The sequence below is a fragment of the Pogoniulus pusillus genome, chromosome 15, assembly GCF_015220805.1.
Source record: "Pogoniulus pusillus isolate bPogPus1 chromosome 15, bPogPus1.pri, whole genome shotgun sequence".
Taxonomy (NCBI): domain Eukaryota; kingdom Metazoa; phylum Chordata; class Aves; order Piciformes; family Lybiidae; genus Pogoniulus; species Pogoniulus pusillus.
This window is the reverse complement of record NC_087278.1, coordinates 2,716,940-2,931,484: the sequence shown is the minus strand read 5'-3', so window position 1 is coordinate 2,931,484 and position 214,545 is coordinate 2,716,940. Positions and strand designations below refer to the sequence as shown.

Below are 214,545 nucleotides of genomic sequence, written 5' to 3'. Positions count from 1 at the left end.
CTATGATTCTATGGCAGAGAGAGTGATTGGCATTGGAATGGGCTGCCCAGGGAGGTGGTGGAGTTGCTGTCCCAGGAGGTCTTGAAGCCAATCCTGGCTGGGGCACTTAGTGCCATGGTCTGGTTGATTGGACAGGGCTGGGTACTAGGTTGGACTGGCTAAGTTTGGAGGTCTCTTCCAACCTGGTGGATTCTATGATTCTATGACTGGAAGACAGCTTTAAGGTCCCCCCAGAGCCTTCTGTAGACTGAACTTAAGCAGCCTCTACAAACACAGTCAGATATTTCACTCCACCACATTCAAACATCAAAGAAACACTAAAGAGACTTTTTTTTTTGGTGTTCAAAAGGGCAATGGGTGCACAGAAAATGCAGATATAGAAAACATATCAAGAAAGTCAAGGCAATTTTACAATAATAAGCAAGAGATAGAAAGCAGCAGCTCTCAATGGAATATTACATATTTTTTGATCAAGTTTTTCTACTTTCTAAATAGCTTCCAGCAAAAAAGCAGGATTAAAAATTAAAGTGCTATGGAAACATAATGAAACAAAGGCTGTGGCTGAGTCTTTTTTGTTTCCACATGACTTACTTTGATCTGAGCAAGGGAATCACCAACTTTCAGAAGCTTCTCGTTGTAGTACCACTCTGGCAGTCGAGGCTTGTACTTGATCCAAATGTTAAACAAAGCATTTGCTCTAAACCAAGAGATACAGGAGAAAAGGCTTCAGAATTAAACTGGCAGCAGGCTTGACATGACAAGCAAACAAATCAAGAGAACTTCAAATGGTGACAACTTCCTTCCAAAACTATCTGAACCTATTTCAAAGCAAGTTACCATTAAACCTGAATTTAGCAGGCAGACCAGGACGTTTCTGGGTTTCATTTCTGTCACCAGGCTTTCTCATACATTAAAATGAGTTTTCTCCTGTGTAAATGAATATTCTTGCACTGTTCAAACATGGCCACAAACATGAGGCAGCAGTGTGCCCAGGTGGGCAGCAGAGCCAATGGCATCCTGGCCTGCGTTGGGAGCAGTGTGGCCAGCAGGACGAGGGAGGTTCTTCTGCCCCTGTGCTCAGCACTGCTCAGGCCACAGCTTGAGTGCTGTGTCCAGTTCTGGGCTCCTCAGTTCAAGAGAGATGTTGAGGTGCTGGAAGGTGTCCAGAGAATGCAACAAATCTGGTGAGGGGCCCAGAACACAGATCCTGTGAGGAGAGGCTGAGGGAGCTGGGAGGGTGCAGCCTGCAGCAGAGGAGGCTCAGGGCAGAGCTCATTGCTGTCTGCAGCTACCTGAAGGGAGGCTGTAGACAGGTGGGGTTGGGCTCTGCTGCCAGGCAAGCAGCAACAGAAGAAGGGGACACAGTCTCAAGTTGTGCCAGGGCAGGTCTAGGCTGGATGTTAGGAGGAAGTTGTTGGCAGAGAGAGTGATTGGCATTGGAATGGGCTGCCCAGGGAGGTGGTGGAGTCACAGTCCCTGGAGGTGTTGAAGCCAAGCCTGGCTGGGGCACTTAGTGCCATGGTCTGGTTGATTGGCCAGGACTGGGTGCTAGGTTGGGCTGGGTGATCTTGGAGGTCTCTTTCAACCTGGTTGACTCTGTGATTCTAAGTGGAAAATCTGTCTCATCTTTCAGCTAGGATTTGAGAAGCTGCTACTTTAAAGAAACCCAAGGATTGGGTTGGGGCAGTCCCAAGCACTGATATGGATTGGGCAGTGACTGGCTGGAGAGCAGCCCTGAAGAAAAGGATCTAGGGATACTGATGGATAAGAAGGTCACTATGAACTGCCAGTGTGCACTTGCAGCTCAGAAAGCCAACCAGATTCTGGGCTGCAGCAAGAAAAGTGTGGCTAGCAGGTTGAGGGAAGTGATTCTCTCCCTCTACCTCACTCTGGTGAGGCCCCACATGGAGTACTGTGTGCAGATCTGGAGCCACTATTACAGGAAGGATTTGGACATGCTGGAATGTGTCCAAATAAGGATGATCAGAGGGCTGGAGATGCTCTCTTATGAGGACAGGCTGAGAAAGTTGGGATTGTTCAGTCTGGAGAGGAGAAGGCTCCAAGGAGACCTTATTGTGGCCATCCAGTATCTGAAGTGAGCTACAAGAATGCTGGGGAGGGACTTTTTAGGAGGCCAGGTCATGATAGGAGTAGTAGAAATGGAACAAAACTACAAGTGTGTAGATTCAGATTGGATGTTAGGAAGAAGTTCTTCAGGATGAGGGTGGTCAGACACTGGGTTGCTGTCTGGGCTGCACTCACACTGCAGGCTCCTATTGAGCTTTTCATCACCCCAGACCCCCAGGTCCTTTTCCTCAGGGCTACTCTCAGCCTGAAGTTAGGCTTGGGTTTGCACCCACCTAGATGCAGGATCTTACACTTGGCCTTGCTGAATGTCATGAGGTTGGCCTGGGTACAGCTCTGCAGCCTGTTCAGGTCCCTCTGACTGGATCCCTGCCCTGTGCCACACAGCTTGGTGCCATCTGCAAACCTGCTGAGGCTGCACTGGATTTAAACTGGAAACAATACCTGATCAGACAGAGTGAGAATAAGCACAGGGTTGGCTTTTTTTATTCAGAGAGGAATCCTGTTAGCAAATTATTAATAGTATTGACAGTGCTCACAGTGCCAGGCAGCTCTTACATTTATTCTCTTAACAAATCACTTGTAGAGAAAGCTCAGCAAAGAGTGCCTGGTGGAAACCACAACAGCTAAATTATTCAGCAGCAGCAATTTATGAGGAAGGAAAACAACTGAAGAGAGGTGAATTAATGTTTGAAAAATCACCTCCTATTTGAATTCTCACATGTAAACCTAGAATCACTGAAACATAGAATCAGGCAGGGTTGGAAGAGACCACAAGGAGCAGCCAGTTCCAATCCCCCTGCCATAGGCAGGGACATCCTACCCTAGAGCAGGCTGCCCACAGCCTCAGCCAGCCTGGCCTCAAACACCTCCAGGGATGAGGCCTCAACCACCAACCTGGGCAGCCCATTGCAGGCTCTCACTGCTCTCATGGTGAAGAACTTCCCCCTCAGTCCAGTCTTATGCTCACTGGTGTGAGGCAGCTGGAGCTTTTCTATTTGTTGAGGTGGTGATGGTAGACTAGAATGCAAGTCATTCTCTTAAACTGCTTTTCTGGCATTCAGGAACTTGGAAGCCACTTTCAATCTCCCAGACTGTTCTTCAGTTTCTAAGGCTCCCAGTAAAAAGGAAAACAACACAAGACAATAAGTGGTATCCTTTTTCCCCTCCCCACACACACCAAAAGCTGTGAGCCCCTTTTCAAATCAAGGTGAAAGAAATGGCTCTGTCAAACTGATCTTTAGACCAAAGAATCACAACCATCAGCATCTTTCTTCTCCTTTTTTTGCCCCTTAAAGTATCATCTCAGCACAATTCTCAGGTTTTGAAAGTAAGCAGCAAAGAAATAAGTAGGACATTCTAGAGGTGTATCCTAAAGGAAAAAATGCAGTAACAGCACAAACTAGGCCAAAAGCAACAACTGGAGTAAAATGTTCTGTGGTATTATGTTTCTAAAGGAAACAATAGCCCAGTTTAAAGAAGGCCACCTTCCAAATGGGGAATTTGTCCCTCCTAGTCCATCCATAGCAATTAACAGCTTGGGTGGTTACTGGCTTCTTATACTGAGAAAATATCCTGCTCCAGTTAGTAAGTCTGCCAAGAGACTCCAAAGAGAAGGAATCTGTCAGGCATCTGAGAAGAACTCTTTTGGGCTATCAAAGGAAGAAGCTTAGGAAAAGAGTTCCAGAGTCTAAGAGGTTTGATGAATACTACTGGAGGGGGGGAGGCATGGAGAGAATTGGGGGGAGGGGATTAATCATGATGTTGAAAGGCTGTAAAGTAGAGGACAGTAAGAATGGCTGTGGGGCAAGTTCTGGCAGGTGAGGCTAACACATTTCTTTAAGGCTGATCAGCTGGAAAAGTCCCCAGCATGGTTGAATATTGACCCTTCAGTGCTGAGTCAAGGATTGGACTGGACCATAGAATCATAGACTCATAGAATCACAGAGTCATAGAATCACAGAGTCATAGAATCAGTCAGGGTTGGAAGGGACCACAAGGATCAGCCAGTTCCAACCCCTCTGCCATAGACAGGGACACCTCACACCAGATCAGGCTGTATAGAGCCTCATCCAGCTTGGCCTTAAACACCTCCAGGCTTCCATCACCTCCCTGGGCAACTCCTTCCAGGCTCTCACCACCCTCATGCAGAAGAACTTCTTCCTTACATCCAGTCTGAATCTCCCCATTTCCAGCTTTGTTCCATTCCCCCCAGTCCTATCCCTACCTGACAGCCTAAGAGGTCCCTCTCCAGCGTTCTTGTAGCTCCCTTAAGATACTGAAAGGCCACCTGGGAGCCTCCTCCTCTCCACACTGAACAGCCTCAACACCCTCAAGTCTCTCCTCACAGCAGAGCAGCTCCAGCCCTTTGCTCATTTTCATGGCCCTTCTCTGGACATGCTCCAGCACATCCACATCCCTCCAGCAATAGGGGCTCTGATGAGGTCTCTTCCAACCAGATCTACTCTGTGATCGACCTTAACAGATGAGAGTCTCAGATGTAATGAATAATCAACAAATCTGTGATAAATTAGTTTAGTAAAGTTGTGAGCAGTCTGGCTGGACTTTCAGCCTCAGAGGAGATTAAGGCAAGGTGTATCTGCTACAGTGCCATGACTAACCACAAGTGAGTTCACAGCACAGGAATGTTTCTTTGACACAGACAAAGGAGGAGAGTGAGACACTACCCAGACAGCTCATCAGCCTTACCTTTAAACAAGCTGCAGGACACCAGAACAACAAGTTAAACAAGGCCAAGTGCAGGGTTCTGCACTTTGGCCACAACAACCCCAAGCAGCACTACAGGCTATGGACAGAGTGGCTGAAGAGCAGCCAGGCAGAGAGGGAGCTGGGGGTGCTGGTAGAGAGGAGCTGAGGAGGAGGCAGCAGTGTGCCCAGGTGGGCAGCAGAGCCAATGGCATCCTGGGCTGGCTCAGGAGCAGTGTGGGCAGCAGGACAAGGGAGGTTCTTGTGCCCCTTTGCTCAGCACTGCTCAGGCCACCCCTGGAGTGCTGTGTCCAGTTCTGGGCTCCTCCATTGCAGAGAGATGTTGAGGTGCTGGAAGGTGTTTGGAGCAGGGCAGCAAAGCTGGGGAGGGGCCTGGAGCACAGCCCTGTGAGGAGAGGCTGAGGGAGCTGGGGGTGTGCAGCCTGCAGCAGAGGAGGCTCAGGGCAGAGCTCATTGCTCTCTTCAAGTACCTGAAGGGAGGCTGTAGCCAGGTGGGGTTGGTCTCTTCTGCCAGGCAAGCAGCAACAGAAGAAGGGGACCCAGGCTGAAGCTGTGCCAGGGCAGGTCTAGGCTGGATGTTAGGAGGAAGTTGTTGTCAGAGAGAGTGATTGCCATTGGAATGGGCTGCCCAGGGAGGTGGTGGAGTCACAGTCCCTTAAGGTGTTCAAGAAAAGGCTGGATGAGGCACTTAGTGCCATGGATTGGCCAGGGCTGGGTGCTAGGTTGGGCTGGATGAGCTTGGAGGGCTCTTCCAACCTGTTTGATTCTGTGATTCTATGAAATGAATTCTAAAATAAAATATTGGGCTGTTGGAGCCCAAAGTGAAGTTTCTTTATTTCCAATCACTTCAAGAATATTTTTTCTTTCAATTTCCTTCAGGTCAACCTATAAAATTCTGCACACTGCAAAGCCCACGTGGTTATATTTGTAGACCAAAAGTCTTAACTACAGGGAGTAAAGGATTCTCTGACATTGACCAAAAGAAGCCTTATTAAATAATGGTGGCTAAGCCACACAACAAGAGATCAAATCAGTAGTTCAAGGTAATCCTTTGATGGGCTCCTAGCAAAGAGAAATGAGGTAAAATACTTAAAATCAGAGAATTGTAGAATCAGTCAGGGTTGGAAGGGACCACAAGGAGCAGCCAGTTCCAGCCTCTGCCATGCCCAGGGACACCCTACCCTAGAGCAGGCTGCACACAGCCTCAGCCAGCCTGGCCTCAAACACCTCCAGCCATGGGGCCTCAACCACCTCTCTGGGCAACCCATTCCAGCCTCTCACCACTCTCCTGCTCAACAACTTCCTCCTCACCTCCAGCCTCACTCTCCCCACCTCCAGCTTTGCTCCATTTCCCCCACTCCTGCCACTCCCTCACAGCCTCAAAAGTCCCTCCCCAGCTTTTTTGTAGCCCCCTTCAGATCCTGGAAGGCCACAAGAAGGTCACCTGGGAGCCTCCTCTGCTCCAGCCTGCACAGCCCCAACTCTTTCAGTCTGTGCTCACAGCAGAGCTGCTGCAGCCTCTGAGCATCCTCCTGGCCCTGCTCTGGACACTCTCCAGCATCTCCACAGCCCTCTTGCAATGGGAGCTCCAGAGCTGGATGCAGTACTCCAGGTGGGGTACTTCTCATTTAGTTGAGAGAAAATACTTCTGATTGAAAAGGTTTATAATTCCAGCACAGGACAAGTCCTCAGTAATTTTTGTTTCTTAGATTGGAACACTGTGAGTGTCTAAATTATGGCCTTACTGTTGACTTACCAACAGCAAAGGCATCAGAAGAATGAAGCTGACAGTTCTATTTTTCTGAACCCTGCATACTTGTCAAGTGGAAGGTGGTTTTCTTGCTCCTTGAATAACAAGAACACTTTGATCTCAACCTATGCCAGGAAAAGTAGCTTGACAAATGACACAGCAAGAAGTCTTGAGAGCATTTAGGCCAGCACATGTAATAGCCATTACCTTCAGAAATGCTTAGGAACAAGCAGACTAAGGCTGGCTCTCTGCAAGCAGCACAGGCTTCAGTTCTGAGCTATCAAACCATGAGAGTCAAAGGAGAAACAACCCTGACATTTCACCATCACCAGTCAATACTCAGGACTTTTCTAGCTGCCTGAACATGTGCTAAAGATCAGAATGCCAGTTGTGCCCCTATCCTAATGAAGAATGACAGGGGATGCAGAGCTACTGGGAGCTTCATGTTACACAACACTCTCAACACCCTGGAATTCTGTGGCTTCTGGGATCAAGACCCAAGTTGGGTTAGTTCTCCACACTGAACACTCAGAACTCATTGGATAAGAAAACGCTCCCATGCCAACTGAGTAATGTGTGGACATGAGTCATACCTGCAAAGCACCAGTTGGAATAAGACTGAGCCTACCCAGGTCAAAATATGCCAGTGGTTAAAGTACTTGGAGGCACAAAAAATCATAACTTGGCATGATATTGCCAACCAGGGATATTGAGTCCAGCATCAGTAAGTTTGCAGATAACACCAAGCTAGGAGCAGGTGTGCAGCTGTTGGAGGGTAGGAGAGCCCTGCAGAGGGATCTGGCCAGGCTGCATGGGTGGGCAGAGGCCAATGGGATGAGATTGAACAAGGCCAAGTGCCAGGTCCTACACTTGGGCCACAACAACCCCAAGCAGCACTACAGGCTGGGGCCAGAGTGGCTGAGAGCAGGCAGGCAGAGAGGGAACTGGGGGTGGTGGGAGAGAGGAGCTGAAGAGGAGGCAGCAGTGTGCCCAGGTGGGCAGCAGAGCCAATGGCATCCTGGCCTGGCTCAGGAGCAGTGTGGGCAGCAGGACAAGGGAGGTTCTTGTGCCCCTGTGCTCAGCACTGCTCAGGTCACAGCTTGAGTGCTGTGTCCAGTTCTGGGCACCTCCATTCAAGAGAGCTGTTGAGGTGCTGGAAGGTGTCCAGAGAAGGGCAACAAGGCTGGGGAGGGGCCTGGAGCAGAGCCCTGTGAGGAGAGGCTGAGGGAGCTGGGGGTGTGCAGCCTGCAGAAGAAGAGGCTCAGGGCAGAGCTCATTGCTGTCTGCAGCTACCTGAAGGGAGGTTGTAGCCAGGTGGGGTTGGGCTCTTATCTCAGGTAAGCAGCAAGAGAAGAAGGGGACACAGTCTCAAGCTGTGGCAGGGGAGATCTAGGCTGGGTGTTAGGAGAAAGTTCTTGCCAAAAAGAGTGATTGGCATTGGAATGGGCTGCCCAGGGAGGTGGTGGAGTCCCCAGCCCTGGAAGTGTTGAAGCCAAGCCTGGATGAGGCACTTAGTGCCATGGTCTGGTTGACTGGATAGGGCTGGGTGCTAGGCTGGACTGGCTGAGCTTGGAGGTCTCTTCCAACCTGGTGGATTCTATGGTTCTATGATTCTAAGCCACAGAAAGGCTTCACAAGCACTAAAATCAGCTGCTGAAGCAACATACAGTATAATGAGATTCAAAATACAGGACAAAAGCCTGGAGACTGATGTCTGCATGACAGATCTAAGCCCAGACCTGACAATTGGAAATCCAGACAGCTAAGACAAGGAAAGATCTCCAGTGCAGACAAACACCAGGCTGCAGAACTTCAGTTGATCCTTGAAGTGTATACAGCTCCTGCAGAGAAGGTCATTTGTGGACTACACTGAGGAAAGTACCCAGTGAGACACAGAAGGGTAGAAGTTCCACCTAACTGATAAGCTAATCACCCTGTACCCTGCTGTGTTTGTATTATATGTTGATAACATGGGAAAGTTTCATTGCTTCTCTTAAAGACCTGGACCTGAGCTAACAATAACAGGATCACAGAGACCTCTGGAGACCTTTGAGTCCAACCACCCTGCCAGAGCAGGACCATAGAATCTAGCATAGGAATTTAGAAAGCACCTAGATGGGTCTTGAAAGTCTCCAAAGGAGACTCCACCACCTCTCTGGAGAGCCTGTGCCAGTGCTCTGTGACCTTTGATGTTTACCTGCAGCCCAGAAAGCAAATTACATCCTGGCCTGCATCAAAAGTAGCATGGCCAGCAGATTGAGAGGGGTGCTTCTGTCACTCTGCTCTGGTGAGACCTCACTCAGGGTCCTGCATCCAGCTATGGGATCCCCAACACAATAAGGACATGGACTTTCTAGAGCAGGTCCAGAGGAAGAACACAAAGATGATCAGAGTACTGGAGCAGGGCTCCTATAAAAGCAAGCTGAAAGAATTGGGGCTGTTCAGCCCAGAGAAGAGGAGGGTCCAGGGAGACCTTGTTGTTAAATTTCAATATATGAAGGGGACCTATAAGAAGGCTGGAGAGAGACTATTTAGAAGGGTTTGTAGTAACAGGGTGATAAGCAACAGCTTCAAACTGAAGCAGGGTAGATTTAGGTTGAACCTAAGAAGTTCTTCACAATCAGAGTGGTGAAAGACTGCAACAGATTTCCCAGGGATGTGGTTGAGGCCCTGTGACTGGAGACACTCAAGATCAGACTCAGGTAGTCTGCCCTTGTTGGGAGTGTCCCTGCTCACTGCAGGGAGGTTGGACAAGGTGACCTTCAAGGGTCCCTTCCAACCCAATGCAATCTGTGAATCTGTAAATTTAGAATAGACCACTGCTTGGGTAACAAGGGCAGAAAAGCAACCATTTACCTTAAAGCAGGCAGCTGAGCTCTTATAATGTATTCAAATGCAATAAGGGGAGCTCCATGAGAAATGCACAGTCTACAGAAGACACAGAATCATAGAATCAGAAGACATAGAACCATAGAATCAACCAGGTTGGAAGAGACCTCCAAGATCATCCAGGCCAACCTATCCCCCAGCCCTATCCAGTCACCCAGACCATGGCACTAAGTGCCCCAGCCAGGCTTGGCTTCAACACCTCCAGGGACGGTGCCTCCAGCACCTCCCTGGGCAGCCCATCCAATGCCAATCACTCTCTCTGTGAAGAACTTCCTCTTAACATCCAGCCTACACTTTCCCTGGCACAACTTGAGGCTGTGTCCCCTTGTTCTGTTGCTGCTTGCCTGGGAGAAAAGACCAACCCACCTGGCTACAACCTCCCTTCAGGTATTTGTAGACAGCAATGAGCTCTGCCCTGAGCCTCCTCTTCTGCAAGCTGCACACCCCCAGCTCCCTCAGCCTCTCCTCACAGGATTTGTGTTCCAGGCCCCTCAACACCTTTGTTGCCCTTCTCTGGACACCTTCCAGCACCTCAACATCTCTCTTGAATTGAGGGGCCCAGAACTGGACACAGCACTCAAGGTGTGGCCTGAGCAGTGCTGAGTACAGGGGAAGAATAATCTCCCTTGTCCTGTGCATGCACTTTGAGTCACACACTGATTCCAGCTGCTCTGTCTCAACTGCATCACAGAACCTACACACATGCATACCAACAGATCTGCACCATTACATTTGCCAGATGCTCTGCTTGCATCTAGCTACAGAAACACACAGCAGTGATGCCCTATGCACAAGAGCAGCTGTCTGGTGTTACCCCCACGAAGCACCACTGCCAGCGCATCTTCCAGAGGCACCTAAGTGCCACCACTATTCACCCTGGCACGCAGCAGCAGCAGCATGCTGCTGGGCTGCCAGTTTCTCCAGTGCTGTGAAGAGACTTTCCCAACAGCAAGCTCAAACTGTTGGTGTTTGCCAACTTCCACAACACCTTGGGCTTCAACTTCCACAATACCTTGGGCTGCAACTTCCACAACACCTTGGGCTTCAACTTCCACAATACCTTGGGCTGCAACTTCCACAACACCTTGGGCTGCAACTTCCACAACACCTTGGGCTGCAACTTCCACAACACCTTGGGCTGCAACTTCCACAACACCTTGGGCTGCAACTTCCACAACACCTTGGGCTGCAACTTCCACAATACCTTGGGCTGCAACTTCCACAACACCTTGGGCTGCAACTTCCACAATACCTTGGGCTGCTTCCCTAAAGCATTAACTTCTAGGAAGTGCTGAGGGGGAAAAAGGGGAAAGGTTCGGCTCTTAATGGGGTAAAAGAGTGGAAAACGGACTGGTGGCGTCTTGGCACACTGTTAGAGAAACTGTCCCAGGTTAATAGCCTCCCTGGCTGCTATCTCGGAGGAGCTGTGGGAGCCGGGAGAGGTGAGGCAGGCACCACGGCAGTGCCCGGCGGGGCAGGGGGCGCAGCCGAGAGCAGCTTAGGGCAGTTGCGGGGAAGAGGCTGGAGCTGGAGGGCAAAGCAAAACGGGAGCGGTCGAGGAAGGGAGGATGGAGGTCGGGGCAGGCGGGAACGGCCAGCGGCTCTCGGAGCGGCAGGCAGGGGCGGCAAGGGGGCAGCGGCGCAGCCCCTACCCGCGGCGGTGCTGGTCGTGCTGCTGCGGCTTGGGCTCCCTCGCTGCTCGCAGCCGCCGCAGGAAGCCCAGGACGTTCCGCAGCTCGGCCTCGAAGCTGTCTACCACCGGGTTGCCCGGCGCCACGGCTCCGAAGGACGAAGCCGGCGGGGGCCGCGGGCCCGAGGCGGCGAATCGCGGGGCGCTGAGCTCCGCCATGCTGCGGCCGGCTCGGAGGCGACGCGGCGGCGGCGGCGGCGTCGCCGGGCAACGGCCGCCAGCAACGGCCCCTTGCAGCCGGTAGCAATGGTGGCAGCTGCCCTGGGGCCCTGCGGCTGAGCCCCGGGGCGGCCGAGGAGCGAAACCTGCCTTCGTTCCCGGGGAGGGGGCTTTCGGCTCGGCGGTCGGGCTGTACCCTCCGGGGAGTGAGCGCAGCGTCTCGCACAGATGGAAGGCTACAAGGCAGAGCTGCTCACCTCCGTCCTGCAGGTGGGAGCGAGGTGCCCAGTGGCCTAGGGTACACCAAAAGTGTGAGGGAGCTACTTCTGCCCCTCTGCTCTGCCCCGCTGGGACCACATCGGGACTGCTGCGTCAAGCTCTGGGCTCCCCAGTTCGAGAGAGAGTGAACTACTGGAGAGAGTGCTGCGGAGGGCTGCCAGGATGGTTAAGGGAAGAGAGCATCTCTCTTAGGAGGAGAGGCTGAGAGACTGGAGAGTGTTGAGCCTGGAGAAGGTTGAGAGGGGATCCTGTTAATGCCTAGAAATATCTGAAGGGCAGGTGTCAAGAAGAAGGGATCATTCTCTTTTCAGTGGTGTCCAGTGATAGGATGAGGGGCAATGGACACCAGCTGGAGCGCAGGAGGTTTCACTCCAACATGAGGAGAAACATCCAGTGAGGGTGCTGAAGCACTGGAACAGGCTGCCCAGAGATGTGGAGCCTCCTTCTCTGGAGACTTTCCAAACCCTGCTGGACCTGTATGACCTGTCCTAGGTGAACCTGCTTTGGCAGAGAGGTGGAACTGGATAACCTCCAGAGGTCACTTCCACTTCCAGCCCCCACCATTCTGTGACTGTGAAAGAGCCTTTTGTCTTTTCTCCATGCACCAGGGCAGCAGCTATCCAAAGGCACTGTGGCACCGAGGTTGTTTGCTGTCTGAAGGCATTGCAGAGAGAAGAAAGCATGATAACCCTTTAAAGGTTATATTTGCCTATTAAGGAAGAAAAGGTGTTGAACTAGGAGACAGGCTGTATTTGTTCATGTTACAATAGGTGGCCATAGCAACCTATGTGTTTTCAAGTTCTTTTCTAGGTGTTATGGTAGGGCACTTTGGGAGGGATGTGAAGGAAACCAGCTAGGCTGCCCTGTTCTTTGTCACCATCAGCATAAGCGGCAGTTTAACCCAAAGCATGGAAGAGAAGGCTTAGAAGTGTGGAGAGCTTGCAATGATGCTTGGCAGCCAGGGCCAGCTGGAGGCAGTTTCATGACAGTGAATGGAAAAGGATCAACAGAGAAGGATAAAGTGAAGAAGCAGCTTAAAAGTGCATCCGAGTAATACACAGCTGATAGGAAAGGGGGTTTGAATGACCAGAGAGATGCACCTTTACTATGAGGACAGACTGAAAGAGTTGGGGCTGTGCAGTCTGGAGCAGAGGAGGCTCCCAGGTGACCTTCTTGTGGCCTTCCAGGATCTGAAGGGGCCCACAAAAGAGCTGGGGAGGGACTTTTCAGGATATCAGGGAGTGACAGGACTGGGGGGAATGGAGCAAAGCTGGAGATGGGTAGGTTCAGGCTGGACATGAGGAGGGAGTTGTTGAGCATGAGAGTGGTGAGAGCCTGGAATGGGCTGCCCAGGGAGGTGGTGGAGTCACCATGCCTGGAGGTGTTGAAGCCAAGCCTGGATGAGGCACTTAGTGCCATGGTCTAGTTGACTGGATAGGGCTGGGTGCCAGGTTGGACTGGATGATCTCGAAGGTCTCTTCCAACCTGGATGATTCTGTGATTCTGTGAGTACAGAGACACACTTTGCAAGACAACTGTAATGTGAGAACCTGGCTTGGAGAGCAGCTACTGCTGCGTTCAGAGATTTTGCCTGTCCTTTGCCATGCTAACCAAAGAGTTTCCTGTGATGGATTTCAGAAGAGCAGCAAACACTGGCCTCTCGTGAAAAGCAGCTTTTGCCACTCCTAAGTGTCAGCCCTTTCAAGTGCCTGTGATGATCCAAGCTTGCCTCACTAGATGGTGCTGCATCCCAAAGGGCTGATCATATCCATGGCCCTTGCACGAAGCAGCAGTGCCTAGAAGAATTAATGGCAACTTGAGAGACTGGAAATGAGGCTGTTAACTACAGCTGCATACCTTGGCTAGGGGATGGCAGGCTGAACACAATATTAGTGTTTCAGCTGCAGAAACAAACTGGATCAAAGAAAACAGCAAAAGAAAAGGAGGTGGTGGAGGTATTCAAAAGAAGACTGGATGAGGCACTTAGTGCCATGGTCTGGTTGATTGGCTAGGGCTGGGTGCTAGGTTGGCCTGGATGGTCTTGGAGCTCTCTTCCAACCTGGTTGATTCTATGATTCTATACAGAGCCAGTGGAAGATTACAGAACTATGTAAAGATAAAGTTTTAACCACTGGGAGGTTACCCAGGGCATAGCTAGTTCCTGAAAAACCATGTCTCAAATTCCTGGGTCAGAGCTCAACAGGGTCCAGGTATGCACTTCCTGCTTGGGGGGGAGGTTTAGTGTAAGGTGAGGGGCCTGGAGCACAACCCTGTGAGGAGAGGCTGAGGGAGCTGGGAGTGTGCAGCCTGCAGCAGAGGAGGCTCAGGGCAGAGCTCATTGCTGTCTACAACTACCTGAAGGGAGGCTGTAGCCAGAATGGTCTCTTCTGCCAAGCAAGCAGCAACAGAACAAGGGGACACAGTCTCAAGTTATTCCAGGGCTGGTCTAGGCTGGATGTTAGGAGGAAGTTGTTGTCAGAGAGAGTGATTGGCATTGGAATGGGCTGCCCAGGGAGGTGGTGGAGTCACAGTCCCTGGAGGTGTTGAAGCAAAGCCTGGCTGAGGCACTTAGTGCCATGGTCTGGTTGACTGGCTAGGGCTGGGTGCTAGGTTGGCCTGGATGGTCTTGGAGCTCTCTTCCAGCCTGCTGGATTCTGTGATTCTAAGGAGGGCAGTTCTGAGAATCTCAGCATCCAGGGTGGAAAGCCATACAGAACTACAAGTAACTACATGTCAGCAAGCATTATGGGGTGTATGTTACTTCCATTTTGGATGCTTACAGTATTGATTTCCATTTCACTCATCCGGAGAAGACTCAGATTTACACTTCTGATAGTCTCCATCTAACATTTAATAGAGCAAACATTCAATGAATCCAGAAGTTTAAAAGGCTTGTAGTTAAGCTTTTGAACTTCAGAAACACCACAGATTCCTTAGAGGCCTTCAGTCTGCATATCTGATGTCTACAGAAGAAAAGTTTAGTGTATATAGGAAAATGATAGCTGTTGAAATTACAACCATGACAGGACAATGTCCTGAAAAAATAGGAGTGTGCACATCAGTACCTGAATGAGTCTGACACTTTACAGTGACTCTTTGAATTACATTTGTGCCTACCCCCAGAAATGTGATTTGTTGATTGGAAGGCTAATGATTTGTTGCTCATTGGTAGGAGAACATTTAGTTAATAACCTGAATTGCAGTAAAATGAGGGAGAAGGCAGATGAGCTTATGGAGAGCTGGCACAGACAGGGTCCCAAGAAATAGAATTTAGGTCAGTCCATTGAGCCAAGCAGAGAGGTCATAACAACCTGTGATTTAGTATCACCATGTCAGATAGGAGGAAGCTGCCTCAGAAATAGAGGGACCCACAAAGAGTTAACTTAGTGGAAACCCACACAGGATGTGTTTGCTCTCCTGGCTTGAGTCAGAAAGGGGAAAACTTCACTGCTAGCTCATCAAGCTGACTGCCTACTTCTCATGTGTCAGTTCCACTGCATGAACAGCAGTGGCTACTAAGAGCAAACAAAGAGGGGAAGCACTGTATGGTCACAGCAGAGATGGACAGGAAGAGTGTGCAGTGGTACAGGTGCTGAACAGAAGGCATTCAGGCCCTGTTTAGTTTCTTTGCTATGAGTAATTCTGAGATGCATGCTCAGATCCCCTCTTAGGATGGCTGTAGCAAATGTACACCTGAGTTACAGTGCTGTAGGTTTTGCTGAGAGACCAGAGGCATTCACTGATGCTGTATAACCAGACTGCTGCAGGGTGACCTGACAGTACTCAAAGATGAAAGAGAGAAATTTCTGTCATCTTTTCCTTGTTGCTTTTAGGACAAAATAAAATAAAATCTGAGTTGCAGTGATTCTGGACCATGACTCAAGTCTTCAGACTGCTAGGTTAATGGAGGCATGGGACTGCAAAGGAATGCTGAACATGTTTATGGACTGGCATTATCAGAACCTGCATTTATGTGGTCGTAAGCACCACTGAGAGTCCCCAGTTCTCCCCCTTTGAATGAGAAGTGCATGGCTGGGTTTAAAACACAGAGGTAACTACAGAGAAAGAAGTGTTGGCAGGTATGTGCTAATTCTTACAGAGAACTTCACCTCCCTGGGCAGCCCATTCCAATGCCAATCACTCTCTCTGACAATAACTTCCTCCTAACATCCAGCCTAGACAAGCCCTGGCACAACTTGACACTGTGTCCCCTTGTTCTGTTGCTGGTTACCTGGCAGCAGAGCCCAACCCCACCTGGCTACTGCCTCCCTGCAGGCAGCTGCAGGCAGCAATGAGCTCTGCCCTGAGCCTCCTCTTCTGCAGGCTGCACACCCCCAGCTCCCTCAGCCTCTCCTCACAGGGCTCTGCTCCAGGCCCCTCCCCAGCCTTGCTGCCCTTTACCAAATACCTTCCAGCACCTCAACATCTCACTTGAATTGAGGGGCCCAGAACTGGACACAGCACTCCAGGTGTGACCTAAGCAGTGCTGAGCACAGGGGCAGAAGAAACTCCCTTGTCCTGCTGCCCACACTGCTCCTGATTCAAGCCAGGATGCCATTGGCTCTCCTGCCCACCAACTAGTTGGGTTTCTGAGCAGAAGAATGAGTGATACAGGCTACTGTTGTTTTTTTCTTTCTTCTCACAGCTAAGGATTTAATTTCTCTCAATAAAATACTCCAATTAGCCTCAAACCAACACATCAGTGTAGTAAAGAGTGATCAACACGAGAAAGAACTGCAGTGACAGAACTATGCAGCTGCCAGCTTCTTCCAGAGCTGTGTTCAAGTTTGGGGTGACAGTTGTCACTGTGTTTTGGCTGCATCATATGAAAGGTTCCAGAGCCAAATGTTGAAGATGAAGTATAAGCTTTCAGGAGGATCATGTGGAAGTTTTTGGTCTGTTGTTGTTTTTTTTTCAGGAGTGTGAATGCACACAAAAAGGTTTTCTCAGTTTCTTGGTATCATTAGAGAAATCCTCTTAGGCACTTAAATGAATTTCAGCTGGTTTGCAGAAACTATGTCATATGGGAGAAGGGATCTTGCTCAGCTGAGTTTTATTTTTCCCAGAGAAAGTGTAGGAATGTGTAATATTCCTGTGAAGAATCTGTGAGATCTGACTCACCCACTCAGGCTGTATTGTTATGCTTTGAGTGGGGTAACCAGCCTTTGGGGTGGCAGATGCAGCAGAACATATATATATATATATATATACATATATATATATATATATAAACCTCTGGAAGAGGTTTGAGTTGAAACACAACAAATTCTCAGATCTTCTTTATGGATTTAAGTACCCAAAGTAGCAGCTGAACACAGCAAAGTCCATTAGTGACTTTCCCAAGGGTGAAACTATTTCTGAGATGAGACAATTTGACTAAAATTCCTCTTGTCTTCTGTATTTGACTAAGATTTGCTTTAGAATCATAGAATGGTTTAGCAAGGAAAACAAGGGCAAGGAAACAAAATGTCTCCTGTGACCACTGCATTTGCTAGTCACATAGAATCATGGAATGGTTTAGGTTGGAAGGGATCTCAAGGATCATCCAGTTCCAACCCCTTGCCATAGGCAGGGACACCTCCCACTAGAACAGGTCGCTCAAGGCTTCATCCAACCTGGCCTTGAACACCTCCAGGGAGGGAGCATCCACAAACTTCCTGGGCAACCTGTGCCAGTGTCTCACCACCCTCACTGTAAAGAACCCCTTCCTAACATCTGGTTTGAATCTCCCCTCTGCCAGTTTAAACCCATTACCCCTCGTCCTGTCATCACAAGACCTTGTCAGTAGTCCCTCCCCAACCTTCCTGTAGCCCACTTCAGATACTGGAAGGCCACTATAAGGTCTCCTCAAAGCCTTCTCCAGGCTGCAGAGCCCCAATTCTCTCAGCCTGTCCTCATAGCAGAGGTGTTTTAGCCCAGTTTACAAATACTTTCTACTCAAGTAGTCAGCAATGGACATAGCTTATTTTGGAGAGATCTGCAGTGGCCTCCAAATGGTTTTTTTTCTGGATATGTACTCATTATGGTTCATTAGGCAGACAGCGAAGGTAAAGTTGTCTTGCTCAAAGATCTTGTCTCAAATCTCAAGAATCTGTAGTGGTTCATAGAATCACAGAATCAAGCAGGTTGGAAGAGACCTCTAAGATCATCCAGTCCAACCTAGCACCCAGCCCTATCCAGTCAACCAGACCATGGCACTAAGTGCCTCAGCCAGGCTTGTCTTGAACACCTCCAGGGACGGTGCCTCCACCACCTCCCTGGGCAGCCCATTCCAATGCCAATCACTCTCTCTGTGAAGAACTTCCTCCTAACATCCAGCCTATACTTTCCCCTGGCACAGCTTGAGACTGTGTCCCCTTGTTCTATTGCTAGTTGCCTGGCAGAAGAGGCCACCCCCCACCTGGCTACAATGTCCCTTCAGGCAGTTGTAGACAGCAATGAGGTCTGCCCTGAGCCTCCTCTTCTCCAGCCTAAACAACCTCAGCTCCCTCAGCCTCTCCTCATAGGGTTTGTGTTCCAGGCCCCTCACCAGCTTTGTTGCCCTTCTCTGGACACCTTCCAGCACCTCAACATCTCTCTTGAATTGAGTGGCCCAGAACTGGACACAGTACTCAAGGTGTGGCCTGACCAGTGCTGAGTACAGGGGAAGAAGCTACGCCTACAGCCAAATAAAGCATTAGTAAAGAAGTCTTGTACAAAAGCCTATAAATCCCTTCCAGCCATGAAAAGGTGAAAGTCTGAAGAAGATTTTTAGTGATGTGCACGAAAGCTGCATCTTAGGAACACACTAAAAATGCAAACCAGTTAGCTGCATGCATAAAAACCTAGAGAGGAGGCTGAGCTAAAAACAACATCCAATTTATTGAGGCAGGCAAGATGGTTCTACTTTCTATGGAATGTGAGAAAAGAAGTAGCAGAGATGGAGCATGGAAATGAATTCTCTTTTAGCTGCATTCAGCTTAAACTGATTGCTGCACTCCTAATAGTGAAGATTTGATTCTAGGTGGGGGAGGAATGATACATTTTGTTTAAAACCATCTTGCATTTTCTTAATTTCATAAAGATCCTCAAGAGAAACTTTAAGCTGGAGGAATTGTAGCCCATTCCAAGAAATAAATTAGTTCTGAAGACCTTTCCAAATCTCTCTTGAAGACAAACAGGACAAAGCATTTGTATTCACATGCTCCTGATGCACCTTTGCTGTTCTAATTCTGAGCAGCTACAGATAGAAATCATCTTGAGGAGCTGACACTACTGCTTATCTAATTACTGCCTAGCCAAATGCATCCTTATCATAACACTTTCACTGGTGTGCATTTGGGACTACTCACAGGATCAAAATAGCCTCTTCTAGGAATTAAGCATTGGCAACAAACAAAAGGACACCTAAAATAACCTGCTGATGACCTCCAGTATTTTTAGATCACTGTATTTGTGTTAAGGCCATTTTCTCATTGCATTGCAGTATGATTTTTGAAACTTTGGGGCACTGTTGCTTCCCTTTTCCATTCTCATTAGTCCCTCACTCACTTGCCAGAATATTTCTCTCCTGATTCTAAGTATGTGCTGACCGAGGTTTGTTTAGGCAGCTGACACAAATCATTTTGAGCAATTGCCTGACCTTGGACTGGAAGATTTAGCAGCTTGGAAGTCAGCAACAGAAAATTACAGAGTGTGGAAGAATAGCTATTTGTTGGTTATTGAGCTATGCTTATTTGAGGAAGTAGAAAAAAAAAAATCTTTGTTATCACAGAATCACAGAGGCAGGAAGGGACCTCCAGAGAGCATCGAGTCCAACCTCCCTGCCAAGGCACAGTTCATCACAGAATCATAGATAGAATCATATAGCTAGGTTCATAGAATCATATGATGATTCACACAGTTCTTTGAATGGTTTCTATTTTTCAACAATACTTTGAATTTATTATTCTCCTTTTGAATACTGTGTTCAGTTTTGGGCTCCACAGTTGAAGAGGGACAGGGATCTGCCCAGAGGGTCCAGCGGAGGGCTGTGAGGATGATGAGGGGACTGGAGGGCATGGCTGATGAGGAGAGGCTGAGGGACCTGGGGCTGCTTAGTCTGGAGAAGAGAAGACTGAGAGGGGATTTAATAAATGTTTATCAATCTCTGAGGGCTGGGGGTCGGGTCGGGGGGACAGGCTCTGCTCACTGCTCCCTGTGACAGGACAAGCAGCAATGGATGTAAGCTGCAGCACAGGAGGTTCCAGCTCAACACAAGGGGGAACTTCTTTACTGTAACGGTCACACAGCCCTGGCACAGGCTGCCCAGAGAGGTTGTGGAGTCTCCTTCTCTGGGGACTTTCAAGGCCTGTCTGGATATGTCCCTGTGTGATCTGTCCTAGATTGTTTAGTCCTGCTCTGGCAGGGAGGTTGGACTGGATGATCTCTTTGGGTCCCTTCCAACCCCTGACATCCTGTGAGCCTCTGATCCTGTGATTCTGTGTAACTGTATTTTCTAGGTTCTTCCTTCTGACAACAGATACCATTCTGAGCTTTTGGGTCTATATTATTGTATTACTTCATTATTTTGTTTCTATGAATATTATTCCCACTAGTTCTATCTGTAATGATATTTCTATGAGCTTTTATCTCTATATTTTAGAATTCAAAAAAACCTGTTTCAGAACAAGTAATTGTTTGACATTCTACATCCACGTGGAAGGTTATTTGTCCAGTTTCTAGAATAGTGCAACATATAATCATAGAATCACCTGGTTGGAAAAGACCTTAAGATCATTGAGTCCATCCATAACCTAACATCTCCCTGTGCACAACTGTTAGACCATGTCCTTAAGCTCCTCATCCAGGTGTTTTTTAAGCACCTCTAGGGATAGTGACTCCACCACCCCCTTAGGCAGCCTCTTCCAGTGCCAAATGCCCCTTTGGGTGAAGAAGTCTTTCCTAATATTCCATCTAAACCTTCCCTGGTGCATCTTGAGGCCATTTGCTCTCATCCTGTCACTTGTTACCTGCTAGAAGAGGCCAGCCCTCACCTTGCTGTAACCTCCTTTCTGGGCAAGTCTGCTTTATTTCAGTTTAAGTAGCTGTTAAAATGATTTCTGCTTTAGAGCAATTGGCACTGTTGCCTCATTATAGTTTATGAAATGAAAAACTGTCCAGAAACAGGAATACATTTTGATGTAGAAATGCAGATAGTGGATCACGAGAACCCTAGCAGGGCTGCAGGAAAATCCAATACTAAAAAGTACAAAGACACTAAAGAAGAGCAAATTGTTGCTAGAAGGAAAACTAAAATCCCAGACTTGCAACCAGCTGCTAACAGGAAAGGGTAGAAGTGCAGGTGTTTCCCACAGGGATTCTGACTTCCTTTGGTGGTAAACCACTGATTGCCACTGATACATCAGCCTGCAGTAATCAAGCTGGAGAGCAGAAATAGAACTGTTAAAGCTCACATGGATGAAGTAAGCCTTCCTTTAGCTTTTTTGTTTTGTTTATTATTAACACTTTAAAGGGCCTTAACACTTTAAAGTAGAACTTTCCTTATTGAAAGTTTCCTTAACAGAGTGTTAGTTTCTTTATTTAAAGCACCCTTAACAAAGTGTTACTTTCTTTATTTAAAGTTTCCTTAACAAAGTGTTACTTTCTTTATTTAAAGTTTCCTTAATAAAGTGTTACTTTCTTTATTTAAAGCATCCTTAACAAAGTGTTAGTTTAAGTTCCCTTAACAAAGTTAGTTTATTTAAAGGTTCCTTAGCAAAGTATTAGTTTCTTTAAGTTTCCTTACCAAAGTGTTAGTTTCTTTATTTAAAGTTGCCTTAATAAAGTATTACTTCTTTATTTAAAGTTTCCTTACCAAAGTGTTAGTTTCTTTATTTAAAGTACCCTTAGCAACATATTAGTATCTTCAAGTTTCCCTAACAAAGTATTAGTATCTTGAAGTTTCCTTAACAAAGTTAGTTTCTTTATTTAAAGTTTCCCTAACAAACTATTCATAGAATCATAGAATCAACCAGGTTGGAAGAGAGCTCCAAGATCATCCAGGCCAACCTATGCCCCAGCCCTAGCCAACCAACCAGACCATGGCACTAAGTGCCTCATCCAGGCTTGGCTTCAACACCTCCAGGGGCAGTGACTCCACCACCTCCCTGGGCAGCCCATTCCAATGCCAATCACTCTCTCTGACAACAACTTCCTCCTAACATCCAGCCTAGACCTCCTCTGGCACAGCTTGAGACTGTGTCCTCTTGTTCTGTTGCTATTTGCCTGGCAGAAGAGACCAACCCCACCTGGCTACAGCCTCCCCTCAGGTAGTTGCAGGCAGCAATGAGCTCTGCCCTGAGCCTCCTCCTCTCCAGGCTGCACACCCCCAGCTCCCTCAGCCTCTCCTCATAGGGTTTGTGTTCCAGGTCCCTCACCATCTTTGTCTCCCTTCTCTGGACACCCTCCAGCACCTCAACATCTCTCTTGAATTGAGGGGCCCAGAACTGGACACAGCACTCAGTATTGGTTTCTTTTAAGTTCCCTAAACAAAGTATTACTTTCTTTATTTACAGTTTCCTTAACTTCAAACTGTTATTTTCCAAAGGAATAGTAGCCTGCAAAGTAATCATAGAATCAAGCAGGTAGGAAGAGACCTCCAAGGTCATCCAGTCCAACCTAGCACCCCGCCCTGTCCAATCAGCCAGATCATGGCACTAAGTGCCTCACTGATGGCAGTGGGTTTGGTCACCTCGTGGAAGGATGGCCATGTGGTAAAAGAGAGAGCAGCAGGAGCAAAAGAGTGGTGCTGGCAGGCAGGGAGGCAGGGCAAGAGAGGTAGAAAGAGGAAGTTGCTCTGTTTTTATAGGGGGGTAGATGGGAAGTGGGAGTGGGCTAACCACTACACCTGGAGTAAGTTTCAGACCCAGAGAGGAGTAAGGGGGACTTGAGGTCAGGGTAAAGACCACTTCCCCAGGAAGTTTAACCCTTTACACCAGGTTTGATTGAACCACACATGATCAAGTTGGAAGTCAAGGATCATAGATTCATAGAATAGTTTGGGCTGGAGGGGACCCAAAAGATCATCCAGTTCCAACCCCCCTGCCATGGGCAGGGACATCTGATCCTTGATGCAGTAATAAAAAGGATGTAGACCTTGACCACACAAATGTAGATTAAACTTCAACAGCAAATGTTACTGAAATGCTTTGAGCTGGACATATGGCTCCTTATCTCTTCAATGTGGGTATATTTAAGTGGCTGGGTTTTAATCAATGGATCTGCTTTGTATGCTCTGGCATATCTATTACATTCAGAGGCATGGTATTTACCTTTGTAGAACCAAAGTAAGCAAGCTAGGTTTTATTCTTCCTTCTGTGTTGTTAGGAAAAGAGTTGTTTAATAAATTACCCTTTAAGGAGCAAATGTTGTTATGTTGTACCTGTGTAATTGCATTATAAGACTGACAGAGTGATTCCTTAGAGAAGGTAGACAGAGCTCCACTGGAAGAAAGCATTATACATCCATCTGGGGTAGCACAAAGGTAGCTTAAATACAATTTAGTCAACAGAAACATAATCACTAGGTACCAAACATGGATAAACACACACCCCCCCAAGCTAGTTTGGAGATCTAAGATTAAAGGTGTATCTACGTTAGCAATTTGGTTGTGATCAAGGCTGCTCTTCTGAAGCATCCTCGTTCCCTGCACTCATTTCATGTGTGGGCTGAAGTACTTCTAACTGGAACTAAGCTGAAGTGTGCCCTCCATGAGCACACCTGACACCCTCCAACTGGTGATGGAGTATAGGGAGTGTGCAAACCACTGTGTTTGCAGAGAAGCATAAAGGGAAAAGAAAAAGAGATGATCACTGCCATAATGCCAAATCCCAGTTTCAGTGGGAGGTCAGATGACTGTGTTATCACATCATAGAATCAGCCAGGTTGGAAGAGACCTCCAAGCTCATTCAGTCCAACCTAGCACCCAGCCCTAGCCAATCAACCAGACCATGGCACTAAGTGCCTCATCCAGTCTTTTCTTGAACACCTCCAGGCATGGTGACTCCACCACCTTCCTGGGCAGCCCATTCCAATGCCAATCACTCTCTCTGATAACAACTTCCTCCTAACATCCAGCCTAGACCTCCCATGGCACAGCTTGAGACTGTGTCCCCTTGTTCTGTTGCTGGCTGTCTGGGAGAAGAGACCAACCCCACCTGGCTACAACCTCCCTTCAGGTAGTTGCAGACAGCAATGAGGTCACCCCTGAGCCTCCTCTTCTCTAGGCTGCACACCCCCAGCTCCCTCAGCCCTCCTCATAGGGTTTGTGTTCCAGGCCCCTCACCAGCTTCATTGCCCTTCTCTGGACACCTTCCAGCACCTCAACATCTCTCCCGAATTGAGGGGCCCAGAAGTGGACACAGTACTCAGTTGCCAGTCCTGATCCAACAACAGATGCAGCATCTGAGCCAGATCTAAACAGGCTTAGCCCACTTGGCATAGCACTGTGCTGTGTGGAAATACCAAAGCAATGTGCCTACAGCAGAAGGACGTACCAGAACAGTCTGTCTCTGAAGCTGGAGGAGCTGGGATCGTGCTGTGTCTCCTGATAGGGTGCTACTTTGCATAGTGTGGGTGCACATTTAATAGCCAGCATTTATAGTAGCACAGGTGCACAAAGGGAAAGCTCTGGGAACATAAAGATATGGAGATGATGAGATGATGGAGATTTTTTATAGTGGGATGCAGTAGGAGATGGCAAGAGGGGAGAGATTCTTGCTAGTGGGATGCAGTAAGAGACTGCAAGTTAACTTTGAAAGCTGGGGGCTGTAAGATGTGGCATCAGGAGCACGGGGAGAAGGAACTGTAGTACATGATAGTACAACTACTGCTCTACAGGATGGAAAAGACCATGTGAGTGGTATGCTTTTCTGGAGGGGTGAAAGAGGAGATCGCCCAGAGAGAGTGTAAGAATCCATAGAAAGCCCTGGGAAGGAGACAAAGAACAGAGGGGCAAATGGGAGAAGGTCCTGATCTAGGGTAGGATGTCCCTGCCCATGGGTGCCCAGGGAGGTGCCCCATCCCTGGAGGTGTTTAAGGCCAGGCTGGATGAGGCTCTGGCCTGCCTGATCTAGGGTAGGGTGTCCCTGCCCATGGCAGGGGGGTTGGAACTAGATGTTTCTTGTGGTCCCTTCCAACTCTGACTGATTCTGTGAACAGCAGATGAAAGGGCTGGAGCGCTCTAAGTACTGATGACGTTTAAGAGTAGGGTCTCAGGTGGAGAGAGTTGCCCTCAGAGAAAAGAAATCACACCTGGAGCACTGATAGAAGTAGGTGTCTCGAGTACAGCTCCAGAGGTTGCTGAGGATAGTAGTGAGAACCAGCTTGGACAGAAGAGGGAAATCCACTAAAAAGAAAACCTGTTATCTTCAGAATGCATTTTCTTTAGAAAAGCTTTTGCACCATCTCAGTGTAAAAAGAAAGGGTTGCAGCAGAACCAAAGGTGGGGACCAATGTTACTGCTCCTATCATTTCCAGTAGCTAAGAAGCCTTTTGGAGAAGCAGTTGGAGTATCAGGCAGAGTGGGGGTGCTGACTGGGAAGGTGAGGGGGTCTGACAGACCTCCCCAGAGCAGGTGGCATTCCCTCAAGCCTCTGACTTCCCATTTTCTGAGTCAGAACACTCAGAGATGATAGTGGTGGCAATTGCATAGGCACTGAGGTAATGAGATAATGGCCTTCCTTAGGAGAAGAGAAAGGCAATAGCTGGGAGCAATAAAAGAAGAAAGGAAAACCATGAAGTGGGAATAGGTCAAGGCATATGTTTTTGCCATGGTGCTGGAATTTCAAACCTTTGAACCTCTCCAGTAAGTGCTGTTTCCTCTCTGGGGCTCTGCAGCTATTAATATGGAAGAGCTATTAGCATGCAGAGAGACAGTCTGGCGCTGAGTCCCTGACAAGTCTGCAGACAGACACCTGTGGGAAACTTCCTCAAGGAAAAGTGTTTTCCCCTGGGGGTATAAATGGTGGGACGTTTCTTCAGGGTTATTCCTAAGCAAAGGGAGCTAAGAAGGTTCAAACAAAGATGACCTGCATCAGTGAGCTGTAAGAGGTCCCAGTGTCTTTGGGAAGGCTTGAAGGGATTGCTGTTCATAAGTGTCCTGGGCTGACTTTTCAGGTTCGCTCTGTTGTAGCCTCAATGGTCTGCTAATGCTTTGTCTACATCATCCTTCTCTTACAGCCTAGGGAGGTCTCTGCACGTGAATAATTTTCTCTTTAACATGTCTGTTACTCAACTTTGGGCTTCATTTTCTGACCTTTTTAAATTTAATTTTCTTTTCTTTGACTTCTTGATTTTTCTTTGAATTTATTTTGCCACTTTTCATAGAATCAACCAGGTTGGAAGAGACCTCCAAGCTCATCCAGTCCAACCTAGCATCCAGCCCTGTCCAATCAACATAGAATCATAGAATCAACCAGGTTGGAAGAGACCTCCAAGATCATCCAGTACAACCTAGCATCCAGCCCTGTCCAATCAACTAGAATCATAGAATCAACCAGGTTGGAAGAGACCTCCAAGATCATCCAGGCCAACCTAGCACTCAGCCCTGGCCAATTAACTAGACCTTGGCACTAAGTGTCCCAGCCAGGCTTTTTTTTAACACCTCCAGGGATAGTGACTTCACAACCTTCCTGGAGGTGTTCAGGACCAGGTTAGATGGTGTTCAGGACCAGGATAGATGGCGTTCAGGACCAGGTTAGATGGTGTTGAGGACCAGGTTAGATGAGGTCTTGAGCAGCCTGTTCTAGTGGGAGATGCCCCTGCCAATGGCAGAGCATTGGAACTGGATGATCTTTGAGGTCACTTCCAACCTAAACCATTCTATGATTCTATTTACCTGTGAGAAGAGACCAACAGCAACCTCTCCACAACCTCCTTTCAGGTAGCTGTACATGAGTATGATTTAACAGGATAAACTCAAAAGCAAATAACAAACAGGCTTCATTTTACTCTGGGGTTTTAAGAGAAACAGGAAATACAAAAGGAAAATAATACATCCAGCATTCTTGGGTGATAATTATCATAGGTGCCTGAAAAACAGTCACCCAGAGGATATATACAAAGACCACAGTGACCTCCCACACTGTGAAGTTCTTTGGAACTACTGCAATGATAAACAAAGTGAAGGCTCTTCCTCCCCAAACAGCCGCCCCGATGTCACTTCTTTCCACATTCCGGCTGCATCCCACACTCTCTCTGTTGCTAAGTGCTTAAGGCTTCTGCAATATGTTCCAGCAGCTCCCTGTTTCACTCAGCTCTCCAAATGTTCTATCATCTGAGAGCAGAATATCTAGGTCTGTCCTACAGGGTAAGGGATAAAAGCACAAGATAATGGATTCGAGTGTAGAATTTACAGCTTCCTAAAGAACTTGAGAGTTTTCCAGGTGAAAATAAAATGCCTTCTCATGTTGCATGGCCTTTCACAAGCTCTTGTTAGAACATGGTTGCAGTTCACAGCAGGATATGTGAGGGATGGGGGCAGGTTATGGCTCCTGGGAGCAACTCTAACTAAATCTTATAAAGCTAAGCAATAACTAAATATAACTGAATGTAAGTGGCAATAGCATCACAAAGCACAGAGTCACAGAATCAACCAGGTTGGAAGAGACCTCCAAGCTCATCCAGTCCAACCCAGCACCCAGCCCTGTGCAATCAACTAGAATCATAGAATCAACCAGGCTGGAAGAGAGCTACAAGATCATCTAGGCCAACCTTGCACCCAGCCCTGTCCAATCAACCAGACCATGGCACTAAATGCCTCATCCAGTCTGTTCTTGAACACTTCCAGGGACGGCGATTCCACCACCTCCCTGGGCAGCCCATTCCAATGCCAATCACTCTCTCTGTGAAGAACTTCCTCCTCACAGCCAGCCTAGACCTCTCCTGGCACACCTTGAGACTGTGTCCCCTTGTTCTGTTGTTGCTTGCCTGGTAGAAGAGCCCAACCCCACCTGGCTACAGCCTCCCTGCAGGCAGCTGCAGGCAGCAATGAGCTCTGCCCTGAGCCTCCTCTGCTGCAGGCTGCACATCCCCAGCTCCCTCAGCCTCTCCTCACAGGGCTGTGCTCCAGGCCTCTCACCAGCTTTGTCACCCTTCTCTGGACACCTTCCAGTACCTCAACATCTCTCTTGAATTGAGGAGCCTGGAACTGGATGCCACACTCAAGGTGTGGCCTGAGCAGTGCTGAATACAAGAGAAGAAGAACCTCCCTTGTCCTCACAGAAGCTTAGAGAAGTGCTGTAACTGAGCTATGCAAATAAAGAAGCTCATAAATCCATGGAAATCATAAGGGGATGGAAAAGAAAAACACTGCAACAGCTCAGAATTTACACAATTTTGTAATTGCATTTGTAAATTACTGTTTTATTCATCATTCTGGCTTGAATGATGTTTGGCTTCTTCTACCCTTGTAGCAGGCACGTAGTGGCTTCCATTTAGGAGTGAATGATATTGTCACAGTTATTTACTCAGCCATGCCTGTCTTCTCTTTTTTTCCCTTCATGGTGGATAAGCATTTTCCTAAGTGCACTTTTCAACCCATGTTCCTTTTACACATCCTGGGGTGCAATTCCTCAGCTCTCTCTGCATAGCTGCAGTACCAGAGTACCTACTGCTGGGAGTGCTGGCAGGTTTTAGTTCCATTCATGTTAAGATGAGCAACATTAACAGTGATTAAAGAGCTGGTTCAAAAGCTAACTTGAATAATTAAAATGGGTCTGTGTCCTCCCCTAGCAGATACAAGAACAAAACAGCTGATACTGAGGCACTTCACTTTCCCATTATATGCGTTTTAGGGGTTTGTTCTGGGTTATATTTAGCCTGGTCCCCAGAGCCAAATGCCTCCCCTACACATGTGTTTCAAAGCTTTCTGAGGAGAAGTGTTAGGTATGTGCTAGAGGACCTTGTGATGATGCAGCTCACAGGCTATTTTGAAACCTCCTGTCCCCATTAGCACTAGGGTGCACGTGGAGCAGATTTGAAGCAGAGCTTCTGTTTTCCTTTCCTCCTTAAGGAATTTACTTTGTATGCACCAAAACCACTCAGAGAACTGAAACACCACATGGTAAGTGGAGACAATGACAGGATTTTCCTCCAAAGTGCACTATTGCTCTGAAACAAATTGCTCATGTAGATGCAGCCTCTGACAGCTGCTGCGGGCAGCAATCTGCCAGTTCCACCAGGGCCTAGGAGAGGCAGCTTTGGCTGAATCTCTTCCCTCCACACAGACCACCATCCAAGAGCATTGCAGACTTTCCTGCTCTCCTGTTGGTGCTCTGCCCTCTTCCTTTTCTGACATCCATTCTCACCAGCAGGAAATGTCCCTGGCTTGCCCCATTACCGTTCACATGGAAGGTAAGGGAAGCGACCTCTGGCTGCTGAAAGATGTGCAGGCTGTAGAGTCAGGACTGACAGTTGTGTGAGATCTGAGCATGGAGATGCCACAGCCAAAGGGAAACAAGGGAAGAGTGTCTTTAGAGTGGAATGGGTCATGGGAGAGGACATAATGTGAGAGAGAAGTGTAAAAGCCCCCCAGAGGTCTTCCTAGAGTCTCCTAAAACATCACTGGCAGTTCATAGTACCCTAGCATTCCTCAGAGCCCTCCCAGTGTCCTCATTTCTTACTCCTTAAATCACTTGCCTGCTAGTGGTACAAATGTTGATTAACTACACAGATAGAGAATTTCCAAACCCATGTTCCAGCAGATGCTTTCTCTCTGTCTCCTTCTCCCCACACAGAGGGACATACAGTTTCTTTTTAAACCTGCCTGCTTTCTCCTGGTTCCTAGGCCTCCTCTTTGCCTCCAGACACATTCTTTTAATAACTGCATGTGCAGAGACAAGAGATATCTTCCTCTCTCACTTAGTCTGGGCCTGAAACCAAGCCACTCTTTAAGCAAAACTTGGGAGTGGATGGTCTGTTGCTTGACAAAGATGTGGAGAGCTGGAGTCAGGACAGCATCTGCTCTACAGTAGTGTTAAATGGCCTAGGCTATATTGAATCAGAGAAGAGTGTCAGCCAAGGCAGACATTATTCTCAGCTGGGATGCAGCAATTAATAACTAAACAGGAGCATAAGCTCCAGCTGAAAAGCATGTCTTGTGGTTTCTCACTGCAAAGAATGCTAACCCAGCTCTCACCCAGGCCAGAAGTGCAAGGTACACCCAGCCCCTGCACCACTCTTTACTGCCTGCTCCTCTTTCCCTCAAGCACTTGCTAAACTAAGTAGGTTTTACAGTACAGTTATATGCTTAACTTGGTAATGATCAACTCAATGTAAGTATCTACACAGTGCTGCAGAGAAGCTCAACTATCATTGTAATCATTCCCCTGGATCACTTCAGAGAGAGTGGTGTGTGTGGAAGGAACAGAGAGAATAAAGTGCCAGAGGACAAGGAGGTGCCCTGTAGCAACAATGGAAGAGGTGGAAAACAGTAAAGCAAAGCTAGAGTCATCTGGAGTCATCCTGCTGGACTCAACGTGGTGGCAAAGGAGTGACTAGCACAGCAACCACAGATCTGCACAAAGTGACAACAGTGATAAGAGTTGCAAGGTTTTTCTATGTGGAAAGACTATAGAAAAAAATCAACCTGTAGCCACAAAGGGTTTGAATTCAGCTGACAATAGCTCAAAGCAAAAAGCATTTGTGAGGTTCATTGCCTATCATCCAATTAAAACAAAGCCAAAAAAGGAAACTTTAGCTGTACTGGACAGCAGCTGGGCAACTTTGCTGGTATGATCCTACAAAGGCCAAGGAACCACAGAATCAGTCAGGGTTGGAAAGGACCACAAGGATCAGCCAGTTCCAGCCCCCCTGCCATGCCCAGGGACACCCTACCCTAGAGCAGGCTGCACACAGCCTCAGCCAGCCTGGCCTCAAACACCTCCAGCCATGGGGCCTCAACTACCTCCCTGGGCAACCCATTCCAGGCTCTCACCACTCTCCTGCTCAACAACTTCCTCCTCGCCTCAAGTCTGAATCTCCCCACCTCCACCTTTGCTCCATTCCACTTGTCACTCCCTGAGAGCCTAAAAAGTCCCTCCCCAGCTTTTTTGTAGCCCCCTTCAGATCCTGGAAGGCCACAAGAAGGTCCCCTGGGAGCCTCCTCTGCTCCAGCCTGCACAGCCCCAACTCTTTCAGGCTGTGCTCACAGCAGAGCTGCTGCAGCCTCTGAGCATCCTCCTGGCCCTGCTCTGGACACTCTCCAGCATCTCCACAGCCCTCTTGTCCCAGGGGCTCCAGAACTGGATGCAGTAGTCCAGGTGGGGTCTCAGCAGAGCACAGCAGAGGGGGAGAATCATCTCTCTCAATCTGCTGGCCACACTTCTGCTGCTGCAGCCCAGGCTCTGCTTGGTTTTCTGGGCTGCAAGTGCACACTGCTGGCTCATGTTGAGCTTCTTCTCCAGCAGCACCCCCAGGTCCCTCTCCTCAGGGCTGCTCTCCAGCCACTCACTGCCCACCCTGGATTTGTGCTTGGCATTGCCTTCACCCAGCTGCAGGACCTTGCACTTGGTCTTGTTGAACCTCCTAAGGTTGGCTTGTGCCCACCTCTCCATCCTGTCTAGGTCTCTCTGAATGGCATCCCTTCCCTCCAGCCTGTCTGCTTCACCACCAAGGAAGAAGATGCTTGTGTCTCATACATAAGGAAATCAACCCTGAAAGCACCAAGATGTGTTGCAGTGCTGTGGCTGCCACAGCTGGGGAAAGACAACTCCTATCCCCTCTAACAACCACAAGGTCTCTTTAAGGGTACCATGCACAGATGCAGTGCATTCCCTGAGCTCTGTTCTCGGTGTGTTACTAAGATACGACTGTTTCTATGGAGAGCTCAGTGGTGGGCAAAATAAACTGTTTTGATGAATTATAAAATAGGAAAATTAATTTTTTAAAACAAAGCATTGCAGGAGACTGCAAAGGATCTGAAACCACACTAATATCAAATTTCAACTACACACCTCCCTCCTCTTTCTTATTTCTCTTTTTCATCTCTAGCAGACATTTATCCTCAAATCTGCAGTGTCTACACACTGATATAAATTAACATATTTCCTGCAAAAGACTTAACTGTAACAGCCACCTATGCAGTGGCTACAAAAGCTCCAGCTGAACATTTGTTTGTTTTTAAAAGGTAAGCATTAATTGTACAGCAATTTACTGGGGATTATAAGCATTTACATGACCATGAATATGCTGCGTTGTGAAGTGAACAAAAGAGCTTTGAAATAAGAACGAGAAAGGAGAGGGAAGAGAGAACAAATAAGTTAAATAAAGCTTAGCATTTAATTTTAACATGCTCCTGTGGTAACAGCTAGACTCTGCAGATGATAAGTCATAGATATGTGGGGGTTCATAGCATTCCTGCTCCTTTCATGTTTATAGCTCTAATTATTTTAGGCTGTGCTGAAACAGCCCTCGAAAGAAATGCTGTGCTTGACTTAAGAGAACAGTTTAGCTGATCAATCAACACTTTGGCAAAGAAACAAGAAGGTACATGAAATCAGCAAGGGATTCCACAATTAAACAAGTGGAATTTGCAAGTGACCCTTTTTTAATGTGTATATATTTATATCTGTAGAAATTCATCTACAAAGGGCTACTAAGATGCTGAGGAGAATGGAACATCTCTCGTGGAAGAAAAGATTGAGAGAATTGGGGCTGCTTAGTTTGGAAAAGAGAAGGCTGAGGAGATCTCATCAGTGCTTAAAAGGGTGGGTGTCAGGAGGATGGATTCAGGCTTTCTTTTAGTAGAGCTCAGTGACAGGACAAGGAGCAACAGGCACAAATGTGAATGTACAAAGTTCCATTTTACCATGAGGAGGAACTTATTTGATGTAAGGGTGACAAAGCACTGCAGCAGGCTGCAGAGAGGTGGTAGAGTCTCCATCTCTGGACACTTTCAAAACCTGCCTGGATTAGTTCCTGTGTGACCTTCTTTAGGTGGACCCACCTTGGCAGGGAAGTTAGACTTGATGATCTCCAGAGGTCCCTTCCAAACCTCTACCATTCTGTCATTTCATGTGAAAATCCACTTTGATATTTTCTGTGTTAGAAATATTCATAGAATCAACCAGGTTGGAAGAGACGTCCAAGCTCATCCAGTCCAACCTAGCACCCAGCCCTGTCCAATCAACTAGACCATGGCACTAAGTGCCTCATCCAGGCTTTGCTTGAACACCTCCAGGGACAGCAACTCCACCACCTCCCTGGGCAGCCCATTCCAATGCCAATCACTCTCTCTGTGAAGAACTTCCTCCTATGTTACATATGAGTTTAATCAATTGTCATTGGTTTTTGTTTGGTTGGTTTGGTTTTTTGGTTCTTCATTAAGAAAGCTAGACCAGGACCAAAATTCAACCTCGAGTGCACATGCAGAAACAGAAAGTTTCTCAGTGGCACTTACACAGAAGCTTTTCTTTCCATGAGCAGATAGAAGCTGCCATTTAGACCCTCCCATTTTCATGCCACCCTTTTTCCTCTCTCACTTGGTTGTGGTTTTCCTAGTCTGACACCAACTATGAATAAGCACACTGGTGCCTAAAGCAGGAGGATTCATAGGACAGCAAAAACTAGTTAAGAACAGCCTGACTGATCTGGCTGTGCTGATTTAAACAAAATTACAGACCACATCACTTTGTCATTCTCATCTGCCAGAGGGTACTGTCCTTGTAGGAGGTGTGGCAGAAGAAACTATAAGTACCTGACTCACCTGTCTTAATGTCCTCACTTGTGGTTAAAGCTAATTGCCACACTATCCAGGGAAACAGGTACGGTTCCCAGCTCTTCTCCCTCAGGGTGTAACAACTTGCATCAGAATGGCAGGGCAGCTAGCTGGAGCAGTAATGCATGAAAATATAACCTCTTAATTCTACCTATCTACCCTGCACAGTCCTGATAAGATTACAAGTCACAGTGCTTGGCCTAGACTGCCAGGTAAAGCCCTACATTTACCTACCTCCTAATTTCCTGCACTCTTTTCCCATATCTTCTCTCTTGCATTCTCTCTCACCCAGTCCAGCTCTCCTCCTGTCCCCCTTCTCTTACCTTAGTGCTTGTTATGTATAGACCATCATCTCCCACTGACATCTCGAAAGCTACCATTATAAATGTGAAAGCAGCTGCCCAATGCACAAACCTCTCCAAAATGTAGCAGATCTGAGCCTGCACAGGGATATCTAGAATACAGAAGGAGTTCACCAACAATACATCACATACTCTCAACGTGGGGTGCATGGAACCATGTGTGCAGTGCTCAGTCCTCTCTGCAGCAGCCTGCTTCCCCCGACCCACTTTGCTCTGTCCTCAGCAGCCTGTTTCCCCCAACCCACTTCACTCTGTCCTCAGCAGCCTGTTTTCCCCAACCCACTTCACTCTGTCCTCAGCAGCCTGTTTCCCCCAACCCACTTCACTCTGTCCTCAGCAGCCTGTTTCCCCCAACCCACTTCACTCTGTCCTCAGCAGCCTGTTTCCCCCAACCCACTTCACTCTGTCCTCAGCAGTCAGTTTTCCCAACCCACTTCACTCTGTCCTCAGCAGCCTGTTTCCCCCAACCCACTTTGCTCTGTCCTCAGCAGCCTGTTTCCCCCAACCCACTTCACTCTGTCCTCAGCAGCCTATTTCCCCCAACCCACTTCACTCTGTCCTCAGCAGTCAGTTTTCCCCAACCCACTTCACTCTGTCCTCAGCAGCCTGTTTCCCCCAACCCACTTTGCTCTGTCCTCAGCAGCCTGTTTCCCCCAACCCACTTCACTCTGTCCTCAGATTTCCTGTCTTTCATTTTCTCTCCAACACTACATTTTCATGTGCTTTTTCTCATAGCCTCTATATTAGCTACATCAGATTTTAGCTCAGGTCTCGCTTCTTTTATTCTCATGTCTCTCAAACCTTCCTGTCCAGCCTTAAAAAGATAAATTTGAGCATGATCTGTTTTCATCTTTGCTGGAGCAGACACCATCTTTGGTAAAATGAACTTCTTTATGTAACAGCCTAACAGTAAAGTAACCAGCTGTCACGACTGAAAGCAATTTTGCTTAAGTCCTAAAACTCTCCAGAGGGAGCAAGCATTACAATAGGGAAAAAACCCAGAAGTTTGACACCTATAATCTTGTAACTGCAGGAGTCTCTCTGCAGTTTTGTGCTTTGTTTTCAGAACCACTAAGTACTCTGAATTGGCACTGGTACAAGTGTTCTGAGCCTGGCTGATGGCATTTCTAATCAATTCAGTGAGTAATGACTGCAAATTTCTATGAAGCAATTGCAATGGAGAAGAGATGCTTGTTATTCTGTCCAAGGCACTGAACCTGCATGAAAGAAACAGAAGAATAGGATCCTCTTCCCTGCCATTTCAGACTTGTGTTTCATAAAGGGAGAAGTGGATCCCTGAATGGTACTTGCAAAGGAGAAGCTGCAGAGGTGTGCATACACAAGTTGCCAGCTTTAATTACCTGCAGATCTTTGCTGTTTCCCTCAATTTCCTTTCAGTGTTTTTAGGCTCCACCACAAAATTTAAACAAAAATATTTGTTAAAGTCTTTGTTTCACTAGGCTGGACTTTCACAGTGACCTATCTGCTACTGCAGAAACCTCAGGTTTAGACAACCCACAGAAAATACTACAGCATTTCCTATCTGTGGATGACAATTGTACCAGTTGGGTTTCAAAAGCAGGATGTCCTGTCTTTCAGAGCAGCAGCAGAGAAATAAAGGAGCTTCCAGCCATTTGTTTGCAAACCAGGGCAAAAATATACAGTCTCTCTCCATGCTGCTAACTTTCTTCTAAAAGGATTAACCTGATTCCTGCTCGAGTCAGTGGAAAGATTTCATTTATATTAGTTGGAGGAATCTCCAAAGAGAGAAAAAGAAAAAGAAATAACTTACAGAATCATAGAATCAGTCAGGTTGGAAGGGACCACAAGGATCATCTAGTTCCAGCCCCCCTGCCATGAGCAGGGACACCCTACCCTAGAGCAGGCTGGCCAGAGCCTCATCCAGAATGGCCTTAAACACCTCCAGGGACAGGGCCTCAACCATCTCCGTGGGCAACACAATCCAGGCTCTCACCACTCTCATGCTCAACAACTTCCTCCTCACATCCAGCCTTGAACCTACCCATCTCCAGCTTTGCTCCACTCCCCCTAGTCCTGTCACTCCCTGATATCCTGAAAAGTCAAGCAATGGAACTAGATCTTCCACTAAAACAATGTCCCATGTCCCCAAACGAGGCACAACCAGCAGTCATTTTCTATGTTCAAGCTGCAGAAATGCCATAGATAAATGAATCAACTCAGCTAAAGATATAATTTATTATCTGCAGGAATGTAAACAATCTTCAAAGTTCAGTGAGGAAATGAGCAATAATATTTAAGTAGCATTGTGATAGGATGTGACATCACATATGGGAACTGAAATCATAGAATCATAGAATCATAGAATCAACCAGGTTGGAAGAGACCTCCAAGATCATCCAGTCCAACCTAGCACCCAGCCCTATCCAGTCAACCAGACCATGGCACTAAGTGCCTCATCCAGTCTTTTCTTGGAGACCCCCAGGGACAGTGCCTCCACCACCTCCCTGGGCAGCCCATTCCAATGCCAATCACTCTCTCTGTGAAGAACTTCTTCCTAATATCCAGCCTATACCTACCCTGGCACAACTTGAGACTGTGTCCCCTTGTTCTATTGCTGGGTGCCTGGGAGAAGAGGCCACCCCCCACCTGGCTACAATGCCCCTTCAGGTAGTTGTAGACAGTAATAAGATCACCCCTGAGCCTCCTCTTCCCCAGGCTAAACAGGCCCAGCTCCCTCAACCTCTCCTCATAGGATTTGTGCTCCAGGCCCCTCACCAGCTTTGTTGCCCTTCTCTGGACATGTTTCAGCACCTCAACATCTCTCTTGAATTGAGGGGCCCAGAACTGGACACATTACTCAAGGTGTGGCCTGACCAGTGCTGAGTACAGGGGAAGAATAACCTCCCTTGTCCTGCTGGCCACACTGTTCCTGATGCAGGCCAGTGTGGAATCAACCAGGTTGGAAGAGAGCTCCAAGCTCATCCAGTCCAACCTAGCCCTAGCCAATCAACCAGATCATGGCACTAAGTGCCTCATCCAGGCTTTGCTTGAACACCTCCAGGGACACAGATGTTATGCAAGCAATGCATAATGTTAAGCAACATAAAGGATTAGGAAGAAGAAAAGAGTGACAGTGGTATGTCATCTGTATATGTCATGTCACAAAGGATAAATGTTTATATGCTATAAAATGACAGAATGAAGGGAGAAGGGATAAGCACAGGATGACACAGACCTTCCAGTAGTTTCTGCAGCACTTGCTCAGTCTCCAAACACCAGTAGAGCTGCACAGATGCAAACCTCAGGTGTCAGTAACAAGCACCTCACTGTTTGCACTCGGGGAACTCCTGCTTGCCTGCCAAAGAAACAAGGTTCACAAGAACAGTGAGTAGTTTTCCCTGTTTATGTCCAAAATACACTGTGCAACTGTCAATGACCACCTATGGGTTACTAAAGTCATGATAGAAACTGATTCAGACCTTGTAAGCTTTTTGTTTCTTGCAAGGGTGACTTTCTTGTTGCTACTTCCTGCTTCTGTTCATGCAGAGGAAGGGATCTGGTCTTGCAGTGACATTTGAGGATAGGGTGGTTGGGTTTTTTTTCAGCCAGGAGGCACACAAACACTACTTTGTACTAAATCCAAGTAACCTGGAAAGTACTTTATATGAAGGACTTGCATTCTTACACCAGCTTGGTCTAAGAAACCATCTTAAAATGATTGTTTTAGATGGAGTTTTGCACAGGTGGGAAGACAACCATTACAGAATGGAGTGCTACACAGCCTAGTGTATCTATAACTCGTGCTGGGAGCAGAACAATAGTTCTGTTTCTCTTCTCACAACACAGATACTATGAGCTAGAGGATATTGCATTCTTTAGAAATATTTGGCACCCAAGGGGGAAAAAAAACCCAATTGTATTTCAAAACAAAATAACGTGCTCCCCCCTTTTAATTACCTGCCAAGACTTTCAGTCTTTCTCTAGCAAATGAACACATCCCTTGTAGTTGAGCACAATGCTTTCCCACACTGCTGGCTGGTGGGGAGGTCGCTGACTCCTACTGCTGCTCCTCAGAACCCTGAACTTGGCTCTTGGCAGGACAATAACTGCTTTCCACATACACTGTGTTAAAAAAGACATACATTTCTGTAAGGATTCCATGTCTCACTATGTGAACCTCACTGATTTAACTCCTATACATTAAATCTACTCCTTTTTACTGTCAGAAAACAACTATGTCCTTCTGCTCAATAAATGCAGAGGCAAAGGCAGCGTATTTATATTCAAAGCAGGAAATCTTGGTTCCCTGACAGCATGGTATTCCTGCAGCTGGATTTATATTCTAATGGCTGATGTAGATTTCATCAGATTGTCTGGTGGCAATAATTCACTCCATGTAACCTGGGTGTACTCCATTCTTGCTGGCTTAGAGAGCAGACATATTGCACTCACCAGCCAATCCATCTTAAAGCTAGTTTGAAATATTAATAATCATGGTTAGCTAGATGGAAATATGATTGATTGCTACATATTCCACTAAATAATAAAACAAATCAATAGCTAGAGTTATAAAACCAGACTCCTGGGATATATTAATCAAAATCAGTGCCTACATTTCAAACTTATGCCTGTCACCCATCTTGCAACCGTACTGTCTTCTGTGAAACTGAGAGCACCAGGTAGAAAGGCCAAATGGATATCAAGTGTTAGACTGTTACAGACTCATTATTCTCATTTACAAGTGGAAAACCTTAAACACTCTCATTGCATTGCAGACAGTGTTGACCCCTTACTTCTTGGGTGACTCATCTTAACTGCTCCATTCTGCTGTCCCAAGCATGAGGAGGACACAGAGCGGTTGAAACGAGTCCAGAGGAGGGCCACAAGGATGATCTGAGGGCTGGAGCAGCTCTGCTATGAGGATAGGCTGAGGGAGGTGGGACTGTTCAGCCTAGAGAAGACTCCACAGGGACCTTAGAGATGCCTTTCAGTATGTCCCAGGTTAGGGCAGATCCCTCCCCCGGGGAGAAACAAACTCACCACAATACAGAAGGGAACCTACAGAAAGGCTGGAGAGGGATTTTTCATAAGGGTGTATAGCAACAGGACAAGGGGCAATGGTTTTAAGAGGAGGGAGAGTGGGTTTAGACTGGATCTTAGGGCTAAGTTCTGCAGTATGAGGGTGGTGAGACTCTGGAGGAGGTTGCCTAAGGATGCTGTGGATGCCTCCTTCCTGTGGATGTTCAAAGCCAGGTTGGATGAGGCCTTGAGCAACGAAATCTATTTGAGAAGTGTCCCTGCCCATGGCAGGGTGCTTGGAGTAGATGATCTCTGAGGTCCCTTCCAATAGAAGCCATTCTGTGATTCTGTGATTTTTCAGTTCCTTCTTCTGTCATTTCCTTCTTTTGCCATGTCTCCTGTCATAACAGAAGTATCAATGGCAGGCACAAATACATCCAAAGCAAACCAGTCATATTTTGCTGGTATACCTAATACTTGAAACAAAAAACCACAGCTTCATTAAATTCCAGCCCACTTTCTCCCTGTACCTCACTTACAGAGCATAACTTACCTGGCTGTGCTGCAATAAATGCACTCAGAGCTGCACTGTCTCACAGTATCACAGTATCACAGTATTATTAGGATTGGAAGAGACCTCACAGATCATCAAGTCCAACCCTTTACCACAGAGCTCAAGGCTAGACCATGGCACCAAGTGCCACATCCAATCTTGCCTTGAACAGCTCCAGGGACAGCGACTCCACCACCTCCCCAGGCAGCCCATTCCAGTGTCCAATGACTCTCTCAGTGAAGAACTTTCTCCTCACCTCCAGCCTAAATTTCCCCTGGCGTAGCCTGAGGCTGTGTCCTCTCGTTCTGGTGCTGGCCACCTGAGAGAAGAGAGCAACCTCCTCCTGGCCACAACCACCCCTCAGGTAGTTGTAGACAGCAATAAGGTCTCCCCTGAGCCTCCTCTTCTCCAGGCTAACCAATCCCAGCTCCCTCAGCCTCTCCTCGTAGGGCTGTGCTCAAGGCCTCTCCCCAGCCTCGTCACCCTTCTCTGGACACGCTCAAGCATCTCAATGTCCCTCCTAAACTGGGGGGCCCAGAACTGAACACAGTACTCAAGGTGTGGTCTAACCAGTGCAGAGTACAGGGGCAGAATGACCTCCCTGCTCCTGCTGGCCACACCATTCCTGATGCAGGCCAGGATGCCACTGGCTCTCTTGGCCACCTGGGCACACTGCTGGCTCATGTTCAGGTGGGTATCAATCAGCACCCCCAGATCCCTCTCTGTCTGGCTGCTCTCAGCCACTCTGACCCCAGCCTGTATCTCTGCATGGGGTTGTTGTAGCCAAAGTGCAGCACCCTGCACTTGGAGCTATTGAACGCCATCCCCTTGGACTCTGCCCATCTGTACAGGCAGTCAAGGTCCTGCTGCAGAGCCCTTCTGCCCTCCAACCCAGCCACATCTGCCCCCAGCTTGGTGTCATCTGCAAACTTGCTGATGACTGACTCCATGCCCTCGTCCAGGTCATCTATGAAGATGTTAAAGAGGATGGGGCCCAGCACTGATCCCTGAGCTGAGTCTCAAGAACTTCTTTTACAAATCATGGATATAATAATGACCTTGCACACAATCATTTACAATTATATTACTTACCCAAAATAGCCTTCAAATTGAATAAGATAAAACAAAACAGGCATCATCTTGTTAGCATTCAAAGATCAGGAGAACTGGTAGGTCTGGCAAGAACTGGTAGGTCCTGAGCTTTAGGAGAGATCTGTAGGGGATATCTTTGCATTGCTAGGAAGTTCAAAGCTTGCATGTCTGCTTTGTCTGTGTTATTAAAAATCCCACAAGTTTTGCAAAGGTAAGGCAGCTATCCTACATCTTGAAGACATTCAGGAAGACCTCAGTAATCATCTCTTGTCTCTGTAAACATGAAGTTTGTTCCTGAGTTGCATTAACTGCTTTGTATCCTAAACTGATTTCACCAAAGGTCTACACTGGCATGAGCAAAGTGAATTTCTGTGCACGTAAGAAGTGGTTTCATGCTTGCACTCATTTTGTAGGCAACAGCAAGGGAAATTCTGTTTACTGGGAAACATAGTCATCTGTAGGCTGGTGTGCTTGTGGAAGGGTGCAGTGGAGCTGGAATCAGGGCAGTTTTCAGTTGGGACTGCTCCTGTGAAGACAGCTCCTACTGTGTGATGTCCTGCTGTGCAGAAGGACTGCCCAGAACAAGATGCTCATGAAAGAGTTGGGGCTGTGCAGGCTGGAGCAGAGGAGGCTCCCAGGTGACCTCACTGTGGCCTTTCTGTATCTGAAGAGGGCCTACAAAAAAGCTGGGGAGGGACTTTTTAGGATATCAGGCAGTGACGGGACTAGGAAGAATGGAACAAAGCTGGAGTTGGGGAGAGTTAGACTGGATGTGAGGAAGTTGTTGAGCAGGAGAGTGGTGAGAGGCTGGAATGGGTTGCCCAGGGAGGTGGTTGAGGCCCCATGGCTGGAGGTGTTTGAGGCCAGGCTGGCTGAGGCTGTGGTCAGGCTGCTCTAGGGTAGGGTGTCCCTGAGCATGGCAGGGGGGTTGGAACTGGCTGCTCCTTGTGGTGCCTTCCAACCCTGACTGATTCTACGATTCTGTAAGTTCCTCAGCATCAGGAGCTTGCTGCTGCTGCAAACTGAAATACACTCTGGTCTTCGCTGAGGGTTAGCACAGACTTGCCTGCAGAGTGATGGAGCTTTGACCTCGCTCAGCATGTACAGGAGTGTGGGGAAGCAAAGCCATATGAGTCAGTTCCTCTTCAGGAGCCCACGGTGTGGCCTGCTGTACTCAGTCTCTAACTCTGGTCTGTACCACCGCAGAAGACCAGCGTTGAGTAAAGGCCTCACGGTCACAACACAGAACTTCAGCTCACAAATCAGGAGAGAATAAGCAGGCAGGCAGCAGATGTCCTAAGGGAAAACCAGAAAAGCCTAATTAAAATTCATCCCTAAGTGGCCTGGTACTTGAAGTTCAAGCCCATGCCACCAAAATCACTTCAGATGTGACTTTTCCTGTTATATTGTGTTCTTTGGGTGGTGGGAATGTGAAAACAACAGGTAGTGCAGAGGCCAGCTTTTAGCAGTTAGGCCTTGTCGAGCAAGACACAAAGGCAGGGGTGGAAAGGGCTAAGAAGGGAGAATTGTCACTTTGAGAGGAAATACTCCTTAAGCACAAGAAGCGAACGCTGCTGGTGCTGGCAGTGACCACACGGAAAACGGAAGGGATGGCAGAGGGAGTGTGAATGAAGGAGACAAAGAAAACACCGCAAGAATATATAAGGAGACAGAAATCGATCTCGAACCCCACAAGCCTTGCCTTAGCTTCAGTTACTGCCTTGGCGGCTGGCAGCGGCCTGTAAGGGGATGCCTGCTCCCTCAGAGATGCGCTAGATCACCTCAAGGGGAAGCACTGTGAGGCGATGGGAACACGCCGCAAGCAACTGCCCCTTCCCTCTCTGCCCTCCCCGGCAGCGCTCGGGGAGACCCTTCGGACAGCCAGCAACGCGCACAGCCCCGTGGCGGCCTTTAGGCCCACCACAGCCGCGTTCGAGATCCGCTGCCGGCGGCGGCAGGGGACGGCTGCGCACGGCGGGGGAGGAGGGAGCAGCAGCGCCCCCGCGGCCCGGCGCGCTCCCCGCGGGGCGGAGCCCAAGCGAAAGCCTGCGGCAGCAGCCCCCCGGCACCGCCCGGGGCATTCCCCGCGGCGCGAACCCCGCGCTCCGCCCTCAGCCCCCCCGCTGCCGGTCCGGCCCGCTCGCCGCGCAGCTACCGCCTCCACTGGCCCCGGAGTCGCCGCGTCCGCTAGGTGTCGCCGGCGCCCGGGCCTCCCCCGCGGCTCCTCCTGCGCTCCGGCTGCCGGCCGGGCTGTCTCAGTCCGAGCCTCCGCGCTGCGAGCGGGCGGAGGCGGCAGCCCACGGCGGAGACGCGCGGCCGGGATCGGCTCGCCCGTTCCTTTTCCCCGCGCACCTTCGCGGCTCGGCCAGGCTGACGCAAGGCTACCGGGACCGCTCTCGGCACCGCCAGCGGCTGGGCGGGCGGCTCCCGCGCACGGCCTGCGGCCGCTGATCAGCGGCGGCAGCGAAGAGTCGCGGCAAGGCGAAGGCTGCTGCTGCGGCGGCGGCGGCGGCGGGGGGAGCAGCCATGTTGGAGCGGGGAATAAAGTGACTTTCCGTGGGGAGGGAGCGCGGCCGGAGAAGCGGCGGCTCTCAGGGCAGCGAGGGAAGCGGACGGGCTCGGCTCCCGCAGGCCGGATACCGCGCCGGGGCGGTGGAGGAAGGGAAAGGAGAAGGGGGTGAGGACCCGCCCCGGACCCGAGTAGCTTCGGCGCTGCTGGTGAGTTGTGGCTGCTCATTGTCTCCCCGGGGTCCGGGTCCAGCCCGCGGGGCTGGGGCTGGGGCCGCAGGGGCCCGCGGCCTGCGTGCGTGTGGGACGTCGCGGGGGCAGGAGGCGAAAGCGCAGCCCCGGCGAAGGGGGAAGGGGATGGGAGCCGGAGGCGGCCGAGGGTAGCCGCTCGGGGAGCCTTCAGGGGTGGGGGCCCCAGCCAGCGGGACCGATCAGCGTCCCCGGGCAGGGCCGGGCCGGTGAGGGCTAGGGGGGGGATTTCCGCTGCCCGGCGGCGGCTGGGAGCTGCTTTGCGGGGCCCGGCGTGGCTGTCCGGGGAGCGAGTCTCGTCTGCGCGGGGAGCCAGGGGACGCTGGGCCTGAGGGTTGCGCCGGGGCGTGCAGCCGGTAAGCACCGCGGGGTTTTTTGGTTCTCCTGCGTTCGTAAGCGTCCTTTCCCCACCGCCTCCTCCCCTTCCAGCGAGGCTGCTTGCTCCTGACAGCTCTTCTCCTTGCAGCCTCCGCAAGTATGACACATTGGCTCCTGTTGCAGGTCTCCCCACACACACACCCAAAATATGTAGGTTTCCGTGCGTGGCATAAGAGTTTTTTTTGCCCAGAGCTTTCAGTTCGTAGATGACAGGATACGTGAACATTTGCTGACCCTGAACTTCTGTGAACTCCTCCCTCCCTTTTCTCTGAGATATGTAATGGGTTGAGTCCAGTGAGAGCAAAATGGTTCTTCTCTCCCAAGGACGGGGGGAAATTAGGTGGCATTAGGTATATTTCCTATTTCACAGGCATTTACTACGCCCACCAGTTCCAGTCCTGTGTTGATAGCTGCGTTTGGAGAACGCTGACCTTGATCCCCTTTGTCTCTCCCGCAACAAATTCGGTAGCCGGCTGGAGTTGTTTTAAAGTCATTGCCCTCTTTGGCGCTTGGGTGGTTCACAGTGTTCTGCGCCTTGTGAGGGAAGCAGGGCTGAGGTATATCACAGTCTCAGTCATTTTAGAAGCCTCGGTTTCAGTTGTTTAAGCTTGCTTTCTTTTTGATGTGGGTGAATAATTGATATTGTTTTTTGTAATACAGCAGAAAATCGATAGTAACTTTCTTGTAGCTGTGATGGCAGCTAGAGAGAAGAGAAGCCTGATTTGGCATCATTCCACCTTCCCCCTCCCCTCCTCCTTTTTTAATTGTATTAATTGAACTAGAAGCTAAATGAAAGCAAAGGTTAAAGACTCAGAAGACGTGGAGCAGAAGAGAACACTGCTGAAATTGTTGGGTTCGGTTTTAGATTAGAATCAGGAAAAAAAATAAAGGAGGTGATCTGGTGTTTTAGGTGCTTACCGTGTGAAATAAATTGCCATATTGCTTTGTTGTAGGAATTCTGTAACACCCCCCCCCACCCCTGCACAGCTCTTGTTATTTATGTCTCCACTTCAAACAGTGATGCGAGAGAGATTTGTTTTGAATCATTAACACCAAAAAGTAACATATAGGGGGGAGAGGGAAGAGATTATATTTGAAATGCATAGTGAAAACGTTTCCTTAAAGATTTGTATATACTGGAAAGAACAATCTGATTTTACTTCTCCAACATAAAGCATTATAATACTAACTAGGCGTTAAAAGGGCTGCTTACATGTGAAAGATGAAAGCATCTTTTTTGATGGCGTTATTTAAATGCTGCTTTGACAATGCTGAGTCTGGCTCACACAAATTTGTAGCAGGGATAACACGGTGAAGTTCATACCTTGGGTTTGCATATTGCATGGTGGAGCCCTGTGTTTACCCAGGATGGAGCTCGACACAAATCAGTAGGTGGGGTTTGCCTGCATCCAGAGTTTGCAAATTGGAGCCTGTGTTGTCTGAAACAAATTACAGTTTGAAGGTGGCCAGTCGTTTATTTTAAGCTTGGCTAAGGGGGTAGTGCAGTAATTGATCTTTTTAATAGTCCAAATAAAATTAGATTGAGAATAACCAAAACCAAAAACAGAGCTGTGTGTTTCTTCCCCCCCGTGAGTGGCTTTGGCTTCAATTTCTTAACACTGCAGTGTGAAGATATGATATAGCTTATGACATGGTTGTTAGGATGATCTGTATGCCTGTGTTGTTGGTAAAATGTGGAGCTTTTATAATTGAACTATGCAGATTTTTTTGAAAGGGTTCCTAACAAAGTCTTTTAACTTCTCAAGTGATTTCCTGCTGCTAGGAAAACAAAAGAAAGAAGTGACCAAGTAAACGTTGGTTCAGTACAGTTTATTTGAGTAATTGCACCTAAAACGTGCAATTGGGAAAGACTTAGAGACCAATTCAGTGAACAGTCTGCATTAAAACCTTTGCAGGAATTTGCTCTTTATCCTCATTTCACATTTAACAGAACCTGTTGACATTTCACACACTGATCATCTTTATTTCTTGGCCAGGAAAGCTAATGAGGTGTGCTTCATAAAGACACATGAATGCATGAGCTGGTGCGCTGTGAGAGTAGACAAAATCACGTCTAAAAATCAAGCTCCATAACAATAAAGCTTTTCCAGTGCAAACTCATTAAATGTGACTTACAGTTCTTAAGTTACAGGTATTTTAAGGTCTTAGCTGCCTGCTTTTTAATGCTTGCTTTTTTGTTTTTACAGCAAGTTCTGCTGAATATGTTATCTACTGAGGCAGCTGGACACCACTGCAATCATTGAGGCTTCAGAACTTGATATAAAACAACCCTTCACTATGTTAGCATGTAAAAATGGCTTTAGAGTGTCAAGTGTTTACCAGACAGTTACACTTCTCATCTAAAGAAAAACTGAACCAGCATACTGCTAGCAGTCATTGCCTTTTTTTCCATGCACATAATTACAGCAATGATTTTTTTTCCTTCTGTGTTTAAGAACTGGAAATTATTTTGTGCCTGTTCACATGCAGACTGTCTCAGTTGGATGTTGCAGGTGAAAGCATTTTATATTTTAAGTATTTTGATCACCAGACAATCATTTTAATTTACTCTTTTTCAGCTTTTCAAAATCTAAGGCTAGGGGGCTTTTTAATAACCATGCTAAAATGTTTGCTCTTCTGCTGTGTATACCTCTGGGGGGCCTACTAAAGGTTTTCCTTGTGAAGCAGGAAAGAACAGCCACTGCTTCTTCCAGAAATACTGGATTCCTAGAAATTCCCACTAGAGGTGTGTGTTTTTCCTGAGTATTTTGTGAATAGTTGTGATACACTTTGCACAGCTTCTCTCTGAAGAATGAGAGTGAATGCTTGTTCAGACAAACTACTCTTCAGCATTCTGTTTTGAATACAAATCTATACACTTGTGACTAACCTGGCAAATTGGTTATTCTTGGAGTTGTTGGTTTCTTGAACTCCTTTTAGCAGAGATGTCAGCTCCAGACTTCAGGAGAACTGGCTAATTACAGGATATTAGGGGTTGGAAGGGACCCAAAGAGAACGACTCCAACCCCCCTGCCAGAACAGGACCATGCAATCTAGCACAGATCACAGAGGAATGCATCCAGGCAGGCCTTGAAAGTCTCCAGAGAAGGAGACCCTACAACTTCTCTGGGGAGCCTGGTCCAGTGCTCTGTGACCCTTATAGCAATGAAGTTCACCCTTTGTGTTGAGGTGGAACCTCTTGTGCTGCGACTTACATCCATTGCTCTTTGTCCTATCACAGGGAACAAATGAGCAGAACCTGTGTCCCTGCTCCTTACCAGCCCTCAGGTGTTTATAAACATTTATTAAATCCCCTCTACGTCTTCTCCAGACTAAAAAGCCCCAGGCCCCTCAGCCTCTTCTCTTAAGCCATGCTCTCCAGTACCCTCATCATCCTTATAGCTCTCTGCTGGACCCTCTCCAGCAGATCCCTGTCCCTCTTCAACTGGGGAGCCCAAAACTGAACACAGTATTCAAGATGAGGTCTCACCAGGGCAGAGTAGAGGGAGAGGAGAACTTCCCTTGATGTGCTGGACGCACTCTTCCTAATACACCCCAGGCTCCCATTGGCCTTCTTGGCCAGCAGGGCACATTGCTGTGCCATGGGGAACTTGTTAGCCACCAGCACCCCCAGCTCCCTCTCCACAGGGCTGCTCTCCAGCAGATCACCTCCCAGCCTGTACTGGTGGAGTTTATTATTCCTTCCCAAGTGCAGGACTCTGCACTTGTCCTTGTTGAACCTCATTTGGTTCCTCTGTGCCAAACTCTGTCTGTCCAGGTCTCACTGGATGGCCGCACAGCCTTCAGCTGTCTCACTCAAGCCTCCCAGCTTGGTGTCATCAGCAAACTTGCACAGCAAACACTCTGTCCGCTCTAATTGGAACATCTACAGAGGTTTAAACCTCCAATGTTTAAGCACTGATGTTGGTAGTCACAAGGAATAAACAAAAACTGGAACTTGAGCTGCTTTGCCAACCTGGAGCACACGAACATGTATTAAAAAGGAATTCTCCTTTAGTTCAATGATCCAGTTATGTGAAAACTAATTATCTTAATGGATGCATGATCAAGTAATTTGCATCAGATAAGCTTTTGATGCATCAGTCCTTTGATAATAAAGCTTTTGCCACTTCCTTGGGGATGATTATACCCTGTAGCTGACTGTATTATACCATCGACGCGCTGATACTTGGAGTCATTGTAAGTTGGTGTTTTATTGGAGTATTTGGGGGTTTGTGGTCTAGTGTCTGTTCTCAGAGTATTGCAATGATCTTTCTAGAGTGAATGTCAGATTATCAGAGGTGCTGTGTATAAGCACAAATGTTAGGAAGAAGAAAGGTGGGAGTACCATCATAAACAAACGCAGGAGAAGCAATTGTCAAATCACCTTTTAACTTTTGCTGTGGCAGGATTAGGCATCATGGTTTTAAGAAAAGTAGGCAGAATGATTTTAAGAAAAGGGAAAATATTTATAACCTTTAAAAAAGAAATACTCAAAGGCTTCTGTGAGAGTTTCAAAACAGTTTTCTTTTTGCTTCTTTCTGTTAGGCCTTGAAAATACAGTAGGCTGAAGGACAGTTTTATGCTAGGTTTTGATTGTAACCTTTCGCTCCTGATTTTTTAATCTATCTACTTTGGAGTGCATATATTATGATGAAGAAGGCTGTGATACTGCATCAGAACAAGAAAACATGTCTTTTCATTACACTCCCAGCTACATTTCTTGCCTGTCTTTGTATTTTAGGTTAGACTTGCTCGATGTCTTGCGTAACTGAACGTTACACCGTGCCCTCTAATCGTATTTCATTTAATTATACTCTACACCTTGTAATTGTACTCCTTTCTCTGACTGCTGCTGTCGTTAAGGTTTGGTAGAGTTGCAGGATGGCCTCTGATTTTGAACATCTGCACTTTATCAGCTTCACTGAGGCTGCTTGGATGCTTTCAGTTTGCGTTGAAGTTGGCAGGGTCACGACTTCTCTGTGCTCAGTGGGTTAGGACGTTTTGCAGGCACGCAGCTGTACCAATGTGCTTATGTCACAGTGAACTGCCCTAACCCATGCTGTCTTCTTTCAGCAGTGTCTCTTTCCAGGTATTTCTGACTTCTTGCTCTTTCATTACTGATACAGAAATCTCTGGATTTGTTTGCATTTTGTTCAGGTGTCCACAAGATGTTTTTATACAGCAGTCATTAGGTAACAATGAGACAGTAATGGGCATTAATTTGTGTTCAAGAAAATAAAGATCTTTGGGAAATGTGAGAATTGTCAGAGTGATATCAACAAATCCATTGTCCTGTAATTGGGAAAAAATTGGGATAAAAAGTCATGGTGGCCTATGGGAATAAAGAAGCCACTTCACAGAACTGGAAAGAGGCTGAGGTGGATGCAATGGGTAAGGGAAACTGGAAACCCATGCTGTCATGGCCTGTGACAAAAGGGCAAGGTGTGTTTTAGAGCAAAAATTCTAACAAAGCCACTGGCCTGTTGCAAATGCTGAAGAAAATGTTAGCATTTGCTGGTCTTCAGAAGAGGTTGCTGTTCATTAGATACTGCTATCTTCAGAAGGAAAGCAGATGATAGTCAGATGTAGTGCTGTAAGACAATTCCAAGGAGCCTGAGGCTGTTAAACAGCTGTCACTGAAGTTGTACAGTAAGAACTGTACAATTTAGTGGGGTGCTTTCTGGAGTGTTAATGCTGATCATGTTTTTCAGTAGGTCTCGGAATACTTTATTCTGAGAAGTAATGTGATTTTAGCACAATTTAAGGGCTTTTTTCAGTGTCTTTTAAAGTTAGTGATATGTATAGTAATAGGTATTGACAGAGCAGGAGTTTAGATAAAGGTGATAACTTGTCATATTTTCAGGTGCTCTGGCAGTGGGGCAGGACTTGATCTTCAGGTCACTTCCATCCCCTACCATTCTGTGATTCCCCATTCTATAATATTGAACATCTTGTCCTGGAGTGAAGCAGGTGGTAAACTGAAGAGGTGTGTTTTAAGGCATTTGAAAACAAAGAAGGTAAAGAGGCACCAACCATGAGAGTGGTGAGAGGCTGGAATGGGTTGCCCAGGGAGGTAGTTGAGGCCCCGTCCCTGGAGGTGGTTGAGGCCAGGCTGGCTGAGGCTGTGTGCAGCCTGCTCTAGGGTAGGGTGTCCCTGGGCATGGCAGGGGGGTTGGGACTACCTGATCCTTGTGCTCCCTTCCAACTCTGGCTGATTCTATGGTTCTCTGACAGATCCTGTGAAATTAACTTCTGGTTCTGTTGATGAGATGAAAAACTTGGTGTGGTTGTTGATGTTGCAGAAAGGCTTCTCTGGAACCTTTTGCTTGGCTGTTACGTGACACTTTGATTAAGGAACTAAACCAATAGATGCCTCCGTAGCAAATGGTTTAAAACCTGGCAGATGATGTGAATCAAGTGGTTAACTATAAATAGTTGCCATTATGTAACTGCTTATGATGAGAGCTCCTCATCGTCAAAGTACGTTGGTGAAGGAGCTCTGGGAAACCTGCTCAGTGCCTGCTGTGGGACATTGCCACTAATGAAGTGAAGGCAGTGAAAAGTGCTGATTGTTTCTGCAGCTCAGAAAATTGGCAAAACAAGAGATAGTGCAGAACAGGTCATTAGCACGGGGTGGATGCTTGGGAAAATGGCAGTTTCCTGACTGTTTGCTTGATGTGGTATTTTAAAGCAGGCTTTTAAAGGCTGAATAAGGTATTACAGCTTGGAAAAATAATGGTATTTTGTAATTAAATGTAAGCAGCTATTAATATTAGCTTTTAGTTCAGGAATTTATTTTGTAAAGCTCAGGAATTGTTTCTCCTGCTTAACGCTGCCTCGGTGTTGATCTGCATTCAGGAGGTGGGTTTTAGGGTAAGGTCTCATGCAAATATAGTAATAATAATATACAAGAGGAGGAGAATGAGTTGTGACTTAATAGATTATGTTTTACTGTATTTCCACCAGTTGCAAGTATAGAATCATAGAATCAGTCAGGGTTGGAAGGGACCACAAGGAGCAGCCAGTTCCAGTCCCCCTGCCATGCCCAGGGACACCCTACCCTACAGCAGGCTGCACACAGCCTCTGCCAGCCTGACCTGAAACACCTCCAGCCATGGGGCCTCAACCACCTCCCTGGGCAACTCGTTCCAGGCTTTCACCACTCTCATGCTCAACAACTTCCTCCTCACCTCCAGCCTCACTCTCCCCACCTCCAGCTTTGCTCCATTCCCCCCAGCCCTGCCACTGCCTGACATCCTAAAAAGTCCCTCCCCAGCTTTCTTGTTGGCACCCTGCAGATACTGGAAGCAAACTTGCATTTCTAACTGTAGAATTCCTAAGCATTCTGTGTATGCTAGGAGAGGTTGTGGTCATGTGGATGCTGAACTGGGGAAGACTAAAAGCCTTCTTTTTCTTTTCAGGCTGTCTTTAGTTCAAACAGCTGCTTCTGTTCTTTCTCCCTCAAAATCTGAGTGTCATAAACTGCAGTATTTACATATGCAGGGGGCTTGTTTCCTTCATAAGTACTGTTGAGTCTTAAACCAGTGTCATAAATATTGCACTAAATTGTTCAACTGCCTGCTTGCAAAATACAAAACTGTTTCATAATTCACCTTATTTATGTTTTCTCTGAAAATGAAATATTAAACTTAAGTCTTCCTGCGTGACACTGGGAGACTAAGCTTGGGCTGGTGCTGCCTGTGAACAACAAATGCTTTAAACTGGCTTAACTTGGGCACTTTTAGTTGTTGTTCACTTTGCTGGCTGCTGCTCTCAACCTCAGCTCCTGCCTTGGTACCAGAAGGTGCCTTGTCCCTGTTTGACTATGTCAGGAAAGCAGTGGGAGCATTTGGGTTCAACTTCACTTCTGTTTCTTCCATGTAAAGAGCAGTGGAAGCATTTGGGTTCAACTTCACATCTGCTTCTTCCATGTAAAGAGCAGTGGAAGCATTTGGGTTCAACTTCACTTCTGTTTCTTCCATGTAAAGAGCAGTGGAAGCATTTGGGTTCAACTTCACATCTGCTTCTTCCATGTAAAGAGCAGTGGAAGCATTTGGGTTCAACTTCACTTCTGTTTCTTCCCTGTAAAGAACAGTGGAAGCATTTGGGTTCGCCTTCACTTCTGTTTCTTCCCTGTAAAGAGCAGTGGAAGCATTTGAGTTCACCTTCACTTCTGTTTCTTGCCTGTAAAGAGCAGTGACTTTCTGCAGAATCAATGGAAAACCAACAGTGTGTAATTATTTTTTTAAATATCCTGAGCAGATGGGAGGGGAAGCTTCCTATTGTAGAAAGAGGAAAGGAGGTCCTCAGCTGCTAAATATATCAAACATAACACGCTGTAGTAAAGCCTTAAAATTGCTGTGTGAAACAACAGCTCAGAAATTTACCTTAGTACTGAATAAGAAGAGAAGTGGGGAGATAATTGCTGATAAATCTTGTATCCACATTTAAAATGAAGAATATGTTTTGTATCTTTGAGATGGGAGTTAGGAAAGGAAACAGGATTTTTAAGGTGGGAACTTGGTGTTACAGGGAAGAAATCTAAAGAGAGAGAACATGAGGAAGTTGTTGGCATAGAGAGTGATTGGCATTGGAATGGGCTGCCCAGGGAGGTGGTGGAGTCACCATCCCTGGAGCTGTTGAAGCCAAGCCTGGCTGAGGCACTTAGTGCCATGGTCTGGTTGACTGGCTAAGGCTGGGTGCTAGGTTGGACTGGATGATCTTGGAGGTCTCTTCCAGCCTGGGTTGATTCTATGTTTTTTTATAGAAAGTAAGAGTTAAAAGCTCCTGAACTTACAACTTTCTTGAACTCATAAAAGCTATGACCTGCATAAGTAGAATTTGAGCTATAAGAGTTAAAAAAAAAGTTGGAATAGGCAACAATAAAAAAACCACCCCCAAACAATAACTATTTCTGTGATATTGCAAAGGGGCCTGGGGAGAAGTTGTGCACAGTCCTTTTTTTCTCCTGAAGTAGCTACAGCTTGCACTTAAATCACTGAAATTTACACTGACTCTTCTTGAGAGTAATATTCTGTACAATACTCCCATAAAGAAATTGCAGAGGCAATTCCAAAAGTTTAAGATTCTCCCTAGTATTTCCTTACCTTTGTCCATATGACTCAGTAGTTGTTGGAGAAGAAGCAAAATATTTTAAAGCTCATGCTGTTTACCTTCAGGATTAAAGAAGATAAACAGCTTACAGTGTTCCCATTTGCACAAGTCAAAGTATTTTTAAACCTGCTGCTTGTAATTCTGGGTTGTTTATCAGGGAGTGCAGCTAACCCAAATGCTTTTTTATTTCGTGGCTTGTTCCTGATACATCTTAATATAATTTACAGAAGCAAAATGTGTGATCCTTAAGTGCAAAAAAAATAGCTTTAAAGTATATTTAGACAGAGGATGGCCTTTGGTTACTAAGAATATATTCTCTGTTGTGATTTTGCTTCTTTTCTGGGCAGCCCAGGAAAAACAACATTATGGTATTTAGTAATTAGTTTGCTCAGTGGGTTTATGTTTTTCCTCTTAAATTGTGCAATTTTAGTGTTTTGGGAGCAATATGAAGTAAATGATCAGTTCTGAAAGCATGGATTTGATACAATTTGCTGGGAAGCTTAGTTACTACACTTTAAAGTCGTGCTTGGTTTTAGATATACAACATATGCACCCTTGAATGTGAGTAATGAAGTGTTCTGAACCTGCTTGCTTTCAGATGGGTTTAATTTTTTTTCTCTTGATTTTATATAATAGGTTTAGTTTCCTGATACTTGGGAATAGTTTTGGAAGTGGAAAAGGTAGGTGTTCAAGAAAAGCCTGGGTGAGGCACTTAGTGCCATGGTCTAGTTGACTGGATAGGGCTGGGGGATAGGTTGGACTGGATGAGCTTGGAGGTCTCTTCCAAGCTGGATGATTCTATGACTCTATGATACAAATTGAAGGATTTAAGTCAGAAGTTGTTTGCTGTTGGTAAGAGTTATTTTGGGGATGAATGGATAGCCAGTGATGGTTTGTACCCATAGCTGCTTCTTTATCAAGACCTATCTTCTTTTTAATGATCTGCTTCTAGGAGTAGGTAGAAAAAACCCTGGATTTTATATTTTTCCAGCAAATGTTTGACATCTAAAATACTAATTGTGGCAAATTCTACTGATTCTAGAGGTGAGCATTTGAAAAGAAACAGAAACAGATTCAGAGGGTACTCCAAAGATCTGGAGAGCTGCCTCACTGTCTAAATATACCTCATAGGGAGCCCATCACAGTCATTATCTCGTGTTACAGCATTGCAGTTTGAGCTGAATAAAACACTAAGTTCAGAGTGATACCTGCTGCATTTCCACTACTACATGGAAAGTACTGGAGGGAAGGGAGAGGGCAGAAATTACATGGTTGGTGATGGAAAAGGAAGAGAGGGTATCTGGGGAATGGAGGAGAACATTTTCTTACTCATGATGAAAAGCTCTTACTTGACCCTAGAACTGGTACAAAACTTTCTCCTTAGTGCCTCAGGGACCTAAAGATGCATAAGAGTGATTCCTCCCTGGTAGTTTATCTAATTTGGTCTTTAATATGTAAGCAAGAAAAGGGAGATGTTTTCTTTATTATTCACTTTAGCATGCAGCTGCTTGGTGTGAATTATAATTCCAGTCATGTGAGCAGTAGTGGTATCACCTTTTCATACTGAAACAGGCTGCTGAGTGATCTGTTGTGGCCATTTCACAAACCAGGGTTGCAAAGGCAAATAAAAACAAGCCCTTTTATTGTATTAAGGGAAGCACTTAGAATCAGGTATTGCTGAATGATAAAATGGAACATATGCTCCATGATAAAGTAAGCCAAGTGAAGCTTTAGGCATATACTTCCCCTGCAGTTGATGTTCATTATTGGCTTTTAATGACATTACACTGCATTAAGTTGTACATTTTGGTCTTTATGTGATTCAGTTGTCATATCTGCTCTTGGTTACTGGTGTCCTGTCACTGTATCCTATGTCCCAGTTGGGGTTTTCTTTGTTCTTGTTTTTCTTTTTTGCTTGGAAGATAGGATGTAGAAGTCTATCTTAGCATGAGATTTTTTTCCTTGGCTTGGCTGACATGATTTGTCAAGTCTTCTGCTAGTTTAGATAACCTGTTGAAGATATCCTTGCCTATGGCAGGTGGTTGGAACTGGATGAGCTTTGAGGTCCCTTACAACCTAAACCATTCTATGTTCTGTGTTTTGTGTAGTGAGAGTGACCACTTTTCATGGCAAGCAATGTGTCACTAGCTAAAGAATATGTTGGGACAAATTCTGTTAGTGTTTGATTGCTTAATTTGAGGCTGCTTTAAGATACTCATCTTCAGGTTGGAAGTGCTGGGAACATTTTGAAAATCAGCCTTAACAGTGTTGGCTGCACAGATGTGGTAACAGAAATAACACCTTGGCAGTGTCTGAAATCCTAGTGGCAGAGATTCTGGCTAATGTTTCTAGGATGCAGCTGGAGAAGCAAATGTGGTGCATATATGAGCCACTGATAAATCACCTTTATACTAAACCAATGCAATAGCTTTCCCTTTTCTAATTCTAAGTGGTATCTTGCTCTCAGTCCTTAAAACACCAATCTAAATGAAATCTGGTCTGGACTATTGTGATGGTTTGGGTATTCCCTGCCCCCCCCACACACTTTGGAAATCACCCAGACTAGACTCAGTGGCTCTGGAAATTGAATGAAGCTTTACATTGACAGCTTAGCACAAGATACAAGCAGGTATTTACGACATATATATACAGTTATACACAGAAATATACAAGTTAAAAAGGTAATACAGAAACACAACAGCCCTCCCAGAAACCAGAGTCGCCAGGAGGGGCTCTCAGCCACCCTTCCACCTTCCTCCCATCCCTGTACCTTACCTTAGCCTGTGCCTTATGCTTAAGGTGAGTTTAGAGGGTCAGCCAGGGGGGTTAGGAAGCAGATGGATTAGTCACACAGACAGCAGGTTAGGCTAGAGAGAGAAGTGCAGCCCACAAAGCCCAGAGAGCAACTCTGTTGTCTGTATTTATGTTCTTGTTCTTGTACATCTCAGCAAGCCTAGGAGTGCAGTAGACATCAGCATCGTTTCCTTTTCACAGCCTGCAATCTAATTCTTCTCTCCAAAACATTCTAGCTAGGCTCAGACTAGCACAACCTTTTAACCTGCAGCTGGTGACTTTTCCAGTCATATGGTAGATGGCACTAACATACCTGACCTCAGACAGGCCTGAAACACACACTTGGAAAGCAGTCCTGTTGACTGTCTTCTGCAGGGAATATTCTCTCTCAATTGCATTGAGTATACAGAGCTGCCAGTAGTAGGCTTGGTAAAAAATAAACCCAAATAATACACACACAAATAAATAAATAAATAAATAAATAAAGCAGGGACTTTGTCACTTAAGGAGGAAAAAAAACTTCAAACCTCTGATAAAGCACAGGAAGCAAAATTGTTGACAGAGAACATTCCTTTTCTGTAGAGTCACTTTTATGAGAAGAGCCACACCCCAAAGGTAATATATTTAACTGTTAGTGGATCCCAGTGATGTAATCTAATAGGGTTTGGTTTGGGTTTTTTTTTCCCCCCTTTGTATCCAGGGGTTTAAAAAGGATAAAGAAAATATGTAGGTTAATGTCCTTTCCAAGTTATTTGTGGTTGTTTCCATGTTGTTTGTGTTGTGGTCTGATTTGAAAATGTTTTTCTCTCTGTGACCCTAAGAAGCTTCCCAAAAAAAATCACTCAGTTTTGTTCCAGATGCTTCTTTCACCTTCTTTAAATCCTAGCAAAGCTCTTTCTACAGTATGCACAAGCCTTGCTTTTCCTGCTAGATTCTCACACAGTATCACCAAGGTTGGAAGAGACCCCATAGATCATCAAGTCCTGCCCTTTACCACAGAGCTCAAGGCCAGACCATGGCACCAAGTGCCACGTCCAGTCCTGCCTTGAACAGCTCCAGGGACGGCGACTCCACCACCTCCCCGGGCAGCCCATTCCAGTGTCCAATGACTCTCTCAGGGAAGAACTTTCTCCTCACCTCCAGCCTAAATCTCCCCTGGTGTAGCTTGAGGCTGTGTCCTCTCGTTCTGGTGCTGGCCACCTGAGAGAAGAGAGCAACCTCCTCCTGGCCACAACCACCCCTCAGGTAGTTGTAGACAGCAATAAGGTCTCCCCTGAGCCTCCTCTTCTCCAGGCTAACCAATCCCAGCTCCCTCAGCCTCTCCTCGTAGGGCTGTGCTCAAGGCCTCTCCCCAGCCTCATTGCCCTTCTCTGGACACGCTCAAGCATCTCAGTGTCTCTCCTAAACTGGGGGGCCCAGAACTGAACACAGCACTCAAGGTGTTCTCATGTTAGTGCAGTTGCACTGAGTTATCAGGACTCTTTATCATGAGGTCTTAGAGGCTTTTAATGAAGCACACAGACATGCAGAGAAGCTGCACCCTACTTTACAGCGTTGGGTTGAACTTTTGTCTTTAATAATGTCCCTTTACCCTCCTTACATGAGCAGTTTTGCTGTATTTTTCAGCCACACCTTGAGGTTAGCAGTAGCTTTGTTGGGTGGCAAAGGGGATGAAGTCAGGTGTCGGAGCTTTACAAGCAGAGCATGATCCAGCATCAGATATTAGTGGAGTGCATTCTTGGGAGATACTGGGAATCTAATGGGGTTTGGCTTTGTTTTGGTTTTAAACCAGAGGAAAGCCCAGGGCTTGTCTTAGGGCTTTGCTGTCTGTGCTATCAGCAATATTTTGATCTAAAAAGTCAGACATCTGTGTTTATGTAGTGAGCACAGGGTATGTAAATCTGCTCTTAGATCCCTGTGCTGCAGGTTTTGTTTCAGAGATGCGGGGTACAGTACAATTCCTGACACAGGCTGATTATGTGTTCCAAAGATAATGAAATGGTTTGAACTTCAATAGGCCATGGGGATATAGCCAGGTGTTCTTTCTTGTAATTCCTCTTGTGAAACACTGTAGATTTAATAATATAATAGTCTAGAAGAGATAGAGGTATATATATTTAATAACATGTATGGAATGGGCTGCCTAGGGAGGTGGTGGAGTCACCATCCCTGGAGGTGTTCAGGAAAAGCCTGGCTGAGGCACTTAGTGCCATGGTCTAGATGACTGGATAGGGCTGGGTGCTAGATTGGCCTGGATGATCTTGGAGATCTCTTCCAACTTGCTTGATTCTATGATTCTACATAGAGGTATTTATGTATATATATATGTGTATATAAATATATAGCACTGGATGGTGCTGTTCCTTGCTTTCCAGTCCATGTTCTGTGGCATCAGAAGTTTATATGAGAGAGGAGACTGAATTGAGGCTAAGGAATGTTTCTGATGTCTCATAGTGATCGTAGTTTAATGTTATCCATGTTTCTCAGACAAGTTCTCATTGATCAGCTCTTCAGCTGACCACAGTTGACTTCTGCTCCTCTGCACCTGTGAGTGAGAATTGTGCTGCAAAGTGCCTTTATACTACTTCTCTCTTCTGTTTTTAATACCTTAAAGCTTTAAATGGATGAATCTTAGATACTAGGAGTTCTACTCATAGTGGTTAACCTTCCTAAAGGAGAAACAAAGCTTTTCTCTTTCATTTCCAGTATGTTACCTTTTTATATCCATTGGTATTTTGGGAAGTTGTGTTTCCTAAAAAGTGCCAGTGGGGAGCATGACAAGAGGCATGCTGTGTTGTTGGACACTTTTATAGACAGAAATCTTTGTAGCTTTTCTGGGATTGGTGCTGTGATGGTTTGGGTGTTACCTGCCCCCCACACACACTTAAGAAAACCCAGACTAGACTCAGCCAGTTGGAAATTGAATGAAGCTTTTTATGCTTAGTGCAATACACAAGCAGGTATTTGCAGTATCTACAGCTGTATACTGAAATACACAAGTTAGAAAAAGCAATACAGAAACACAACAGCCCTCTCAGAAACCAGAGTCTCCAGGAGGGGCTCCCAACCACCCTTCCACCTTCTCCCCATCCATCTACCCTACCCCATACTGTGCCTTATGCTTCAGGTGAGTTTGGAGGGTCAGCCAGAGGGGTTAGGCAGCAGACAGATTAGTCAGGCAGCAGGTTGGGTTAGACAAAGAAGTTCATGCAGCCCTAGAGACAGAGAGCAAACAACTGCCTTATCTATGTTTATGTTCTTGTTCTTATCCATCTCAGCAAGCCTAGGAGTGCAGTAGACATCACCACTGTTTCCTTTTCACAGCCTATCATCCAATTCTTCTCACCAAAACATTTCAGCTAGCTCTGAACTAGCACAGGTTCTTGTCTTTGGTAGTAATTATTACCTTCACTTGAATTATAGCTTTTTAACACCATTTTAAATGTTGATTTTTGTTTTCTAAAGTGTCCTTAGAATAATTTTAATCCATCTTGCTTATCAGATGCCAAAGCTATTTCTTCAAGCATCCAAGATCACCAAGTGGCAAAGTTAGTCATAGAATCTTGTTCACCACCTACATTTTCTGTGCTCTTTTCTCTCTTTCCTACATGGATGTATTTAGAAATGCATTTACTCAAGTAATCCCATGAGATTTGTTCTCATGACTGCAACTTTGTAACTTTGCTGGCTTAATATTTTTGTTAGATTAATAATGAATGCTTAACATCTAAAAGATACTGCCACTACAGAATGCAATAATCCAATAGTTAGGGGCATTCGTTTTATTATCTGTATAATTTGGGCTTTAATTTTTTACATGGGTCTTGCTTGGAACTTTGCTGTTGGATGTGTTTTTAACAGTGTTGATGAAGGCTGGAATCTTCATCTCAAAATAATGCAGTTTAAGTTTAAATTTCTTCCCACCTGACATAATTTTGTAGAATGAGAAAGCAGTGTTTGAAAATGCCAGAAAATTCCCCTGTAGAGTGATTTAATCCTGTGTCATTTGAGATGCTACTGAAGAGTGAACTTATCTGTTACACTGAAGGTTTTTTACACTTGGAATTTTCTTTTAAAGCAGGTGTGCAGTCTAACACTCCAAACAAAAATAGGAGAATTGATCTATATTGAGTTTTAATTAAATTCATAGAAGAATAGAAAGGCAGCTACTGGAGAGAAGGATGCTATGACCCTCTAAAACCCAGAGCTATTTAGGATTATAATAAACATTAGTAGGCTTTCTCTACAGTAGACCTTTGTATGTTTTGTTTAAGAGATCTGGAAGTAACTTTAATAAAGATATCAGATATTTAAATGAGTTTGTCTTTTGGACTCCTGAAAATACTACTTAGGATGTATTTGGAACTGGTTTAGCTTGAAACATGCAACACATGAAAAAGAGGAGCTGAAAGCTGCAGTTTTATGGCTGGCTGAAGCTGGTAGCTAGCAAATGAGATGTAAAGAAATGCAACCACATTTTCTTCACACATGCAAGAGCATGTTCTGCTAGCAATTTCTGCAGTTACTTTTGTTGCACACTGCATGATTAGTGAATGTGCATTGGGCGTGTTGCAAATGCATGTCTGGCATAGCAGAAGATGATAGATGCTGTGTAAATCATAAATACTTTATTCACTATTTTCACTGCTCATTACACAGAACTGTCTAGCAGCACTTGAGAGAGTAAATGAAGTCTCTCAAGGCCTAAATGCTGTCATCAGCAATGTCTGTGTGTTTACATTCTTGACTACAAGGGACCACTGTCTGACATAATCCACTGTGTGAATAAAGGATGTTCAGGTCCGTGTCATGATAAAGTAGCATACAAGCACAAAATGAAAATCCTCTTCAGACCATGAAACTGCCCTCTCTAATTTAGCAATCCTATCTCAAAACACCAGTATTAATTATTTAGTAGGGTTAAAAGAGGAAGTTGCTTTTTAACAGCACTTTGTAGTTCATCGAATGAAATGAACTTTGTTTTGGTATGAAGTGGTGCAGAATGGTAGAATTAACTTTATCTCTTTATCCAAATGAGACAATGTAATACAGGATCATTTAATGAAAGGAGCAGTATCTACAAGGTGGTTTAATTTATTCAATCAGATCAACATAGATAATCTGAATTAAAAACTAAGTTTGAGGCTTTTTTCCTGCAGCAGATTGTTCCCCTCTACAACTTCAGGTGCCTGAGTGTGCCATTGCTTTTCCTCAGCGGGGGTGTAAGGCTGGCATGGGTCAGGGCATTGTGGTGTCCAGACCTTTGGTAGCCTGACTATGCCAGGGAGAGTGGTTTTGGTAGCATCAATCCCATTCTGGCTCTCCAGTGCATGCATTCTCTAATGGTGAGCCTAACTTGCTGTCTTAAAGCTCAGAAAAACATGTTAGAACTGCTGCATGAATCCTCATCTTTGTAAGAGCAATAGTTGGTAAATTGCCATCTGCCTGTTCCTGTCTGTATTCTCACTCACCAGGTCATTTGCTCTTCCTGAGCAGCAGGCACAGGCTCTATGAAAACTTAATATTGGTACCAAGGTAGAGGCTTTTGTCTCTAGGAAAGAGACCAGTTTAAGAATATTGTGAGCTACAGGGGAATTAGCATTCACTTGCAGGGTGAATATTTCACCTCTTTCTGCCATAGCTTTTTGAAGAAAGAAGTAGTAGTAAAAGTAAGAGAAGTTGTAGTTGAAGAGTGAAAATATATTACTGTCACCTCCAGGAGTCATTACAAAACTAAATGACCTACCAGTAGGAACAAGATTCTTTTATGGCAAGGTATTTGCTTGGTTGACTTTCTCTGTCCATATAAAAGCTATTAAGCCTCTTTGTCCTTCTGATGTTTATTTTTAGTTCTTAAGTTTGTAACATGAGGCACTTAACAAAAAGTTTTGATGCTCTAAAAAGACTTCTTGAATTGAGAGTTTGTGCCTGGTGTTGTCCCCTGCTATTCTACAGATCCAGTGGAAAAACTGATTTTAAGGCAGCTCTGGTGGCACAGGTAAATATCTTTGTGTAATCTGGCTAGATTTGTGTGTTCAGTACTAGGCTGCTTGGAAGCTGAACCAACTCGAGTCATGTTTTTTTTCCTCTTGCAGTGAGAAATTGAGGTAGATTCTGAAAGAGTGAAAATGGCTATTTATCACCGTGGCTCCACTTGCTTTAGCCTTGTCTGCATGCTGTGTTTTTGAAAGCAATGTGCTGGTCATGAGGCAGGAGCAGACAGATAGGCTTTTCCATCTCCTGATGCTTCAGGGCAACTTTTCTGCTCTACAGACTTCACCAAAGGAGGATTCTTGCAATAGGGCTGCAGACAGGGTGGTGCTTTTCTCTCTGGGTGGTAGCTTTATTTCATGCCATCTATAGGAGTTCACAAGTAGTCATCTCTTGCATCACTCACTTGCTGTGAACCTATCTGCTCTGTATGCTCATTGACCTCAGTATTAACGTGTTGAACTGCTGATCATCAAGGGTGTGTATTCCAAACCACACATTTTCAGTTTGCTCTTCAGGATGCTCTGCAAAGTACCTGTAGTGTTTACATAGTGAAGGGAGATGGTTAAGTTGGTGACTAAATTAGGTTACTCTCACAGAGGATACTTTGACAGTGGTCATAAATAAAGTAATGACATGAAACCTCTTCATTACAAGCCAAATTAGTAACACATTTATTCTACAGTTACCCCTCATATCCTCATCATGTTTTACTGTCAGTAGAAAACATAATTAAACCATGATGAAGAATTTCTCAGCTATTGTAATAAGTTGTGAAGCAAATCATGTCAATCCTCTAAGTTGTAACAAAACAAGCTGCCTTTTGAGCTCATTGAGCTGTCCTAGGGAGATACATTCAACAAGAACTTTTCCTAGTGGTTTGCAAAGTATAAACTGCAGTAGAAATGAAGCTCCAGAAAAGGTCTGTTGAGCAGCAGATGGGTAGTAATAGAAAGGCTTTGATCTTCATGCTTTTATTTTGTTGTGAAGACTGTTGGAATACAAGGTGCTTCCAAGTGTGCATGTTTCTGCTCTGCCTGAAAACAGCAAGTTTAGCAAGGCTTCTTGAAAGTCCAATAGGCAGTATCTGTGTTTTGATTCCAGCTTGTAGTGTTTTGTTGGTTTGCATTTTGTTGTTTGCATGTTTGTTTTGTTTGGTTTTTCTCTAAGAAGCTGTGTCCCTTCTACCAAAGAAAAGAATTCTTGTTTGACCTGTAATACTGACCTGTCAGTATTTTACATCACCTTGCTGGTGTAAATGTGAGCTTTTAAGAGGTTCGTTTTCTTTATGTTGAAATTTCTCATCAATTGGAAGTCTCTTCTGCTTGGCTGCCTTGTTTGTCTGCTATGCTCTCATGTTTGAATGGGAAGCAGGAGTTTACCTAGTTTGGAAGGAGGCAGAATATCTGATTTGTAGAACTTCTGTAAGTGTAGGCTGGATGTTAGGAGGAAGTTCTTCACAAAGAGAGTGATTTACCATTGGAATGGGCTGCCCAGGGAGGTGGTGGAGGCACCGTCCCTGGAGGTGTTCAAGAAAAGCCTGGATGAGGCATTTAGTGCCATGGTTTAGATGACTGGCTAGGGCTGGGTGCTAGGTTGGCCTGGATGATCTTGGAGGTCTCGTCCAACCTGGTTGATTCTATGATTTGCCATTGGAATGGGCTGCCCAGGGAGGTGGTAGAGTTGCCATCCCTGGTGATGCTCAAGACAAGCCTGGATGAGGCACTTAGTGCCATGGTCTAGATGACTGGATAGGGCTGGGGGCTAGGTTGGACTGGATGATCTTGGAGGTCTCTTCCAACTTGGTTGATGCTATGATTCTATGCAGGGATGCAGGCTTCGGAAGCACTGATCCAAACCTTTCATTGCTTTGTCATTGGAATTTGAATGTTTGAAGTGCAAATCTAATGACAAGTATATATTTGACTATGTAGATCAACGTTCATTTTATTAACTCGGTAGATAGGAGATTCTCTAATGGGAAAATAGAGATTTCTACTGTGGAGTCTTTGTTAGAGTGGTCAAGAAGTGGGGAAGATGAGCTGGGAAAAAGGACAGCTTGTTTCCACCAGTCAGTTTTGTCCCTAGGGCATCCTCTGAATGTGTCTTTGACATTCAGGGTGTGAGCTCTGCATTTTTCCCCTCTGATGTCTAATACAGGACAAGTAGTAAATCTCATGCTAGTATGAAAACCTTACCAGCTCAGAATGTAGAGGTTTTGCTAGCAGGTTATCAGGTAGCTATAGATTTAGCTACTCAGCTCAGAAGTTAAAGGTGCACTTAGGTTAAGTTGTTCCTTGGTGAAGAGAGAAGATGCTCTTCGGGCATTGCTTTATCAGTCGCAATGAATCCTGTTCTCTGCAGTGCATCCAAGATCCTGTGTGTGTGTAGGTGTGCAAGCTGCACAGTTCTGTTTGTATGTTCAGTGTATATTTTTTCCTCCTAGTCTTAACACTTCCTAAAGTTCTTCAAGCTTATTTCAGGTACAGACTGGTTCTTGAGCAGGCAGTTGAGCTGTACCTGCAGAATTTATGCTGCATGTGGGAAGAGTGTGAGCTTTGTTAAGGAGATAATTAGAGTTCATGCAAGCATGTCATAGGCAATTAGGTGGTGGGAAAAAAGGGACATCCATGCTTGGTTTGTTTCAGATGTTCATCAGTAATGTTTGAATGCCTTTGCTTTCTTTTCCTTTTGCTGTCAAAATGTCGTTGTTTGGATCTTTCCCAATGTTTTGGTTCAAGTGATAGGAAACAGAAGGGAAGGAACTAATTGGTACGAGCCTGGAAAACATGCTCTGAATACAGCTACAGGCATTTGTGTGTCTTTACCCACATCTCCAGTATGTGAGAGATCTGATGGCAGAAGCATCATTTGGGGAAAGTAGTTAGAGCTCTCAGGGAATCCAAGATGTATTTTCATCTTTATTGCCATCAGAGGAGAGTGGAGATATTTCTTTTCTTATTCAGACTCTTGAATTCTTGCTCTATAATGAAGAGCTTGTCTTGCTGGTTCATTAGTAATTGCTACCTCCTACCATCTCTTTTGTCAGTGGGGGGTAGGATTTCCTCCTACACCGAGGGGGGAAAAAAAGAGAGAAAATTAGATAGTGATAGAGGCTAAAATTAAAAGACATTTGAGAAGAAATGGACCAAGTTAATCTCCAATCTTTCCTTTAGATTTTGGGTGGGGAAAAAAAAAAACATTCTTTTCACAACAGTGGTATCTAAAGGGGGCCAGGCAACACCAGTGCTGCTAGGCAGAGAATATTTCTCTGCTTGTACTTGGAATACTTGGACTAGCTGGCCTGTTTTGGCTTTACACGTTGGCTTGAAGCATTTCTAAGTGCAAAGCTACCTGCGTTCAGAAGCAGTTGCGCCTCCTAACTTGGTTGCCTTGCAGCAAGAGACTAAGGCACCTCGTAAAAAACTTAGGAAAGAACTTAAACCGTGAAAGCCTGTCTGTGCTTTGGCATGGTGTGAGGACAGTAAAGGTAGCAGCACTTGGAACAAGAAACTGAGAGGAAATAGTTTGTCACAACTCTAATGGGGTGGTTTGCCTATCTTCTTAGTGATCTCAGCTTCTGTCTCCGCTGCAGTCGTGGCAGCAGCGATACTTGAGCTGGCTGCTGAGCTGTTGGTTTGCATATTGCAAGCAGCAGCAGCCACAGCAGCAGTTTGTTTGAATTAGTTGTGAAAGATGATATAAAACCTTCTGTGAAGTCTCCCTCCCTTTCTGTATGACTTGCCCTGCAGGTCAGAAACGTTTCCCTTTCACTTTCTTTCCCACATTTCGTTTAACTTCAGACTGGGGTAATTGCATTTACAGCAGTTAGTCAGTTTTTGTGACCCATGCTTGCAAGTGACCAGGGAATATTTATTTCCCTGTCCCCTGGAATTTGCTATACAGTTGGAAAATGCAATCAGATATGCAGAATAAAGAGAGTCACAGGTTCACAGCTCACAGGATGTTAGGAGTTGGAAGGGACCCAAGGAGATCATCAACTCCAACCCCCCTGCCACAGCAGGACAATGCTATCTAACACAGATCACAGAGGAACACATCCAGACAGGCCTTGAAAGTCCCCAGAGAAGGAGACCCCACAACCTCTCTGGGCAGCCTGTGCCAGTGCTCTGGGACCCTTAGAGTAAAGAAGTTCCCCCTTGTGTTGAGGCAGAATCTCTTGTGCTGCAGCTTCCACCCATTGCTCCTTGTCCTATCCCAGGCAGCAGTGAGCAGAGCCTGTCCCCCAAGTCCTGGCAGCCTTCAGATACTTATAAACATTTATCAGATCCTCTCTCAGTCTTCTCTTCTCCAGACTAAGCAGCCCCAGGTCCTTCAGCCTCTCCTCATCAGCCATGCCCTCCAGTCCCCTCAGCATCCTCCTAGCCCTCTGCTGGACCCTCTCCAGCAGATCCCTGTCCCTCTTCAGCTGGGGAGCCCAAAACTGAACACAGTATTCAAAATGAGGTCTCATCAGGGCAAAGTAGAGGAAGAGGAGAACCTTCTTTGTTCTGTTGGCCACACTCCTCCTAATACACCCCAGGTTCCCATTGGCCTTCTTAGTCACAAAGGCACATTGCTGTGCCATGGGTAACTTATTAGCCACCAGGACCCCCAGGTGCCTCTCCACAGGGCTGCTCTCCAGCAGATAACCTCCCAGCCTGGTCTAGTAGAGTTTGTGATTCCTCCCCAGATGCAGGACTCTGCACTTGTCCTTGTTGAACTTCATCTGGTTGCTGTGTGCCCAGCTCTCAGTCTGTCCATGTTGTGCTGGAGGTGAGATGTTTGCTGAGGCTCTGTGAAGCAAGAGCTTGTTTGGAAGCTGTGTGTTTGTTGGGTTGTCATCCCCTGTTGTTGGCATGTTAGGAGTTTTCAAAACTAAGGCTGGTATTGAAATATGCACTAACAAAATGTTCCATGGGAAATAATATCTGACAGCTCCTGTAATACTCCTTCCTCTCCTCTGTTTTTCATGCTAGCAGGTTGTGGTTTTGTTTTCTGTGGGAGTAGGCTGCTCAGAGCTTCCTTATGTGTTCAGAGAAGTGTGTGAGCTGAAGTGGTCACGATCTCTGAATCATCAGATAAAACAGGTTGTGTGGCATTACTGACACTTTCTTTTTACTCAGCTAGAAAACTGCTTGCAGTTTCGTGGCTTTAGACCAAGCTTTCTGTTTGGGTCTTTTTTATTCCCTGCATCTGGAAAGTCAGGTGTTTGGTTTTCAGGAGGTCACTTTTCCTTTATGATTCTTTATTTCTTTAATAGCCTCATTATTTTGCCTACTCTATAGGCATCAGGTGTCCACAACCGTGATGACTTAGTGTTAATTGACTTTCATATTCATAGAATGGTTGGGATTGGAAGGGACCTTGATTATCCTCTTCTTCCAACTCCTTGTTCTGGGCAGAGACACCATGTTGCTCAAGGCATCATCCAACCTAACCTTACTGGAATGTGTCCAGAGAAGGGTGACAAAGCAGGTGAGGGGCCTGGAACACAAACCTGATGAGGAGAGGCTGAGGGAGCTGGGGGTGTGCAGCCTGCAGCAGAGGAGGCTCAGGGCAGAGTTCATTGCTGTCTACAACTACCTGCAGGGAGGCTGTAGCCAGGTGGGGCTGGGCTCTGCTGCCAGGCAACCAGCAACAGAAGAAGGGGACAGAGTCTCAAGCTGTGCCAGGGCAGGTCTAGTCTGGATGTTAGGAGGAAGTTGTTGTCAGAGAGAGTGATTGGCATTGGAATGGGCTGCCCAGGGAGGTGGTGGAGTCGCTGTCCCTGGAGGTGTTGAAGCCAAGCCTGGCTGAGGCGCTTAGTGCCATGGTCTGGTTGTTTGGCTAGGGCTGGGTGCTAGGTTGGGCTGGATGATCTTGGAGCTCTCTTCCAAACTGATTTGTTTTATGATTATCTGGTCTCCCTGGGCAGCCTTTCTAATATCTGGTCTAAATCTCCCCTCTTCCAGCTTTAATCTGTTCCCTCTTGTCCTATCACTACAAGTCTCTGTAAAAGACTGCAAAAAGATTACCTTTGGCAGAGCAGGAAAACATCTTGCATATCTAGTGCAGTCAAGAATAAGCTGTGACACACAAGGAAGAGTAAACTAAAGAGCAGAAATGCATAATAAGATGGCCTTACATAAGGAGACTATTTTTAAACTATGCTGGCTTGATGTGGATTTTGTAAAGGCATTCTCATATGATCCTGTAAACTCATGGCAGTTAAAAATCAGGGTGATGTTACCTGTAACCACATGGCACTTAAAAATCAGGGTGATGTTACCTCTAAACTCATGGCACTTAAAAATCAGGGTGATGTTACCTCTAAACTCATGGCACTTAAAAATCAGGGTCATGTTACCTCTAAACTCATGGCAGTTAAAAATCAGGGTGATGTTACCTGTAACCACATGGCAGTTAAAAATCAGGGTGATGTTACCTGTAACCACATGGCAGTTAAAAATCAGGGTGATGTTACCTGTAACCACATGGCAGTTAAAAATCAGGGTGATGTTACCTGTAACCACATGGCACTTAAAAATCAGGGTGATGTTACCTCTAAACTCATGGCACTTAAAAATCAGGGTGATGTTACCTGTGACCACATAGCAGTTAAAAATCAGGGTGATGTTACCTGTGACCACATGGCAGTTAAAAATCAGGGTGATGTTACCTGTAAGCACATGGCAGTTAAAAATCAGGGTGATGTTACCTGTAGCCACATGGCAGTTAAAAATCAGGGTGATGTTACCTGTAGACTCATGGCAGTTAAAAATCAGGGTGATGTTACCTGTAAACTCATGGCAGTTAAAAATCAGGGTGATGTTACCTGTAAACTCATGGCAGTTAAAAATCAGGGTGATGTTACCTGTAAGCACATGGCAGTTAAAAATCAGGGTGATGTTACCTGTAAACTCATGGCAGTTAAAAATCAGGGTGATGTTACCTGTAAACTCATGGCAGTTAAAAATCAGGGTGATGTTACCTGTAACCACATGGCAGTTAAAAATCAGAGTGGTCTTACACTGAGCATGAGACTTGATCCTGTAGAGGTCATGGATTGTTCAGAGAATAAATCCATTGCCTGTGCTCTTTGTATTTTACTTGAAGGATTTGAGAGTTATTTGCTGGGTTTTGTTGGTTTTACTTCAGAGCCTGATTCAGGTTGCATGCAGTTGAGAAGAGCTTTCACATTTTTCTGTTTTAAAGCTTTTATTGGAGGGGAAAAAAAAGAGGAGAAAGGGATAGAGAAAGATAAACACATACAAAAAGATCCTGTGACCTTCAAGGCATGTTCCAGATACTGAAAATGCTCTTCTGTGTGCTGTGCTGTCCATCAGAATGGAATCAGACCAGAAACAACTGCAAAACATGTTTGCTTCCTTCCATTGTTAGAATGGCAAGATGAGAACTGCTACATATGGCTTTAAGATTTGATCTTACATAAGGTAAACCAACCATAGATTAGATAATGGAGAAAATGACTTCTAAAGCCACATTCATGTGTTATGCTTTGATGTCAGGCTTTTGAACTGACTCCTGCAAGGTAAACTGTCCTGGAAATTGTGAGTAAAAATGAGTATGTTTCTGTAGCAGTGAATTCCTGACCACTGGTCCTTGTTTGATCATTAAATATTTTACATGTCTTTAATTATTCAGCTCTGGAAACTTCTCATACCAGCATTGCATCTCTGTTTGTCTGGGTTTCCTGTAAGCCATGCAGTACAGAGAACTGAAGATAACTTCATACATTTGTCCAGAGCAAATCCTTCTTTGCAGGTCAGTGTATAAGCATAATTTTTACATTATTTCCTTTCCAGAGGTCCTGCTTTGGATTATGTTCAGCAGTAGCCATGCAAATACAGTGAACAAAGCTCCAATCTATTTCATGTTGATACTTTGCCATACCTGCTCCGTAGGTCTCAGTCAAGTACTGCAGATGTAAATAATTGCACCTCCAGCAATTCTTTGTTCCCAAGTAGTCCAATTTCGTTTCTTGCTGTTCACCAAAGTTAAAATGGTCTTTAGAAAGTTAAGCATAGGTAAAATCAAAAGAAAAATCCACTCTGATCACCATACAGTCTTTAACTGTAGTGTCTTGGTGTTCATAGTAAAGACTGATCTTCTTTGCTCCCAAGAAGGTGATTCTTGCCCTCTACTGTGTTGTTGTGAGACCCCAGCTGGAGCTGTATTCAGTTTTGGTGCCCCCAGCTTAAGAGTGACACCAAACTGCTGGACCAGATCCATATGAAGGCCATCAAGATGATCAGAGAACCTCACTTATGAGGACAGGCTGAGATAGTTGGGACTGTTCAGCCTGAAGAAGAGAAGGGTCCAAGAAGACCTTGTAGCAGCCTTCCAGTACCTGACACGGGGGCTCTAGGAGAGCTGGGTGTGGACTTGTTAAAAGGGCTCATGATAGGATAAGGAGCAATGGATTGAAGCCTGAGGAGGGCAGACTTAGATTGGATGTTAGGAAAAAATTCTTGACAGAGTGGTGGAAAAACTGAAACAGTTTGTCCAGGGAGGTTGTGGATGCCCTCTCCCTGGAGATGTTCAAGGCCAGGTTGGATGAGACCTTGAGCAACCTGGGCTAGTGGGAGGCATCCCTACCCATGGCAGGTGGTTTGGAACTAGATGATCTTGAAGGTCCCTTCCAGCCCAAACCATTCTATGAATCAAGAAATTCATTCTGGCCATCTAGGCTAAGGGGCTGAGCACAGATGGCAGAGTGATGGCTGGCTAGCAGGCTGCTTCGTAGCTGAAGGAGAGGACTGCCCTGATTTCTCTGAGCAGGAAACACACTTGAAAAAACACAGACTGGAACAGTTGGGGGAAAAAAAATTCAGGGCAAGCTGTTTTAAGTGCAGTAGAACACAGGATACTAAAACTGGGCTAATCACCTGGCAGTGATTTGCCTGTGCTTTAAGATAGACCTGATTTGATAAAAACAGTCAATATTTGTGCAGCAGAGATTGATAACGTTGGCTGGGCTGTGTAAGTGAGAAGCTTGCATGCTGCTCTGGTTTCTGTTTGTGTAAGAGCTGTCATTTGTTTCTGAGCTATCTTCCTCACATAAATCATGGCATCTGTCTTCTGCTGCTTCTGAAAAGGAGAGGAATTATTATGGGTGTGACAATTCTGGTTGAGAACCTTTTTGATGTATTACCTTATTTCTGAATGAAACACAGTTCCTCTGTGGGTTTTGAGGACTTAGGATGAATCTGTTCTTAGTCTTTAGTCTGGAGAGGAGGAGGCTCCAAGGTGACCTTATTGTGGCCTTCCAGTATCTGAAGAGGACTACAAAAAAAATGGGGAAGGACTTTTCAGGGTATCAGGGAGTGAGAGGACTGGGAGGATGACTTTTCAGGGTATCAGGGAGTGAGAGGACTGGGAGGATGACTTTTCAGGGTATCAGGGAGTGAGAGGACTGGGAGGATGACTTTTCAGGGTATCAGGGAGTGAGAGGACTGGGAGGAATGGAGCAAAGCTGGAGATGGGTAGGTTAAGGTTGGATGTGATGAGGAAGTTCTTCACCATGAGATGGGGAGATTCAGGCTGGAGGTGAGGAGGAAGTTCTTCATGATGAGAGTGGTGAGAGGCTGGAATGGGTTGCCCAGGGAGGTGGTTGAGGCCCCATGGCTGGAGGTGTTTGAGGCCAGGCTGGATGGGGCTGTGTGCAGCCTGCTCTAGGGTAGGGTGTCCCTGGGCATGGCAGGGGGCTTGGAACTGGCTGCTCCTTGTGGTCCCTTCCAACCCTGACTGATTCTATGATTTATTCTTACCATAATTTCATCATACTGTGGGTCTTCCTTTGGGGATGAGCTGGGTGAAGAGAATATCAAAATACAGCTTGCATGGTTTATTTATGTCTCTGAGGAGTTAAACTAGTTTCTGTGGCATCAGTAAGCATCATTCCTTTGACTAAACGTTCAAACAAACTCTAAACAGTGACACTACATTGACTTAAGAGTTATTTGTGTACAGTAAAGGAAGCCAGAGATTTTCTGAAGACCTAAAGATCTTGTGTCTTGTTCTCTTTTAAAGATTAAAACCTGCCATAAGCACTTAAAGGTTCACTGTCTGGATGTGACAAATCATTAGCATATTTTGTGATGGAATAAAAACGATGATAAATCCCTTCCTTGAGTTACTTTTCTAAGGAGGCTTCACAAATATAAGCTAGAACAACCTTTACCCCTTGTGTGTCCTTTTTTAGCAGTCATTTTTGAAGGATCAACCCCTTGAGACTGGCTGCTTTACAGATATCTGTCTGATTTGCAAAGTTAAGTGCAAATAATCATGGCATTGAGCAAACAAGGGAATGTTGTCTTGATTGAATGCTTCAGTTCTTGCTTCTATGCAAGACAAAGCCTTAGCTGCAAGGTAATCATTGGAAATAAAATGTTTGCTTCTTGTTGAAGTGAAAGTGTGGAAAATAGAACATTTCCTATTTTACATTAAATCTTCCTGAGCTGATGTGAATTTTGGGAAGCTTTTGATTGACCAATGGCATTTAAAGCAAGACTTTGAGTCTCTAAGGTGTCTGTGTTGGCCTTATGCCTCAGAATAAGTCAGGGTTGGAAGGGACCACAAGGATCATCTAGTTCCTACCCTCCTGCCATGGCCAGGGACACCCTACCCTAGATCAGGCTGGCCAGAGCCCCATCCAGCCTGGCCTTAAACACCTCCAGGGACAGCTCCAGATGATTCTCCTGGAAGCTGATAGGGAGGGAGTATTTATTCAGTGGGAAAGTGAATAGGTCAGTAATAGAAATTCAATTAAATACAAAGTCAAGTCATGGTGAAAATCATTTTTCCTTTCTTTTCAAACAAAGTAGAGAGTAGTAACACGAACCAGTACTTGAACTCCTTGAAAATCCTGCTTTCTTTGATGCCTGGAGTAAAACCCTTCATGTGTCTGGAGGGTTTGCACTGGAAAGCTGCCAGTAAAGCTTTATGTGGTCTCCTGCACCTCTGCTCACAGCTTCACCTCTAGCAATAGCAGATTTGTTTGTTGCTCTTGCCGAGGGATCTCCCATCAGGACAAACTTGATCCACATCGAGTGTAAGCACATAACAACGCTTCTGTTGACTTGCTCGCAGCATGCAACAATGCTGCTTTTCAGCTCCGGGGCAGCTCTGGTGGGGCAGCTGATCCTCTGTTCAGTGGAGGCTTGGAACGGGCTTACACTTGCAGAGTGTTTGGAACAGCTTCATCCAAAGGATCCAGAGAGCTGTGGTGCTTTGCAGCACGTGAACGCCTGGGCATTTGATCTAATAATTAGCCCAATGCCTGGGTTACTGTCTTGAGGTGTAGATCAAGTCTCTGTCAGAGTTTGGCCATTTTGTTGGTGAGAGAACTTATGACACAGACCTTACTCCAGTCCTTTCACTCCTTTTGCAAGTCTCCCCTTCAGTTTCTTGTCTCTTCTTGTTCTGTACTTTGCATCTGTCGGTCGTTCGTTGCATATTGCAGTTCCTTGCTTAAGCTTCATTCTCTCAAAGACTGTGAAGCAGCTCTGTTTGTCTTACCTTCTGTGAAAAATCACTTTCATAGAATACCAGAATCAACCAGGTTGGAAGAGAGCTCCAAGCTCAGCCAGTCCAATCTAGCACCCAGCCCTAGCCAGTCACCTAGACCATGGCACTAAGTGCCTCAGCCAGGCTTTGCTTCAACACCTCCAGGGATGGCAACTCCACCACCTCCCTGGGCAGCCCATTCCAATGCCAATCACTCTCTCTGTGAAGAACTTCCTCCTGACATCCAGCCTAGACATACCCTGGCACAACTCGACACTCTGTCCCCTTCTTCTGTTGCTGGCTGCCTGGCAGCAGAGCCCAACCCCACCTGGCTACAACCTCCCTGCAGGTAGTTGCAGGTAGCAATGAGCTCTGCCCTGAGCCTCCTCTGCTGCAGGCTGCACACCCCCAGCTCCCTCGGCCTCTCCTCACAGGGCTGTGCTCCAGGCCTCTCCCCAGCCTTGCTGCCCTTCTCCAAACACCTTCCAGCACCTCCACATCTCTCTGCAATGGAGAAGCCCAGAACTGGACACAGCACTGCAGGGGTGGCCTGAGCAGTGCTGAGCACAGGGGCAGAAGAACCTCCCTTGTCCTGCTGCCCACACTGCTCCTGAGCCAGCCCAGGATGCCATTGGCTCTGCTGCCCACCTGGGCACACTGATGCCTCCTCTTCAGCTCCTCTCTGCCAGCACCCCCAGCTCCCTCTCTGCCTGGCTGCTCTCCAGCCACTCTGGCCCCAGCCTGTAGACGTTCAAGATGAGAGTTGATTTGACCCTTGGCAGTTTGATCTAGTTGGAGGGGTCCCTGCTCACTTAAGATGACCTTTGAGGGTCCCTTCCAACCTGATGCTCTCTGTGAATCAGTAAACTTCTCACATTGTAGATTCCAGACTAAGATCTGGAATCTACATCCCTAACACAAGTCTATTTTAGTAGATAGTGAAATATTGGTGGGACATTAGCAATGAAGATAGCTGCTGCTTCCCCCCCCCCCCCCCATGACTGCATGTTGATAGAACATTCTCTTCAGTAGCTCAGATGCTTTAATGCAGTTGAACTGAAGAGCCAATTGAAGTACCTTTCCTGTTCTATTGTGTACAGCAAAGTACAGGTTGAGCTGTTAAGCAGTAATCATTACAATGAGGTTATGATTGTGTGGTGCAGTTCTTGTTTGTGTACTTGATGGCTTGCCACCTTCAAAGCTTTCTGTATGAGATTTTGCTATCTGTGTGGTTTCAGTAAGGATACACAGAGATGTTTGTACTCGTTAACTGCTCCCAAAGTTTAACTGGATTGTTTTAGCAACCACTCTTTTAATTTAGCAAATTCTGTCCTGATTCTTGGAAACAACCTTTGCTTTGTTCAGCTTGAACATGGTTTATCATTTTTGTCTAAAGCCTCTACTGCAGTTTTAGTGGGACAGAAAGCATTGCTTACCTACCACATTTCCTGCTGTCATCAAGTTTCTCTCTCTACAACTTGTAGCAATGAAGGTAATGAATGTGTGTGCCCAGGTGGGTAGCAGAGCCAATGGCATCCTGGGCTGGCTCAGGAGCAGTGTGGGCAGCAGGACAAGGGAGGTTATTCTGCCCCTGTACTCAGCACTGCTCAGGTCACAGCTTGAGTGCTGTGTCCAGTTCTGGGCCCCTCAATTCAAGAGAGATGTTGAGGTGCTGGAAGGTGTCCAGAGAAGGGTGACGACGCTGGTGAGGAGCCTGGAGCACAGCCCTGTGAGGAGAGGCTGAGGGAGCTGGGGGTGTGCAGCCTGCAGCAGAGGAGGCTCAGGGCAGAGCTCACTGCTGCCTGCAGCTACCTGAAAGGAGGCTGTAGCCAGGTGGGGTTGGGCTCCGCTGCCAGGCAGCCTGGGACAGAAGAAGGGGACCCAGCCTCAAGCTGTGCTGGGGAGGTCTAGGCTGGATGTTAGGAGGAAGTTCCTGGCAGAGAGAGTGATTGGCATTGGAATGGGCTGCCCAGGGAGGTGGTGGAGTGGCTGTGGCTGGAGGTGTTGAAGCCAAGCCTGGCTGGGGCACTTAGTGCCATGGTCTGGTTGGTTGGGCAGGGCTGGGTGCTAGGTTGGGCCTGTCTGAGCTTGAAGCTCTCTTCCAACCTGGTTGATTCTATGATTCTCTGCTTCTCTGATTCTATCACATAACAATATATTTTTTCCTTTCTTCATGGTCAATAACTACATTTTGAACCCAGCTCCAAGGATAGAACCAGCTCAGTTAAGAACCAAATCCCTCTTGATCTCTGAAACAATTCTGCGTTGATTCATCACTTTACTATATTAGGACTTTGTTTTAGGTCTGTGCTGGATTCTTTTCTCTGCTTGTAGGTTTTCACAATTCAGTTCATGTCCTGAGCTCTTCATTTGCATCTTATTTTGGAGCCTGTCCAATAAGAATACATTCCTGGAGGTTGAAAGTGCAGTTGTTGGGATACTGTTAAGAATTAGCAGAACTGACTGTGTTATCTGCAGTACTTCCTTAGGGCTGTTGAAATTCCATCACTTTTGTGCACATCAGAGAAAAAAAGGAGAAAGATGATCTTTAGGAATTTCCAAGCTAAGAGGCTGCTGACTGCAATAGAGGAAGGAAGGCATTTAAAAAACACAAACCCAACTCAACAACAGTGGCACTTCTCCGTTGTGCAGAGGGCAAGTTTATGCATGCCTGACCAAGTAAAGGCAAGAGGAGAGTGTCAACCTGTAGCTCTTCTTTGGCAAGGTATCTCCCAGCCTGTGGTCAGTTTGTGAGGATAACAAGATAAGAATATCCCAAAAGGATGTTGGTCTCAAGTGTTTGAAATGATAATTGGAAAACCCCAAAACAAACCAAAACACCAAACCAAGCAACTAAACCCCCAAACCAAACAGTAACAACAACAAAAAAGTTCATGATATGAATCCATTCAGCTGATAGCTGGTGTCACCCAAATTGTCTATCTGTAATTTAGTTTCAGAATTGGAACCCTTGCCTGGGCAGTGTCAGGAGGAAGAGCAATGTGTGAGACTGAATGTCACAGACACATAGGGAAGAGTTAACTGCATGGGCAAAGGAAAAGAGCATCCAGTGATACAGAAAGATCTTCCCTCTCCAAATTTGTCAGTCTCCATTTAGGATTCTTGGGTTTGAGCCAACTGTGACAGTTGTGACAGCTTGATGCATGGCACTTGCCTTATTTTTTATGTTCAAGTGAAGAATCTCTTTTTTTTACCTCCTGTTTTTCCTTGCTGCTCCTTGGAAGTACCCTGAAAAATACCTCTAGTGAGGCTTGGCAGGATGACTTTGATTTGCAAGTGGAGTGTTGCTGCAGGAGCAATACAGAGACTGGAAGAGGAGAATCTGCATGTGGTTCTCAATTCAATCCTGAGAGGATTGAAGGCACTTGTGCTGAGTGCTTTTGCTTCATTTCATACCCATTTCTTCTTGTTTTCTCAGGTCATGTTTTCCTTAACAGCATTTGCTGTTGTCCTCTCTTTTGTCCACAGATTGCATTTATTTCAGGTCTCAGTTTTTGTCTAGCTAGGCCAAATAAGCCTAAGGCAAAACTCTGGTTTTCAGGCTACTTCACTGCTACACAGCGATTAGATTACAGTGCTCCCAGTGAGGACAGTCTCACCTTGCTTTTGATGTGCACCAGTGATCAGTGCTGTACTTCAGTGGAGACACTAAATTGCTTTAAGCAGGCTCATGCTTTCTTTCCCTCTGCCTTGAAGGGCTTATTGCCACCACCTTTTTGTTGCCAACCTCACTATTTGCAAAGCCATTTGGCAAACACATGTCAAAACTCTTCTTTGTCTTCTAGGTTGTCAGTGGGAGAATAATTTGCATTAGGAAATGTGTCCTTCTGAGGTGTTCAGTGTTCTTGGAAGTGGATACTGACATGATCCATGTGTGCATATGCAGCTGACCATGAAATGGCAGCGTGAGCACCTCAGACAGATGTAGCAGCATTCATCTGAATGTTCTAACAGAACAAATTGATCCCATGCTGAGACATCTTGACTGCTGTATAAAAATTAATACAGCAGAAAAATCTGTAATTGACTTCTTGTTTGGAGATGTTTTTTTCTGTCTTACTGATGAATCTCTGAAGTTGTAGCAGTTACAGGACTGGAGAAGGGAATTAAAACCAATACTTTGTGAATTTAACTGAATCAGAGCAATTTAGAAGTTTAGTAAAAGATGTTCATTAATTTAAACAACTTTTGGAGCCATAATTCAAAGGCTGTTTATTGCAAAAATGGAATTGTCAGAGAGTAGCAAACTGGTAGGTGTTGGAAGGGACCTCTGGAGATGAGTCCAACCCCTCTGCCAAGGCAGGTTCTCCTGAAGGTCACACAGGAACACATTGAGGCAGGTTTAGAATGTCTCCAGAGATGGAGACTCCACCACCTCTCTGGGCAGCCTGCTCTAGTGCTCCAGCACCCTTCAGTTAAAGAACCTTCTCCTTCTGTTCAAGTTGGTGGCTGTTAACCCTTGTCCTGTCACTGGGTACCGCTGCAGAAAGCCTGATCCCATCCTCACTGAAAGGTCACACAGGAACACATTGAGGCAGGTTTAGAATGTCTCCAGAGATGGAGACTCCACCACATCTCTGGGCAGCCTACTCTAGTGCTCCCTTCAGTTAAAGAAGCTTCTCCTTCTGTTCAAGTCTGTGCCTGTTACCCCTTGTCCTGTCACTGGGTACCACTGCAAAAAAGCCTGATCCCATCCTCACCTAAAGGTCACACAGGAACACATTGAGGCAGGTTTAGAATGTCTCCAGAGATGGAGACTCCACCACATCTCTGGGCAGCCTGCTCTAGTGCTCCCTTCAGTTAAAGAAGCTTCTTCTGTTCAGGTCTGTGCCTGTTACCCCTTGTCCTGTCACTGGGTACCACTGCAAAAAAGCCTGATCCCATTCTCACCTAAAGGTCACACAGGAACACATTCAGACAGGTTTAGAATGTCTCCAGGTATGGAGACTCCACCACCTCTCTGGGCAGCCTGGTCTAGTGCTCCAGCACCCTTCAGTTAAAGAAGTTTCTCCTTCTGTTCGAGTTGGTGGCTGTTAACCCTTGTCCTGTCACTGGGTACCGCTGCAGAAAGCCTGATCCCATCCTCCTGGCAGCCACCCTCGAATTATTGATCAGCATTGACAAAATTCCCTCTCAGTCTTCTCTTTTTCCAGACTAAAAAGCCACAAATTTCTCAGTCCTTTCTCAGAAGAGAGTTGAAGAATTAATTTTAAGAGACATAAAGAATTGCCTTTAAAATATCTCAGCAGAGATGCTGCACATGAGACGCTTAGTGCCATGCTCTGGTTGACTGGCTAGGGCTGGGTGCTAGGTTGGACTGGATGAGCTTGGAGCTCTCTTCCAACCTGCTTGATTCTATGGCATGCTCAGCCCTACTCTGAGAAACAGCTTAGGCTGGTTTTTTTCTGTCAGTAGTTACTTCTCTTAGTTGTATCCAGGCTATTCTCTCTGTTACTTCAGAAACAGTAATTGTACCAAAGCTTATTCTTGTCAGAAATCTCTGGAAAAATACAGAATACAGCTCAGAGTGATAAATCTTGCATGCACATTAAAGAGATCTCCAAAGAGGCAGCTTTATCATCCTGTTTGGTTTTGTAGTGTCTTGTGTCTCAGTGTACTGCCTTCAGTACATCAGATCTTATATGTGGCCCATGAGTCATAGTGAAAATATTGATGTATGTTGTCAGTACTGGAGAAGATGATCTATAGGTGTTCAAGAAAAGCCTGGATGAGGCACTTAGTGCCATAGTCTGGTTGATTAGCCAGGGCTGGGTGCTAGGTTGGACTGGATGATCTTGGAGGTCTCTTCCAACCTGCTTGATTCTATGATTCACTCATTCACTCTTGCAGCAAAGGAATTTTCCCTCCTCTCCAAGCTAACCCTTGCCTGGATTTCAGGCCATTTCCTCTTACCCTATCACCTGAAGGTAGGAAGATGAGATGGGGAGGGACTTCTCAGGATATCAGGGAGTGACAGGACTAGAGAGAGTGGAGCCAAGCTGAAGATGGGTAGGTTCAGGCTGGAGTTGAGGAGGAAGTTGTTGAGCAGGAGAGTGGTGAGAGGCTGGAATGGGTTGCCCAGGGAGGTGGTTGAGACCCCATGGCTGGAGGTGTTTGAGGCCAGGCTGGCTGAGGCTGTGTGCAGCCTGCTCTAGGGTAGAGTGTCCCTGGGCATGGCAGGGGGACTGGAACTGGCTGCTCCTTGTGGTCCCTTCCAACCCTGACTGATTCTATGACCCTCACCTCTTTCTTTCTGGATTGCTTCGTGTCAGGTTTTTGGTGCTCCCAAATAATGTATTGAGGTTCAACAAGTAATGAACCAAAACCCTCAAAATCTGGAGGAGAAAGCCTGAGCTGTAAATTTACAGGAATGCTAACAATTAATTGTAGAAAATGAATTTTTCCTGATGGCTTTCATTTTGACTGCAGCTTTAACAATTGCAAAGCCTTTTATTTCCTGGCATGAACTCTCTTCTAGCTCTCACTTGGTGGTTTGTTGCTAGGAAAGCCACGATAAAGATTCCTCAACAGCTTTCCCAGTGTAATTAATTTCTGTTTTAAGAGAAAAAGGGCAAAAGCTTTAAAAGTCCTGTTTAGGTAGCTTGACTATGTTTGTTTATCCCAATCAGGAGTGTCTTTGGTTTATATTGCTGTGGTGTATTTGTTGTGTCTCTTGGTGCTTGATTCAAGAATATGGGGATAAGTGGAAAGTGCTTCTTTGCCTTAGGTCTTGATTATAAATACCACTTCTTTGTGAACACAAGAAGCAGCACACGTTGAACTCTGCTCTTGGAAGTTAAGATGCTTTCAGGACAGGTAATGGGGGGGGTGAGAGCTACTGGAGACCAAGAGAACATCCTTGAGTATGAGGTTCTTTGATTCAGTGCCGGAATTGCAGTGGAAAAATTATCCAGCAGAGCAGTTCATAGGTTTTGAAGGCCCATGCTGTTTACTGACAGACATGCTAAGGCTTTCAGAATAGCTCAGATGATTTTTGGTCCTAGAACTAGCACTGTCTTGAGCCTAAGAGAGGTTTTCTGCTCAGTGCTTTAAAGACTGCAGAAGATGCTCTCCAGAAGTGATGATGCGTACAGCCCTGTGTGTATCACTAAGGTAATCTCAGTATTGGTGAGCAGCAGGGTTTGTGTGCACAGCTTTCTTTTTGATTCTAAGCCTTTTTGTTTGGGGTTCTTTTTGCTGTGTTTTGTTAGGAGGAAGTTCTTCACAGAAAGGGTGGTTGGCATTGGAATGGGCTGCCCAGGGAGGTGGTGGAGTCGTTGTCCCTGGAGGTGTTCAAGAAAAGCCTGGCTGAGGCACTTAGTGCCATGGTCTGGTTGACTGGATAGGGCTGGGTGCTAGGTTGGCCTGGATGATCTTGGAGGTCTCTGCCACAGTGACTCCACCACCTCCCTGGGCAGCCCATTCCAATGCCAATCACTCTCTCTGCCAACAACTTCCTTCTAACATCCAGCCTAGACCTCCCCTGGCACAACTTGAGATAACTTGGATGAAGATAAAGAAGAATATTCACAACCTACATTAAATGAGGACAGGCTAATTTCTATGTATTTATTCTCAGAGACTCTTCCAGGTGATGATCTAGATCATGAGCTGAATATAGTTGCTCTTACTCACTTTGGGGGTGTAAGAAGCCTCAGATAAGAATTTAACCTTTGTGACTGCCTTTCATACCTTCAGATGTCAGCAACTGCGTTTGGCTGTGATTCTGTATGTACAGCAAGAGGGGCTTCACCTCAGCAGCTTTTTCCTTCTTGCATATTGTTTTATTCATAAGGAAAAGACTGAGGATCCTTTTGCCCCTTTTCACTGGGAGGTCAAAGTAGGCTGTGAGATTTGACTTCACAATCCTTTCTTCTTTCCTCAGTGACAAAAGCCTTGTTTGTCAGATGTCACTTACATCTATACAATCTCAGTTCCTTGACGTAATGCAGCACGAAACAGAATCACTTTTAAGTGGTTCTGAAGACCAAGCCTGGGAAAACACAATGTGATTTTTTTGTTGTTGTTCACTGGTGTGAACAGATGTGACTTGAGACAAAGAACAGATGCAATGAGTAAGATGCAGGGTTCGTCATCCATTCTTGTAGAGCAGAACTGTGACTGTAAGGAAGTGCTGTACTAGTTCTGAATTCTACAAGTGGTTTATAATCCATCTATTGCTCATGAATTTAATTGTTTGCTCTCAGTCTACCTGATTGTGTGATCAATACCTCTTCCCCCCCCCCCCCCTTTCTTAATTCAGGTAAATTGGGAACAGTTGGAGTCACTATGGAAAGCTGCTTTTCATTTTAGATTAAAGGGCCAATATCCTTGACAGGTGTTTCCTGTTGCTGCTTTCAATTAATACTGTTTGCAGCACTCCAAGCAGCTTTTCAGGCCTCTCTTTCTGACACAAGCTTCGATTATCATCTTCAGAGATGCATTTAAATTAGATGCATCTAAAATAATTCACGAAGCCAAATGAGTGAAGGATGCAGAGTTTATGATGTGCTTGGAAAATATTTAACTGACCTGTAACTTGTGTAATCAAAACGGTAGTGGAAGGTTCAGTTATTATCTGTTCAGTGAGTGACACCATGGATTGTGGCAATAATTAACAGCTGTATTGCTGAGGACGTGTCAAGAAGCCTCTTTTCAGTGATGGGACAAGGGGCAGTGGATACAACCTTGAATGCAGGAAGCTCCACCTCAGTCTGAGGAGAAACTTCGTTGCTGTGAGATTGCTGGAGTCCTGGAGCAGGCTGCCCAGAGAGTTCCTGAAGTCTCCTTCTCTGGAGACTTTCAAGACCTTTCTGGATGCATTCCTGTGTGACCTGCCCTAGGTAACCCTGCTTTGGCAGGGGGATTGGACTGGATTATCTTCAGAGGTACTTGTAATGGTTGGATGTGATGATCTTAAAGGTATTTTCCAGCTGAACCTATTCTAGGATTGCATGATTCTAAGTGTGTTTGCTTAGGCTGGGTGTTGGGAGTTCTTGCCAGAGAGAGTGATTGGCATTGGAACGGGCTGCCCAGGGAGGTGGTGGAATCACCATCCTTGGAGGTGTTCAAGAAAAGCCTGGATGAGGCATTTAGTGCCATGGTCTTTTCCAGCCTGGTTCATTTCTATCCCAGGAGTTCAACTGTTAGCTGCTGTTTTCAATGCCTTGCACTTGTGACTTGAGTTTGCTAACCCATCCTTAAGGGCTGTGCATGTCCATGCTGTTGTTTGCTGGCTGCTGTTAAATAGGGTTTTTCCTGCCCCTTAGACTCAGTCAGGGTTGAAAGGGACCACAAGCATCATCTAGTTCCTTCCTCCTCCTTTAGCTGTCATCTTCAGATAATGAATTTTTCAGAACAAGAACTGCCTTTGGATGATTGGAAAGCACCTACCATGTTGTAAAACAGCTTGTAAAAGCTGTCAAGGGAAACTTCAGTGTGTATCTAAGTGGAAAATTAATCTTCAGATGCTTAATCTCTCTGTAGATGCATCTTAATGCAATATAACATCTGCAAACAGAAGAGTCAGTACTTAGTCTGAGCTGAAGCTTGTTGAAGTTGAAAGCCAGGTTCTCACTGGCTTCAGAGGGCTTTGAATCAGTAAAATCTTAGGGAGCTTTTGCTGTCTGAAACCCTCCTGTAATAAAGAGGTTTAAATTTAAGTAATCAACATTATTGCCTTTGAAAATTGTAGCTGTATTTGCTTAAAATTACAATTATACAGCCTAAGTTAGTGGTGTATTGACAAACTACAGAAAGGTAGGGGTTGGAAGGGGCTTCTGGAGATCATTGAGTGGTCCCATCCTCCTGGCACCCAGCCTTGAAGTAGTGGTAAGCATTGATGAGATCCTGAATCTGAGCAAAAACAACCCCATGGATCAGTGCAGGCTGAGGGCTGACCTGCTGGAGAGCAGCTCTGGGGGCAAGGATCCAGGAGTCCTGGTAGGCATAGGATGACCATGAGCTGGCAGCATAAGAGACCTGAGGCTGTTCAGCTTGGAGAAGAGGAGGCTGAGGAGGGATCTTACTAATTCTTACATATGTCTAACAGGTGAGTGTTAGGATGATCATGGGTCCCCAGTGAAAAAAGGTAATGGGCACAAACTTGAACATAAGAAGTTCTATGTAACATGAGGAGGAACTTCTTTAAAGGTGTTGAAGCACTGGAAGAGGCTGCCCAGACTGATGGTGAAGCCTCCATCTCTGGAGACATTTAAAACCCACCTGGACATGTTCCTATGTGACCTTTTTTGCAGCAGGGAGGTTTGGCTTCAGAGGTCCCTTCCAACCCCTGGCTTTCTGTGGTTAACTGTGATGGCTTTTAAGCAGGAGATTAAAGCTGTTGAAGCAACCTGAGCTAATGGCAGCACCTGTTAAAAAAAACTCTACAGGTTTTAAGGAGAAAAGAGGAAAAGGTAGACAAAAGGTGAACTATAGCATGGTGTTCAAAGATTCAGTTGTGTGGCTTTTGAGCACTAGTGGGTTGGAGCTGCTCTGTAAGAAGCAGCAGTTCCTTTAATACATTGTCACTTCCTTCATGTCAGTGTAAGGACTAAACAAATGTGTCTCTGCCAGCTTTTCTGGCTTGTATCAGGTAGTATCATATCAGTTTGCTCATCCTCGTTCTGTCTGCAGGAGAGTAGAGCTTCCATTTGTTACATTCAAGTCTGTGCATCTCTCTGCTGTGACATCTGAAATACTTCATCTGGGTACAACTTAATCAGAGCAGAGAAATTCACAGGCCAGAATTGGAAAGCCATGGGCTCTGTTTGTACAGATCAGAGATCAAGTGTGTCCTCTCCTCAGAGCTGGTAACAGTTTGGGGAAGATCAGGAGTCTTAGAATCAACCAGGTTGGAAGAGACCTCCAAGCTCATCCACTCCAGCCTAGCACCCAGCCCTGGCCAAGCAACCAGACCATGGCACTAAGTGCCTCTTCCACATGTCTCTTGAAGACCTGCAGAGATGGTGACTCCACCACCTCTCTGGGCAGCCCATTCCAATGCCAATCACTCTCTCTGGCAACAACTTCCTCCTAACATCCAGCCTAGACCTGCCCTGCCACAACTTGAGACTGTGTCCCCTTCTTCTGTTGCCGCTTGCCTGGGAGAAGAGCCCAACCCCACCTGGCTACAACCTCCCTGCAGGCAGCTGCAGACAGCAATGAGCTCTGCCCTGAGCCTCCTCTGCTGCAGGCTGCACACCCCCAGCTCCCTCAGCCTCTCCTCACAAGGCTGTGCTCCAGGCCCCTCCCCAGCCTTGCTGCCCTTCTCCAAACACCTTCCAGCACCTCAACATCTCTCTGCAGTGGAGGAGCCCAGAACTGGACACAGCACTGCAGGGGTGGCCTGAGCAGTGCTGAGCACAGGGGCACAAGAACCTCCCTTGTCCTGCTGCCCACACTGCTCCTGAGCCAGCCCAGGATGCCATTGGCTCTCTTGGCCACCTGGGCACACTGCTGCCTCCTCTTCAGCCTACTATCTCCCAGCACCCCTAGGTCCCTTTCTTCTTGGCTGCTCTCAGCCACTGTGGCCCCAGCCTGTAGTGCTGCTTGGGGTTGTTGTGGCCAAAGTTAGAACCCTGCACTTGGCCTTGTTCAATCTCATCCCATTGGCCTCTGCCCACCCATGCAGCCTGGCCAGGTCCCTCTGCAGGGCTCTCCTACCCTCCAACAGCTCCACGGCTGCTCCTAGCTTGCTGTCATCTGCAAACTTACTGATGCTGGACTCAATCCCCTCATCCAGATCATCAATAAAGAATCATGCATATAAGAAGATGGAGGTTGCAAAGAGCACTATAGATGGATTGAATAAAACCACACATAAAAAAAGTATCTTTCCAGTTGTTTTTGTTTTAAATAGTTTTCTTAAGAGAAACAGAAGCCATCATTTTGGGAATGCTGAAACAAATGCAGAAATAAAGCAGATTCAGGTCTTTTAAAGTAGGTCCTGAACAGGAAAAGTAAGTGTTCCCTTTGGAACGTTCTCTGAGTGCAGTTCCTTAACAATAAGAATATCCTGCTTTTGAGTGAGAACAAAATTGTTCACACTGAGGTGTGGCTTTATTGCACATCCAGCAATGCATTCACAGGGCAGTTTGGAAGCTGCCACTTTAACTCTGTCTCCAGCAGTTTCAGTTTTCTACAGATCTGTACCCAATACCTGACTATTTCTGCACATAGTTGCTGTGGTTCTCCTAAGGTGTTTCCTTGTTTTGTAATCTCTCTTCTTCCCCTTGGATGCAGCTGCTGCTTTGCCTATGGTTGTCCTGCTCAGCTCAGATCTGGGGTCTCAGATCCCAGCAGTCTTCTTTTATTCACTCTCTTATGGCATTGCCCTGTGCAGTCCAGATTTGCCCTGGCTTATTCTGTGTATACATCCTCCTGTCACCAACAACCACTTTCAGCTTGTTCCACCAATTTGTTCTTGTTTTTATTATGGAGCATCTAAACAAAGAGTAAAGTCTACAATTGTAATGTGTCTGCTTATGTATTCAGAGAATAGTTTGGGTTGAAATCAGAGAATCATAGAACCAAGCAGGTTGGAAGAGAGCTCCAAGATCACCCAGCCCAACCTAGCACCCAGTCCTGGCCAAGCAACCAGACCACGACACTAAGTGCCCCAGCCAGGCTTGGCTTCAACGCCTCCAGGGATGGGCACTCCACCTCCCTGGGCAGCCCATTCCAATGCCAATCACTCTCTCTGACAGGAGCTTCCTCCTAACATCCAGCCTAGACCTCCCCTGGCACAGCTTGAGGCTGTGTCCCCTTGTTCTGTTGCTGGCTGCCTGGCAGCAGAGCCCAACCCCACCTGGCTACAGCCTCCCTGCAGGCAGCTGCAGACAGCAATGAGCTCTGCCCTGAGCCTCCTCTGCTGCAGGCTGCACACCCCCAGCTCCCTCAGCCTCTCCTCACAGGGCTGTGCTCCAGGCCCCTCACCATTCTTGCTGCTCTTCTCTTGACACTTTCCAGCACCTCAACATTTCTCTTGAATTGAGGAGCAGAGAACTGGACACAGCACTCAAGGTGTGGGCTGACCACTGTTGAGTCCAGGGGCAGAACAACCTCCTGTCTTGCTGGCTTCAGCCACCCTGCCATGGGCAGGGACACCTCCCATTAGACCAGGTTGGATGAGGCTTGAACATCTCCAGGGAGGGAGCATCCATGATCTCTCTGGGCAACCAGTTCCAGTGTCTCACCATCCTTACTGTAAATATTCAGCCTAATATTTATAGGGTCTAAGACCCTAATGTTCATTCTAAACCTACCCTTTCAAAGCTTCAATCCTTTTCCTCTTGCCCTGTCACTGAATTAAATGTAGCTCTTTACCATTCTGCTTCTTGTATTTCTCTGTTTAAAGGAGGAAAAAAATAGTGTGTGCCTGTGAATATCCATTTTGGAGTGCAAAAAGGCTGATGTAAGGAAAAAATACATGAACAGCTCAAGCTATGCTTGTGTTTGACCCTGCCTGAGTGATTCTTGGAGAGTGTGAACAGATGAACAAGTTACATGGAATAAGATCTCTAGTCAGTTATCCACAGGGAGAAACAAAAGGACAGAGTTGTGCTTCTTGTCATGTGAGGGCAAAGATAAGGCTCACTGCAAAGTTTACTGACCAGCATAGACTTGTGGCAACACAGTTATCAGTCTGGATCTTTGTTGTTACTGCTTGTTTGCCTACCACTTTTCAGGGAGAAATTGCCTCCTCCTTTGCTTCCAGTTCAGTCTTTTCCTGCCTGGCTAGAGAAATACCCATTCCAGCCTTTCTTGTCAAGTCCTGGCTGTTGTCCTAGGTGGGATCAGGTTTGAGAATTGCTTTTGGTTTTAAGACTTCCAGTGGGGTTCCATTCCTCCTTTGGTGAAAAGGGCAAAAAAATGGGTTAAAAGAGAGGGAAGATTTCAGCCTCCTCTTCCTCAGTGGGTTGGGTGAAGGAGGTTGTGGAGGAGGCAACAGGACACACACAGATGAAGTTTTCAGATGACTGTTTGTATTATTATTGGATTGTAAGATTAAGTCATCATTGTAGCTGTTCTGCTTTCCAAACCCAGTCAGGAGTCTTCATTTCTCTACCAAATGAACATTGCAATGATGTCCAGGTACCTCACTCTGCTGACAGTCTTCTTCAGTCCAGTAGAGTCACCTTGCTTTAAGGATATTCTTTTAAGGATATCTTGCATATTAGTAAGTTTTCTGCAAGCCTTCTGCATTTTAATACGAAATAATTAAATTCTGTTTTCTGAGGAACTGATTTTTTGCTTACTTTTTCCTTTCTGATTTTTTTTTCAGGCTTCCTTAAGCCAGAATTAACATTGCTAGAATGAAGAAGTTTAAGAGAAGACTCTCCTTGACCCTGCGTGGAAGCCAGACCATTGATGAATCACTGTCTGAGCTGGCAGAGCAAATGACAATAGAGGAAAACAGCAGCAAAGATAATGGTAAGCAAACCTTCCACTTTCTGCCCCTATTCAAGTGACCATTGTGGGGGGTTATTTCAGTTTGCACAATTGCATGGACATCCTCACTAATTTTATTTGCTTAATTTGTCTTGCATTGAACTGACTTAGTCCTCTGAACAGGTTGATAGAGTCTGAACAGGTTTGCTTTAATACTGAGCTGTTATGTAGCTATTTCTCCAAAGTTAGCCAGATTGGTAATTCACTGTGGTGTGCAGCAAGCATCAGAGATGCTCTTTCAGAAAACAAACCCATATGGTATGAACTTAGAGGGTCTCACATCAACTTCATATGGCTTCACATTGATTTTGGTTTTAAATCATTACCTAGTAATGTGGTGATTGCTTAAGGGTTATAAATCAAGCTGTTTATCATTGGTGATGCAGTGCACTAATCTGAGAGTTCTGTCAGCTCTTCACACTTAAGGCAGCCAGAAACATTCAGGATAACCAACTTGCCTGGGTATTCTTACACAAGGCTTTGGCTGATCCCATAAACATGCTGGCTGCTATAAAGTCCACATTAATGACATCAAGACAACCAGAAACATTCAGGATAACCAACTTGCCTGGGTATTCTTACACAAGGCTTTGGCTGATCCCATAAACATGCTGGCTGCTATAAAGTCCACATTAATGACATCAAGACAACCAGAAACGTTCAGGATAACCAACTTGCCTGTGTATTCTTACATAAGTCTTTAGCTGATCCCATAAACGTGCTGGCTGCTATAAAGTCCACATTAATGACATCAAGACAACCAGAAACATTCAAGATAACCAACTTGCCTGTGTTTTCTTACACAAGGCTTTGGCTGATCCCATAAACATGCTGACTGCTATAAAGTCCACATTAATGATATCAAGGCAACCAGAAACATTCAGGATAACCAACTTGCCTGTGTATTCTTACACAAGGCTTTGGCTGATCCCATAAACATGCTAGCTGCTGTAAGGTCCACGTTATTGATAACACTTTGGAATGCAATCTGCTTTAAGAGTGACTGGAAGAGATTTTGCTTTTCATGCTTTGTTCTGTTTCCTGAGTTGCAGCATTCAAATCATATTTCATCTTCTGTGCTGCTCAGTGTTATTTCTTGCTTTCCTGACATCTAAGATTTTCTGTGATCTGGATATTTCTCCTCTTCCCCAACTATTTCACACCAATAAATGATTCAGAATTGCCCCACTGAAAACTAGCAGGGCAGGGACATCTCAGCAGAAGGGCAGTGGAATTCACCTTGCAGACTTTGAAAACCCATCCAGGATCTGTTGCATATCAAGCTGCTGAAAGCTGAATTTCCCTTTGGTAAACCAAAGCTATTAAAATTCATCATTTTTATCCCTAACCCTTGGTATATTCATTGCTGTTACCCTGTCTTCATTGTCAGCCATGGCCAGTAGTTTGGAGAATGATGTTTATTACAATTCTGTGTGTGTTGGTACAACAGATCCATTCTGACAGCATAACTGTAGTGGTTTTGCAGTGGTATCTGAGACACTGAGCAGTTTTCCCATGTGGTTTCATTTGTGTTACCCTTTGTTACTGATGCAGATTTTGTTCAGACCTGTATATACTTCTGACAGTTCGATTTCATTATGCAAATAAGTGCTTAGAATATTAATTTCACGTTGGGAAATGTCTATGAACAATTTTCACCTACGTCACTGAATGTAGTGAATTGGGTTGCTGAGTTGATTCAGTTGAAAACTGGCTCCAGGAAGAGCAAGAAGATTTTAGATTGTGTTCTGGCTGCCAGCTCAAGGGACAGAGGACACAACGATTTGTGAGCTCACAGCATGTATGCATCAATTTGCAGTTTGTGATACTTACCCAAGATGTATCTCAAGCAGCAATGCTTAGATGTCTTCTGCATGCTTGTCACTGTGACAAACATGACTTCTCAGTAGATACTGAAATGGATAAAAATACAATTCACTGAAAACCTATCTAATTGCAAATCCATCCTCTAGCTTTTAATGCTCCTTTTGTTTTGCTTTCCACATTGTTTCATTGATCAGAAGGAATCTTATGTGCCAGTGTTGTGGTTCAATGCATACTATGCTTGCAACTGCTGTCAGTGCCTTGAAGTATCTTTGGATGCACTGAGTTGTTGTTGTTCCTCTTGCAAGAGGAAAATTCATACATATAAACTGTACTTCTGCTACACATCATCTTTGACTCCTCATTTAAAACAATTCTAATGACATTTGCTTCCTTTTTTCTGATACTTGTAGGATCCCCATAGTAGTATCTGTCCTACCTCTGATACTGTAGGGGTGAACAGGATAGTACTTTGTGGACTTTTGTTTCCCTTTGGTTTTCTTTTCATTTCCAACCCTACCTCATAAGAAAAGCAGGGTTGGAAAATGCTTGCTACATCAGCTAGTCCTTCTCTAGAGGAGACTGTAACTTTCCCACAGGTCAAGGTATTTTCTGAGGAGCACACCAGAAGAACCAGAATTTGAGCAACAGTTGCTGGGCAGAACAAACAAGAAACAAATTCTCTTTTGGTGAAAGAGAAGTTTGGTAGAGAACATACTCTGGGACAAAAAAAAAGTCCTTCAGTGGACATTGTTTTACACCACTACTCAGGGGAGTGCTTTAGTGAGAAAGGTTTGCCTTGATGTCTTAGAGAATCACTATCCTAACTGTAGGTGTCCAGCTGGGACACAAAAGAGGATCTACTCTCTTGAAGAATTGTTTATTAAGTGATAGCTGCATTAAAATCTTGAAAGTGCATCTTGAACATGGTGATGCTGACCTCAGAAGGCAGGAGAGTAACCAGCTCCCTAGTCTTGCTTTCAAGAAGAATAAACAGCTCCTTTGCCCTGTGGAACAGAGAAACACAGTGTCCCCAGTTTGCAGACTTTGGATGTGTTCCTAAAGGGACTTTAAAAAACCAGTCCTGTAAATCAAAGGCTCTTGATCTACAGAGAAAGTCAGATATACAAAAACTCCTCAGACAGTGGTTCTTTGGATGTGCTTTGCTTTACATCATCTCCTTGAGAAATGAGAGTTGAAGGGCTCTGAAAGTGTTCATCTCACAGCAGAAGACAAGGATAGACCCTGAACATGAAGGCCTTCTGCTGTTGTTGTCCCAGTTTGGTTTTGCTTTACGTTTCTCTTGCTAGTAAATCCCTCGTCTTGCCTCCTGTTTTTTCCCTTCTGATTGCTGTTTGCTGAGGGGTAGAATTTTATACTCACTAGCTTTTTTCTGCCTTCCTGCAAAATGGCTGTTACTAGAATTGCAGAAGTTGTGGGGGCCATGTCCATAGATAACCAAATCTGTTTGGATCCACACTCATCTCTGATTTTCCCATACATGTCCTGTAAGAGCTTGATGCTGAAGTTCCTGTTCAGCACTGCAATTCCAGGTATAGATCAGATGCACACAGTACCAGGCACCTTTCCTCCTCGTGGTCACCTTTTTGCAGTAGCTTGTCACATGCAGCCCCCTGCCAAATGTTTCCTCTCCTACAGCAGTTGCCTGCAGTTCCAAGCAACTGCTGCTGCAATCCTGAGACCCACTTTGTCACTAACTCCAGCGCTGAGTGGGTTGTTTGAAGATGTAAAGAACAGAACTCCTAATGCAGAACAAATTGTCCCATTTGTAGCTCACAGACATAAAAATAGGTGGATAACTTTTTGATCTTTGTGGTGCATTGATGCCACTGAATCAGCTAACCTTTTGTATGCATCCTCATTTCATATACAGCCTCCTCCATCGTGTGATGGCAGTACAATCTCAGCGTGCATCACTCATTATCCATAAGCAGCAAAATGGGATTAGCAGGGATCAGCCCACATTGTTTGCAGTAGCACAGAGCTAGTGCACTGAATGCAGAGTAACCAGCAGGTTTGGGGTTGGGTTTTCAGAATACCATGAAATTATTGAGTGACCAGAAACTTCTCTATGATTAAATCTGCCTTACAAATTACCTTCAGCATAAGTGGCTTCTGGATGAGGAAGCAGCACCAAACCAGATGCATAAACCATAAAAAATAGAGGGCCCAGTGCAATGCCTGATGCACATCTGAAGCCTTATGAACTGTGGACTGTACAAAGCATACTTTGAGCTGTTGTTTTATCTTAAGCACAGAAGCTTTTTGTGGTTCTCTGATGTTTCACCATATAAAACCAATTAGTTGGGTTTGTTGCTTATTTCTCGTTCAGTCTTGATTCATGCACACTAACAATGTGCTGCCTTCTTTAATTCTGGGGTTTTACCTTAATATATGTTTTAAAAATACTAAATGGTAACTTGTCAACAGCTAAATTTGCTTCTGAATTAATTTTTTTCCTTGCCAATGACATACTAATGAAATTTGGCTGGAAGTATCATCCCAATCATGCATATTTAAAGCACAATTAGCTGTAAAATTTATGCAGATACTTTAAACACATAACAAATGTGCTCCCTAATGAAGGCAGAGAAAATGTGACCATATTGTCTAATATTCCAAACTACCACAAACTCCAAGCATGCTTTTAAGAGTAATTACAAGCTCTGCTTAAAAAAAACACATCCACAGCTCTCCCATTAAGATTTTAAGTAACTTGGAAAACCATTTTGCATTGCCAGCTTTTAGTTTTGTATCTAGACAGCTACCTGCATATGTACTAAACCAAACCAACTCAGGTTCTGATTGAAAGGGCTCCATTGATTTCTGCAATAACATTTCTCTCCATTTGGTCTGTTTTAGCTCAGTGATGTGATCATAGGATCCAGACTCTCCAAGCCCTTGCATAATTTGTTTGTAATTTTACAGGTGTGAGTAATAATGGGAGGATCAGCTACAGTAAAGTGCGTAAGTGTTCTTTAGGTTTAAGGCCTTAATAACCAGTTAATGACTCTGATAAGAGGAGTGAATGCTTGTAAAAATGGACACGCTGCAAAATCCTGTCTCAGAGCATCCCCCAATGTGCATTGCAAAATCCTGTCTCAGAGCATCCCCAATGTCTTCCTATTGTCTCCCATGCGGCTGAGAAGCTCCCGTTCCATCTGCCCTGTGTGATTTCCTTGAGTGTGGAAGTGCAACATATTTTCAAGACTGTGTTCTTGGATTGAAAATATGAGCACAGAAATACTTACTGATAAGAAATGAAGAACTTTTCTCTGGTGATACTGGAGGAAAAAGTGGCGTTATCAAAATATCAAGGTGGGGTGGAAGGGGAGAAGAAATCCCTAGGGGTGCTGGAGCTCATTCTAGGAGCTGCAGCTCACTGCAAGTAACTGGCAGTTGTCACAGCTATCTGGTGAACCTTGTACTGTCCCTTACACTGTGCTGCTGATGTTTTCATTTCAGTCTGTATGTACCCTCTGTGCTGTGACACACCTAGATTTCTGTTCTGCTGTTCAGTATGGTTTCTCCATCCCACACACACCCCGCAGCATAGTGTCCTTTCCTCCCTTCTGTTTTAATTTGCTGCTTCCCACAAAACAGAGGCTCTGTGCTTATGTGGAAGTGCTTAGAAAGTGAAGTGAGCATAAAAATTCAGTGCCTGAAAGCATGCTACAGAGACCTCTAAGTGTTTTCCTTCAGAAGCAAACCAGAGGTTGGGCAGGAGAATGTGATGCTTGCAGAAGCAGCTTCTGTAAATGCACATGAGTTCTGCTGGTGTGGGCTCACTGATGGATATGTAGAGATTGGCTCTCAAATGGCATTCAGATGGACTTGCAGGCATAGATAAGCAATATGCATGCAGCTGGGCAATGCAGTTATTACTGACAATAGGGGAAAAAGCAGCCAGATGCTTCCTTGGCAGTGTGGCCTCACAGATGTTTGCCTTGGGAGCTGCAGGGCAGTTGTGTGTGTGGCTGCAAGGATGAAGGGACCAGGGTTGCTTGGTTGTGGTGCTCATTTGCATTGATGTAAATGATAACTGAAACAGTATTCTAAAGGATTTAGTGTAGTGTGCTGCTTTCTGGAGTTACAATTCTTAAAGGGAAGCTGAGTAGCTGAAGGTGTGTGTGGGTGTGAGTGTGATGGGAGGTATGGAACTGCCATGTTTAGGTTTCGATACATGAGCAGTGCTCCAGGTTTGGGGCAGAGAGGCTGGAGAGTTGCCTGGTGGAAAAGGACCTGGGGGTGTTCAGCTGGCTGAACATGAGCCAGCAGTGTGCTCTGGTGGCCAAGAAGACTACCAGCATCCTGGCTTGGATGAGGAATAGTGTGGCCAGCAGAAATAGGGCAGCGATCATGCCTCTGGAATGAGAACTTGTTGAGGGTGCAGTTCAAGCATTGGGTTCACTTTTATACCTCCCACTTCAGGAAGGACATTGAGGTGCTGGAGCATGTGCAGAGAAGGGCAACAAAGTTGGTGAAGGGGCTGGAGAACAAGTCTCTTCAGAACAAGTCTCATTTACCCTGGAGAAAAGGAGGCTGAGAGGAGACCTCGTTGCTCTCTATGGCTCCGAGCAGAGTTTGTAGTGAGGTGGGGTTTGGTCTTTTCTCCCTAGGATCAGGTGATGGAATGAAAGGAAATGTCCTGAAATTGTGCCAGGGGAGGATTAGGTTGGATACAAGGAAAAATTTATTTGCTGCAAGAGTGATTAGGGCCTGGAACAGGCTGTCCAAGGAGGAGGTGGTGGATCCACCATTCCTGGAGGTGTTCAAGAAACTTTTGGACCTGGCTTAATGACCATGGTGGTGTTAGTGGCCATGATGGTTGGACTCATTGATCTTAGAAGTCTCTTCCAACCAAAACAATTCTATGTTCTGCTGACCAAAACACTACCTTGAAGACAATCTTTCAAAGTGCATAGAATACCTACATCTCAGAGCCCACTCTTTTGCTTTGAATGTATTTCATTTCCTTGTGACCTTCTTTGTCTTGGTACCTAGACTGAAGGCAAAACCATACTGCATATGAAATCACCTTTGAAAGGCTTTCTGTATTGTGGGTTTAGGTGTTTTGATCTCCTTTTATGTCTTGTGTATTGTCTCCTGGGTTTGGAGTTTGTAAACAGACTCCCTGGAAATATTTCTGTCGGGGTTTGTCCAAACTTTAAAACCAAAGCAGTTTGCAGAACGTTAGAGAGGCATTTTAATCACTGAGGTATTTCGTTTCTGGGAGAAACATGAAGACTCTGTTCCTTCAGGTTGACATATTTCTTCAAACATGCTACCTCTGTTTTCTGCCACATACCTTCCAGATGAAGAATGTTTGCTCTGGACGTGGCTGCAGTGCTTCAGGGGATTAATTCTGAGCAACGAGAGGGATCCCCTGAGGTTCTGCTAAACTTTTCAGGTTGTAATAGTCAACAGTTTGAAGGTTTCATTTTGTGCCTTAATGAATAAGTAGAGGTTGAAGTGCTGATGAGTGGCTGTTCTATTTTTAGAGTGACTTAGTGTTTTCCTTGGTATCACATAACAGAGTCCAAAAGAGAACAGCCCCATGAAATAATGTATAAAGCATTTTATACAGTGCTCCTTGTGCAGCTTGCTGAGAGCACAGAAAAAGCAAACATAGAACTGGTTTGGGTTATTTAGATGTTACTTCTGTGGGAGCCATCACCTGAAATCAACTCCTGTTATTGAGTGCAGCTGACAGCCTTCCAACAGTGTAATTAAATACTGTACAGTTGTGCTAGTTTGAAGCTAGCCAGGATATTTTGAGAAGAACTAGATTATAGGCTGTGAACAGGAAACAGTGGTGATGTCTACTTCACTCCTAGGCTTGCTGAGATGCAGAAGAACAAGAATCCAAACATAGATAAGGGAGATGCTCTCTGTCTGGGCTGTGGGCTGCATTTCTCTAACCTAGCCTGCTGTCTCTCTGATTAATCCACCTGCTTCCTAACCTCCCTGGCTGACCCTCCAATCTTCCTTGGGCACAAGGCAATGTCTGGGGTGTAAGAACAAATAAATACAGATCACAGAGCTGCTCTCTGGGCTTTTTGGGCTGCACTTCTCTCTCTAACCTAACCTGCTGTCTGTGTGACTAATCCATTTGCTTCCTAACCCCTCTGGCTGACCCTCCAAACTACCTTGAGCCTAAGGTGAAGTCTGGGGTAAGGTAGAGGGGTGGGGAGAAGGTGGAAGGGTTGTTGGAAGCCCCTCCTGGGGACTCTGGTTTCTGGGAGGGCTGCTGTGTTTCTGTATTGCTTTTTAACTTGTCTATTTCTGTCTATAGATGGTAAATACCTGCTTGTATCTTGTGCTAAGCTGGGGGGGGTTTCTGGGAGGGCTGCTGTGTTTCTGTATTGCTTTTTAACTTGTCTATTTCTGTCTATAGATGGTAAATACCTGCTTGTATCTTGTGCTAAGCTGGGGGGGTTTCTGGGAGGGCTGCTGTGTTTCTGTATTGCTTTTTAACTTGTCTGTAGCTGTCTATAGATGGTAAATACCTGCTTGTATCTTGTGCTAAGCTGTAAATACAAAGCTTCATTCTCCAATTTGCAGATTGACTGAGTCTAGTCTGGGTGATTTTCTTAGGGGGGGGGGGGGGAGGTAACATCCAAGCCATGGCAACAGTGCAGCATTCTGGCTTTAAAATAGCAAAATTTCACCTTGCATTCTACAGTTTCTGAAGAAATAAAGCTGCTTCAGGGAGCAATTTGTTAAAAGTATTTTGTATTGCAAGTAAAAAAAGAATGATCAATCTTTATTGCCACTGGAGATGTAGAAGTGGAGTAATCGTTAGCGGAGCATCCATTCAGATGGCTCACATGAATGAATGTGCAGGAGGGGATGCCAATATATGAGTAAGCTGCACAACAGCAGCATTTCAGACAGTCAATCTAAATGGTTTTTAAAGGTTATTGTGATGCATGGCAAGCTTCACAGAAACAAGGCTGTTTAGAGAAGGAAGGTTTGGGTTCATGTGTAAAGTTTAGACACTTCCCCATTAAGAACAGCAAAGTGGAAAGCCAAACCAAAGCCAACCGTGAAACCCAAATGAACCAAAAAACCCAACAAAGCCAAGTGCAGAAAAAAAAAACCCAGAGCAAAACAAAACAAAAGCCCAAACAGAGAAACCAAAATGAAACCAAAAGTGCAAAAAAACTCTAACACAGGCAACAGACAAAACAAACCAAACAAAACCCCAACAAACACACCGAGCAAACAACCCAAGCAAACAATCCATCTTGAACGTTTCCTGGAGCAAGGATGAGGGCAAGGTGGGGAAAGAAGGAAATAAGTTGAATCCTGTCCTATCATAGAATCAGTCAGAGTTGGAAGGGACCACAGGTCTTAGTCTAGTTCCAAGCCCCCTGCCATGCCTAGGGACACCCTACCCTAGAGCAGGCTGCACACAGCCTCAGCCAGCCTGGCCTCAAACACCTCCCTGCATAACTCATTCCAGGCTCTCAGCATCCTCATGGAGAAGAACTTCCTAACATCCAGTCTGAATCCATCCATTTCCTGCTTTGCTCCTGTCACTCCCTAACAGCATAAAAACTCCCTCCCCAGCTTTCTTGTAGCCCCCTTCAGATCCTGGAAGGCCACAATAAGGTCACCTGGGAGCCTTCTCCTCTCCCTGGGGGTGTTCAGGAAAAGACTGGATGGGGCACTTAGTGCCATGGTCTAGATGACTGGATAGGGCTGGGGGATAGGTTGGACTGGGTGATCTTGGAGGTCTCCTCCAACCTGCTTGATTCTATGATTCTCTACACAGCCCCAACTCCCTCAGTCTCTCCTCATAGCAGAGCTGCTCCAGCCCTCTGATCATCTTCATGGCCTTAAAACCCTGTAGCTGATTCTCAGGCTGTTCAGTGAGATATTGTTACAGTTGAGCCAGTGCAAAGTCAAGCTGCAGCTAAAAGTGGAGAGTGAGGTTTTACCGTCAGCATCTGCACTCTACTGTGCCCTGTAATGATCTAGTTCAAAAACCTCAATCAACATTACACTACTTTTGTTGCTGGAGAAGGACCTTGAGCCAGCTTTTGGTAGCAACAGTGCATTGTGGCAGGCTTTCTGTTGCAGAAAATGTCATCTTTTCTTCAAATGTGGAGCTTCAGTCCCCACTGTGTGCCCAAATCAGGGGTCAGAGATGCTGCCTCTCCAACAGCTGTGTTGGTTTAGTTAGAAAAATCTCTCTGTGTGCTTTATTTGTATGAAATTGCTAAGAATGGATTTATTCCTGTGTCCAGTACTTGCTTAGCTCTATCACAGGTGCTCAATTCAAGGGGAAAATATCACCAAGTGATTTTGATTCTTTATTATTTATATGAAATTGCTAAGAATGGATTTATTCCTGTGTCCAGTACTTGCTTAGCTCTCTCACAGATGCTCAATTCAAGGGGAAAATATCACCAAGTGATTTTTGATTCTTTATTGTAGCCTCCCAAATTTTGCTTCTTTAGTAAAGCAGTGCAATCTGAAAGCCAGCTTTAATCTTTTTGTCACATAATACACATGCCCCTGGGACATCAAAAGAGAGAAAACAAGAGCTCAGCGAAGCTGTGGTATTATATATTCATTACAATGTCTTTTACAATGCATTTGCATTCCTAATGACAACACTTTCTGTCTTCAATCCAGCAGCTGAGTGACATGTGACAGTGTGGCAGTTGCTGAGCCCTTGCATCGAAATGCCAGGCAGGGCTGCAGGCTCTCCGGAGCTCAGATTAAAGTAAATCCAGTTAAGTAAATCCAGCACGAGAAAGAAAGTGGTAGTGTGGCTCTTTAAGATAGAAGGACAAGGAGAAAAGAAACGTTGAGGTTTTGTTGAGAGATTGCCCAATTTATGAGTGATTTCAGGTCAGGGTTTGTGGCTGATTGAAATTGCACTTAGGAGAACAAAGAGGAGAAATCTTTATGCCCCCATAAAATGGTTTGAACTAATTCCTCAGGCAAGCTCCTTGGTTGTATTCGCTATTGTTCTGCTGGCACTTCTCAGAGCGATCAGATCAGAAATCGCTCCCTCCTACAGGCGTGAATTCCTGACGCTTCACAACTGACACAGTTCAGCAGCTCCTGGGGGTTGTTTGCTGCTCTCCCCTGCCCTCTGCTCTCCCCTGCCAGTTGTTTCTCCCCTGCCCGTTGTTCTCTTTTGCCTGCTGTCCTCTCCCCTGCCCGCTGCTCTCTCCCCTGCCCGCTGCTCTCTCTCCCCTGCCCGCTGCTCTCTCCCCTGCCCGCTGCGCTCTCCCCTGCCCGCTGCTCTCTCCCCTGCCCGCTGCTCTCTCCCCTGCCCGCTGCTCTCTCCCCTGCCCGCTGCGCTCTCCCCTGCCCGCTGCTCTCTCTCCCCTGCCCGCTGCTCTCTCTCCCCTGCCCGCTGCTCTCTCTCCCCTGCCCGCTGCTCTCTCTCCCCTGCCCGCTGCTCTCTCCCCTGCCCGTTGTTCTCTTTTGCCTGCTGTCCTCCCCCCTGCCCGCTGCTCTCCCCCCTGCCCGCTGCTCTCTCCCCTGCCCGCTGCTCTCCCCTGCCCGCTGCTCTCTCCCCTGCCCGCTGCTCTCTCCCCCCTGCCCGCTGCTCTCTCTCCCCTGCCCGCTGCTCTCTCTCCCCTGCCCGCTGCTCTCTCCCCTGCCCGCTGCTCTCTCCCCCCTGCCCGCTGCTCTCTCTCCCCTGCCCGCTGCTCTCTCTCCCCTGCCCGCTGCTCTCTCTCCCCTGCCCGCTGCTCTCTCTCCCCTGCCCGCTGCTCTCTCCCCTGCCCACTGCTCTCGGTGTTCAGACTTAGCAAAGCAGAGGTACCTTACTGGATGCTGCATTTTCTTCTGCTGAGGCAGAGCAGCCGCAGGGTCAGCAGCTCTTCTGACATCAGCAAGCCATGCTGGTTGTAATGTGAGTGGTGTTCTCTTTGAGTGGGGCTGGTTTAGTTATGTTATGCCAGTAAGAACAGCAGTTTGAGTGGTGAACCTTGACAGGCTTCAGCAGTGGGCCAGTGCCAACTGCATGAGGTTCAGCAAGTCTAAGTGCAGGGTCCTGCATCTGGATTGGGCCAGTCCCAGACACAGATCCAGGCTGGATGCAGAGTGGGTTGAGAGTATCTCTGAAGAAAGAGACTTGGAGATGTTGATTGATGAGAAACTCCCCATGAGCTGCAGCACACCCAGAAGGCTTAGGGTATCCTAGACTGCATTGAGAGGAGTGTGGGCAGCAGGGCAAGAGAGGGGTTTCTGCCCCTTCACTCTGCTCGTGTGAGACCTCACCTTGAATACTCTATCCAGTTCTGGTGTCCCCAGCATAAGAAGGATGCAGAGCTGAAGGAATGAGTCCAGGGGAGGCCACAGAGATCATCCATGGACTACAGCACCTCTGCTATGAGGGTAGGCTGAGAGAGCTGGGGGTGTTCAGCCTAGAGAAGACTCTGGAGGGACCTTAGAGCTGCCTTCCAATAGCTGAAGGGATCCTACAGGAAGGCTCAAATAAAGAGGCTCTTTTCATAAGGGGGATAAAGAGGGAATGATTTCAAGTTGAGGGAGCATAGTTTTAGACTGGATCTTAGGAAGAGGTTATTTAGTGATGTGATGAGATTCTGGAATAGTTTACTCAAGGAGGTTGTGGCTGCCTCCTCCCTGGAGGTGTTCAAGGCCGGGTTGAATGAGGCTTAGGGCAGATGAGTCTAATTGAGAGGTGTCCCTGCCTGTGGCAGGAGGGTTTGGAATAAATGATCTCTAAGGTCACTTCTAACCTAAGCCATTCTGTGATTAATGAGATGTGAGAAATACAGGAAGACTATCCAAATGAAATAAAGCAGCAGCTCAGCATTCAGCAGACTAGAAAATCAAGTCATACAGAAGAGCACAGTCACCATGCATTGCCCAATTGTAAACCTTGCTGAAGAGGCACACTTCAGCAAGAGAACAGAGATGTGGCATTAGAAAGGTGTGTGTATGGCTAAAACAAAGCAGGCAGGGGTATTCCAAGAAGTGTTCAGGAGGATTGCAAAGAAAACCACTGGTACAATACTTACAGGTAGTCTCATTCACAGTCTTGGAGTTAGCTTTTATCTCACATTTCAAGATTAGATTAGCATGCTGCCTTAGTAAATAATCACTGAGGAGTCTCCCTGCTGACCTTCCACATTGGTAAGTTTTAGCAGTTTGGAATTGCAGGTCATAGAGCAGGGTGAGGAAAAAGAGCCTAGAGATAAGCAGTGAAGACCCTCGCTGGAATGGTGGTGCCAGCGTGAACCAGCACAGCAAGCTGCCCGGGGGCTTGCAGCAGGAGGGTGGCTGGAGTTCTGCCTGTCTGTCCTTCAGTCTCTCAGGATGACATCTGAGGGCAAGTCTAAGATTAGAGCCCAAAATATGGCACTGTTTCCCCAGAGTACTGTGCCAGTTTTCAGTTTGGAGACTTTCTGCACTAGGCAAGTCTCTGTGCAGTTCGTAACCCGGAGAAGATTTCTCTGCCTCTGCTCAGCCCTGGTGGGACCTCATCTTCACAGTATCACAGTATCACCAAGGTTGGAAGAGACCTCACAGATCATCAAGTCCAACCCTTTACCACAGAGCTCAAGGCCAGACCATGGCACCAAGTGCCACGTCCAGTCCTGCCTTGAACAGCTCCAGGGACGGCGACTCCACCACCTCCCCAGGCAGCCCATTCCAGTGTCCAATGACTCTCTCAGGGAAGAACTTTCTCCTCACCTCCAGCCTAAATCTCCCCTGGCACAGCCTGAGGCTGTGTCCTCTTGTTCTGGTGCTGGCCACCTGAGAGAAGAGAGCAACCTCCTCCTGGCCACAACCTCCCCTCAGGTAGTTGTAGACAGCAATAAGGTCTCCCCTGAGCCTCCTCTTCTCCAGGCTAACCAATCCCAGCTCCCTCAGCCTCTCCTCGTAGGGCTGTGCTCAAGGCCTCTCCCCAGCCTCGTCGCCCTTCTCTGGACATGCTCAAGCATCTCAGTGTCCCTCCTAAACTGGGGGGCCCAGAACTGAACACAGCACTCAAGGTGTGGTCTAACCAGTGCAGAGTACAGGGGCAGAATGACCTCCCTGCTCCTGCTGACCACACCATTCCTGATGCAGGCCAGTAATGCCTTCAGCTTTGGGCTCCCCAGCTGAAGAGGGACAGAGATCTGCTGGACAGAATCCAAGAGAGGGCTATGAGGATGATTAGGGGAGTGGAGAGCTGCCTGGTGAGGAGAGGCTGAGGGACCTGGGGCTGCTTAGTCTGGAGAAGAGATGACTGAGAGGGGATTGAATCAATGCTTATCAATATCTGAGGCCTAGGGGTTGGGCTGGGGGACAGGCTCTGCTCACTGCTCCCTGGGATAGGACAAGCAGCAATGGATGGAAGCTGCAGCACAGCAGGTTCCAGCTCAACACAAGGGGCAACTTCTTGACTGTAAAGGTCCCAGAGCACTGGCACAGGCTGCCCAGAGAGGTTGTGGAGTCTCCTCTGGGAGCCTTTCCAAGCCTGTCTGGATGTGTTCCTCTGTGATCTGTGTTAGACAGCTTTGTCCTGCTGTGGCAGGGGGGTTGGAGTTGATGATCTCTTTGGGTCCTTTCCAACCCCTAACATCCTGTGATCGTGTGTTCATTCTCCCCTTGGGTCTTAGAAGCTGCTGGTGTTTGTCACAGCCTGTGGTGAGGGGCTTCCACAGGCTGCATGGTGTGAAGAACTGCTCCCTCTGTGCTGTACATGACCTGCCACAGCAATCTTTGTCACTGACCCTTGTTTTTGTGCTGGCAGAGATGGTGGATGCCTAGGTGCCCACTTCAGCCCTCCAAGACCTCTGCAGTTTTCATCTGTTGAAGAAAGGAAGCCCAGAAGTGTGCCTGATAATCAAAATGCAGGAGATGCAAACATCCTCTTAGTGGCAGAACTCCTGGTGGCTTTCCACTCCCCTCTAAAGTTCTGTCATTTGTTTTAGTTGTGGCTGAATATTAAACCAATAGCACCATGAAAGGGCCAGCAGGTGAAGGAGGTTCTCCTCTCCCCCTGCTCTGCTGTAGTAAGGCCACACCTGGAGTATTGTGTCCAGTTCTGGGTTCCCCAGTTCAGGAGGGAGCAGGAACTACCAAAGAGAATCCAGTGGTGGGCCATGAGGTTGATTGGAAGCCGGAGAGTCTCTTTCACTAGGAGAGGGTGAGACTGGGACTGTTCAGGCTGGAAAAGAGGAGGCTGAGTGGGATCTTTTATATGTTCATAAATATCTGAAGGGTGGAGGTCAAGAGGATGATGCTGGACTCTTTTCTGCAGTGCTCAGTGATGGGACAAGGGACAGCAGGTGCAAACTGGAACACAGGAGGTTTTACTTCAACATGAGGAGAAATTTCTTTCCTGCAAGGGTGACAGAGCACTGGAACAGGCTGCCCAGAGAGGTTGTGGGGTCTCCCATGGGCAGGGATGATGCTCAGCTAGACTTGGTTGCCCAAGGCCTCATACAACAGGACCTTACACACCTCCAGAGAGGAGGTATCCACAGCCTCCTTGGGCAGCCTATTCCAGAGCCTCGCTACCCTGGTACTGAAGAACTTCTTCCTGAGATCCAATTCTAACCTGCTCTCCCTCAACTTAAAACCATTCCCTTAACCCTGTTGCTAGAACAGAAAAATCCCTCTCTATCACTCCTTTGGTATCCCTTTGGGCACTGGAAGGCAGCTCTAAGGTCCCCCTGGACTCTTCTCTAACCTAAACACCTGCAGCTCCCTCAGCCTCTCCTCATAGCAGAGGTGCTCCAGCTCTTGTTGCTCTCCTCCGAGAGGTACTTAGGGATCTTCAAACAGAGAAAGTTAAATGCTTTTTTGCAAAAGCACTTTCTTTAGTGGGATGGTTTGGGTGTTCCCTGCCCCCCTCACACTTTGGAAATCACCCAGACTAGACTCAGTGGCTCTGGAAGTTGAATGAAGCTTATATTTACAGCTAGCACAATATACAAGCAGATAGTTAGGATATATATACAGTTATATCCAGGAATACACAAGGTAAAAGGTAATACAGAAACACAACAGCCCTCTCAGAAACCTGAGTCCCCAGGAGGGGCTCTCAACCACCCCTTCACTTTCCCCTTGCCTCTCTCAACCTTAACCCCAGTCCCAAGGAAGAATGGAAGTTCATCCAGGGGGTTAGGAAGCAAAGTGGGTTAAGAAAGAAAAACAGAGGGTGAGGTTAGAGAGATGCAGCTCAGAACTCCCCAGCAGCAGAAGTGAGTTATCTATGCTTGGATTTTTGTTTTTATACATCTCAGCAAGCCTGTGAGTGAAGTAGACATCACCTTTGTTATTCCTTTCACAGCCTGTAATCTAGTTCTTCTCACCAAAACATTCTAGCTTGCTTCCAACTAGCACATTTAGGTCTTGTATCTCAGAAACACACAAAACTAGTAGTGCTCACTTGTGTAAATTCATTTCCAGCAAGAGTTTCCTTGATAATATTTAATACTGACTCCAGCTCTTGCCTGTCAGCATGTTTGTAAGGGAGGAGGCAGAATTCAGTGCAGAATTCGGTGTGGATGTTTCTCTCCAAGTTTCTAACCTATAACAATGCCAACTGAACAGTTTCTAACCTACAACAATGCCAATGGAACAGTTTCTAACATACAACAATGCAAATTGAACAGTTTCTAACATACAACAGTGCCAATGGAACAGTTTCTAACCTATAACAATGCCAATTGAACAGTTTCTAACCTACAACGATGCCAATGGAACAGTTTCTAACCTACAACAATGCCAATTGAACAGTTTCTAACCTACAACGATGCCAATGGAACAGTTTCTAACCTACAACGATGCCAATTGAACAGTTTCTAACCTACAACGATGCCAATTGAACAGCTTCTAACATACAACAATGCCAATTGAACAGTTTCTAACCTACAACAATGCCAATGGAACAGTTTCTAACCTACAACGATGCCAATTGAACAGTTTCTAACCTACAACGATGCCAATTGAACAGTTTCTAACCTACAACGATGCCAATTGAACAGTTTCTAACCTACAACGATGCCAATTGAACAGTTTCTAACCTACAACGATGCCAATGGAACAGCTTCTAACATACAACAATGCCAATTGAACAGTTTCTAACCTACAACAATGCCAATGGAACAGTTTCTAACCTACAACGATGCCAATTGAACAGTTTCTAACCTACAACAATACCAATGGAACAGTTTATAACCTACAACGATGCCAATTGAACAGTTTCTAACCTACAACAATACCAATGGAACAGTTTATAACCTACAACAGTGCCAATTGAACTGTATATGAGAAGAATACTTTCCCAGACCATCAATCTATATGTTACAGCCCCATAAAATGAGCTCTCTTTTTTGTAATCAACGTGTGCTAAGACTTGAAAAACAAACATTTGCAAGCAAGAACTGTTAATAATTCTCTTAGGAGCAACCTGAGAGTTTTTGATTGCATTGTCTGTTGCTAGCTAAGTCTGTCCTGCTACATGACCTGAATTATTGTTGCAAAGTTTTCTAATGGCTTAGAACAATTCTTTTGCCAGTGCAGCATGGTCAGGGCTAAAGATAGTTCTGTATCGTTGGAGCCTACATCAACCATTTCTCCTCTGTCTTTGCTTATTAATTTTCTCTGTGCTTATCTTTACATATTTGGTCTGAGCTTTTTATCTGAGGGAGCTGGGGGTGTGCAGCCTGGAGAAGAGGAGGCTCAGGGGTGACCTTATTGCTGTCTGCAACTACCTGAAGGGAGGCTGTAGCCAGGTGGGGTTGGTGTCTTCTCCCAGGCAAGCAGCAACAGAACAAGAGGACACAGTCTCAAGCTGTGCCAGGGTAGGTCTAGGCTGGATGTTAGGAGGAAGTTCTTCACAGAGAGAGTGATTGGCATTGGAATGGGCTGCCCAGGGAGGTGTTGAATCCAAGCCTGGATGAGGCACTTAGTGCTATGCTCTAGTTGATTGTCTAGGGCTGGGTACTAGGTTGGCCTGAATGATCTTGGAGGTCTCTTCCAACCTGGTTGATTCTATGAATCATAGAAGCAACCAGGTTGAAAGATTTCCTTGATTTCTACCCCCATGACATCCAGAGCATTCCTAATATACAGAGCCACTCCCCCATCTCTTCTCCCTTGCCTGTCTCTCCTGAAGAGCCTGCAGCCATTGATGACAGCACTCCAATCATGCGACTCTTCCCACCACGTTTCAGTGATGGCAACAATATTATACCATAGTTTTCCTCCAGCTCCAAAGCTTCCAGCTCCTCTTGTTTGTTACCCATACTGCTTGCATTAGTGTACATGCACTTCAGCTGGGCTGCTGCTTTTACCCCTATCTCTAGTCTTTGATTTATCTCTAGTGCTGCCACGTTTAACCCCCTCCCCCTTCCACTCTAGTTTATAGCCCTCTCAACAAGCTCATGTGCCAGGGTCCTTCTCCCCCTCTGCATCAGTTGTATCCCATCTGTTGCTTGCAGACCTGTGGCAATATAAAGTTCCCCAATATCAAAGAATCTGAAGTTTTGTTGGAGGCACCAACCTCTGAGCCACTTGTTAATCAAATACACTTTTCTATTCCTCTCTGCATTCCAACCTGTGACTAAGGGTAAAGATGAAATGATTCTGTGATCTCTGAGGAATTTGGCTTTAAGTTGTAAAATGGGTGTAAATCCACCAGTGCTGTGAGGAAAGGGTTTTTAAAGAGTCATCTCTGTTGATCATCACACTCTGGTGTCAATTGTAAACATGAAATCTCATCCTCTTCATAGCTGTTCAGTGCACTCCTAAAATCTGGCCTTTTTTACATGCCATGCAGTTGGTGGTGACACATTTGATTTAGCAGGAGACAAAAGCCAGAACGTACAAGGGATGTGCTCTGTGAATGCAGCTGTAGTCCACATGTGAACACACCCCCGTGTGGTTTGGGTTGGAAGGGACCTTGAAAGGTCAGCCAATTCCAACCCCTCTGCCATGGGCAGGGACACCTTCCACTAGAGCAGCTTACTCAAGGCCACAGCCAGCCTGGGAGGGAGCATCCACCACCTCCCTGGGCAACCTGTGCCAGTGTCTCACCACCCTCACTGCAAAGAATTTCTTCCTAATCTCCAGTCTAAGTCTTTCCTCTTCCAGCTTAAAGCTGTCCTGTCTCATCCCATCACTACAAGCCCTTGTAAAAAGAAGGATGCTGAGGTAAAAGATCCAGACAGGTTCCTAGCAGTGCTGACTTGTCCTGCCACATTCTGTCTTCTGTTCATAGAATCAGGCAGGGTTGGAAGAGACCACAAGGATCAGCCAGTTCCAGTCCCCCTGCCATGGGCAGGGACACCTTACCCTAGAGCAGGCTGCACACAGCCTCAGCCAGCCTGGCCTCAAACACCTCCAGCCATGGAGACTCAACCACCTCCCTGGGCAACCCACTCCAGCCTCTCACCACTCTCCTGCTCAACAACTTCCTCCTCACCTCCAGCCTCACTCTCCCCACCTCCACCTTTGCTCCATTCCCCCCACTCCTGACACTCCCTGACAGCCTCAAAAGTCCCTCCCAGCTTTTTTGTAGCCTTCTTCAGATCCTGGAAGGCCACAAGAAGGTGCCCTGGGAGCCTCTTCTTCTCCAGCCTGCACAGCCCCAACTCTTGTTTGTAGCAGAATCTCCCCAGCAATAAAAATCTGCCATTCCCAGCCTTAGGTTGACCTGATTTACATAGCAAATCACCATCCTACAGTGTAACCTGAATTTGAAGTGGTTTAGATAGCCCCATCCAACCTGGCCTTAGACACCTCCAGAAATGGGTCCTCAACCACCTCATTCTTCTTATCTTATCTTGGAAGAGAAAGCAAGATTTTGGGGTCCCTGCATGTAACAATGTATGTTGGGATGGTGAAATAGCATCCCAGGCTGCTCCTTGTCCCAGCCTAGCTCTAAGCAGATGCTGACTCATTACTCACTACACAGCTGCTGCCTTTTCTGTCTTCCAAATAGCAGCAAACAGCTCCTGCCTTTAATGGTGATAAGAATTAAGTGAGGGAAAATTGAAAGTACTTGAATCTGAAGTGTTCCTGGGGTGTATCTTGTGGTATTTCTCCTAGTATGAGGACAGTGCTTGTATGCAACTAGTTGCTGGGTAATAGTGACCTGCAGTCTAAGACTGCTTTGAGTACCATGGCAATTAAAGATTGCATCAGGTTGGAAAGGACCCTCATAGGCTCTCTTGTCCTGCAGTGAGCAGTGACACCTCCAACTAGATCAGGCTGGCAGTCCTTGAGTGCTAGTCTATGTGTGCAGAGTCAAGTTGCTGAGAGAACACAAACCCTTGGTTTCCCTGTATGTTGATTTCTAAGATCTAAAAGTGCCTGGTGTTTCATCTTTTCTAGCAGGTGTTTGTGAATAATAATGATGACTAAAAAACGTCTCACAGTCCTGATTTTAAATCAAAGTCCAGTGAAGTGCTTGAACCATGCCAAATGAACTCATTGAATACTTCAAGGATGTCAAAATAATAACCTTATTTTATGGCATGACAGCTCTAGTGGCTAAAATAGAAGCATAGAATCAGTCAGGGCTGGAAGAGACCACAAGGATCATCTAATTCCAACCCCTCTGCCATGGGCAGGGATACCCTACCCTAGCTCAAGACAGGTTTGTTTTCCCATGTAAGGAATTCCTCAAGAATATTGAGAAGCAAAATATTTCTAAAGGCTTTTGGTTGAATTTGTTCATCTTGTGAGTTGATCTGACAACTGCCCTGCTTAAACTGTAGTCAAGATGAAACATTAAGCAATAAGGCAAACCATTCATTCAGCCCTAAAATTAATTAGATATTAAAAGCTACATTCTGCCTTTTTTTTTTAATGGTGTATTTGTGTCATTTTCTGAGGGGTAGAATTTAATAAAGTGAAATTTGAGTAATGCTTGATGCTGTGTTCTATATTGATTTGTGACTTAGAGGGATGGCAGGAGGGTGATGGTCTGCTCTTAGTATGAATCTTAGCAGAGTGATGCTTTCCAGTCTAGTAACTGTTGTTTTTGTTCTGTTCTCTTTTTCTCCCCTTCCCTTCTGGCATGTTCCTGACACTCCTACTTGCTTGTGGGAATGAATGTTTTGCTCCTTGTGACTGGTAGAGCCTATTGTGAAGAATGGCAGGCCTCCAACGTCTCACAGCATGCACTCATTCCTCCACCAATACACAGGATCGTTCAAGAAGCCCCCTTTGAGGAGACCACACAGCGTCATAGGGGGCAGCCTCGGCTCCTTCATGGCCATGCCCAGAAATGGGAGCAGATTAGGTAATTGTTTTGTTCTTTAAGTTCATTCCTGATGATTTCTGTATTGATTGTTAGTTAACACTTAACAGCAGTGCTTTAAGAACTTCTGGGAATGCAGTGATCTTGTCCTGAAGTTGGTAGAGAAATTTAGGTGTAAGGTTCTGGATGTCTTTCAGGAAGAAAACAATTACAAGAACACACTGAAGTCCAGCAGGTCTAGGGAAGATCTCTTCTCCCTCTGCTCTGCCCTGTTGAAACCACACCTGGAATACTCTATCCTGTTTTGGGCTCCCAAATTCTATTGGAAAGAGTCCAACAGAGAGCTACAAGGATAATGAAGGGACTTAACATCTCTCCTGTGAAGAAAAACTGAGAGACCTGGGGCTGCTTAGTCTTGAGAGGGCTGAGATGGGAGTGTATAAATGTCTGGAAATACCTGAGGGGTGGGTGTCAGCATGAAGGCTTTTTGTGGGGCTGCCCAGTGATGGAACAATGAACAACAGGTACAAGAAAGGATGATGAAGGGATTTAACATCTCTCCTGTGAAGAAAGACTGAGAGACCTGGGGCTGCTTAGTCTTGAGAAGGCTGAGATGGGAGTGTATAAATGTCTAAATATCTGAGGGGTGTTTGTCAGCATGAAGGTGTCAGGCTTTTTGTGGGGCTGCCCAGTGATGGGACAAGGAACAACAGGTACAAGATGGAACACAGAAGGTTCCACCTCAACACTAGGAGAAACTTCTTGCTGTGAGGGTGCTTAAACACTGGAGCAGGCTGCCCAGAGAGGTTGTGGAGTCTCCTTCTCGGCAAACTGTGAAAACCAGCAGGGGTATGTTCCTGTGTGGCCTGCCCTGGGTGATCCTGCTTTGGCAGGAATCATAGAATCAACCAGGTTGGAAGAGAGCTCCAAGCTCAGACAGTCCAACCTAGCACACAGCCCTGGCCTATCAACCAGAGCATGGCACTAAGTGCCCCAGCCAGGCTTGGCTTCAACACCTCCAGGGACAGCAACTCCATCACCTCCCTGGGCAGCCCATTCCAATGGAAACCAAAGGAGGTTTGGACTGAATGATCTGTAGATCTCTCTTCCAACCCCTAACATTCTGCTCTATGAATTCTTTACAAGTTACAAAGCTTACAAAATCTTCTTAATTAATACTTTGCAAGAGAACTTGAATGTTCATCTCAATTAAATGTTAGTGAGGACAGCAATAAATTGTCTATGATAGACACAGAGGCTGAGCAATGCTGCATATGGAATTTAAAATGAACTGGTGTATCACTTAGACTTCATTACTCTAAGGAAAAAAAAAACTGCTTTTTTTCAGTGGTAAATTAAGGTCACTCCACTCTAATTACCTTTTAAAAAGACTTTTGATCCTGAGCTGTGTTTGTGGTTCTGTGAGGCAAATAAGTTATGATTTTTTTGGTTTTCTTCCTTCTTCTTCCAAGTTATTTGTCATGATGATGCCTGCGGTCACCATTAAAGTTTTACTCTGCTTTTAGGTTAAATTATGCTTAATTAATTGATACTAGAAAATGAGAGCAAGCCACAGATTAATTAGGATTTTATGGTTTTTTCAGTCTTTTGCCCTCCTTTAGAAGTCTGTGATAAACTGATCACCTTCAAGTTGAAGCTGAGTCTTCAAGATAGTAGTCATGGAATCCTAGAACCAAGCAGGTTGGAAGAGACCTCCAAGCTCAGCCAGCCCAACCTAGCACCCAGCCCTATCCAGTCAACCAGACCATGGCACTAAGTGCCCCAGCCAGGCTTGGCTTCAACACCTCCAGGGATGGTGACTCCACCACCTCCCTGGGCAGCCCATTCCAATGCCAATCACTCTCTCTGACAACAACTTCCTCCTAACATCCAGCCTAGACCTGCCCTGCCACAAGTTGAGACTGTGTCCCCTTTTTCTGTTGCTGCTTGCCTGGCAGAAGAGCCCAACCCCACCTGACTACAGCCTCCTTTCAGGTAGTTGTAGACAGCAATGAGCTCTGCCCTGAGCCCCAGCTCCCTCAGCTTTTCCTCACAAGGGAGATGTTCCACTGCTTTAACATCTTTGTGGCTCTGAGCAGGACTCTTTCAAGCAGTCCTTCTTGAACTGAGGGGCCCAGAGCTGGACTCAGTATTCCAAATGTGACCTCACCAGGGCAGAGCAGAGGGGCAGGAGAGCCTCTCTCACCCTGCTAACCGTAGCCGTTCTAATACACCCCAGCATGCTATTGGCTTTCTTGGCCACAAGGGCACATTGCTGGAACAGGATTATGCCTCTGTTCACCAGCACCCCCAGGTCTCTTACCCCTACCTGCCTATGTCCTCATAAAAGGCTGTCAGGTTGGTTAAACATGACTTGCCCTTGGTGAAACCATGTGAAACTGAACAAAGAACTCTGGCCTCTTGACTGGACGTCAGCAGCTGTCACTACCCCAGAAGAAAGCAGGTTTTATTATGCACAGAGCCACAGCTATCAATGCCTGAATTCACAAAGACCTGGATGTTAGGAGGAAGTTCTTCCCAGAGAGAGTGATTGGCATTGGAATGTGCTGCCCAGGGAGGTGGTGGAGTCACCATCCCTGGAGGTGTTCAGGAAAAGCCTGGATGTGGCACTTAGTGCCATGGTCTGGTTGACTGGATAGGGCTGGGTGCTAGGTTGGCCTGGATGAGCTTGGAGGTCTCTTCCAACCTGGTTGATTCTATGATTCTATACACTTGATGGGTTTTTTTTCCTTCTTTTTGTGTCTATGAGGTAAAACTTTGATTTCAGGTTGGACTGGATGATCTTGGAGGTCCCTTCCAACCTGGTTGATTCTTTGATTCTTTGATTCTCATGGTACAAATACCTTAGGAGTTAATCTTTTTATATCCATTCTGCTTTCTCCAAAAGGAAATTCTTTGTACTGAGGAAGAATTTGCTCCTTTGAAGTCTGCATGATGTGATGGGAGCCAAACTAGACAAATGTTTTAGAAGATGTGCTGATAACCAAACATTGGCTCAGAGGCTTCTTTTTTTTCCCCCAAGAAAATAATACTTTCCTGCTTGTTGGTAGTGATAAAAGTTGTGTTTCCTTCTCTTTATTAATTGGTTTTATGTTTTTAATTGCAAACCATTAAACATGTTCAGCTGTGTTGGTGGTAAGGCTGAATTCAGCTCAGTGGGTTTTGCTACTGCTAACATTTTTTAGGTGTAGACTTCTGAGATGTGTCATTCTTCCTCAGGTTCTCTTTTACCTTGGACAAGAGAATGCTTAATGCCAAGGATCAGGAGAGGACAGGGAAATTGGTGTCTTTTGAATCACCTCCTTTATATCTATAAATATTTAATCTCCAGTAATTTGTTAAGTATTCAGAGGAGATGGTGGAGCATTGCTCATAGTGAGTTGTTTGTATGAGCAATATCCTATTGCCTGCCCTTTTGCAAGTCATTTGACTCTCAATTAAGGCATTAATACTGTTAATGACACCTCCTTGAACTTCTCTTCATTTGTTATGGTATTTCTCTTCCCAGGTTTTGGAAGATGCTTTAAAGTCATCACTAAGTGTATCCATGTATCTATAATAGACATGGACTCCTTTCTCTGCCTGAACTACAGGGCTGTGGTGAAAGTACCAGCTTCATGTTAGGAGAAACTTCTTTGCACAAGAGTGGTCAAGCATTGGAACAGGCTGCCCAGGGAGGTGGTGGAGTCCCCATCCCTGGAGATGTTCAAGAAATGTGGACATGATTTAATGACTAAGACCAACAGTTGGACTCAATGATCTTAGAGGTCTTTTCTAACCAAAACAGTTCAGTGATTCCATATTATTCAGGCAATCACTTGCCTAAATGCCTCTCTAAGATCACATATTTCACTTAATTGTAGAATCATAGAATGAACCAGGTTGGAAGAGACCTCCAAGATCATCCAGGCCAACCTAGCACCCAGCTCTATCCAATCAACTAGACCATGGCACTAAGTGCCTCATCCAGACTTTTCTTGAACACCTCCAGGGATGGTGACTCCTTTGCTGTTGAGTGAAGCAATGAAGCTGGTAAAGGATCTTGACAATAAGTCTTATGAAGAGCAGTTGGAGTTACTTAGTCTGAAGAAAAGGGGGGCTGAGGGGAGAGCTCACTCTCTACATCTACCTGAAGGGAGGCTGTAGTGAGATGGGTATTGGTCATAACTGATAGGATAAGAGGAAATGGCATCAGGTTAGGCCAGGGGAGGTTTAGATTAGACATTAGAAAAAGCTTCTACACCAAAAGGATTCTCAAAAGACTGCAACAGGCTGCCCAGGGAAATGGTTGAGTCCTCATCCCTGGATGTGTTTCAAACCTGTCTAAACATGGTGCAAAGATATGGTGTAGTAGTGGCCCTGGTAGAGTTAGATAGTGGTTGGACTTGAACTTGGAGATCCTTTCTAAGCATGGTGATTCTGTGAATCCACTTGTCCATTGCAGGCCCCTGTTGAGCTGTTCAGAATAGATCCCCTCCTGCACACATGCACACCCATGGTTTTTATAGCTGAAGCTTCCATCTTTTGTTTGGAGAAACTGAATTCTACTGCAAGCCAGTATGTAAAATAATGAGGAGTTTCTGTACAAGTTCTGTGAACTAATCCTGGTCATTTTGTGCATCCTGAGCCACAGGCCTGGAACACAAACCCTGTGAGCAGAGGCTGAGGGAGCTGGGGGTGTGCAGCCTGCAGCAGAGGAGGCTCAGGGCAGAGCTGCCTGAATGGAAGTTGTAGCCAGGTGGGGTTGGGCTCTTCTGCCAGGCAACCACCAACAGAACAAGGGGACAGAGTCTCAAGTTGTGCCAGGGCAGGTCTAGACTGGATGTTAGGAGGAAGTTGTTGTCAGAGAAAGTGATTGGCATTGGAATGGGCTGCCCAGGGAGGTGGTGGAGTGCCCATGGCTGGAGGTGTTGAAGCCAAGCCTGGCTGGGGCACTTAGTGCCATGGTCTGGTTGACTGTCCAGGGTGCTAGGTTGGGCTGGGTGATCTTGGAGGTCTCTTCCAACCCAGTTGATTCTATGATAAAAAAGGTGTGAAGGCTGCCATGAATGTGGTGGGTCTTGGGCTCTGCCGTGTAGCCCAGCGCACACTAAGGGGAGCCTTGTTTGTCACTGCTGGAGAGATGTTTATTGGCACACTGACTAACTGTTCTCAATTCTTTTAAGATATTGTCCATGAAAATCTGAAAATGGGGTCAGATGGTGAAAGTGACCAAGCTTCTGGAACCTCATCTGATGAAGTTCAGTCTCCCACAGGTGTTTGTCTCAGAAACAGGATACACAGACGAATCTCAATGGAGGTAACTTACTTTTCATACAGGGATCATTTAAATGGACAAGACTTGCTTTAATTGTTTGTTATAACTGGCTGTCTTCTCAACTAGCTGACATGTTTGATGTAGAGAGTGCTGTTTGAATGTTGTTCACATTTCTGTCTCCATTTGTCACCCAGCAAGCAGATGCTTGTATTGTTTAGGAGCTGTTAGCTTAAAACAATCTAAATGTGTTTTGTGACTCAGGGGTTTAGGAGGCATTTAAGTGTACTGTGTTCATAGAATGGTTTGAGTTGGAGGCATTTAAGTGTACTGTGTTCATAGAATGGTTTGAGTTGCAAGGGACCTTAAAGTTCATCTAGTTCCAACCCCCCTTCATCAGTGAGATCTTCCAAAGCCTTCTCTTCTCCAGGATAAACACTGCCAGCTCTCTCAGCCTTTTTTTATTTCACATGTGAGGTCCTCCAGTCCTTTAATCATCTTAGGAGACCTTCACTGGGCTTTCTCCAGCATGTTCATGTCTGTCTTGTGCTGGGGAGCTCAGCACTAGAATGGGTACTCCAAGTGTGGCCTGACCAATACTGTGCAGAAGTGGGGATCAACTCCCTCAATCTACTCGCATAATACAGGTAAAAATACCTTTTTTTTTTGGTCTCTTTTTTTCCTGCAAGGGCTCATTGCTAGCTCACATTCAGCTTACTACTCCTGAGGACCCTCAGATCCTTCTCTACCAAGCTGCTTTCCAGCTGTGCCCCCCAGCACATGCCACGAGCAGGGACACCTTGCACTAAACATAGCCCTCACCCAACCTGACCGTGAACACTTCCAGGGTGGGGATATCCACAGCCTCCATGGGCAACTTATTCCAGTGTCTCACCACCCTCACTATAATCTCCAGTCTAAATCTCCTCTTTTCCAGTTTCAACCCATTCCCTCTTGCCCTACCCCTACAAGCCCTTGTAAAAAGTCACCCCCACAGCTTTCTTTACGGCTCCCTTCAAGTACTGAAAGACCACCGTGAGGTCTGCCCAGAGTCTTGTCCTCCTCAGACTGAGCAGCCCCAACATACAGATATCTTCTGTCACATTGTGTGCAGTTCACTGTGGTCAAAAATACAGGCTGTGTGGACACTTTTCACTTCAGACTCTGTTCTAATCTTTGTAAGACTAATGGTGCAGCAGCAAAGGTCCTGACTGCTTCAACCTTTCCCTCTCTTCCTGTTTTCTAATGAACGGAACTTTACAGGATGATAAACAAAAGGAGGAAAAGTACCTTCTGAATAACTGTGCACATAATTTCCTTTATTTATGAGGCTCTTTCTGAACACTGGCCACCCTTCTGCTTGCTTTGTTGGCGTTTCCCTTGGTGAAGGAAAACAGAGCACTTCCCTGGTTCTTGAGTCTCTGAAAGTTACAGTCCTAATGATGCCTTTCTTACAGGCTATTGTAGCTGCTGCTTTCTAGCATGCATACCAAGGTGCAGAGTTTGTCAGAGTTTAAATCTTCCTTCAAAGCCTGCTATCAAATAGAGGACTGGGGGCAGAGATCTGGATCAGTTACAGTAGAGTGTGCATTGCCAGAGTCTTTTTATTTGAGAGGCATTCTGTTATGCTTGGAATGTCAAGACTCTGAGCGTGCAGTGCTGGTAGCATTCCAAGAACTTGGGAATTAGCTGGATCCATTCTTTATGTAGTTTCTTGCACCTGGGGGATTTTGTCTTCAAGATCCTAAGTTTGTGTGTTAATCTCAGATTTGATCTAAGGTGATGAAGCTGGGGAGGGGCCTGGAGCACAGCCTGTGAGGAGAGGCTGAAGGAGCTGGGGGTGTGCAGCCTGCAGCAGAGGAGGCACAGGGCAGAGCTCATTGCTGTCTGCAGCTCCCTGAAGGGAGGCTGTAGCCAGGTGGTGTTGGTCTCTTCTCCCAGGCAACCAGCACCAGAACAAGGGGACACAGCCTCACGTTGTCTGGGGGAGGTGTAGGCTGGATGTTAGGAGGAAGTTGTTGTCAGAGAGAGTGATTGGCATTGGAATGGGCTGCCCAGGGAGGTGGTGGAGTCGCTGTCCCTGGAGGTGTTGAATCCAAGCCTGGATGAGGCACTTAGTGCCATGGTCTGGTTGACTGGATAGGGCTGGGTGCTAGGTTGGACTTGATGATCCTGGAGGTGTCCAAGGTCAGGATGCCATTGACTCTCCTGGCCACCTGGGTACACTGCTGGGTAGCACACATTGGGTAGCCTGGAGCTCTATTCCCTTTGTAGTCATTTAGGATGAGTTATAACTGTGTACTGTACATACAGGTCAGAGTAAATTAGAGTGTGTGTGTGTGAGGGAGAGATGTTTGTGCTGTAGTCTGCTGGAGTCATTAGTCACACCTGAAATCATTGCAGAATGTGATTAAATAGAGCTGGATACATCCAATAGAGCAGTATTTGTCATTAAGATGAATGTGCCTGTCACACTGACTGTCCCCTTTTGTTTGGCCAGCATGTATGGTATTTGAAATACTCTTGTGCATACTTTCTTGGCTGTATACCTTTATTTCTCTCTGCTGAGTTGACAGAAGATCTGATTTGTTTTGAAGGTAAAGCTGAAACCTTGAAACAGCCTTTACTTGTAAGCATTTTGTGTGCAGACCCAACATTTTCATGCTCAGCTTGGACTCCCTCTGAAATTCTCAGCATTAGCAGCCCACTTTTTTTTAATGCTTGCTGAAAACTGTAATCAAAGTGCTAATTTCCAGTACTGAATATTAATATTCCTGAAGGATTTTGTATGTGCAAATCCACATTTTGATTCTTAGTGCCCCTCCCCACTGCAGTAAATTGCATTGAGTTGCAAGAGACCCTCAAAGGTCATCCTGTCCAACCCCTCTGCAGTCAGCAGGGACACCTCCAAGTACATCAGGCTGCCTAGGGCCACATCCAGTCTGTTCCTGAATGTCTCCAGGGATAGAGCCTGAACCACATTCCCAGGCAACCCATTCCAGTATTTTACCACTCTCATTGTAAACAACTTCACAGAATCAGTGAGGGTTGGAAGGGACCACAAGGATCATCTCGTTCCAACCCCCCTGCCATGGGCTGGGACACCTTACCCTAGATCAGGAGAGACAGTTTGGAGAATCAAAGGCTCTCCCTTGGTCTGTGAGGACTGGATCAGAGACTATTTGGGCAACTAGAACACCCAAAAATGGGCTGTGATGAGGTGCATCCATGAGTGCTGAGAGTTGGCTGATGTTGCTGCTGTACCACTCTCCACAGTGATTTCTCTGTAATCATTAAATAATTCAAGGCTACAAATGAAATTGTTGTGGGAGACCAGACAGGTTCTTTGGTCCAGAGTATGTGAAAGGTTTTTGGGGGAAAGAAAGCTTACCTTTCTACAAGTTTCCTGTAGGGAAAGGATAGAATCATAGAATCAGGCAGGGTTGGAAGGGAGCACAAGGAGCAGCCAGTTCCAACCCCCCTGCCATGCCCAGGGACACCCTACCCTAGAGCAGGCTGCACACAGCCTCAGCCAGCCTGGCCTCAAACACCTCCAGCCATGGGGCCTCAACCACCTCACTGGGCAGCCCATTCCAGCCTCTCACCACTCTCCTGCTCAACAACTTCCTCACCTCCAGCCTCACTCTCTCCATCTCCAGCTGTGCTCCATTCCCCCCACTCCTGTCACTCCCTGACAACCTCAAAAATCCCCACTTCAGGTCCTGGCAGGCCACAAGAAGGTCCCCCGGGAGCCTCCTCTGCTCCAGCCTGCACAGCCCCAACTCTTTCAGTCTGTGCTCATAAGAGAGGATAGAGATAGGGAAAACAGATAGAGATCCCTATGGGGATTTCTTTGTCTTCCTCTATCTGGGAAGGTAGAGAAATGCAAAACAGACAACGGAGATGTGACTACAAAATGTCTTGTTTGTAGCAGAATCTCCCCAGCAATAAAAATCTGCCATTTCCAGCCTTAAGCTGACCTGATTTACATAGCAAATCACCATCCTACAGTGTAACCTGAATTTGAAGTGGTTTGGATAGCAAGCAGTGATGCTGCGACGAGAAGGGATCCTGCTCTGCCATGACAGATCTGCTGGGGTGAACATTTTCCATCCACACCGGCAGCCACAGAGACAGCAGCTTTCAATCTGTCATCCCCAGGAGTGACATAAAATTTAGACCAGCATGGGAGGCAATTCCTGCCCTGCAATTCCTCCTCCTTCCTCCCCTCCCTTCGTTCAGGAGCCGCGCCGACAGTAGGTGCGAGCATCTATTGTGTGAGGAATCTGCCTTCAGCCAGCTCTTAGGTTTTAATTAAAATGCCTGCTAATCTCATGCTAATATTAATGATTGCTTGGTAAATCAGTCAGACTGTTTATCAAAACAGATGCATGGAGTCATTTTTAACCTCTCTTTTTTTTTTTCCAAGCACCAGATGCAACAGAGCTTAAAAATAAATACCTGCGTGCCTGCATTTTAAGTGTAGTGCTTTAATCATGTAATGAGAAACACTTCTACAAATCATGGGGTTGCAGCTTAAAGCATTTTGACTTTGATTTGCTGGAGAAGAAGGCATGGGCAGTAATGCATTAATATAAATTCATGTTTCAAGCCCTGAGTGTTCACTGGGGGCCCTGTGCCGTGCACCAGATAATGAATGCTTCATTAAGAACTCTGGTGGATAAAAAATAGGGAGATACAGCCTGTGCAAATTGAAACATCTGTTTCCCTTTCCCAGAAGTCCAAGGTCTGGAAGCTATCTTCACATGTGAACTGGCAGAGGGCCATAACCCACTGTTCACCAGCCTGTTTCCCAGCTATTTTATCCTGAGAAACAGTTCTTATCCATCTGACTGTCACATTAGCGATAGGAGCCTGTTCCAGATCAAGCTGCTCCTACCACACTGCCACAGGGTATCATCTTCCCCTGGGAGCATGAGCTGCAGGCTTACTGCTTTTAGCTGAACAGAGAGAAATACAAAAGCCATGAAGTTGTCCTGTAGTCATTTGTGTGTCGTGCTGGTCACCTTCCAAAGGAAAGAGCAGATGAGAAACAAGGAGTTAGGGAGCTGCACTCTTGCCAGGGATGTGACTGGTTTGAGAGTCTGGGCACAGCCCTAGCTACTTGATCTGCTGTTGATCTGCCTTCTTGAGAGAAAGCTCCACAAAATTGATGTTTCAGCTGATGGAGTGCAAAGATTTTTCTCTGTGTAGGCTTCAGCTGAGAATGTGGTTGGTAGATCCCCATTCACATGTGCAAGTACAGCACTCTTGGCTCCGTTCTGTTGCTCACGCTCTTGAGCAGCAGAGTGCATGGCACTGCTGGCCCAGGCTGTGACCAGTACAGTATTTTCTCCTCTAAGGTTTGGAGGCAGGAAGCACTCTATCAAAGGAAGCCTGAGCACTCAGCTCTACAACTCCTTCCACTCAAGAGGCCAACTCTTGCCACTCAAGTGGCTTCCTTGGATGCCCAGGCAAGCATCAACACACGGTGCAAAGGTTCTTCCTTCTGCGCTTGGCTTGGCAGCTGCAGAACTCTTACTGCCTTGTTTACTGGGTTTTGTCTTATTTCCTCCTCTGCACCTGCTGAAAATGGATCATAGCTTTTCCTCTGATAGTCTCTTCTCAGGCACCTCAGGGATGGTGACTCCACCACCTCCCTGGGCAGCCTCTTCCAAGACCTGACCCGCTCTCTCACCCTTCTAAGCACAGCCCTGTGCGCTGTTGCCTTCTGCTTCATCCCCCTTTTTCCTCTATGTCCTTCATACCCTGTCCCCACATCCACCATCCTTTCCCCAGGACCACCCGTGCCCACCATGGCCTCCCCAAGCCAAAGAGGACAGTGCCAGCTACCACAACAGCCACCATCAGTCTGATGCTACTGAAGATGTAGAAGAAGAAGAAACAGAAGAGGAGGAAAAGCAAGAAGAGACAAAGATTCTTCTGTCAGTCTTAAGCATATGCTCAGCTACCAGAAGAGTTGTGCAATGGCAGAAGGTGCACTTTGTTTAATCCCAGAGAGATTAGTTGAATGGGGGAATGCTGATGAGTTTATCACAAGGAAAACTGGTGCAGGTAGCTCAGCCCAGCTGTTCAAAGTCTTTTTGGTTCCAGTAATTGAGGCTTATTTCTAGAGGCTTTAAAATAGCATTCTGCAAGGATGCTGTAGGCTCCTTTGGATGACTCTGCATGCTGCTGTTTGGCTTTAAGACCTCAGAAGTCTACAGGGCTTTAACCAAACAACAAAATTCTCTCTAAATACATTCTCTGATTTGAAGCTTGGTGGTTGTTGTTGGTTTGTATTTGCTTTTGCCTCTAGCAGCCTTGTTCTGTGGCATCATTAGGTAGGGGCTCCAGTTGGCTTCAGGAGTGCTGGCATTTGACAAAAATGACTGAAATTTGATAAGGCAAAACCTTCAGGTGCTGTTTGATACTGAAATAGAGCACTGAGCACACAGACATGAAGTTTTTTATTAGAGTGTTTGGAGTCTCATTGTAGCCAGGTGGGGGTTGGCCTCTTCTCCCAGGCAACCAGCAATAGAACAAGGGGACACAGTCTCAAGTTGTGCCAGGGTAGGTATAGGCTGGATGTTAGGAAGTTCTTCACAGAGAGAGTGATTTCCCATTGGAATGGGCTGCCCAGGGAGGTGGTGGAGGCACCGTCCCTGGGGGTGTTCAAGACTGGATGAGGCACTTAGTGCCATGGTCTAGTTGACTGGATAGGGCTGGGGGATAGGTTGGACTGGATGATCTTGGAGGTCTCTTCCAACCTGGTTGATTCTATGATTCTATGATTGGCATAAGCAGACCTTTTTCCAACTAATGTGGCTTGTGCACATAATCCACACCTTTAAAACACACAAGGAAGGTGTAAAAAGTGGATTTAAAGGGTGTTTTGACTCTTCTTTAATGAGCCTAACATGCAGTTGAGCTGTGTTGCACAGAGGGTTGTGTGATACAGATTTGAGGTCACATTCAGCATTCCCCAGTGAACAAAAGCACTGTGACTTGATAGTGAACAGCTTGTGGTTGCAGCTGACACGTCTCACTGGTGCTGGCTGAAACTGGTAAGAAGGCTAAGAGCAAAGAGATTTTGTTTGCTCTGCAGTGAATTGTTTGGGCTGTCAGACTGTCTGTAGACTTGGAATAACAATTCAGTGTCACAGAACAAAATTGTGTTGATTTAATGCAGACTTCCAAACTAAATCTGATCTAATAGAAACTTTACCTCTAAATAATAACTTTTAACTCTTACAAGAGAAGCTGAAATTTCAGGGAGAGGTGCAGAAGTTATTGTCTGAGGCCATATAATGAGTACAGACCTTAAATAATGGTTGATCTGGAGCTGAGACATCAATAAACAGAAGAACCAAAGCAGTAGGGACTGATGGATAATGCATGCAGCTTGACAGTGCAGTTTGTGTCATGTACTGAGTACCTGCTTCTGACAGAGCCATCTTCCCTCTTCAGCTTGCATCAGCAGATTCATAAAGTGGTTTGGGAGGAATCTTAAAGACCTGCACTGGCAGAACTTCAAGAATCACAGAATGGAGGAAGGGACCTTAAAGATCATCCAGTTCCAACCCCCCTGCCATTATTGTCATAGGAGCATAGTATCAACCAGGTTGGAAGAGACCTCCAAGATCATCCAGGCCAACCTAGTACCCAGCCCTGCCCAGTCAAACAGACCATGGCACTAAGTGCCCCAGCCAGGCTTGGCTTCAACACCTCCAGCCATGGGCACTCCACCACCTCCCTGGGCAGCCCATTCCAATGCCAATCACTCTCTCTGCCAACAACTTCCTCCTAACATCCAGCCTAGACCTGCCCTGCCACAACTTGAGACTGTGTCCCCTTGTTCTGTTGCTGCTTGCCTGGCAGAAGAGCCCAACCCCACCTGGCTACAGCCTCCCTTCAGGTAGTTTTAGACAGCAATGAGCTCTGCCCTGAGCCTCCTCTGCTGCAGGCTGCACACCCCCAGCTCCCTCAGCCTCTCCTCACAGGGCTGTGCTCCAGGCCCCTCCCCAGTCTTGCTGCCCTTCTCCAAACACCTTCCAGCACCTCAACAGCTCTCTGCAATGGAGGAGCCCAGAACTGGACACAGCACTGCAGGGGTGGCCTGAGCAGTGCTGAGCACAGGGGCACAAGAGCCTCCCTTGTGCTGCTGCCCACACTGCTCCTGAGCCAGCCCAGGATGCCATTGGCTCTGCTGCCCACCTGGGCACACTGCTGCCTCCTCTGCAGCTCCTCTCTGCCAGCACCCCCAGCTCCCTCTCTGCCTGGCTGCTCTCAGCCACTCTGGCCCCAGCCTGCAGTGCTGCTTGGGGTTGTTGTGGCCAAAGTGTAGAACCCTGCACTTGGCCTTCTTCAGTCTCATCCCATTGGCCCCTGCCCACCCATGCAGCCTGGCCAGGTCCCTCTGCAGGGCTCTCCTATCCTCCAACAGCTCCACAGCTGCTCCTAGCTTGGTGTCATCTGCAAACTTAGTGATGCTGGACTCAATCCCCTCATCCAGGTCATTAATAAAGATGTTGAACAGCACTGGGCCATGGGCAGGGACAGCTTCCACTAGCCCAGGTTGCTCAAGCCTCATCTAACCTGGCCTTGAACACCTCCAGGAAGGGGACATAATTAATCTTGGGTTTGGCCAGTTGATTTTCTTGCACCACATCACTGCTTAGAGCCCATTCTCCTAAAGGCTGTGGGAACCTCTGGCTACAGATAGTGAAATAACCCATTAGGAGATTAGCTAAATGAAACAGTCAAGAAACAGTGCACTGAGGAGGATGCTGCTGTGGTTTTTCCTTGCAGTGTTTGTAACAAGTCATTTGGTACTACAAGATTGCCCTTTTTCTTCCCTCCTACTGCTTTGCTGGCAGTAGCCCAAATCTTTCTTCTCTTGCTGCAATTGTCAGTGCAGTAGCAGCCTGGAACAGCCTAGCAGTTGAAAGATCAATAACATTTGTTGCCCAATAGATTTGCAGAAGACTTATTGTTGCTGCTGCAGGGAGAAGGCAACAGTCTGCAAATTGGCACCTTCCTTAAAGGACAAAAAGGAAAGTGGTCTCAGTTTTTCTGCTTTGTAGTGTGGTGAGAATTGGACTCAGGAAGACCTCAAAAAAATCCTTCCTTGAGGCAGTTTTCTTTTTGTATTTTGAATTTTTGGTTCTTGCTCTTCTGTTTGGTGAAAAAGATTAGTGTTTGTTGTGGGGAGAAGGCAGACTGGAAAGCAGGAGTGTTTCAGATTGCTGCTTTTCAGGGCAGTTGTAACATGTGGAGTTCAAATGTTCTATCTCCTGAGTTTGAATCATCTTTATTTCACTTTACTGAAGTGTCTTAGCAAAAAAAAACAGTTAAGGTACACAAGGAGGCCTCAAGCAACCTGGTCAAGTGCCAGGAGGGTTGCAACTAAATGCTTCCAACTCAAGCTGTTCTATGAATCTATGAACTCAGAGGTCCTGCAAAATGTAGGCTGAAATACCTGCCTCTGTTTCTCATAGCCAGGTGTAAGTAGTTGATGGTTGGCAGAGCATCCACATCAAGTTACAGCAATATGGTTGGCTGCTAGGCAGACAAAAGAAAGGCTCCAAAGGAGGAACCTCTTCCCTGGAAGGGTTCTCAGCCACTGGAACAGGCTCCCCAGGAAGGTAGTTGAATCCCCATCTCTGGAGGTGTTTTAAAGACAGAGCCAGTGATATCCTGGGCTGGCTCAGGAGCAGTGTGGGCAGCAGGACAAGGGAGGTTCTTGTGCCCCTGTGCTCAGCACTGCTCAGGCCACCCCTGCAGTGCTGTGTCCAGTTCTGGGCTCCTCCATTGCAGAGAGCTGTTGAGGTGCTGGAAGGTGTTTGGAGAAGGGCATCAAGGCTGGGGAGGGGCCTGGAGCACAGCCCTGTGAGGAGAGGCTGAGGGAGCTGGGGGTGTGCAGCCTGCAGCAGAGGAGGCTCAGGGCAGAGCTCATTGCTGTCTGCAACTACCTGAATGGAGGCTGTAGCCAGGTGGGGTTGGGCTCTGCTACCAGGCAAGCAGCAACAGAAGAAGGGGACACAGTCTCAAGTTGTGCCAGGGGAGGTCTAGGCTGGATGTTAGGAGGAAGTTGTTGTCAGAGAGAGTGATTGGCATTGGAATGGGCTGCCCAGGGAGGTGTTGAAGCCAAGCCTGGATGAGGCACTTAGTGCCACGGGCTGGTTGATTGGCCAGGGCTGGGTGCTGGGTTGGCCTGGATAATCTTGGAGGTCTCTTCCAGCCTGGCTTATTCTATGTTTCTGATTCTAAGATAACCACAACCAGATAAGTAGAAAATGTTATGAATTGACAAAAGCTTTTTCATATATTCAGGCCACCAGAAAAATAACTCTTAAGTGACACAGAAGAAAATATCAGCATTTTAATTTTGTAAGATTCCTGTTCTGCCTGAAGTACTTTGTGCCCTGAAAGCTAAGGTTTGGCATTCCAGTAACCCCTTGGTTGTTAAGAATCCCCAAGGAATGCACCCAGATTCCCTCTGCATAGTTTATGGTCCACTTGTTCTGGTTAAAAAAATATAAGGAATATAACAGAGAGAGTTGCTCTGATTTGCCAGATAATTTGCTATCAGTTACTCTGACTTGCCTTTAAATAATCAAAACCTTAGGAGGTTCATCCAGGAATGCCAACTCCATTGGTGTTCAAAATGGACATTTAACCCTGTAGTGCTGACAGGCTTCAAATCTTCAATATCATGAACTGAAGAGCATAGGGGAAATTATCAGGCCTGCCATTCACTTCTTTATTGCTTCTTCAGACAGGCCCTTGTGCCAGCCTGCTAATAATTACCATTACAAAAGCTTTCTTGGGTTTAGTCATTTGCCTTGATTTAAGGTGGGTTTGCTTTGATTTCCCTTTTTGGTGATTTTTCTGACAGCAGCATCAGATTCAGCTGGTCCTTGGGATGGATAGGACAAAGTCCTCTGTCCAGCAAGTGTCTTTTGCCATTGTTGCACAGAATTCCACAGAGACTTAAGAGAATTAGAAATGCTTTAACAAAAAAAAAAGGCAGTTTCCTGCTGGTGCTTAACTCTCCAGGCAGGCATCCTGCCAAAGCAGCAGTAAGCCATGGGGTGCAGAAGAGTGGGTTTGCTGCTGCTGCTGCTGCAGCAAGGTTGCCATGAAGAGATTCTTGCCAGTGAGGGTGGTGAGACACTGGAACAAATTGCCCAGCAAGGCTGTGGTTGCCTTCTCCCTGGAGGTGTTCAGAGCCAGGTTGGATGAGGCTTTGAGCAACCTAGTCAAGTGAAAGGTGTCCCTGCCTGTGGCAGGAGGATTGAAACTAGATTGTCTTTAAGGTCTCTTTCCAACCCAAACCATTTTGTGGTTCTATGATAAGATGACTTGGAGATGGCCACAGCTGTGTGAGGGAGCAGAGATGCAGTGTACAAAGCCTGGGGTGGTTAACAGCAGTCACTCCATAAAGGCTTCCCCCTAGGCTTGACAGCCACTTTGAACTGCTGTTCTGGACTGTCTGACATGGTGCTCAGTAATTGAAGCTGAGGGGCAGGAGAAGGAGACATTTGTGGCTGTGGCATTTGACTTGTGCCTCCCAAGCCACTGCTGGGCACACTGAGGTCCATCTTTCCAGTGAGCAGCTGAGTGCCTACCTGCCAGTTAATCAGAGTGTTCAAGAGAAGACTGGATGAGGCACTTAGTGCCATGGCCTAGTGAATTGGATAGGGCTGGGTGATAGGTTGGACTGGATGAGCTTGGAGAAGAGGAGGCTCAGGGCAGAGCTCATTGCTGTGTACAACTGCCCGAAGGGAGGCTGCAGCCAGGTGGGGTTGGGCTCTTCTGCCAGGCAAGCAGCAACAGAACAAGGGGACACAGTCTCAAGCTGTGCCAGGGGAGGTCTAGGCTGGATGTCAGGAGGAAGTCAGAGAGAGTGATTGGCATTGGAATGGGCTGCCCAGAGAGGTGGTGGAGTCACTGTCCCTGGAGGTGTTGAAGCAAAGCCTGGATGAGGCACTTAGTGCCATGGTCTGGTTGATTGGGCAGGGCTGGGTGCTAGGTTGGCCTGGATGATCTTGGAGGTCTCTTCCAACCTGCTTGATTCTATGATTTTTTCTATGCTCTCTTCCAACCTGGTTGATTCTGTGATTCTAATGAGTTCCCTTTTCCACTCTATTTGGGCACAGAGCTTTCACTTTCTCTATTATGCTGTCATTACCTCCTCCCACAAGTCTCCTCACTATCCTCCCATCTTATCTGCATCCCACGGAGCAGGGAGTGACTGCTCAGCCAGGTGCAGGCTTGGCTGATAGCCCACAGAGGAAAGTCTTTCCAGTGAAAGTGATGAGGCACTGGAACAAGTTGCCCAAGGAGGTCACAGATGCTCTCTCCCTGGAGGTGTTCAAGGTCTGGCAGCATGAGGCCTTGAGCATTCTGATCTAGTGGAAGGTGTCCCTGTCAATGCTAGGAGAGTTGGAACTAGATGATCTTCAAGGTCTTTTCCATCCCAAACCAGTCTCTGCATCTATGAGTAAGTGTACTGGCATCAGCTGAGCAAGTTACCTAAGCATCAACAGATTGCCCAGCCTTGAACACTCAGAGTTGGTTGGTGTGGTCCTGCTCTAGCAGGGCTGCTGCTCTGGATGAGCAGGCAGCCAGCAACAGAACAAGGGGACACAGTCTCAAGTTGTGCCAGGGGAAGTATAGGCTGGATGTGAGGAGGAAGTTGTTGTCAGAGAGAGTGATTGGCATTGGAATGGGCTGCCCAGGGAGGTGCTGGAGTTGCCATCCCTGGAGGTGTTGAAGCAAAGCCTGACTGAGGCACTTAGTGCCATGGTCTGGTTGACTGGCTAGGGCTGGGTGCTAGGTTGGGTTGGATGATCTTGGAGGTCTCTTCCAACCTGCTTGATTCTATGATTCTATGATTGTAGTTGACTGGCCAGGGCTGGGTGCTAGGTTGGCCTGGATGATCTTGGAGGTCTCTTCCAACCTGCTTGATTCTGTGAGGTTTTTATGTCTCTTCCAAGCCCTGACACTGTGATTCTCTAGCAAGGTTCTTGCTTTTTAACTTAATCTCACTTAAATTAACTGGGCTTTTCAACTGTGTCAAATTCATGTAATTTTAGCATCCATTTTTTCTCTTTAGCCACTAGGAAATGTGTTTATTTCTCTCATGCACATCCAGAGAGTCCCCTTTCATGTTGCTGTATAGCAGTTAATTAGGATTCCTTTCTTTTCCCCCGGAGGTGACTGCTTCAATTACTGCAAAACCAAGGGGGAATTAAGGTGGTACAGGCAAACAAAACAGAGTCATTTCTGTCTTTCAGGTATTTGGATTTGCAATCTATTGCCTATTTTTAGGGATGATGATAACAAGAAGAAGGTTTGGTGTATGTGACTCTATGTAATCTTACAAATATTTGTGTCTTAAAAGGCTTGAGTGTTAGGTAATGGTTTTAACATGTGGTTTTGAACAAGAAGTCTCGACTTGGCCATCAGTGCACCACAGTCAGATCATGCTTACTGCTAGCTCCCATTATAGTTAGCTCATTCCTCCACTCAGCCAGTTAGAAAATTACCAGTTTGGGGGGAAAAAAAAATGTGAAACACCCAAGCTGAAAATTAGGCCAGAAATTGGAAGCTGCCAGAACAGAGGCATCCTTTTGTTTTCTTGTAATTGAACTTCAAACTGTTAGCCAAAGCTGTCGTCATCTGAGCAGCCTTCCTTTTGTTCAGAGGCAGTCTCAGAGTTCTGTGCAAAGTCAGAAAGGCAGGCACTGATTTTTCCAGTTAGGCAGCAGGCTGACAGAGTTCTGTGCTCTGCAGCCGAGGAGGTGTGAGAAGTGAAAGGAAAACAGGAGGGTCAGCTGCCAGAAGTTAAAGCTCTGCTGGCATCTCTCCAACCCCCCATAGCCAGTGGCCATATGTAGATCAGTTATCTGGGCTGCCTATATAAGGACTTCAGTCCTACCTGAAACTCAGCTCATAGCCAAATTCTGTTGGCTTTTTTAACGTGTTTTTAGCTGATGGGGTTTGGTTTGCTCTGGTGCTGCTCCAGACATGTGCACAGATTATGCATGTCCAAGATCCAAACACATTCTCACCACTGAAAGCTTAGCAAGCTGTCCAACCAAGACCTCAGGTCCTGAAAAATCTGATGATCCAGTTCTTTAGCAGACTAAGCCAATTTAGCTGCTGACTTCCCAGGCTTGCTCTGCTGCCTCTCTTGCCCTCTGTTCAGGCTGTGAGCTTGTCTGACCTTACACTGAACCTGTTTGGAGCACAAAGCTGGCAGGAAGCTGTGCACTTCGCCTGAGATAGTTTCTTGATGATTTAGCATGCTGAAATAGTTCAAAGCTGCTGCTGCAAAGACACAAGTAGAAACACATGGCAAGGCCTGAGGGGAACCCAATCTAGCTGCCAGCCTTGAGGTTAACTTGGGATGCCCAGAACGCAGAGCTGGAGGTGTGGTAGGTAAGACAGAATAGGGGAACATCAGGAAGAGCTTACAGCCCTTAGGTCAGTATTGATTGTCTCCTTGTACTTGGCTTTAGTGAGGCCACAGCTTGAGTGCTGTGTTCAGTTTGGGGCACTGCAATACGAGAGAGATGTGGAGGTGCTGGAGCAGGTCCAGAGGAGGGCAACAGAGCTGGGGGAGGGCTTAGAGGATAAATCTTATGAGGAGCAACTGAAGGAGCTGGGGATGGGTAGTGTGAAACAGAGGAGGCTGAGGGCAGACCTCATTGCTGTCTGCAGCTACCTGAAGGGACATTGTGGAGAGGCTGCTGCTGGGCTCTGCTGACAGCTAACTGGAGACAGAACAAGGAGGGAATGGCCTCAAGCTGAGGCTGGGGAGGTTTAGACTGGACATTAGGAAGAAGTTTTTCACAGGGTGGTCAGGGACTGGAATGAGCTGCCCAGGGAGGTGGTGGAGTCCCCCAGCCTGGCTGTGTTTCAGGGTGGTTTGGATGTGGTGCTTAGGGAGATGGTTTAAGGTGTATCTTGTAGAGTAAGGTTCTAGGTTGGACTTGGTGATCCTGAGAGGCTTTTCCAACCTGGATGTTTCTGTGATTTGGTGATGAAATCTGAGGTCCACCAGCAGACCTGTGGAGTTGCCCTCCTTTGTTGGAAGGAAGTGTGAAAACTGTGGTGGTTGCAGAGCTAGCCTGAGTTCAGGGCAGACTGTTGAGTTTGCTCCTGACTCTGTGTGTGCTGGTTTGAAGCTAGCTAGAATGTTTTGCTGAGAAGAACCAGATGACAGGCTGTGAAAAGAGAAACAGTGGTGATGTCTACTGCACTCCTAGGCTTGCTGAGATGTATAAGAACAAGAATCCAAACATAGATAAGGGAGATGCTCTCTGTCTGGGCTGTGGGCTGCATTTCTCTAACCTAGCCTGCTGTCTCTCTGATTAATCCACCTGCTTCCTAACCCCCCTGGCTGACCCTCCAATCTTTCTTGGGCACAAGGCAATGTCTGGGGTAAGGTAGAGAGGGGTGGGGGAAGGTGGAAGGGCAGTTGAGAGCCCCTCCTGGGGACTCAGGTTTGTGGGAGGGCTGTTGTGTTTCTGTATTGCCTTTTGCCTTGTATATTCCTGTGTATAACTGTCTATACTGTAACTATCTGCTTGTATATTGTGCTAAGCTGCAAATGTAAAAGCTTCATTCACATTTCCAGAGCTGGCTGAGTCTAGTCTGGGTGATTTCCAAAGGGGGGAAGATGGAGCAAACCAGCACAGTGTGATTGACCTGGATGAACTCCTGTAACCAAGGAACAGCTCCTGCTGCTTTGGAAATCACTTCCCATTTTTGTGACTCTGGCTGTGTTGCCCTTTCAGCTCTGTGGTAGTTCACAGATTCATAGAATGGTTTGGGTCAGAGGGGACCTTAAAGATCATCCAGTTGCAGCCTCCCTGCTGTGGGCAAGAACACCTTCCACCAGTCCAGGTTGCTCAAGGCCGTCTCCAAGCTGACCTTGAACACCTCCAGGGAGTGAGCATCCACAACCTCCCTGGGCAACCTGTGCCTCACCACCCTCACTGCAAAGAATTTCTAACCTCCAGCCTAAATCTCCACTCCTCAAGCTGGAGCCAGCAAGGCTACAGGTGTTAGGATGTTTCAGGAAGCCCTGAACTCTGCTTGACTCTTCTCCTTTTAACATCCTTTGCTGCAGGATTTGAACAAGCGTTTGTCCCTGCCTGCTGACATCAGGATACCTGATGGCTACCTGGAAAAGCTGCAGATCAACAGCCCCCCCTTTGACCAGCCCATGAGTCGGCGTTCTAGGAGAGCATCACTGGTGAGTGCAACACATCTGACCTGCTAAAGCACCCCATTGATGTGCTAATGTCCTGAGCTTCAGTGGGCACTCAGCAGCATGCACTGAGGAATTTCAGTCTTTCTTCAATTTTCCTGCTGCAGACCTGGCCCTGTCATTTCTCAGCACAGGCCTTTCTCACCCATTGAGATGGATGGCTAAAAGGATTCCAAAAGAACAGACTTAAATCCTTTGCCTTTTTGGAGCAGGGATGATCTCTCTGAGCATATAGGCCACACATAGTCTTAGGTCAAGGCCAAAGCTCTGGTGATAAAGTAGGAAGGTCATAATGCAGCATAATATTTTGTAGGCTGAAGCTGAGGCAGCAGTGCCCAGGTGGGCAGCAGAGCCAGTGGCATCCTGGGCTGGCTCAGGAGCAGTGTGGGCAGCAGCACAAGGGAGGTTATGTGCCCCTGTGCTCAGCACTGCTCAGGCCACCCCTGCAGTGCTGTGTCCAGTTCTGGGCTCCTCCATTGCAGGGAGATGTTGAGGTGCTGGAAGGTGTTTGGAGAAGGGCAGCAAGGCTGGGGAGGGGCCTGGAGCAGAGCCCTGTGAGGAGAGGCTGAGGGAGCTGGGGGTGTGCAGCCTGCAGCAGAGGAGGCTCAGGGCGGAGCTTATTGCTGCCTGCAGCTGCCTGCAGGGAGGCTGTAGCCAGGTGGGGTTGGGCTCTGCTGCCAGGCAACCAGCACCAGAAGAAGAGGACACAGTCTCAAGCTGTGCCAGGGGAGGTCTAGGCTGGATGTGAGGAGGAAGTTGTTGGCAGAGAGAGTGATTGGCATTGGAATGGGCTGCCCAGGGAGGTGGTGGAGTCACCATCTCTGGAGGTGCTGAAGCAAAACCTGGATGAGGCATTTAGTGCCATGGTCTGGTTGATTGTCTAGGGCTGGGTGCTAGGTTGGCCTGGATGATCTTGGAGCTCTCTTCCAACCTGGTCGATTCTATGATTCTGGTATTCTATTTAGACTCTGGCATAGATTGCCTAGGGAGGGTTGTGGATGCCTCCTCCCTGGAGGTGTTCAAGGCCAGGCTGGATGAGGCCTTTAGCAGCTGAGTCTAGTTGAGAGGCATCCCTGCCCATGGATGGCATGGGGAGGGTTGGAGCAGATAGGTGACCTCTGAGGTCCCTTCCAGCCTAAGCCATTCTGTGATTCTCTGCTCAGACACCAGTGAAGTACCTGTTCTGTAGAACTTTCTCAGTGTAATCCTGGGCAGATTCAGCCTGGATGTGAGGAGGAAATTCTTCAGCATCAGAGTGGTCAGAGGCTGGAATGGGTTGCCCAGGGAGGTGGTTGAGGCCCCATGGCTGGAGGTGTTTCAGGCCAGGCTGGCTGAGGCTGTGTGCAGCCTGCTCTAGGGAAGGGTGTCCCTGGGCATGGCAGAGGGGTTGGAACTAGATCCTTGTGGTCCCTTCCACCCTGCCTGATTCTGTGACTCTGTGATTCTTTGTTTGAAGGCTGGGGAGGATGCTACCCTGTTATCTCTAGGCTTTCTAAATGCCCTTGCCCCTTTAAAGCTGAGCCCTGAGAGCAGTTGGCTTTCTCTCTAGAGGAGACAGGCAGAATAAGAGTGCCCTCTAATGAATATGAGCTGTGCATGGAATCAGCTTGCAGGGCTTAACAATGCCAAAGGAAACCTACCAGCAGTGCTGTGGTATGCAGGCACGCATTTACTGCCTTGGCATTCCATGATTTCAAACTAAGCTTTGAGAAACAAAAAGACAGTTCAAGGGCTTAATATTCTGAGATTGCCTTTGTTGCAGTCTGTTAATTACAGTAGATGGCTGTTGTGCTCTGCTTCAAAGGCAAGTCTCTTTCCAAGGCTCAGTTAAGAATCAAAGTAGAAAAGAAGCCTATAAAAAGTATCAAGTGAGGACCTGTTCTGCTTCAGTTCTGGTGCTTTGCTCTGCAAAGCAAGGAGAGTAATTGTGTTTTGTGTCTACATGTACTGCATGCAAGTGCCATAGGTGTAACTCTTGCCATTAGAGGTAAGAGACCAAAAATAGAGTGCCTCAGTGTGTCTGTGTAAATCAAACTAGACAGATAATGTATTTCACCCAAAACCAACCCCTGAGTGGTTCAGAAATGGTTCTGAAGGAAAAGGCTGAGGAGTATAAAAATGGCTTTTGTTCTTGTGCTTGATAGGCAGGCACAGTATGATTAAAATTAACCCTATTGAAAGGCAGCTGTTGAAGATTCTGTGATTAGGGTGGATTTTTGGGTTCTTTGGTTGGGATGAGACTGGACAAGGCCAAGTGCAGAGTTCTGCATTTTGCCCACAACAACCCCAAGCAGCACTACAGGCTGGGGCCAGAGTGGCTGAGAGCAGCCAGGCAGAGAGGGAGCTGGGGGTGCTGGCAGAGAGGAGCTGCAGAGGAGGCAGCAGTGTGCCCAGGTGGGCAGCAGAGCCAATGGCATCCTGGGCTGGCTCAGGAGCAGTGTGGGCAGCAGCACAAGGGAGGTTCTTGTGCCCCTGTGCTCAGCACTGCTCAGGCCACCCCTGCAGTGCTGTGTCCAGTTCTGGGCTCTTGAATTGCAGAGAGATGTTGAGGTGCTGGAAGGTGTTTGGAGAAGGGCAGCAAGGCTGGGGAGGGGCCTGGAGCACAGCCCTGTGAGGAGAGGCTGAGGGAGCTGGGGGTGTGCAGCCTGCAGCAGAGGAGGCTCAGGGCAGAGCTCATTGCTGTCTGCAACTACCTGAATGGAGGCTGTAGCCAGGTGGGGTTGGGCTCTGCTGCCAGGCAAGCAGCAACAGAAGAAGGGGACACAGTCTCAAGTTGTGCCAGGGCAGGTCTAGGCTGGATGTTGTTAGGAAGTTCCTGCCAGAGAGAGTGATTGGCATTGGAATGGGCTGCCCAGGGAGGTGGTGGAGTGCCCATGGCTGGAGGTGTTGAATCCAATCCTGGCTGGGGCACTTAGTGCTATGGTCTGGTTGGTTGGGCAGGGCTGGGTGCTAGGTTGGACTGGCTGAGCTTGGATCTCTCTTCCAGCCTGCTTGATTCATGATTCTGTGAATATCTCTCCTCTGTATGTAGGCCATGCTGTGTGATTTTACTGGCTAAAGGTGATGCTAAGTCTCTTAATCTTGATGAACAAGGTTCAGGTTTCTCAGAAGTCAGGGTTCCAGACTGCCTGGCAGTACCAAGGTCAGTAGTTAGGAGTTCTCCTTCAGTTTCTCCTGGGTAGTAAGCAGCCTATCTTTATAATTCTGATACCATCTAATAGTCACTTGAAGACATGGTTAAGTAGGTCAAAATGCACTTTACTGACATTGTACCTGCAGCAGTGGTATGCTTAAAATCTCACAAGGGTTGTCAAATGCCAGCCCTGCTGGCATGCTGAGGTAAACTGCTTGGCTTGAACAAGCTCCTGGACGTGCTTGATGGTGAAGTCTCCTTTTACATACTGCAATTCTAACACATTTAATAGGGCAGAATTACTTTTAATACTTGACAGTGTAACTGTGTGCCCCCTTTTTTTCTCTTAGCTATGGCAAAGACCTTTGCAGACAAAATCTTACACTTACTTCAGATGTATTTTCATGCATTTGTTCTGAAAACTGAGTGTTAATGCCACTTTTTTATCCATGCAGCTTTCTTATGCCTTCAGACTGTGTTGATGTCAAATCTTAATACAGTTAGCAGTATTCACATGGTGCTGCTCCCATGAAATAATAGACAACCTTAATACCCATCAGACTTTTAGGAACCAGTCAACATATTCTGATGTATGTACAAGGTCTGCAGCTGGGTTGGAGGAAAGCCAAGCACAAATCCAGGCTGGGCAGTGAGTGGCTGGAGAGCAGCCCTGAGGAGAGGGACTTTGGGGTGCTGCTGTAGGAGAAGCTCAGCAGGAGCCAGCAGTGTGCACTTGCAGCCCAGAAAGCCAAGCAGAGCCTGGGCTGCAGCAGCAGAAGTGTGGCCAGCAGGGCCAGGGAGGGGATTCTCCCCCTCTGCTGTGCTCTGCTCTGCTGAGACCCCACCTGGAGTCCTGCATCCAGCTCTGGAGCCCCTGGGACAAGAGGGATGTGGAGATGCTGGAGAGTGTCCAGAGCAGGGCCAGGAGGATGCTCAGAGGCTGCAGCAGCTCTGCTGTGAGCACAGCCTGAAAGAGTTGGGGCTGTGCAGGCTGGAGCAGAGGAGGCTCCCAGGGGACCTTCTTGTGGCCTTCCAGGATCTGATAGGGGCCTACAAAAAAAAGCTGGGGAGGGACTTTTGAGGCCCTCAGGGAGTGACAGGACTGGGGATAATGGAGCAAAGCTGGAGGAGGGGAGATTCACAGTGGAGATGAGGAGGAAGTTGTTGAGCAGGAGAGTGGTGAGAGGCTGGAATGGGTTGCCCAGGGAGGTGGTTGAGGCCCCATGGCTGGAGGTGTTTGAGGCCAGGCTGGCTGAGGCTGTGTGCAGCCTGCTCTAGGGTAGGGTGTCCCTGGGCATGGCAGGGGGGTTGGAACTGGCTGCTCCTTGTGCTCCCTTCCAACCCTGCCTGATTCTCTGTGGACACAGGTGCAAGCAGCTACTCTGAAGTCAAATCTCTGAGGTGTTGGAGGGAGGAGATGATGCTAGGGAGAAAACCTGTATTTTTTTGTCTTAGTGTAAAGCAAACCCCCATGAAGCCTGTGGATTTGGGGCTTTGTCAGGGTCCAGGTTTTACATATCTACTTTACACACAAAGCTTTGGTGTGATTGACAGTGGTCTTAGATGAAAATAGTTGTAAGAGGTAAGTATTACTCCTAGTGGATCTGAACAGGAAAAGAGCAATGACCTTACAGTCTTCAGAGAGCAATGTTCTATAGGTGGACAGGGCCTCCTGGTTTGCACTGCAGAGCTAAGCTGGTGACAAAGAAGAGAAGGTGAATAGATCCAAGTAAAACATACAAAGATTTGATGTTATGAGTCATGAAACACAAATTGTGGAGACAAAGCTGAAGCCTGTGGAAAAATGGTGTGGGGGTATTTCACTGGCAGGGTTTCAGACTGAAAAGCATCACAAGTTCAGGATGGGAGAGGAAAGCTGGAGCTGAGATCTTGAACATAGCAGGTAAATTGTTTTGAAAGAGGCAGCATCATAAGGCTGTACTAAGAGATTACTTCTGTGCTTTTAAGCTATAATATCAGGAGCAATCAGATCAAAAGAGTGGAGAAGACCACAGTAAGAGGGTTCAGAAGTGAAGTTTTGATCTAAGGCTAAGAGGCTGAGCATTAGGCTTGGATGCTGGGAAGATTTATGCCTTTGCTTTTAAAGCATCAGAATCCTGCAGTCTTTGGTCAGGTCCTGTCAGGTATTTTTCTGAATCAGAGTTTATCTTGCTGGTTAAATGATGTCTAAATGAAATGATGAGTTTCAGTGATTGATTTTCCATTTCTTTTCATTGCAGTCAGAAATTGGATTTGGAAAGATGGAAACCTATATCAAGTTAGAAAAGCTTGGAGAGGTATGTATGGCTTCCCTTTGAAATGGTTACTGCCTTGGAGTCGTCGTCCCTGGGGCAGTTCAAGGCAAGGTTGGATGTGGCACTTGGTGCCATGGTCTAGCCTTGGGCACTGTGGTAAAGGGTTGGACTTGATGATCTGTGAGGTCTCTTCCAACCTTGGTGATACTGTGATACTGTGATACTGTGACAGTGTCTCATGGGAAACTTCACACAAGTGTTAGCTGAACGTCTCCAGAGCTCTCACCATCCCCACTCATTTCATCTTCTCAGTAAACCTAATGTCTTCATCATGTTGTGACAAGGTCACTGATGTTCTGTGCACACAGAGTAAGTAGGAGCACCATCACTGAGCAGGAGAAGAGCAAGGCTTCTTAGCCAGTGCTCTGTGACTGGAAGCTGACCAATGTGATTCCCATCCACAAGAAGGTCAAAAGGAGGAGCCAGAAAACTACAGAGCTGTCAGCCTGACCTCAGTGCCAGGCAAGGTCATGGAACAGGTCATCTTGAGTGCCATCACAGAGCACCTACAGCATGGCCAAGGGATCAGGCCCAGCCAGCATGGCCTTAGGAAGGGCAGGTCCTGCCTCACCAACCTGATCTCCTTTTATGATCAGGTTCCTGCCTGGTGAATGTGGGGCAGGCTATGGATGGAGTCTACCTGGACTGCAGCAAAGCCTTTGACACTGTCTGCCACAAGAAGCTCCTAGCCAAGCTGGCAGCTCATGGCTTGGACAGATTCACTCTGTGCTGGGTCAAGAACTGGCTGGATGGCAGAGCCCAGAGAGTGGTGGTGAATGGGGCCACATCCAGTTGGCAGCTGGCACTAGTGGTGTGCCCCAGGGATCAGTGCTGGTCATAGTCCTGTTCAATGTCTTTATTGATGATCTGGAGCAGGGGATTGTGTCCAGCATCAGTAAGTTTGCAGATGACAGCAATCTAGGAGCAGGTGTTGATCTGTTGGAGAGTAGGAGAGCCCTGCAGAGGGACCTGGCCAGGCTGCATGGGTGAGCAGAGGCCAATGGGATGAGATTTAACAAGGATGAGTGCAGGGTTCTGCACTTTGGTCACAGCAACCCCAAGCAGCACTCCAGGCTGGGGACAGAGTGGCTGAGAGCCATCCACTGTCACAAAGTAAAACTTTAGGATAGGCAAGATCTGGATATAAATTCTCAGAACTCCACAAAGGAACTTTCTCTTTACATGTCCCTATTTTAATTATTAAAAATGTTGTTTATATTCCAGGCTTAAGGTCTATGGCTGTTCAAGGCAGGATTGGACATGGCACTTGGTGCCATGGTCTGGCCTTGAGCTCCGTGGTAAAGGGTTGGACTTGATGATCTATGAGGTCTCTTCCAACCTTGATGATACTGTGATACTGTGCTACTGTGATCAATGTTTGCACATACCTTAAGGGTGGGTGTAAAGAAGAAGGGGCCAGGCTCTTTTCCCTCGTGTGCTGTGATAGGATGAGGGGCAGTGGACACAAACTGGAACCCAGGAGGTTCCACCACAACTTGAGGAGAAACATCTTTGCTGTTAGGGTGTGCTGGAGCACTGGAACAGGCTGCCCAGGGTGGTTGTGGAGTCTCCTTCTCTGGAGGCTTTCAAGACCAGTCTGGAGACGTTTCCTGTGTGATCTGCCATAGCTGGTGCTGCTCTGGCAGGGAGTTAGGACTCCAGAGGTCCCTTCCAGCCCCTGCCATTCTGTGACTGCAGAGGGCAGCAGGACTGGTCATTGTCTCTGCTGTGAGTACTGCAGCTAGTCCTCAGTTTGCAGCATTTCTGTTTCCAAGCACATTTATCCTCTGCTTTGCCTGCAGTACTTGTTAGATCACACACAGTATCATCATCAGGGTTGGAAGAGACCTCACAGATCATCAAGTCCAACCCTTTACCACAGAGCTCAAGGCCAGACCATGGCACCAAGTGCCACGTCCAGTCCTGCCTTGAACAGCTCCAGGGACGGTGACTCCACCACCTCCCCGGGCAGCCCATTCCAGTGCCCAATGACTCTCTCAGTGAAGAACTTTCTCCTCACCTCAAGCCTAAGATGGATCACTGGCCCTGGCACGACCTTGTGTGTCTTTGGAAGGATGTTAATCTGGGAGCTAGCAAGTCAGAGCTGCAGGTTTAGCTTATCTCACTGGCTTACAAACTGCAATGGACAAGAGCAAGTGTGGGCTGTAGCCTGGGGCAATTCCTGTGACTTTGGTGCTTTCTCTTTGCAGTTGCTGGGGTTAGATGGACCTGCTTGCTGGTTTGTCAGATTTTCTTGTCCTTATGCAAGATGCCTTGAGAGTTTTCAATCTCTTGCTCTCTAAGGAGAAGAAGTGAAATAAAATTGAGAAGGCTTCCTAATATTTACTGTTCATTACCTCAACCAAAACGAAACCTTGAGGACTGCCCCTCCCTGGGCTTTGCAGCCCCCAGAAACATCACTGCAGGGAAATCTGAGCTAGTTTTAATCAAACAGAGACTTTCAGCAGGGTAAATGATCCCAGCAGTGAACTCAGTGACCCTAATGCTACCTGATCTGACTACTTTGGTAGCTGTGTGGTGTGTAGTTTTCCAGGTAGAGTTCATGAGTGTGATGGTTTGGGTGTTACCTGCCCCCCCCCACACACACTTAAGAAAATCACCCAGACTAGACTCAGCCACTCTGGAAATTGGATGAAGCTTTGTATTTACAGCTTAGCACAAGATACAAGCAGGCATTTACAATCTATAGACAGCTATAGACAAGTTAAAAAGCAATACAGAAACACAACAGCCCTCCCAGAAACCAGAGTCCCCAGGAGGGGGTCCTAACCACCTTTCCACCTTCTTCCCACCCCTCTACCTTTCCCCAGACTTTGCCTTATGTTCAAGGTGAGTTTGGAGGGTCAGTCAGGGGGGTTAGGAAGCAGAAGGATTAGTCAGACAGCAAGGTAGGTTAGAGAGAGAAGTGCAGCCCAAAAGCCAGAGAGCAAACTCTCTTATCTATGTTTATGTTCTTGTTTTTATCCATCTCAGCAAGCCTAGGAGTACAGTAGACATCACCACTGTTTCCTCTTCACATCCTTTAGTCTGATTCTTCTCACCAAAATATCCCAGCTGCAATGCCATTGGAATGGGCTGCCCAGGGAGGTGGCGGAGTCTCCATCTCTGGAGGTGTTCAGGAGAAGACTGGATGAGGCACTTAGTGCCATGGTCTAGTTGATTGGATAGGGCTGGGTGCTAGGTTGGACTGGATGAGCTTGGAGGTCTCTTCCAACCTGGTTGATTCTATGCTGGTCTAGTTTGGCTAGGGCTGGGTGCTAGGTTGGACTGGATGATCTTAGAGGTCTCTTCCAACCTGGTTGATTCTATGGTGGTCTAGCTTGGATAGGGCTGGATGCTAGGTTGGACTGGATGATCTTAGAGGTCTCTTCCAACCTGGTTGATTCTATGATTCAGTGTGCATCCCTTGTGACTTCTGTGTCTTCAACACTACGCTTACAAAACTCATTTGTGGTTTAACATACATCAGAAGAAGACAACTTAGAAACTCTGCCTGAGACCCATTGGACAGAAGTTTGTATTTTCCTTTTTCTAACTTAACCTTTCACTGAAGGAACAGCTTGCCAAAGTTTGCTTCTTTTCCCATTCTCTAGGGTACTTATGCAACAGTTTATAAGGGGAGAAGTAAATTGACAGAGAACCTGGTGGCTCTGAAAGAAATCCGCCTGGAACATGAAGAGGGAGCACCATGCACAGCCATAAGAGAAGGTGATCACTGGCTTCTGGGTTTTCTTCACTCCTTAGAACTTCAGGTTTTCTTTCTCACCAAGATACTGTTGGTACTTGGGAATACACAGGCCAGGTGGGAGATCAATGAAGTTGCAATTGGTTTTAATGTGACTTTAGGTGTATTGAGAGTTAATGTTCCAAATGTATTTACTACATGTGAATATCAACTTATGTGTTCTCAAGTGCAGTAGTGTGAATGGTTGATGATCAGTGAGTAGCTTTCAGGGCCACAAAAATCATCAGGGGAGCAGGAACACCTCTCTTATAAGGACAGGCTGGGAGAGTTGGGGCTGTTCAGCCTGGAGAAGAGAAGGCTCCAGGGAGAGCTTAGAGCTAAATTTCAGCATTTGAAGGGGACCTACAGGAAGGCTGGGGAGGGCCTGTTTGGAAGGGCTTGGAGTGATAGGATGAAGTGCAATGGTTTAAAACTGGAGCAGAGCAGATTTAGATTGGACCTTAGGAAGAAGCTCTTTACAGTGAGAGTGGTGAAGCACTCAGGTTGCTCAGAGATGTGTTTAAGGCCCCATGCGTGGAGACATTCAAGGTCAAACTCGATGGGATCCTGAGCAGTCTGATCTAGCTGGAGGTTCCCCTGCTCACTGCAGCAGGGGGGTTGGACAAGGTGACCTCTGAGTTTCCCTTCCAACCCAGTGCATTCTGTGATTCAGAATACATCTTAACAAATGAATCCTTCTGCCTGAAGTGCATAGCTGAGGAAATACTGAGTTTGTTACTCAAATATCTGTTTGGTCTGTTGATTAAAGACCTTTCTTACTAACTTCATCTGCATTAAGTTCTTTAAAACAGCTTTTGAATTGGAAAAATCCAAAGCTATTATGTGTGAACTTGGTAGAAATGCAGTTACCACTCCTGTCTTTTACATTCATCTTCTGCTTGCCACTCTCTTTTGCAGTGTCATTATTAAAAGACCTGAAGCATGCCAATATTGTCACCTTACATGACATTGTGCACACAGACAAGTCTCTGACTCTCGTCTTTGAATACCTGGTAAGGGCTTGGAAAAAGTGGTGAGCTTCACATTCCATTGATTGTTTCTAAGGAAAACAAACCTAGGAGAAGGAAGAAAAAAGTCCTGGGACTGTTACAGTTTTCTCCTGCATCTGGAATTAACTCTGCTGAAAGTGAGAAATTTGTGTTTGGCTCTTAAATTGCTGTAAGTTAGCAAATGCTGTCCTGGTGGTTTCAGTGAGAGCAGTCAGTGGTGACCTTCCTGAGCCAACTGTCAACTTGGACCAAACTGGTGAACTGTAAAAAAGCACAATGGCACCATTATGATTTCCCATTGGAATGGGCTGCCCAGGGAGGTGGTGGAGTCACCATCCCTGGAAGTGTTCAAGAAAAGCCTGGATGAGGCACTTAGTGCCATGGTCTGGTTGACTGGCTAGGGCTGGGGGATAGGTTGGCCTGGATGAGGTTGGAGGTCTCTTCCAACCTGGTTGATTCTATGATTCTATGATTCATTTGTTACTCAAATGATGCTTTCCTGATGCAGCTTTTTATGGTGCATACTTTGTGTGTTGATGAACAAAAGATCTTGTGATGATAAAAGTATCTTGGGGATGCTTTTTATGATGCAACTCTGGCAGGTTAGCTAAGGACAAAAGAATACTTCAAAGCAGACAGCACATCCCATTGTTTTGTAGCAACCTCTTCAAGCAAGAGAGTCTCTTTTTCCCCCTCCCTCTTCTCAAGTTGTGCCATGGGAGGTCTAGGCTGAATGTTAGGAGGAGGTTGTTGCCAGAGAGAGTGATTAGCATTGCAATGGGCTGCCCAGGGAGGTGGTGGAGTCTCTGTCCCTGGAGGCATTCAAGAAGAGAGGATGAGGCACTTAGTGCCATGGTCTGTTTGACTGGATAGGGCTGGGTGCTAGGTTGGACTGGATGATCTTGGAGGTCTCTTCCAACCTGCTTGATTCTGTCATTCTATGATCCCCCCAAGCAACACAGCCAAATGACCTTTAAACACACACAGAGTTGATAACTCCACCACCTCCCTGGGCAGCACCTGATAGGTTGGACTGGATGAGCTTGGAGGTCTCTTCCAGCCTGGTTGATTCTGTGATTGAACTGTGCAGAGTTGCATCTCTCACCATGTGGTTTAGTGGCCACAGTGATGTTAGGTCAGTGTTTGGGCTTGATCTTAGAGGTTCAGGTCAGTGTTTGGACTTGATCTTAGAGGTCCAGGTCAGTGTTTAGACTTGATCTTAGAGGTCCAGGTCAGTGTTTGGACTTGATGTTAGAGGTCTTTCAAAACAAAGCTTGGATGAGGCACTTAGTGCCATGGTCTGGTTGATTGGACAGAGTTGGGAGCTAGGTTGGACTGGATGAGCTTGGAGGTCTCTTCCAACCTGCTTGATTCTATGATTCTATGAAAACAGTTCTAGGATTGTGAACTCACTTTATATGCTGGAATATAGTAAGCATCATAAGAGGTGAAGAAAGACTCCACTCCCAGTGTAAGTGAAGTCTGTAGCAATCTCATAAAATGCAGTGACAGACACAAGATGGAGGAGAAGAGAGCAGCAAATCATGTCTGAGATGATGCAGTTTGCTGCAAAATGGGAATTTGGTCCTCTGGAAAGGCAGAGTTTTCTACATCCTCAGGCTTTCAGGTTGTCTGTCACTGAGCACCTTTTGCAGACAACTCCTTGTTCATCAGGATACTCTTTTGTTTATCAAGAACTCTTTTGGTTCTGAAAAGAGTTAATATTCATCTGATCTCCTGTCCTTGTTTTTACTGAGCAGTGTTGGTGATGTTTTGACAGGACAAAGATCTGAAGCAGTACATGGATGACTGTGGGAACATCATGAGTATGCACAATGTGAAGGTGAGTGGTTTTAGTGACAGTGGCCACCTTCTAGCTTTCTCTTTTCCAAGTTTCTCTGTTCTGGTAATCAGGAGCTACATGGTTCAGGGCTTAAGAAACAAAGGAGAAACCTGCAGAGGGACCTGGACAGGCTGCATGGGTGGGCAGAGGCCAATGGGATGAGATTGAACAAGGCCAAGGGCAGGGTTCTACACTTCGGCCACAACAACCCCAAGCAGCACTGCAGGCTGGGGCCAGAGTGGCTGAGAGCAGCCAGGCAGACAGGGAGCTGGGGGTGCTGGCAGAGAGGAGCTGCAGAGGAGGCAGCAGTGCCCAGGTGGGCAGCAGAGCCAATGGCATCCTGGGCTGGCTCAGGAGCAGTGTGGGCAGCAGGACAAGGGAGGTTCTTGTGCCCCTGTGCTCAGCACTGCTCAGGCCACTCCTGCAGTGCTGTGTCCAGTTCTGGGCTCCTCCATTGCAGAGAGATGTTGAGGTGCTGGAAGGTGTTTGGAGAAGGGCAGCAAGGCTGGGGAGGGGCCTGGAGCACAGCCCTGTGAGGAGAGGCTGAGGGAGCTGGGGGTGTGCAGCCTGCAGCAGAGGAGGCTCAGGGCAGAGCTCATTGCTGTCTGCAGCTGCCTGCAGGGAGGCTGTAGCCAGGTGGGGTTGGGCTCTGCTGCCAGGCACCCAGCACCAGAAGAAGGGGACCCAGGCTGAAGCTGTGCCAGGGCAGATCTAGGCTGGATGTTAGGAGGAAGTTGTTGGCAGAGTGGTTGGCACTGGAATGGGCTGCCCAGGGAGGTGGTGGAGTGGCCATGGCTGGAGGTGTTGAAGCCAAGCCTGGCTGGGGCACTTAGTGCCATGGTCTGGTTGCTTGGCCAGGGCTGGGTGCTAGGTTGGCCTGGATGAGCTTGGAGCTCTCTTCCAACCTGCCTGATTCTGATTTTTTTTCTATGATCTCTTCCAGCCTGGATGTTTCTGTTCTATGATTCTATTCTATTCTATGATTCTTTGGGCTTGGCTGAGCTATTTGACACTAGCTGGACTCTCTCTTTATTTGTTTTGATGGCCTTAAGTGTCTGAAGCACCAAAACCTTCATATAACTTTATATATTTTCCTTTTCTTTGAACTTGGAGATTTACAATTTAAAAGACCCTAAAAAATAATACATTCCTAATTCTCTTGACCTCTTCCTGTCCTTCCATTATTTGTATATGCTCAAGTAAAGATTGTAAATGCACACTGAGGCAAATGTAGCCTCAGACATTAATGTGGGTTTGGATGTTGCTGCCTACCACACAGGTAAGGCATTAAAACTACTTAAGAGTGAGTGATGTTCATCTTCCCATTAGTAATGACATGGAAATTGGTTTATTAAGGTTTAATTGCCTGTTCCTTTTAACAGTGGCTGAGGCCAGATGTGAAGTAACTCAGTTTCTGTCTTGTAACAAAGAGGATTTGATTTGGAAAATGGGAATTGCTCTTTATACTCTTTAAAAATGGGAATCACTCTTTGTACTCTTTACTCCTTGAGGCTTTGTAAATAAGACACCAAACAAAGGACAACACTGCCTTGAAATGAGTGCAGGTATCCAGGGAGGCTAGGTTAAGGTTACCAGTGTCACCCTGCTGAGTTCACAGGATCACAGGATGTTAAGGGTTGGAAGGGACCCAAGGAGATCATCGTGTCCAACCCCCAGCTGCTGCTGTGTGTGCACCTGCAAAACCTCCTCCTCCTCATGTAAGGGCTCTTGATGCTAGATGTGCTTGAGAAACTTTCATACCTCTCTTAAAAGATTAACTTCAAGCTGTGAGCCCAAAGAACAAAACCATGGTAGAAGGATTCCTTTTATTCTTGTCCACTAGCACATGGCAGAAATGTGGCTGTCAACACAATGTACTAACCCCTGTGAAATGGTGAGGTTTGGGAGCATTCCAACAGGGTTGGCATCCTTGGGCTTGGCTTAGCTGAGAAATCTCTTCTTACCTGAAATGTAGGGGTGGGAGATTCAGTCTAGATCCTGATTAGTGTTTGGTGAGCTTTCCTAGGGAAAGACATCTGCCCTGTAGCTAAGTGTTGCTTCCTTTGAGAGCCTGCAAGGGGAAACACTTTAATTCATCCCTACTTCAGAGACACAACAAGAAACATAATTATGCTTGTGTTTTTAATTAACTGCAAGTTAATAAGTAGTGCTTTAAGCATAAAAAGAAATTAATAATAAAGAAAGGCTGGAAGTGAGAAGCTGACTCCTGTTATAAGTGCAGATAGAGAACAAGCAGAATCTGCTCGTGGTAATCCCAGCTAAGCAGAGAAAATGTTTTCCCTTCTTTGCCTCTGGTTTAAGCTGTGCCCAAAGAGCAGATTTATATGGTCAGTACCTTTGGCACTGGGGAAGCAGAACAGCTGCCTGGCTGTGGTAGCTGTAGCTGCTTGCCTTACATAACTGGGGGGGCTTGGTCATTATTACCATTTGAGGCACTTCCCTGTCATCATTCCCCTTGCATTCCTCAGCTAATTTTAGGGGTGTTTGAGTTTTAACAAAGTGAATGCTATAAAGACATCTATGATCTGTTCAGGCTTCAACCCAAATCTTGATCTGACACATGTCATCCTGTGCATTTCCAAGAGGATCTCTGCCAGCTGTGGTGAAGATCCACAGATTCTGTGGAATAATCTGCTTTGCCTTCTCGCCTAATCCTTTCAGTCAGTGCACGCAAGAGGCAGATTGCCATCCCCACAGCAGCACTGCTGATACTGCTTGGGACTGACTACCCCTGCACCAGCAGAGACAGGAGCAGATGGAACAAAACTTGTTCCTTCTCATTCTGCTCTTTGGAAAAGAGAAAAAAAAAAGACAAGAAAAGAGAAAAGAAAACAGAGAAGAGGGGAGAGGAGAGGAGAGGAGAGGAGAGGAGAGGAGAGGAGAGGAGAGGAGAGGAGAGGAGAGGAGAGGAGAGGAGAGGAGAGGAGAGGAGAGGAGAGGAGAGGAGAGGAGAGGAGAGGAGAGGAGAGGAGAGGAGAGGAGAGGAGAGGAGAGGAGAGGAGAGGAGAGGGGAGGGGAGGGGAGGGGAGGGGAGGGGAGGGGAGGGGAGGGGAGGGGAGGGGAGGGGAGGGGAGGGGAGGGGAGGGGAGGGGAGGGGAGGGGAGGGGAGGGGAGGGGAGGGGAGGGGAGAGGAGAGGAGAGGAGAGGAGAAAAAGAAATGAGAAAAGAGGAAAGGAAAAGAGTAAAAGAGGAAAGAAAAAGATAAGAGGAAAAGAAAAGAAAAGAAAGGAAAAAGGAAAAGAGGAAAAGGTAAAGAAGGAAAGGAAAGGAGAAAAGAGAGAGGGAAGGGAAGGGAAGGGAAGGGAAGGGAAGGGAAGGGAAGGGAAGGGAAGGGAAGGGAAGGGAAGGGAAGGGAAGGGAAGGGAAGAGAAGAGAAGAGAAGAGAAGAGAAGAGAAGAGAAGAGAAGAGAAGAGAAGAGAAGAGAAGAGAAGAGAAGAGAAGAGAAGAGAAGAGAAGAGAAGAGAAGAGAAGAGAAGAGAAGAGAAGAGAAGAGAAGAGAAGAGAAGAGAAGAGAAGAGAAGAGAAGAGAGAAAAGAGGAAAAGAGAAAAAAAAAGGAAAAGGAGAAAAGGAAAGGAGAAAAGGGAGAGAAGAGAAAAAAGAGACGAGGAAAAGAAAAGAGAAAGGAGAAAAAGAGAAAAGGAAAAGAGAAAAAAGAAAAATTAAAAGATGAAAAGGGAAAAGAAAAAGGAAATGAGAACAGGGAGAGAAGAGAAAAAATAGAAGAGGAAAAGAAAAGAAAAGAAAAGAAAAGAAAAGAAAAGAAAAGAAAAGAAAAGAAAAGAAAAGAAAAGAAAAGAAAAGAAAAGAAAAGAAAAGAAAAGAAAAGAAAAGAAAAGAGAAAAAGGAAAAGAGGAAAGAAAAAGGAAAAGAGGAAAAGGAAAATAAAAGAAGGAAAGGAGAAGAGGGAGAGAGCAGAGAAGAGGAAAAGAAAAAGGGAAAAGAAAAGGAGGAAAGGAAAAAGGAAAGGAATTGAAAAGAAAGGAGAAAAGGGAGAGAAAAGAGGAGAGGAGAAGGGAAAAATACACTGATCCCAGTTCTTGTGTTTTCCTCCCTAGAGCAGACAGTTCCTATGTAAGGAGGGTGAGAACAGATGGATGTCAGCTACACCTGCTGTGTACTTGTCCAGTTCAGGAAGAAAGAATGTGGTGGTGTCACCTGGTACAAAACCAGCCTGTTTGAAAATGGTGACACAAAACCATTTTGTTGTAGTGCTTCTCCTCAGCACTCCTGCTCCCTACTGCATTTCTCACCTAGGTGAACACTGCTGTCTGTAACACCTTCCTCAGTGGACCTTTGACCATCTGTACTGGCTGAGCAGTGTCTCTGCTGCATGCCAGAAGTCCCATGTTTAAAATCAAACCCTTTATACACAGAGAAACTCCAAAGTTGTGTTTCCTAATGCAGTGATAGCAGTAAACCTGTTTGGCTGCCTCCCCTGGCTCTCTGTGTGCAGTATTAATATGCATGACCGAAGCCTCTTGCTTGGCTTGCTTGTTCCAAAGGCCCAAAATAAACCTGTGTGTGTCAAGGTGAGAGGATGAATATAGATGCCAGAGGCAGTTGGGCTGTTCTGGTAATCCTCATTTCCCCATTTCTGCGTGATTGAGGAGCCTGTGAATCCAAGTGTAATTTTCCAGTGGCCTGCCAAAACGTTCCTGACATAGTTTAGCACAGTTGGAGAGAAAAGATGCTGAGCTGAGTTTTCAGAAGGAATTCTGTGGCAGAAGGAAACGTGAGCATAGTCAGGGATCATTCCTTTAAAGACATCAGGGTGGGAAAGAGCACTTGGTAAATGCTCACTTGATAATAAACAGCTGTTTGGTTCTCTTCAGTTAAGCAGAACAAATTGCTCTGAAAATCTCTGTTGTAAAGGATGCTGTTAAAGCTGTCAAAGCCTGGATGAGGCACTTAGTGCCATGGTCTGGTTGATTGGATAGAGCTGGGTGCTAGGTTGGACTGGATGAGCTTGGAGATCTCTCCCAACCTGGTTGATTCTATGATGCTATGAAAGCAGTGCATTAGCATGCAGGGACTGTCAGTCTGTAAACAGCGATGAGGAAATTCAGGATGTGTTCATAGGCAAAAGAAAAACATCCTTCTGGAGAAGTGCTTTGCTTACAACACTTCACTCTCCAGCACCCTGCTTTAGTCCTGTAACCTGGAAGATTACATTTTGAGTCTTAATTTATATCTATGCTCTCTTTTGTAGCTGTTTTTGTACCAGATTCTCCGTGGTTTGGCATACTGTCACAGGAGGAAAGTACTACATCGAGATCTGAAGCCTCAAAATCTACTCATCAATGAGAAAGGAGAACTGAAGCTTGCAGATTTTGGTATGGCCTGAATGTATTTTGTATCAGGTGTTTTCTCCACTCAGCAGAAGAGGGAGAAGCATCTTTATTATGATCTGGATGAGGGGATTGAGTCCAGCAGCAGTAAGTTTGCAGATGGCACCAAGCTAGGAGCTGGTGTGGAGCTGTTGGAAGGTAGCAGAGCCCTGCAGAGGGACCTGGCCAGGCTGCATGGGTGGGCAGAGGCCAATGGGATGAGACTGAACAAGGCCAAGTGCAGGATTCTGCACTTTGGCCACAACGACCCCAAGCAGCACTACAGGCTGGGGCCAGAGTGGCTGAGAGCAGCCAGGAGGAAAGGGACCTGGGGGTACTGATAGATAGTAGGGTGAAGCTGAGGCAGCAGTGTGCCCAGGTGGGCAGCAGAGCCAATGGCATCCTGGGCTGGCTCAGGAGCAGTGTGGGCAGCAGGACAAGGGAGGTTCTTCTGCCTCTGTGCTCAGCACTGCTCAGGCCACACCTTGAGTACTGTGTCCAGTTCTGGGCTCCTGAATTCAAGAGAGATGTTGAGGTGCTGGAAGGTGTTTGGAGAAGGGCAGCAAGGCTGGGGAGGGGCCTGGAGCAGAGCCCTGTGAGGAGAGGCTGAGGGAGCTGGGGGTGTGCAGCCTGCAGCAGAGGAGGCTCAGGGCAGAGCTCATTGCTGTCTACAACTACCTGCAGGGAGGCTGTAGCCAGGTGGAGTTGGGCTCTGCTGCCAGGCACCCAGCAGTAGAACAAGGGGACACAGCCTCAAGTTGTGCTGGGAAGGTCTAGGCTGGATGTTAGGAGGAAGTTGTTGTCAGAGAGAGTGATTGGCATTGGAATGGGCTGCCCAGGGAGGTGGTGGAGTCGCCAGCCCTGGAGGTGTTCAAGAGAAGCATGGACAAGGCACTTAGTGCCATGGTCTGGTTAATTGTCTAGGGCTGGGTGCTAGGTTGGACTGGATGATCTTGGAGGTCTATTCCAACCTGGTTGATTCTATGATCTCTCCTTAGAAAGGAAAGTTGATCTGCAGTGAATGTGTGCATTCTCAGGTGGAAAATGAAAGTCAGCCTCTTACAGGATGTTAGTAATTAAAGTAATATATGTGTGTGGGTAAATTGGTTGCTTGACTTGTGGCTTGAGAGTGGTCTTACAGCTTCCTCTGAAACTGACAGTTCCTCAGATCCTCAGAGTGAAGCTCAAGTTTGGCCATTAGAAAGAAGTTTTTCACAGAGAGAGAGCTCAGGGACTGGAATGAGGTGGTGGAGTCACCCAGCCTGGATGTGTTTAAGGGTCCTCTGGATGTGGTGCTTAGGGCTATGGTTTAAGGTGAATCTTGCAGAGTAGGGTTCTAGGTTGGGCTTGGTGATCCTGAGGGCATTTGCCAACCTGTGTGGGTCTGTGACTTCTGTGAAGTTGCTTTTCTTAACAATCCACAGTCAGCCCAAAGCAGAATAACCATAACAGGTCCTATTTGCCCAGGTCCTAGTTGCATTACCTTGGTCACTGATACACCAGCTTCCTATGGGATTGCTAGCAGAGGGAAGCATTCACAGTTTCCTGCTATCTTCTGTGTCATGAAGATCCTTTGAAAGTTGTGCTACCACTCTTTTTTCCCCATGTATGTGTATGAAAGTGGCTCAGAAGTTTGTATCTAGCATGAGAGACCTGAATTTTATGGAAGATACTACAGCAGGATGGCAACCTCCTATTAATCCAACACTGATTTGGTCTGTTGCCACCGTTTCATTCTCTGTTGATTTCTGCCCTTTGTAATGCAGTTCTCAAATGGAGATGATGAGGAAAGCTTTTCACAGGGGGAAGGTGTCAGTGCTTGCTTTGCTGGGTTGGTGCAATTTATGGGATTAGTCCCCAGTTTTGATCTCTTTATCTGTCTTCTGTGCTTAAAAATGCAGCTCCTGAGTTGGCTGTTAAATATTGAGAGGCAAATCACAAGTGCTGGAAGTGAATTTATTGGGGCTTCTTTTTGTGACCATTAAGGGAAGATACATGACAAGTGTAATGAGGTTGATTCAGCTCTTAAAAGGTGCTTTGCCAGTGGCATGCAAAGAAACACTTGCAGCAACCTGCACATTGACTCTTTCTCTTTTTCCTCAAGGCTTGGCTAGAGCAAAGTCTGTTCCTACAAAGACATACTCCAATGAAGTTGTCACGTTATGGTACAGACCACCTGATGTTCTCCTGGGCTCTTCAGAGTATTCAACTCAAATTGACATGTGGTTTGTATGGCTTTGTCTTCATTTTTGTCTTCAGTCAAGCTGAAAAACTTGGCAGCCCTTGATTATTCTGCAGCAGCATTCAAATACCCTTTGAGGGTTTGATTGTTGTACAGCAGCATTCAAATACCCCTGGAGGTTTTGAAGGCTACAAGTGAGATTTGTAGAGAAAGGGTTGGCAGGCAGGGAAGATGTTGTTATTTCTCTCTGACAATGCAACAATATGTATGGGCCATGAGGATGCTCAGAGCACTGCTGCACCTCTCCTGTGAGAGGGATGTGGAGATGCTGGAGCATGTCCAGAGCAGGGCCAGGAGGATGCTCAGAGGCTGCAGCACAGACTGAAAGAGTTGGGGCTGTGCAGGCTGGAGCAGAGGAGGCTCCCAGGGGACCTTCTTGTGGCCTTCCAGGATCTGAAGGGGGCCTACAAAAAAGCTGGGGAGGGACTTTTCAAGCTCTCAGGGAGTGGCAGGAGTGGGGGGAATGGAGCAAAGGTGGAGGTGGGGAGAGTGAGGCTGGAGGTGAGGAGGAAGTTGTTGAGCAGGAGAGTGGTGAGAGGCTGGAATGGGTTGCCCAGGGAGGTGGTTGAGGCCCCATGGCTGGAGGTGTTTGAGGCCAGGCTGGCTGAGGCTGTGTGCAGCCTGCTCTAGGGTAGGGTGTCCCTGGGCATGGCAGGGGGCTGGAACTGGCTGCTCCTTGTGCTCCCTTCCAACCCTGACTGATTCTATGGTTCTGTTCTATGATTCTAATAAAGAGGTTGCTTTTTTAAGGTAAGCAGGCATTAGGCTCTCACAGTGTTAGAGAGAACAAACAAACATTCTCCTAATGGCATGAGAACATATTTTACTATGAAGTCTCCTACAGCTGCTAAAGGTGACAGCCAAAGGAAGAGGATACAAAAGAGCTGTGGCAGGTTTTGTTTAGCCTCTGGCACTTCTTTTGCTGCTACCTTTCTTTCAGAACAGCATTTTAAAGCCAGGTGTGGCTGACAGCTAATTTAATAATTTGTTTTAATTGGAGAGAAATGACAGAAGTGAGGGCTGAAAGTTTACTTTGTTGGAGCCTTTCTGACCTCTCTTTCTCTCTGTTTTTATACAGGGGTGTTGGATGCATATTTTTTGAAATGGCATCAGGAAGACCTCTTTTCCCTGGTTCAACTGTTGAAGATGAACTGCACTTAATTTTCAGGCTTCTGGGTAACTGGACACTTCCAGTAGCGATGTTTATGCAACCTACTTATTCTCCTGAATGCTTTTCCCCACATCTTTAACTCTAACCAATTCTTGTGTATGTTGCACTGTTAATTAAGGTGATGAAAAATGATTGAGCTGAGTGCACAGCTGACTTCTGTGCAGCATGGATTCACTGGCTGATTCATTTTTGGCCTTCCTTCCCTGTTTAAATGACAGGATTAGATTCTTTTTGGACTTTCAAGTCATTTCTTTATGTGTTTTGCAAGCTGATTTTGTTGTCTTTTTGTTTTTCAATGCAGGAACTCCATGTCAAGAAACGTGGCCAGGCATTTCTTCCAGTGATGAATTTAGAAACTACAACTTTCCCAAGTATAAACCACAACCCCTCATCAACCATGCCCCGAGGTACTTAGTGATTTATTAATAGAGAGGATGCATCTTTGTGGCTTTGCCTGTCTGTGAACCTGAATCTGTGTCCAAGTGCAAGCTGCTGCTGAATTCTGGAAAACTACACATCCAGTTGTGCTGGTCACAGATTGGGAACCCTCTAAGGTCATCTTGTCCAACTCCCCTGCAGTCAGCGAGGACACTTCCAATTGGATTGGGCTCCCCAGGGCTACATCAAGTTTGATCTTGATTGTCTCCAGTCATGCAGCCTCAACCACATCCCTGGGCAACCTGTTCCAGTATTTTACCACTCTCATTGTAAAGAACTTCCTCCTTATGTCCAAAATAAATCTGTCCTGCTCCAGTTTCAAACCATTGCCCCTCCTATTGCTCCACAGTCTTCCTGTAGGTTCCCTTCAGATATGGAAATGCAGTCAGAAGGTCTCCCCAGAACCTTCTCTTCTCCAGACTGAACAGCCCCAACTCTCCCAGCCTGTCCCCATAGCAGTGGTCATCTTTGTGACCTCCTCTGGACCCACTCCAACATCTCCATGTCCCTCTTTTGCTGGGAGCAGCAGAACTGGACACAGGTGGGGTCTCACAAGAGCAGAATAGAGGGGGAGAATCACCTCCTTCATCCTGCTGGTCACGCTTCTTTCGATGCAACCCCAGAATACAATCACAGCCCAGGGCTCAGGATTTGTCTCTTTCCAGTGTTTTCCAAGTAGTCTTTTTCTGAGATATTGGTCTCTGTCTGATACACACAGTAACATGCAGAGAAGTTTGTTTCCACGATTAGTTTAGGTGTGATACCATTTAACAAACTCAGTTCTTCTGCAGCTTTGCTTTTCTAAATAGAGTTTAATGACTGTGATTTGCTCTGTTCCTTATTTTTCAGGCTAGACATGGAAGGGATTGAACTGATAGCAAAGTTCCTTCAGGTAAGATGTGTTTTGTGATTTACTTTATTCAAGTTCAGAATCCTAGTAGACTGTTTAGAGGATGTATTAGAAGCTGTGTTGCCTGTCAGCTCTGTCTCCAAGTGGAACGTGCAGTTGAGTCTGTAGTGGGTGACAGAGCTGGGGAGAATGACAGTTTTGGGAAGCCTTTGTGCTGCAAGAACTTAAACCCCAGTGTTTAACTTCTGTTACCTTGGTTTTGCCAGAAGGGGTTTCATAGATTCACAGAATGGTTTGGGTTGGAAGGGACCTTAAAGGTCACCCAGTTCCAACCCCCTTGCCGTGGGCAGGGACACCTCCCACCGGACAGGTTGCTCAAGACATCGTCAAACCTTGGCCTTGGAACACCTTCAGGGAGAGAGCATCCATGACCTCCCTGGGCAACCTGTGCCAGTGTCTCCCCAACCTCACTGGAAAGAGTTTCTTTCTGATCTCTAGTCTACATCTCCCCTCTTTCAGCTTCAATCCATTTCCCCTCATCCTATCACTACAAGCCCTTGCAAAAAATCCCTCCCTGCTCTAAGTTCTCCTCAGAGCCTTCTCTAGGCTCACAGCCCCAAATCTCTCAGTCTGTGCCCATAGGGGTAGGCTCTCCAGCCCTCTGATCATCTTCTGATCATTTGAAATGTCTGCATCTTAGCCCAAAGGTGCACATAGAATCAGGCAGGGTTGGAAGGGACCACAAGGAGCAGCCAGTTCCAAGCCCCCTGCCATGCCCAGGGACACCCTACCCTAGAGCAGGCTGCACACAGCCTCAGCCAGCCTGGCCTCAAACACCTCCAGCCATGGGGCCTCAACCACCTCCCTGGGCAACCCATCCCAGCCTCTCACCACTCTCAGGCTCAACACCTTCCTCCTCACCTCCAGCCTCACTCTCCCCACCTCCAGCTTTGCTCCATTCCCCCCACTCCTGTCACTCCCTGAGAGCCTAAAAAATCCCTCCCCAGCTTTTTTGTAGGCCCCCTTTAAGGCCACAAGAAGGTCCCCTGGGAGCCTCCTCTTCTGCAGCCTGCACAGCCCCAACTCTTTCAGTCTGTGCTCACAGCAGAGCTGCTGCAGCCCTCTGAACATCCCCCTGGCCCTGCTCTGGACACATATTCCCAGTAGGAACTGTTTGAGCCCAGACTGAAGACAGTCTTGTGTAAAGTCCCAGGTTATGCAGAACACTGCAGCAGAGCCCATGGCATTAGAACAGGCTGCAAGCTCATCTGATGGCATTTCATGGCACTTCAGTATTAGCAGAACATGTAGGCAGCAGTCTGTCATCTCATCATTGTTTCATCTATAAATAAAGTTTAAAGCTATTTTTGCCTTGCATCCATTTACCAGCAGCTATATTTTGGCTGGTTTATAGCAATCTCATTATAGGTTGAGACCCCTGCTTTAAATAACCTCTGTTTAGATTTTCATCTGTGATACAAAAATAGTGAAAACAAATTTGTCCTAGTAGGCTTGGTGGGAAATACTGCAAAAAGAGACCTCTTGTTTCCCTCCTTTAGATGAAATCATTTGACACAAAGGGGGGTTTTAATGCAAACCAACACTCTTGTATCCTCTCCTGTTCATAGTATGAGTCCAAGAAGAGGATTTCAGCAGAAGAGGCCATGAAACATGCATACTTCAGAAGTCTTGGAACAAGAATACATACTTTGCCTGAAAGTAAGAGGAGTAGAATATTGCTGAAAGGCTCACAGGGTGTTAGGGGTTGGAAGGGACCCAAGGAGATCATCGAGTCCAACCCCCATGTATATGTATTTATATAGTACATTAAAGCTGTGCATATTGCTTAAGGAATAAATCTACTAAAGGTTGATATATTAATCTGCTCAGAGAATGTTTGGGTTGGAAGAGACCTTGAAGATGATGTAGTTCCAACCCCCTGACATGGGCAGGGACACTTCCCACTAGAACAGGTTGCTCAGTGCCTCATCCAATCTGGCCTTGAACACATCTAGGGAAGGGGCAGCCACAACCTCCCTGGGCAACCTGTGCCAGCATCTTTCTTCTTAATCTCCAGTTTAAATCTTCCCTTCTCAAGCTGCAGCTATTAAATCTTCAGGCTACTAAAGATATTAACTGCAATGTTTGGGAATAGCTGAAGTGGGGTTTTTTGAACTGTGTAATTAAGAGCAGAACTTTGTTCCATAAAATACAGTGATGTTTGAATGTAAATTGCTCTCTTTGTTCCATTCCAGGTGTTTCAATATTCAGTCTAAAAGAGATTCAGTTGCAAAAAGACCCTGGCTTTCGAAATTCCACTTACCCAGAGACAGGTATGCAAAGCTTAGTGTTTTCTCCTAGCTGCAGACAGAATGCTGTGCCAGAGACACTTGGAACTGAAAACCAGTTTACTTGGTCTCTGTGAATATACTCAAACAAATAGCAAGAGTGGTTGGCTCAGAGAGCAAAGGTCTGTGTAAGAGGCATTAGCTGAAATGCACGGAGGTGAGCTCTACTAGGCATCTGCAGAGGGACTGGTAATCGTTGCTGTGTGGGTGTTGAATGGTGGCAGAGCAGAGTAGAAGCAGTAAGTGCAGTTGAAGGAAACATGCTGCAGTGATTCAAGCACAGGAAGGGTGCTGCAGTGATTCAAGCACAGAGGAAAGGTGCTGCAGTGATTTAAGCACAGAGGAAGGGTGCTGCAGTGATTTAAGCACAGAGGAAAGGTGCTGCAGTGATTCAAGCACAGAGGAAGGGTGCTGCAGTGATTTAAGCACAGAGGAAGGGTGCTGCAGTGATTTAAGCACAGAGGAAAGGTGCTGCAGTGATTTAAGCACAGAGGAAAGGTGCTGCAGTGATTCAAGCACAGAGGAAGGGTGCTGCAGTGACTCAAGCACAGAGGCAGGGTGCTGCAGTGATTTAAGCACAGAGGAAAGGTGCTGCAGTGATTCAAGCACAGAGAAAGGGTGCTGCAGTGATCAAGCACAGAGGAAAGGTGCTGCAGTGATTTAAGCACAGAGGCAGGGTGCTGCAGTGATTCAAGCACAGAGGCAGGGTGCTGCAGTGATTTAAGCAGAGAGGAAGGGTGCTGCAGTGACTCAAGCACAGAGGCAGGGTGCTGCAGTGACTCAAGCACAGAGGCAGGGTGCTGCAGTGATTTAAGCAGAGAGGAAGGGTGCTGCAATGACTCAAGCACAAAAGATCATCTCTCGAAAGCGCAAGCCAGAAGAGGTAGATGATGACTGAATCCTGTGTCTGCTTTCTTACCACGGTCCATGTTCTGTTGTAGGACATGGGAAGAACAGAAGGCAGAGCATGCTTTTCTGAAGTGGGCAGTGCAGAGTCAAGCCCAAGCCTATGATCAAGGAGCTGGACCTGAAGGCAGTGCTCTGTTGGTGGACTTGGAATCGCAGTTTGTCTACACTGTCCTCTTCACAGTGGAGTCTTTTTATTTCCAACCTGCAGATTATGTTTTTATATTTGTTGTCACAGTGTGACAATTTTTTGTACAGTTGGTTTTAAGATCTCCTCTGCCACTAGAGCCAGTAGGTTACAGCTGTTGATGTAACTGTAGCTGCAATTTTTGTGCAGGACTGAGAAACACAGTGCATTATTTATTGCGGAATCATTGCTGCTAAATAACTACTGTCTGTATAGTTAACACAACAGTTCCATGCCTGAAGAAGTTGCAATGGCTTTATGATGTGTGAAATGCATCTGTTTCTCTTCATAAAACGTTCTACTGCTGCAGGGTTATTTTGTATTTCTTAAACTGCAGTGTTTTCCTGGAATGTAAGCATAGCTTTGCTTGGCATTAGGTGAACCATCTTTTAATGCTCTAAGTTCACGGCACTTAGGTCCTTGTTTAAGGTGGGAGGGATGTGCTGAAGTGGCTGAGGAACAAAACAGTGACAATGCCTGTTATGTTCTTGAAAAGCACAGGGCGTGGCAGTTGATTCACACAAGTGAACAGGAGACTCTTCGCTGGCTCTCAGCCCCAAGGTTGGTTAGTGAGAAGTTAGAGCGTGGAGGCCCGGGGATGGATTTGGTCAGGCTGAAGGTATGTTGCACGTTGTCGTGCATGTGGGGCCTGCAGGAGCAGTGGCTTTGTGTACCTTGGTTTTGACTTGGGAGAGATACAAAGGAGTATAGAGATGATCACAGCACGTTGGAGCCTCACTTCCTCTGGGCATTTACAGTTCCATTACAGAGCCATTGGAATGGGCTGCCCAGGGAGCTGGCGGAGTCACTGTCCCTGGAGGGGTTCAAGAAAAGCCTGGCTGAGGCACTTAGTGCCAGGGTCTGGTTGATTGGCTAGGGCTGGGTGCTAGGTTGGCCTGGATGAGGTTGGAGGTCTCTTCCAACCTGCTTGATGCTATGATTCTATGATACAGAGGAATGGGACAGATAACGCCAAGAACCCGGGAACGGTGTCCCACTTTTCCCACTTTGTTGCTTTCCCATTCCTACCTCATCCACTTGAAATCAACTGGAAAGATGCAAGTTTGTCCTTGAGAAGAACTCACTGTTCTCCAGAGCTTTTACAATGGGAACTTAGAGAGCCTTGCAGACCTTAGATGTTACCTGTTTACCAGAGATAGTAAAGATGTTACTACTACGCTTATGCATCTCAGTGAGTATCATGAGTACACCCTTGGTGATGGTTACAGTATTTGTGTTCACCTTTATGAACCTATTTGTTTAGTGCATCTTAAAAGAGGCTGTAAATCTTTATTGGTATATTTTGAAATGGTCATGTAAATCTTTGGCTGATATCTCATGAAAATAGTCATAGGTAACTTAATTTTGCTTTTGGTTGTTTTATTTTTGGGGGGGGGGGGGGTGGGTCCTGACATCACTGTAAAAGATTTAAGGAGGGGGGGGGGGGGGTCCTACCATTTCTGTTCAGGAAATCTTGTAGTTTTTATTGTTATTTAACAGTATTAAGTGAAAAAAAGAAACAAAACAACAACAAAAAAAAACCCAAACCCAGCAGAAGAGAACTTTTTGTATATTTCATTTTAACTTTATTTGTGAATAGTGATCGTGGCATGTTTGGGGGTGTTTTATTAATATTTCATTGATATTGGTAAATTTGAATTGGGATATCATCTTTTTTTAATTAATTATTATTATTATTATTATTGTTATTATTATTATTATTTTCTGGAAAAGAGAGAGAGAGAGAGAAAAAAACTCAATGTGTAAAATGGTGACTCTTGGACCACTACTGCTCTTCAGCGTTTGTAAACTGGTTTTATGTTCAACCTTGTAGACCCTAACAACCTGCTGTCCTTTCTAACTGACTGACCTGTATGAATATTGTACTTTTGGAAGTATAAATAATATGTGGAATTCCTTTTTTTTGCGGGGGGGAAGGATTTGTTTGGAAATTTCTAATCACAAAGGCCCTGACTTGTTAAAAACAACAGACTTGGAAGCGAGCTTTGCGGTTGCTTGGGGTGTTGTTGGAAACTAAGCTACCTGTAGTGAGGAGGCATCAGGTTTAGCTTTGGTTGCTGGGAGTAGTGGCAGTGATAAAGTGATGGGACTCAGCTGTGACTGAGGCTGGTCAGGATCACACCAGAAACATGGTCCATAGTCTAAGTGGTAGCAAGCAAGCCCTGCACGTCACACAGGATCAGAAACCTTACCTAGGTCTAGGAGCCTGAGATGTCTCTCAAGTACATGCATAGACCTAGGTCTAGGAGCCTGAGATGTGTCTCAGATACATGCCTAGACCTAGGTCTAGGAGCCTGAGACATCTCAGATACATGCGTGGACCTAGGTCTAGGAGCCTGAGATGTGTCTCAGATACATGCATGGACCTAGGTCTAGGAGCCTGAGATGTCTCTAAGATACATGCATAGACCTAGGTCTAGGAGCCTGAGATGTCTCTCAGATACATGCATGGACCTAGGTCTAGGAGCCTGAGATGTCTCTAAGATACATGCCTAGACCTAGGTCTAGGAGCCTGAGATGTCTTTAAGATACATGCATAGACCTAGGTCTAGGAGCCTGGGATGTCTCTAAGATACATGCATAGACCTAGGTCTAGGAGCCTGAGATGTCTCAGATACATGCCTAGACCTAGGTCTAGGAGCCTGAGATGTGTCTCAGATACATGCATGGACCTAGGTCTAGGAGCCTGAGATGTGTCTCAGATACATGCATAGACCTAGGTCTAGGAGCCTGAGACGTCTCTCAGATACATGCATAGACCTAGGTCTAGGAGCCTGAGATGTCTCTCAGATACATGCATGGACCTAGGTCTAGGAGCCTGAGATGTGTCTCAGATACATGCATGGACCTAGGTCTAGGAGCCTGAGATGTGTCTCAGATACATGCATGGACCTAGGTCTAGGAGCCTGAGATGTCTCTCAGATACATGCATGGACCTAGGTCTAGGAGCCTGAGATGTCTCTAAGATACATGCATGGACCTAGGTCTAGGAGCCTGAGATGTCTCTAAGATACATGCATGGACCTAGGTCTAGGAGCCTGAGATGTGTCTCAGATACATGCATGGACCTAGGTCTAGGAGCCTGAGATGTCTCTAAGATACATGCATGGACCTAGGTCTAGGAGCCTGAGATGTGTCTCAGATACATGCATGGACCTAGGTCTAGGAGCCTGAGATGTCTCTAAGATACATGCATGGACCTAGGTCTAGGAGCCTGAGATGTCTCTCAGATACATGCATGGACCTAGGTCTAGGAGCCTGAGACGTCTCAGATACATGCATGGACCTAGGTCTAGGAGCCTGAGATGTCTCTCAGGTACATGCATGGACCTAGGTCTAGGAGCCTGAGATGTCTCTAAGATACATGCATGGACCTAGGTCTAGGAGCCTGAGATGTCTCTCAGATACATGCATGGACCTAGGTCTAGGAGCCTGAGACGTCTCTCAGATACATGCATGGACCTAGGTCTAGGAGCCTGAGACGTCTCTCAGATACATGCATGGACCTAGGTCTAGGAGCCTGAGACGTCTCTCAGGTACATGCATGGACCTAGGTCTAGGAGCCTGAGATGTCTCTCAGATACATGCATGGACCTAGGTCTAGGAGCCTGAGATGTCTCTAAGATACATGCATGGACCTAGGTCTAGGAGCCTGAGATGTCTCTAAGATACATGCATGGACCTAGGTCTAGGAGCCTGAGATGTGTCTCAGATACATGCATGGACCTAGGTCTAGGAGCCTGAGATGTCTCTAAGATACATGCATGGACCTAGGTCTAGGAGCCTGAGATGTGTCTCAGATACATGCATGGACCTAGGTCTAGGAGCCTGAGATGTCTCTAAGATACATGCATGGACCTAGGTCTAGGAGCCTGAGATGTCTCTCAGATACATGCATGGACCTAGGTCTAGGAGCCTGAGACGTCTCAGATACATGCATGGACCTAGGTCTAGGAGCCTGAGATGTCTCTCAGGTACATGCATGGACCTAGGTCTAGGAGCCTGAGATGTCTCTAAGATACATGCATGGACCTAGGTCTAGGAGCCTGAGATGTCTCTCAGATACATGCATGGACCTAGGTCTAGGAGCCTGAGACGTCTCTCAGATACATGCATGGACCTAGGTCTAGGAGCCTGAGACGTCTCTCAGATACATGCATGGACCTAGGTCTAGGAGCCTGAGACGTCTCTCAGATACATGCATGGACCTAGGTCTAGGAGCCTGAGACGTCTCTCAGGTACATGCATGGGTGTCCCACTGAGACCAGCAGGAGCATTACCGCTGTGTGTGTCTGTCAGAGGCAGACACTGAGGCACTGATGGAACACAAAAGAACCCCAACCCCTTTGTCCTGAAATAGCTGTTCTATATTTTTTTATAGTTGCTCTGGATCTGCTCTAGATTTTATACTGATTAACTTTGTAGGAAATGATGGTGTAGATGTGATGGTGGCAGAGAGAGAAGTCTCAGCAAAGCATCTCCTTTTGGGTTTTTTTACAAGAGTAGTGAAGCTGGAGAGTAAATGTTCACTGTGGAGCAAAGTGAGGGGTTAGCATTTCTGGAACAGTCATATTTGATAGGCCATAAAAGAACAAGTAGTGATGAGAAGCTAAAGAGTAAAAGACTCAGAGGTTTAAGCAGTCAAATGAAGTGCATTTAGAAAGGGATTGGCTGCAGCTAACAAAAGGAGGTTTCCATTTTGAGTAGGAGTTCAGCCTTGAGTAGGAGTTCAGAACTTCCACAGAATTTAAGCACTCTGTTTCTAAAGAGATTTTTTTTTGGGGGGGGGGTGTGGAAGGGTTAAGAACCTGCAAGCAAATCAGTTTGCTTCGTGAGGAGGTGGCTTTAGAGAATGTACTTCTTGAGGAACTTGGCAGATGAGGTCAAGCCAGGGTTGGTTTGTTTTCTTGTCTTGTGTTCTAGTTGTCTGCAGTTGAAATTCCTGCATCAGCAGAGAGAGTTCTGTGGCAGCTGCCTGTTTGGAGCAGCAGGCAGCGAGTCTGAGGTCGCTGCGCATTTCTCTGGCATCCTTCTTGTGCAGTTCACTCTTCTGCCTCCCCTCGGGCAGCATCAGGCTTGGTTTCAGTATCCCCAAGGGCTGCAGGGAGTGTCAGCCTTTATTGGCAGAAGTCTTCAACCATGACAAAAGCCAAGCTGAAAGGGGATGACTTCCACTAGTTGGCATGACAGCCTTTGCTTGGAGTGATCAGTTAGTGAGAACTGGCCTGCGAGTTGGCCTTCAGCCAGTGTTAGTAGAAGACACCCAGGGCATCCCATCTGCCCCCAGGTGGGAATGCCAAGGGCTTTGTGCAGGAGTAAGGTGAGCTTAGAGACAGGAAAGGGGCAGGTGGTGATGAGGTTGCAAGCACATGGAGGTGAAGGTTGAAGGGGAAGGAGAGAGTGAGCAGGTGGAGGGCAGAGGGGTTTCCAGGACAGGAGAGAGTGGGAGGGCGAAGGGGCAAGCTCAGCAATGCTCCAGTGGAACGTGCATCTCAACACAGCTGTGTTCTTTTTGTGCTGCTCTCCCACAGCATTAAGTAGCCAGAGTGTATCCTTGAGTTGGGCAATAAAGGTTAAAATAAACAATGATTAAAGAATCACCACTCTTTGTATTTGCAAATCATTTGAAACGCTGCAGGGCAGCATCCCTCGGGCTGCTTTGCTTGGTGGTTGTGCAATAAAGGTACCTCCTGCCTGCTTTGCAGTGCTAAGGTGGAATTGAGGTTAAGAGTACATTCACTTATTGAGGGCAAAATGTAGGAAAGGTAATGCTGTAAATATCCCCCAGCTTAGTATTGTCAACCCAGGAAATAACCTGGGATTGAGGTCAGCCTTGAATTCAAACAAATGGGGGTATCCAAAGGCACAGCTGCAGGCAGTGACACTGAATCCAAATGGGAACTGGAACCATGAAAAATAGTTTGGGTTGGAAGGGACCTTAGAGATGATGGTACTGGTACATGGTTCTGGGGGTACCCCTGAGCCTCCTCTGCTGCAGGCTGCACACCCCCAGCTCCTTCAACCTCTCCTCACAGGGCTGTGCTCCAGGCCCCTCCCCAACCTTGCTGCCCTTCTCTGAATACCTTCCAGCACCTCAGGAAAGGAGGTTGCTGAAAGGAGGTTGGAGCCAGGTGGGGGTTGGTCTCTTCTCCCAAAGAGCGAGTGATAGGACAAGAGGAAATAGCCTTGAGTTGTTCCAGGGGAGGTTTAGGTTGGACATCAGAAGAAGCTTCACTGAAAGGCCCCTCAAAGACTGGAAGAGACTGTCCAGGGAGGTGCTTGAGTCCCCACCTGAAGGTGTTCCAAAGCCACATTGCTGTGGTGCTGAGGGACACCACTTAGCCCCAGACTTGACACAGTTAGAGAATGGTTGGTCTTGATAATCTGGGAGGTCTTCTCCCACCAGCAGGATGCCATGATTCAGGCAGACAGAGGAGCTGTGTCATTCACCCCAGGCTGCAGCCTTTTCATCTGGGCAGTTTAGCTGCACAGAGATCACACTCTTGTTCTAGGCCCCGTGGGGATTCTTGGTGTCAGAGCTGGGATCAGGCTTTAGCCATTCTAGATGCTTTTCATCTTCTGTATGGGATCTTTCAGTGAGCTGTGCTGTGCCTCTGCTGCTGGCTGAAAGGATGGGGTGGCAGTGGGACATGATGCTCGTTAGAACGGTCCATTATTTCCCTCTCCAGTCCCTTCACTCCTGTGAGCTCGGTGATGTTGGAGCCAGCACTGACTGTGACACATGCTGCCACTTAGAGCTGTCAAGAACTGCTCCCTGTATTGCCCTGGCTGCCTTCTCCAGAAGCCCTTTCAGGAGCAGGCCTGCCTGGGCAGATTGCTTTGATGATCCTGCTAATGAAATGCAAGCCTCCTTCAGCTCAGCTGCCACACCTTGGAACACCTTTTGCCCAGACAGCTGTGAAGTTCCCTCCTTTCTTGCCAGCGAGATCTTCTTGAGTGATGGAATTGCCGTTGCTGTGGATTGCAGCTGGGGCACAGTGCTCTTCTCTACCACCTCTCCAGCTTGCTCCTGTTGAGCACCTTCCTCCAGCCCTGCACAGTGGTGTCAGTGCTGCCTGCTCCTCCTCTCCCCTCTCACACCGTAGAATCATAGAGTCACACAATCAGTCAGGCTTGGAAGGGGCCACAAGGATCATCTAGTTCCAACCCCCTGCCGTGGGCAGGGGCACCCTACCCTAGCTCAGGCCTCACCCCTGAGCTTGCTTCTTTCAAAGACCTTTTTTGCCCTTCTCCTTGACTTGCAGGAGGAGGCAGCTGGCCTGGAGCCACCCAGGGAGGTGGTCGAGGCCCCATCCCTGCAGGTGTTTAGATGCCTTTACATGGCACTTTGGGATGTGCCACGCTGGTGTTGGGTTGGTGCTTGGCACTCTGATCTTGGAGGTCTTTCCCAGTCCAAACTATTCTGTGATTAAGGTTGGGTTTATCCAGTTGCAGTTCTTGCAGAGTGAACACAGACTGATGGGGACCTGCCAAGGAAGCAACTCAGCACCTCCTAAACCCTCTCCTCTTCTAGGCTGCTTCAATACCTGTATCTATCAATAGCTATGATCTATGAACACCCCTAGCCAAGGCAGGCCAAACATGCTCCTGGTTCCAGAGGTCTGCCCGAGGTTCGGTCTCCTGTTCTCAGCTGCCATAACCTCCCCTCCTCCTCCTCGCTAACAGAGTCAGCCTCTTTGCCCTGGAGCCGTGGGGTCATTGCTCCATCTGTGCAGGCAGGGCACCCACCTCCTGACGAGTGGAGGCTAAGAGGGATTTGCAGAGTTGTTGTTTGACAACTTCACGGAGGTCTGGTCAGATCCCAGCGGCTGCTGTTTGTTTATCCACACAGAGCCAGGCTCAGGATCAGAAGGGAGCAGCAGTGCTCTCACTGTGCCTTTCCTCCATTCCTGTGCTGGTCATGATAGCTTCTGAAGATGCTTCCTGCAGGCACAAGAGCACTCAGCTGCTTCATCTAGAGGCTTACCATGAGCTGCTGCAGCCTGGTTTAAAGGTCCATCTCCCCTCCAAACAGTCATCCTGTTGGCAGTTCATGGCTTGGGTAGGTATTTCCAGCTGGGCAAGTGCCTGTCTGATGAGACAAGTTTTGCTCAGACAAAAACAAATTGTTCTGTGTTGATGTAATGGATGTGTGTCAAACCTCCTTTCTGCTCCAGTTTGTTATCACCCATCACAGGGTTTTTTCCTCCACACCTTGCAAGTTTTCTTTAGATCTGAAGCCACTTACCTGTGCCAGGGCAGAAGATGGGTGCAGTTCACTTGCCAAAGCAACCCTGTGGCTCTGCTGGGGCATTCCAGGCTTTTCTGAGCATACACTATAAAGGTAAGCCAAAACTTGTGCACTCAGCCTGTAGAGCATTGAAAACCTGCTGGGTAGTGCTGGAGGGGCAACAAGGGTGGCCCAAGAGCTGCAGCACCTCTGCTTTCAGCACAGGCTGAAGGAACTTGGGGCTGTTCAGCCTGGAGACTCTTAGGGCTGCCTTCTAGTACCTGAAGGGATCCCATAGGAAGGCTGGAGAAGGAGTTTTCATGAGGGTGTCTAGAGACAGGACAAGGTGAAGTGGTTTGAAGCTGAGGGGGGGTAGGTGTAGGATTTCTTTCTGATCTCCAGTCTAAATTTCCCCTCCTCAAGCTTCAATCCATTCCCCCTCAGCCTGTCACTACAAGCCCTTGTAAAAAAGTCCTCTCCAGCTTTCTTGAAGCCCCCTTCAGCTGCTGAAGGGCTGCTCTAAGGTCTCATCCCCAGGCTCCATGGTTCTGTGATGTATCTGCACTGGTCTAGTCAATCCCATCCATTACAGGCTGCCTTCCAACCTGTCCTGATTTTACATCCCATAAAATCCTCCCTTCACGCATCACTTTTGCACAGGTTCTTCTGCTTTTGACTCCATGGGCTGGTACCTGGAGCTCTTCCAAAGGCTGAATCAAGCAACTGACTTCCCACATGTTCCATTCCTTCTGCCTTGCATCTGGTTGCTGAGTGTCAGCACTTCACAGAGCTACGGAGCAGGCGTTCAGCTCAGCCACTGCTGCCAGTGCAGCAGTGCAACCCCGGGAAAAAGGCCCCTGCTGTCTTCTGTCAGCCTCCCTCTGCCCCTGCAGCCCCCCAAAAATGGCTTTTCAACAGCAGAAGCTCATTGATAAAATGTTTATTTAGCACCTTTCAGGGTGAAGGACCCAAGAGCACTTTACAATGCACCACACACACGCAGCCAGGCGGACAAGCAGCAGACCCCTCGCTGCGTCCATGGCAAAGAGAACAGACTTCTGGCCCAGCTGCCTGGCCAGGAAGCAAAGGAGAAGCTTTAACGTGACCTGTGAGCAGAGAGGATTCTCATTTTGGTTTGGTTGGTTTCTTTTTTTTTGGTTTTCTGGTTGTTGTTGTTTTTTTCTTGAAGGCCTCACCTGAAAAACCTACACAGTAAAAGCTGCACTCAACCCATTCGGCCACCTCAGAAGGCTGCCCCTTGGCATGGGCCCTGCCAAGACGAGGCTCTGTGGTGCCAGGGAGTCTAGCCTAAGCCTAACCTGACGTTTAGGTGACTAAGACATCACCTCACGGTAGAGGACATGCCCAGAGAGCTCGGGTTGCAAGCATCTGGTAACACAGTGCTGGCTTTTAAGCCAGGATCCAGGTCTTTCTAGGCAGGCACTGCACATGTGCAGCCTGCCTCTGCCTGGGGCCTCCAGGCACAGCCCTCCAACTTCCCCACCTTGGGTCAGGGTTAGGGCCAGGAGGATGCTCAGAGGCTGCAGCAGCTCTGCTGTGAGCACAGACTGAAAGAGTTGGGGCTGTGCAGGCTGGAGCAGAGGAGGCTCCCAGGTGACCTTCTTGTGGCCTTCCAGCATCTGAAGGGGGCTACAGAAAAGCTGGGGAGGGACTTTTGAGGCTGTGAGGAAGTGGCAGGAGTGGGGGAAATGGAGCAAAGCTGGAGGTGGGGAGGGTGAGGCTGGAGGTGGGGAGGCTGTTCTTCCCATCAGTGGTGAGAGGCTGGAATGGGTTGCCCAGGGAGGTGGTTGAGGCCCCATGGCTGGAGGTGTTTCAGGTGGATGAGGCTGTGTGCAGCCTGCTCTAGGGTAGGGTGTCCCTGGGCATGGCAGGGGGGTTGGAACTGGCTGCTCCTTGTGGTCCCTTCCAACCCTGACTGATTCTATGAGCTTAAAGTCACACTTTAGGAGCTAGGAAAAATCTTCCCAGGGAAACAGTAGAAGGCACTTGGCAGGACTGAACAAAGCACCTGGAAATTCCCACTCAGGAGTGCTCCTCATTCCCCGGGAGGGCAGAGGTTACCTGCAGGTTTGGTTGGTTGGGTTTTTTTCCCAGGTCATGAGAAACAAAGGCCAAAGACATCCTGAGCAACATCTCCTTCCCTAACAGAAGCATCCTCAAACGCTGGGAAGGCTTCATGCATATACACAGCCCAAGTTCCTCCCTGTTGCAACCCAAAGAGAGGAACCCGAGGCGGCTTTGCTACTCCTCCCTGCATCTCCTGCACTTCACTTTCAGCAAAGAGGGGGGGGGAAAAACGAAGCATCAGAAGGCTCATTTGACACAGCTGGGAAGCACTTAATACAGAGTTACATGAATATGCTGCTTCAAAGGGCTTACCCCTGGAGGAAATACTGAACTACTACCCTAGGGCTGGTCAGTCCTTTTGTCCTTTCAACTCCTTTTAACACTAGAAAATACATAACTCATTTTACATGGCATTATGCAGAAGAAGGCACAGCCGGTTACAGTTTCCACAAGCACAACGCATAATAGGCAGGGAGGGGAGAGAAGAGGGCAGAGGAAACAACAAACCCGAACAAAAAAGAGAGAGAGAGATTAAACCCCAACCAAAGGAACAAAAGGAAGCTTCACATCCTCATTAGATACATCGCTGCGATCCATTAAGTACTTCGTGGACGAAGAGAAGTGTTCAACACTTGAGAGCTAAGGCATTAAACAACAACAAAAAAGGATTCACTGAACGCAAAACAGCTTTTATATATATTTTTAGGGGGAGAGAGATATATATAAACACTGCTGCAAAAATAATAATAAGAGGTTAATGTAATTAAAAGTACAAAAAAAAAAACAAAAAAAACAGGTTTCTCCAGGTCATGAAAAAGTGCAAACCAAAAATGTAAGAAGAGGCTTTCACAATGTCCTTCTCGTGACACAGGAAAGGGGGAGAGGGATAAAAACCCACAAAGGAATGAAGTGTTACATCCACCAGTAAGTCCTTGGCGTGAGGAGGAGGAGGAGGAGGCACCATCAGGATTTCTGAGCGTTGGGAGAAAGCAGGACTGGAGAAGAAGCTCTATCCAGACTGGGGAGTGGTACTGGGATGTGGCCATTTAGCAGAGTTGGGAACTGGAAGAGGTCAAAAGGGGGGAAAAAAAAAAATTACTCTTTTTTTTTATCTCGAAGCATTCGGCAGAGAAGCATTCAGCACTGGCAACCCACCCCAGGTGGGGCTGAGAGTCAGTCCTGCAGCTGGGCTGGGGCATGCTCTGCTTGACTGGCCAGGGCTGGGTGCTGGGTTGGACTGGATGAGCTTGGAGCTCTCTTCCAACCTGGTTGGTTCTATGATTCTAATCTCAAGCACAACTCCAGGCTGGGCAGTGAGTGGCTGGAGAGAGCCCTGAGCAGAGGGACATGGAGCCAGGAGCTCTGTGCCTCAGCTCTGTCTCTCTCAAGCCAGCAGAAACCCAGCGTGGCTCAGGGAGCCAGGCCTGCAGGCCAGGTCCCTATCTCCCACTGGGATAATTCCCACCTCATGCTGCAGCAAGTTCATTCCTCCCACTTGCCTGGCTGCTTCTTAGCTCAGCTGTTAAGGACGAGTCAGTGCATGTCAGTGCAGGCAGCTCCCAGCCAGGCTGCTGCAGGGCGCTGGGAGTGCACTCAGCCTGCATCTCCTCCTCCCCTGCTTGGCTGTCATGAAGGGCAGATGAGGAGCCAGGAGTTTCATGACTGTTTTTGGGAAGCAGAATGGCTGGCAAAGATTGCTCTGTAGTGTTCACTTGCTCAGGGTGATGACAGATCACAGAATCAAGCAGGTTGGCAGAGAGCTCCAAGTTCGTCCAGTCCCACCTATCCCCCAGCCCTATCCAGCCAACCAGACCATGGCACTAAGTGCCTCATGCAGATGTGTTATGTGAACACTGACATACAATAAGCCAGGTTGGAAGGGACCCCCAAGGACCACCTGCTCCAACCTTTCTAGCTGATGGTGCAGCTGAAATGAGCTGCCCCAGCACCTCGCTGAGCTGAGCCTTCAAGCTGCCCAGTGCAGGGGAATCCACCACTGCCCTTGGGAGGTGACTCCAGTGTCTGACTGGTTTCATGGGGAAGAGTCTTCTGGAATCCAGTGAGACCCTCCCCAGCAGTAACCTGTCCCCATCACCTCTCATCTTCTCCATGGAACTCCTTGTAAAAAGGGAGTCTCCACCCTCTTGGTAGCCTCCCTTGATGTCCTGTCCATGGTGATGAGGTCTCCCCTAAGCCTTCCCTTCTCCAGGCTGCCAACCTGGACCCTCCTCTGGACCCTTTCCAGCCTATCTGCAGCTTTGCTGTCCAGCAGGGACCAGAACTCCTGCATGCAGCTGTGTTCAGCACCACCAGAACAAGCTACTCCTGGTCCATTAAAGGAGGAACTGGACTTCACTATGGGCTTAGTTGGGACCATGGGCACAGACATGGCTCCCACCCTGGTCCCTGTACTATACAAAGATCTGTAGGCAGTGCCAAGCATAGCGAACAGCAGCACACACCTGAAAGAGACCTAGGGAACCTGCCTGCTGCTCCATGCACCCCAGCAAGCAAGGGTGCAGAGCTGCTCTGGCCTCTGGTTTGCTGGCAGGCTTATGATTCCTTCCACCACCAAATGTTCTTCCAAGCCTCCATGTGAATCACACAGAATCATAGGGGCTGGAAGTGACCTCAAATGACCCCCCAGCCCCACCCCCTGCCAGAGCAGGAGCACCTATTTTCTGTTTTACACAGTCCACTTTTCTTCTCTTTAATCCTGCTGCTCCCCCACCCATCTCCCTCCTTTCCTCTCCAATTCCTCTTTCCTCCTCATCTTCCTCCTTTTCTTTCCATCTCCTTCCTTTCTGTCTCTTTTCTTCCACCTTCCTTTTTCATCTCCAACCTTTTCCTCTCTGCCTGCTTCCTCCCAGCACCACCTCCTCTTTCCCAGCCCACGCTCCATTTTTCCCTTTTATCCCCCAAACTCACAGCACCTGGGGCCTGTTGGAGTCTCCTCCCACCCCAGGTGTGACCACTTTGCCCTCCCCACTCTCCTTTATAATCGGCCCCAGGGAAGGCAGCCCCAAGCTTGCCCAACTGGGCAGAGGGATCCTCCTCTCATCCTCCCAGGTGAGTGCCCCTGGCGCACACTGGTGACTGGTGAAGGGGATCTAAAGGCTGGGGGGCCTGGTGGCCCCCCAGCTAGATAGGATAGAAGCCTGATGGTCACTGCTGTGCCACTCACGGGTGCTGGCTGAGCCTCCTTACTTAGGCTGAGCTCCTCTGTGCTTAGCTGCTGCTTTCTGCTCACTCATGGTGATGAGCTGAAGTGTTTGGTGGAAGTAGAAGTTCCTGGGGGGAGCAGTATTGTATTGCTCCTGAGGTGCTGTGGTTGGAAAAGCCCTCTAAGAGCATCGAGCCCAACCTTCAACCCAACACCACTGTGGCCACTCAACTGTGTCCCAACATGCTGTGGCCACCTACTGCTTGATCAGTCATGGCCTGGTACAGAAACCTGCTCCAGATGGGTTGGAGCCTTGCAGGGAGACTGAAAAGGAGGAGAAGAAAATGCACTGAGGCTATTCATAGTCCTCAGAGAACATAAAGCTCTGTGAGCCTCCCCTTCTCCAGCATGAAGGGGCAGCTGCTGCTTTCCCAGGCATGAGATTTTAATGTGTGAGGGCAGAGGATGTCTTCTTTGGGATGAGCAGGACAGACCCTTCCACAGCCCTAGTGGTGAGCTGAACCTCTAACATCTCCCTTGTGCTCTCTCTCTGCTCTTTTTAAGGCACACAATATAACCACCAAGATGTGTTGCTGCCTTGGGCCTCCTGTGGGATTTCCTTCACAGAATCACAGAACTTCTCAGAGTGGGGAAGCCCTTCAAGCTCATCAAGTCCAATCATCAGTTCCACACTGACAAGTCCCTGACTAACCCAGATCCCTCAGTACAACCTCTAATCACTGTGGCTGGAAAGGACCACTGGGGTCAGCCAGTCCAACCTTCATCACCAGACCACAGCCTCAAGGGCCACATCCACCTTGTTCTTCAAGCACTTGCAGCTGTGTTGAGTTTGTGTGGCAGGGGTTTGGTAGCAGGGGAGGTGGTAGAGGGATGGCTCCTTTGAGAAGCTGCTAGAAGTTTCCTTGGCTCCAGGTTGGCCTTGATGCTGGCTAAGGCAAAGCTACTCAACCATGGTGGGTAACTATTTAAGAATCATAGAATCAACCGGATGGGAAGAGACCTCCAAGGTCATCCAGGCCAACCTAGCACTCAGTCTAACCTAGCACTCAGCACTGGCCAAGCAACCAGACCATGGCACTAAGTGCCCCAGCCAGGCTTGGCTTCAACACCTCCAGGGATGGTGACTCCACCACCTCCCTGGGCAGCCCATTCCAATGCCAATCACTCTCTCTGCCAACAGCTTCCTCCTAACATCCAGCCTAGACCTGCCCTAGCACAACTTGAGAAGAGGGAAGGGGGTGAAAGAGACAACAAATATCTGCTGGAAGCCCTGCAGTGGGCTGCTGGATGGAGAGCTGTGTGGCCACTGAAGTCAGTGCAGGAGGGGAGGAGGCTCCTTGGAGCAGAGATCCTCCTGCAGCCCATGGTGAGACAGCAAGCTGACCCTCTGCAGCCCATGGAGATGAACAGTGGAGCAGCCACCCCCCTTCAGCCCATGGAGGGAGAGCAAGAGCAGGCTGTGAATCAGCTCCAGCTCCTTGCTCCATCCCCTGCCAGGGAGCACAGGCTGGCCTGAGCAGGCAGCCCGGGAGAGCTCTGCCCCGACGCCTGCGTGGGCTGCCCCAGCAGCTCCTGTGGGGCTGGGGGGGCCTCAGCTGTGCTGCCTGCTTCCTGTCTGCTGTTCCAGCTTTGTGCCCTGCAGACTGCTCACTGTGGCCTTTGCCTGAATCAAACCCTGCTTGGGGCTCTCAGAAGGGAGAAGGCTGCTCCTGGCTCTCAGTCCCCACAGGGAGTGGCCAGCCCATGTCTGTCCAAGCTCATCCCAGGCTGTGATGTGGACACTTCCCTCTCCAGTGCAGTCTCTGGCTGCTTTGAGCTACTTGTGCAAATCCAAGGTCCATGAGGGGTAGCTCTGGAGCGTGTCCAGAGAAGGCCAATGAGGCTGGTGAGGGGTCCTGAACACAAGCCCATGAGGAGGGGCTGAGGGAGCTGGGGTTGTTCAGCCTGTTGAGAAGAGGAGGCTGAGAGGAGACCTCACTGCTCTCTACAACTCCCTGAAAGCAGGCTGCAGTGAGGTGGGGGCTGGCCTCTTGTCCCAGGTAACAGGTGATAGGACAAGAGCAAATGGCCTCAAGTTGATCAGGGGAGGTTTAGTTTAGGTATCATGAGACATTTCTTCACCAGAAGGGTCATTTGGCACTGGAACAGGCTGCTCAGGGAAGTGGAGTCACCATCCCTGGAGGTGCTTCACAGACATCTGGGTGAGGAGCTCTGGGAGGTGGCCTAACAGTTGTGCACAGGGAGGTCACAGACTCAGGCAGGGCTGGAAGGGACCACAAGGAGCAGCCAGTTCCAACCCCCTGCCATGGCCAGGGACACCCTACCCTAGAGCAGGCTGCACACAGCCTCAGCCAGCCTGGCCTCAAACACCTCCAAGGGTCTCAACCACCTCCCTGGGAACCCACTCCAGGTTATGGCTGGACTTGATGATCTGAAGGTCTTTCCCAAGCAGGTGATTCTATGACTCTGTGCTAAACCTGAGCACAAAGAAGGAGCTGCAGGGCTCCATGCCCAGCTGTGCCCACAGGAGGTGCCAGACCTTACTGCCCCAACGAGGGCCACACCTGAGCACAGCACTCCAGCTAAAGCCCTGCCCTGCAGTTGGGCAGTCTCCATGGAGGTTCAGAGACTAAACCCTGTTCGTGTTGGTCCTTCACAGCAGTCAGGGAGTTTATTCCAGGGCTGCTCCTGCAAATGGCCACCAGCTTCTGGTGCTTCTTGCCAAGCAGCTGATCAGCACAAGCTGACTCACTGAACCAGCTGGAGCTGCCAATGCCATCCCTGCCATGCTCCCCCCAAAAGCCTGGGGGCTGCAGCTGAATGCTGTGACCATCACAGTTCACTTAACACTCGTATTTGTCACAGCTCTGCAAAGCTCTGAGAAGCCAGGAGAGAGAGGGGGCAGTGCAATGCCACCTTCCTGCTGGTCCACAGGCAGAGGTCGTGCCCAGAGGTACAAGGTGCAGTGGCTCATTTGCAGAGCTGGACATGGAGCCTCCAGGTTCAGGGTGCCTTTATGGTGGATACAGAAGAGAAACCTCTGCTCACCTCCTGTGTAAGACCCAGACTGGTCTTGCTTTGCCTTCTCAGTACAAGAAGGATGTGAAGGTGCTGGAGTGGGTGCAGAGGAGGGTGAGGAAGCTGGGGAAGGGCCTGGAGAATAAATCTTGTGAGGAGTGCCTGAGGGAGCTGGGGATGGTGAGTGTGAAACAGAGGAGGCTGAGGGGAGACCTCACTGCTGTCTGCAGCTACCTGAGAGGAGGTGGTGGAGAGGCTGCTGCTGGGCTCTGCTCACAGTGACAGAACAAGAGGGAATGGCCTCAAGCTGCAATTTGGTGGGTTTAGATTGGACATTAGGAAACATTTTTCTTCCCAGCAAGAGCAGGCAGGCTTTGGAATGTGCTGCCCAGGGAGGTGGTGGAGTCACCAACCCTGGAGGTGTTTAAAAGTCCTTTGGATGTGGTGATGAGGATATGGTTTAAGGGTGAACTTTGTAGAGTAGGGGTAAGGGTTGGACCTGATGGTGCTGAGGATCTTTTCCAAACAGAATATTTCTGTGCCCAGAGTTCTTGTGCCAGCACTCTTCTGGCTGCTTCCTCACTGCTCTGCAGCCTCTTCCTGGAGCTCTGAGGGCTCAGTTACCTACTTTCAGTGGGCTCCAGTATTTACCTCTGGTTCCTTCACACAACATGTGGGTGCTTGCTGCAGCAGGCATTGCCCTGTAGGGTCTGACTGTGCTGCCAAGGGTTTAAAGAGGGTGCAAGTAAGCAGGCTTTAAAAGGGCCTGTTCACTCCAGGGTTTCCTTAACCTCTTTGCAAAGCTCCAGACTCAGACGAGGAGGTGCTCCCTCGATGCCTCTTCCCACGTGTCTGCTTTCAGAAATGAAATCAGTGCATTGGAAAGACCTACCTGGAACAGAGTGTTTGGTCCCTGCAGCCTGGCAGGACTCAGAGGAGCAACAGGACTGAGGCTGCTCCAGAAATGAATGCTAGATAGCAGTGGGCTTGGGGTCAGCAATAATCCATTTGGGGTCTGCAAGACAAAAAAAAACCCAAAACCACTCTTTGATGCATGCCTCAGGAGCTACAGCTCCACACAGAGGTTACAACCACTACAGCCTTAAACTTCACCTGCTGGTCCCTTCTCCCAGTGCACCCAGACAGACATCCAGCAGGCCAAGTGCACCAGGCAGCCCCAGCTGCCCAGCCAGCCCCATCCTGACCGCACAGTGCTCAGCACTGGAAACCTCCAGGCTGACTCTCGCTCCAGAATGCAAACTGACTTTCATTCCTCTTGTCATTTGCTTAAGGAGAAGCACAGCTACTGTTTATTTGAACCATGCTCATGCAACTGTGAAATGCCACACCTGGCCCAAGGTCTGGGCTGCTGCAGAAGGGTTTGCTACCTTTAGAAGGGCAGCAGTGGCTTGGACTGACAGCAGCTTTTGAAGCGTTGGCGCAACTGCGTGCGGAGGCAGAGGAGCCACTGCCAGCCTTTGAAGCTGGCTCCTCTGATGGCATCTCTTCAACCTGGAAGCTTCAAGAGGCTGGCAGCACACAGGCTGGTGCAGCAAGAGGCAGGGTTAGGGCCCAGAGGGATGGTGGAGGGCACAGCTAATGGGTTTGAGCAGAACCAAAACGGCAAGAAGAATCCATGGGTTTTACTGCCTGAGAGGGGACTGGAACAGGCTGCTCAGGGAGGTGGTGGAGTCACCACCCCTGGAGCTCTTCAAGATACCTGTGGCCATGGCACTTCAGGGTGTGGTTTCATGGCCAGGGTGATGTTAGGCTGGACTTGATGCTCTTAGAAGTCTCTTCCAACCAAAACAATGCCATGATTCCTTCCACTGGCATGGCACAGAATGCTTGCTGAGATGCTCTCAGCACAGTGGAGGAGGGGTAGAGTTCAAGCACATGCAAGTGTCCATTCAAAGGAAGAATCCTATGAATTGTTCTTCATCCAGAGGCACTTCTATCTTTCAAAACCAAACATGAAAGCAATGTGACAATTTTGGACAAGATATTTGGCACAAGGAGTTAATCTCACAAGTAACCTTGGTGCCAGTTGTCAAAATCAGCCTATGTACAGGCTCACAGGATGTTAGGGGCTGCAGGGGACCTCCACAGAGCACCTCTTTAGCAAAGCAATTAATGGAATCTGAGTACAACATTTATCAAGTGAGCACTTCCCACTCTGCAGGACAAGGGCCTCAGTACTCTGCTGAACTGCAGCATCAGTTTGTCCAAAGCTTGAAATATGGAAGGAGGAGGCAAGACAGAAAACAAAAGGAATGGACACTTGCAGCCCAGAAGGTCAGTGGCATCCTGGGCTGCATCAGAAGTGTGGCCAGAGAGGGGATGCTGCAGGCAAGAACCCACCTGGAGTGGTGTGTTCAGCTGTGAGGACCTCCAGCACAAGAGAGACATGGAGCTGCTGGAGCAGCCCCAAAGGAGGGCCACAAAGATGCTCAGAGGGCTGGAGCACCTCTGCTGTGAGGACAGGCTGAGAGAGTTGGGGCTCTGCAGCCTGGAGAAGGGAAGGCTCTGGGGAGCAGCCTTCCAGTATGTGGAGGGGGCCTAGAGGAGGGCTGAGGAAGGGCTGTTTAGAAGGGCTTGGAGTGATAGGATAGGGGACAATGATTTTAAACTAGAGCAGGGTAGATTTAGGTTGGACATTAGGAGGAAGTTCTTAACAATCAGGGTAGAGAAACACTGGAAGAGGTTGTCCAGAGGTGTGGTTGAGGCTCCATCCCTGGAGACATTCAAGGTCAGGCTTGATGGGGCACTGAGCAACCTGCTCCAGCTGGAGGTGTCCCTGCTGGCTGCAGGGGGGTTGGACAAGATGATCTTTGAGAGCTCCTTCTCCCCTGATGCAGGACAAGATTCTGTGAGTATCTGCCTTCAGTTACAAGCATGTTAGGCACTCTGGTACCTGCTGGCTTCCCACCACGTGGCAGGGACCTCCTCTCACAACTGCTTGCCCCACAGGCTGCCACATCCTGCTGCCAGGCACCACAGGTCATGTGGAGTTCCACATATGATGGGCATGGTGTTTGCAAAGCAGGGCCCAAGGGCTTGGCTGTGGTGTCTGGGACCTGCCCTGCCATGCTGGCACTGGAGTTCCCAGCAAGGTCAGACAATTCATGGCAGCAGCAGAAGAGATGGGAGAGACAAGACCCAGCAAACATGAAGGCCCTGCTAGTGATTCTGCCCCAGGAGGCTGGTCAGTGCAGACAGCCTGGCTGCTCCTGAAGGGGATGCTTCCTCTAAGGAAGCTCAAAGTGGGGCTCAGGGAGAAATAGGAAGGCAAAGGACACTCTCATCTCCCTTTTGCTGAGGAGGGTAGGTCAGAAACCCCAAATCTCCTGAAGAAGACCCACAGTAATGTCCCAAGGAGCAATAAACCCGTGGTGCTGCTGGTGAGCAAACGATGCTCCTGCAGTAAAACAGCAGGTCTGGTGTCACAGCAGTGCCCACGAGATCAGAGCTGGGGTGGATCTGGTGACAACACAAAGGGCAGAGTGGGTGCAGGCCTGGCAAGCAGACAACTTCTGTGTTGGGCTCTGCAGGTCTTGTCAAGACACCTAAGAAAATACACTCGACAAGCAGGCACTTGTGAACAGCTCCTCCACCAACTGCCCCTCCCCAGGACCGCTCTGAGCAGCAGTACCAGAGGCTGCATCACAAGCAGGTGATTACTGACAGAGGACAGAGTCAACTAGCTCAGGATGAGAACACACAGATCTGCTTACAGAAGAGCCTCCTAACCTTAAACCCAAAGGTCTAAGCAGCAAGACCAAACAAGAGTTGACTGAGGATACTGTGCCAGCTCTGCCAAGAGCCACAATGATCTTACACCTCAGCTCTTCCCTTCTCCTCTAAGCAGCTGCAGATACCCAGAACTGAAAATGCAGTTCTTGAGATGATCTTTTGGAAGCCATGAAGAAAACACAGAGGTGTTTATTCCTACCTTAGACACAGCCAGGGCAGGTCTTCAGAGAGAGAGGAGACTTGAACCTAAGCTGCCCTCCACCCATCTCTGGACATGTGTTACCATGCTAACAGTGCTGGGCAAGAGCTGCTGTCCTCTGGTGAGCAGAGCACTCATGCCTGCAACCTTCTTGTGAGAGGGAAAGGACTGAAGCTTGAGGAGAGCAGATTTAGACTGGAATTAGAAAGAAATTCTTGACACTAAGGGTGAGTGAGGCACTGGAACAGGTTGCCCAAGGAGGTTGTGGATACCTTCTCCCTGTGGATGAGGCCTTGGGCAACCTGGGCTAGTGGGAGGTGTCCCTGCCCGTGGCAGGTGGCTGGAACTGGATGATTTTTAAGGTCCTTTCCAACCCAAACCAATCTGTGATTCCAGGAAGTCCTGCCAGAGCCAAGAACCAGCCAGAGCAGGCCTCCAAATCTGTTACTGTTTAATGCAGAGAGAGCACAGAGCCTCCCAGGCTCGTTCTCAGCATCACCACCAGCCAAGCACCAGAACCACCAGAGGCATCCCAAGTGTGAACACCACCACAGCACAGGCTAGCCTTAAATTACAGGAGGAAATTGATACATGTCACCTTTTCTGCCCTCATGCAGCTGCACATCTGGTAGGAGAGCTGGAGCCCAGTCAGAAGAGCCTACTTGAAATAGGCTGTTCCAGTCTTAGCATGGAAGAGTTTCAATAGCAGTGAATTCAGTGCACAGAGAGGATGAGGATGATGCTGCTGCTCCTGGCTCCTCTGCCATGGAGCAGGTGTAAATACAATCCTGCCACTTGCAGCTGCCAGACAGCAGACAAGCTGCCACCTGTATGCTGCTCCCCAGCTTGCTGGGCACCTGCTGGAGCCTGGCTGCTGTGTTTGGATGCCACAGAGACCAGGCAGGTGTTGGCTGCAGGCAGGCCACTCTGTCTGGAAGCAAGCAGCCTGCTGCACATGTTACAAGTGCTAAAGCAGAGGCCTGAAGTACAGAACAAGTCCAAATTTCATTTTAACTCCACACTGGCCAAGGGAGAGCCAACAAAGATAACAAAGCATGAAGTAATCTGTGAAAGAAGGAGGTACTGCACAGAAACCCTCTTGCAGCTAACCATGGTCAGGCCTCTGCTGTGTATCCCTCTGCCCCAGATGTTGTATTCCCTGCCACAGACTCATAGAATCAAACAGGCTGGAAGAGAGCTCCAAGCTCAGCCAGCCCAACCTGGCACCCAGCCCTGCACAACCAACCAGACCATGGCACTAAGTGCCCCAGCCAGGCTTGGATTCAACACCTCCAGCCACGGGCACTCCACCACCTCCCTGGGCAGCCCATTCCAATGCCAATCACTCTCTCTGCCAACAACTTCATCCTAACATCAAGCCTAGACCTCCCCTGGCACAACGTGAGACTGTGTCCCCTTGTTCTGTTGCTGGCTGCCTGGCAGCAGAGCCCAACCCCACCTGGCTACAGCCTCCCTGCAGGTAGTTGTAGACAGCAATGAGCTCTGCCCTGAGCCTCCTCTGCTGCAGGCTGCACACCCCCAGCTCCCTCAGCCTCTCCTCACAGGGCTCTGCTCCAGGCCCCTCCCCAGCCTTGCTGCCCTTCTCCAAACACCTTCCAGCACCTCAGCATCTCTCTGCAATGGAGGAGCCCAGAACTGGACACAGCACTGCAGGGGTGGCCTGAGCAGTGCTGAGCACAGGGGCACAAGAACCTCCCTTGTGCTGCTGCCCACACTGCTCCTGAGCCAGCCCAGGATGCCATTGGCTCTGCTGCCCACCTGGGCACTGCTGCCTCCTCTGCAGCTCCTCTCCGCCAGCACCCCCAGCTCCCTCTCTGCCTGGCTGCTCTCAGCCACTCTGTCCCCAGCCTGTATGCCAGATGATGAGAGCCCCGAGGAGCTAAGAGCACAGGGAGGATCCCTGGCTGACCACAGCCCCGGGAGCCAGGCAGGTCCTACCTGTGCAGTGAAGAAAGCTGGAGTCAGGGATCCCGAGGGGAGCGCAGGGCTGTTGAGGGCGATGGAACCGATGTCGGTGCTGGAGAGAACCATGGGTGGGGCAGAGATTTCCAAGCCTTTGGGTTTTTTAGCCTTTGGGGGAAGAGATGGAGACTTTGCCTTGGAGCCCGAGGAGAGGTTCAGAGGCTCCAGGGAATCTGAGTCGTGGCAACTGGACTCAAAGAAGAGGCTCCTGTGTTCTGCAGGGAGGGGCGAGGTGGGAGACAGAGACGGCGACCTGGAGGAGGAGGAGGACGCCGACGGAGATGAAATGCTGGCACTGTTGGGTAGCATTAAGGAGGAGATTTTGGCTGACACTGAGGAGCTGAGGAAAGCAGAGGCTGCTGCTGTCTCGGAGGTGGAAGGCAGGGACACCATGGGCCTGAGAGCCTGTTTGTCTGGTTTGTTTGTCACAAACCTGATAACGGTCCGAACCTCTTCGACCGCCGTGCTCCCCTCTGCCTTCTCCTCCAGCTTCTCCGTTTTGATGGGCTTGTAGGGGTCTGGCTGGCTCTGCAGGGAGTTGATAGTGAAGGAGGAGTAGAGGCCAGAGTGGATGTAGTCGTTGCGGCTGGCGCCCTTCAGCGCCGACAGGCCATGCTTGTGCTGCTCCCTGCCCTCCACAGGCACCTTGCAGTCGCTGTCCTGCAGCAAAAGGCTCTCCCTGCTGATCTCCACGGCCTGGGGATCCATTTTCAAGATGTCAGGGAAGGAGACGAACTTGTACACAAACTTCTGCCCGATGACCTTCTTGATGATGTTCTGCAAACACAAGAGCAGAGGCTGGGGAGATGAGCGCTTCCCGGGCACGCCGCGCCGCCAGCGCCAGGGCAGCAGGGCACTGCTCCCTCCTCAGCCTCACGTCCTGCCGGGGCAGGGGGTCCCTCCTCACACTGCTCACTCCAGTAGCCAGATGACTACTTCATCTCTGGCTCCTTCCTGGGGTTCTGCTCAGTCCAGCAGACTACTCCCTGCTCCTTACGGTGACTAACATCATCACCATCATCATCCTAAGTGATGCAGACCTGTTGCTGGGCTGTCTTCCTCCTGCTTCCTCTGAATCATACAATCAACCAGGTTGGAAGAGACCTCCAAGCTCAGCCAGCCCAACCTAGCACCCAGCCCTGCCCAACCAACCAGACCATGGCACTAAGTGCCCCAGCCAGGCTTGGCTTCAACACCTCCAGGCACAGCAACTCCACCACCTCCCTGGGCAGCCCATTCTGATGCCAATCACTCTCTCTGACAACAACTTCCTCCTAACATCCAGCCTAGACCTCCCCTGGCACAACTTGAGGCTGTGCCCCCTTGTTCTGTTGCTGGGTGCCTGGCAGCAGAGCCCAACCCCACCTGGCTACAGCCTCCATTCAGGTAGTTGTAGACAGCAATGAGCTCTGCCCTGAGCCTCCTCTTCTCCAAGCTGAGGCAGCTTGGGAATATGTTCATCCCAGTAAAAGGTGCTTGCTCTGCTCACTCTGAACCACAGGCTGCCCAGAAGGGTTGTGGGGTCTCCTTCCCTGGAGACTCTCAAGGCCTGTCTGGCTGTGTTCCTCTGTGATCTGTGTTAGATAGCATTGTCCTGCTCTGGCAGGGGGGTTGGACTGGATGATCTCTTTGGGTCCCTTCCAACCCCTACATCCTATGATCCTGTGAAGCTTGAGGAAGGCAGATTCAGACTGGGTATTAGAAAGAAATCCTTTGCAGTGAGGGTGGTGAGACACTGGAACAGGCTGCCCAGGCAGGTTGTGGATGCTCCTTCTCTGACCAGGTTGGATGAGGTCTTGAGCAACCGGGGCTGATGGAAGGTGTCCCTTCCAGCTGGAACTGGATGATCTTTAAGGTCCCTTCCAGCCCAAAACATTCCATGATTCTATTAAGAAGGCCTCTCAAGTGTGGCTCCTCTGACTCACACTTGATGGCTGGAGGTGAAAAGGATTCAAGTGCAGATCCCTCAAGCATCTTGCAAGGGTCTCACAAACGCAGAGCCCGAGGAAACCTCCATCAGTGTGCATGACAAAAGCAGGATGCAGATCAAATTCATTAAGTACCTCTGAAATGCCACTGAACTTTCTATTTGGGTTTGACAAAGAAATGAAGGTAAAAAGCAGCTTGGTTTTGCCATCACCTCAGTGAGCTGTCAGAATGATTCTGAGGTGGATGATGGTTCAAAGCACAGAAGACAGCGACAGGCATCATGAGTCGCCGTCCCTGGAGGTGTTGAAGCAAAGCCTGGATGAGGCACTTAGTGCCATGGTCTAGCTGCCTGCACAGGGCTGGGTGCTAGGTTGTACTGGATGAGCTTGGAGGTCTCTTCCAGCCTGGCTGATTCTATGTTAAGCAGGAGTTTTCCACCCTTGCTTTTGAAAGGGCAAAGAAGGCTTCCTGCTGGTGGGGACTGCATCTGCAGGGAGACTGCAGCAGCAGGAAGGGCAGCAGCTGTGTGTGCACACTAAGCCCCTTTGGGTTATCATCTGTATTTTCTAGGCAAGTGCAACCAGAGGCTGCCTGCCAGGGCTGCAGGGAGCTTTGGGGCTGCACAGTGCTGGGTTGGTGCAGCTGCTGGGCAGGACTGGGCAACCTGGCCAGGAGCAGGGGCTGCAGTCCAACAGCTGAAACAGAGAGAACCCTACCAAGAGACAGCAGAAAGGGGGCAGGGAGCTGGGAATGCCCCTCTTCTGTTGGCTCCTTGACTGTTCCTCACTGGAACACCTATTTGCCCTCCTCTAGCCCCAGTCTGTAAGCCAGGCACTCCAGCAAACATGGCTGGGTGTGGAGTCCCACCACAAAATGCTTTGAGAGAGGCTAATAGCAACTGGGTACAGCAGAGCCCAACAGCTGCTTCAGCACAGCAGCAGCTCACACCACATCACTGCAGACACCCACTCTGAGCACCTCCAAACCCAGCCTCACCCAAGTGCCCCCAGTCACCAGCTGGAGGGATGGGGCTCCCCCCTGCTCCATCCTTCCCCACGCAGAAGCTGCTGAGCGAGATGCCAAAGGCTTGGTGGCCTGGGTCCCCCCAGGGCTCACCCGTGGCTGGTGGTGTTCCTGTGTCAGCTATGCACACACACTACTACTTTTAGAGTAGATGACCTCAGCAACATGTGACCTCTGGATTTCTTCCCATCTTTTTCCTCCCCTCCCTCCCCCCAGCTTTCCTCTGCATTGGTGCAGCTCAGACTTTGGCTCATCTGCAATGTGTTTGTGTTTTGCTTTCATCAGCTCTGACTCTTACTCACTATTGGAACCATTTACAGCTAAGGTGTAACCATACTGCCAGTGTGCCCTAAGGATTTTAGTGGCCTGGCTTGAAGCTGTTAGCCAGGAGTGCCTCAGGAAGCTGGGCTGGGAAATGGGACCCTGGTCCTAGCTGACCTTCAGACTAGTGAGGGGTCTCAAGGCCAGGAAGACCTTTATTCCTCCTAGGAAGTGACCTGTACTCAGGATGCCTAAGATCATAGAATCAAACAGGTTGGAAGAGAGCTCCAAGCTCAGCCAGCCCAACCTAGCACCCAGCCCTGCCCAACCAACCAGACCATGGCACTCAGTGCCTTGTCCATGCTTCTCTTGACCACCTCCAGGGATGGTGACTCCACCACCTCCCTGGGCAGCCCATTCCAATGCCAATCACTCTCTCTGCAAACAACTTCCTCCTAACATCCAGCCTAGACCTCCCCTGGCACAACTTGAGGCTGGGTCCCCTTGTTCTGTTGCTGAGTGCCTGGCAGCAGAGCCCAACCCCACCTGGCTACAGCCTCCCTGCAGGCAGCTGCAGGCAGCAATGAGCTCTGCCCTGAGCCTCCTCTGCTGCAGGCTGCACCCCCCCAGCTCCCTCAGCCTCTCCTCACAGGGCTGTGCTCCAGGCCCCTCACCAGCCTTGCTGCCCTTCTCCAAACACCTTCCAGCACCTCAGCATCTCTCTGCAATGGAGGAGCCCAGAACTGGACACAGCACTCAAGGTGTGACCTGAGCAGTGCTGAGCACAGGGGCACAAGAACCTCCCTTGTCCTGCTGCCCACACTGCTCCTGAGCCAGCCCAGGATGCCATTGGCTCTGCTGCCCACCTGGGCACTGCTGCCTCCTCTGCAGCTCCTCTCTGCCAGCACCCCCAGCTCCCTCTCTGCCTGCCTGCTCTCAGCCACTCTGGCCCCAGCCTGCAGTGCTGCTTGTGGTTGTTGTGGCCAAAGTGTAGAACCCTGCCCTTGGCCTTGTTCAATCTCATCCCATTGGCCTCTGCCCACCCATCCAGCCTGGCCAGGTCCCTCTGCAGGGCTCTCCTACCCTCCAACAGCTCCACAGCTGCTCCTAGCTTGGCTAGGAGGCTGTCATTTAGCTGGATTTCAGTCTTCCCTCACCTCCATCTGTAAGGCAAAGGCCACTCCTCTGGCTGGCACCTTTGGCTAGGCTCTCTATTGCCTCTGCTTCAGTTCACTCAGGCTCCCTTTCACATCAAACAAGAACTATTTGTCATCCCCTCAAGGGTGTTCTTGGGGTTTCTCCTGTAGCCATCAGCTCTTACTGAGTGTCAAATCCTTTATTCCTCTCTTTCCCTAAGGACAGCACTCAGTAAACACTGCAATACCATTTCAGACAAGCACTTTGTTGACTTCCACCCATTACTCTTGAAAGAAGCTCCTTTCAGTGCTCTTTAAAGCTATTTGCTGATGGTCCTTCAAGTAATTCCTTACAACACCTCTCAACCTGCACCACTGCAAACCACACAGCTGCTACTCTAGCACCAGCACACTGCTACTCTTTCACTGCAGTATTCTACCTCCCCTGAGGTTACTCAGCCCTTCCCAACAGTGAAATCATTGCTTCCATTATCACTTTATACCCTGAAGTTCTCTAAGCAGACCAAGCAAGGCACCCTCTTGTCTCACAACAATTCTTTCATGCTGCCTCCCACACTTGGGCATCAAAAAGAGGAACCAGTAACCAGGCTACTGGGTCTGACCTGTTGTGGCAGAGAAGGGAATGTCACAGGCACCCTCTGAACCCTAAAAGCCTCCGAGAAGCTCTGTCCTCTGCACTAGCAGCAGCAGCAGAGAGGAGCCTGTATCATGTATGCACTACAAATCATGCTGCCAGCTCATCTGAACGAGGGGGCAGCCATTAAGTGAAACTGAAATGATTGATTCTGTCTTTAGAAGGCAGATTGAGTAGCACTCACTGAGCAAAGCCTGGGGCCACACACTCTTCAGAGGGGGTGCAGGAATATTGAATGGCTGCTCATTGCATCTGCCTGTCTCATTAAAGATGCAGCATCACTCAGGCAAGCATTAAGGTTGCCCAGGGAACTGCAGTGCCTGCCTTCCCTAACTTCTGAGGGCTTGACTGCCACAACTCTTACATCCTATTCGTGGCAGTGTCTGCTTGTAATTGCCTGGGTTTGCCTCCCTTCCTTCACAAAAAACACCCAAGCCTCATGGGGAAAACTCAGAAGCTTTTCTTGTGCTGTCGTCTCAAAATGCTCCTGGGGAACTTTTCAGAGATTCATGGAGTGGTTTAGGTTGGAAGTGATCTCAAAGATCATCCAACCTCCCCTGCCATAGGCAGGGACATCTCCCAGCAGCCCAGGTTGCTCAAGGCATCATCCAACCTGGCCTTGAACACCTCCAGGGAGGGAGCATCCACAACCTCCCTGGGCAGCCTGTGCCAGTGTCTCACCACCCTCACTGTGAAGAATTTCTTCCTAATCTCCAGCCTAAATCAACCCTCCTCAGGGTTCAATCAATTCCTCCTCATCCTATCACCACAAGCCTTTAAAAATAAATCCCTCCCCAGCTTTCTTGTAGCCCCCTTCAGGTACTGGAAGGTTGCTCCAAGGTGTCCCTGGAGCCTCCTCTTCTTCAGACTGAACATTTCCCCTCTTCCAGCTCCCAGCCACTCATCCTATCACTATAAGCCCTTGGAAAAAGAAAGTCCCTGCCCAGCTTTATAGTTAGGCCTCCTTCAGGTACTGGAAGGCTTCTGTAAGGTCTCCCTTTAGTAGTCCTGGAAGCCTGCAGAGGTTTCCAAATGAGATCTGTCGATACAGCTATCAGAAAAGAAACAAAGCAACTGAGCAACTTCAACACAAAGAAACCTCCCAGTCCTCCTCAGAGAGTATTTTAGTTCTACACATCAAGCTGAAGTGCCCTGCCTGGGAGCAGGTGTGAAGGGCTCCCTTGGCTGAAAGCATTACAAGGGTGTGACATGCTGGGCACCTTGCTGCAGCTGTGGGTAGATTGAAGGCAGGAACCTCTCCTGGGTGCTAGCTGTCATCTGTGCTGCTGCTCTGCTGAGGCAACACAGAGGAAATGCACTGGGGGGGGGAAAGAAAGAGAGGGGAATTTGGGTAACAGTTGAGAGAGGCAATGGAAAATCTTTACCTACAAAGCCTCAGCAACCAGAATTGTGGCAGCAAATGACAGCTAAGCCATGCCACACTCTGCATTTCCTGCCCTGCTTCACCTGTGAATTTAACATAACTCCACAACATCTCATGCCTGCTTCCAAAGCCTGGCTCGGGAACTTGTCCTAATTGTGTTATTCCCCCATCCCCAGTACTGGAATTAATTTACTTTTAAGTTCAGATGAATCAAGTGATGAATTTTAACAAGGCAGTGTTCCCCCCCAAGCAAAACGGCAGAGCTCATAAACCTCCATTTATCCAGTGATCAGTGTTCATTTCTCCACAGTGAGCAATTCCCAAGACAAAGCATGAAGCAGCAGCTCCGTTAGTGCCAGCTGCATGCAGCAGCAGCAGAGGGCAGCCCAAGAAAGAAAGGCTGAGCCCCTGCCACCAGCATTTCTGAAAGCAGTCACTGCCCTTGGCCGCAAACACACAGGCTGCCAGATCCCTTGGGCTCCGAGTAAGAGCAATCTCCATCAATAATTCCACAACCCAAATGAAGTCCTGTCCAGAACTCTGCCTCCAAGTCTTGTGCAGAGCCCTGCCTTGAAGTCCTGCCCAGGGCTCTGCCTCAAAGTTCTGTCCAGACCATGCCAATCAACCAGACCATGGCACTAAGTGCCTCAGCCAGGCTTGGCTTCAACACCTCCAGGGATGGCGACTCCACCACCTCCCTGGGCAGCCCATTCCAATGCCAATCACTCTCTCTGACAACAACTTCCTCCTAACATCCAGTCTAGACCTGCCCTGGCACAGCTTCAGGCTCTGTCCCCTTGTTCTGTTGCTGGCTGCCTGGCAGCAGAGCCCAACCCCACCTGGCTACAGCCTCCCTGCAGGCAGCTGCAGGCAGCAATGAGCTCTGCCCTGAGCCTCCTCTGCTGCAGGCTGCACACCCCCAGCTCCCTCAGCCTCTCCTCACAGGGCTGTGCTCCAGGCTCCTCACCAGCTTTGGCACCATTCTCTGGATGCATTCCAGTATCTCAACAGCTCTCTTGAACTGAGATGATAAAGGTGTGAGTGTGCTGGGGGTAGGGGTAAGGGGAAAAGAAGAAGAAGAAGAAGAAGGAGAAGGAGAAGGAGAAGGAGAAGGAGAAGGAGAAGGAGAAGGAGAAGGAGAAGGAGAAGGAGAAGGAGGAGAAGAAGGAGAAGAAGGAGAAGGAGAAGAAGGAGAAGGAGAAGGAGAAGGAGAAGGAGAAGGAGAAGGAGAAGGAGAAGGAGAAGGAGAAGGAGAAGGAGAAGGAGAAGGAGAAGGAGAAGGAGAAGGAGAAGGAGAAGGAGAAGGAGAAGGAGTAGGAGGAGAAGAAGGAGAAGAAGGAGAAGGAGAAGGAGAAGGAGAAGAAGAAGAAGAAGAAGAAGAAGAAGAAGAAGAAGAAGAAGAAGGAGGAGAAGAAGGAGAAGAAGGAAGAAGGAAGAAGAAGAAGAAGAAGAAGAAGAAGAAGAAGAAGAAGAAGAAGAAGAAGAAGAAGAAGAAGAAGAAGAAGAAGAAGAAGAAGAAGAAGAAGAAATGAAGCCTCAAGTAATGAGCTAATATCATCCATTGATTAGAAGAGATCAGAGAGCCCTCAAAGGACAAGTGCCAGCAAGAGCTGGTCCCTTGTTTTTAAGCAGTCTGTTCAGCCACTGTGTGTTTGGTTTCTGCCTGGAGCTGCTGCTCATTCCCCAGCAGGCACATTGCCTCCACTGATCCCAGTGAAGTTTATAATCAAAGGGGCTGGACTCATATAATGAGGTGAGCTTCCCCTTGCTGAGCAGAAGCCTTTTTAGCACTTAGTGAAGAGGAATTCATCCCAGCAGCCGCTTGGCACAGCCCCTGCACTGCCCTCTCTGAATCCTTTTGTGTTTTCTCAGGCCACTTTTCAAACACTTTCAAGTGGGAAAAGAAAAATATCTGACTTCTAGCGGCCAAGAGACTAAAACCACCTCGTTGCAGAACTTGACAACTCTAAATCTGAGACAAACAACCACACAAAACTCTTCCAGGAGAAGAAAGAGTCCTGCCAGATTCCAGCGTGCTAAGCCTGCCCATCAAACCGCGCAGCTGATCTGCAGCCAGCCTGGTTTCTGCCTGTCGTGTCTGGCTGCACAGCATCCAGCCCCTCTGTGCCCTTCAAGAATGAGTGCACCACAAATAACAGATGACAGTAACACTACTCTGAGCTCAGATCAGAGCAGCATCCAGTTTCCTCTGCCTTCTGCAGGCAGCAAACGTTCCACAGTGGTGCTGGACATTGGTGGTCACTCTCTGCATCATCTCCTCTAAACTCATTGCCTCTTCTGAAAGTCGAGACCAGAACCACTCAGCATTGCTCCTCTTCCTGTCATTACAAGACCTTGTCAATAGTCCCTCCCCAGCCTTCCTGTAGGCCCCCTTCAGATACTGGAAGGCTTCGAAAAGGTCTCCTCAAAGACTAAAAGGTCTCTCTCCTCTCTTCTCCAGGCTGAAGAGCCCCAACTCTAGGACCAGATACAACTGTAGAATCATAGAAAGCTTTGGTTTGGAAGGGACTTTAAAGATCATCCTGTTGCTACTCCCCTTCCAGTAGCCCAGGTTGCTCAAGGCCTCATCCAACCTGGCCTTGGACAGCCCCAGAGAGAAGAGATTTACCAGAAAGGTCTGGCAAGACTAGCTAAAACTGGCCAACAGGATCCATGCTCCAAAAGATGTGTCCCATGAAAACTGTGCAAGTTCAACCCCATCCTCTGTGCTCTTGGGTTGGTTGGTTGTCTCTTCCTCCTTCTGACACAGGTGATACCTGCTGGCCACTCTGCCTGCTTGCTACCAGCTCCCTGCCTTGCAGAAAACCCCTAAGCAGGCTGCAATAATCAAACAGTTCTCTGTTATCAACAGTTGTTTTATTGTTGTCAAAAGCTACAGCAAAGGTTGGGGAGCCAAATGCACAAACAGATGAAAGCATCACAAGATTAAACCTAAGTCAAAGCCTCCCCTCCTCAAGCAATGGGATCTGCAGTGAGGTTTTCTTTCTCTGCATCTTTTAGCTGCCCTCTTACCTCCACTGCCATGGCCTTCAGCACTGCTGTGGTCTGTTGCCAGAAGCAAGTTAGAGGGATTGTGGAGTAGCTTCCACAGGAGTAGCATCACAAGTTTAAACCTGGGTCAAAGCCTCCCCTCCTCAAGCAATGGGATCTGCAGTGAGGTTTTCTTTCTCTGCATCTTTTAGCTGCCCTCTTACCTCCACTGCCATGGCCTTCAGCACTGCTGTGGTCTGTTGCTAGAAGCAAGTTAGAGGGATTGTGGAGTAGCTTCCACAGGAGTAGCATCACAAGTTTAAACCTAGGTCAAAGCCTCCCCTCCTCAAGCAATGGGATCTGCAGTGAGGTTTTCTTTCTCTGCATCTTTTAGCTGCCCTCTTACCTCCACTGCCATGGCCTTCAGCACTGCCGTGGTCTGCTGCTAGAAACAAGTCAGAGGGATTGTGGAGTAGCTTCCAGAGAGAGGAGAAATATTAAATGGTAGTGTTTCTACTGTCTTAGTCTGCATGAGAAGAACAAAATTTACCTTGTCATAATAGTATCTGAGCGCTCGGCTCAGCTTGTCATAATTCATATTAGTTTTGTTTTTCCTGAGGCCCCACAGCTTAGCCACTTCTTCTGCCTTGAGTAGCTTGAATTCACCATCATTAGACGTCCAGCAAATCAGGTGCTCATGTTTCTGGTCTAGCAGCAACTGCAAAAGGAACTGCCACAGTGTGATTGCACTCTCCATACCTACAAGGGACAAAGGAGAGCAAGAGTGTGAAAAACATTTGGGAGCAGGTGATCCACCCAGTGCTCATTCCACTCCGAAGCTCTGCAGGACAGAGCAATGCTACTATGCCACTTACAACATCCCCATCCCTAGCATCTTAACTCTGTAACAACAGCCCCATGCAGAGATACAGGCTGGGGTCAGAGTGGCTGAGAGCAGCCAGACAGAGAGGGATCTGGGGGTGCTGATTGATCCCCGCCTGAACATGAGCCAGCAGTGTGCCCAGGTGGCCAAGAGAGCCAGTGGCATCCTGGCCTGCATCAGGAATGGTGTGGCCAGCAGGAGCAGGGAGGTCATTCTGCCCCTGTACTCTGCACTGGTTAGACCACACCTTGAGTGCTGTGTTCAGTTCTGGGCCCCCCAGTTTAGGAGGGACATTGAGATGCTTGAGCGTGTCCAGAGAAGGGCAACGAGGCTGGGGAGAGGCCTTGAGCACAGCCCTACGAGGAGAGGCTGAGGGAGCTGGGATTGGTTAGCCTGGAGAAGAGGAGGCTCAGGGGTGACCTTATTGCTGTCTGCAACTACCTGAGGGGAGGTTGTGGCCAGGAGGAGGTTGCTCTCTTCTCTCAGGTGGCCAGCACCAGAACAAGAGGACACAGCCTCAGGCTGTGCCAGGGGAGATTTAGGCTGGAGGTGAGGAGAAAGTTCTTCCCTGAGAGAGTCATTGGACACTGGAATGGGCTGCCCGGGGAGGTGGTGGAGTCGCTGTCCCTGGAGCTGTTCAAGGCAGGATTGGACGTGGCACTTGGTGCCATGGTCTGGCCTTGAGCTCTGTGGTAAAGGGTTGGACTTGATGATCTGTGAGGTCTCTTCCAACCTTGCTGATACTGTGATACTGTGAACTACTAATTTTTGGCCACTTCTGCTACTTAATTTGGACCTGAGGTCTTTTCCAAGCTGGTTAATTCTGTGATTAATTGTGGCTTGTTACATCTAACCAATACAGACTTAAAGATGCTGAATATCACTGGATTAAGACACTGTGCTGCTCATGGGGCTAATTATTACCTGCCTTCCCTTTGTGCATGTGACAAAGGATAGGGTTTTTTCCTGTCTTTATCTGCACAGGTTCATGACTTTAAAGCCCTTGGCTCATTTTGGTAACCTAACAGATGCTCATTGGTGTCCTGACGTCTCCCTCGGTGCGGTGACCACAAGAGGGCAGAACAGAATCACAGAATCAATCCGGCTGGGAGAGACCTCCAAGCTCATCCAGTCCAACCTAGCACCCAGCCCTAGCCATGGCACTAGGCAGCCACCACATGGGACAGCACAGCAAGCAGCTGCAGCTGAGGAATGATTTCTCTCTCCCAAGTCCGCTTCACTGCGTTTTTCATCACTTTATACACATCCTTCTCCACACAGTGCAAGCAAGGCATGAAAACAGGGTGTAAGTGAAAATAAGTACACCTGGAAGCTATCTATTGGCTTTGCAGGCTTTTAAAGTCCCCTCAAACTGCAGCAGCTCTGCAAGTATGAACAGCTCACAGGATCACAGGGGTTGGAAGGGACCTCCAGAGATCATCGAGTCCAACCCCCCCCTGCCAGAGCAGGACCACACAACCCAGCAGATTATTTATCTGCAACATCACAGTTGCTAGAATCACAGAACTGGTGAGGTTGGAAGAGACCTTTGAGATTATCAAGACCAACCTCTTGCCTAAAGCTCACAATGCCCCCCCCCCTACTGCTAAGCCACTGCCACTAAACCGTGTCCCCAGGCACCACCTCCACAGGTCTGTTAAACACCTCTAGGGACAATGACTCCATCACCTCCCTGGGCAGCCTCTTCCAATGCTTGAGAACCTTTTCTGCAATGATTTTTCCCCTAATCTCCAACTTCAGTGTCCCCTGGCAGAATTTCAGGCCATTTCCTCTCATTCTAGCACCTGATACTGGGGAGAAGAGACCAACCCCAACCTCACTGCAACCTCTTTTCCAGGGAGTTGCAGAGGGCAATAAGGTCTTCCCTCAGCCTCCTCTTCTCCTGGCTAAACACTCCCAGTTCCCTCATCCACACAGTGAAGTGGCACTGAGGTCCAAAATAAAGTCACTAACCTACTGGGCAAAACAAAACCAACAAGCAAGCCACCTTAAAATCCAGGCAGGAGAAAAAACAGGAGGCTGAGAGACAAAGCCACCTACATAAAGAGCTCAGTGTCAGATTTATGACATCAGCTGTGAGCTAAGCAGGATACTGTGGGGCATTAAGTTTTGCAAGACTCTTGCACAGGCAAAGCTAGAAGAAAAGGGCAGAAAGCTGGAAAGCAGCTCTGTAGCATCCAAGACCTCTGCAGTGGTGCTTAGCTTCCATTCCATTATGTTACAGCTCTCTACTCTCCCACAGACTGCAGGTTTCCTACCTGGGTTCTTCTTCCCCACTCTATGTTAGTTTCTCCACAGCCTATCTAAAACAAAGAGATCTACTGCTGATCCTGGACAATCCACAGGGACAAGTGCTGAGGGCTTTAAAAGCAGGAATCCCTCCTGGCATCAGGATCAGAACCTTTCTAAAACAAAGAGATCTACTGCTGATCCTGGTCAATCCACAGGGACAAGTGCTGAAGGCTTTAAAAGCAGGAATCCCTCCTGGCATCAGGATCAGAACCTTTCTACAACAAAGAGATCTACTGCTGGTCCTGGACAATCCACAGGGACAAGTGCTGAAGGCCAGAAGCAGGAATCCCTCCTGGCACTGGGATCAAAACCAGCCCCTTGATGCGGTAGAAGGTGCTCAAAGGACCATCTGGAACTCTATAGGATAAATCAAGGTGGTGGGACTTGGGGCCAGAAGAGGGACAAGTGAGTGGGACAGACTGGCTGGGGAGCCCAGAAGAAATCAGTTGGAGATCAGTTAAAGCAGGAGATTTAAATCAGGACAGAAAAGGCGTGAGCCAGCATTACACACCACAGGTAGCCATAAAGGGGTGGCGATCAGACATGGAGATGAAAAGGATTAAGAGGCAGAGTCAGGGCAGGGAAACCAATTTCCCTCGATGCATGAAGAAACTGAAGGTTGCTTCTGCAGCCAAAGCAGCTGCAAAAGACTCAGCTGCTTTTGAAGTGCCCCTCCACAGCAGGCGCTGCCCTCGCAGGCCAGCAGAGAGCATTTCCCCCTAACAGATGCCTTTTGCTTTTTCTCTCCTCCCTCTGACTGCCCTGTTAAACGTGGGCATGCTCTTCTGTACGTCCAGTTGCTGCTTTTGCACCCCCGTGCTGGGCACCAGCACCTTCCTCCCAGCAGCCTGAGGCAGGGCATTGTTAAGCTTCTCACTCCCCTTAGCTTTCAGCTTCCTTTATTTCTGCAGGTTGCAGCCAGGAAACTGGAAAATGGGCCACAGGAAACCTGGCCTCCTACATCTGTCCCAGTTTGTAATAGCAGCTCTGGTTTTATTTTTCTAAGTGGCTCAGGTTCATTTTAACCCTTGAGGGGACTGCTGCAACCAGAGGTGGAAGAATGTGGCTGTTCTGCCAGAGATCACAGAATCAGACTCACAGAGCTTCTTACATTGGGAAAGACCTTGGAGATCATCCACTCCAATCAGTGGTTGCACACTGACAGCTCCTTGACTAACCCAAATCCCTCAGCACATCTAATCACTGTGAATCACTGTGGTTGGAAAGGACCACCAGGATCAGCCAGTCCAACCTTCATCCCAGCAGCCTTCATCACCAGACCATAGCCTCAAGCACCACATCCACTCTCCTTTTAAACACCTCCAGGGATCATGATGATCCCAGGGATCGTGATCCAGATGCGACTGCTGCAGCCTGGTTTTTACTTCACCAGCCTGGTTTTTACTTCACCAGCCTGGTTTTTACTTCACCACTGCTTCTCAAGGCTAGAAATGGAGATTTTGCTAAACCATGATCATGTCTGAGCTTGCCTAATACTTACAAACAGTTTTATAAAACCCTTTGGGTGGACACTGCCAAAACCAATTCAGTGGTACTTGGGGACATGATTTCATAGAACCATAGAATCAAGCAGGTTGGAAGAGAGCTCCAAGCTCATCCAGCCCAACCTAGCACCCAGCCCTGCCCAACCAACCAGACCATGGCACTAAATGCCTCATCCATGCTTGGCTTCAACACCTCCAGCCATGGGCACTCCACCACCTCCCTGGGCAGCCCATTCCAATGCCAATCACTCTCTCTGACAACAACTTCCTCCTAACATCCAGCCTAGACCTGCCCTGTCCTGCCACAGCTGATTGCTTGATTCTATTATTTTATTTGCTGTTTAAGAAAAAAAATGGTGGAAGAACATTTGGTTTGCCTCTGATTACAGGAGCAGAAGGTTGCTGATCAAGAAAACCAAAAAGCCAGCAATAGCCTGGAGCCTTTTCGTAGCATCACAGAATGGGTTAGGTTGGAAGGCACCTCAAAGCTCATCCAATTCCAACCCCCTGCCATAGGCAGGAACATCTTCCACTAGAACAGGACACTCAAAGCTTCATCTAACCTGGCCTTGAATACCTCCAGGGAGGGAGCAGCCACAACCTCCCTGGGCAACCTGTGCCACTGTCTCACCACCCTCACTGCAAAGAACCCTTTCCTAACATCTAGTTTGAATCTCTCCTCTGATAGTTTAAACCCATTCCTCCCCCTCCTGTCATTACAAGACCTTGTCCATAGTCCCTCCCCAGCCCTCCTGAAGCCCCCTTCAGATCCTGGAAGACCCCTCCAAGGTCTCCTGGAAGCCTTCTCCTCTCCAGGCTGCAGAGCCCAAACTCTCTCAGCCTGTGCTCAGAGCAGAGCTGCTGCAGTCCTCTGAGCATCTTGGTGGCCTCCTCTGGACTGGCTCCAACACTTCCATGTCCTGCTTGTGTTGAGGGCTGCAGAACTGCCCCCAGGCCTGACTGTGACAACTCATCAGTGTAACAATGAGTACCCGATGAGAGGTTCAAGACAACTGCCAAACCTGCCCAAATGCTTGCTCAGGAACACTTGAAAGAGCAAGGCAATAAATGAAAACCTCTGAGTCAGTCCTTGCTCTTCATTTCTCAACAGAGATGCTTCAAGGGTGATAAATAGGATGTGGTTGGGGAGAAGTTAGTGATTCTGCCAGAAAAGGAGGAAAAACAAACAGCAATTTGTTTAGCCAAGAGACTTCTCAACTACTCCTCAAAGGAGACCTTGCTGGTAAGTTCTCTGGCCTTGAACTCAAAAAGCAAGCTGACAACTAAGTGTGTAAATATACCCATTCTAGCTCGATGCACAAACTTTCTCTGTCACAGGCAATAGAATCATAGAATCATAGAATCAACCAGGTTGGAAGAGACCTCCAAGCTCATCCAGTCCAACCTAGCACCCAGCCCTATCCAGTCAACCAGACCATGGCACTAAGTGCCTCAGCCAGGCTTTGCTTGAAGACCCCCAAGGACGGTGCCTCCACCACCTCCCTGGGCAGCCCATTCCAATGCCAATCACTCTCTCTGTGAAGAACTTCTTCCTAACATCCAGCCTAGACCTACCCTGGCACAACTTGAGACTGTGTCCCCTTGTTCTATTGCTGGTTGCCTGGGAGAAGAGCCCAACCCCCACCTGGCTACAATGCCCCTTCAGGTAGTTGTAGACAGTAATAAGATCACCCCTGAGCCTCCCCTTCTCCAGGCTAAACACCCCCAGCTCCCTCAGCCTCTCCTCATAGGATTTGTGCTCCAGGCCCCTCCCCAGCTTTGTTGCCCTTGCAATACATCAAACCCACAGCGGAATTCATACCCAGGGCACTTTATTAGGGAGCTGTGTGCATGAGACACAAGGCTGGTTAATTTTTCCACATCCTGCAACCAGGACATTTCCTGCCTGAGCATCCTCTGAGTCCTTCTATTGTATTGAAACTGCAAAAAAAAAAAATTAAGAGACTTTCTAAATCAGGACTTCCTCCTATTATATTTTCCAGGCGTCTTTCTGGGAAATGTAGATTCGAGTGAAGGGGAAAAAAAGAAGGGAAGAAAGGAAAAAAAAAAACCCAACAAACCAAAAAGGAATTCCTGCAGCACCACCCAGTGGGAACAGTCGAAAGAGTTCCAACGTGCCCCATGCGCAGCAGGTCTGAGCTGCTGCAGGAATACTGCCACGCAAAGCCAGACTGCTCTTAAAAGGCTTGCCAAGGAAGCACGGGAGGTGCTCAGGGCTGATGGAGTGCAGGGAGGCACAGGAGGTGATGCTTGCTCTGACCCTTCAGCTGCGCAGGCTTCTCTTAGAATCAATCATAGAATCATGGAATGAAGCAGGCTGGAAGAGAGCTCCAAGCTCAGCCAGCCCAACCTAGCACCCAGCCCTGCCCAGCCAACCAGACCATGGCACTAAGTGCCCCAGCCAGGCTTGGCTTCAACACCTCCAGGCACAGCCACTCCACCACCTCCCTGGGCAGCCCATTCCAATGCCAATCACTCTCTCTGACAACAACTTCCTCCTAACATCCAGCCTAGACCTGCCCTGGCACAACTTGAGACTGTGTCCCCTTGTTCTGTTGCTGCTTGCCTGGCAGCAGAGCCCAACCCCACCTGGCTACAGCCTCCCTGCAGGCAGCTGCAGGCAGCAATGAGCTCTGCCCTGAGCCTCCTCTCTGCAGGCTGCACACCTCCAGCTCCCTCAGCCTCTCCTCACAGGGCTGTGCTCCAGGCCCCTCCCCAGCCTTGCTGCCCTTCTCCAAACACCTTCCAGCACCTCAACATCTCTCTGCAATGGAGGAGCCCAGAACTGGACACAGCACTCCAGGGGTGGCCTGAGCAGTGCTGAGCACAGGGGCAGAAGAATCTCCCTCATCCTACTGGCCACACTGCTCCTGATATTCATAGAAGATCACAGAATAATCACTTGGTTGATTCTATGATTCTGTGATTTTATTTGCTATTTAAAAACTCGTGGAAGAACATTTGGTTTGCCTCTGATTACAGAAGCAGAAGTTTGCTGATCAAGAAAAGAATAATATATTAAAAAACAAAACAAAACAAAAAAAAAAAAAAAAACCCAGCAATAGCCTGGAACCTTCTCATAGAATCATAGAAAGGTTTAGGTCAGAAGGGACATCAAGGATCAGCCAGTTCCAGTCCCCTGCCACAGGCATGGACACCTCCCACTAGAACAAGTTGCTCAAGGTCTCATCCAGCCTGGCTTTGAACACCTCCAGGGAGGTTGGGAGCACAGAAGCACAGAATGGGATCTTTGATCAAAGATCCCATTCTGTGCTTCTGTGCTCCACAACCTCCCTGGGCAGCCTGTGCCAGTGTCTCACCACCCTCACTGCAGACAACCCTTTCCTAACATCCAGTTTCAATCTCCCCTCTGCCAGTTTAAACCCATCCCTCCTTGTCCTGTCATTACCAGACCTTGTCAATAGTCCCTCCTCAGCCTTCATGAAGCCCTCTTCACATCCTGCAAGGCCACTCCAAGGTCTCCTGGAAGCCTTCTCCTCTCCAGGCTGCACAGCCCCAACTCTCTCAGCCTGTGCTCAGAGCAGAGCTGCTGCAGCCCTCTCAGCATCTTGGTGGCCTCCTCTGCACTGCCTTCAACACTTCCATGTCCTGCTTGTGCTGGGGGCTGCAGAGCTGCCCCCAGGACTGCAGGTGGGGTGTGAGGAGAGCAGAGCCAAGGGGCAGAATCCCCTCCCTTGCCCTGTGCCCACACTGCTCTTGCTGCAGCCCAGCACAGGGTTGTGTCTGGGCTGCACTCACACTGCAGGCTCCTGTTGAGCTTTGCATCAGCCCAGACCCCCAGGTCCTGTTCCTCAGGGCTGCTCTCAGCCATTCCCCACCCAGCCTGGAGCTGTGCTTGGGATTGTGCCAACCCCGATCACAGAACCATAGTGTGGTTTGGGTTGGAAGGGACCTCCAAAGCTCATCCAGTTCAACCCTCTCTACATTCAGCAGGGACATCCTCACCTAGATCAGGTTGCCCAGAGCCTTGTCAAGCCTCCCTTTGAATATAACCAGGGATGGGACCACAACCACCTCCCCAGGCAACCTGTTGCAGTGTTCCACTACCCTCATGGTAAAGAGCTTGTTCCTAACATCCAAATGATTCATAGAAGGGGTTGGATTGGAAGGGACTTTGAAGATAATCTATTTCCAATCCCCCTGCCATTGTCAGGGACACCCTCCACTAGAGCAGACTGCTCAAGGCCTTGAACATCTCCAGGGAGGGGGGCACCCATGACCTCCCATTTGAAAGGCTTATTTACAGTCATAACTCACAAGACCTTCTTCTCAAGCAAGAACAGCCACTGCTCTGGCCCTGCACACTTTGTTAAAACAAACAGACTCTTGTGCTTAAAAGCAGCATAAAAGAGGCAGCAGCAGGACCTAGCAAAGCATTAGAGGACAACCTCCAGTTCCACTGGGGCAAAGAAAAGGCTTTGCACACACACACGTCCAACACTGCTTCCAGTAGGTACATTTGGTAACACAGTGTCTGCAGTTTCTCTTTTTAACTCAGTCCAACAAAGGCTGAGGCAGATGTCCAAAGGAAGAAAGTTCTGCAACCTCCAAACTCCTACAACAAAGGGCTGCTCACTTGCCAAGCAGAGGTGTGATGACACCGCCTGTAAAACACCAGGGGTTTGCAGATTCTCCAGCAGGATGCAGTTCAAGAAAGGCTTTTAACTTGGCTGCAGCAAAAGGCCTTAGCAAGAGGGAATAATAGGTAGCTGCCTCTCTGTGAAAGGATAGAATCATAGAATCATAGAATCATAGAATCAACCAGGTTGGAAGAGACCTCCAAGATCATCCAGTCCAACCTAGCACCCAGCCCTATCCAATCAACCAGACCATAGAATCATAGAATCATAGAATCAACCAGGTTGGAAGAGACCTCCAAGATCATCCAGTCCAACCTATCACCCTGCCCTATCCAATCAACTAGACCATAGAATCATAGAATCATAGAATCAACCAGGTTGGAAGAGACCTCCAAGATCATCCAGTCCAACCTAGCACCCAGCCCTATCCAATCAACTAGACCATGGCACCAAGTGCCTCATCCAGTCTTTGCTTGAAGACCCCCAGGCACGGTGCCTCCACCACCTCCCTGGGCAGCCCATTCCAATGGGAAATCACTCTCTCTGTGAAGAACTTCTTCCTAATATCCAGCCTATACCTACCCTGGCACAAAAAACCTCAACCAGCTCAAGTGTTTCTAAAGCTGTCCATAAACAGAACTAGACCAGTCCATAATGGCTCAACCTGCTCACCTTGGGACAGACATAAAACGAGCTCAGACTCCTCGCACTGCTTTCTGCCTGCTCATGTGGTGCACACCTGTGGCATGCTGGCAACTAGAGGGACTTCTGCTTTTCAGAGCCAGTCCTTCGTGTTCATTTTCCCCACAGGAGTTGCTCTTACGTTTTTGTCAGCATCAGTAGGGCACAGATTGTGATCATTTGACTGTCCTGTTATGAAATTTCTGAGGGTCCCTTTGACAAATTCACAGGATCACAAAATCAGAGTGTTAGGGGTTGGAAGGGACCTTCAGAGATCCTCCAGCCCAACCTCCCTGACAAAGCAGGATAGTTCAGAGGAAACATAAGGGACTTCCAAAGATCCTCTAGCCCAACCTCCCTGACAAAGCAGGATAATTCAGAGGAGACATAAGGGACTTCCAAAGATCCTCTAGCCCAACCTCCCTGACAAAGCAGGATAATTCAGAGGAGACATAAGGGACTTCCAAAGATCCTCTAGCCCAACCTCCCTGACAAAGCAGGATAATTCAGAGGAGACATAAGGGACTTCCAAAGATCCTCTAGCCCAACCTCCCTGACAAAGCAGGATAATTCAGAGGAGACATAAGGGACTTCCAAAGATCCTCTAGCCCAACCTCCCCAACAAAGCAGGATAATTCAGAGGAAACATGCATGAAAACAAACCAGAGTAGGTAAAGAGGACAGAGGATGCAACCTCCAGGAACAGTGCTGCAGAAGGTTACCTGATATACCAAGCAATGCTTGCCCCCTGATGTAAATGTCTTTCCCTCATCTCTTTCCCTCCTTAAAGTGAACATACCAAAGCTGCCCATGTGGGGACAGCAGGTTGAATGCTTTCTATCTTCTGTTGGTGGCTCTAATATTTCACAGTATCATCAGGGTTGGAAGAGACCTCACAGATCATCAAGTCCAACCCTTTACCACAGAGCTCAAGGCCAGACCATGGCACCAAGTGCCACGTCCAATCCTGCCTTGAACAGCTCCAGGGACGGCGACTCCACCACCTCCCCGGGCAGCCCATTCCAGTGTCCAATGACTCTCTCAGTGAAGAACTTTCTCCTCACCTCAAGCCTAATATTTGCAGTGGTGCATTCATGTTGTCAACCACCTCAAATGTTGCTGTCTCATGCTTTTCATATTCGGATTTTTAAGCTAATCTTCCCCTCTCAACTGATTCTTTTCCTGGATTAAAAATTCAAACAAGCAAGCAAAGTCTTTTTAACGGTGTGAGCAGGGAGGAACCTGGCCAAAAGGACAGGGATTGTTGCCCTGGGGGTTCTGTTCAGGTGACTTCCATAGAATCATAGAATCAACCAGGTTGGAAGAGACCTCCAAGCTCAGCCAGTCCAACCTAGCACCCAGCCCTAACCAATCAACCAGACCATGGCACTAAGTGCCTCATCCAGGCTTTTCTTGAAGACCCCCAGGGACGGTGCCTCCACCACCTCCCTGGGCAGCCCATTCCAATGCCAATCACTCTCTCTGTGAAGAACTTCTCCCTAATATCCAGCCTATACCTACCTTGGCACAATTTGAGACTGTGTGAGACCTGATGCACTGCAAGCCCAGCGCAGCTTACAGGGGCACTCCACAGCTCACCTTCCCCTACACCTTGAACCTTCACAACTTGCTGGATCAGCAAAAGGAGCCATTAAACAGCAGACAGGATTACCTGTGTGTCCTCATGTTGCAAGGGGAGTCACTCACAGCCTGCCACTGAAAACAGTGTAAGGCTGTTCAGCAGATGGCAACCCACTTCACCTGGACAAGCTTCTCACAAAGCATGAGCGCTGCTGCAAGAGCTCTTGGAGCAGGAGCCAAGCTCCTTAGTCATAAAAAATCAGCAACCACTTGAGGTCTCTTAGTTTCCACTTTAAAAGGGTTCTTTCTTTGTGTGCACAGCAGTCTCACAGCAAAAAAACCCAAATTAAGGATCACTCTTGCACACCAAACTTCCCAAAAGTCTCCTCTCCTCTTACAGTGCTAATCCAAGTTGTCATCTGGACGTTTATCATGCACTAAGCTAAAGTGAAACCCCATTAAAAAGATTCTTATCTTGTGACATTGTTCACTTATCTGTTACAGCAACCTGAAGGTCACACCTACACACTTCCCCTCACCGGAGTCATTAGGCACTGGAATACCCAGCAGAGTGTAGCACAAACCAGATGAGATTTCAGCCAGTAGAAGATGTGGTTGCTGCACTCCTGCACTATGTCCTTGCTGCCCCCCTGCACTGGCTCTGTCCTTGCTGCCCTCCTGCACTGGCTCTGCCCTTGCTGCCCCCCTGCACTGGCTCTGTCCTTGCTGCCCTCCTGCACTGGCTCCGTCCTTGCTGCCCCCCTGCACTGTCTCTGTCCTTGCTGCCCTCCTGCACTGGCTCTGTCCTTGCTACCCTCCTGCACTGGCTCTGTCCTTGCTGCCCCCCTGCACTGGCTCTGTCCTTGCTACCCCCCTGCACTGGCTCCGTCCTTGCTACCCTCCTGCACTGGCTCCGTCCTTGCTACCCTCCTGCACTGGCTCTGTCCTTGCTACCCTCCTGCACTGGCTCCATCCTTGCTACCCTCCTGCACTGGCTCTGTCCTTGCTACCCCCCTGCACTGGCTCTGTCCTTGCTACCCTCCTGCACTGGCTCTGTCCTTGCTGCCCTCCTGCACTGGCTCTGCCCTGTGTACTTAAAAGCAATTCAATATGGGTTTGATGGGTGGGCCACTGGATGGATAAAGAGTTGGCTTGATGGCCACACCCAAAGAGTGGCTGTCAATGGCTCCATGGCCAAGTGCAGGCCAGGGACAAGTGGAGTCCCTCAGGGAGCAGTCCTGGGACCAGTCTTGTTCAACACATCTGTGGGTGCCATGGACAGAGGCACTGAGTGCAGCCTCAGCAAGGTTGCTGAGCACACCAAGCTGTGTGGTGCAGCAGCCAGGCTGGAGGGCAGGATCCATCCAGAGGGACCTGCACAGGCTGCAGAGGTGGGCACAAGCCAAGCTCAGGAGGTGCAACAAGAACAAGGGCAAGGTCCTGCAGCTGGGTCAAGATAATGCCAAGCACAACTCCAGGCTGGGCAGTGAGTGGCTGGAGAGCAGCCCTGAGGAGAGGGACTTGGGGGTGCTGCTGGAGGAGAAGCTCAGCAGGAGCCAGCAGTGTGCACTTGCAGCCCAGAAAGCCAAGCAGAGCCTGGGCTGCAGCAGCAGCAGTGTGGCCAGCAGGGCCAGGGAGGGGATTCTCCTCCTCTGCTCTGCTCTTCTGAGACTCCACCTGGAGTCCTGCATCCAGCTCTGGAGCCCCTGGGACAAGAAGGATGTGGAGATGCTGGAGAGTGTCCAGAGCAGGGCCACTGGGATTATCAGAGGGCTGGGACAATTCTGATTCTATGAACTCCCCTGGCTGCTGTGAACAATGAAGCAGAGACCGAGGGGACATTGCTTTAATTGCCCCAGCATACAAAGTGCCTGAACTGCCTATGTTTAGAAGTGACATCAACACACCAACTGGTTTGTGTCACTGCTGCTCACAATACACAACAGCCACTGATTTGATTTGGATGCTAAATCCTGGCTGAGATTCCATGTTTAAATAAAGAGGACTTTATGCTCTCTCCTCAACTGGGATGTGGCTGTGCAGTCAATTTCACTGTACCTTACAGGATGTTAGTGGTTGGAAGGGATCTCCAGAGATCATAGAATCAGGCAGGGTTGGAAGGGACCACAAGGAGCAGCCAGTTCCAACCCCCCTGCCATGCCCAGGGACACCCTACCCTAGAGCAGGCTGCACACAGCCTCAGCCAGCCTGGCCTCAAACACCTCCAGCCATGGGGCCTCAACCACCTCCCTGGGCAACCCAGTCCAGCCTCTCACCAAGTCCAACCACCCCTGCCAGAGTGGGACCATAGAATCTAACTCAGGTCGCACAGGAACGCATCAGAGAGGAAAGTCCCCAGAGAAGGAGACTCCACAACCTCTCTGGGGAGTTTAGAATCACACCATCAGCTTCCCCTTACTCCCAGGGAATCAATCCAGCTTTGATGCTGCTCCATTTGGGAAGCAAGAGGATTGCAGAGCTTCAGCACTGAGGTCCTACTTTCTCCACCAGCCCCGTGCCACGCTCCCAGTGGGTTAAGCTAACCACACAGGGCAGTCACTCTGAGTCTGTTCTGAGTCACCAAACCCCACAGAGGTCTAGGTCTAGAATCTAACCCCAGATTCCCACCCCAGCTGTATTAGTAAGGCATGGAAGAAGTTCTCTGAAGGTAGTCAACTTTGTTTCTCCAGAAAGCAGGAATTTGCTCTTTCTGTCTGAGTGCTTTGTAAAGGTTGTTTCTTCTAGTGAATTACTGGTAACTGCTGGGATGAAATAATAGTGGTGCTGGGATGAAGTAATGGTGATGCTGGAGCCTAGGAACTTTTGGGTTGTGCTGTACTGTGACTTGAAACAACAGAGGCCACCCAGCATGACCACAGAATTAGTTAACCAGGTTGGAAAAGACCTTTGAGACTCCACCTGGAGTACTGCATCCAGTTCTGGAGCCACTGTTAAAAGAGGGATATGGATGTGCTGGAAGGTGTCTAGAGAAGGGTTCATGAGGATGAGCAGAGGGCTGGAGCTTATCTGCTGTGAGGAGAGATTGAGGCAGTTGGAGCTGTGAAGTCTGGAGAGGAGAAGGCTCCCAGGTGACCTTATTGTGGCCTTTCAGTATCTTAAGGGGGCTACAAGAAAGCTGGGGAGGGACTTTTTAGGCTGTCAGGTAGTGATAGGCCTGAGGGGAATGGAACAAAGCTGGAAATGGGCAGATTGAGACTGGATGTTAGGAAGTTCTTCAGCATGAGGGTGGTGAGAGACTGGAATGGGTTGTCCAGGGAGGTGCTGGAAGCCTCATCCCCGGAGTTGTTTAAGGGCAGGCTGGATGAGGCTGTGGGCAGCCTGATCTAGTGTGAGGTGTCCCTCCCTATGGTAGAGGGGTTGGAACTGGATGATCCCTGTGGTCTCTTACAACCCTGACTGATTCTATGATTCTAACTGGCATCATCTACCTGGACCTGAGTAAGGCATTTGACTGCCCCACATTTTAAAGCAGCAACACCCATCAGCATCCTTCCCAAAAAGCTTACACTGATAGTGGGGAAGGGGGGAGGGAGGGGGAAGGGAGGGAAAGGAGATGAAGAAAACTCCAGAACTAAAGAGATGCTGTCACCACATTAGAGGCAAATGGATGCATTACAGAAATCTGTTCTCCAGATGACCTGTCAGCTGTTTGGCAAAATGGGGATGGGAAACTTCTAGGAGGACATTTGATTAAAAACATTTAGATACTTCAGATGAAGCATATAGGCCAAGCCTGCTCTGCTCTGCTCTTTGTTTGATGCAACTCTGGAAGTGTATTTCACACAAACTTCTCTGCCTGCTCACTAAAGCTTTCAGAGAAAGCTCCATCCCATCAAGCTCTACTAACAGGGCTCAGTGCTTAGCTTTGAGTGCTTAGAAAGCTTTTACCAGGTTTGAATGATTGGTAAGAATCATATCAATTACAAGGGAGGTTATTCCATGGTCTGGTTGACTGGATAGGGCTGGGTGCTAGGTTGGACTGGATGAGCTTGGAGGTCTCTTCCAACCTGCTTGATTCTATGATTCTGCCCCTGTGCTCAGCACTGCTCAGGGCACACCTGCAGTGCTGTGTCCAGTTCTGGGCTCCTCAATTCAAGAGACATGCTGAGGTGCTGGAAGGTGTCCAGAGAAGGGCAGCAAGGCTGGGGAGGGACCTGGAGCACAAAAGCTCTTGGAGGGAGACTTACTGCTCTTCTGAAAGCAAAAGACTAAAGAAAACTCCTGCTATAATAAGCACTGAGGTGAAAATAGCACTGAGGCACTGCCTGCCAGCTCACTCAATGCCTGTTAGCAACTGTAGAGTCATTCTGTAGTTTTGATCTGGTACCTTTTGCAGGACCAAATAAGCAGCCTGGAATTGGTTGATCTCCTTAGTCAGTGTAGCTCATGGTCAGTATCTCACTGTGTACTGACTAACTAAATCTTTAATCATTTTAAAGCTATGTGGCAGTTAAGAACATCATTTTGGGCTGGATCAGCTTAGAGGTCTTTTCCAACCAAAAGAATTCTATCAGCAGAGGCCAAATTTTGCCATGCCCAAAAGGAGGTGCAACTCAGCTGGAATTTGGGCTTTTTTACACCTGTGGAGGTACAGTTACCAATGTCTTGGTCCATTTTTGGTCTGCCTGCTCAAGTAGCAAGGCTGTGACTCTCAAGAGCAGTGGGGTTTGTCCTTTCTTGCAGCACAAGAAGTTCCACCTCAACACAAGGGGGAACTTCTTGACTGTAAGGGTCCCAGAGCCCTGGCACAGGCTGCCCAGAGAGGTTGTGGGGTCTCCTTCTCTGGAGACTTTCAAGGCCTGTCTGGATGTGTTCCTCTGTGATCTGTGCTAGATTGTGTGGTCCTGCTCTGGCAGGGGGGGTTGGACTCAATGATCTCCTTGGGTCCCTTCCAACCCCTAACATCCTGTGAGCCTGTAGATCCAGACTGATTTTTGAGCAGCTGTGCAAATGCCTGTGCTGCAGTTGAGCCTACTGCAGTACTGTTGTACTTTGGGAGAATATCTCTGGGTGGAAGAGACCTCCAAGCTCATCCAGTCTGACCTATGACACAGCACTGAAGGATCAACACTAAATCACATCCCTAAGCACCAGGTCCACACTCTGCTTGAACAACCTCAGGGATGGCAACTCCAGCACTGTCCTGGGCAGACCATTCCAATGTTTGAGAACACTTCCACTGAAGAATACTGCCTAATATCCACCCTCAGCATCCCCTGGTGTACCTTGTAACCATCTCCTCTACTCCTGGCACTTGCCTCCAAGGAGAAGAGGATGCCCCCTCCTCACTCCAACCCCGTTTCAAGCAATTGTAGAGAGCAATAAGGTCTCAATGAAGTCTCAGCCTCCTCTTCTCCAGACTGAACAACCCCAGCTCCCTCACTGCTGTCTACAACTACCTGGAGGGAGGTTGTAGACAAGTGGGGGCTGTTCTCTTTGCCCAGGCAAGCAGCAACAGAAGAAGGGGACACAGCCTCAAGTTGTGTCAGAGGAGGTCTAGGCTGGATGTTAGGAGGAAGTTGTTGTCAGAGAGAGTGATTGGCATTGGAATGGGCTGCCCAGGGAGGTGGTGGAGTCGCTGTGCCTGGAGGTGTTCAAGAGAAGACTGGATAAGGCACTTAGTGCCATGGTCTGGTTGACTGGAGAGGGCTGGGGGATAGGTTGGACTGGCTGAGCTTGGAGGTCTCTTCCAACCTGGCTGATTCTATGATTATACATTTCCAGGCCCTTGTAGTGAAGGGGCACTTTGTGCCTCATCTGCTCCGCAGAGCAGGGAGCTGGACTCCCTATGCCTACTCACCTTGCTGTGCTCCTCCAAACCACTGACTAACTCTGGAATCATTCTCCCTTCAGTGAAACACTTCAAGAGGAGAGCAGGCACATGCAGCCTTTCAGGAGCAGCTCTCAGCTGCCTCCAGAATCCAGCTGATTCATTTAACGAGCCGCAGATGAAGTAAACAGCTGCCGAATGATTCAAGGCTCTGAGATTCCCTATTGTGGGAAACACCAGGGAGAAAGCCAGGGTGAATCAAGCCCAGGATACACAGCCCAAGAGGACTGTCAAAGGCCAAGTGAAGTGACAGCCTGCTGCGTGACCCATTGGGTGTGGTTACAGCAGACACACTGCAGCTCCAACCCAAGGGCGCCCTGAGGCTAGCAGCATCCTGTAATCAGTGTCACGGCTCCAAGATGGATTCAAGCAGCAGCATCCCGACGTGCTGCACGTTGGAACCACTGCCAGAAGAGAACCATGGGCTTGATAAACAGCCTGAGCTGCACAAAGGAGTGCGACCTGCCTTATCACTGTGGGAAGTACTAGCTCATTTATCAGTGCCTAGCTATCTTCAAGTGAGTACAATGGCAGAGAACCATTCACAGAGGGAACAGTTAACTGTGGCAGGGTACACATTTCAGATGCTGTGCCCAATTTTTAGATGCCACCCCCCAAGATACACTACCTAAAGCAGAATTTTATAGAGAGAGAATCACAGAATGGTTTGGGTTGGAAGGGACCTCAAAGCTCAGCCGGTTCCAAGCCCCTGCCATAGGCAGGGACAGCTCCCACTAGAAAACAGGTGGCTCAAGGCCTCATCCAACCTGTCCTTGAACACCTCCAGGGAGGTTGTGGAGCACAGAAGCACAGAATGTGATCTTTGATCACATTCTGTGCTTCTGTGCTCCACAACCTCCCTGGGCAACCTGTGCCAGTGTCTCACCACCCTCACTGCAAACAACTTCTTCCTAACACCCAGTTTAAATCTCCCCTCTGCCAGTTCAAACCCATTCCTCCTCATCCTGTCATTACAAGACCTTATCAAGTCCCTCCCCAGCCCTCCTGTAGGTCCCCTTCAGATACTGGAAGGCTACTATAAAATCTTCTCAAAGCCTTCTCTTCTCCAGGCTGAAGAATCATAGAATCATAGAATCAACCAGGCTAGAAGAGACCTCCAAGCTCAGCCAGTCCAACCTAGCACCCAGCCCTGGCCAACCAACCAGACCATGGCACTAAGTGCCCCAGCCAGGCTTGGCTTTAACACCTCCAGGGATGGTGACTCCACCCCCTCCCTGGGCAGCCCATTCCAATGCCAATCACTCTCTCTGACAACAACTTCCTCCTAACATCCAGCCTAGACCTCCCCCAACACAACTTGAGGCTGTGTCCTCTTGTTCTGTTGCTGGCTGCCTGGCAGAAGAGCCCAACCCCACCTGGCCTCCCTTAACTTTAGCAGCCAGATGCCTTTATATTTCAGCCTTTAATTCTCCTGAAGCAACAACTTCTCTTGTGATTGCATATCCATGGCTAAGATTTGTATCTTCCACCCAGCTGATGGACTTCCATGTCCATACTGCATACATCTGTCCTCCTACATGCAAACATATGACCACCAGAGCAAGCCCAAGCTCCATGAGCTTTGGTGAACCTGCAAAATTGGTGCCACAGAATCAGTGAATCACAGAATGCATCGGGTTGGAAGGGACCCTCCAAGGTCACCTTGTCCATCCACCCTGCAATCAGCAAGGACACCTCCAACTGGATCAGGCTGCTTAGGGCCATATGAAGTCTGACCTCGAATGTCTCCAGGGATGGGCTCTCCACAACATCTTTGGGCAACCTGTTCCAGCACTTTCATTCTGTCCTAAGTCATCCACAATAGATTTTTAAACTAAAGTAGATGTCAGCTTCAGTTATAAAAAGTCACTTGATCATTTGCCCAGGGAGGTGGTGGAGTCACCATCCCTGGAGGTACCACAGTATCACAGTATTATTAGGAATGGAAGAGACCTCACAGATCATCAAGTCCAACCCTTTACCACAGAGCTCAAGGCCAGACCATGGCACCAAGTGCCACGTCCAATCCTGCCTTGAACAGCTCCAAGGACAGTGACTCCACCACCTCCCCGGGCAGCCCATTCCAGTGGCCAATGACTCTCTCAGTGAAGAACTTTCTCCTCACCTCCAGCCTAAATCTCCCCTGGCTGAGGCACTTGGTGCCATGGTCTAGTTGACTGGATAGGGCTGGAGGATAGGTTGGACTGGATGATCTTGGAGGTCTCTTCCCAAGTGGTTGATTCTATGATTCTATGATTAATACCTTCCCATAGGAATGCTCCCAGCAGAAGACTGCCTCCATCCCAAGAAGGGCATTACAAGAAGAAGATAAACTTTACAGAGTATCTGTGGTTTTATATATATCTCAGAATATATCTGGTTGGAAGAGAGCTCTAAGATCATCCAGAGCAACTCTGGACCCAGCACTGAAGGGTCAACACTAAACCAATTCCCTAAGCACCAGGTCCACACACCACTTGAACACCCCCAGGGATGACTTCAGCACTGCCCTGGGCAGACCACTGCAATGTTTGAGAACCCTTTCAGTAAAGAAATCTTTCCTAATGTCCAGCCTCAACCATCCCTGGTGCACCTTGTAACCATCTCCTCCAGTCTGTAAGTGGACTTCATGCACAGCAAAGGGGAGCCTGGAGTGAGAGACTCGATTTGTCTTCATGATGATCCTGGTGGTCCTTTCCAACCATAGTGATTCATAGTGACTAGATGTTGTGCTGAGGGATTTGCCTTAGTCAAGCACTTGTCAGCATGGAACTAATGACTGGACTTGATGACCTTGAAGGTCTTTTCCAATCTAAGCAATTTTGTGATTCTCTGATTTAAGTGTAATAAGTAAGAGGAGCAAAGCACCACCATGAAGCAACAAGCAGAGGGACTTCCTAATGAGTAAAACAAAGCAGACTTCAGTTTCTAAGTATAAAAGCATCCACGTGTGTAGCAGCTTATAACCAAAGTCACAAGGAAAGCTGTAGCTGAATTTCTCTCCCTCTTCCCCAAAATGGTGATGCTTATTTCAGCTGCTGCATCTAGGTGGAGTTGGTGGCACTGGAAAGGTTGTAAGCTTGTAGGTTTGGTTCTTTTTAGGGGAAAACTCACAGAGGTGTTTGGAAAACATCCTCCCTCAGCAGACAGTCTCTGTTATTCTCACACACTTACACATGTTGCAAACCAAACCAGGCAAAGAACAAAACCATACTTGCAGTCAAAACATCTTTATTATCCAGCTGAAAACCAACCTGCACTATTTGCTATCTGGATTTTCCTCTTCCCTGTTCCAGATCATAGCATCAGTCAGGGTTGGAAGGGACCACAAGCATCACCTAGTTCCAACCCCCCCCTGCCATGGGCAGGGACATCCTACCCTAGATCAGGATACAACTGTTGTACTTTTAACACATCTATGAGAACACACAACACTACTGCTACTACATCTGTTCTTCTATGAGGACACCAAGGTGTTTTTACTCATGCTGGGTGAATACAACAGATTTGATAGTGTAGATAGACTCTCTCTGTGATGGTTTGGGTGTTACCCACCCCCCACACTTAAGTAAAATCACCCAGACTAGGCTCAGCTGCGCTGGAAATTGAATGAAGCTTTATATTTACAGCTCAGCACAATACACAAGCAGGTATTTACAATAGACACAGCTATAGACAGGAATGGACAAGTTAAAAAGCAATACAGAAACACAGCAGCCCTCCCAGAAACCAGAGTCCCCAGGAGGGGCTCCCAAACACCTTTCCACTTTCTCCCCACCCCTCTACCTTAACCCAGACTTTGCCTTCCATCCAAGGTGAGGTTGGAGGGTTGGCCAGGGAGGTTAGGAAGCAGACAGATTAGTCAGGCAGCAAGCTAGAGAGAAAAGTGCAGCCCCAAAGACAGAGAGAGACTCTGTTATCTATGTTTGTGTTCTTGTTTTCATCCATCTCAGCAAGCCTATGAGTGCAGTAGCCATCACCACTGTCTCCTTTTCACAGCCTATAGTCTGATTCTGCTCACCAAAATATCCCAGCTAGGCTCAAACTAGCACACTCCCCTATGTATGTATGTGTGTGTGTGTGCTTCATGTGCCCTGAATCAGCAGATGGCACACAATTTCCAGCACCAAGTGGACAATTCAATGCCCACGTTTCAAAGAGAGGTAATAGGAGCTAGGAAATGCTCTTCAGTTTTGATGTGTGCCACACTAACTGCTCCACAACATATCCAACAGACTTCTGAGCACTATGCCCAGCAATGCACCTTGCCCTCTAAAATAGAGAACTTCACAAGAGATACAGCTCCAAAAAGGGACAAAAAGCTCTCATCACCCATTGACTGCATCTGAGTGAAACAGAGATGAGGCATTTTCTGGCTTGCAAACTATTCTAGCAGCCCTTCTTTGCCCACCTAGGAAATCAAGAGCCATCTGTGTCTGCAGATTGCCAAGAACCCACTAAGAAAAGGCCTCCATGAAGTGATGCTAACAAAGAACTTTTCTGTGCAGCTTAGAACCATAGAATCAGTCAGGGTTGGAAGGGACCACAAGGAGCAGCCAGTTCCAACCCCCTGCCATGCCCAGGGACACCCTACCCTAGAGCAGGCTGCACACAGCCTCAGCCAGCCTGGCCTCAAACACCTCCAGCCATGGGGCCTCAACCACCTCCCTGGGCAGCTCAGTCCAGCCTCTCACCACTCTCATGGTGACATAGGAACATAGGAAGTAGAGGAAACACTGGAGATCCTCAAAGGTAAACATGTGGTAAATTGCAATCAGTTCTCTATCCAAGCACTACCTTTTTGCACACAGCTGTTAATTCAATGCTATCACCTGATAATTCCATTAACTGTCTAGGTGTTACTTCCTATCACATGGAATTTTATTCACATGTTTTGACATTTCCTTAAGTTAAAACCCACTTGAAACCAAGATTCCATTTTCTTTTGTTTGCTCCAGACATGTTTTGGGTTTTTTTAATGCAAAAAGTTGTTAATGTGTACTTTAAATTAAGTATCAGTGAGGCATGGCAAAAATCTTTCTAATTCTTTACTTTGCTCTCCTCAAACCCCACCTGGAGCCCTGGGTGCACTTCTGGTGCACCCAAAGCAAGAAGGACATGGAAGTGTTTGAGCCAGTCCAGAGGAGGCCACCAAGATGCTGAGAGGGCTGCAGCAGCTCTGCTCTGAGCACAGGCTGAGAGAGTTGGGGCTGTGCAGCCTGGAGGAGAGAAGGCTTCCAGAAGACCTTGGAGGGGCCTTGCAGTATCTGAAGGGGGCTTCAGGAGGGCTGGGAAGGGATTATTGACAAGGTCTTGTAATGACAGGACAAGTGGTAATGGGTTTAAATTGGCAGAGGGGAGATTCAAACTAGATGTTAGGAAAGGGTTCTTTACAGTGAGGGTGGTGAGACACTGGCACAGGTTGAGGGTGGTGAGACACTGGCACAGGTTGCCCAGGGAGGATGTGGTGCACAGAAGCACAGAATGTGATCAAAGATCACATTCTGTGTTTCTGTGCTCCACAACCTCCCTGGAGGTGTTCAGGACCAGGTAAGACGAGGCCTTGAGCAACATGTTCCAGTGGGAGCTGTCCCTGCCTATGGCAGGGGCTTGGAACTGGATGACCCTTGAGGTGCCTTCCAACCTAAACCATTCTATGACTCTGAACACAGATTTCTTTCAGGACCACTATGAAAATTAGTCATCACAAAATAACAACCCAAATCACAGAGTCCAAAGTGCCCATCACTTCAGCACCTTGGCACAAGACATTTTTCATCACGCAAGACTTTGTATAGGATGCTCTCAGCGACTGTCAGTGGCATGGGGACACACACACATCTCTGTGGGCTTCAGTAGCAGGGGAGTGAGAAGTAAGGGAGCACAAATTGCTGGGGCCAAGGGGGAGACCAGGAAAAGCAGCAGAGATGCAGAGGTTGGAGCAAGTATGTGGCCAGCCTCTTCTGCTTGGTGTCAAGCAACAGAACTAGAAGAAATGGTTTCAAGCTGTGCCAGGGGAGGTTCAGACTGGATGTTCAGAAATACTTATTCACAGAGAAGGGTTATCAAACATTGGAATGGTCTGTCAAGGGCAGTGGTGAAGCCACCACCCCCAGAGGTATTGAGGCAGGGACATGGTTTAGTGTTGATCTTTCAGTGTTGAGTCGAGGATTGGACTGGATGATCTTTGAGGTATCTTCCACCCAGATGTACTCTGTGATTTTATGCAGATATCACCATCAGAGGTGCAGGGCACATTCTTACTGTAGCCCAGCCTCCTGCATACCCCATTTCTGCACTTTGCCCTGTGAAACCATTTAGTCACCAATACACATAGACCCTGAAATAACCACAAAGCAAAAGAGACGAATCCCCACATTCTTTCTGCTTGAAATGGAATGAAACCCATTGACTTTCGAAGCTGGGAGTCCTGCCTTGGCAAGATGTTGCACTGTATAAGCTGCTCCTTAGCACCATACCCCTACACTTTCAAAGCTGGGAGTCCTGCCTTGGCAAGATGTTGCACTGTATAAGCTGCTCCTTAGCACCATACCCCTAAACTTTCAAAGCTGGGAGTCCTGCCTTGGCAAGATGCTGCACTGTATAAGCTGCTCCTTAGCACCATACCCCCAAACTTTCAAAGCTGGGAGTCCTGCCTTGGCAAGATGCTGCACTGTATAAGCTGCTCTTTAGCATCATACCCTTAAACTTTCAAAGCTGGGAGTCCTGCCTTGGCAAGATGTTACACTGTATAAGCTGCTCCTTAGCACCATACCCCTAAACTTTCAAAGCTGGGAGTCCTGGCTTGACAAGATGCTGCACTGTATAAGCTGCTCCTTAGCACCACACCCCTACACTTTTGAAGCTGGGAGTCCTGCCTTGACAAGATGCTGCACTGTATAAGCTGCTCCTTAGCACCATACCCCTAAACTTTCAAAGCTGGGAGTCCTGTCTTGGCAAGATGCTGCACTGTATAAGCTGCTCCTTAGCACCATACCCCTAAACTTTCAAAGCTGGGAGTCCTGCCTTGGCAAGATGCTGCACTGTATAAGCTGCTCCTTAGCACCATACCCCTAAACTTTCGAAGCTGGAGTCCTGCCTTGACAAGATGCTGCACTGTATAAGCTGCTCCTTAGCACCATACCCCTAAACTTTCAAAGCTGGGAGTCCTGCCTTGGCAAGATGCTGCACTGTATAAGCTGCTCCTTAGCACCATACCCCCAAACTTTTGAAGCTGGGAGTCCTGCCTTGGCAAGATGTTACACTGTATAAGCTGCTCCTTAGCACCATACCCCTAAGTAAATAAAGATGTAACTTGTCTCCCTTTCAACTGCAACGTTAGAAAGGCTGACAGGGCTTCACAAAACCCTCCTGTGTTAGGGAACGGAAACTCCTAATGAGATTAGTTGGTGTGTGTGCAGACATTACTTAGCCATGACTAAATGGGCTCTCTTCCTGCAGCCAGTGGAAAATTCAGGGAACTTTTTCCCCCTGCAGCATCAGAGTCCCTCTAACCTTCAGCGAAGCCAGATCCAAAAACAACTCTCCACTTTCTCTCCCTTTCTCTCTCTCTCACTCATTTTTTTTTCCTTCTTTCTCTTTTTCCTCCCCTCCCTCCCAACCATTTTTAGTGTTTTCTCAGGTCCACGTCCACCAAAAAGGGGGTCTTTGGGGCAGGGAAAAGCATGGGGGGGTGGAGGGGGAGGACCGGCGAGGAGGCAAAAGGACTACAAAGGAAACTGTAAAGGAAAAAAAAGAAGGAGCAAATACATAAACCTGCGAGGGAGAAAACCACAGAGTTTCTTTGTGAGCTGCAGTGACTCATGTTCAAGATGTTGTCTGCTGCCAGTTTCCAACCGGAAGCGCATGGCAATTAGTCTTGCTGTTTCCAGACAAGCCAGAAACTCTCCCGACACTTTTCTTCCCCCCCCCCCCCCTTTTTTGCTCTCTTCCCTCCTCCCCCCCCCCCCCCAACCACCTTTTCTTTTTTAGTTTTTTAAAGCCCCTTCTGCAGTTTCAGCAGGACTTTTCCTGTCTCTCTCCGCCCCCCTCTCCCCGGCCTCCCTCGGCATCGCAGCGGCGCTGGGGACCCCGCGCTGCGCCCTGCCCCCCCGCACTCCGTTACCCCTCGACGGGCACCCAGGCGGCTCTCACCGCTGCTAGGTTGGTATTGTTCGTCCCGGGCCGGCCCGCACGGCCCCGGGCAGGATGCGAGCTGGCACCACCGAGGGGTCCCCGAGCTTCCCACTGTGCCCTGTCAGGCAGTGCCCCCCTCCCGGCACTGCCTCTCCTCGCACCCTGACCCGTTCCCCACGCACGCTGTGTCCCCTCACCTGCAGCCGCAGCTCTGGAGGGGGCGGCGGGGCCCCCGGCGCAGCCCTGGACCGGCGCTGGGGGCCCCCCTGAGGCGGCACGACGACCCCTCCCCACCGGCGCCCACCGCCACCCCCTGCCCTCAGTCCCGCCGCATCGGCCGGGTCCGAGCAGCGGGCAGGACTCGCGGGGCTCCGAGGAGGCTCCGAGCCCAGCGCTGCCCTGCGGCGCTCCTCACCTCCAACCCGCGCTTTGCGCCCCTCGGTCTGCCCCCAGCGCTGCCCCAGCAGCGAGAGGGGCACAGCAGCCCCGCAGCTCCCAGCAGCAGCCTCCTCCGCCGCGGCTGCTCCCCTTTCCCCCCAGAACTCCGCAGCGGCCGGGGCTGGCGCCGCAGCACTCGCACCTACCCAGAGGCTGCAGGACTTTTCCGCTCTCTCCGGGTAGTTTAGAGGGAGCTGGGTAAAATCCCCTGCTTCTCCATGCTGACAGTCTCCTGCAAGCGCTCTTGTTGCTCTTGTAATGAGATCCTGGAGATCCTGATTTTTTTTTTTCCCAAACACACCCCCCCCCCCCCCGGCCCCCCTTTTTCTGTGCCCCTGTCTCCGGGCCGGGGTGTGTGTGTGTGTGTGCGAGAGCGAGCAGGAAGTCAGAGCAGTCAGACAGAGCCGGCTCACTTCCTTTCCTGCATTATTCCCCAGGCGGTTTGCAGGCTGTGTAAACAGCCTTTTCCTCCCCTCTCCCCTCGCTCTGGCCACGGATGTGCAGCATGGCTGTAATACAGCACACGCACATAGCGAAAAAAAAAAACCCACCCCAACCCCACCGACGGCAGCGCTCGCAGGGAGCTCCCCCGACCGACCTCCACCTCTTCCTGTGCTACACCCCCCCGGGGAGGAGCTTTGCCCGGCGGCACAGCGCTTGGCCCCCCGCCCGCCGACGGCTGTCGGCCCGCTGGGGTGGCTCGGCTGGGAAACGTCGCTCGAAACCACAGTATCACAGTACCACAGTGCCACAGTATCACAGTACCACAGTATCACAGTACCACAGTGCCACAGTATCACAGTACCACAGTATCACAGTGCCACAGTATCACAGTATTACATAGTATCACTAAGGTTGGAAGAGACCTCACAGATCATCAAGTCCAACCCTTTACCACAGAGCTCAAGGCCAGACCATGGCACCAAGTGCCACGTCCAGTCCTGCCTTGAACAGCTCCAGGGACGGCGACTCCACCACCTCCCCGGGCAGCCCATTCCAGTGCCCAATGACTGTCTCAGGGAAGAACTTTCTCCTCACCTCCAGCCTAAATTTCCCCTGGCGCAGCCTGAGGCTGTGTCCTCTTGTTCTGGTGCTGGCCACCTGAGAGAAGAGAGCAACCTCCTCCTGGCCACAACCACCCCTCAGGTAGTTGTAGACAGCAATAAGGTCACCCCTGTGCCTCCTCTTCTC

At 47.9% G+C, this 214,545-nt stretch overlaps 2 protein-coding genes and 1 long non-coding RNA gene across 5 annotated transcripts; 2 read left to right on the top strand and 1 right to left on the bottom strand.

Annotated features, from left to right (window-relative positions):
• The first annotated feature begins 42,951 nt into the window (after positions 1 to 42,951).
• CDK17 (cyclin dependent kinase 17) lies at positions 42,952 to 156,852 on the top strand. 3 transcript variants are annotated; one of them, XM_064154956.1, is made up of 18 exons: positions 42,952 to 43,041; positions 87,176 to 87,324; positions 92,116 to 92,154; positions 108,266 to 108,430; positions 113,575 to 113,708; positions 129,811 to 129,936; positions 135,325 to 135,381; positions 139,014 to 139,128; positions 140,063 to 140,157; positions 141,935 to 141,997; positions 147,230 to 147,353; positions 149,452 to 149,572; positions 150,668 to 150,765; positions 151,062 to 151,167; positions 152,048 to 152,090; positions 153,677 to 153,767; positions 154,304 to 154,381; positions 155,338 to 156,852. In XM_064154956.1, the coding sequence occupies exons 2-18, from the start codon at positions 87,207 to 87,209 to the stop codon at positions 155,373 to 155,375; spliced, it is 1,611 nt and encodes a 536-aa protein (XP_064011026.1). In that variant the 5' UTR covers positions 42,952 to 43,041; positions 87,176 to 87,206; the 3' UTR covers positions 155,376 to 156,852. The 3 variants fall into 3 exon arrangements, with proteins under 3 accessions (XP_064011026.1, XP_064011027.1, XP_064011028.1); XM_064154957.1 differs by lacking the exon at positions 92,116 to 92,154; XM_064154958.1 differs by lacking the exons at positions 42,952 to 43,041; positions 87,176 to 87,324 and having other exon boundaries at positions 92,132 to 92,150.
• A 57-nt stretch (positions 156,853 to 156,909) lies between these two features.
• On the top strand, positions 156,910 to 158,171 carry LOC135181678 (uncharacterized). The gene is made up of 3 exons (XR_010304964.1): positions 156,910 to 157,794; positions 157,837 to 157,968; positions 158,013 to 158,171. It is a non-coding gene; the product is annotated as an uncharacterized LOC135181678 (long non-coding RNA).
• Positions 158,172 to 166,171: 8,000 nt separating this feature from the next.
• On the bottom strand, positions 166,172 to 213,638 carry ELK3 (ETS transcription factor ELK3). The gene is made up of 5 exons (XM_064154955.1): positions 213,501 to 213,638; positions 187,895 to 188,103; positions 177,942 to 178,742; positions 172,923 to 173,045; positions 166,172 to 166,890 (listed from the first exon to the last, which is right to left on the bottom strand). The coding sequence occupies exons 2-5, from the start codon at positions 188,099 to 188,101 to the stop codon at positions 166,792 to 166,794; spliced, it is 1,230 nt and encodes a 409-aa protein (XP_064011025.1). The 5' UTR covers positions 188,102 to 188,103; positions 213,501 to 213,638; the 3' UTR covers positions 166,172 to 166,791.
• Between the last annotated feature and the right edge of the window lie 907 nt (positions 213,639 to 214,545).

What these genes read in the sequence shown, in the direction of transcription:
- CDK17 (XM_064154956.1), top strand. Translation starts at nt 87,207, where the DNA reads ATGAAGAAGTTTAAGAGAAGACTCTCCTTGACCCTGCGTGGAAGCCAG. An exon ending in AAACAGCAGCAAAGATAATG is followed by an intron (nt 87,325 to 92,115) that starts GTAAGCAAACCT and finishes GTAATTTTACAG; the next exon opens with GTGTGAGTAATAATGGGAGG. An exon ending in GTTCTAGGAGAGCATCACTG is followed by an intron (nt 129,937 to 135,324) that starts GTGAGTGCAACA and finishes TTTTCATTGCAG; the next exon opens with TCAGAAATTGGATTTGGAAA.
- ELK3 (XM_064154955.1), bottom strand. Translation starts at nt 188,101, where the DNA reads ATGGAGAGTGCAATCACACTGTGGCAGTTCCTTTTGCAGTTGCTGCTA. An exon ending in CAGCTTTCTTCACTGCACAG is followed by an intron (nt 173,046 to 177,941) that starts GTAGGACCTGCC and finishes TTTGTCTTGCAG; the next exon opens with ACCCCAAATGGATTATTGCT. An exon ending in GACCAAACACTCTGTTCCAG is followed by an intron (nt 166,891 to 172,922) that starts GTAGGTCTTTCC and finishes GACCTCTTCCAG; the next exon opens with TTCCCAACTCTGCTAAATGG.